The sequence below is a fragment of the Agelaius tricolor genome, unplaced genomic scaffold (assembly GCF_023055355.1).
Source record: "Agelaius tricolor isolate 1412-34295 unplaced genomic scaffold, bAgeTri1.0.p SCAF_1, whole genome shotgun sequence".
Taxonomy (NCBI): domain Eukaryota; kingdom Metazoa; phylum Chordata; class Aves; order Passeriformes; family Icteridae; genus Agelaius; species Agelaius tricolor.
The window spans coordinates 7,530,206-7,817,182 of NW_027269261.1; the positions used below are offsets into that span (position 1 = coordinate 7,530,206).

A 286,977-nucleotide genomic window follows, 5' to 3' on the forward strand; every position below is an offset into this window, starting at 1 on the left:
ACTGCAGCTCCAGCTGAGCCCTGCAGGTTCTGTCACGGCTGCGGCTCCCGAGGGGAGCATCCCCTCCTGCTGGCAGAAAAGATTCAGGGTTTTCTCTTTAGGAAAGTGTTGGCTTAAACTGCGCAGCAGCTCAGGATGAAGCACTGGCAGTGTAGGCTCTGCTCTGCTCTGCCTGCCGATTCAGCCCAGCCCCTGGGGGAGCAGACAAAATCACACAGGTAGCTGAGAAGAGCTGCTCCTGTGTGCATCTTTATGGGAGCTGGGCGCTGGATACTCACAGAAACATGATAGACCTTTTCCCCTCCATTTTAGATCTAAGAATAAATATAAGCACACACATGGCGACTTTAATACTTGTATTTTATTGTTTCCTTGATTTTGAAAGCGCACACAACTTGAAAAATATCCCTAAATTGAAATAACTGTAATACAGAATCAGAAAAACAAACTGTTACTCACAGAAGCAAGTCCTAATGTTCCTGTTGATTCCAGGACTCTAAATTCTGCCTAAAACTGTGTGAAGCCCGTGGTACAGGGACCAAAAATATAAGCCTTTGAGTTTCAGATAATATTTTATGTACATGTAGGTATGTATATGTACATGCAATACGTATGCACATAAATATGCTCCTTTGAGCTCTAGGCAATATTTTATGTACATATAGATATATGTAAGTAATCAATATGTAGCTATCCAGTATGCAGACAATACACACATTTATTCATACACTCTGTACATGTGTGCATGTGTGTGTACAGTTTATATACATGTAAGTGCTTCTGCTCCCCAGCTCACCAAAAACACAGCTTGGGCAGACAAGGACCAAACCCAGCAGCCTAAGAATGAAAAGCTGAGCCCACGAATTTGTTCTTCACCTGGTGATGGTGAAGGAATGGAATTTTGTTCTTTTGCGGTCTGAAATAAATTCAGTGAAGTTTAGCTGGCACCAAGGAGGCCCCGAGAAGCACTAGGCTCCTAAGGTATCCCTCACATATGTGAAATGCACACTCCTCTGAGCCTATCTACACTGACAAGTGTACTCTCTCTGCAGGGCACCAGAGCCCCAGTGCAGGCAGGAACCCCCCAGGACCTTCATCAGCGGCTCGGGGCCGGGGTGGCTCTTGGCGTGGCTGCAGGCAATGGATGACACCCCAAGCCACCCCGTCACTCCTCACACCAGCGCCACACCGTCCGCGACACAGCTGCACCTCTCCACGATCATGTTGGGGAACTCGGCCGCCTCGACCTCGGTGTGGTTGCCCCTCTTGACGAGGTAGATGATGGGCAGCGCCGAGCTGGCGGCCACGGCGCAGGAGCGCTGCCCGGAGCCGGGGCGGCGCGGCGGCTGCAGGCAGCCCCCGGAGCAGCGGAACGCCTGGAAGCCCGCCGGCTCCAGCACCCAGGGCAGATCCCGCAGGCTGATGTAGTGCTTCTGCCGGCAGCAGGTGGATTTCCCCAGCACCGCCTCCTCCCTGCAGTCCCCGGAGCTCCTGGATACCAAAGAAGAAACAGGAATGGGTGCTGCAGCTGGAAACTGGGGAGTGGGAGAAATCATCCTTGCTGCTGGCAGCATAGGTGGGCTCTGAGACATGGAACCTGCTCAGGGTTGGTTTGAGTATTCAGACAGCAGATATGGGAAGAGGAGAGGTGAGATTCAGCAGCAGCTTTCTAACTACTCCGTTCACAGCTGGTGGACACTGGTACGGGTAAGAGCTGCCTACCCTCCTCCCCGCCCCAGTAATTTGGGGTTTGCCCTCTCCCCCCCGCAATAATTCAAGGACAAAATTACACCAGAGGCAGTGTGAAAAAATGCGTATTTTAGGATTTGCTTTTCCCAAATATTAAAATGAATATTGTATGTGTTGTGTTAGAAAGTAATGCTGTATTCATTCTCTTAAGTAGTTTGTTAAATATACTTTTACGTTATAAAAATGTTAAAATAGAAACAATGCTATGTATGGTACTTTTTTTTTAAAGAAAGGACTTGCAGCAAGATAGCAGCCCCAGGACACCTAAATCTTTCAGAGAAAGAGAAATTATTGCCCTCTTATCAGAAGAAACCAACTTCTTCTCGCCTCGAAGGCGCTGTTAGGATTCAGAGGAAGAAGCTGACACTGACCAGACAGAATCCTGTGTTTGAATGGAATTTATGCATCATGGATGAAGTGTATGAATATGCAACAGGCTGTTGCTTTTAAGGGTTAATCCTCTGTTAATGTGGGTCCTTTTTCGGGCTCCTGCTGCCCAGAAAGAGGTACCCAGACGTCCGTAATTCTTTGTATTTATTGTCTCATATTGTCCTAATTCAATTTGTCCAAATTATTATTACTCTAATTGTATTACTATTTTTTATAACCATTTTAATACTATTAAACTTTAAAAATTTTAAAACCAAGTGATTGGCGTTTTTCACAGGCACTACAGCTTTAGGTTTCCTACATACCCGTAGTCATCCAAGTTGAGGGTGTAGAGCACCAGCTCGGGCTTGCCCAGGGCTTTGTCCCTGGGGTCCTGCGAGGTGAAGCGCACGGCTTTGGCCATTTCCGAGGCGTGGCTGCCCAGCCTCTCCCCTTCCACCCGCACCTCCAGGAGCATCGGCTCCCGCCCCTTGCTTCGCAGCCAGTAATGCACGGCCTGGGTCACATCAAAGCTCTTCCAGCCCGACTCACGAATAGGAACCAGCCTGCATGACAAGGGCTTGGCGTTAGAAAAGCCCATCAGATAAATTCCGGGCTCGCAGCGCTGTTATTGCAGCAGGATAATTCACTTCCCTTAGGTTGTCACATGCCTTAAGTACACGATCATTTTTGCTCTGGGCAAGCACCCACAGCAGTTAATTGTCACCTCAAAAAGACAAATGCAGATCTAACAGACACTGAAGGGTCAGGAAAAAAAATCCCTCTCTACATGCTCATACAAAAATTTAGGTGGTGCAGGGTCATGTGGAGCCTCAGTATCGGTGACAACACTTGGTGAACACCAGGCTCCCACCTGCTCCTGTCTGAGCTGCACTAGGGCCATAAGTTTCCAGTCCAGTCTAGTTCTGCCTTCAAGGGTTACAAAACTTCCACAGAGCTCACCACTACAGAGTCAGATGATTTTTGCATCATTTACTTGTTTAAGCCAGCTAATAAAATGGCCAGTGGAAAGAAGACCAGCAGCCAGTAACCCACTTGAATTAGTGGCACAGAATTGAACTAGGTGGGGGATTTTAGAGAGAAAGATGTAGCAGCAAATTACATCATTTCATAGATTATTTCAAAGAATCATCATATATTGCCATCTCAGCATGATATCTGCTCTTAAAAGCTCATTGTGGGTTTAGAGGCCATGTAACACGGTTGTACAGATGTAGACCCCATCAGACTGAGCTGAGGCACAACCACACGATGCCCAAATGCACCGCAGAGGACCCAAACTCTGTAACTCCAGCAGAGGCCCCTTTCTCACCTGGAATCTATCAGGGAGGTGCTGTTGGTGCCATCGTGCTGCTGCTGCACCCAGTACACGCTGACTCTGGCGTTGGAGACGGGCCTGTGGGCCTGCCTGGCAGGCAGGCTGGCTCTGTCCACGGGCTTTTTGAAGAGTTTCAGCTCAGCCATCGTGACTTCGCTGTTTTGGGGTATTCTGCCCTCCATGTCGAACATCAGCTTCTGGCGCGTGGTTGTGTCGGAGTGGAGGACTTCCCCTGTCATACCTGTGCCGTTGGGGACAAGAAGGATGGCCTGTCACTGTCACCCTGCTGGGGGTGACAATTATCATCATGCACAATTTCATGCACAATTATCATCACAAACACTCCTTCCATGCTCCCAGTCGCAGAGACAGCCCCTAAACACACCTTTTCTAATGCATACTTGAATCAATGTCTTGCAAATGCCCTAATTATTCTCCTGTGTCTGAGCCTCGGCAGCTTGGAAGAACTAAATCTCTGGCATAACATGACCCCAAATTGAGCAGACCTCAAAAAGTGTGTACCTCTGTGCCAGTGCTGGGCATGAAAGCAGGAAACTGCACCACTTGGAATGAAAAAGTATTTTCATTTGCTGCCCAGGGTGCTGTGTATGTCGTTTGAAAGCACAATAAGCTCAAAGTGCCCTTGTACAGCCATTATTGTATCTGTATGGCTATTTTTCCTCCTTGGTAATTTTTCCTGAAAAAAAAAACCTAAACAAAAAAGAGATGAGCAGGAGTGAAACATTCTCCAAGAGGTGTGATTCCTATTAGAGGACTTGCTGTAGATTTCACCCAAAACCTTGGCTTGCACTTTTTTACTCCCCCCTGCCTGCCCAGACTGTTCCCAGGGTACCAAGGCTTCTATCAAGCTCCAGCAGCATCCTGTCCTTTGGAAGGACTGCGGGACTCCCTCTCCAGATGCAGAGGGTGCTTTGTTAATCTTTTCGATGCTGTCGCACGCTCCTCCTCTGCCCAGCTGAGCTCCGGAGCCAAACCCGACCCTCATTCCCCTTTCCCCTCGGGGGTTTGCCTCTGCCCATGCTGCTGCCAGCCGGGAGAGCCCTGGCAGATTCCTCTGGCAGCAGCAGGATGCTTGGGATGCTTGGGATGCTGCCAGCAGCAGAAACCTTACCTGTGTGTCCCGGGATGCCCCTGAGGATGCCGGCCAGGCTCGGCAGGGCTCGGCGCTTCACCCTCTGCCGCTTCAGCATGGACATGTACTTGTTCTTGACGTGCTCTGGGATAACCACATCCGCCAAGTCTCTCGAATGAAGTTTAGGGACCTCGGACAGCCCCAGCTGCTTCAGCACCGCCTCCTTGAAGCGTTGCTGGGTAAAGGCTCGGGCGGTGAGGGCGAGGCAGAGCACGCAGAGCATCCAGGCACACCTCAGGTCCATCCTCCTCCCCCAGAGAAGCAGCTCCCTGCCCGGCAGAGATGAAGGGGGGGATCTCCCCGGGGCTGCTCTCGGCAGAGATGTGCTGGCAGCCTGCCCGAGCTGGGTGGAGGTCCCCGGTGCTGGGGTTTTATAGCCAGCCTCGTCCCACTGGCACAACAAATTTCACAAGTGGGGACGAAGCGAAGGACTTAAAAGGATCACTCCCCTGTTGGTAGACACATGCCAGTTTAACACCTTCATCCACTGCAAAGTTAATACAGGAGGGTTTAGGGGGCTTCTAGATTCCATCACGGGGAAGAAATTTCCTTTTCTCTTTTTTAATTCCCTGTAAATATTTGCCCAGAAGCCTCCTGAGCAATGGGTGTCCCCTGCTCAGCCCTGCTGGGGAGAAAGCACAACTGCAGAATGCATTGCTTTATGTGCTACACCATATGATTCCTGGAGGCAGCATCAATCTTTACTGCAGAGAACTTGCCAATAACAACCAGGAGAGGCTTTAGCTTCAGCTGGAAGTCCATTTTTATGGCAAGCATTGAAAAATCATTTTAATCTTTGGGGTGGGGGGGTTAGGTTTCACTTTGATCTCTGAATATTTGTATCAAGTGTATGAATCAGGGCAGTGAGTCACAGCAGTTGAATGATTTATGGGTTTTATGCTGCTTCTGAATCACAGAAGGTGGAAGATATACGGGTGTGACATGTTAGAAAAACTCCCCATCACTCTTTATGGGTTCCTGGGGGTTTCATAATACTCATGCCTAGAAGAAGAGGGCTTTATGTAAAGGCAAATCACTTCTCAGTGAACATGAGAAACCACTGCACTGTTCCCCAGCATGGATGAAGAATATCAGTATTTTGAATGCTGTTAACAGCCACCATAGAGCACTGGCTCTGGAGAGTGAAGCTGATCTGAAGGCTGGGGTGAGGAGGTTGGATGTTTACCTTGTAACATTTAAACTGGAAACTCTTTTCTTCCCCAGCCTTTGCTGGCATAAGGTGTGGAAATCTATTTTTGGCACCAATCCGATGAGAATAGAATTGGAGAAATAAAATGTGATTGATAAAAGCATGAAGGAGCATGGCACCTGGGGCAGACTCTCATCCTCTCCAGCAGCCACATACCTGAGCCTACAGACAAATGTCTTCAGCATCAAAGGCCCTTTGGATTTTATATGCCTCTGTAAATGATTTTAAATTGGTCCAGTTTCACCCAGAGCCCAGGCTGAATGGTGTGCCCTGAGGACAGTCTGGCTGGAGGATGGATGTAATGAACTTGTACAAAATCACCCCTTTGTGGCTCATCCCTCATTAAAACAAGTGTCAGCTGAGGGAGGCTGCCTGTTTTGTACTCGGGGGAAGGCAATAAAGCCGTCTGAAAGAGCCCCACTCAACACTTCTGTTACTGCTCACTTTGTCTTTACAACCTTTTAAGAAACTTGTCTTCTTAAGCATGATAAAGCCTCTGTTAGATGTTAAAAGGGCACCTTATTTAGCTAAATTGAGTTTTAAGACGAAAATGGAACAGACTACAAAGTAACAGCCTGTGCATGGCCCAAGGCAGTGCATTCTTTAATCCTGCACTTTGTGTAGCATCTTTCTCCGGAGATGAATTTTAGACATGCATTTGTATATTACTTCAAAATACATCCATTCCCAAGACACAAACAGCAGTGAAAAATATCCACTTCATTTGTCTGCTTCAGGTTCAGCTCATGTCAAACACTCCTGTGAATAAAAGGGAAGGTTTTTCCTGAAATCTTTGTGATTTCCCTCATCCCTCTAGGAAAGCTCCATATACCCAGCTCCTCCCTCAGGACTGTCTCTCCAGCCAAATGGCACATTACTGATTCCTAGAGGCTGGGGCAAGAGAGCTGGTCACACAATGGGCTGTGTCAGAGGCCTGGAAACCACCTGGGCAATGTTCAGATGGCTGACAAAGCTTTCTGCACATGGGCTCTCTAAATGTTGGCCAGCTCAGTTCCAGCAGGGAATTTGTTAGGTTTATATGGTCACCTGGATAAAACTGCAGCCCAAGGATTTGTAATGGTCTCTCTCTCGTGTCAGAAGACACAATCCCATAATTATTTATCCATCCAATTAGTCTTTGCCCCAGAGAGTGGTCCTATTCTGCAGTGAGTGTTCTTCAAAAGACCATGACAACATGAAATGAAAATGTCTGATTGCTCCAGCAGCACCCAACTTTCCTGTATCAGAATGTGATTTCCCCTGCGGCTGATGCCAAATCCACCAGGACTCTCCACTGTCCAATGTGTATTGGAAGGTGATTTATGGGCTTCACACCCAAAATAAAATTATTGACCAAACACACTTGAAGCTCAGCTAAGAAGAAAACAGAGGATGTATATTGGAGGCTTTTCACAGGAGAGTGATTATCTGGTCCAATTGGAGGATTTGCCATTCCCCCTTTGTCGTGCAAACAAGAAAAAGTCAGGAATTTTATAATAGCTCCTTCTGTGTAATGTGTATTAGAGCCTGCATGGCACTTTTGAAATGTCAAACAGAGGATTCAAAGAGGCTGCAAGGGGTGAAGTATGAGCAACTCCCAGTTCTAATAAAAGCCAGTACTTAGTGGAGACAGAATCTCTATATTTAAGCTTTTAATTTTGTTGCAAGCACTTCTCTAAGACATTTGCTGGGCACATCCGTGCAATGACTTTTGGTAAATAAATCCAGTGGGATCAAAGAGAAAGTGTGAAAGGCCTGCCCTAATTATGTAGCTATTATCCTGGGAAACAAGAATGTTTGAAATGTATTTGAAGTATTGAGGGTCCGAATATTAAACTTTTGCAGATTTCAATTGCCATGGACATAACCCTTTTGTATTACAGCTGGGTCCATATTAAAACAGCCCTTGCTTGAGTGATGTGAAAGGCAACTTCTGTGGGCCAGTACAGCTCCCTGGAGTTGGCTCCCTATGGCCTGAGCTTGCTCTGCAAGTATCTGGCATGGAAAATTTTCCAGAAGGTAAGGCCTGATAACACAAGACATCTGGGTGTCTCTCAGGGCTAGACTGAAAACAGCAGAGCCACTCAAGGCAGCTGTGTTGATCTTTCTGATGGCTGGGATTTGTTGCCTTGTTATTTTTGTGCCAAAAGGCTTTGTGCTCAATCAGGTATTACCTGACTTACCTGCCTCTCATGCATTCCCTTCTCCTTCCAGTGGGTGCAAAGTCATAAAAGGGACTTTGGATCAGTGTTGTGAGCTCTGGCTAACCTGACTCTGGGAAATAGAACTTCCTGTCCCATGTCTGAGATGAATTGTGGTTGCTCTGAGTGCACACATCTCATTCCAAAGATGCTGCAACCTCAGCCTCAGTCCTTAGTATTCACTCTCCTGCCAAGGAGCCAGTTGCAGTAGCAATTTTTGTGCTCCAAACTATCACCTGCTTGAGCTATACAGAAATTATCCAGCTCCTTTAATCTAGGCAAGGACATGAGACTGTTTTTCCTCATCAGCAGTACAGGCCAGACTGAACTGGCCATCTCCAAAGGAAATATCTGAGACATCACATCCTGTTGGGTCCTTCCCTCCTGGTGCTGTGTATCCCTGATTGCACTGACATAAGCACATCTTCCATAGGCAGCTTCTGCTTTTACTCATGAGCTTGTTTTGGTCAGATGGCCAGGACAAAAGGCAGTCTGTCTGAGGAGGAGGAATGGATAAAATGTCCAAAGTCCCCCCATGTCCTTGGTCAGCTGATGTCAGCTGGCTGGCTCGCAGGGGTTTGTGTTGGCAGTGTTTGCAAAGTGCCTGTGTTCTGGCAGAAAGGAGATCTTCAAGATTTTTTTTTTTTTAACAGAAAAGCAAACACAACTGTTTAAATACAGCATTTTCTATGCCTTCAGCAGTCTCCTCCCCACTGCCCCAGTCTGTTCCTTTTTTGTTAGCTGGGGAAGCAGGACTCGTCACGGCTCCGATGGCTGCAGCATAGGCTGCTGGCAAAAACACTGACATTTAGTTAATGCACTTGAATCAGATAAATAAGCATACAGCCCTGAATTGCTTGCTTTACACCACAGTCCACTTCATTAAGGAATGCCCTAATTACTGAGAAATGGTTGAATTCTGTAGGAGCATCACTTAATTTCTAATCAGAGCCCCTTTATCAGCCTAGTTAAAATGCTGCTTTTCCCTTGCAACTGTATTTATAGTGTAGAAGTTTATCAGCTTTTTTTTTAAAGTTTCTTCTGCCTTATTGTGCAGATTCATTGTCCCATAGCCTTTACTGATTCTGTGCCAAGTTTTTGTGGCAATTGGCATTCCAAAACCTGTGATGTCCCCATTTTCCTGTCATGCTAATACTGTTGGAATACTCTTCATACTGCATCTGTGGTACTAAGTAACCTGGCTTAATCATGGATTGTATTTCCTCCAGTTAATTTTAGCTCTAATAAGTTTTGCTTCACTGAACAGAGTGTCCTCTTTTGCTAAGAAAGAGAGAAAATGAATCACTTTTCCCCAACTCAGATAGAGAAAGAATAACAATATATTCTAGCAGCTGTAATTTATTTCTATTGCCAGGAGAAGTTGTAAAGACAGAAAGATTATGAAGTATGTGTTAATGCAAGTTGAATAATTTGCATTACTGACTTTGTTGGAAAATATTTTTTTTTCTGCAGGCCAAAACTAAAGATGAAAGGACAAGATGACTGAGACCTAAAAAGCAACTTCTGAGCTGTTGTGCAAAACAGTAATTTTTTAGTGGAGTGCAAGAAAACTCTAAAAATGCCTGTTACTTGCACAGAAAATTACAAACCCCAATGAAATGTTGTAGAAGGCAAAATTAAGTGATAACACACACACACACAGATGACAAGACAGAATTGACAGTTTAGACTTCTCTGATCTGGTACATCAGACAGAGGGAGGAGCAGCTGCCCAAAGGCTTCTGCTAGTCCTCACTGAGCTATTCAAAATTAGCTTGGGCAGTGCCTAAACAAATCTGCTGATTGGCAAAAAGATACCTGCAACAACAGGAAAATGAGCTGAACTACTACTCACCTGGTTGTTTTCCATCTGTAACATCTGCTGCTGAAGTGACTCTGGGGCTATTGCATGTCAGTGGGTTTTACACCATGGGACCTAGATTGTACTGATTGAGGTACTCAGTTTCAAAAATAATTACCTGCACATGGCTTTTGTCCCTGATGTTAAGAGCACACTGGGGCTGTGATCAAAAGGATGGTGAGGTATAATTCTGAATGGGCCCAGCAACAGCTCCAGGCCTGCTTGTCTGGGTTTTGGGTGAGCTGGGCTCATACAGGGAGAACATGGCTGGAAGCTGGAAGTTTCAAGAGGTACAAAACCATCTTGAAAATGATGATCTGGATCAGACTATGCTCCCTCATCCTGATGCTTGATGTTCATTCTTTTGAAACAGAAAGAGGCTGTAAGCATGGCACTGAATTTTTGCAGGAAGCTTTTATTCAGAGTCTTCAGAGTGCTGATGCAGAGAATGTTCAGAGAATGGTCTTAAAGGCTTGTAGATTATTTGAAATGCATTTTAAAAGATTTTAGATCTGTTAATAAAATTTCAAATCATTAACTCATTTTTAAAAATCTATTGAGCTGGTTACTGTTAGTGGTGATTTGTTATTCATCCTCTTCATTCCATTCCCCTTCTGTCTAGATTGAGTAGTTTGTTACACCTTTGAGAATTGCACAGTAACAAATACCAAAATAGCCCCCTAATTTTTTTTTGTTTTCAAATAATGCTACAATGTTCAAAAAGAAGGGTGTGTGGATAGACTGCTCTTAGTCAAGAAGTTACTACAAAGCTGTTTTCACTTAAATATTTATATTGTCATGGTATTGATTTCTAACATTTTTGAATGTTATTACGATTTAATTTAAAAGAATTCACAAGAAAAGAACTGAAAAAATGACTGGGTTTTTGTGTATTTGACTCCAAAACAGAACATGGCACAGGAAATTATGTAATTTCCTGCCATGCACTCATATCTATGTAAAGAAGACATATAAGGCTTCGGATATAACATGGCCCTTAAAAGAGTAAAAAATAAAGCTCTGTGACCTGACCAGTTTTAATCCTTTTAGCATTCATACTGCAGCACCATGGGAGATGCATCATGGTCATTTGATTTTAAAAGGGAATTTAGCCACACTTGGTCAGGTCACTTGAAGCGTGAAACACAAGCTTCAGTTGTTTGAGTTTTTTCTTTTTTTTTTTCCTTTTCTTACCTTACCATTTGCTTATTCAAAACCATTAATCCAGGAATGGCCAACATTTCCACAGAGCAACCAAATGCATTTCTGAACCTTAATTTTGGCTTTGACATGTGATTCTGGAGGAAATGCCATGCGTTTGAAGCTGGCATCTGTCAGCTTTCCAGGCTGAATAACTAAAGATATGGTGACTAAAATTTATTTTATCTGTGCAGCATGGCTCTTAGCTTTAGCAGTTGCCAGTGCAGAATTCAGCATCTTTTGACAAATCATACATGTGGAGAAGATTTTTTAAAGGTACAAGAAGGAATTTAGAGTCTATTTCTCATTGAGCAAAACTTGGGTGCTTTGTCCCTTTTCTCTGCTTTGATTATAAAACAGAGCAAGGAATATTTTACCTTGTGACAGCAAAACTAGAAAAAATTACTGCAGTTTAAGCAGAGATATAGATGACCTGAGAATTAATTTGAAGTGCTTGATCATTTTGACCAGATCTGTTGGAAAACCTCTAAGGCAGACTACAGGAAAACAATGTTCTCAAGGAAGTTCAATTTCTGCAAATCCAGTGGGAGGAATCTGAAAATCATTATGTGAAGCAGACTTGGAAAATTGGCTCTTAAAACTCTTTGAAAGCTTCATTGTTTGATTTGTTTTCAGTCCCTTATGGTAAGAAAGCTTACCTCTGGACTCCACCATGTTCCCAGGCTGGTAAACTGCTGAACACTTGCTGTCCTAAATGAGAAAATGCTGTGATTCATAATAGGACATGAAAATATACTGTTGCTTGGGTTGCCTTGAAACTGATCTAGAAACAACAGCAGTAACAGAACACAGTTGTCTTGTTTCCTGAGTGGATGGGAACTGGTCCCTTAACACAATTTCATGTCCACTGAGCAATGCTCTCACTATGATCATTTGAATAATAAGTTCAAGTTCTTACATTGATGTATGAAACTCTTTTCATCTTCACAGGAACTATGGTTCCAAAGGAATCCCAATCACCCTGGCTCACTGTTGCCCAGGGCAGTTGGCAATTTGGGGCCCTAAACCTCAGTTCTGTTCATGCCAGGGCTCTGCATGCAGCACCTGCTCTCTGAGCTGTGCTGTACAGCCCCAGGAACTGACCTAGACAGGGAGTGAAAGGAAAGTGCACCATGTTGTGAAGGCAGGAATAGTTTGCCTGGGTGATCCCGTGTAACACTGATCCTTTCTTCCATCCTGGAGGTCATCTCATTCCAGAAACCATGCCGCTTTACAGAACCTGCTCTTAACTTCTCCCAGATTAATTCTGACCACTCACTCTATCATTAACTGATACATAACCTGAATATATAAACATCTACTCCAGTGAATCTAAATATAAACATCTGTTTTACTGAAACAGTAGGAAAGGAGAGCTGAAAACATCTGGGCTCTTTTCCCAGTTCTGTCCCTGAGTCAGGATTAAGACCTTGAGCAAATTGCCTTGGCCAAAATTTTCAAGTCCATATTTAGACACCAAAATAAATAAGCTGATTTTCAAAGGCACCACAGCTTCTACCAACAAAACCCTCATCAGCTATAGACTCTAATAATTACTGTACTTAAAGTATCTTAGTAAAACAAGCCATCTGTTACAGGGAAGAAAGTTCTCCATTGACCCATAGATCACCTGTGCTTCTAAGGTGCTCAGCTTGCAGGGACTGCATTACTTTCCCTTTTCACACAGCTTAGGCCACACTCCCACTCATGAGGCAATGTCAAACATGCCAAGTCCAGCTGGAAGAGATGTGAGGAAATACCTTTATATCCCTTGCATACATTTGAAAGGAGAAAGATGAAGCAGAAAGAAAAGAAAGTGATTTAGAGAGAGTAAAAGAATCACAGGAAAGGAAATATGAGAAAGGATGAAGAGGGGGAAGAAATAAAATACTACATAAAGAGGTAGGAAAGAGTGGACAGGAAGGGACAAGAATGGGAAAATCAGAAAGTATGGTGATAATATGTCCAACAGGAAATCACACACTAAGGAATGGACAGATTTAGGCAACTCTGCTTCCCTAAAGTGGAGGTGCAGAAAGCACACAGTGAGGATCCTCAGGCAGCAGTCATGCACTTGGAACTGGCTGGATGCTGCTGCTCCCCACCACTTCCAGTTACACTCTACCAAAGCCATGCTCCCCTGGATTCAGGAGCTTCCTTGCTGGAAAAGCCTCACTGCCCTTGGTTGTGGCTGTTTGCCATGGCCAAAGCTCTTCACATCTTCCTGCTTAAGCCACTTTGCATCCTGACACCAAGTCACCCCAGCCACTTGCCCCTTGCATCCCTGGCACCTGACCCCCTGCTTGGGCTCACCAGGATCATCCTGCTGTCATTAGTGGCCCCCTGTCTGCAAAGGAGCCGAGTTGCTGCTGCTGCTGTGGAAATTGTAACTCAGACCTTGCCAGCTCTTTGAAATCCTCACAGTTTGGACACTGAATTCTTTTCATCTGTAAATCCAGAAGTGGGAAGAGGGAATTCTTGCCTAACAGGAAAAAAAAAAAAAAGACTGCTCATTATAGAAGTCCTTTAAAAAACTATTTAATCTATAAATTTATAAAGATTATTTTAATCTATAAATTTATCAAGCAGCATGTTTGATGCTGACATTTTAAGGGAAATCAAGCCAGTAAACCAGGAAGTGTTGTGCCAAGGCCTTGGAACATGGTTCTTATGTCTAAAAGCTGGGAATCTCACTGGACTCTCTGCAGATAGAGAGTGTGGATACAGCAGATCAACCATGAGTAGTTTCTTCAAAGCTGTCAAACTGAGTGGTGTTTGGAAAGAAAGAATAAAAAGAGAAAATCTAGTGTTCCTCTTCTGACCTATTTGGATTAATACCAGGGTTTCAGAGCTCGTTTCACAAAAGTTTACTCTCAATCCAAGGCTGCTGCACACCCAGCTGAATTGACTTACCAATGGTTTAGACTGCAAGATCTCCTAGAGCATTTTGTGGCTCCTGCACAGACAACTACTCATCTCTGTGCTCCAGGGAAAGCAGAACCAGAGGCAAGGATGCTAAAATCTGTCCAGAGCTCGTCTCAGTACTGTTGCAATGGGAGTCACTGTGTGCAGTAAGGACACTTGTGGAGTACAGAGGCTCTTGAGGACACTGGAGTTGTTCAGGAAAATTAATGTGTGCTGTACCTGGGAATGGGAAAAATTTACAAGCTCAGAGTGGTTTGATATTTCATACTGGTAACAAGCACACCTGGTGCCTGATGAATCCAACGGCTCACATGGCCAGGTGATCTCCTTTTCAGTGGGACAGACAGATTGTGCCAGATGGTTTCTCCATCTCCCTCTCCCTCTCAGGCAGCTGCCCTAATTATAGTTAGTGCTGTGCCACCTATGAATTAAGTCCCTTCAGGTTCCATCCACATGGAGTTAATGCATGGATAAGCATTAAGATAATGTGTACATTCAGGAAACAATGAAGTCACCCACGTTGCAGGCCACCCTGCCCTAGTTTTGTACCAAGGTGTGTCACACCAACAGTGGTTGCATTGTGACAGGCTAACAATAGACTTAACAATATCAGCAAGGATTTCTCCACACCTGCAACTACTCCAAAGAAACCAAGGTTTAAAACCTCACCCTGCCCAGAGGTATGATGAGGAAGCTCATGGATTCACCACTTCATAAATCAAGTTTATGCAAAGTGTGTGGCAATAAGCCTACTTTTTCCTCCTGTACTTTTCAGCATTGCTATTTCAGACTGCAGTTTCCTGTGTGTTTTAAGAAAATTCCAGTTTTCATCCAAGTATAACTTGATGAAGATGACAAGAAAAATGAATCATGCTCAAGCATCAATACCAAGGCTACATTCACCATTTCCTATCTGACATAAAATGGAAAAGAAAAGAAAAGCAAATTTCTATCATATATCACTAGATATATTTGGTTAAATATGTTGTATAATAATCTGTTGTATTGATTAATAAAAATACAGTCCAACTTGAATGCAAGACAATTTCTACCGTGAAAGTCAACATATTACCTATGAATGAGAAGCAACATGCCAAAAACAATTAAAAAGAATAAAGAGAAAAGAAGGGTAAATTGTCAATTAAAATCATGACTTGCTGCTTGCTGATTTGTATTAGGACATTTAAATCCGTGCATTTGTCTAGATTTTTCTACTTGTTTGTCTATATTATAAACATTTTAATGCTCAGACCTTTCAAAGGAAAATCCCACAATGCCCACACCGTGTCCTGTGGTGCACTGAGGCTCATAAACAGGTTGCCAGATGAAGGCAAAGATTAAAAGCTAGCAAAGAGCTGCCAGGCTGGAAGCCTGAATTAAATCCATTAAGGTATATTTGAATAGGCAGATAAGTAGGGACCAGCAAGCTGGGCTGATGAGTTTCTTCAGAGAGAAGAAACCACGGCGAGAGTTGCCATGCATGGCAAAGCTCAGGCCCACCTGCTACTCACCTCCAGAGACCCTTGAAGTCCTCTTGGGAATTCACCCATCAAGGGACATCCTGCTGTGATAAATCAAACTAAAGTGACAAGGGAGCTCTCCAGCCATAAGGTCATTTAATAAAGTAAGGGAAGAGTCACACGTGGAAGTGTAAATACCCTGCACACTTGTTCAACCTGGTGCTAAAGAGCTGTTGAAGTGGATATGGAGGATGCAAAATAAAAGAAAGATGGAAGGATTTCAGAGTCTCTTGACCTGCTCCCTAGGTCCTGAGGGTGGTTTTCCATCTGCTCTAGCAACATAATTAAACGTTTGTGAACTAATGACAGTATGTGGCTTTTGTCACCAAAAGAACAGACAGTGGTAAACAAAACCCTATTTACAAGAGGTAGGGAGGAGGGAAATGTGACTCTGCTGTTGAAATTAGAGATAAACAAAATCACACCACTTAGCTAAAGAGCCTGTCTAGACAGAGGAAGAACAAAAACAAATGACAAAAGCTTAATGTTATTCTTGTGAGAGAGAGAGGGGGAAAAATTATTTTGCAGCTAGGCAAAAGTCATCACACTGAAGAATGTCAAGACTACAATGTTGAGATCACTGAAAATTACCTATTTTACACTACAGAGTAAGATAATCTAACCAGAGTAAGGCCTTCCTAATTTTGAAAAACCTGGCAAGAATCAAGAGTATGAACAGCTTAGGAAATCAGTGAGAAAACCACCCAAGCAGATTTTGGTCCTAGAAGTGGAAAAGCTGCAAGCATACACTGAGGCTTCACCTACATGGTAGATCTACTTAATTTAAAGGAAAGTAATTACAATTATTCCACTGTGAAATCCTGTTTTGAAATAAGTTGTCCACAGGAAGAGTTGTTCCAGAAAAGACAGGATGGAACAATAACTCTACAACACTTGTGCCAAACAACTTTCCCACCAACACAGCCCTAGAGAGGAGAGAGAGTGCTTAAAGGTAAAACTAACATCATTCAACAACAGTGGGATTTCTTTATTCCAGCAGTGAATCTGAACCACTCTGAGCTGAGAACTTTAATGCTATTTTCTAACTAGCATAATTATTACAGCCAATTTAAAATCACAGATTATCTACAATGCATCTGCTAGGTAAGTGATGAAATTGTATCTTGAAATGTCTCTCAGTGACTGCAGATGACCAGGACTTTGTCCTTTTTGTGGGATGAAGTTGGAGAAGGCAGATAGCACATGTACAGCCAGATGCTGCTCTCCACTGAGCAGGCACTCCTGAAAAGGGAAACGAGGATTTGGCAGAGTAAAACAACTGTGGGTGAATAAAGTGGCAGGGAGCAGGACAGCAGCCATGCATGCAGGGCCCTAAGTCATCCATGAAGTCAGAACACATGGGAATACAAGGAGTTAAAGATGGAGAGGCAGGATCAGGACTGTCAGATGGAGTAGATAATGGCTTCTTGGCAGCTGGGACATTAATTCCTTTTAAACATAAAAGTCAGCAGATAACCAAGGTTTTGATCAATGTAACATCAGACTAAACTTTGCAATGCCCTGATTATTTTTGGTTGGTTTTAGAGTGAGTTGCTGTTCTAAGACATAACTGCTGCTTCATCCATGAGACTGCAAACCTTTGAAGGCAAGTGGTCCCTGGTTCCCTCTGAACAGTCACATTTTCATCATTACCATAATCTTCTTCTTCCTCATATGCCTGCTGCTCACTGAGGTCAGTCCTGCCAGTCAGGAGCAAAGGATGAAGGCACAGGAGGATGAGGATGGTTGGCAATGCTGGCTATCAAATGGCTGTGGAGGGAACACTACAATAAAGTGTAGAGAAGAAGTGGAAGGCAGGGAGATGCTGTACAGTGTTTCTGGCCTGTTGTCTGGAAGAAATGAACCCCTTAAAGGATAGGATGTCCTTGTGGATATCTGGGATTTGGTCTTATCTCAGCTCTGTCACAGACTCATCAACCTAAACTCCCAAGGTCTTGGGAGTTTTTCCAATTCACAGCATATGAGTTGTGTGTGGAGACAAGGGGCTATGCATATTTCATGGAATGTTCATGCTACTACCATTAATTTATTCATTTATTTCAGAGCTACCTGTCAAAAGAGGTTTGGCCAGCAGGTAAGTGAGGGTGATTCTCCCCTCCCTACTCTGCCCTTGTGAGACCCCACCCTGAATGCTGAGTCTGGTTCTGGGGCCCCCAGCATAAAAAAGATGTGGGCTTGTCAGAGTGAGTCCAGAGGAGACCATGAAGCTGCTCAAAGGGCTGGAGCACCTCTCCTACAAAGACAGGATGAGAGAGCTGGGATTGTTCAGCCTGGAGAAAAGCTCCTGGGAGACCTTAGAGCACCTTCCAGTACCTGAAGGGGGCTCCAGGAGAGCTCTATGCCCATTTCTACATGGGCATAGAGGAACTTTTACAAGGGCATGTAGTGATAGGACAAGGGGGAATGGGTTCAAATGAAAGAGGGTAGGTTTAGATTAGGTAACAGGAAAAAATTCTTTACTCTGAGGGTGAAGAGGTTGCCCAGAGGAGCTGTGGATGTCCCATTCCTGGAAGTGTTCAAGACCAGGTTGGATGGAGCTCTGAGCAACCTGGTCTGGTGGAAGGTGTCCCTGCCCACGGTGGGGGGTTGGAAATGGATGATAATGATTGAAAATTGATGATATTTCAGGTCCCTCCCAAACCACTCCATTCCATGATTCTATGATCTCAGTGTATGGCCTGCTCCACTTCCACCTGCGTGCTTGCCCACTTTACCAGACCTGAAATCGTGAAGTCTCTCTGGAAATCCTATCTCACATTTCTTGGGGACTGTTTTATTTCCCGTGCTATAAAACGCTCTGTTCGCTTCTGCTTTTAGACACCGGTAGGCGCTAGAAGGCCTCCCCGGAGCCTTCACTGCAGGCTGGACAATAGCAGCAGCTTTCCCTCGCTTATCTGAGGGTCCGCTCCCTCAGGGAGGCGCGGGGACGGCACTGTCCCGGCTGGGGTGGCACTGTCCCGGCAAGGGTGGCCCTGTCCCGGCTGGGGTGGCACTGTCCGGGCAAGGGTGGCACTGTCCCGGCTGGGGTGGCACTGTCCCGGCCGGAGCGGCCCTGTCCCGGCAACAGTGGCACTGTCCCGGCCGGAGTGGCACTGTCCCGGCCGGAGTGGCACTGTCCCGGCACGGGTGGCACTGTCCCGGCAGGAGTGGCACTGTCCCGGCCGGAGTGGCACTGTCCCGGCCGGGGTGGTACAGTCCCGGCTGGAGTGGCACTGTCCCGGCCGGGGTGGCACTGTCCCGGCCGGAGTGGCACTGTCCCGGCACGGGTGGCACTGTCCCGGCCGGAGTGGCACTGTCCCGGCCGGGGTGGTACAGTCCCGGCCGGAGCGGCCTCTGGGGGGAGAGCGGACGGCGGGCCCCGCGCGCGCATGCGCAGACGCCGGGACTTGTTGCCGGCGCTCGTAACTCCAGGGCCGCGCCGGGGATTTCGGGACCGCCCGTGAGGTGACGGGGCGGGAGGGCAGGGAAGGGAGAGGCAGAGGCAGAGAAGGGAAGGGCGGGGGTAGGAGAGGCCGCCCCGGCGCAGGTAAGGGAGGGAGGGAGCGGCGCCGTGCGGGGAGGGGAGTGGGCGAGGTGAGCGCGGCCCCTCCTCAGCGGGACCCCCCCTCAGCGGGGTCGGGGCGGGCAGCGCCGGGAGCGGCGAACCCTCCCCGCGGGGCTCTGAGCCCCCTCCCCGCGGGCAGCTGAGCCTCCTCCGGCTCAGAGTACCCTACTCTGGATCGGAGGGATTCGCTCCCTCCTCCCGGGGCGAGCCTGGCGCTTCCCAATGTGCTCCTGAGGAAGCCGGTGCCGCCCGCCGCGGCTCCACGTCCCTGCCGGAGCCGGGAGCGCCGGGGGCTCCCGGGGCCACACGGGACCCGGTTCCCGTTGCCGGAGCCCGCCCGGGGCTCCCCGGGCTCCTGCGGCGCAGCCCCACCCGTGGGAGCTCTTCCCCTGCTCTTTATCTGCCTGGCAGCCGGCTTGTTTAAAAAGAGCAGCTTTCGAGGGTTGGAAGCAGCGTCTGATAAACTCCAGTGTGTTGCTTGGAGTTTAGCGTGCGGGTTTGTGCTGAAGATTCCCCAAGGCTCCTCAAAAACGCTTTTTTTTTTTTCCGGCAGCGCTAAGTTTCAGTCCGTAGGAAGCAAGGATGGAGTCACGGCACAACTTTTATGGGCGTTGTTGGGTTTTTTTTTCTTTCTCTCTTTTTTTTTTTTTTTTTTTTTTTTTTCCCCCATGATGAAACACATCAGCTGAGACAAAGTTTCTTCCTCACCATGTGGCGCTGCCCAACACTTAGCAAATGCTGTTTTGGGAGGAGTGCTCTCCATGCTGTTTTCCCGCTGTTTAAAAGGAGAATATTTAGTTATTAGCATTTTTTGTTGTTTGTTTCGTTTTCAGCATCTCGTCAGAGACACGTGCATTCCTGTTAGAGGCAAAACATCCCGAAAGTAATGTCCCTGGACCTGTGTGATGAGGACCTAGAATATTTGCTTTTGAAGGATTGAGGTTTTTTTTTTGAGGAGTGGTTTCTCTGTGAATTTATCAGTCAGAAGTGTGTTCTGCATGAAGCAGTACTTGGGAATCAGCAAGTAAATAAGATCCAAGAAAGGAAATGTTTGAAGTGGAAAGCCCCAAAATAAACGAGCAATTGCCTGCACTGATAAAAAGAACTTTGTATCAATAGCCAAATCTGGTGCATTCTTGTATGGTACTACGTTATCTGATCAGGTCAGTTGACTAAAATGAGGCAGATGTCTGTTCTCTGAGAAATACTCTCTGTTCTCCCTTGTTTGTGACATACAATAACTGGCCAGCTGTGCTGGCCTTTCAGCTGAATTATTTTGAAAAAGGAAAATCGCCCAATGTTCCAAGAACAGAAAGGAACATGTGTATTTGTGTAGTGGTTCTTTTCTGTGGAATTAGGTGAATTTGTTAATGATCTCAAGGCTTTGACATTTAAATACAAAGTTCACAAGCTGCTGCATTCACATGTGCTCATCAACTAGGAACAAAATTTTCAAACTGCTGTTATTGGAATATGTAATACCCTGTGTGATCCCTAGAATCACAGTCCAGGCTGGAATATGTAGTTAGATGTTATGGATTAAATGACAGGGAAGGGTTTTTTTTTGTGAGGGATCTTCTGCAGTTTTCCTCAGATCTCTGTAAGAGAATGTGGTTCACTAGATGTCTGGAATTCTTGTCTAGGCACTGCTGGTAGCTGAACCTGCCAGTTATTGCAAGACATTTCACATATGAAAGGAAGAGATTGCCAAAGGCACCTTCTTTCCCAAAGTAGTTTTCTGGTTGCATCTTCCTCCACTTTTTATACTTATGATATTAGTATATCTCACAAGTACCAACCAGGCTTTTCACAAGTTTGTTTCACTTTTTCTTTTCTTTTTTTTTTTCTTCTTTTTATCTTTTAAAGGGATAGAAAAAATGAACCCTTTCTATTTTCTGGGTTTTGGACATTCTCATCTAGGCATCTTTGGGAATAGGAGTGATCCTTTCAACAGAACAAATGAGACTTACTGCTACAGCACTGCCCAGGGCAGCACAGTGCTCCAAGGAGTGACCTTTGGTGGAATCCCAACTGTCCTGCTGCTTGATGTCACCTTCTTTTTTGTAAGCCCAGTTTTCTATTTCTTTTATTGAAAGTACTTCTGACCTTCTCAAAAGTGAGATTGTTCTCTGAATCCTCTTATTTGTCGGGTTGGAATTTGGTTTCTGAGAATGTTCAGAATAATAAATCCATTTTCTGAGGATGTACAGCATTTACAGCTCAGTGTCACCATTGGCACAGCATTTAATAAGATTCACTTGAAGTGTTTGCCTTTTTTTAAAGCTGTGGATCAATTTTAAGACACTGAGTCTGCTTTTGAGTTCCTTGCTGCTGTTGAACTCTGCACTCAAGCAGAGTTAGGTAGAGAGTTGGGTGCAGTGCAGAAAACTCCTCTTTTCTTCAAGTATGAAGTACTGAAAATTATCTATCAGCTCCTGTATTCTTATTTTCATGACATTTTTACTGCATATCCTTTTAGTAACTGTCTGTTGATGGGTTTCTGATATGTTATTTCTAGGTTGGTTTCCAAAGGAAGTGAGGTTTATATATTTCATTCTCTTCCCATTTTTATCTGGCAGTCCTGCCTAATAACTGCAGGATACTACAGCCAATTTCAACCAGAGTTGTGAAAAATCTAGAGAACTTTTCTGCCTGCACCAAGTTTAATGACCAGGTGAAGCAGGAAGATCTAAATGAATCCTCCCTGTTAGGAGGAAGGCTCTCATAAGAAGGTTGTATTAATTGTGAAATGTGGAAATGAGCTGTGTAATCTTGACACAGAGATAATCTGGACTGGCTGTGTATCCTGGCTGGCCAGTCAGTATTTGATCCCAGTAAATTATATCACTCACACCACTTTCCAGCCAAACAGGTTGTTCAGAATAAGGAATTCCATGGGATGGAGGAGGAACCAGAAAGTGAGAGTGTATGTTGCATATGCATAGAAAACAGGCCCTGTCACTTCATTGCTTTTTGTAGAGGAACTTGTTTAAAATAAAAAAAAAAAAGAAATGAAGCTATGAAATACTCAGTGATGGAGCTTTTTTTTTTTTTGTTTTCTCTGTCTCTTTCAAAAAAGGAAAATACAGGGGGCAGAAAAAATACATTGCAGAGATCAGAGATAGGAAATTTTGGTCCCAGACAGGTTGGTCTGTAGCATGGCCACCACTGAGTTGGCTGGCATATGATAATTGATTTAGGAGCTAGGACAGCATTTTTGGTCAGTTCTTACACACCTAAGAATGATTATTTTGAAATGGGAAAAATAAATATTTTAAATATCTCCCTTTTTATTTTCTAGATTTTAATATTACTGTTTTCCATTATAAGAAAGAGATTCTGGGACTATGGTCGTGTTGCTCTGGTGTCAGAAGTTGAAAGGTAAAAAAGATATGTAATCAGACTGACTTGTTGAATCATTTGGGGAGGAAAGTACAGTGAGTGTGCTGCATTTATATCAATTAAATATGCTTGTAATCACTTGCACATATTTGTTAAAAATGCCCTCACACTGCTTTGTGTGAATACATCCCCCTCAGAGAGTTACTGTCCGTGGTTTCAGCCATAAGTTCTGTGTTTCCATTGCCATGGGTTTCATCCTACAGCTGTGAGTTAAGGAAGTGGAGGGAAGGAAAGAGGCTGCTTGTCTGCTGACATGCTGCACACTGCTGTTTGCAGTGTGCCTCTTTACAGAGGGATATTAACCATTCTGTTTATCTTGGCTCAAGCCCAGTATATTCCCAGGGCTCCCTGCACAGCCCGTGCCACAAGATCTCCCAAAGGTTCAAAAAGAAACACTGACTTTTGCAGGTTTCTGAAATTCTTCACTGATTTGTGGTAATATTTCAAATGAGCATTTGATTTTTTTTTTAATGTAGGATGATATGTTGGGATGTTTAAAATCCAAACTGTCTGTGTGTGCAGTGGGGAAACTTTAACAGCAAGCCTCTTCCTGGTGCAATCAAATTGTGGTAAATTCACAACTGAGCAACTGGAAAGAGCTCAAACCCTGGTTTTAGGTGTAATCTATGGACAGTTGTGAAAGATAGATGATGCAAAATAGAATGGGCAATAAGTGAGAAGGCTTTAATCCAGCTGGCTGAGGCAGCAGTCATGAAGGTGCTGTGGAAGCATGGGACCAGCAGGCTGGAGCAGTCAGACACCCAGGAGCCTCTGTTTTTGTCCTGCTGGACTGTGAGCTGAGCCTGCTGGTCAAAATGACAGAGACACCCAGGAACACCCAGGAATGTAACAGGTGTCCTCCTGTAATTACCATTGCAACATTTCTTTTTAGCAACAAACTGAAAACAGGCACTCTGCTGCTTTTGAGGGCTACAGAGTTTCTAAATGTTTCTAGCCTTGCTACAGGACTGTTTGTGCGAGGAGGTGCCTTTGCAGGGATTTAGTTGCCAAGAGAAATTGTGAGCAGTGGCTGTACCACAAAGGAAGAAAAATGGAGGGGAAAGAAGTCATGTCTTCTAGTGAGGAATATCCAAACAGGAAGCCAGTTTGCAAATCTAATCCTGGCTAGGCTCCCAAACCTGTGTTGCATTCTGTTACATCACTGTGGCTTTAATATCCTGATGAAATGTTATTTTCTTTCAAGCTCAGCTGTGCTCTCATGTCAGGAGCTCATGTGTCCTCTCTGTTCAACAGGAGACATACACAAGTTGCTATAATTAGGCACGTGCTACAGGGTGAAAACCACAGCTTTCATAAGTGAAACAGTGTGCTTGTACTACATCCCTTAGTCAGAATTGTTAAAGTTGAAATAATTCTGTAAAACTCCACCATCTGTTGTTAAAGATACTTAAATGCATCATTTCATGTGTTTTAGTGAATCAAGATATAACCGGTTGTCAACATCATCATCAGTGCCTGAAGATCTTGAATATGATAAGGTAAATATTCTAGAGTTCTGATAATGCTTTCTGAATGGAATCTGCTGGAATCTGCCATTCCATCTACTTCAATGAACCATCATTAAACTGGAAGTTCATCTCTATGCAAAAATTAATAATGCATTGTTAACTGTGTTTTTATAGAACTACGCATAATCTCTGTTTCCTGACCAACTATTGCCATATCATAAAACCAGTATCTTGTGTCATTGTTTCTAAGTCTGATTTGTTGTTTTGTTGGGGTTTTTTTGTTGTTTTTTTTTGTTTTTAATTTAGAGAGGGACTATATGTTAGTGTTTCAAAGGGGGAGGGGAGAGTAAAAAAAAAGACTGGTAGATAATTTGTACTGGGATGACAGTTCAAAAAGTTACATTGAGTTCACATTGCAAATAATACCTAGTTGTTCTTCACAGTACATTGTTTTCCTCACAGTGTTGAGAAAACTGGATGCAAGTGTGAGGCTAATAATAATGTTATGCACTCTCAATAATCAAAATGGTTTGAAGTGGAGGGTAATATTTTGGCCAATAACTGGCTCCCTCCATGGTCTTTCTGAAGTTGTTGAATTGGTACACCCTTATAATTTTGTGTTGCAACTTCAGAATGAGCCATGCAACAGTTGTCCAGTGGTGGCATCCAAAGTTTTCAACATTTTATATATACATGCATCAACTTAACATCTAGCCTTGCAATTAATTATTTGTATGAGCATCAAAAGCATACTCGTGGTTGATCAAGATTGCTCTGCTATTTGTGTACTTTACTCCATCTTTTTCAAACCATCAAGCAACTTTAGCTATGGAGTAGCATGTGTTTATTTAGTTGGATAATGTTCACTTGAAAGAGGAGCCCTTTTGAGAGAGAAGGGGTTTTTTTGAACCATTGTGGGATGCTCAGTGAGATGTGAATTCTGCTATCCAGTTTCATTGGGGGATTTGTAAACCTATATAAGAAGCCTTCCCTGGAATGTAATCACAGCAGTGTTTTTAACAAGCATTTAACTGATTAACTTGTATTAGTCCCTTGTATTTCAGAGCAACAAGCTACCAGCTTTTTAGCTAAGATATTGTCTTAATAGAAAGACTTATCTTAATTGGATGGATTAGACTCTAATTTTTGTATGTCAGCTTCTAAAAACTTCTTTTTTAAAATTTTATTTTATTTATAGGGGTTTTGTTCTTGGATTACAGCTGCTTTTCGGATGCAGTAAGTATATGAAACAGAAATAGTGAGCTGTGGTTTGCTTTGATCTTTTATAATTTAGAAAGGTGGTTTTCATTCCAAAATTTTGGGGGTTATTTTCCCATTTGAGTAGATAGAGTTTTAATACAAGCACTGATACAGGTGCCTCTGGTTGGTTGAAAAAAGGAAGTGAAAACAAGGTCAACTTATGGGAATACTTTTTCAGGATACAGTTGTCCTGCTAGAAGTCCAGGGACTTCCCAATCTTGGGACAGTGTGTGAATCTGAGTGAATCTATAGCATTTCTATGGATTCAGAGCTAATAATTACACTCTAGGATTTTACTCTCCAAAGAATACCTCGTGGGTGTTCCCCTGTTTGAAGCCAGCAGGGCCCCAGGCAGGCAGTGGGATTTCCCTGCAGGGGTTTCTGTGGAGAACTGGTGGTTTGGTTGGGGCTGGAATTGACTAACTAGGGAAAGTCCATCCCAGTGCTTCCCAGAAACTGGATGTTAGACATGTGATGTGTGTTCTTTATGTCTCTTGGGGCTGAGTAGATCATGACTTCAAAAATCAATTTCTAGTTTGGATACAGTGAAATATGAAAGGGGTGGGGGTTAAGCCTGTCCTTCTCCATTTTTGCTAGTTCAGTTCATTCCTTTTCTAAGTTCTCCTATTCTAGTGATCTTATCTGCTGACAGTGGAGAGATGATGAGAGTTCATTCCAAAACCTTTTCTATCTCCTGTTAGCTGAGTGTTGTAAGAGTGAGGTGGTTCTGTTGTAATTTGCCTCCCTTTATGGGGGCCTTTATGGGGATGACTGGATACTGTCACTGATCTTAAATTTGGAGAGCTAGGCTTGTGACTGGCATAAAGTAGGAGGTCACAGCAAAAGACTTTGTCCTCTTCTAGTCCAAAAGAATTTGGATTCATATTTACTTTTCAGATTATTGCCTTAAATTCCCTAGTGTTAAGTTTTGTATAGTGGCATTGCACACTTTTGGAACCTGAATTTACACGTGAAAGGACACAGCCATTTTGAAAGCCAGTAGGGATTGATGGGAATGGGGATGTCACTGAGTAGACTGAGGATCTAATGTGTGTTCATAAACCCTCCCAAGAAGATTCCTTAATGTGACCATGTGCTTTTCTGGCTGATGCAGTGATGATGAGATTCACGAGAGGTGTGGGGAAGATGCCATCCACTACCTCGCCTTCCAGCGTCACATCATCTGCCTGCTGATTGCTATCAGCATTTTGTCTGTGTGTGTGATACTGCCTGTCAATCTCTCAGGTGATCTGCTTGGTAAGAATTTATTCTTTTGTGTTCTTAGAACAGTTCTTTATATAATAGCAAAAACTCTTTAGGATTTTTGATTTTGGTTAAGTTTATAAGGTTGTTTTTTAACCATTCTAGTGGGTTGACTCTGGCTGGATGCCATCTTCACAAACTGCTGCCCCATAAGTCTCTCTTCTACAGAGTGCAGTCCTTCATGCACAGCATGAGTACCCCACAGGGTCACAAGTCCCACCAGGAAAGCTGCTCCAGCATGGGCTCCTCTCTCCATGGGTCCACAGGTGTCTGTCAGGACCCTCCTCCAGCACAGGCCTCCCACAGGATTGCAGCCTCCCCTCAGGCATCCACCTTCTCCAGTGTGGGTCTTCTCCATGGGCTGCAGGTGGATCTCTGCATCCCCATGGTTCTCAGAGAAACCTCAGCTCTGGTGCCTGGAGCACCTCCTGCTCTTCCTTCTGCACTGACCTCGGTGTCTGCAGAGTTGTTCCTCTCACATATTCTCACTCTGCTCTCTGCCTGCAGTTAGATCTGCACAGGAACATTTTTCATGTTATCATGGAGGTGTTACTATCATTCCTAATTGGCTTGGCCTCAGCCAGCAATGGGTCTGTCCTGGAGCTGGCTGGAATTGGCTCTTTTGGACATGGGGGAAGCTTCTGGCAGCTTCTCACAGAATCCACCCCTGTTGCTCCCCTGTTACCTAAACCTGGCCACACAAGCACAACACACCCCCTCAGTCTGATGTGAAATTTGTGTGATTGTAGGGGGCTCTTTAAACACTTGTCAGAAACAAGACTGCAGATAAGACTTACATGGCAAGACTTAAAAAGGCTCAAGTCAGGATTAACTTTACCCATGCCCTCTTAACTGGGGTTGATCATTATGGTTTTTATTGGTGGTGATTGTCAAAGGAATACATCTTCACAGCTGAGAAATCTTTTTCTAGTATCCAGTCTGGACCTCTTTTCCTTCAATTAATTTAAAATAATTTTTTTTTATCTGTCACTGGAGATAACAGATTATTCTTTTCCTCTTTACAAAATCCTTGTAGCTGCTTGAGAATGATAAACATTTTTTATCTGCTTTTTCCTCTTTCTCTTAAACAAACCAGTTAATTTGGTCTCTAATGAGAAATGTTTTCCATTTGGCTGATCATAAAATTGCCAGCCATTTTTGTTTTAATCCAGCTACACTGTCTGCCATTGTTCCTTTATGTCTTGGTTTTTGTCTCAAAATTGGACAAATCTTGCAGAGACTTTGTCAGTGCTGACTAGATAAATTTCATTTCATATTTCTTGCAGTCTAGTCCTCATTATGTCTTCCAGTGTGGCACCTCCAATGTCCTCTAGTCTGCCATTCAGTTTGCTGATGGGAAACCTGAGTTCTTTGAGTGAGATCTCTGTTAAACCCTGTTTATACATTCTTCTATTTTTGATTATGAACCCTTAGGATCCCATTTCATACCTGGCTTTGCATCAGTCTCCTCAAGATCATGTTTAAAGTGTTGTTCATGGTTTTTAAGAGCCTTGTGACATAGTTGTTGTCTGTAATAGGTTACATTGTAGCTTTTCCTTTTTGTATTGTTTACCTTTGGCACTTCCATCTCTGACCTCCCTTTTATGAGCTCTTTCTTGGCAATTCTTTTGTTATATTAAAATGAGCTTTTTATTAAAGCAGGACAATATAGCTTCTGTTTTTCTGCATTAACCTTTGTGAGTCTAGGAAATACAGCAGAAACCAAACTTTAATATCTCTCCCCTTCTTCCTCCTCTTCCACTGGAAGTTGATTTGTGCATTTTCAGTTGTGATGACTTAACTTGCAATGTGGTTTAACAGTCTGGGCTGGAAGGATTGTTTAGCTTTCTAGATACACTAAACTCCTTTTACTTTGTAATCATTTGCTCAATTTTCCCTCACTTGCATTATAATTTTTTAAATACTTGGCAGTCTATTGAAATAATGTCATGTAAACCCATTTTTGACCTTACCAAGGTTGTCAGCACTGTTTTGTCAGCACTGAATTAATGCAGCTTAAAAGCCTGAGATAAGAAATCAGTTAAGATGAAAGAAAAATGTGAAGGAAATATGTTCAATCCCTAAGCAATATTGTAAATGGACATGAAGGGAGATTGGAGGGAGAAGGAGAACTGCTTCAAAGATCCAGTGTATAGATTTTCAAAACACTCTACTGTTTTTCTTGATGACTTGAATGTGGTATAATCTAGGGGTGTCTTTTCCAACTTTAAAACACAGGCAGAGTAAACCAGCATTGATTATGATTCTAAATACTTTTATCAACAAACTTGCTCAGCAGTAAAAAGAAATATATCAACTTCTTTAAAAAATAGAATAAAAGATGACTTTCTGACAATAAGTGTTGCACCAGTTAATTTTCCTACTTGTTCTTGTTCTTCTTAGATAAAGATCCCTATAGTTTTGGAAGAACAACTATAGTAAATTTACAAACCAGGTGAGTCTTGCAGAGTCCCTCTGTGCTGATGTCTGTTTCCTCCATGGTCTCTAAACACAAGAACTGGTACTTGCAGCATGGCTTATAGGGTTGGAATAACTTAATCTCTGTCTGTCAGCTGAAACTGGGATATGCTCTGCTTCAGGCTGTGCACTTGCAGTGCTGATAAGAAATCCTGAGAGTGGGCTTCTGGTCTCTCAGCTCTCATTTTTACACCACATGTTTCTCTTGGCTAATGACTGCACACCCAGTGATATTCTTTTCAGAAATTTCCCCATTAAAGGAAACCATGCTTCAGAAGGAATGTAAAGCTGATAGCTTTACTGGAATCTGCAGCTGGGATGATTTAAATTCCCTTACATTAGATTTATGTGTGTGCATATCTCTCCCATCTGAGATTACAATTAAAATTTCTTCAATGTGTTTTTAAAAGTCTGTAAAATAGTTGCAGTACAAAACTGCACAAATCTTCTGATTTATTCTTGATCAACCCACATCCATCCCTGGCACTATGTTCAGTAGAATTTCTGTTTTGTTTAACCATGTTATGAAACCAAGTAACTAATGGGGATTTTTTTACTTTGTTGGATTTTTTTAATCTGTAAAATAAGTTCCTGTATTTTGGTTTAATTGCAATTATTAATGCTCTTCACAAAACTGAAGAGCTGTTCACAAAACAGAACTTCTGTAAGCTTTGAAGAAGGAGCTATCAGAAGAGCAGAATTTACTCCCTATATGAGGCTGTTTTCAATTTGAGTAAGGATTGTGTTCAAGGAGAGTTTAATTATGCACTCAGCACAGTAAATTATAAAGTAGATAACAAACATTTTGGCAAATAGCATCATATGTCATATATGTCATCTGAATGAGAAAGTAAAAGCCAAACACTGCCTAAATATGTCCATGTCATAGAGCATCTGTTTTCTTTTTAGCTCCATGACCCATAGAATTTTATGAGAAGCAAATAATCCTGTAGACTGTCCAAGGCACCTGCATAGGTGTGACTGACTAGCACTAGCTGCCTTTTTGCCTTGTTTTGTGTTCAGTGAGAGGTTTTGATCTGAATGTCATTCTGATGGCTCCTTCTATCAGCTGGATGATTGGTTCTTCCTGTTTCTCATATTTCTGTTTTGTCTGACAGCAATAATCTTCTTTGGCTGCACACAGTTTTTGCTGTTGTATACCTGATTCTGACTGTTGTCTTCATGAGACATCACATGAAGTATGTCACATATAAAGAAGAAAACATAGTAAGTGTCTGTATTGGAGTGAAAAAAAGTGTATTTGCCAATGGATAATGCTAAAAAAGCAAATTGCTAAGGTGCCTCCTGCATGCTAGAATGTGACATAAAAGTGGAGGAATTGACTGAAAGCAATGCTCTACTGAGTGAATTGTGAAAACAAATGGAGAGAAGGGGGTTGGGGAGGGATTTGTGAAATTTTGCTGTAACCTGTTACCAGTGCAGAAGGTGCTGTCTTAGATAGATGAGCTCCCACCAAAATAAGAATTACCTGCCTTTTTTCCTGCTCTAGTACACAGCTAATTGTGCTGTGTCTTGGCCTTCTTTATATTCTTGTTTTCTCTTTTGCAATGTATTTTATCAAAATGTCATTTTGATTGTACGTAAAAATGTAATTACATTTTCTCTCCCAGGTTAAGTGCACGTTGTTCATAACTGGTCTTCCAAAAAATGCAAGTGAAGAGATTGTGCAAAACCATTTCACGTAAGTGATAAGATTGGAGTCATGGAATGGTTTGGCTTGGAAGGGACCTTAAAAATCATCAAGTTCCAATTCCCTGCCATGGGCAGGGACACCTTCCACTAGACCAGGTTGCTCAGAGCCCCATCCAACATGACCCTGAACACTTCCAGGTATGAAGCATCCACAGCTTCTCTGAGCAACCTGTTCCAGGGCCTCACTGCCCTCACAGTGAAGAAGTTCCTCCTAATATCTGATCTAAACCTATTTTCTTTTTGTTTGAAGTCATTCTCCCTTATGCTGTCACTACATGCCCTTGTAAAAAGTTTCTTTCCATCTTTGTTTAGGAATAGGAGATGTAGAATTGCCCTGATAGTTTTCCCTGCCCAAGCAAATAATTTTTTTTAATTTTGCACTGTTTAAAATTCAAAAAAGATTATATTTCAATCAAGTTAGTTAACTGATCTTTAAATCAGAATTTAAGCAAGTGTCTGTGCATCTACACTTTCCAGTCATGTCCCCACACAACTTTTACTTGGAATAAAGCTGTGCATCTCATATTGCGTAACTTCCAACGGCTGTCTGTGGAACTCTCTGCTCTCTGACACCTCATTCAGAAATTAAATGAGTGATGAGATGTCAGTTAGATACCAGTGCTGCTCTTGAAACAGTTTCTTCACTGTACTTTCTGTTCCTATTGTTCTCATGTGCTGCTTCCTTTCAGGGATGCCTACCCAACCTGCACTGTGCTGGAGGTCCAGCTGTGTTATGATGTAGCCAGGCTTATTAACCTTTTCAAAAAAAGGTACTTGTTTTTGGAACCTACACAAATTTAGCATAATTCTTTGAATGTTTTGCTAGTCCTTGATCAACATGCACCAGCAGTACTAACCTGGTGTATCCTAAAAGTGGATTTTGCTCTTCAAGTTCTGGACTTCAGTTAGATTCAGCTGTGTTTTGAAGGGGTTTATGGGGCTCAGCCCATCTCTTGTTGGTGTGATATGTTGTGTGTTGCCTAAATTAAGTTTTGACTTGCTGATTATTTATGTATGTTTGCACTGAATTATTTACAGACAGGCAGTGCAAAGTGAAGAACTGAACTATTGAATTAATAACTGTTAACCCTGCTTCTTTGGCCAGAGGTGCTGATCACAGGAGAGACAAGTGTTGTCTTCTGGGCTCTCAAGAATAAAATTGGGTTGTTTTTTTTCCTGGACCCTCACTACAAGTAGTGAGTAGTCCTAGAACTTCACTACATGTAGGCTGTATAATGATTATACAGACTTGCAAATAAATTATATAAATAACCAAAATAAACTGCATGTAAATATCTTTGGTGGCTGATTAATTTGCTATCAGTCCCTGGCATAATTTTTTCCTCTCAGGGATTATAATCTTTTTAAGGTTGATTTTGATACTGTTTTCTTGCAAAATGTTCTGGATGTATTTTTTTTGTGTAGAAAACAGGCAGAAAAAAGTCTGATTTACTATGAACACCTGCATCAGAAGTATGGCAAGAGGGTCCAAATCAACCCTAAGCCATGTGGTCAATTCTGCTGCTGTGAAATGAGAGGATGTGAAAGGGTAAGAGATTCTGTTCTTCTCTAGTTATAGCTAAGTGGGTTATTAGAGGAGTAGAAAATAGGGCTTGTGTCATGTTTCATTGTCCTTCAGAAAATTCTTTATTCATTCATAGCTTATCTGCCATGTTCGTGTACTGCATAGAAAAGGAATTCCCTGAAACTTTTGAAATGTAATCTTAGTGCACAAACTAAAGTAGAAGAAAATTTTCCTGTTGTCTCTCCTTGTGGCATGATTTGTAATTTGTGGGAGTGGCATGAGGAAGGGTGTCCATGGTTTGTGTAAGCTGTGTGTTGATGAGGATATTGGCCATCTGGTACATTGCACCTAACAGCCATCAATTTCCCCACAGGAGGATGCTGTAGATTATTATACCAAAGTTAGGAATGAACTTGAGGAAGAATATTCAAAAGAGGAACAAGCTGTTCATAATAACCCACTGGGAATGGCCTTTGTAACATTTCAAGAGAAATCCATGGCAACCTAGTAAGTTTTGTCCATTGTCTTGTTTGCCCTCTTTTTACTAAAATAGTACAACTGATCTCTTGTTTATGTCCCTTGTTTGCTTATGTTGGTTCTTCCTTTCTTCTTTTTCACCATTCTGTGGATTTGCTTTGCTTTGCTTTCTGGTAAGTTTTTCCATAAATGTGTTTTAGCCTCTATGCTTTGAATGAAGAAATTACCTAAGGGACTAAAAGGCTTGGGACATTTAATGGGATAAAGAGCCTTTCTCTTGTGTGGGATCCAGTCCATCAGGGTAGGTTTTTAGTAGACCAGACTAATTAGTTCTTGAATATGAGTTACTGACAACTCCATTTCTTACTGTGCAAATGGTCCAATTACCAAACTATCAGAGTGGGTACAAATTACACAGCCAGTTAAGTCATCTCAGCAGGGTAGGCTCAGTGAGGGACCTGGCCACAGGTGAGAGATACACATATTCTGTATATCTCTTACCTGTTGTTATAGATATATGTTTAGACCTAATAGCAGAAGTTGTTTTGTGCTTTTATTGAGTTATTTGCAGAGAAAAATGTGTGCAGCCTCTCATGTTCTGTTGGCATTTTGTAAACATCTTTTGCTAAGACAAAATGGGTAAAGGGAAGCAGAATAAGATTTGTATTGCAGCATAACACATCATGCCTTTTTCTGTTCTTAGCCTCTGTAGTTTCAATTGTCTGCATTCTTTTGGCCTTCAAGTCATGTTAGAGAGAGAGTTTTTGAGGCCATTTTTCAAGGAAGTCCAGGATGTAGAATTTCTTGCAAGAATTTGCTATTTTGGAGAAAGTTTTGCTTGCTACTCTTTCATTGAGTAGTGATTGTGTGATGAAATCTGCCTCCTCTATTGAATTTGTAATGAAATAACATTTGGAGGTGTGAAAATGAAAGAAGAAATAAGCACTCAAGTTCCTTCTCTAGCTACTGATGTGTTGTGTACAATTTTGATGGGCTAGTCCCTCTTTGAACAAGTGATCTGAGTTGCACTGCAGGCTTCTCTGAGTTCAGTCATCAAGACCTGGAAACATTTTAGTTTGTTTAGCTTGGGATTAATGTGGTGGACTCCATTCCCTAGGAAATTAGATTGAATTATGTGTGAAGCTGAGGCTCCCATCAAATTAGAAAGTTATTTGGTGCCCTTAGGATGCTCTGCTCTGCAGAGCCCTGAAATAGGATGAGAGAAACAGGACACCAGAAGTGAGGTTCTGGGGGCTCAGGTGGTTGCAGAAGCTTTTTAATGATGGCTAAAACTTGCTCTATATATATTTTTAAAAATAACCTATCAAAGAATAATCAACTGTCTTAAATACTTGCTGCTGCAAGATGCTGGCAATCTGACATCACTGCTTGAATTCTGGTAAGGAAAAGGTCTGGGGGGTTGAGGGTTGTGTTTGTTAGTTTGGTGTTCTTGTGTGTGGCTCTCTGTCTTTATGTTAAGACCACAACTGAGAAAAAAGCATGTTCACAGATTTTGGAATCACCCCATCTAAATATAATATATATTGTTTCTATGCTACTGTAAAAAATAGCTTCTGAATGTGTTCCTCACCCTTCTACTGCTGTCCTTTGAAAGGTCTTTGATAGCATTTATTCTGGGCATGTTTAAATTTTTTCTTGAAATTTTGAGTGTCAGTCAACTCATAATATTGGAAGATAGAATTAAGCACTGTGATTATTTTAGAAGTGGGTGAAAGAGGCTAATATTTTGAATTGTGAGGATACTGGCTTGCTAAAAATTCTTCTGAGAATTGGTACTCAAGGCAAAATTGGCTGGTTTTGATACTAGTGTAAAAGATTAGTCTGCAGTCTCATTTCATTAGTCTACTTTGACTTGAAGACAGCTGTATTATGTAAAGATGTGTTTAGGAAACTGTTTGTCTTTTATTTTGTTCCAATGCTCTCAGACTTTGATTTTTTTCTTTTTTTAATGACTCATTGCTGTTGTTCATGTTGGTAGAAGCAGTAAACATTTTAAACCAAGACTGCTTTTTATTTCTAACAAAACAGATCTCAGGCCTGTGGTATCAACTGTTTAAATAATGGTCATTAATGCATAATATATTACAGTGTTGTTTAAGCTCTGTCTTGATCACAGGTTATTAAAATAAACAAAAAACCCAAAATCCTTTATCACTACTCCCAGACTTTCTCATTACATATTTAGCATTTTCAGGTGTAAAAAAATGGAAAAATCTTCCTCTTCTTCCTTACAGCATCCTTAAGGACTTCAATGCCTGTAAATGTCAGAGCATTAAGTGTAAAGGAGAACCCCAGCCATCACCCTACAGCAGGGAACTGTGTGTATCCAACTGGGAGGTTACATATGCTCCTTATCCTGAGAATATTTGTTGGTAAGATTCCTCTTTTACATCCATTTGTTGGTGATAATGTGGAATTAGAATGGGCACAGGACAAACAGGGATGAGTGTGGGTTTTTTTAACCCTAAACTAAAACTTTATGTGGTGTTGGAATGTGGTTGATCTGCCTCTTTATTTTAGTTACTCATGTTCTTCATTGACCTTGGGGTCTGTGGGCATTACTGGGGTAATGGACTAGAGTTTTTCCACCCCAAAATTTTAAAAAAGTCCAATCCTGTTTATATCTGTCCCTCAGTATTTCCTTTTTTTGAGGCTAGTGCATGTCTACAGTTAAGATCTGAGTGAAGCAACTTGGTTTTAGTGCTGAGTATCCTCAGAATATGTGTATATTTTTGAGTTGCTATGTGATGAGTGTAACTTGGTCCACTCTGTAAACTCTGGTCTGTCTTCTTCCTGTTCTTTTTTTTTCCTTTTCTTCTCCTCACCTTGAAGAAGAGGGACCCAGGGATGTGCCAAGAAGACTTGTCATAATCAGGGATGTTACTGAACCTCTGTATCCCTGTTTTTTTGTTCTGAATATTTGGCTTTGCCTGGTGCTCAAATCATTCCAGTCCTTTTGGCGACTGTCTCAAATAACATTTAAGAAATTTACTTGTTTAAAATCTACAGCTGCTGTTTTAATATGGCAGGAAGGGATGCAGTGTTTGCAAATTTGAAATTTTATTTCAAATCCCAGTTTTTTTGGTAGATTCTGCCTCTGATATGTATTATTTGAAATTTTATTTCAAATCACAATTTTTTGGTAGATTCTGCCTCTGATAGGTATTCTTGAAGAAATTCTCTGTGTTCTCTGTCTCTTCTTGTTCCATTTCTTTTTAGTACTTCTGTATTATTGAACAATGGAAGTGTTTCATCCCAAATCTTAACTAGATGAGATGTTGTGCTTTTGTAATGAAAAATTAGATATGTTCTTCTGCAAGCATAATTTATAGTATCATTCAAGAGAATTTGCACAGTTCTCTTTATTTCTAATAGCAACTGGAACTTGTGTAGTGCTTTGTTATATAACTTTGAAGGCTCAGTTTAGAAAAAGCAGTGCCACCTGTTATTTGACAGATAGACAGATATCTTTTTTTAACAGCAAATGCTTGCTGCTTGTTTTAATGCCTTTTTTATTTTTACTTCTTTCTCCAGGAAAAATCTTTCAGTGCGTGGATTGAAATGGTGGTTTAGATGGGCTTGCATTAATCTGCTACTTTTTATTGTGCTGTTTTTTCTTACTACTCCTTCCATAATCATCTCAACCATGGACAAGTTCAATGTCACTAAACCTATTCACTACCTTAATGTGAGTATTGCCATATGTTTGGATATAGCTGTGGATCAGACCAAAATGTTGGTAAATTGATAGGGTTTCATTGTTTCACCTTCAATTGAAATTTCTTACAGCTTCAGTTGAAATTCTCAGGACTGTTTTATGTAGCTGCTGATTAAAACCATAAGTCCAGAATCAGGTCTTTAGCCCTCTTTTGTTCCTGGAAAATAGTCTGAAGTAATTTTTATCTGAGGTTTTATATTATTCTAACATGTTTATGTATTTGTGGTAAAAATTTGCAGTCCAAACTTAAATAATTCTAAATGTTGTAATCAAAAAATGGAATTTCAAATCCAACTTGTATTTTGATTTTTATGATAAGAGGGGGAAGTTCAGATTTTTAACTCTGAGGTAATTTTTAAAAAAATTTTGCTTATAGGATTCAAAGCAAGATGACATATATATCTGATCCTACTTAGACTGCAGCTAAAGCAATTTGTTCTTTTTAAATATTTCCCCAAGCTAGTGTAAACTACATAAAAACTACTTGTGGGACTGCACTCTCATGGAATTTAATTCCAAATCTCACTTGGGTTTTTTGTCTTGCATGCCAGTGCTAAGCACTCATTACTCAATTTAAGATTATCTGAATATAATTTTTTCACTTCATCCTGTTATAATTTACAAAAAGCAAAATATTAGCATCTCTGTTCTACCATGACTGCATTAAAGTGTTTTTAATACTAAATCTTATTTCCTCCCCCTCTAGAATCCTGTCATCAGTCAGTTTTTCCCAACTCTCTTGCTCTGGTCCTTCTCAGCTTTGTTACCAACAATTGTCTATTACTCAACTTTGCTGGAGTCCCACTGGACAAAGTAAGCAACTTTTTCCTCTGTTTTTACCTTATCAGCTGAACTACTGAGATAAATGAAGTGCTGATCTTTCCCAGAGCTCTCAAATCTGCAGAGCTCTCCTAGCAAGACCTTTCCTGTTCCTGTCTCTTTCTAGTGTTATAACCATACTTCAGCATGGTTATAACATGGTTATAACATGGTTACATTGAGTAATTTGTAACCCACACAGCAAATCTAATATGACCACATGATTGGCTTATGCTTTCCCCTGCTCCCCACCTCACTCCTCTTTGTGTTTAATCAGAAAAAAAATATATAAGAGCAGGCTCAGGAGGTGTAGCTTCAACAGGAACATAGGAAGTGCCTCTAATCCCATAATTAACTTGCTCTCTGGGAAGATTGGCCATGTGGTCTGGATCCCCTCCAGGCTGACAACTTATAAAAAGGGTATGCATCTTTTTGTTGTTTGGCATGACAAAATGGTCTGGATGTAACTCCTGGTTCACAGCTCAGATCTGTTGGATATCAGTGGTGATCTGAGAAGATTTATAGGGCCAAAGGCCCAGCAGATGTGTTGATGCAAGGTTTTCACACTGAGCTGGGGCACCCCAGAGATGTCAAGCCCACTAAAGAGCTGCTGACTTGGAGAACTCAGCACAACTTGGTTTGGAGTACCAGAATTGATGGCCTGTTTACCTACACACAGATAAAAGCATGGCACTTCAATCTCAACTTCACTCAGTCTTTACCCATAAAGCTTGTAGTCATTGTTTGTTTTTATATTCTAAGGTAAATCTGATGGTTTTGCTTTTAAATTTTTAGGCAATGCTTTTCTAAGACACCATTTCTAGAGTCTATTGTTTATTTGTCACAGCTGTATGCTTTTCATCATCTTTGTTTTGGTAGCTGTGCTGCACACATGAACTTTGAGCCCTTCTCCATCAGTTAAAATAATTTTCTGAAGTCACTAGAGATCATAGAGATCACAGGTCTGATTTCAAGCCTCAGTGCAGTTACACTGATGGGTCTCACAGTGCCCAAGTGCTCCTATAATAAAACCCCTGTGGTTTTAAAGCCCTATCAGATACCACCTCTAGGAGTCTGAAGTGTTCACAGAGCTCCCCTTTTCTGGCAACAGGCTGTCACTGGATCCACATTCCTGCTGCTGTACTGGGGGTTTAGCATTTGTAGTGTCATGCTGTTCCCCAAGACTTGACACCTGACAGGGAGCTTGTCTAAGTGTCTGGTTTCTTGGCAGTGGTGCCTTCTGCTGAACTGCTTAATCCCTGCTGGCATGGCACTTGAAGAGCTGTTTGTTTCCAAGCTGTTGAAAGATTGGAAAGATTGTCTTTGGGTGAGAGATGAGCTGTGCTTGTCATACATTGTAGTCATTGTTTGTTTTTATACAAAGTAAAAAAAACCACTTGCAACACTTCTTTATACAAAAAAATCTTGCTGGATTAACGTTCAGCAAGATTTTTGTTGCCCAAGAAGATACTGAAATTCTGCTTGGTCCATATTGGTGAATATCTCAGAGATGTTTGGTTTTTATCTGATAAAAATGTAGCAATGTGATATGGTAGGAGAAGCTGGGAGTCTGACAAGTGCTGGCATTGTCCAGGAAAGATCCCTCATATGTGGCAGCTTTTTGTATGAGTTTCTCACTCAGTGCCTTTTTATGTTGATAGATCTGCAGAGAACAGAATAATGATGCATAAAGTCTACATTTTTTTGATCTTCATGGTATTGATTCTGCCTTCCCTTGGTCTGACCAGGTAAAGAATCATAGTTTAATGAGATAATGGCTGAGTGCTTTTATAATGAGACATCTTGCTTTTGTTTTCTAGTTGTGTGGTATAGTCAATGGACCCCCACTCCCTTCAGTGTGTGTGGTTATGTTATCATTGCACATTAGGTTTCAATATTCATCTTACATCTGGGATCCTCAGAGTCCTTAAAAGTTTCCAAAGCCTGGCTTTTCTTTTAACAAAGAGATTTAAGACCTTGTAAGATCAATGGCTAATTAAAAGTTTCCCATACTCATCATTATAGCTGAGAATCAAGTTTCCTGACTGTGTCTTATACTTCAGTTGTCCTTTTTTTCCCACCTTAACAGTTTTTGACTGTTTCCCTGGATGACATGTATTTGTTCTATCTGCATAATAATTGCTAAAAATTAATAATAAAACTTTAATATGAGGCAGATATTTTTGTTCTGTTTAATTTTGTACCTTTTTTCTTATTTCTAGCTATCATTAACTGTGATAAAGCTGAAGTAGTGTTTAGATTACTTGCTTAAATTCTTTCTGTGCTATACTAAATTCTTTCTATACTATCTTGACTCAAGCTGCTTAAAAAGAGAAGCATTTTTAAACAGTACTAAGGTGTGGGAGACTGAATTACATTCACCATCTTTCTTTCAGTCTGGATTTTTTTTTCCGCTGGCTGTTTGACAGAGAATCCTCTGATTCTGCAGTAAGGCTGGAGTAAGTATCAGCTAAATAATATTCTCTTTGCTATTCCTTTGTAAAGAAATACTTAGGACTTAAGTTTTTGGGGGTTTTTTTTGCTGTTTAATGTCCTTGGTTAGTGTTTATTAAAATTTGCTCAGGGTTGCTACTTTGGGATGATGTTGAGCTTCTGAGTAAGGGGAGGAGATAATAAGATTGGACATTAGAAAGAATTTCTTCACAGAAAGGATGATAAGATATTGGAATTGGATGAGGATTGTTGCATATCATTGACAGGGGATCTTCTCAAGGATTACAGTGAGACCAAAGAGCTGCAGCAGTTCTCTTTCTGAAAAATATATATTTTTACACACATTACATTGCAAATTTGCAGATATTGGTTATTTTAAGTTCCTGTACCTGGAGGGAAAGAATAGAATGCAATTATTAGGGCATAGATTTCCAAATGCAATTTCAAAATTGGTAACAGGAAGACAATTAGGAGTTACTAAGTTAGGAGAGATGATTATTCTTTTGCAGTCTTATCTCATCTTGTGTCAGGTTGCTGTTGCAGACATCAGAGGATGCTCTTGTCTGCTCTCAGCCACCCATCAGGCTGCTGCATCTTTTTGTGAGCAGTTTATTCCTCATCTGGGCTGCACCTCAGCCAGGCTCTTACATACTACCCTAGCTGCATTTGTAGTGTGTTTGTAGTGTGTAGTGTGCATTGTGCAGTGTTCTTTTACAGCAAGGTTATCAGAAGTTCTGCTGGCCACTTCCTAACCTACATAGTGCTTATTCTTACCAGAAGAGATTTCCAAAGGCAATAGGAATACACTGTACACCTCCAAGGTTTGCTTGCCTTCCTCCCAGCCAGTGTCTGGTGTCTTTCCTGGCAGATGTGTTTTCCTGCCTGACCAGGGAGCCTTCTTTGTGAACTATGTGATTGCCTCAGCCTTCGTGGGCAATGGGATGGAGCTGCTGCGCCTGCCGGGGCTCATCCTCTACACCATACGCATGATCATGGCCAAGTCCACAGCAGAGAGGAAAAACATCAAACAGGTACTGGAGCCCACCTGAGCAGGAGGCATTTCAGTGGCTGATCCTTGTCAGAAACAGTGGCAGCACCCACCCTTCATACCATTAACTATCATCTCCTGACTTTTTTTTTTTTTTTAGCCTTTGTTTTGCTTGTCCACGGCAGGTTCATAATCCCTTCGTTCACAGCACAGATAGCAGGGAGGGATTTATTCCAGTCAGAGATGGTCAAAAATCAAAATCCAAGCTCTGAGTTTCAGGTATCAATCTCTTCATAGCTCTAAGTCAGAGTTTTATGATGTAGATTTCATAGAATAGTTCTGATTTTATCTTATAGTCTGAACTTCTGGGTTTTTTTTTTTTTTTGTTTAAAACTGTCTAGAGTTAGTTTCTTCTGTCAGCCATCAGGTGTGTACAACTTGCTTTAAACTGAACGTACACCTAGCAAAATATATCTTTTTGCCTATATTCCTTTTTAAGAGGTGGACTTTCACTTCCAAGTGAAATGTCATCTTTTGGCTTAAAATTCCAGGTGTTACAATGGGAACTTAAGCCTGAATGTAGCTACCACAGTGAGGTGAAGGTTCTGAGTCTGGCACAATTATTTTCTGCTTTGTGATTTTAAGGAGCTGCTTCTTGTAGATACAGATTCTCTGAGAAATTACTTTAAGGTTAAGAAAGAAACAGCATCTTTTCTGTATGTGCAGGTAATAAAAACACAAAATACTTCCTCTAATTATATCATTTCTGCCTCTTAGGGAAATAACTGATCTCTCAGAACGAATAAGATAAGGTGAATTGTTGCTTTAGGGAATCTATTCTTAACTCCTGACACATTGATGGATGACTCGAGAGTTTTGAGTGTTTTGTTTTTGTTCCTAGCAACAGGCATTTGAATATGAATTTGGAGCAATGTATGCCTGGATGCTGTGTGTGTTCACTGTCATCATGGCCTACAGCATCACATGTCCCATCATTGTCCCTTTTGGTAAGTTTTCAAGTGGGCACTGTGGGAGTGAGATAGGGCATGTGGGAAGGCTCAGCTCTGCATTCTTATTCCCATTCAAATGCTGATAATCCTTAGGACTTGGATCCGAGTTTCCTTCCTTTCTTGTGGAAGAGCAGCGAAAAAGATGATGAATTACTTAGCTCTTGTACTGCCTTTAGAGGTTGAAAATACATTTAATATCTATTAGATGTTTATTTTATTTCTCAACTTTGAGTGTACTGGCTTTGGTAGTTAAGGGTTTAGATCAGACATAAGTAGTACTAAATAATTTTATATAGTTGGTATTTTCATTTTCTAATCCGAAACTTTACAGAGCTAGATACAAGATAATTATCTAAATTAGATATTGTTCAGAACTGGTTTAATCAACAACCTTATTACTGGGAGAATGTGGCCAATTTTTCTGTAACAATGTAATTGATATTTACTTACATTCTGTTTTGTCTGCAGTTGTAAATATCTGAATGTGCCACTGCATCCCAGAGCTGTTGCAATTCATAGCTGCCACAGCAGTTGCTGGCTGTTTGTTTGGATAAGGAGTAGCTGACTTGAAATCCAGTCATCGATCTGGTGAAGGCTGAGAGGGAGATGTTAAGCCACTGTCATGCCTTCCTTACCAGCAACAGTGCAAGGGGAGCTGGGAAGTCTTCCCTACTGGCTTGGCCTCATGTGCCAGCACCTGGAAGGAGCTCTGGGCTCTCCCTGGGAGCACAAGAGGCACCACAGAGACAGAGAAGTGTGTGGAGAGGGGAGGGATGGAGATGCAACAAGCTCAGCTGCTAAGCTTTAGGAGCAGGTGCTGTCTTACAGTTGTACCCCTCTCGTGTCTGGGCTGCATCCACTCCCTTGGTTAGTGCAGATCCCTTCACAGAGCTGCTGCTTTTTACCAAACCTCCAACAGCCTCTGCTTGGCTCTGCTGTTTCCCCTGCCAGGTTTGATCTACATCCTCCTGAAGCACATGGTGGACCGTCACAACCTCTACTATGCCTATCTCCCTGCCAAGCTGGAGAAGAAGATGCACTTTGCAGCTGTCAATCAGGCCCTGGCAGCTCCCATCCTCTGCCTTTTCTGGCTCTATTTTTACTCATTTGTGAGGCTGGGTAAGTGTGGTGGTGTTGGAGGGTCCCCAGGATGAGGGAAGAGATGAGAATCTTGACTCCGTGTTTCAGAAGGCTGATTTATTATTTTATGATATATATTATATTAAAAGAAAATGATATACTAAAACTATACTGAAGAAAGAGAAAGGAGGCATCAGAAGGCTAGAAAAGAAAGGAATGAATAATAAAATCTTGTGACTGCTCACAGCTGGCTGTCATTGGTCATCAAGTAAAAACAATTCACATGCTGGGTAAACAATTCTCCAAATCACATTCCAAAGCAACAAAACATGGAGAAGCTGAAGCTTCCCAGCTTCTCAGAAGAAAAGATCCTAGTGAAAGGATTTTTCAGAAAATATGTCTATGACAGGAGAGTATGACCTGTTTCCACCTGGAAGCTGCTCCCAGCTATCTTGCCAGCATCCCTGAATTAGATGTGAGCTCTCATAAAGCTTTCATAAGCTTTGTGGACTTTTCTATTTCCTTCCCTAAAGGGGGAGTCATGATGGTTTTCTGTGAACTACACAAGATTTGCACAAGAGCCTTTGATGGAGATGGCTGATATATTAAACTGTTAGCATGGGCCTCTGTGTTCCTTCATTTCACAAGAGCTCATGTATTCCTTAAATCAGTACACCTGGAATTGGCCAGCTGGGCTGTGAAGTGACAGACAGTAAAAATCATTACATAGAACAAAAATCTACTCAGAATTAGCTCTTTATAGTGAAATGATCACTGGCTTCACTACCTGCATTTGTGCAGCCTGGGCATAAGTTTAATTTGCCTGGCTGAATTGGCTGCTGCCTTGCTTGTACTGCCATCTCTTAGGAAAAAATGCTAAAATGTTGGCTAATGCTAGTCCTTGTGTGTTCTACATCATCCATCAAATTTTACATGGAAGACTGCAGTGAGATGGTGACTCTCTTCCCCATATTGGGGTTTAAAACCACATGTTTTGTATGTAGTTTATCTTTAAAATACAGAAATTCTGTGTTTTGCAAACACTTGGCATTGATTGTATTGGCTGTGCTGTACCAGCAGCTTTGATGTCAGAAAAAGGTGGGCAACATCTTATGGGTTTTTATCCATGATACAGGAGAAAGCATTTGGCATGGAATGGGAATGTCAGTGGTGCTGGAAGGCTTGGGTTCCCCTTCTTTAGAAGGAAGCTCCTGATAGCTGACTCATGACAGATGATTACACCTGCATTGTGTTTTTTAGCATTTCTGACCAGCAGTCAGAAAGGTGTTGTTGGCAGGCTGTCATCCAACTTTAGGGAGAGGTAAAGCTCCCTGTGCATGCAAGAGGCAATTGGAACTATTGCTTCAGGCTGTCCTTGGATTTGATAGATGTTCCTGCATTACTTGTATGTTTGAGAGCTTGTTTTTTCCCTTGTTTTGAGAGCTGCTTTTGCAACCAGGAAGACAAATAAATCTGGTTTTCTAAATTACCAGGAGAATTTCTAGAACATGCTTTAGAAAAATCAACTCCAAGCACTCAGCATCTGATGCACCTCTTTAATTGTTAGGAAGGAAATCCTGGTGAAGTAAAAATTAAGTCTTTATTATAATGTTTTCTAGTTCTGCATGGTAAAACCATCAGTTGTCAGGGACCTTAATAATGGAAAACACAGGCTGGATTACCATGTTTGGCTTGGTCAATGTGGAGGATCCTGTTTACAGGATGTTGTTCAGTGGTTTGTCAGTGCACAGGGCAGTCTGAGAGGTAGAAATTAGATACTTTGATTTCATTGCCATTGATTTCACTGCTGCTTCTTGTGCCAAAAAGAAGGAAGGATAAGAGAGCTCTGCTTCCTTGTCTGCAAAATAGATCAGTTTATGGTGTAAAGCTTGTTTGCTTGGTCATTGACTTGTGTGGTTGGCTTGGTATGGGTGTTTGTCTGGTTGCAGAGTCCAATGACAATACTCTGGTTTCTCATTCCTCACATATTAATGTAATGCTGGAAAAACCTCTCCCCCAACTCTCAGCTAGGATCAAAAACCACCTGACTGCACACAGAAGGTGAGAGGCTGTGCTCAGTTTTTCCTTCTCAGTGCCTCTATTCTTTCTCAGCTTTTATACCATCCATCCATCCATCCATCCATCCATCCATCCATCCATCCATCCTCATCCACCCATCCTACACCACTGGGCCTCTCACCACAGAGGAGGTGAGGTCCTCTCTGCAGTTCAAGCCCCATCTCCTGGCACAGTCACTTGAATCCCATGTTCTCCAGAGCTGTTGGCAGGCAGGAGTTCTGAGGACACAGTGCAGGGAAAACTGGTGTGGGAGACTTTTCCTTCCTTAATCTCTGCTGTTTGCCTTGTGGTTTGCACCGTACATTGCCTTTGGTGTAGACACACCCTCACCACCTGATAAACACTCATGTAACCTGTGCTTATAAAAACAACCTCCCCTGAAGGACATTCCACAATACCCCTAGGGAGGTTTTTTCACTTCCTTTTTTTGGTTTGAACAATGATGTGTTTGTAGGGCTTTTTTGGTTCTGTTTTTTGCATGTGTGTGGTGGTTTTCCCCTTGTGAACAGACCTGTGCAGGGCTTCTATAACCTGCTAAAGTGTAAAACTTGTCTGTTCTATGCCACTGCATATGCTGGGGTTACCACAAAAATGTCTGAGAGTTAGTGTTGCCTCTTTTGTCTGAAGAAGCTTGGAAACAGTTAGGGCTTGCAGTGATGTTTACTTTTTCCTAATATTCTATTCAAGTCATCTTTACTGCAAAATGAGATTAATTTCTTTAGAATATTTCCCTAGTGGATCTGGAAAATAAGAAGTCACTGTTATCTTTAATACTTTCTCCATGCTAGGCACCCATGTCCTTTCCTATAGTTTATTGCACTTTCCCTGAATTAAAAGTTACCTATCAGCCTAGTTCATATTTACTGTTCTTTCTCTTGATCTTTTTCCTTGGATTCTTCCAGTTCTGCTCATATTTTGTTGTAGACAAGGCTATCCACCACTGAATTATTTTGTATAGGTGCCACTTGTCTTTTTTTTTCATATTCCTCTCTTCCCATGTTCTTTGATACCATCCCACTATTGACTGCTTTCCAGCAGTTGTATGCTGCAGTGCTATTGTTATCCCTCATATCTACATTTATTTTTCCTTCCAAATTGTACTTATTTCCTGTTTTCTACATACAGTTTTATCTTGCTGCTGTTTTTCTTTGTTTTGATCCTTTAAAGCAAGTGGGATGGTTTTATGTACCAAGACCATTTTGTTTCTCCTCTTGCCCCACCTCCATCCCTTTGAGCTGATGGCAAAACATCCAATTTGGTGCCATCATCATAATTAATCTATGCAATTAATATTATATTTCACAGATCATTAATGAAAATACTTAAGAAGTGGGTCCAGAATGGATGAATGAGGGAGGAGAAGAATTACTCTGAGTCTTGTCTATCATTTAGGTATTATAGCAACATTTCTTGGCCCCTAGGAAAAGTGGGAGAACTTAGTGTATAATGACATTCTCTTGTTTGTAGCTGGAAGTGGGCTGCCCATTCCTCTAAGAAAAAAAATCCATGAAGCTTCTGAAAATGAGGAGGATAAATAAAGGCTTCTTTTGGTTTTGTTGGATTTTTCTGCTATGTGTTTTTTTATTGTATTCTTTGGATATTTTTCTAGGTTTTAAAGCACCTACAACAATGTTTACCTTGCTGGTTGTCAACATCACCATTGTTATTTGCTTGGCTTACACTTGTTTTGGCTGTTTCAAGTACCTGAGCCCACTGAATTATAGGGTAAGTGATGGATACCTGTCCTTTCAGCACCTACCTGTGTGCTTGATGGAGCACCAGCTGTTCCTGGTGGGTTTTCCCTTCCTTCCTGCTGAGAGCCTGTAGTATAGGTGGGGCTGCTTGGCAGAGTGGGAAGTCTCTGTGTCTGCAGGAACTGAATTTGAGAGAAAAGAGCAGTATGGAAAAAGTATCCTGGGCTGCATCCCCAGCAGTGTGGCCAGCAGGTTGAGGGAGGGGATTCTGCCCCTCTGCAGGGCTGCATCCAGCTCTGGGGTTCCAGCACAAGGAAGGACAGGGACCTCTTGGAGCAAATCCAGAGAATACAACCAAGATGATCAGAGGGATGGAGCACCTCTGCTATGAGGCCAGGCTGGGAGAATTGGGGGTGTTCAGCCTGAGCTGACCTAATTGCAACCTTCCAAAAAAGGGCTTCCCTTCCAGGCAGCCTACAAAAAAAGGTGGAGGGAGACTTTTTACAAGAACATGTAGTGAGAGGACAAGGGGGAATGGCTTTAAACTGACAGTAGGTTTAGATTAAGTATAGTAAGAAATTCTTTGCTGTGATGTTGCTGAGGCACTAGCACAGGTTGCTCAGTGATATTGTGGGTGCCCATCCCTGAAAGTGTTCAAGGCCAGGGTGGATGGAACTTGGAGCAATCTGGTCTAGTGGAAGGTGTCCCTGCCCATGGCAGGGGCTTGGAGCTCAATGATCTTTAAGGTCCCTTCTAAGTCAAACCTTTCTATGATTCTGTGTAGAAGGATGGGTGGAGAGAGTGCCAGAACTGCACTGAGATCTGTCTGTGCAGGTTTTGGGTGCTCATGATCTGTGTGTATTGTTTTCACTCACCAGTTTGATGTTGTCTCTCTCTCTTTCCCCACCTATTGATGGTTACAGATTGAAGACACACAAGGTGAAAGAGGAAAAGACACAGATGTACCAACAGTCCCAACATCTTCAGTAAGAACCTAAGAGTTATTAATATTCCCTTACTTTTCCTAGAAAAACCTAATTTCTCACCCTGCTTACCAAAGAGCTTGTGGAGCACGTTATCTACATGGATTGTGGGATTTGCCACGTGCATGTGAGACCAGAGATGGTGCTCCCAGGTGGTGTTCCAGAAGTACCTTTGGTTTTAGGAGCAGCTGAGACACACTGCTTCCAGCAGCTCTGTGTGCTGTGTTCTGTGCCCTGCTCCAGACAGAGCCTCACATCTGGACAGCTGCCAAATGCACTCAGTTGCCACTGCTGTGATTCTGAATGGTGTGACGTGTAGCAGGTCTTGCTTGCCATGTCACTGAGAAGGACATAGGACTGAGGTAGGAGGAAAGGCCCTGGTGCCACAGTCAAGAGGTGCAGGGGAGTGTTGCACCAGGAAGCCTCCAGCAGGGTGCAAAAGGCCTGAGGTGTTGAGGTGAAGAATGGGAAAAGGATGAAGAGAAGAGTGGCAAGGGGGAAATTCTCCTGGGCAGGAGAAGATTTTGGTCCTCTGTTTCCTTGCTTGTCGTTAAACTGTTATTTCCTGACTTTGACCTTTTCTAGCATTTCTGTAAAGCAGCAACACCTTGAGATTGAGGGAGATGTTGTGCCATAAATGTGTGCAGATGTTCAGTGTCTAGCAGGACTGCATCCAGTTGTCCCATCTCAAAGCCCTGTGCTTTGAGAGACCACTAAAAGCCCTCACTTGTGATTTCAGATGTACGTGCCCCAGGTTCTGCGTCCCCACCCCACCGAAAGGACGGTGCTGGCCCCCACGGAGCAGCAGTCCTACGGCACCATGGACAACACCTCTTCCCAGGCAGAGGGAATCAGAAACTACACCGCAGGACCTGCAGGGGTGGAGCAGGCATCGGGAGCTTCGCTCTGAGCTGTGTTGTGAGCACGAACACAAGGTGGAGCACTTGGCCCAGGTTTAGCAGAACTAATTCCCTGCCTCCTCCTCCTTCTAAGTATTCGGCGTTATTTATGTATTCCTGCCTGCAGAAAAGGTACAGAAATAATTCATTGTGTGGTCTGCAGCTGTGCTGGGAGATTAAAAAGCAGATGCCTTGGGACTGATTGTTTTCCAGGCTGTCTACACACGTTGTGAAACAAATAAGTTGAACGTGGAGATGCTGATCCTCAGGGACTTCACTTCTGCTAGCTCACCACTTGCCTTATGAAGATAACTTATGCTGCATATAGATAACTGGTCACCAAAGCCAATGCAGCTATTAGAGCTGTCATTTATTTATTCAAATAATTCTTCCCTTTTTAAAAACCCCCCAAATTTATTATTTATAAACCTCTTGGGATGTGTTAAATCCCGAGACAATGCCACTTTTGATGAAAATGCTGTTTGTGTGGGTGCTGAGAATGGTGTGTGGGAGTCTCTCCTCTTTTCACCCAAAGTAGTCAGCATAGTTTTGATCATGTTGCTTTTTTTTTCCTTGAAAGAGATGAGGGAATAACTGTGCACTTGGGTACTAAAAGTACCAAAGCAAAAAGACTGGTGTAAAGAAGGGAGTGATTTATCTGATACTGTTTTTATATATTTTTGGAGGGCATTTAGGTTCTTCGTTTCTGTTCACTATTTTTAAGGGCCTTCCACAATGAAAGCTCACCTGCCAACAGTAAAGGATGTAAACATTTTATCTCTTTTAGTCTTAGGTTAAAATGACAGATCTCTGGGTTTTCTCTATAGTGCCAATTATATGAGTTGTAAGATACTAAGTTTTTAAATTATGTAGTAGGTGCTAATCTATTCTGAAGTGCAATGTGTCAAAGTATAACTAATAATCACAGAGCAATAAAACACTGAGTTTAGAAAAAAAATCGGGCTGTCTTGATTTATTTATTCTTTTCTCTGTGTGTTGAAACAGTCCTTTTGCTGGCTGCCTCACAGCATGGTCATGAACTCTTCTTAGGAGCACTGTCACAAGCCTTAGGATGACAGAATGTCCCATGAGGAATTTGAATACTTTTGGATTTCTCTAGGGGATGAATCTTGGTGACCTATGGGTAGGAGAAGCTTTTGGCCCTCTGTTTCCTTGCTTGTTGTTAAACTGTTATTTCCTGACTTTGACCTTTTCTAGCATTTCTGTAAAGCAGCAACATCTTGAGATTGAAGGAGACTTTGTGCCACAAATGTGTGCAGATGTTCAGTGTCTTGCAGGACTGCCTCCAGCTTCCCAAGTACAGCCCTCAGACAAGTGCTGAGCATGAGACCTGCCTGCTGCAAGAAGGATCCTGTGGAGCTCTGAGCCCTCTGATTACAAACCCATCCTGTTAGCTGAAAATGCACCTCCTGGTTCTTAAAAAGCAGGTGAGGAGCCTTGGCTACTGAGGGGGCATGCATTTGTCAGACTGTTTTATACTCCCACTTCAGTGGTGCAGTTTAGTCAGGGGTTTGTGCATGTGTGTGTGTGCATTTTGATTTTTAGCAATCATGGCATTATGAGGTGGTGTGTACCTCGTGCACACACTGCAATTCCAGTTTGGTGTTCAAATCAAGAAGGGAAAAACTCAACAGACTCCAATTTTTTTACTCATCTGTCAGTGTCTCACACAGATGTGAGGTCACAGGGAGGAGGCAGCTTGTTGTGTTAATTAGATCAGAAGCCTGTGATTGTTCTGACTTGTTTCTAGCTGCACTACCCCATCTCACCCAGGTGTCTGCAGCAGCAGTGGGTGCTTATGTGTGTGCTCATTGAAGAATCAAATAAATCATTCAGCTGCCACACTTGACCTGTTTACTGTGCTGGTGCTGTGCTGGTTTTATGCTCTGTGATATAACTCACTTTTTTCAACAGATGACTTTTGATACTCACTGTGAGGTTCTATGTGTCATATTGAGGACAAAAACTCTTTTAATGATTTGGTTTCCTTTTTGTGCCTGGGAGGTTGCTGAACCTTGGTGGTGACACTCCTTGTGGCTGGCACAAGCTGAGCACAGGCAGGGCCATCTCTCCTGTGAGCTTGAGTGAACCCACCTCCAGCCATGCTAAGGTGCTTCAGATAGAGAATATGGAAAACCCCTGAGGTAATGGAAAGTTACATCTTGCTAAAAAGTCGTTGGTGGCATTTGAGGAACCAGTTCATGTGTCAAGGGTTCTATCTTGTTATCACAGTGGTAAAACAGTGCTCCTCCTGAGACAGATCCATACCTGGAGCCCCACTTTATTGTATTCCAAAGAGATGTAAAAGACAAGGGCCCCAAGCACTGCAAAAACCTGTCCATGCAGAGGATGTGTTGATCAGAGGTTTGTGCCTAGTTGAAGGACTACAGAGCCTGAGAAGAAGAGAAGGAAAGAAACCAGCCCCTACTCTAGGACTTCAGTTTCTCAGCTGCTTAGTTTTTCTGGGTACTCCTTCCCTTCTCTTCTGTCTGGCACTGACAGAACAGGGAAAAAGTGGTTCCTAAGAGATTCCTAGCTTCTTCTACAGGTTTTACAACACAGCATTTTTCATAGTGAAAACTGCAGTAGTTTTGGAAAATATTTGAAAACTGCAGTAGTATTTTCTGATAGGGAAATCACCTGCATATTTCACTTATTGTGTAGCAGCCATTCCTGTTTGCCACTGTGCTCTGTTGCAGTTAAACTCATAGAAGTGTCTATGGTATTAGGACAGGCACCAGTTGGAGAAAAGGCTGGGGTCACCCATTAGTAAATTATCACAAGAGCTGTGTACAGCAACACACAAATTATAGGCTGGTTTAGCATCTTTGCTGTGCTATGCTTGCTTCACTATTATCTTTTGGGTCCCTCTCTGAGAGCTGGAAGTAATAAGGAAACTGCCCTGGCTCTGTTTCATTCCTTCTTGCTGGTGGATATCTGCAAGGGAATAAAATTAGATCAGCAGGAGAAACTCCTTGCATTCCTGACTGAGCCTTAGAGAAAAGCTGAGGGATGGAAGCCTCAACAAATGTGGATATTGGCTGCACTGTATTTGAAATTCGTATTTAAAGCCATGGCACATTCTTTACTGTTCTTTTTATAAACCTTTTGGCAGGCAGCCTAAGCAAATGGCCCAGCTGGAGTTGCTGACTGTGGCTCCCAGAAGCTCCCATATTTGTTGGGATCCAGCTCCTGCTGCTCGCCTCGCATTGCTCAGTTGGAGCAGCGCCTCCCCCACGCTGAGGCTGAGGCTGAGTCCTTCCCGGCATTCCAGCAGCGCCCCCGGGGGCAGGAATCCTGGGCAAGCTGACACTCCCTCCACAGGAGGAATCCTGGACAGACTGACACTCTCCCTCCACAGGATGGAATCCTGGACAGACTGACACTCTCCCTCCACAGGATGGAATCCTGGACAGGCTGACACTCTCCCTCCACAGGAGGAATCCTGGACAGGCTGACACTCTCCCTGCACAGGATGGAATCCTGGACAAACTGACACTCTCCCTCCACAGGATGGAATCCTGGACAGGCTGACACTCTCCCTCCACAGGAGGAATCCTGGACAAACTGACACTCTCCCTCCACAAGAGGAATCCTGGACAAACAGACACTCTCCCTCCACAGGATGGAATCCTGGACAGGCTGACACTCTCCCTGCACAGGATGGAATCCTGGACAAACTGACACTCTCCCTCCACAAGAGGAATCCTGGACAAACAGACACTCTCCCTGCACAGGATGGAATGCTGGACAAACTGACACTCTCCCTCCACAAGAGGAATCCTGGACAAACAGACACTCTCCCTGCACAGGATGGAATGCTGGACAAACTGACACTCTCCCTCCACAGGATGGAATCCTGGACAGGCTGACACTCTCCCTGCACAGGATGGAATCCTGGACAAACTGACACTCTCCCTCCACAAGAGGAATCCTGGACAAACAGACACTCTCCCTGCACAGGATGGAATGCTGGACAAACTGACACTCTCCCTGCACAGGATGGAATGCTGGACAAACTGACACTCTCCCTGCACAGGATGGAATGCTGGACAAACTGACACTCTCCCTGCACAGGAGGAATGCTGGACAAACTGACACTCTCCTTCCACAGGTGGAAGCCCCAGAGCTCGGGCTGTGATGGGATTCTCTGTGACACAGCTGACAGAGCAGCCTCTGACACTTTGAAGGATGGAGCTCATTTGATACTGTACCACAGGGTACACTTCTGCAAGGACTTCAGGGCAGATGAATTTCTTCCAGAGTGAGGAAAATGCTCCGTGGTTTGCTGAGGCTCAGAAGCCTTGGCTTGCTTGGATACACAGAGCTCTGTGCCAGGATTCTGTGTGCCAGGCCCATCTGGCTCACCTCCAGCCCTCTTCCAACACATCCTCAACACCCAAATCATTGCAATTTCTCATTTGCATGAGGTGCACACGTTTGTGCTTTGTTTTCCTCTGGGCTTTTCCCATATCCTGAGCCAAAAGCAGATCTTTGTGCTGGCTAAGTTTCCAAGTGCTCCAGTGTAGCAGAGGGCCATGTTCTTTCTGTCTTTTTACAGAGGTCCAGTTCCCAGCTCTGCTTGCCCACACATGCTGGCAGCACAACTGAAGCTTTCTTGTGTCTGTTCTACAGATAATCTGGTTATGAGTGTTTTGGAAACCTTTTGCTTTTGGAAGCCTTCTCTTCAAGAAGAGAAGGCTTCAAATCTGCTGCTTCTTCATCCCAGAAGCAGCAGACCACAGAGTTTTCACCTGGCTTTTAGCAAAAGTGAGGTGAGAAGCAGAAGATTTGGGGAGAAGGGAGCTTTATCCCAAGTCTATTGACTACAAAGAAAAGACACCCTTTATTGTCTCAAAACTGCAACAATATAAGGGAATGCACACATTTAATTCCAAATGATGGCCAGGGTCACATGTCTTATCTGAAAGTGGTCTCACAAATTCCTTGTCTGTCACATCTAGACAAGACTTCTTGAAGGATTCTGCTTGTCACCTGTCTGTAACAGCTGCAAGTGCCTGTTCCAGATATTTCAGAAGTACAGAAGTTGTTTTTTTTTTCTTTCTGAGGACAGCTGTCTGAAGGATAAAAACAGAAAGGAAACAACTAAAAGTGGAGAGACTGAAGATTGGGCCATTATAATGGAACGTTCTTCCCTATAATTTTTTGGTTCTTGGCATTTGCTCTGTGTCCCACATCCTTTTGGTTAGAATGGAGCATCTCAGCTGCAGCCAATACAACTTCAAGTGGAAATAGGCAGGGCTGTAAATAGCCAAGAAGGAGAGAGGGAAATTTTTGTATCTGCTCCCAGACTCGGTGGTTAACTAAGTGCTGGTTAATAATGAATGAAAGCACTTTTCTCAAAAGTGATGTTGAGGATAGAATTCTAGAAGTCCAGTGTATGGTATGTCATAAGATGCTCCTAAATAAAACAGGAGCCAGATTTTGTTGCTGTCTCATCATTGCTGCTGTGTGGTTGTGAACCTCCCAAAAGGGTGAAAGTTTGTGAGAGAAGTTAGGGGCTGGTTTTGAAAGGCACCTATCTGTTGTGCTTCTTAGATGTTCATTGAAATTAAAAGTGAAAAAAAAAATGTTGCAGTACAGGAGGAAGACTGAGAGCTGAGGAAATGTAAGAGATATGTATTTTTGTACACAGCTGGCCTTCCTTCTGTATGGAGAATCTTTCATGCATTTGGTGCTGGTTTATGCTTGGATTTTCAGACTGATTGGCTTTTTTATAGCCTGCTCTCCTGAAATGTAAAGCACTAAGTTGCCTTCTTTCAAGTGAAGATGTTCCATGTCAAAACTTATTTGGAATTCTAAATAGGTTTTTTTTTTCCCCTAAGGCAAATTATCAGTATTTTTCCCCTCCATCTACAGAGACAGAGAAATAAAACCAGCAGCTCTCCCCACAGATGAAACTGGAAAAAAGCAAGTGATTTAAAGAATTGCTAAGTACCATAATTTGGTTGCAGGCATTGAAATTCTTTATGATAGGATTCTAGATTTAGAGAATGAAGTAGGGTTTTCTTGTTCTTCTATATTTTAAATCTGTAACTTCAAAAATGTTCCTGAAATAGGAAAAATTAATTCCCTTTTGAGATGGGGAATCAGAATCTGCTGGGAAGAAAAGGGCAAAAATTGAGAAATAAATCAATTGAGCACCTTTAAGAGGAATCATTGAAGTTATTTATCTTTAAAGAGTGGAGAAATTAGGAGAATGACATCATCTGTGTTCTGCACTGGGTTCTTCTGCTCAGTTTGTGTGACATATTGCTTAAACCCTCTTTGCCTCTGGTTTCTCTGAAGTATTAATAATTCCCTTCTGATCACTGCAAAAAGCTTTATGAGCCACAAAAGACTTGGGGTGATAAACAAACATCCACTGAGACAAAAATGCAGGGCTAGACCTTAGCTCCCTGAAGCCTGTACAAGAATTCCTAGAACTCATAGGGTACAAATGTGTTTGTACACAAAACCACCCAACAGTGCAGGCTTGGCTGAAAAAGAGCTAAAAAGCTCTTGGTTCTTTGGGTGCTTGGGAGTTTATCCCTGGTGTTTCTGCTCACCTCTGCCCTGTGCTGCACTCCCTCTGATCAGTTTGTGGTTTGAACTACTGCTGCAAAGGATTATCTTTCATTTAAAAGGTGATGAAACTCATCATTTCCATCTCTTTTATTGCTCATCATATCCTCAAAACCTCAGACATTCAGTTATTAAACACAGGGAGGGCACCATCATCCTCAGCATCTTTCAACCCCGTCAGGAAGGGATTTGGAAGCCTGAGCTTTGGAGCGCACCTGGCCAGGGGAAGGAGCTGTCACCACTCAGCACAGACCTGTTTATAAATATCTGCTCTCCAGAAGACAGCTGACAATTGTAATGGGGCTAATTCTTCCAGCAGCACTGGCATAACACCATCAGGGCTGTCTGGCACTGCACAGGGTATTTCTTCCATGAAAGAAAACTAATCCTGAGCAAGACAGTTTTAGTGTGACTTATGTTCCTTGAAGTGCTATTACAGCAAGTAAAACAAGCAGCATCATTTCTCAGTGGTTTAAAATAAGCTACACTGAAATCAATATGGATTTATTCCTTGTCTCTTTCCACAGCACCAGGAGGAGCTTTCCACTGCTCTTGCAGACAAAAATGTGTCTTCATTTAGTGCATATTATGTATTGCACTTGCTGTAAAACAGAATTGTGCATTGGATTGACTGCCTTGAACCTCAGTCCTGCCCCTGAGCAATTGCAGCTGACTCAGTGGTCATGACTGGTACCCTTCATGGATCTAGAGCTAGCTCTGATGCTAGGCTTAACACATCCTATTTTCCATCAAATGATGGTTTCACTTCCTTTTTCTTATGAAAGTGTGATTTCTATTCATATTTTTTTTCCATTCACGATCTGCGTAATGCCTGACGCTTTTGTTTAATGTGTATGAAGTCCTGTCTTGTTGTGTAAGATGTCCAAAGGCTGCATATGGTGACTTGGATTTTTCAGGACATTATGGTTTGCAGTTTAAAAATCAGAAGTCAAATTTGGTTGTAGTGGGAGTTTGTTTATCTGGAGCTGTATGAGAAGATTATGACCTTACTTGTATTTTTCCATACCAGAAGCAGAAACTTTTCAAAGCACTTCAGCTGGGGAGGAAGAGTACAAGTTGTTTATTTTCAGTGGCATCTCCATGGTTCCAAACCCCTTATCAAGACTCTTAATGAGCTATGACTGGATAATTAAAAAGTAGGGTTTAGGTCAGCTGCTTCTGCTTTCAGCGTGGGATAAATGCATGTTTTGGAGCAATTTAATGTGGCAGGGCTTTTAGGACAGCAGTTTCTTTGAGCAGAGACTTTGGGGCAACTTTGGACCAGAAATTGGAGCTTCATTAAGAAGTGGCCCTGGAGCAAAACAAAATATTTTGAGCATCAAAGTGTCACCATATTCTGTGTTATGCTGAAGGCTGTAGCTACTCTTTCAGAGCCTTATCTCCAAGAAACAGCTCAGCCAGCCCAAGAGCATCACACTTAGCCTTTTTGGAGAAAATTCCCTGCCTGAATGGCAGGTCCTCAGCTGGCTGACACAAACAAGAATAATTGTAACAGTGCAGGGACTCATTTTGTACTGCTTATTATTATTATTGTAATAGTCTGATGTGCAGCTACTTGCTAACAGAAATGTTAAAACTATTAAATGTTAAAATGTTAAACTATTTCTGGTGATCTGTACCAAATAATTGCCTGTAGCCAGTACCAGAGAGAATCAGAAGTGAATCTGGATTCACTCAAGGTGCTTGTCAATCCAGATTTCAGGTTCCTGGGGGAGTTGCTCTCTACAGGATGAGATGCAGATGCTACCACTGGCTCACAGACAGTTCTTTAGTGTTAAACCTTGCACTAGAGGTGGTGGGATTGGCTGTGTTTTGCTAAAACCAGAGGTTATTTTAAAAAGGGAAGAGGAACTGAGGGCAGGACACAATTAGCTATACAGCTACTGTATAGCTAATTTATTTTTCACTTTGTCATAGCATTTCACTGCATTTTTATCTAACTGTAGGTAACCAGGTGATGAGTAACAGCTGTGGGATTAAGGTTTGAGAAGTGTGACATCAAAATTCAGAACAAACTCTGCTATATATCAGGTATTTAATTATCATTTTTAAACTCCTAAAATCTAGACCTGGTGTGCAGAGCAGGTCAGGACAGCCTTGTGCAGGAGGGTGTGCAGTGGTGGCTGTAGAGGCTGTTCTTTTCAGAGGTGAGCCAATTCCTCCTGAATAAGGATCTCTCTTTCACCATACTGCTCCTGAAACAAGTTTGGGAAGGGTCCTCTCCACAGAGAGTCTATTTCTGTGTTTTCTTCCAGAGTGCTCAAAACAGACTGGCCTGCATCACACACCATTTTGCAAATGTGAAGACAAATTTTGACTGGATAAAAGCATTTCCAATTCAGCATGGAATTAGTGCTCACTACTATTCTGTCTTAACTGAAGAACAGCTGGAGGATCAAATCTAGCAGGGAGAGCTGAGAGCTCCTCTGCCTTACTCTACTGGCACCCAGGTGCAGCAGGCAGAGGAAAAGGTCTCACCTCTGCTCAGAAAACTGATCCAGGCTGGTCCCTCTGCCCTGATGATTTCTGTCAGGGTTGGTGGTGGTGGCTCTCAGCACTAGGATTTGAATGTGCCCAGCAGGAGAGTCCATTGCCTCCTGTGAAAAACAAACTGTGTGGTATGCTTGAGTCTAAAGCCTTTTGGGATGGAGCCTGGATCTGCTGAGCTCCTGATCTGAGCTTCCATTTCAATTAATATTGTGAAATAATATTAATCCATGCAAGTGTTATTGGTAGATTGTATTTCCCTGTGCTTTCAGAAGTAGAGAAGGACATCAGAAGTGACTGAAGAACAAAACCACACTGAAATCAGTCATCTGGACATGGTTTAAGACCTGTTTGAAGCTCAGCTGCACACACTGGGGACAGGAGCTGGTAAAGCCATACAGCCCTTCAATTTTCTTTGAGCAGTTTGCCTTCAATCTGACCTCTGTGACAGATGGAGTACAGCATTGATAGTTCTGAGCTGATGATTCTCCTAGCTGGTACCAAGCAAAATCTCAGATGTTAAAAGAATTAAAAGAATGACACAGGAGTTATTCAAAAATTTAATTCGCTTTTCTTTTAATTTTGAATTAATAATATTTTTATCCTTTAGCAAGAGGTATTTATAACACCCTGCCAAAGCAGTGCAAAGCCACGGTGTGTTGGGCCTACCTAGGGCTATGATTTAAGAGTACAAGTTCAGTGCAGATGTAGCTGGGGCTGCAATTACTCCTACCCAGCCCCACCTCCTGGGCTGAGCTACAGGCACCTGTGTCTTTCAGCTGCTCCTCACATCTCCCAGGAGCCTGGCACAGGCAGTCCAGCTTCTTCACAGCCAGGAAGCTGCTTCACAGCCCAGGCTGGGAGAGAAAGGCAGCCAGCAGAAGGCAGTTTAAAGATACTGTAAGCTCATCAATGCTGATTGATTGATTGATGCACTCATGCAAGTTAGGTCCTGCCAGGCTGTTCCCTACTCTTTATGTGAGGAACTTTATACTCACAGCAACTCAAATTGTACTGCTGCCATGAAAAAAAAAGCCTTTCATAACAATTTTACTGTTACTAGGTACGTTGGTAGTTGTGAGGTCTATTTTTCAACCTCAAAGCAAGAGTCAAAAATACTACAGAATATGTTTCAGAAGATACTCAAGCACTCTTCTTTCTTAGCCTAGCTGAACAAAAAAAAAAAGCAGCCCAAAATCTGTTGGTCCCCATGGCAGTATACACTGTATTTTTCTTTCTGTCCTTGCTCACATCTGGTCAACAATAAAATCTAATTACATGGATTACAGCAGACTTAGTAAGCCCTGTACATGTGCTAAGCTAAAAGTAATTACCGTGCTGTTTCTTAGGGAAGCTATTCCCCTTTCTTTTTCCAGAGTTGCTCTTTCTCTACTTTGTCAACAAACTGCAGAATATCTTTAGCAAGAAGTTCAGGCTCCTCCAAAGCTGCGAAGTGGCCACCCCGAGGCATGAAGTGGAAGGAGACAATGTTGGTGTATTTCTTCTTAGCCCAAGCCTGGGGTATGTGCAGGATTTCATTGGGGAAGGCAGCAATGCCAGTGGGTACCTGTACTGTGAGCCTGAGAGAGGAGAGAGAATCATTGTCATCTTCCAAACACTTAAATCTGCAACAAATCAAAAGTCCCAAGGAAATGTTCCTGAACAGTTGGACACACTTTTGTTAGGCATTAAAAATTGGACTTCCAGATCCTAAAACTGAAGACAACACCATAATTCCTGAGGGAAAAACCTCTCTTTTATTTTTGCATACAGTGATATTAAGGAAATTTTGGAGGTGATCCAAGGCATGAGGCTCAGAAGCACGGAAAGGGAGAGGAGAGCCCTGGGAGGTGGTGGGCAGCAGATTTCCTCTTGCTGTACACAGGGTTCAAGTTGATGAGCAAGCACACAATTTGATAAGAGCTGGAGAGAGATTTACAGAGAAGATAACCACTCAAATATACTAAGCCTGGCAGGACAACTGGAGGGTAGGCAGGAGAATAGTTACTTAATGGGGGGAGAAGAGAGGAATGCTGATAATCTAGACTAGTTCAGAAGCAGCATTTCTATATGTGGGACTATACCTTGTAGCTCTTGCTTTTAACTGGCACAAATGCACACTACAAAACATTCTTCACATTAGGAAGTGTGAGGAAGCAACTGCATTTGAGGGATGTGAATGATCTGTGCTTGTTCTAAGAGCCACATTTTCTAGGTTTGAATATCCCATACACATAAGCTGCATGGTCAGAAGTGACAGACTTTAAAATGTAGATACAAAAAGTGTTGGGTATATAGCCACTGGAAGGCTGAGGTCAGAGCTTTACACAAGACTCTGAGACTCTGTCCTCCAGGCACTTAGGAGCTCACAAAGCTCATCTAATGCAGGCAGAACTAGAGCAAGATACTGCCCACAGCATAGCCACAACAGCTTCAGGAACTGAGTCAGCTTCCCGGGAGCATCATTTCACAGCTAAATAAATAGCATGGCACTAAGCTGTGGGTGCAAATACCTCAGGACAGGTTTAAGCCTTCACTCATACTCAGGCTGACACAAGTACATGCAACCAAGGTCTGCCTGAAGAGTCTGAGCAGCAGCAGGCACATCAGCCTCACTGACTTCTCAAGGATGCAGTTTGTCAACAGGCTGAAGTTGCTTCCAAAAGAAGGACTTAAGCCTTTTGCAGAAACAGGAAAATTGTGTCCAGAAAAGTACTAAAACTACAACCAACTAAACTAAACAAAACTGACTGTGTGACTCAGTCACAGACTGATTTAGTAACTGAAATAAAATCAGGAAGTAGATGGCTACACCATGAATGGGAGGCCCTCAAGCAGAGCCTCCAGTCAGATCTCCTCACTGAGGGCTCAGGATTCCTGCCTGAGCACTGTGTTTTGTAAGCACAGCACAGTACCTCAGCTGCCTGGCATGTCTTGCAGAGGAATGCTGTGAGAGAGCAGTGTTTTCCTTCAGCATTCAGGAATCTCTAAAGCATACAACTACAAAATTAAAATCAAGGCAAAATATTTAAAGGGAAGAAGGCACACTTACTTTTCATGTTTCTGTGTGCCTATCCCCTTCTGCAGGTTTTCCTTGTAGAAACGCATGGAGGAGACAACGCAGCCTGACACCCAGTAGATCATGATATTGGTGAGCAGGTCATCCAGGCTGAACTTCCTGAAAAGGCAAGCCCAAGAGATTGCTTAATTACAACTGAAAACTAATTTGCAGGGACTTGACTTTTGTTTGGTTGTAAGGGGAAAAAAAAAATAGGAAATAAATAGTGGTTAAGAGTGGAGAGGTGAAGTTATTACTCCCCCTCTGTCTGCCAATGACCAATTAAGGATGCTAAAGGCTGTCAGACACAAACTGGGAAGTCATATTTTAACTCCTGCATGGAAGGCAGATTCTGTGGCAGTCATATTTTCTGGGAAAATCCCTTTGCCCAGGATTCTTCTCCTGGGAAACTGAGAAGCCTCGGAGAAAAAGGAAAACAATATTACCTCATTTGCTTCTCCTGTGTTTTGCTGCTTTGGAATGTGTTTGGAGATTGTTTATCCAACAGGGGATTGTTTCATTGGTTTCAGGTGAAATGTTTTGACTTAATGACCAATCAGGGTCAAACTGTGTAGAGGCTCTGAAAAGAACCATGAGTTTTTCTTTAGTATCTTTCTAGCCTTCTGTCTTTGTCCTTTCAGTATTCTTTAGTACAGTTTAGTTTAGTATTCTTTAATATATTCTAGCATCATAAAATAATAAATTAGCCTTCTAAGAACATTGAGTCAGATACATAATTTCCTCCCTTTGTCTGGGAACCCCAGATACAAGAGATATAAAGCAAATACAAGATATAAAGAAAATACAAGAGGTTCCAACAAACACCTTATGCTCCAGCATGGCTGTCTCTCCTGTCCACAGACTGGGAGGGTGGGAGCAGAACAGCACATGCAGCAGCTTGTGCCATTTATTAATGATAATCTGAAATGCTACTGTGAGCACTCAACAGAGCCCTGACACACCAACATGTGCTGTAAACAGTGCATGTTTCATATAAAATTATTAGCTGTATGCAGGGAAAACATTCCATGCAAATCTGCTTCCCATAGCATGCCCCCTCTTCTCCATTCCAGCCAGGTAGTTCTCAAAGGGGATTTCAGCTCCGGTTTCTGCTGCCCACTAAGCATAATCCTTTATTAGCAAATGGTAGGTAGATGAAGCTGTAACAATCAATCCAAAGCCAATCCACAGGGAGTTAACTGTTATTACAATGAATCATGAGCTGCCAGCATCTTAATGTGGGTTAAACTTTTGGATTTTGTGTCCTAATGAGATTCATCCCCATAAATCAGTTTTTAGTATCCAGGAGTGGCAGGGTGTATTTCTTTCCTAGGAGATGGAAGTGGGAAGGGAATCCATCATCCTCCCCTGTTTGCCTCTCTGTGTGCTGGAGTGCAGCACCAGCTGTGGTCACTCCAGGCTCCCTGAGGTGTGAGGTGACCACTTCAGACAAACCTCTCCAGCTGTGACTCTCTGGGCTTAGTCACCCCATGCAAAATGGCAGGGGAGAATGGGCTCACCTCTCTAGTCCTCCATCCTCTAGATTCTGGAATTCCATATCAGTCCACGAAGAAAACTTCTCCAAGATGTATGCAGCCAGTCCCACAGGAGAGTCATTCAAACCACAGCCTGTAAAGGAGGAGGGAAATTTACCTATAACTGATATCCAACTACAGAACTCAGAGTGTTAGAGAAGCTGCCTGTTATAATACAGGGGATGTAACTTTACAAAGCTGTTCCATCAGCTGCTTTCTTGAATAAATAAGATAGTGCAATGAGCTGGAGCCATTTAATGCCAAATCATAAACTGGAAGTGTCTGCAAATGAGCAGGCTCCACATTAGCTCACAGTGAGTGAACATTTTTTGAACTGATGTAACAGTATTGGATTTCTGCTGGCTTTTCTTTTTTTCTGGTAAGCTAATAAGATTAAGCTCTATGTGCCAAGGAGGGTTTGCTTCCATTAATCTGGAAGTTGTCATGTATTAAACAGCATTACAGAGCCAAACCCCACATGCCTACACATGACCAGGAGGATTTGCAGCATTATCTAACAGCAAAAACATTTTAAGGATTATTAGAAAGTCATTAAGGAACAGCAAGGCTCTGCTAAATGGTCCATCTTCTGAATTAGCAACAGCAAACTGCCTTCATGTAGAACAAGCCTTCATACAGATTTTATAGTTTGCTTTTCTTGGACAGAAAGAACACACCTGCACTTGGAACTTTGATCATACATCCTAGTGCTGTGAAATTCAGGGACTGTAAACTCTCCCAGCTTCTCAGTAAAACATGAGAAAAAGCTGTTCCTAAGAAACAGCAAGTTCCTTGGGAACAGCTTTGAGGTTGAATTTGGCAATTTGGTGGAATTTGAAGTTCCACCCATGCAACCCAGCCTTCCAGGAAGGTGCCTAACACTGCAGCTGGCACAATTTCACCAGTAATTGCTATTTAAACATGACAGTGGGATTTCAATTATTAAGCAACTACTATTGATAAGTGAAATAGCAAGTGTTTGAAAAAGTTCTGTTGAGCACTTTCCAGATGTGCTGGACATGACAAGCCTGTTCTCAGCTACTCACTGTGAGTAGAGTGCATCTGTTTAAATACAGAAAAACTGACATTGATCCTCAGAGCACTTGGAATGTAGGCATTTCTGCCAGAAATTTATTCAGAGTGTTTTTCCCCTTTTAGGAACCTGCCACTGCCCTGATCCTCTCTTCTTTGTCCTTAGGAGAACTGCAGAAATGCTCCAGCTCCCAAAGCATGAACTGGCTGCTGGTTCCCAGTCTGCTCTGACAGACCACACATGACTGGTAAGGACAAGAATCAGCCAAAATTCTGAATGAGAAGGAGCATGGTTTAAGCATCTTTCAGATATAAGCTTCCCTCTCTTTCCTAAAGCACAAAAGACTGGCAATTTTTAGGAACCAAAACTCAACAGAAGCAAAGTTTTTTTTTTTAATCCATACAATTATCCTTTTGCCTACACATTTTAAGAACATACCTGCCTCTGTAGGTAAGCTTTTGGAAAACCATTAAGTATTTCCCTTAGCTATATTTTAAATAAAATCCATCAGTGAATTGCTGCTGCACCAAACTAAAAGGTAGCCAGTACTTTTGACTCAGTTGTGCAATTCAGTCACAAAAGATGTTTTTAAAATAGAAACACTTAATACTCAGATACTTAAAGCAGTTAAACCATCTGAGTGACTAGCTCATGTAGAAAGAACATTCACAGCTACAATTTTTTTTTTCCTTTAAAGTCTGCAGGTAATTCAGAACAATGAGTGAAAGTGAAATTTGATTTTACTTCTCAGGTATTACTTATCACTATAATAAATAAGCTACATTGTGTGCTGAGACAGCTAAAAGCTTCTTGTAGTTTACATTACTTGAATGTGATCCATTCTCTGAGAAGAAATTATCTTTTGCTCTCAGCAGAGCTGCATTCGAAATGGAATTACAGTCCCCAGTGATAGCAGAAGTGGAAAAATATGAAACAATCTATTTTATTTATGAAAACTGGAAAATGAGGTCAGTGGCACTTGGAGCATGCTCAGTTTGGATGTGCAGATACACTGCAAAACCCCCCTATTTTCTGCATATTTTAAGTAGTACATTTTGTTTCTATGAAAGTACAACTAAAGTGAAGAGATTTAGGTATCCCGAGCTCAAAAAAGGTTATGGGGTTATTTTTGTTTGTTTTACCAACAGTATCTGGTTTTGTAGCCTGTATGTGAGCATAGCCAAACTCAGACAAGATCTTGTAGAGCCATTTCTTCAAGAAGGGGAACATCCTCCTGACATCTTCATCCTGGAATCCAAAGAGCCCTGGGAAGTACCGGCCCAGCAGGACAGAGAGCAGGTGAGAGAGCCCCAGCTTCGAAACCAAGACCATGTTTAAATGGAGACCTTTCACATGGCTAAAAACAAAAAAACAAACACCCCACAAGTTAACAAAAAGTTAACAAAAGTTCAAAGTTGTTGTATTTAGAATCATAGAATATCCTGAGTTAGAAAGGACACACAAGGATCATCCAAGTCCAGCTCCTAGCCCATCACAGGGCAGCCCCAAAAATCACACCATGTGCCTAAGATTGTTGCCCAAACACTTGAACTCTGCCAGCCTTGGTGCTGTGACCTGTAACATTTAAAATGTTACTAACAGGAACAGACATACTTGAATTCCAGCCTGTTAATTACATCATGACCTCAGCTGCCCTTTGTAGTGTGGCTTTTCACACAAAAATGACAAGTTAAAGGGACAACTGTCAGTAATCAGCACACACTCCAGGGCACTAAGCCACAAATCCTCCTTTTTTTTTCTTTACAAGTACTTGTCCCACTCCAGACCTCAATGAGGCCACTACCAAACTGCTGCACAACTGTTTGAAAGAAAAAACATTGAATATAAACTAAAGTTATGTAATTTTTGATCTTTGCTTAACACTGAGCACTAAAGGAAGAAACTACATATTGTATTTGCTGGGTGCCCTGATGAAGGCAGGAATGATGAATCTGACTCCATGTTCTCAGAAGGCTAATTTACTATTTTATGGTACCATATTATATTAAAGAATACTGTTTTAAACTATACTAAAGGATAGAGAAAGGATACTTACAGAAGGCTAAAGAGATAATAATGAAAACTTGTGACTCTCTCCAGAGCCCCAGCACAGCTTGGCATTAATTGGCCAATGAGTGAAACCAACCCACAGCAGAAATTAATGAAACAATCACCTGTGGGTAAACAATCTCCAAACACATTCCACATGAGCACAACACAGGAGAAGCAAATGAGATAAGAATTGTTTTCCTTTTCTCCGAGGCTTCTCAGCTTTCCAGGAGAAAAATCCTGAGAGAAGGGATTTTTCAGAGAATGTGAATGCCACACCTACACAGCAAGGACTTGGGCAGGAACTCCCAAGTGCACAGGAAATAACTATTCACAGAGTAAAAGAGCTGCATCAAGGGGGTACTCACCTGGGAGCTATCTGGGCCAGGTTGGTGCAGATGAGACAGCCAGCATCACCACCCTGAGTGTAGAATTCATTGAATCCCAGTTTGAGCATCAATTCATAAAAAACAGAAGCAGCACTCACGGAATTGAAGTCTGCATTTAAAGAAAAGAACACTTTTGTTGCATTAATTCCACCCACACTTCTGACCTGCAGCACTGGTTCTCCTCATCAAGGCAATGTTCCAGCTCCTCAAAAGCTACAAGTCCCTTTCTCCTTGTCTGACTGTTTGCAAGCCCTTGCTCAGCATCCAAGCACAGAGAGCAAGCAGAAACCATGAGGAGAACAAACTCCAGCCTTTGTTGCAGACCTGCTCTGTATGCTGACCACGAAAATTGTGGGTTTTTTTAATAAAATCCATCAGTGAATTGCTGCTGCACCAAACTAAAAAGCAGTTCATACTCTTGACTCAGTTATCCAATTCAGTCATAAAAGATGTTTTTAAAATAGAAACAATATTCAGATACTTAAAGCAGTTAAAAGATACTCGGATACTTAAAGCAGATACTTAAAGCCAGGGAAGCAAAAAAAAGCAAACCCAACTGTCACTGTCACATTTTCTGAAAAATCCCTTTGCCAGGATTTCTTCTCCTGGGAAGCTGAGAAGCCTCAGAGAAGAATGAAAACAATAATTATCTGATTGCTTCTCCTGTGTTTTGCTGCTTTGGAATGTGGTAGGAGATTGTTTATCCAACTTGTGAATTGTTTTTACTTAATGACCAATCATGGTCCAAGCAGTGTCAGGACTCTGGAAGCAGTCACAAGTTTTAATTAGTATCTTGTTAAGCTTTCTATCTGTATTCTTTCTCTATTCTTTAGTATAATATAATATAATATAATATAATATCACAAAATAATAAATTAACCTTCTAAGAACATGGAGTCAGATTCTCAATTCCTCCTTCATCCTGGGGACCCCGAAAATACCACACCCAACCTTCTCCACATCTGCACATGCAATTAAATACTAAACTCAGTGTCACTTTAAACACCACCTCCTCAATTTGCTGCAGTTTGTGTTTGTATAACTCAGAGCACAAGCTGAACAAGCATTTGGCTACAACCTGCCATGTGGACACATGAACTGCTTTGTTTCAACTCCTCCTTCTCACCTACCTGTACAATGCTGTCCAATATGGATGCAAAACACCAAAAAGGAGCAGTAATAAATTAAATTTACCCTGCCTGCTCACTCACAGACAATTCATGGCTGCAGTTACAGCTCTTGAGTTGTAACTTCATTGCTCCAGGAACTAGCCAGTGATGTCACCTGAAGTCACCCCCTTATGTCCCTCATCCCACATGACACACAGGATCTCTGTTTCCTCACTGGGAAAACAAGTGTGGAACGGGAGCTGCTGTTCTGCTAACAGAAGAGTTACAGTCTCACTGTGAGGCTGGGCTTGTGGGGGTTCAGTTTCTTCTCCTGTGTCATACCTTGCTTGTGGGGTGCTTCTGAGAAACCATAACCAGGGATAGATGGGCAAATGACTTCAAAGATGTGCTCATCCCCGAGGCCGTGGCTTGCAGGATCCGTCAGCAGAGGGATGATTTTGTAAAACTCATAGAACGAGCCAGGCCAACCATGAACCATTAACAGTGGCTTTGCAGCCTGGCCTTCAGGCAAACGAGGAGGCTTTACATGAACAAAGTGGATATCAATGCCTGTAAAAATAAAATCATTAATTAGCAGGCCCAAATTTACCGTGACACCGAAACTAATCACAGAACAGATTAGGAATAAAGCCTTTGTCTTGTCCTTTTTTTTTTGTGAGCATGCAAACACACTGCACCTCTCTGGATACATTTATCCAAGGACCTTAAAGTAGTTCATAATGGGCAATTAAGCATCACAGCAGCCAAATGGGGTTGGCTATTTCTGTTTTAAAATAAATTGGCAAATTAAGACTTAGAAGCGAAGCAATCTACCAACGGTTACACAGTGACTCACACAGTTTACAGGCAGAGGAGACAATTACATCATTTAGTCCAAGTGCCCTTAAATTTTACCCAAATGTCCCTACATGGCACAGGATAGGCTTCAGTCAGCCAGAGATTTTTCTTCCTGAAAGGCCTGCAATTGCAGCTTGAAGGCACCAAGAGATAGGGAATCCATCACAAGGGGCAGCTGTTTGTCTGGGGGTATGAATCGCTTTCCTCATTTTTTGCATGCCTTACTTTCCATTTGAATATGTCTGGCTTCTGTCCCCAGCCACTGACTCTAAATGCTGCACAAAAGGAATTTTAAAAGCCTTCACTAAATATTCTCTGTCTGTGGAAGCCTCCTGTAATCAGGTCACACATCTTAACTGCTGATAAACCAATCATGCCAAATTGAGGATTTTATGCCTTGCTAAAAGAGAGTTATAGTGTTCATTTTTGTAGTTCTTTCCTACCCTTTGTCCAAAGCTTTCAGTATCTCTTTGAGTGAATAAACCAAACCAGGAACCTCTGTTCTAGTACCAGTCTCCATTTTGACCAGTAAAAGGTAAAATCAGCAACGTAATTTCCATTTTGACTCTTTCCAGCAGGAAAGCTTCACACAGCATTGCACTACCTGCTTCAGGTGAGCTGCTCTTCCTCAAACTAACTCAGGGCTTTGTTTTCCAGGAAACAGGAATTTGTTCCCTGAATTCCTCATTTCTTGGTGTATTTAAGCATGTTTTACTCACATCAACTCCAGTTCACCAGCAATCCCACCGTCTTTCACTGACTTGAGATTTCCCCATCCTTGACACTTCTGTGAATCTCTGCACTCTCTGAAAAGCTTTCAAGTGATGACAGAAGGTAGGAATCTGATACACAGCATGTTCGACCTTGTCTTTTCATATCTGCTCTCTGTAATCTTTCCCAGCCCTGAGATTTCCCTTCCCATTGCTATACATAGTGCATTGTCCTTAGCTGCTTCTCCCTTTCTTGTCTCAGATGGGGCTTTTTTCTTCTTTTTCAAGGGAAGACTTTCTGGTTTTATCTTTTGCAGCACTAACCATCATTTAAATAAGTTCTTTAAGCTCTAACCACTATGCAGCACCATTTATTGTCCCAAATCCATTTAAAATACCATGGCAAACTGCACCTTTTGAAATAACACACAATTATGGGGGCAAGTAGAAACAGAACAAAATACCCTGTTAAAGTTAATTTTTGCCATCATGGGAGACAATTGCCTGCTGAGCTCTAGAACTAGAACTGGACCCAAGCACCACCCCAAATCAGGCATTTTAAAAAGCCCAGCCTGACCAAGTTCCAGCACCAGCAGACCTTGGCTGAATGAACTCTTTGGAAAGAATGAATGAAGAGAAACCATTCCCTCACAGCTGGCAGCACATCAACCCCAGGAGAGAGGCATTGTGCTCTCCTGGGCCTGGGAATGCTTGAAGAGGTGCAGCAGAGCACATCTGCCCTGCCAGGCTGAGGAGGGCTGCCAGGCTCATGGCTTCACTGTGACAGCAGCAGCTGGGCAGCTCCATGGAGCATGAGGAGACATCTGTGGCAGTTTTTGCATGGCTGCATGCAAGGCAGGGAACATGTGTACAGCTTAAGATCCTCTTCTGCTTCCAAACACTCGTGCTTGGCTCCTGCTAACACCAGCTGACAGGCTGCTCATGCACAGGGAATTCCATTTGTCATTCCTTGTCCTGAAGGCTTCAGTTACAGCCAAGGAGTTCCCTGCTCCTTCAGCAGTGATGCCAAGGATCCAGACTATGGCAGCCAGGGAGGGAAGGCACTGTGACACAACCAGAGCCTTCTTCCCATCCTTGCAGACAAATTTATCTATTGCAGACAAATATCTATTTGTCTATTGCAAATTTCCCTTGCAGACAAATTTATCTATTGCTGGTTATAATTTAAGGGGAAAAGGAGCACACCTTGAATCTTTGTTTTGAATTGTGAGTACTTGTTGAGGACTTCAACTTGTTTCTTCCAATTGAACTGGTTTTTCCAGTAGGACACCACCTTCCTGAGGTGCACTGAGTTAGTTCCATAATGGAAGCAGCTGTTCTCCAGTGGCTCAGTGAATCGAGCCTGGTCCAGTCTCCTAAATAAATCCTACAGGGAAAGAGAGAGAAGAGACATTAAAAGCCCTTGTGTCTGCTGTCTTGGGCTGTGTGTGTTTCTAGTTATCCCCACGTGAAAGGAGAACAATGGAAATAACATCTCTAATTAGACACCTGTGCCTTTTGCTGATGCTCCATCAGCTGTCCCAGTATTTTTCCTCCTGCAGGTGGCCTCCTTCCCCTTCCATTCCCAGCTGTTCTCAGCCTTTGTTCTGCAGGGCTGCCTGACCTGAGAACCACAGAGTCTGCCAGGCTGAGAACCACAGAGTTGGGCAAGCTGCTCTGCTGGCACTGCTGTGGCTGCAGGGGGCAACTCCTGCTGCCTTTCCTGGGTGCTTTCCTCACAGTCAATGCATGGATCTGGCCCAAACCTTTTGCTTTCCTTCCAAAACCTTTTGCTTTCCTTCCCAAACCCAGGGGTGGGAAGTCTTTCACCAGGAAACACTCAGAAGGATTTTGCATAAACAGAAAGTTGGTGAGACCAGACAGAAATTGAAGTTTGCCAATCAGTCACCTTCCCACTGCACTAGAGGAGATGTGGGTGACTCTGCAAGATGACTCCAAAATCACCCAGCAGGGACAGCCAAGAGTCCCTCCCTACTGCAAACAGAACCACAGAATAGCTGAAAGGCAGGTCTGGAAATCTAATCCTGCTCAATCATTTTAAAGTTAGAAATGATCCATCTTAGTGTCTGCAGTGTAAGGGGAAAGCAGAATGGAGAGCAATGTCTATTGACATTACTAAGAGGGGTAAGCAAAGTGTTAAAAAACCCAGGCCTTGCTGAGAAATTAGGAATCTATTATAAATTAATAATGTGAGCAATCCCAGGAGTATTGTTTGAACCATGACTCCACAAAGATCTATGAAATTGTTCAATCCCTGCCTTAAACACACACAATCAAAATCTTTCTATGCAACAAATTCTGCAACGTATGTGTTTACTGTAATTACCACAGTAATTTAGTGTTGACCAAAGTAGACTATTAATTACAGAAGAATCAGCATCCAACACAGCTGCAAACATAAAGCAGTCAAGAAAATGAGGTATTTATAATTGCTTTGGAAAGAAAGGGAAAAAAAACAAGACATTGTTCTTATTCTGGTCTACACAAACTGAGTGAAATGCACAAACAGAAAAACAGAGTTGAGTAATCTGTAATATGATTTTTATGTTTATTAGGCTTTGCAGAGTAGGTTTATTTACCAGCAATCATGCAAGAGCCAGCTGAGAACAAAATTATACAGTGAGATCTGCCTATTCATACCTATCTTCTGAAGTACTGAAAAATCCCTTCCCCCAAGACCTGATCATCACCAACCCTGTTGGTTCAATTTAAAAATTACTTCCAAACATGTTCTACGTGATTTGGCCATTTCTTCCTTCCCTTCCCTTCCCCAGCACAGAGATTTGCTTACACTCAGCTCTTCCTCTGCAGTCTCCACCTTGAATGGTCTAATACTGGAGTCTTCTTTGGTCACAGGCTTTTGTCCCCTGCCCCACCACCCATCTTTGAAGGGCAGTGTCTCTTCATTCTTCTTGGGAAAGAAGAAGTAAATGAGGAGTGTCCCCAGGACCAGGAACACCTCAAGCAGCATAATGCCTGCAAGAGAAGAGCAGAACTCTGGTGAGCCCAGTCAGCTCAGAGAGACACACACATTTTTTGAGGAGACTTTTCCCTTTTCAGACAGGATCCCAGTTGCAGGATGTTCTGGCACTCACAGGATATCAATACTTCTGTGAAATTTCTCACATAGAATGTTTCAACCTACCCAAATGAGGAAGAATTGTTTTAAATAAAAGACACATATTAAAAACAGAGCTCAAAGTCAGATAAAGAGATAATGTGGCAATTAAATAGTCATTATAATGTAAATATGACATAAATATAACATAACTTAATAATTACAGTTATACAATTGACATTTAATGCCTTCTCTTCCTCTGAAGTTCTAGATTCCCCACAAATCCCAGGGCAGAGCATCTCCTCAGCAATGCTTACATGTCCACTGCTGCAGATTCAGAGGGAAAGAAAAGCAAGGCAGAATATAGATCCAGAATAAAAAGCCAACAGTGTGAGGGCAGCCACCTTGTACCTCTCAGTCAGCCAGGAAGTGGAGCAGGGATATATTTGCACAACCCTTGAACAGGTGAGTAAAGGGCAGTCAGACCTTCCCTTTCCTTCTCCCTGTGAACTGTTTTAAAGAGGAAACAAAAGCCCATGCTCTAAAATGTGATCACATTGCCAAAAAAAGTGACAAAATTCTGTCAAGGTGCAGAGCAACCTGATTTCACAGCACATCTGCATAACCCAGCTGCAGGGCTGCTGTGCTTCAGTCAAAGAGAACACCCCAACAAAAAAAGAAAAAAAGAAGAAAACAATCTTGAATATATTTGGACTGTTTCATGCTGCAAGTAGAAAAAACACTTAGACTTGTCTTTAATAATTAATGTTTTCAAGCATGCCTTTAAGTGTAAGAAACCTTAGTAAGGTGGTTTGGGGAACAGTGCTGTCATCATTTTAATGCATAATTTTAAAGAATGTCATGCTTCAAACACTCATTTGCTGGGGAATTACTAAGACATCAAGTATTTCAAAACTTCTGTAGGGCAAGGATTGTTTATGACCCAGAACATCTTCATTCTCTCTAGAGCCAGAAGGTTTTGTTGGTTTTGCTGCTACAGAGTAATTTGATGCTCTGGAATGGCTCAAAGAGTCCTCAGAATCCACCAAATTTACTCCTGGATCAAAACAGGAATTTTAGCACAAGTTAATAGGAATTCACAGGATTAGAGCAGGAATGAAACTGAATGGAATAGTTTAAGTGCCTTTATGTGACAGGACATGTTTTACTCAACTTCTTGAGTTTAATTTTCTAATGGCTGACAATAAATAAATAAATAAACACACAAGTCAAGATAAGCACCCATAAAACATCTGTGCAGATTGAACATTTGTCCAGGCACTGTGCAGATTGAACAAGCTAAAAAAAAAAAAGAAGAAAAAAAAGAAAAATATTCTATTTTTTACACATGCAAGTGCTACAGCCTTGAAAGTGCCTGAATCCTCAGAGGATGGAGCTATTGGATGATAGGCACTGAAAAAACTTGATTTGTTTGTTTCACTGGTGCTTCCATAACTTCTGCCACTTGTTTTTCTTCACAATGTTATCTGGAGCACAAGACAACACTCCTTTCCCACCTTTACAATACCCAGGCCATAACTCTACCCAGAATGAAAAAGTTTATCCAATTTCAGCTTGCCTCAGCACACAAACCAAAGCAGTTTAGGAGCATCCTGAGCACAATTAAATTTTATTGCAAAGCACAACTGGAGGGGCTTCTAGAAACCTCAGAGCACTTTACATAGAAATGATATCTACCACAGCGTTTTACAACATTTCTATTCCTAAGCCTTTGTGAAGAAAAACAGCAGCTTCCTCAAAATCACAACACAGCTGGGGCCAGGTTTGGGCTAGAAAGGTTCACCACCATAACTGTGAACACCACAAAGAAAATCCCAACTCTTGGCCAGTCTGATCTGTTTACAGAGCCCCCCAGCAAACAGAGGAGCTGCTGTCAGTGCCAGCTCTGTTGTTCAGGCTGGGCTACCTCCAAAACCAGAGCTCTCTTTGCCCTGGTTCCTGCTGCATCAGCACCACAGCCCTGCCTGTGGCATTCACATTCTCTGAAAAATCCCTTCACCCAGGATTTTCCTCCTGGGAAGCTGAGAAACTTCAGGGAAAAAAGGAAAACAAGTTCTTATCTCATTTGCTTCTCCTGTGTTTCGCTCATATGTGGAATGTGTTTGGAGATTGTTTACCCACAGGTGATTGTTTCATTAATTTCTGCTGTGAGTTGTTTTGACTTTTTGGCCAATTGGGGCCAAGCTGTGTCAAGACTCTGGAAAGAGTCATGAGTTTTCATTGTTATCGTTTTAACCTTCTGCAAGTATCCTTTCTGTATTCTTTAGTATAGTTTAGTTTAGTATTCTTTAATATAATACAGTATCATAAAATAACCAATTAACCTTCTGAGAACATGGAGTCAGATGCATCATTCCTTCCTGCCACGGGGATCCCTGCAAATACAATACCTGCCAGCACAGAGACAGAGCTGCTCTGCCCAGGAACTGAACCTCCATGAGCCAGAAACCCTCATGTCCACACCCAGAGCTACAGAACCATTTCTGCTCCCCCACATCTCCTCTCAAGGACACTTGAGAAGCAGGATTTTTGCAGCAGAAGACCTGGGGAGGGATTGTGTGCAAATGTGTGTGCTCTGCATTCACCCTGGACCACAGATGGAAAGAACTGTCTGTGTGAGCAGACACCCATTTTTTGCAGTGAATTCAGACTGGAGGATGAGCTTGTTTACCATCCAGTAGTAAGTTCCAAAACCAGCTTCAAGTCTCACAAGAATCTTGACTTCCACTGGAGATAGCTGGGGCTGGTGACAAATGGATTTGCATGAGATGTCATTCTGACTTGGAAGAAGCCACCTCTGACATTGGTTGGGTTATTTTTTGCTAACAGAGAGACTCTCTGTATTCAATCTCTCCCAGTTGCCTTGAAAGTGCCTGTAAAATTCCTGATGATAATGAACACGGGCCCCAGAGCTCCAAGAGCGTCACATTTTTCTGTGAGTGCCTGGGAAGGGAAGGACCAAGTGCGTCAGCAGCATTTGAACTTCACCAGCTCACCCAAGGGGATTGTTTTGGGAGGGATGAGCATGGGGTGCAGCATGTTCCTGCCAGCATCTCCAGCCTGGGCCCAGAGGAGGCCACTCAGAGCAGTGATTTCCCAAGTTCACTATTCAAGCTGCTTCTCTGGAGTTCTTGTGTGTTGTTTGAGCAGCACAAAGCAGCCTCAGTTGTGACAAACCTGCTCCAGAATTTCCTCCACTAATCACTGCTGGGATCTGTGGTGAAGTTATCAGCTCCTTAACACTTGTTCCACGATATAGCAATACAGCACCATGAATGTGGAAGGACAAACAGGTACAATAACTCTTTTCTACCCTCATTTTTCAGAGATGTCAACAACAAAGTGCTGGTGGTTTTATTGTCTGAAGTCTCTTGATGCAACCACACTGGCACAATGCCTTTATAAACGAGTGCTTCAAAGGGAGTTCATGTTTTGGTTTGGCTTTTTCCTCTTTTTATGTGACCAAAGGCAAGACCTTAGAAGGAAATATATCCATTTATTCTACTGTCCTTAGGCTCTGAGACTTTGCTGTACGCCAGGGTGGATATTGTTTGCAGACAACACTTAAATACTTTAGACAGTACTTTTATCCTAAAGAGTTCAAGGAGGAATGCTTTTGGTTTGCTGCTTTAAAAACATGTTTTCAAAGAAAAATGTTGAAATGCAATGGGCCCAGTAAATAGCCCTGAACCAAGCTACTCTTGAAGAAGACCAAACACATCTTGTGAAATACTTCTGCAAGAAAACCCCAGAATTTCCTTACAGTATCTTACACCTTCCTATTGGAAACACTCCTGGTTTTCAGCACCTTTCTGCATTTTGATTTGTCCCCTATCTGTGCATTAACATCAGAGCTAAGGGGTCCACAGGAGCAGAGCAACTATTATTTACATCAAAGCTGTGTCCTGTCTCTTGCTTTGTCTTCATCAATACACAGAAGAGATGCCTCAGAGAACAGAGCTCTTCATTTTCACAGAGGTCATCTATGAAACAGCTCAATGGTAAAACCCCCCTCTCCTTCTACAAGTAACCATCCATCTCAGCCTTGCAGCATTAGAATCCATCTGAAACATGGTTTTGGAGAAATAATCAACTGTGCAGACCTTCAGATAAATGCAGGAAATGCCCAAACACCACCCAGGTGCAACAAATGATGCACAACACCCACAGCTTTGGGGGTGCTACCAAACCCTGCCAGGGCAAAACTGCTGCTGCATGGCTGAGGCAGGAGTTGTGAGACTCTGCTGCTTTCAGGGCTAATCATGCTTTAGGGTTAATAACATTTTCTCTCCAGGACTGGTTTACCAGCACGCTGCAAGGCAGCTCAGAGCACTTGGCACACTCTGAGAGACACAAGGTTTATTGATTAATAATTACCCTGCAGGAGAAATAACAGCTCCATTTGGAAGTGGTTTTTCTGTGTATTTTTGTTCCCTTACATAAAATCCCACATCAGGCTTTACCAAAAACGCACCTCTCTGCTGCAGCACCTTTGTTTACACCCTGCTTTGCCCAAAGAGCAACAATTGCAGCTTACTCTTCCCAAGAGACTTGAAGGAAAAGGACTTCAAAAACTCATGGCACCTGGAACAGAGTCTCTGAGCACTGCCACAGCCTAAAAGGAACTAAGACACAGCACAGTCCCCACAGCTTCACCCTCAATCTGTCCCCTACCCTCTCCAGGCATCACATTTTGCCATCATGTGGCACCAGAAACAGACAGAAAACCACCAAGTCACTCATAAAAGAAAATCTTCCTATTTCTGTACTTTATGGAGCATCATGACAAGCTTGAAAATAGCTTAGCAAGGCAGAAATTGCTTTGCCTACAAGTGATAACATCTCCCAGGTGAGCATGGAATGCTGCATTAACATTGTAGGGGAGGAGGAGAGGTAGGCATGGGATGAAATAAAGCAAAGCAAATCAAAGACAGGAAATACAAATCCAACAGAGTTTCTGCCTTGTCTTGATAAGAAATTTAGCATTTACATTTTTTATTGCCACAGGGAGGTGGCACACAATGCTATCTCCAAAACAGCAGGAAGAGATGATATCATCCCATTTTACTTTTTTTTTTTTTTCCCCTAGACTGCTCACAATCAGAAATTAACCAGTACAGAAGGGACTTAATTAGGAGGCAGTGAGCAAGGAGTGAGGTCACGTCCCCAAAGCAGTGAAGCCACACTGTCCCAGGCCTCCCCCAGGAATGGGGCATGCTGCTCCCAGCCAGGCTGGGGGTTCCCTGCTGAGGAACACACCACAGCTCTGGCACTTCAGCTGCTCTGTGCCCTGGCCAGCAGGAACAGCCAGCAGGGCCAGGGTAGGCTCTGGGGGTGCCCCTCTGTGTCACAGTGGTATTTTATGAAAAATCCCTTCACCAGGATTTCTTCTCCTGGGAAGCTTCAGCTTCTCCATGTTTTGCTCCTCTGGAATGTGATTTGGAGAATTGTTTACCCAGCATGTGAATTGTTTTTAATTAATGGCCAATCACAGCCAGCTGCATCAGGCTCTCTGGTCGGTCAGGGGTTTTTATTATCATTCCTTTCTAGCTTTCTGAGGTATCCTTTCTCTTTCTTTAGTATAGTTTTAATATATAATTTCTTATAATATAATTCATAATATAATATATAGAATATGATATAATATAAAATATATAAAATATAAGATATATAAAATATAGTGTATATAATGTAAATAACATGTAATGTAATGTAATATAAATATAATGTAATGTAATATATTACATATATTACATATAATAGAATAGAATAGAATATAATCAGCCTTCGGAGAACTTGGAGTCAATTCTCATCTCTCACCTCTGCATCACCCAGAGCTGGCACTTACAGCACTTGTCCTTCCAGGCACGTTATTCCAGAGGGGTGCTTGAGCACCTTACACAACACATTCCCACCTCATTTTTCCTACAATTACAATCTGTTGTGAACTCTCCAGTACCACGCTGAAAGTCCACAGGCACTGAGACCCAAGTCTAACTAAGCATAAAAGAAAAGTAGCACAGGACTAAGTTCACTGTTATGTACTTTGCTTCACCCAGGGGCAGAATGTTTGCAACCATTGGCCAGCCAAAGCTCATCCCCCAATCATTATTTAAAATACTGCTTTCTTAAGAGGAATAAACTCAATTTACAAGAACACATATCTGAGCAACATTACTTGTTCTTTCAAAGCCATGCCCTACACATTATTCCGTGCTGCTTAAAAACATATTTGTTTATCTCCATTTTCCTTATTTTGCTTCTATTATGTTTGAACAAACCCACTCTCTTTCAAGAGTCTAAAAAATGCCTTTAGGCTACACAAACACAAACTGACAGAATCCAGCTTGGGATCTGTGTGACGCCCATTAATGTGATCTAATGACTGTGTGCATGATTCAGGAGAAAGGAGATACACTCTCCATCTGCAATAATTTCTGTTTCAGACTCTGCAGATAGAAAAGCCACGAAAGAACTCTTAAATCAGCACTGTTCGTGATAATTAAGGGTGAAAGAGCTGTTCAAACTACCACAATAATGCATTAAGGTGAGATCATGCAAAGATTTTATCCTATTTATCCTATCCAGCCTTCACTCTATTTAATGACCCTCAAATCCCAGCAAGAACAGGTTTTTTGCACAGGTGCAGAGAAGTGACAAGAGCCTGGCATACAATGGAGGGTGAACACAGCTGAAAGCTCTCTCAAATCCCATCTTCCTGTTAAAAGAGGAAAGGATACCATGCCAGCAACAAATTTTTTAAACAATTCTTAGCCACAACATCTTGAGCTTTACGTCAACATTTCATTCCTAGTGCCTGAAAAGAAATTATGAGCAGCACGTGGTTCTGTTTTGCCTTCCACTAGAGTTTCTAGCAATAATGAGGTTCACCTCCTCATCCTGTGCCAGCATCTGCATTTTACAGAGGAGGTGGAAATGAACCAAAAGAGTGAGATATTACAGATAAGGAAATGAGATTGGGGTAATTGTTCCTCAGGCCTTAAGGCAAATTTGGGCTCTAATTTTAGCTTCACCAAATCCTCCAGCAGTGAAGAGTAAAAGGTTGCCCTCCTTCCCTGCCATGGTGTTATTGCCAATGTTTTGCCTGCCCTGATCTCCAGATAAGACCTGTTTCCATCCCAAGCTGCTTGGTGGTACAGCACAGCATGTCCCCTCCTGTTTACTGCAGGATCTTCCATCAGTCTGAGTCTCTTAAGATTCTTCCATGGAATCAGGGAGGGAAAGATCTTTTCAGCTAGCAGATTTACAAGCTTTTTGTATTAGCACTGTTAGAAAGCTGTGTTACTGAAACCTTTAATTATTAAAACATGCAGAATTGATGTATATGTGGTGCTTTAGAGGAGAAAAAAAAAAGAGTGCAAGCAGTTTGAGGTGCATAAGAACAAAGTACATGACAACCCTTCAGTTAAAAGAAGGTGTGGAGATAAAAACGATGAATATAAAGACTGCCAGAGGAATTTTCTGGCAAACTGCAAGACAGATGAGGTGCACATTGTGAATTTAAATGAGGATCATGACTCCAAGAAGCAAGGGCAGCATGAATGAGAATGTGCTCCTTGCCCCATGATGTGAGACTCCCTCTAACCTCTGTGATGCCAAACTCCCTCCTTCTCTGTGATGCAAGATGACCTCCACCTTCTGTGATGCCAGACTTCTCTTACCTCTGTCACACCAGTCTCCCTCTTACCTTTAGGATGAGGCTCCATCTTCCAGTAGTGAAGAATTCCTGCTTTTTTCTGTGCCATCACATTATTCCTTTCCTCTGCGATGTCAGACTCTTTCTTATCTCTGATTATTTCTTCCTTTCTCAGTGATGCCAGACCCCCCCTCCTTCCTTCAGGATGCCACATTCCCTCTTCCCTCTGTGATGTCCAGCCTTGTGATGTCAGACCCCTCTCTTCCTTCCTCAGTGATGACACTCTCTTCTTCCTTCCTGATGCCAGTCTTGCTCTTACCTCTGTGCAACTCTCTCTCCTTCCTCTGTGATGGCAGATTCCCTCTCACCTCTATGGTTCCTTCCTGGAATCCTTCTTTCCCTTTTCCATGTCTGATGCCACACTCCCTCTCACCTCTGAGATGTCCAAATCCCTTGTACCTCTGTGATGCCAGACTCCTTCCTCCCTCACTGATGCCAGACTCTCTTCTTCCTTCATGGTGCCAGACTCTCTCTTATCCATGTGTGAGACACTTCCTCCTTCCTCAGCGTGTGGTGACCCCCATCCTCTGTGATGTCAACTTTTCCACATTTCCTCCTTTTTCTATGATGCCACAATTCCTCCTTCCTTGATGATATCCCTCCTCCCTCAATGATATCTGTCTCCATGAGAGATTCCTTCCTTCACCTATTATTTCAGATTTCCTTCTTTTTCTGGGACACCAGACTCCCTGGCCACAAAAGCTGCGTACTCTGAGTGTAATGCAAGAAATGTGCAAAATAATATCTAAGATAATCAACTCATTTTGCCTAGAGCTATAAATGCAAAAAGAATAAAGAATATTAAATGTGACTATGGAAACAGGAAGAGATCAAAACTTGTTGTCTCTCTACAAAGACTTCATTCCCAATGAGGAAAGGAACTTTGAATGATGCCAGAGGAGGGGAACAGATGGTAGCCATCATTTTCTGTCAAATAACTGCAACACCAAAAGGCTGTGCCAGAGTAAACATGCAACAAGAACAATTCCTGCTACTTTATCTCTCCCTTAATAACAATATTTAAGTTCTGTTTAGATTTCTAGAAAAATGCACTACCTGTACCCACCAGATGAGAGCAATTAACACTCTTGATGAAGCACCCAAGAGGGCTTGGTCCTCCAACAGAGCTTGGGTTTTGATTCATCAAACATGGATGTTTTACCTGAGGAGAAGATTTGTTTTCTATTAGACAGCAAAGCCCACCCAGATGGGCAGATTCAGAACAAACAGGGAGAGCAAGAGCTGTGTGTCCTAACTACAGAATTCACAAGATGAACAAGATCTGACTGCTGGGTGCAGTAAATGTGAGAATTGCTTGAGACACAAAGAAACAACAAAACCCAGAAGTTTGCTGAGCCCTTTCTTGTCCCATGGATTACTCCTAATAATCTCCTGCAGAAATGTTTAAAAAAAAAGCTGGAGGAATGTTAGGTGCCAGCTCACTTTTCAGAGAGGAAACCTGGCAAACAGCTCCTGTTCTTTAATGCAGCAGGATCCCTCCATAAACAGGACCACAGGTCATTTCTTCTCTCTGGTAAATGCACTATCAGAGAGAACAACTAACAAAGCATGGCCACCACAATTCCCACAAAAATATTCCCAGCCCTGCCAATCAGAAAGCATTTAACCAACAACAACATGCTTAAATAGATACAAAAAACTCAGAGTGCTGCTTAAAAGAACCAGCCATAAACCCCAGGGTATATTCAAATCACTGCCAGCCATCCTGCCATGTCTAGCATGACCAAGATATTACAGCAAATGCCACTTTGGAAGATGATGTTTTGTGCTTTACCATTTATGTAAATACCCATTTACACACACAGTGATGCTTTTAATTAAAAATAATGTGTGCAGAGGAAGAATCCAGGACTTTTTCAGCAGTGGAATTCAGAAGGGAAAAAAGTATTTTCAACATTAATTACAAGCAGACCAAAGCTCTTCAGAGAGAAGCAAGATGCTCTACTTTCCAAGAGACTTTTCTTCAGGGACTTAGACAGTAATTAGAGATCTATTTGCCACATTTGGAACTTGCACTTTGCAGAAGTCTGCCCTGGTTCTGGGATCGTGCATGGCATGAAGAAAATACTCTTGCAGGCTCAATGAAATGGTGCACACTCTACCACAAAGGCAAGGCTTTACCTCTGCTCATCTGGCCACAGAATTTGAATACTCCAACAAGAAATGTGCATAGGAACATGTAAAATAATCAATTTATTTTGCCTAGAGCTGTAAGCAGTGCTTCACCCCCAGCTCTGCTTTGCCACTTCTCCACTGACAAATTACTTGACAAACTATTACTGAAGCAACAAGAATTTCTGGGAGTATTACCATTCCAGAATTATTACCCCTAACACTTTCATTTACCTGTTGTAATTACTCAGAACAAATTGGTCCTTCCACTAAGGAGCCTGAGCTTTCACAGTGCTTACAAGATTAAAACATTGCCATTTGATGCCTAAAAATCCTGGGTAGGTCTGAAAGCTTTGTTGAAATCCTGGATAAACAAAGAGGCTGAAAGGAAGGGGGTTACCATACAGAATGACCAAATACTTACAGTACAGTAAATCAACAGGGGGCAAAAAAGCCTTTTAAAACACCTAGTAATCCAAAGCCTATTTTGGGCAATTCATACAGACAAATTGCATGTGGATTCTGGCTGCACTGGTTATTACCCACCATGCTCTATTTCAAATTATTTACTTCAACGCTATGATCACACAAAATAAAACAACAAACTCTGGGAAAAACAACAAGCCAGCAGAGTTTAGCAAATCACACATAGATTTGAACAAATTTTTAATGATTTTTTGACTGGAAATGAATTCAGACTGGAAAAGATGTAGAACTAAGAGCCATGAACTTGACACTGTGCCAGGACCTTCCCCACAAAGACTTCAGCTCTGACAAAGATCTAATCCCTGTCCTTGGACAACTTCAACTGTGGATTGATTTTCAAAGCTGCTTAATTGCTTTTGGGGACTATCTTCCATCGATTTTCAGTAAGCATTAGCAATCTGTGCACTCAAGCCTCAGCTTTAGCTTACTTCAAACAGGAGCAATATCTGCTTCAGGGGAGAAGCACAGCATTCCCAAAGAGCAGGGCCAATCCATAGATGAGCCCTGCTTTTGTGGCTCTCTGAGTAACTCTGAGACATTGGCTTCTAAGACTGATCCTATCTTGTAGGTTCACCTAAAATTACCAAGCAATTTCTCTAATTTAAGGTAAAGCTAGGCTAGGAAAAGAAGGGAAGAGAAAGCAGCCTAATTCAGTAGGGTTAGAAAATTAAGCAATGCATTTGAAAATGGTATGTTTTAACTCCTGGACAATCAAAATCCCAACTGAATTCTGACAAACTAAACCCAGCTTGAGCAGAGTACATAATTGCTTCGTCTTTGCAGATTGCTCAGTTATGCAACAAAATATGGGGATTAAACTTACAAGGTTTTCTTCTCATGCCTAAAACGCTTGTTCAGCAAAGGGAATTATGCATAAAGTACTCAATCAAATCATCCTCAGGTCTGGCAAAATTATCCATAAAGAAATAAAACCTCAATTTCATACCCCCATTTAGAAATAAGCAAATAAACCAAACCGAAACCATTTACATGCCAACAGTTAAAGCCACTTACTTTAACTAAACAGGGAAACCTGGCCACATTCCCAAGGATCGCTAAATAAAATTGTTATTTCCATAACAATTGTATGGAAATAACAATTTTATGGAAGCTTTAATAATAAAATAAAACTATTTTTATGTGTTATGGAAAACACAAAAAAATTATGTTTTATATATATGTTTATATATATATATATATACATATTTTTAAATGTTTTTATTTATAAGAAATAAAACTTTTTAAAAAATGTTTTTAATAAAACTTTTTAAAAAATGTTTTTATTCCATAAGCACTGGTAAATCTTTTATGGTTTTTATTTATTAAAAGAAAACCCTTTAAAAAATGTTTTTATTCCATAAAAAATAAAACTTTTTAAAAAAATATTTTTATTCCATTAGCAGGGACCTTACCTCTGGTTCCAGCTGTTGGGGATGCCACACACGCTCCCCTACCAGGAATGCAGATTAGGGCCTTCCTGTTCCCGAAATCAGCACAAAGTCCCCAGCGGTCCCAGCGCTTTATGCACACTGGAACAATTCCCATTTTCAGGAATCCGTGGAGCAGCAGCAGCCGCGGAGCCCCGCGCACTTTAAATCCCTGGCATTTACGGACCTTCGGCTCAGCGCCCGAAGCGGGCTGGGACACACGGACTGGCTTGGAAAATCGCTTTCCTTTAATGCACGGGGAGCCAAAGCTCCTCTCCCCGCCGGGGCACCGCTCGCATCCCGCCGGGAGCTTCCCAAACCCATCCCAGGACCGCGCCCGCCGCTGGCTCTCACCTGCCGGGCCGGAGCGGGCACCGAGCCCCCTGAGCCTCCAGGGCGGTGTCCCCGCTCCGCAGCCCGCCGGGAAATGTCCTTCTGCCCGGGGACAGAGGCTCCGCAGCGGCGCAGGTTGGTCCCCGCAGCGTCTCCGGCTGCGAACGCCGCCTGGGAGATGCCCTGCGGGATTTGGGCACGGCCAGGAGCCGCTGGGTGCTGGGAGCTGCCTGTCAGAACTCAGGACACCCCTCTGGATGTCCTGGATGGCCAAGATCCCTGCCAGGGGTCCCAGAGACCCTGGCACAAAGCCCAAGATGCCTGTGGTTTTGATTATGACCCACGGAACAAGTTACCAACCTTATGTGAAGATCTGCAAGCCATGACAGTTTAAGTAGAATGATAGTGAATTTATTATGGGGTGAAAAAATAGATTTTTAGGGTTCTTAGAATGGGGGGTCAGGGGGCAAGATGGAGGAATCTGGGCATGTCCTGCCTTTCTTCTTCTTCTTCTTGGCCTCCATCTTCTGCTGTAATAGTGGCACTTTTAGAGGAGAAGCTCACTGTCTAACATAGGTGATAGGTATTGGCAAGTAATTGTAAATATTGTACAGGTAGTTTTTAGTATAAAGACATAATACTCCCCCCCAGGGGCAGGCAGAGAGTCTGGACTGTCTCGCTGAACAGACCTTGGCAGGACAGGAGAAAATATTTTATACATGAGATACAATAAACAACCTTGAGACAGAGAACTGAAGAGCTCAGGTGGCAGAACTCAAGGGAAAGACAGACTGTGCCCAACAGAAGGAAACCACTGAAAATGCATCTAACTTGGATTTTCGTGTGTTCTTGTTCTTTGAACCTGTGTTCTCCAAGGCCTGTCTTCCAAACTTGGGCAGAGAGAGCTAAACAAGCCTCAGAAGGTCAAGCTGAAGCAGCTCATCCCACCAGGAAAAACAAAACAAGCAAACATTAAACTCCTCACCATCTCTGAGGTTTTACCATTGAGTCTCAGTTTTCAGCTATTAGTTCACTCCTAAGATCCAATCCTCTTTTTCCATCACCTCCACACCATCTCAGCTCCTGTTTGGATTGTTGGGCTCTGGACAGACAGACCTGTGATCACAGATCTGTGATTACAATTCCTTTCACATCTTTCAACCTCTTCAGCCCAACCATCACAGTCTGCTCAAACAGCCCTTTGCCCAGAGCCTTTGGTGTAGCTCTCACTCTCTTTTGTTTTGAGCAGCAATAGCACCTAAATTAAAACCTAGTCTTCTTTAAAGCAACATATCCCTAAACTGTTCTGTCAGTAAGTTTTGTCTTTTTTTGTAGTTTTCTTCTTCCATACCAAATGTGCTGGCTGAGTTCTACCCCTTTTGGGGCATCTATCCTCACAAACTGCTCTGTACTATTTTTCTTGAGGCACCAAAAACATTAGCAGCAGTCCATCTTTCTTCTGTAGGACTACATAGATTTCACTTGCATACAAACAAGACTGTGCTGAATTTCATAGTAAACATAACTTCCACGGGATGGGAGTTAAAAATGCAACTGTTTTGTGTGCCAGGGTCACAACCCTTTATTACAGCTACCACACAGATACTTGGCACTGTTTAACCCCAGCTGGCAGCCAAGCACCACAGTCACTCACTCACTCCCCCACCAGCAGGATCAGGGTGAGAATCACAGGAGTAGAAGTCAGAAAACTCATGGATAGAAATAAAAACACTTTAAGAAGTAAAGCAAACAATGCACATGCAAGAAAAGCAAACCAAGGAATGAATTCCCTGCTTCCCATGGGCAGGCAGGTGTTCAGGCATCTCCTGGAGGGAGAGGCTCCATCCCACAGAGCAGTTACTGGGGAAATCAGTGACTCCAGCATCCCCCCTGCCTCCTCCTTCCCCAGCTTTGCCTGCTGGCCAGGATGCCCTGGTGTGGGATGTCCCTTGGGCCAGTGGGGTCAGCTGGGCTGGCTCTGACCCCTCCCAGCTCCCTGTGCCCCCCCAGCCTCTCCCTGCGGGGTGGGTGGGGAGCAGGAAAGGCCCTGACGTGTGCGAGCACTGCCAAACAACAGCAAAAACATCTCTCTGTTATCAGCACTGCTCTCAGCACAGATCCAAACTACAGCCCCACACCAGCCACTGTAAAGAAAATTACCCCAGCCAAAGCCAGCACAATGCTCTGTTTGGCTATTTTAACTAATTAAAATTTGCATTTTTTTCTGTCCTCTATTTCTGATAAGAAACGATAAACACTCGAGTCCAAACATGAAACTACCTTCTCAAGTGCCTTCAATAGAGAAACCAAGAGCCCTCAGCTGACCTTTTGTGACCATCTCAGCACACTAACCAGCTGGAACACCACACCAGCAGCTCTCCAGAACATCAAGGGGTCTTGTGATGCTCTGGTGAATGGGAACAGCTCAGCTGAGGCTCAGACCCACTGGAACCAGTGCTAGAGGCAAGGGGGACCAGCAGCCAGCTGCTCTATGGACCAAGGCTCTGTGGAATCCCAGTCTGCACATTCATGGCACCACCAACATCTGTGGTGGGTCAGGAGCTCTTTGCAGAGCAGCTCAAACCAGGGCTGCTTTTTCACAGGGTTTTACTCACGGGTCACCCAGCTCTGCTGTGTGAGCAAGCACAGAAGGTTTGCCTCTGGGCACAAACCAACAATCCCTGATGAAATTTGTTTATTCCTTTGGTTCCTGACCTCAGCTACATGGGAGCACTGCCACAGAAAATGGGTTTTTAAAAAACTCACCTATAGTAATGTAGGGATGATTGGCATCTGACTCCGTTGATTCAGAATGTTGGATAATTGCTTTATTAAACTTTTATTTATACTATTTATACTATACTATATTAAAGAGCTGCTATACTATAAAGAATACTACTAAAGAAAACTCGTGACTGTCTCCAGACAGCCAGGACACAGCTTTTTCCAATTGGTTAAGGAAACAAAACAATCCTCAGCAGAATCCAATTGACAAATCACTTCAGGTAAACAACCTTCCTAACACATTCCACATGTGCAAAAACAACAGGAGCAGCAAGTAGAGATGAGAATCGTTTTCTCTTTCTTCTCTCTGTGCTTCTCCAGGAAAAAAGAACTGACACCTAGATTATTTTCCCTTTTAATGCAATAACTGATCCCAAAGAGCTCACAATGCAGACTTTTCTGGGAGAGAGAATTATGTCTCTCACTGCCTATCAATGAAAGGTCAGTTTGCCTCCTGCCCCCAAGTTCAAAAATCTATCTTTTAAGGCAACTTAGAGCAAGACACCGAATTTCACAGGACGTGTCTGAGGCATTGGTTCATCCCCTGCCTTGCTGACTCCTTCCCGAGCAGATGCCCTTGCAGAGTAGCATTTGGAGTCTCGCTTTGCCAGAGCTCATTTGTCAGCGCCCCGAGGCGAGCCTTTCATCTCCCGGGCACACAAAGCTAGCAGGGCTGCAGTGGAGGTGGCTGTATTTACATGCATGAGCAACCCAGTTAAAATGCATATTTCAGCTGCCTGAACTCTCCTTTGCTCACTGCCAGCCAGCACAGCCATTCAGGAGGTGCCCAGAAAGCTCAAGCCCCTCTCCAAGGAGCCAGTCTTTGGGATCTTGCTGTAAGCTCAGCCTGTAGCTCAGGAAGGTTCTCAGTAAAGGCAGGACATGCAGACCAGTACTTTCATGAACAGAAGAATGTGTCTTCTTCTAGACAGAAAAAGAACCCAACATGCTCACACAGCTTCAAAGGAAATAATAATAAAAAAAATCAATCTATCCCAGACCTCACGGTATTACTGATGTTTTAAGTTCTAAAAAAGTTACCAAGAACTGCCACCAAAAAGGCAGCAAAAGAATGTGAGCACAAAACCAAAACTTGCTAAACAAAGCAAAATATCTTCAGAGCTGGTCTTAATTTAAATGGAAAACACTTTCATAAATACCGGCATTACAGTTTAAGAGGAACTCTATACTCTTGGTTTTGTAATCCAAATATTCACAACAGCCAGGAACTGTCTGTTTGAGGAGTCATAATGGGTCCAGCACACTGGCTCCTGCTGGAAAACCAGGAATTCCACACCAGAGCACTCAGAGATGGCACTCAGGGCTTAAGATGCTTTTAGAAGGCAGAGAGTAATTGCTTTCCCATCACAGGACTCAGGAACACACCCCTACAACAACCACCTTGGCACAGTGTAAGAACATAAGGACTCACCTTCACCAGGAACAAAGATCATGTTCAACAGCATGGGCCTGGGCTTGCAGGAAGGCAGTTAGCTCTGCTATCATGCCATGACCATGCTTTTATTTGCTCAGTTCCCACAGACCTCAGTGTTACATGGTCCAGTTTAAGCCCACTTTCTCCCAGGAGCATTTATTCTGCTGGAGCTGGTACTGGGCACACACACATTCTTGCATAACAAGCAGGGGTTAACAAACCAGCGCGCTTTGCAGCTTTGCATTCTGCTGAGTAACTAATCTGCTGCTAAAATACATTTAAGCATCATTCTCATCTCAAAAATAACATTTCTACAGACTAAAAAGCCCTCATCTGTCTCCAGTCTGTAGTGACTCAAACACTTCAGCCCAGCATCAGGGTGGGGAGGTTTATCTGAAAGCCAGCCTGAAGAGTCCACTTAGACTAAAGATCTGCTTATGTGAAAGCAATGAGATGAAAGGCATGTTTTTATGTCATCCCCAGCAACAAAGACAATTCAACCGTTGCTTGTATTTAAATACCACTCCTTGAACTCCCAAAGCTCTTTTTAACAGATAATATCTTTATAAACAAAAGTTGTGTTGAGTCACACAGCATCTACCCTTAAAGTAGTATTGGTATTTCAGAAGAGACACCTTCATGTCTTGAAAAGCAAATCACTATTAACACAAGCAAGGAATTAGATGTAGTTCTTCATAGACTAGTTTCTCCTAAAAAAAAAAAAATAAAGTGAAGTTCCTTTAAGACTGTTATCTAACAAAAGGACTCCTTGGATTTATTTGATCAAAACAGCTTTGCTTCAGTCAATTGGAAGGTCCCTCAGCACACAGCACTGTACAAGGAATACCAGTTTTCAACTAAGCTCTACTCCTAAAGGACACCCACTAATGCTCACAGAATCTTCAAGGGTCTGGACTTGGGCATAATCTGCAGCTTAGGTAATAAATTTACAGAAAAAAAAACCCCACTTATTCTCTCTGTGCTTCCACTTCAGATCCAAACTTCATTGGAGAGGTGGTTACAGAGTAATTCCTGTGAGAGGTTTGTGCTCCCCCAGGCCAGCAGTGAGACAGCACAGGTAGGTAAGGTAACTGTGGTTCCACCCTTCTTCCAGGTGATCAAAGTGAGGGGATTCATCCTTCCTAGAGCAGGATGGGCACCCAAGAATGTTACTGTTATATTTTCTGAAAAATCCCTTTGCCAGGATTTCTTCTCCTGGGAAGCTGAGAAGCCCCAGAGAAAAAGGAAAAAAAAATTATCCCATTTACTTCTCCCCATTTTGCTGCTTTGGAATGTAGTTTGGAGATTGTTTATCCAACATGTGAATTGTTTTAACTTAATAACCAAGCAAGGTCCAGCTGTGTCAGCACTCTGGAAGCAGTCACGAGTTTTCATTAGTATCTTGTTAAACCTTCTGGTAAGTATCCTTTCTCTGTTAGTATAATTTTAATATAGCATTCTTTAATATAATATCATAAAATAATAAAATAGCCTTCTAAGAACATGGAGTCAGATTCTCAATTCCTCCTTCATCCTGGAGACCCAGCAAGTACCACATAAGAACATCTAAAATGACTTAATCCTTTAAGATCAGCCTACAGTAACAAGTGATCACCCTAGTCCTACTGACAGAAAACAGTTTCCTCCCATTTGTTCCAGCAAAATGCTGAGTGTTACCCACTTTTATACTGTGTGAAGAAACTTACTGAGATGAAACATAATTCTTTTGACAAGTTAAAACATTTTTAAAAGCACCTGCTTGGCTTTGGCTCCATTTCCCATTTTGACAGACTCCAGCACCAAAGCATCCAAAGGAGTGACAAAATAAACCTGTCACTCCTAGAAGTTAGGTCAGGACTTTAATAGGAAGGCCTCTTTCAAAAGGCTCTCTAAAACAAAGACCTGTGACCAAACTTCTCACTTCTCCAGATAATTTAAAAATCTTCCTGCACTCCAGAATACCCTTCCACAATGGATTACATATGGAGCAGCTCAGGGTTCAAACCCCTAAAATTGGAAACAGAAGTGGTTGCATGTAAGTAGTTGAATATCAGAGAGAGCTCAGATATGAAGCACTTTGCACAAAGAATTGAAATCAAGACACTCGGGGAACCCAGCAGATGAGAACCACAGAGAAAGAGAATAAATTCCATGGATAAAGTAACCCAAGTTCTTGGAACAATAACAAGGCCCCTATCTTTTTATTAAACTACTCTCACCAAACAGAACAATTACTGAAGATAACTAACAGGCAGCAACAAAATTTGCTGTAGCAGGGAAAAGCATCCTATTTTTTCCAATCATTCCACTTCTGCAAAGGTCACCTGTTTGTCACTGCACAGGCTGCCCATGTCTCCTGCCTGAAATTGGCACCAGCTCCTGGCTGGAGAGCAGCAGTCCCTAGCAAGCTGGGCTGCCCAGTGCAGAGATTCAGGGACTGTGAGCACACCTTTGCTGCAGCAGCCACAATACACTGATTATTTAATCACAAACCAGACACTCAACTCAAGTAGCTGGCAACATGATGGACCAGCTCAGGGGATGTTTATTAGGGATGTGATCAGTGTACATAAGCACACATACTCTCAGCAAGAGCATAGGCATGAAAGAGACACAGCTTGGGATTCAGAGCTCCTCTACTGCCCCATGGACACATGGAAATGGCTGAAAATTCCAGGACTAAGGTATGAAGCACCTCTATTTTTCTGACCAAGTTTCCATACAATTAAATTTTCTTAAGCAGTAGCTTTGTAATATTTTCTTTTGCATTCTGGCTGCACAGAACCACTCTAATTTTTTTTCTAAGTATATGGAGAACAAGCTTAATGACACATCACTCTTACAAAAGTGGCAACAGTATTTCCCCAAGATTTTAGGGAAATAATTTCTGAATTTAGAAAAGTAGAAATGTATTCCCTTGCCTGTTTTGCCTGAAAACTGCTGCTCTAATATACAGTGCTGTAATTGCTCCTCCTCTAAAACCTGCTGGGGTATAAAGCTGAAGCCTTTCAGCCACTTGGGACACCCAGTCTCTCTACTACTTTATTGCAAATATTAGGAAAGTTATTTGGAGCACCAAAGAAAAATTTCAGTATTACAGTAACTCATGAAAGTTTAACAATGAACCGAGTCCAGCCTTCTCTCTGGCTTTATTTATATTTCAAAAGCCAATACAAAAATGTTACACACATACCAGTCACTGTTGCAGACCAGAATTTTGAGCACTCACTGGAATTTAGTGCTGCAGTATTTTCCAACAATGTGCAACATTCTATGTTCAGCTGAAAGGGTACTCTAATGCAACATTCAAGCCTGGTGGGTTTTTTCCAAGCTTTTGGCAAATGTGGAAAGTCCACTGCTTCCCAGTAGCTCCATTATTTTTATGTAAGTGACAGCAGGTAGCTACCTAAATAGATTGTTTAGTTATATAAAAAATGCCACTACAAGTATGGTCCTGCTTTACTTTTGTGGCTTGGTTTAACCCCAAAAAAAATCAGTTCTGAAAGCACCTAGTGATACCAATAGCCTAATTACATGAAAATGTTCCTCTGTTTTCCAGTATGCAAGACCTAGTTAAAGCAAGTATCAATTTTAGCTACTGGGTTTTCAAACAAAAAGCTTTTTTACAAGAGACAATTAAAGCTTCCATCAGCCTACCAGAGGTTACTGAGAGAAACACATCTAAGCTACAGGAGCATTGGTCTATTTCTGACAGTGGTATTTAAGTATTTATTAAGGTGTTTGCATCCATTTATCCATTTGGCTGACATCCACCTGCCACATGTAACATTTGAAATTGCAGTTAAAAAGCTGCTGGAGTAAGGAATCTGGGTACTGTTCAGTTGGATATTTTCTATTAGCATAATAGGCAAGAGCTTCTAGAATTTGTCTTGCTGATATACTTCAACTCTGCCTGAAGCAAGGATGGGAAAACAAACCCCTGCTAGTAGAAAATAGTTCAAGTATGTAAAAAAGCCACTGACTGTTTTTTAGTAACAGTATTTGCACAAGCAGAAAAAAACCCTCCCAGTTTCTCATAGATCTCTAGGAATATTCAAGTGAGGTTCTGTTTTAATTTTTAAGATACAGAAGTTTAATCACTTAGCCAATAAAAGAGTTCTGCAAACTGCATTATGGATAATGTTGCACATCTTATGACTGAGTGCTGCCAGCGACAGTGGTAATACAAATTGGCAATTTCAACATTTCAGTTCAGAAAACATCTGTTATTCTAAACCCAACAGATTTATATAATGTATGTAAATATTTATTAAACCCAGCCACCATGCTACAGTATTAGATTAATAAAACCTCTCATTTTCAGAATACACCAGCATAAGGTATGAACACAATGAAATCTATATGAAATTTTACAGTAACTTTCCAGAAGTATGCCTGTGGCCTATCAAATTTGCATTAACATACTGTAGATTTAAAATATTTACTTGTCTTCTTAGCATACCTAATGTGTAAGAATAGTTGCTTAATACCCAAAAATAAATATAAGCTTTCAATTGAAAGCACTTATTTTCCTAGATTTCCAAAGTGGAGTCTGAGGGGTGAAAATGCTTCAGACTTGTCATCAGTCCACTTCAGTACATAAAAGCATCTCCTGCCCCAGTTTTGTTTTTTTTTTTTTTGTTGTTGTTGCAATCCCAAAGATTTGTTTCCAGTGAAATATGAGCAGAGCAGTGATTTTCTTGGCAGCCCTTCAGTCTGTTTCCATGGCAGCACTGCGGGACTCCTTGGCCACCATGAGTCGCATGAGCTGACTGTGGAATTTCTCAATCTTCTTCACGTCTTGTGCCTGGTCTGTTCTGTACAGCAAACACTGCAAGACAAAGTTCCTGATATCAGATCTCACTTCTACTGCTTTTTATCTTGTTTGTAGCTGCTATGTATTCATTTCTGCTTGGAACACACTAAACAAGGAGAGCATTGAAATGTTCAGCAGTTACCAGGAGGCAGCACCAACACATCCACCCTGTTTCAGAGCACAAACATTATCTGTGTTTGCTTTTAAGCTTCTCCCTAATGCTCATGCCTCCCATATTGAAAACAGGGAAACTCAGAATTTATCCCAGTTTTTTCTAGCTCCAAAAAGCTGTTAAAACTTGGGTTTTAAAGCTGCCCTTTTTTTGTGTTGTCTAAACATAGAAACAGATTTTAAACCTGAAGTTACTTGCCAATTCTTTATATTCTGAAAGCAAGCTTATTTTGCCTTTCACAGTCCTTAATGTTACACTGCCAGGGACACAAAATTCAGTATTTCCCATTGAAGGGGATCCTCTAACCAAAGCCAAACCTGTTTTTCTAAGACAGCCCTAAATAGGGAACACAGAATCTGATTAAAATAAAAAAAACACCCAAACTAACAAAAACCCCAAACACTAAAACAACCCAACCAAAATCCTGAAACCAGTCCCCATTTCTCCCACCTGGTGTAACATCCTTTTCTGACTGAAAGCAGGTAAGGTAGCCTATACTCCAGAAGAGTTTGTGAATCACCTCACTCCAACTTTCCCTACAGGAGATTTCCACAAAATTACCCTTAAATTCCCCGTTATCAGTGCCCCACACCCAACAGCTCAACCATGTTAAGCCCCTATCAAGAAGTGCCTTTACTGGAGTTTCACATCCATTCCAGGCACTTGAAATTCCTATGCCAGACTACTTTTCCTGGAAAGAAGAAATTTGACTCTTTTCCAAGTCTGAAGGCAAGAGAAGGGCAGAATACTGTGTCTGGACTGCAGAATACCAGAATAGCCTGCACTGCAGAAAAACAACTCCTTAGCTGTAACACTGCTGTCACTCAGTCTCATAATCACAAAGAAGGAACTTCAGCTATGGCTGGAAGATTTCACCACTCTGAGCAGGTAAAAAAGACCCCACTCGCACCAGTAAACACCAGTTTGAAAATGCTCCTGAACTGGTCAGTGTCAATGCAGACACAGCAACGAGGGAAGGCTGAGTGCAAGTTTTTAGCAAACTGTCAGACACTCTCAAGGCAGTGTCCAAGAGCTCCCAAGGTGACTGACAGCAAAACATGAGTCTGTGAGTGGCACAAGAAGCTCTGAAAGGGGAATGTGCTCTGTACTTACAGCCACATCATCTGTAACTTTGATACAGAGGTTCCCATCACAGTGTCGGTATTTGAGGACAACACGGACCTGAAATGAAAAACATTTTAGGAATTAGCACTGACAGATAACAATTCTCAGCATGTATTGAAGGCAATCTGCCCACACTCAGACTACCCTTAAGGATAATTATGTTCTGTTCCATGTTTTCAGCACCTCTGTGGCAGCCCTCAGCTCTGGTGCTGTGGGAGCTGCATGTAATCCCACAGCCAAGGTGGTGTGGAAGTTGACCCACCACATTTCCCTGCCTTACAGTCCAGGCTGGTTTTCCAGCAGCATCTGCAAGGTTAACACTGGGCATGTTCAAAAACCCTGCAAATTCAGCAACAGCAGCTGCAGAGACCTTGGAGACAGGCAGGACAAACCATGAGAGTCATGTTGAGAGGAGACACCTCTGGCTGTGTGTCACACTCCAGAAAAAACAACTGGAGGCCTGTTTGTAGGCTTGAAACACTTCAGAAAAGAGCAGCTCCATGTGAAGACTTGAAAGGGATCAGCTGAGTGGGGCAGGCTCAACATCACCACTTTTTCTGCTATGGTAATTATCACAGCTACTCCTGCAGTCACCTGCCCTGAGCTCTAACCCACCCAGCCTCTCTGGACCCTCAAAGCACCAAAGTTCTCAAAGCCACACTGGTAAAAATCCACATCCTCAGTGGCTGAGCATTAAATGGTTCCTCCTGAGCAGTTTGCAGCCTCAGCTAACATCAGAAACAAAGCAAGGTTGCCTCTGAGAGCATTCTGAACTCACACTGCAAACAGTTTTTATTGTACAGTGATTTGTGCTAATGCTCAACAACCTCCTTTGCTACAAACACATTTTGGAATTCCTGTTCCAGAGTGGATCTCATCACAGGCTGACCCTTTCTGTTTGACAAACTGCCACCTCCTGAGCAGTGTGAGAGCACAGCTCCCTGCTAAGCAGCCCCAAAAGCACAGGAGAGGCTGCCACGGGCAGCAGGAACACACTGAGTGTATCAATGACCTGCTCCTGCCAAGGCAAGACCACTCAGTACCTGGCTGCAGAACACACACCCAACGCCCACAGCTCTTCCTTCAGCTTCCCAGCAAGCCCAATTACAAAATTCCTGGGGCTAATTCTCTGCCAAATCAACAGGAGGGTACTTGTGCAACGACAACAGGGCCTATGTAAACCCCTCTGTAGCCAGACAAATTCACTGCCATGGATGGGAAGAGATTTCCTTTAAGGAAAGGGGAAGAGCAGCTCCTGGCTGCAGTGTCAATCCATTCTTTCATTCAATGGAATGTCACAGAGCCTAGGAAGGCCAAACTGGGCAATTTTATTATCAGCAGCAATCACATATGGTGTCTCTGTGCTAATTAAAAGGCAGAGCTAATCTGCTTTAAATAATTAGATTTAATTTAATCTTCTGAAGGTTTCTCTAGTTCCCCTATTTTTGGTGAAGAACACTAGGCCTTTTTTACTCAAGATTTCTCAGGTGGGAGTTTCACATCGCATTTTTGTGCTGCTTTGTAGGTGAACTACAATGCTTTTTCTCAAGACTGAGGTTAATTTTAATATTTGCATAAAACACACTCCCAAAAAGTGACCAGAAAGAAGAAACAGTCATAAACCAAGAAGTTAAGTCCTTGAGGAATTATTCTTTAGGATACAAACACCTTCCAGTCTGAAACGTCACTGCAAGCAACAATGCAACGTATTGACCTTATGAAAGGACAAATTCAAATAATACAGGTGTTAAATGCTATAAACTCATAAACTAATTACTGATACTTCAGCAGAACTCTTAACCTCGGTTTCCAACACACAGGTATGAGCTCAATGTCTTTGAAATTCAGCCCTTGAGGTTCATCCCAGCTGCCAGTAACACCTGAAACACCGTTCCCTAGGGATGCTCTCGGGGTTGTAAATGAGAGTTTCCCCCCCTTCCACAAAAAAAGGATGCTCAGCTGCAAAACCAACGAGTAATCCCCTCCTCGCAGGTGCTTCTTCCCTGTACTCGACACTGCTGAGGCCACGCTGCCAGTGCTGTGTCCAGTTCTGGGCTGTCACTGCGGGAAGGACGTGGAGGTGCTGGAGGGAGCCCAGAGCGGGGCAATGGGGCTGGGGCTGCTCAGCCTGGAGAAAAGGAGGCTCAGGAATGACCTTATCGCTCCCTGAACTCCCTGACAGGAGGGTGCAACCTCTACACTGCCTTAAGGTGTGCCAGGAGGGGTTTAGGGCGGACATTAGAAGAAATATCTTCATAGAAAGGGTGATTAAACATTGGAAAGGGCTGCCCAGAGAGGCGGTGGAGGCACCATCCCCGGAAGCGTTCAAAAAATAAGCAGACGTGGCACTTGGGGTTATCTATGGTCCACCTAATATGGCTGATTCGGCCATAGGTTGGACTCGACGATCTCAGAAGTCTTTTCCAAGCTAAATGATTGAGACTCAGCGATTCTTGCCTCCCCCGCGCAGCCACCAGCGAACCCCCCCCAACCCGACACCGCCCGCCGCCCCCGCCGAGCTGCGCGCAGCTGGAGCCGCCTCCACATCGCCGCTCCGGCGGCCGGGCCGCGCACCCTCCTCTCCCGGCCGGGCTATCCCACCTTCATGGGGTCGGCGAGGTAGAGCTTCTCGGCGGCGCGGGTGAACTCCTCCCAGGCCTGGAAGTGCGGCATGGCCGAGCCCGCTCGGCTGCCCGCGGCCGCGGCAAGATGGCACCGGAGGCGGGTGGGCGGGAGCGCGGATGAGACGGCGGCCGCCATTGGCCCGCGGCTCAGCGCCGCCCAATCGCGGCGCACGTAACTCCGCGCTCCCGCCACAGCGACCCCTGCAGGCGCGGCGGGGAGAGGCGCCCGGTGGCGGCCCGAGCTGGGGAGGAGGGTGGCGGGTTCGAGCCCCGCCGCCGGCGGAGCGCCCACCCGCCCGAGGCTGGTACCTGCGGGGCTCTGCCAGGCCAGGTACGGGCTGTCTCCGTGATAACTTCACGCTCGGAGGCCATGTGAGACGCTGGGGAGGCGGGTGGGCCGGCGGGGAGCTGGAGGTCCGGCGGGAGGTGAGGGCCGTGCACCTGAGGTGCTCTGTTTGCGAGGCCGGCCCTCACGGCTGGAGCGATTCCCGGGTTTTGCCAGGCTGGAAAAACCTGCGTGAGGCTGGAGTTTGGCTTCGTGTGGAACAAAAAGGGTGTGTGGGAGCCCCTCGCTGCCTTCCCTGGTCTGCCTTGCTGAGGGGTGCTGAGGCATCGCAAAACTAAAGCTGAATGGCATGGAATAAAATGATGGAATGTTGGGGAAGTCTGCTTTTCAGGCCTGTGTGTGTAAAGCTTTTATGTAAAGCTGACTTAAAAATCCCCATTAAAAAGGAAATGAGGGAGGAAAAAAAAAAAGATCTGAGATTTCTCCTGGTGTGTTTTAAAAATCCCATTGCCTGCAATGATTTTTGTGCCTCTGTAGAACAAAGCCTGTGCCAGACACGGAGCTGAGCTGTGCTCGTGTCACACGGCTTATGCTGCTGCTGCAGTGACAATAAACACGAAAAACTTGCAGTCTCTATTCTCTATTTCACAGGGATTCACTGAAAACACAAAAACTCCTGATAATTCAGGTCATTCTGATAATTCACTGAAAACCCAAAAGCTCCAAGTTTTACTGAACAACTTGAAACTCACCGGTGAGGCCAAACAAATAAACTGGAAGGTTTAGGGCAGATCTGCATTTGAGGGGACAAATTATGCAGGCTGTTGCAGTCTCCACTAGCAACATGGGGAAATACTATAGCTGCAGGCTTTTTTTTGGCCACAAAAAGCACAATACGTGCAAGTGCAAGAGAGAATGAAGAAATGTGGCCTAGAAATAAAAGGGCAGATGGGAGGTAAGGGGAGAAAAACTAGAATGAAATTCCCTGAGTCAGTAAAGCAGAAAATAATTGTTACTGTGGGGATCTACTCTGAAAAAGTCTACAGTGATTAGGCTGACAAACTTCATAAGTTGTGACTTGTGGGTGTTATGTGGTCTAAACAATTCTGCTAAAGGGCTTTGCACCAATGAGTGGGGGCTATGGAGGGTGGAAAGATTTAAGGATTTTTTCTTTCTTTCCAGAGCTGCTCACAGGGTTTAGGCACTGATGTGTCACTGAACCCACCTTCAGATCTACAAGAGTTGTCTTTCAGAGATGCTGAGAATCAACAGATTATCAGGTGATAGATATATGGGCAGAGCCTAAAGCAATCATCCCAAACACAGAACCTAACCTAGACAGAATGGTTCTCTACTCTCCTTAAGTTTGGGTAGCTATTTATAACAGCAGAGTAGGAATTGCATTTGGTAGTGTTGTACAGACACATAGGGGATGTAAACACATGGAAAGGAAAGGTGTGGGGAGCACAAACCCTGTAACACACGTTTTACAGAGCCATCATTCACCAAATTTGGGTCCAGGTCTTCAAGTGGGATTGCACCTTCTGAAAGAGCCTCAGTTGTGGGCTGTCCAGTCATGAGCACTTTAGAGAGGATTTTAGTTTTGACTCAGATGTTCAGGATTTTGTGTGTTCTTTGATACAGAAGTGCTTCAGGAGCTTGCCAATGCCCAGTCATTAGCCCTGCAGTTGAGCTGATGCAATAGAGCAAGATGAGAAAAAAAACTCCCATTGTAGTATTTTTTTTTTCCCATAACCTAGATGATTTCCAGGATCCATTTTAGGACGCAGCTTCTAAAACTGTTCTATAGGCACAATTTTGGAGGTGACAAGCTGCAGCAGCCAGGGCAAAGAGCAGAGAGGGATTTCATAACTGGCCTTGCCTCTGAGGGAAATGGGATGTGTCACAATGACAGTTCTATACAGCCTGGTACACAGCTCTGCAGGACCTGTTCCTGGCTGCAGATCTTCAGGATTTTGTCATCCCTGCCACTGCCACCACCACCTATAGCCCCACATTGTGCTGACACAGCTGTTTGTGACTTTGCACTGGGGATGGAACCAATGCTGGCATCAAAAGCAGCACCATTTTTAGCAACACTTTTTTTTTTTTTTTTTATTGAGATGAGTTTGGTTTTCTAGTTTAATGTGTGGCCTTATGTACTGTTGTGCTGCCACAGCTGCTGAAAATGTACCTTTTTTGGTGGCAAGAGAGAATATGGGAATTCCTACTGGTTTTGCTGGATTGCCACCAAAAATGAGGGGCTGGCTATGAAACCAGCCCCCCTGAAAGCAGGGCCAGTTGCTGAACTCTCCACAATTAAGAAGAGAAGCTATTTCTGAGCCCCAGGGAATGCCTGATACCTGTAGTTAGTGCACTGCTGTGCTCTGTTGTTCTCCTTTTGCCTGGAGAACAGAACATTTTCTTGACATGTTTGGAAAGTAAGTCAGACCACTGCAGCTATTCAGCTGTAAGTTGTATTTGATGTATGTCCAAAACTGTATTTTTCAAGTGAGTTCCAGTGAGTGCACTAATAGTAGAAATCCTTCAATGGGCTTTTTGTTTAGTGAAATAAAATGAACAGTTGTTTATCACTGTGTGGAGTGTTTGGTATGCAGCCAATAATAATTTAGTAGTTAGTAAGAATTCTGCTAAAACATACATACTTATCTTGCTTTCTTTTCTTGAGTTTCTGCTTTCTGCCATGCAAGAAATCATTCCAACGGTCTTAACAGCCCATTCCATCGCTTGCAAATGAAATGTGGAATGCTGTAAAACCTCATTTACCCTTTCCTCAGTCTGTCCCTGTATATCCTTGCTGTATTGCCTAGACCACCTTAGATAATGTCTTTTTTTTTTGCTTGGATTTAAGGCCATAAAAAGCTATGAAGCAATAATGTAAGTACTCGTGTGATGAAGACTTTTCATGTGGGTTTTCCTCAGGCCTTTTCCCCTCATCCAACCTGTATGTACATGATTAATTATCTCTCTTTGATCAAGCTCCTACACGCATTGCCACTGCAAGTTCTGCTTCATGAAGTTGTGTTCAGGCATCTGGATTGTACTTGGTGATCTCTTCAGGTGTTTTATCCAGTGTCTTCCTTTGCATTAATGACAAACTGAAATAAAATAATGGAGAAAGTGCTGCATTAGAGCTTAAAATATCATCCACAGAGATCTTACAACTCCTGCAAAGTTCATGGAAGCTGCAGCTGCTTAGCATCACTCAGGGTCAGACATTTGGTTTCCTGTTCTTCACATTAATGTTTTTATTCTATCTAAAGCAGGTGCCATATTCTTTTTTTTTTTTTTGGTAAAAACTATTTTTCTCTCCTGGATAAGGAACTCAGATAAGAGTATTAAATTCATTAAAATAGTTATCTGTCGCCATGACATACTACTGGTGGGTAAAACAAGCTGGTCTTCCCAGCTAAAAGAAGCTTTTTGTAGAACACTGTGCTTTATCATGCTAAATTGTGGATTAGATGGGAAACAATAGGACAAACTGATCTCAGTTATGCTGCTCTAAATCCAGAGTCATTCCATTTATTTCATTGGATTTTTAATTTTTTTTTTTGGTATCTGTAACAGTATAATTAAGAGCAGACTTTGGTGCCGGGATGATAATCCTGTTCTTGGACCGGGAGCAACAGAAAGTCAGCGCAGAAATTGAGGTCTGAGAGAGTGCTAATGAGGAGTTAGTTACAAGGCAATTATTACTGCCAAGAGTGCTTCATGCTTAAAGGAGATACAGTTGCTTCTTTCAAAATAGCTCCAACCCAGCCCTTAGCAAAGTTAAGGAGAATCCCAGGCATTGTGATTATACATTCCATTCTTGTGTGTGTACGGTCCAAACCAGCCTGGGATTTGCACTGATGCAGACTTTAATCACACGGGGCTATTTTTTCCTTTGAAAGGGCATTTATGTGCACAGGGATGCAGATAAATCTTGAATGCGCTGAGATTGGAGGTCTTGACTTCTCCCTGGCTCCTGAGTCTCCGTGCCCATGAGAACCGAGGCTGCAGCGGGAAGCAGTTCGTGCTCCTGGATGGGTTCTAACACGCCACTCTGAGCCACAGGTTTCACTCCACAGCTCCCCAAGGAGCACAAAGCACGCGGCTCCTTTTTAGGGGTTTGATGTTTTACGCAGCTTGGCTGAAGGTTTTGCCAGGTTGAGCCATACACAGGTAATTACGTCAATGCCAGTTTATTCTTTTGGACACAAGCATCTTACAGAGCGATTCAGGCTCATATTGTCTCAGCAGGATAATTAAATGTTGGTGGCACTTGGTGGTTAAAGGAGAATTCATGGCCGTTAAGGCTGTGTGTGGGCAGCAGGATTCCAGGGCCCTGTCCTGGTGCCTGTCTCAGCTTCAGGGCAGGTAAAACCTGGATGCCTGTTGATAAAAACGAGAGCAGGCTCCCGGTACTAAAGTGATTTCAGCATTTATTATAAAAAAAAAATAAAGGCCTGAAGCAAGGGGGCCCGCGGGCCGAGCAGGAGCGCTCCCGCCGGGGGATGCTGCGCAGCGATGTCCCCGATGGAGCTGCACGATTCAGTGGGACAGAAGCCCCTTTTCATCCTGTTTTTGTCCATTTGAATTGGTTTCTTTTTGGATCCTTCATTTGCATGAAGGTTTAAGGCGCTTGATTGGCCCATTGCAGTTCTGTGCAGGCTGGCTGGTTTCCCTTGGGGGGTGGTGCACTTTTCTGAGGTGTGTTATGGTACTGTTGAGTACCCTATTTCTTGCAACTACCCTTTTAACCCCTTTTACAAAATAATAACCAAACTAACAGTACATGCTTAACGGTCTGGCAACTATTTTACAACAGTTTCTAACCTATTTTTAACACCTGTCACTATCCTCATTCCTTTTCCCCCAGTGCCCCTGCTCCTGTGACAGGAGCACACTCCAATCATGGCCCTGATCAGGGCACACCGTGATCTGCACTTGCCAGACACTTGAGCAATGACCTTGCCCAAGGCAGCATTGTTCCCTAATTTGCTTGAACATCAGAAAAGACAATGTCATTTAATATGGTCTAATCTCACTTTGTTAGGGAGTGTATGGATGTGGATGGCAACAGCCATTGCTCTGGCAAGAGAGTCATCCCTTCCTATGGCCGTGTTCTGTCCTGAACAGAAGCTGCCCTTTCATTTTTGGATGCTGTTCTGACAGTGTTCTTGTTAAGCTGCTCAGTTTTGATAGCTGGAAAGGTTCATCCCTTCCTGTTAAGTGGTCACTCCAGTTCCTTCAGCATAACAAGGTATTCAAATGGATGTGCTGTCATGCAGGGCACATATGTTAGAGAGCAGCCTCTCTGCTGTCACCACGCTGGCTGTTGAGATTTGAGAATGAAATAGCAGTCCTCGTGATGGCCTTCAGGGAAAAGAGGAGCACATCTGGTAGCCAGCTCATGAACCAGCATTTGAAGCACTCTGGGAGCAGACAGACAGTCTCAGCATTAACTGCTCATAGATTTTGTATCACCATTACGTGAAGTTTCTGAGCCTGCTTAAGATGGGCTTAGATCATCTGCTGGCACAGGCTGCAAGCACATTGATTTCTTACATTAATCTTTAAGCAGCAAAGCTTTTTATTTGATAGGCATGACTTAAGGCTGGTTTACCTGTGCTGTTCATGCTGCCTGGCTGACGTAATTGAGTACAAAGCACCCGAAGAGGCAAGAGAGATTAGATGCTTACAGTGATACCTTCCCAAATCCTCTGGAGCTGTGTGACTGCAGCTGGGGTGGAAGGGCTTTCCGAATTTTTTCACTTGACTTCTAATTCTGAGCTACATGTCTGAGCCTGGATCAGATGGAAATTGCCTCCTCCTCAGTTCAGCCTGCAGAAAGGGAGACAGAGCAGCTGTGATGCTCAGGCCTGAACTTTCCTGGCAGGTGAACCCTGCCAGCTTCTTGCTCAAGTGAGAGTAACAGGCTTCCCCTTCCCCCTGTAGCAACCTGCAGCTGGTGGGAAATATTAGCTTCCACTGTTTGCAAAAAAAATTCATGCCTGTCCCTGAATCTGCAGAGCCTCGTTTGAGTGGACTCTTGATTTAGCTGTAGCCCCTGCTACTTGTTCATTGCCTTTTCCTGGGAATGAATGCCCTCTCAGGATGTGTTTGCAGAAATGCATGTGTAAGTACCCTTCAACCCACTTCAATCAAACTGGGCTAGCAAAAACCTCCTACTTAATCCATTTAAGTCTGGCCCAGGGTGACCGAAGTAGCTGAGGGGGTGTCCACAGGAGCCGACTCTGCAGGCAGATCTCAAGAGGTGGGAATTTCCACAAGAAGTAGGACGGGCTGAGCAGGGGGAGTGGATCTGAATCAGCAGCTTCTCCCATCCCCTGGGCTGCAGGCAGAGGAGGACTCCAGCACATGGGCCTGCTGCTGGGCAGCCTGGCTGGCATAGCTTGGGAAGCTGCAGCGCAGGAGCAGTTTCCCCATTTACCCCTTCCCAGACTGACAGCAGCTGTGGCCAAGAATGCCCAGCAGAATCAAAACCCTGCAAGCTCCTCAAGCTCCCCTGTTCAAGTCTTTGTCCTTGGTCAAGGGCTGGTGAGGGTGGAGGTGCTAATTTGACCAAATTATGGTCAAATTAGCATCAAAATGGATGCTTGACATTTGTGTTGCCAGTTCCTGGAACAGCTGCAAGCACACGCATTCCTTGGATGTCTGCAGTATGGCAGCTTCTTCGAAGAGGTGTTTGATGCAGAGCTTGCGTAGTACTGGGCTCACAGACCCACACAAAGCAACACAAGAGCTGGGATCAGTGCTGGGAAAGGCTTCCTTACTTCCAACATACTGCTGCTGTTGAGCAGACAAGTCAAGACCCTTGTCATGGGGGTAGCAAGGATTTACCTGGCTCTTTAGTTGGCTTGGGTCTGCAGAGGAATTTTAACCTCAGAATCTCTAAGGTTATTGTTTTCAAAAGATTTGGATTAGATTAAAAATACGAAAGGAGACCTAGGTGGTGTTTAGGAGTGGGGGCAGGGAGAATATCTGCATAAATTCCATGGCATGGCTGTAATTTTGTGTTGAAGGGATAGCTCCTAACAAGATTTACAATGTGCCCTAACCATTGCATTCGTGCTGAGGTGTTTTTCTCTCTCCATTAGCAACTTTTACTGATCTCATTTTTTTTAATGAGTGGTGAGTAAGTCAAAGGTTGAAGTGATCTTCTTCCCTCAGGAATTACTGACAAAGTTCCCCTTTCTTTTACATGAGGCAGAAGTGTAGAGGTCGCACAGATACCAGAAACACTTATGCGAGGGACGTGAATGAGGAGGAAATACTCACTGCTCTCACTCTGTTAGGGCCTGGAGGAAGATGATGAGCCTTCAGGCAATTCCCAGCCTGCTACTGATCCTCCTGCTTTGTCTCCCTGCCTCTTACCCACTCCTGGCTGGGAGGGACAGGCAGTGGGAATGGGAGCTGCATGCTTCCTGATGAATCTGTGGCCAGATCTCTGTGTAAAAGATTCAGCCAGTCTGTGTCCCCTTTATGCAGCACAAAGAGATGAGGCAGGGCAGTGCAGTTGCTCATACATATTTCAAATATTTTCCTTTTTTTTTTTTTCCTTAGGGTTGTTTTCACTTTTAGTTTAAAACAGGGTAAAACTGGCTGTCCTAAAGCAAGCTCCTCTTCCATATAGTTTATTCTTGTTGATTTAAAAACAAGAATCATCAGAAAGATTTGCCAGTGTAGCATTTGCTATGCAACATTTACATGCAGCTGCTTTGAACTAAATTCCCAGCAGAAGTGAAAGGATTTTAAGGCTTCCAGATCTTAGCAGACTACTGGTTTTTTGCAGACAGAAATCTGCATCATATGTACTTCTCCAGAGATCCCTCCCAGCCAGCTAGGACTGTACTATCGTTTTTCTACCCCACTGAGGCACATTACCATCTTTTGGGAGGGGATCCTTCTGGACCTAGAAAGTTAATTAGTTTTGGTCGCAAATGTCTGCCACTGAAGTGACTGATAACTTTTTGGAGGGAAGGAAAACTCTTGTCACTAGAGTTGAAAACAGCAAAAGCCTGCAAATGTGTATATATATTTTGGTGCTTATTTCTCTTCTATGGGGCAACACTCTTCTCCATATGTGGGGAAAATTTTTCAACTGTTCTATTTCAGTTCTGGAATTGTAAGTTAAATGATAAATCTAATCTAATTACATAACTGGAATATGATCAGGAGTATTTTAAGGCCATTTGCAAATCAAATGCTGGTAATTTCAGGTAAGATAGTCTTGCCCTACTTTCCTGCAGCCTGGCCAGTTTCACAGAACCTGAGAATCCATTGACTCTGATAGATTGGGTTTTTTTTAAGGAAATGAAACCATGATTTAATCCAGGGCCAGAGCAGTAAACAAGTGGTTTGCTGTTTGGACATGTAAGGTAACTAACTCAACTAAGGGGATGCAGGTTGCCTTGAGGTGAGGTGAGGATGTCTCCTGTGTCCACTCAGGAACCTCCTCACTCCTTGGTGGAGATGACAACTTCAGCAAGAAGATGCTTTCCTCCTTAGGAGCAGCATCAGTTTGATGTCCCATAAATCTTGTTAGGTATTCTGTTCATTCTTCAGAGAGGTATCATGAGGGTTAATTATTTCTCTGCTCTGACTCAGACAGTGATTTTGTGCCAGAGGATTCTGGCAGTAAGTGTAATCCTAGTGATACCCTGAGTGAAGAAACCATTGTTAGCGATGTTGATGAGGAAGCGCTAATGGAAGCTGAACCAGAGCCTGATATAGAAACTGAGAGACCTAAGGCAAACAAAGGGAAGAGGTTGGAAACCTGGCTGTTTTCAGCCTTCCACAGCAGATCTGACAAAAAATAACCCTTTGTCTTCTTCCCCCTTGCACCTCCCCATCCAAAGCCAGGCTGCAGAGTGGCTCTCCTGGGGCTGAGCTGTGCTAGAGGGAGGGAGGAGCTGTGCTGCTCAAGTCCTGGTGCCTGGCATTCCCTAGGGAAGATGTGCAGCAAGGAGCAGGTTTCAAACAGAGTGTCTCCTCTGTGAAACTGGGTTGCCAGATGGGGGCTGAGGGCCTCGCTCTGCCCAGGCTCCAGCAAGGCATTGCTCCAGAGCCAGTTGGCACTGTGAATTATAAATACATTGGCCATGTTACTCTATTTAGGACCAGTGCTCTGGAGTTAGATGAATGCATGAATAAAACATATTTTCCACGCTGCTTTTCTCTCTCTCAGTATTTTATAAACTTGTGATAAAGACTGGGGATATTTACCTGCTTAGAACTGTGCTGAGAAGGGCTCCTTGCACCAGCACACAGACCTAAGCACAACTTAGTCCTTTAAGATTTTCCCTTGTCCCAAAGAGATTATTTTCCTCTCCTGGTCTCGTGTGGTTTCCAAGGCCCAGTTTAAACACATACAATGACATAGGATAGATAGCTATTTTCCATACATGGCCTTGTGTGGTTGTTCAGCAGGAAGCATTCATTGCTTTAAGACAGTACTGAAAGGAGTTCTGTTCTGCTCTCTGAAAGAGAAGCAGGCAGGATTATCTTGGGTCACATCTTTCTTCTATTAGTCAAATGGTGAAACCAGACATCTGAGTTAAGTCTGACCTTACCCTGTGGTTCCTGACAATCCCACAGCTTTCAGTTGTCCCTAGTTCATATGCAGGGTTCTTCAGTCCCCCTGGCAATCTGCATTCTTTTTCCTGGTATCTTGGGCCCTTGGGAGATCACAGCCTTGCCTTGGTTTCTATGTTGCCACTCCAATAATTCACTGCCTTAGTCTGGATCCCTCTGCTGAACAGGCTTAAAGGTGTTCCTGATCTTCTCTGACATTTCTTGGTGCTATTTAACCCATACAGTGTTCCTTCAACTTGCATCCTTCCTGGATGCCTCCAGGAGCAGCACAGCAGGCTCCAACATTTCCTGACACTGTGGCCCCTTATAGCAACCAGCAACTTACACATTTGTCATTCAGCTCACAATCTGCTTCACTCTTTCTGGCACCTCACAGTTGCTCTCTCATTCCCTAACATGCTATAGCCTTCTTCAGGCTTAGCAGCTGCTCCAAGAAGGTTCCTAAGTCTGAGGAGCTTTTTGCTGAAAGCATTTTCCAGATTCTCCCTTATGCTCTCTAGCAATGAATTTTTTTTTTCTGTTTTGTGATATAATGTGTTTTCCTTGGCATATTTCTAATTGCTCTTCATTTGACTTTATTGGTCACTGTTGTCCAGCATCATGTGTTATTCACCATAAAATAGGGACACTCTGACTGTGTTATTTCAAACATCCTTGTAGCTCTGCCCAGCAGCTGTAGCCTTTCTAGATGGGATGGCATTCAGTAACATTCCTTCCTGTTAGCTGACTGTCTTGTGTCCCCAGCAATTTTCAACCTTCTCTGGTTTTCCTCATCATCCTGAGGCTTGCATCTCACACCACTCTGAGGCCTTCTCAGACAAGTCTGCCATGAGGATGTGTCCTCTGGTTTTCTCTATCACCCAGGGATGTTTCTTGACATCCATATCTTATTCAGCTTCCCTTATGTCCCACAGCACTACCCAGGCTTTTCCTACATCCTCAGCAACTTCCATGGTGCTCTGATGTCCCCTGGCTGTTATCTGCCTCTCTTTGATCTTTCCCAGCTGAATCGCAGCACTCTCTTAATATCCCTCAATATATCCTCTATGATCTTCACAGACACCTCTGCCTTGCTAATGGTTATTTCCACATTCTTTTCTAAGTTGGACTCAAAACAGTTTCACTCATCTACAAATGTTTGCAATCATACAGCCAGAAAGGACTTTCTGGTAAAGCTGTAGTTCAAGCATTCCTTTAGTTTCTCTGACAGCATTTTCTTTAGGAAAATCCATAGCTGCCCTAAAGAATTTTGGGAACAGGAGATTGTCACTGCATTTGCAGGAATGTACAGGAGCAGTCTGAGGCTCCTTTACCAAAGGACTAAAATAAGATGAGGATTGTACCATGGTGAGCTTGCCCTGTGTGTAAAGACCCTGCAGCAATCTTGAAAATTTGATCCATAGCTTCCATAAGGAGAAGCAGTGCCTTTGCTTCACTTTGATAAAATCCATATCACTGTTCAATGCAAATTCACCTGGTAATATTAGCAATGTACTTGAAATATTTGGGTTCTGTGGAGGATTAAACTGTTGCTATTCTTACATTAGACATCTTTACTCATAATGACTAATAAGAAAATCCTGGGTTGGACATGAGGAAGCAATTTTTACTTGCTTGCTTGCAGGTCCCAAAAACCTGCTTGATGTTTTAAGTTTTCAAACAGAAAAAAGAAACAGATGCTGAAGTTTATGAAGCTATAGAATTTACTTTATTCTTGTATCACCTCTTGAAAATAAACAAGCATGAAATAATACAGATTACATTGCTCATTAGCTATTTATGTTGCACCATCATCAATCATCTGGTATAATGTAAGCCAACAGCATCCATTCTACATGGATACCATTATAGAGTGAATATTTCTCCTTCAAAAAAATTCCAGTGCTCAAGTATGTTTGTATACTTTCACTCTTTCCTTGTCCCCAGTGCTTTGATTGCAGTAAGAATCCTAAAATACATTTGTTCTTGTTGTCCTGCACCTATTCCTGGTTTCCACTTGCAAAAATTACAGAAAAACCCATGTGATATAAATCATACTGTAGTGCCTTCCAGTTTTATTTAGTTCCTTAGTCAACCATGCTTTTAGTTATCCCCAGCACTAGATGCCATGTTTAACAGTGCAAGGGCTACATGCTTATGTGCTTACTTTATTTCCTTTACTGCCCAAGTTCTAAAGCAGTCAACAGCACTTTAAAAATGGATTTATGACTGCTCACGTACCCCCGAACTGCAGGGGAGGGAGGATAAAAATGTTACTGACTACAGTGGGGGTCAATTTCTTTTTGCATGAAAGGGCTGTTTAGCAGAGGGGGAGGAAGGTGAACCTGGTGCCAGCTGGTTTTGCACTGGCCAAGTCCTGCCATCAAAACTGCACAGAGGCTGTGCTGACTTCACTCTGCAGCAGGGTCAGGTTAAACTTCCAGATGTGCACTTCTACAGACTCCTGCTCCTTCCCTTCCCTTCCCTTCTGCTCACTTCTGGGACAAGTGCAGGAACCATCTCAGCTGGCTGGACATTGTCACATGAAGGATGTGATGGTTGTGACCTCTCTGGAGAACGGAATTCAGCAAGTGATCCAAGTTCAGTCATGGCCTCACTGGGTATAAATGGTATTTTTTAACATGAAACCTGAGCTGGACCTGGCAGCTTTTAAAACTTGTAGATTTGGGATGAAAAGCAAACAAAAATATATTGAATGTAGTCTATATTACTTTTTCATCTGATGGATGCTTCTTTTATTGTTTTTCCTTGGTAGGAATTTCTGTGGTGTGAAGGATTTCCCTGTGGGTGCAGAGCTGGCATGAAGGGTCCTCTGGAGCTAATTTGGTCCAGTCTCCATTCCAAGTGAGGCCACTCCAAGATGAGGCTGCTCTCTGATGATCCTCCCCTGAGAGATGGCCCATGGTGAAGGTAAAACCTTCAAGTTTAGATTAGGAGAGCATTTCTTAAGCTACTCCTGAGCACAGATTGACCTCTCCTGAATCATTTGTCTTCCCAAGTTTCTTCTGAGTGCAGTAGTTCTGCCCAGACTAGGGACCAGCTTAAAATTCTGCTGATAGCAACAACTCAAATTCCTCCAAGGTGAGGGAGTGAGGATTGATCAGAGTTTACTTGTTTGATGTGTGAAGATCCTTTTCTTTGCCTTGGAAGAACTGCACTGCAGTGAGCAGTTACATGAGCTTGCATAAGTATTTAGAGCCAGTTCTCATGCCCACATCCTGCAGGAAATGAGCAGTGTCTAGTAAGGAGATCAATTACAATTGTTTATTTTGGGTTTTTTTTTACTATATATCTGTTTTTCTTTCTGAAATTTGCCTAACTTTATGGTTCATGCTTCTTAGTTAAGAAGGAAAATATTTTTTCTCTCTTAAAGTTTTAGACTCCTGGTGATTCTACATGAATCCTTTTCATTGGAAAGGATACCCTGAACTGTCTTTGCCCTAGCACTGGATAAGTATAAGAAAGAGAGAACTGAACAGAGGCATTGCAAGAATTAAGTTTTCTACTGTTTTTGCTTTGTAATTTGCCTCCTGGTTGATGTAGCAGCATCACCTCTAGCAGAACTTGCTCTCTCTTTAGCCTCTGTATTGATATTTCTCCCAATAAGTGAGGAATCTATTTTTGTGAGCATCTTGTGACAACCAGTGACATAAGCCACTGAACAGCTATTGAACAAATCCAGGCTAGATTCAGAATAGGAAATTAGAGGGTGAAGTCTCCACATCCAAATAGCAACAACAGATTCATCTGGACCAAATTTTTGTCCTTCAGCTTCTGCTTGGTGTGACAACTGCCCACTTAAAATAGCATTGAAATGAAAAAGAAAGGAAGCTGTGTCAGTACTTTCAGTCCCACTGAGGAAGGTGTTGGTTCACCCCTAATGCATAATGCACAGCCTCTCTCCAAAACACACATCCCATCAGTTCCCAGGACGTGCAGTGTTATAAAGCAGCTTGCAAAAGAAAAGGAAGAATAACTTCTCCAAAGGCAGCCAGAGAGAGAAGTCAGAGAGAGCTCTGGATATAATTACCTGAGCTGGAGTCCAGCCAGGAGAATGCTGAGCTAAGGAACAGTAAAGTCCTGACTCTGCACAAGGGATCCAGACAAATTTAAAAGAAACTGCAATAACAGAAGTGGGATTTGAGCATCTGGGAAGACGTTTGAGAGAGTGAATGAATACAAACTAAGGCCTCTAGGGAGTCTGATAGGAAACAAAAGGAGCAAAATGAAATACAGTGTTTAATGGTAATATATGTGGCACTGACTGTCTTACACTCAGGGCTACCTGATAAAACTCTTTCTTCTGCATGATCTGAGCTCTAATTTCTCTGAGTTCATTTACCTCTCTGCACAAGCCAGACTACATGAACATGGATGGAAATGAGACACTGTTGTGTTCTTAAATAGTGATGAATAAGAACTGAGTCAGATCTGACAAATATGTTAAATTTTTAACCAAATACCAGGTTAATTAGCCACCATCAGTGGAGAGTTTATGCAGGAAGAAGGATTTCCCTCTGTTGGGCTGCTCCCTAGCTAAGGAGGCCTGGTCTCTGGCCAGAAGTACTTTGCCTTTAATCCCCAATTTCTCAAAGGTTAGTTATTCTAACACTTGGCCACTGTTTCTTGACAGCATTGGTATCATACAAACATTTTAATTGTCCTTCACTTTTTCCTCTTATATAAACTTTCCTCTTCTACAAAGTCTTCACAGCTCCACAATCAGCCAACCTGACAGAAGGATGATAAGGGTCTGCTATTAACTACCTTTCATTTTAAGATTCTATTCTTGGGGTGATTGTTTTTGTATTTGTTGGGAGCTCAAAGCATACCCAGGCAGCTACCATTGCTCAGAGCATGCCCAAAGCTTTTTGGTCCTTCCAAACTGTTCCCATTCAGGTACCCCAAATGGTTTCTAAGGTTTGTTAAAGAGATGTGGTTTAAAAAGGAATGCAAATACAAAACTGGAGAGCTGATGGATGCAAGCAGGGAAGGTGGTCCAGAAGGCAATGGTAAAAAAAGAATAAAAATAAAAATGGAAGGGCTGGAGGGAAGGTAAAACATGAGGAAATCCAAGTGGGGTAGTGTCTGGAATCTGAAACTCTGCATTCTTTACACTGGCAGGTTTCTTCTTACTTTCCCTAAGCTGTTCCTTTTTTCACATTTTTTTTTCCTCCTGGCTCGTTTGTTTTATGCCAAGATGCTTATTTGTCTTTCCTGGCTTATTTGTAGTGCATCTGGATTTAGGCATCCTGATAAATCAGTTCCTCTGAAGACTGTGATCTAAAAATGAATGTTGAGTTGGATTTTGAGCTAATTTAAACTGATATACATCTGATGAAGTGAAGTTTAGCCATGTAAAATTCCACTGCTTGAGCAAATGCATAAACAATGAGCATTATTCCCCTTCAGTGTGTCAGAAAAAGATACTGTCTACTCCTTCCAAAAGGATTATTTTACATTTGAGACACGTCTCTATAAATGTCTGTATTTTGCAGTTTTGAAAATCTAAGCATGGAAATGTATTATGTTAAGACATTCCACGTGCTTCAAGGGATTGTCTTCTACTGAGCACATTATTTTTGAGAGGAGCTAAACCTTTCATTAGTTTTATCTGCCTGAATGTGTTGGCTTAATTGTGTGTTTTATTTGCTCTATAATATCATATGTGCTTACTATGCTTCAGCAGACAAACAGAAGCTGGGGTCAGAGTGCAGGCTCAGACAATAGTCTGCAATTTTCAATACCCTGCAGGATTTGGGATTTCATTAGTAATTTTTGGTTTTATTTTATTATTAAACACAGAATGAGAGAACCATTGAACTGATTCATCTTAGGCACTGTACTTATATGACTGGCTTGGAATTGAAAAAAAATATATTTTAGTGACAACTTTGCTTCTGATCTTAGGGAAAGCACTGATGGGAATTAGTTAGCTGCTGTGCCTTAAAAAAATAAGGCACATAATTAGAATTCAAATTTTAATCTTGCTGCCTTTGAAAGCGAAACAAAATCAGTAACAATCTAAAATCACGTCCCTTGCTCCTTTTCCCTTCAGTCAGAGGAAGATCCCCAGTGATGCCAAGAACATGACTCCATGTTGAGAGATGAGCTCTGGTGAATTTTGCTGCAGCAGCTACAGAAGTGGCTGCCTTGGCTGGAGGTCACTGCCACCCTGGCAACCTTGGCTGGAAAGAGCTGTCATACCTCAGTTTCCTCATGGAAAGCCTGATTGTCTGCTCACATTCACCTCAGCTGGATTTTTGGCTGGGTTTACACTGGTCTTTCTGCAGGGCTGGAAGCAGAGAGTTCTGCTGCATCAGGTGGAAAAGCCTTTTTCAGAAGGACAGGTTAGCTGAGGGTGCAGCTCTTGAGTGAGCCACAGCAATGCTCATCTGGCAGAGTGGTGTATGACAGCTGTGTGTCAACAACAATTAGACAAAAAAAATAAATTAAGGACTTCAGTGGCAAAATAAACAAAAATGTACCTGTATGGAAATAAGAGAAAGGCAAAATGCTTTGAGGTCCAAACATGGTGAGTAAAATGAATATCTCCTTTTCCAGCATTATATTTGTTGTCATATGCACGAGGGCCTCCACACCAGTGGTGCTTAGTCCTTTGGTTATCTCTGAAAACATGAAAATGACACTTGGAATGAAAGTGCAAGAACATTGTGGATCTGGATCTACCACCTGCCAATAGAGAAAAGAGCTACCAGCAACTTTCAACATTTGGAGTGGCATCCAGGCATGCCAGCCCTAACTAACTGTCTCTAGACCTACTGGAGACATGTTTGGACATCTAACTTCCTAATTAATTATTCACCTAAGTCCTAACCAGAAGCAAAACACATTTGTCCAGCAAACTGTGCAATCACTCTGGGAACTGCTGAGCTCCTGCCTTTTTGGTGTGCTGTTGAAAATCAAATTATATAGCTTGAGCAACAGAACTGTAATTAGGGTCAGTAGAAAACTGTGGGTAAGATAATATTATGGATTCTGCAATTTTTTGTCATGTTGCTCCAAAATATGCCAGAAACCAGAAGTTTTATCGCTCGACAGTGCATTAACACTGTCAGTGAAACATCCTCTGCTTCCTGATGTGGAACTGGCCCTTCTGTGAGCCTGTTGCCAAGGCTGGCCTCAATTTACAATAATTCACAACTGTGTTCCTCCTGGAGTGGATGGCAAAGCTCTTTGTTAACTCCTGTAAGAACTGGACAGGTCTAGGCAGGGAAAATAGGGAGGGATAAGGAAGATGATAGAGCAGAACTGAGGAGAAAAGAAAGCAGGCTATGGTGTTTCATCATAATCTCCCCAGTAATCACTGGCTCTCATACTGACACCACCAGGAGGCTTTTTCATGGATTAAAATTACTTTGTAACCAAAAGTTAATCAGTTCTTATTTTCCTGTTCTCCATCACACTCAGAAAATCTCTGCTCCAGGCTACTGCTGCTCCTGCCTCTGGGCCCTTAAGCTCCTCCTTTTTCTCCTTATATTTTCTTTTCCTAACCCCTCATCCTTCCTGCACATCTTTATTCCAGCTGTTTCCAGATCTTGCCTCTTGGGGGGCTCCATTCTCTCCACTTGCACCATTCCAACCCCCAAAATAATCAGCTGTGGGCAGGCTAACTCTGACTGATGTGTCATTGTTGGCCCTTTCAGCCAGGAGAATACACCTCTTGAGATCATTCCTTCAGGATGTCAGCAAATTCAGGCAAACTTTACAAGGCTGATATCATAATTGGAAGGCTGCCTAGGATCAGTTTTTATAGAAAAAAATATTTATATATATATATATATATATATATATATATATATATGTTTTAACTCTTGTGACTATAGTGGTGGTCTGAAGATGTAATACAGGGTCAAATAATTATTAAGATAATGCAAGATCCAGGCTCAAGCTTCATTCCTTGTGACAGGAGAGGGAAATAAAAATGAAGAAGGAAAAAAAAAAAGAGCTAATTGTGGAAAAGAAGCACAGAAACAGAAGAGGTGGAAAGGAAAAGAGTGATGAAGAAATATAGAATGCTTTCATTTTTTGTTGAAAAAGTGTGAAAAAAAAAAATAAAACCCCAAGAAGCAAATAAAAAATAAAAGGAAGAAGAGTAGGAAGAACAGCGAGATAAACTGGGGGTTGGTTGAATTCTATTTGAGCACTGCAGTGAAAAGTTCCAGCTATGGAATTACAGTCCAGATTCTTTAGATGCTGAAGCAGCCCATGAACAGCCTGGATCTCTGACTTAGGGACTACCACTGCCCAAACACTTCCCAAGAATAAAAGGCTGAAGTAACTGTGGAGCACGGGAGGACTTGGAGGGACCTCTGCATGAGGTGTAAGAAATGGACTGGATAAAAATGGAAGTGCTCAGAGCAGATGAGCTCCAATTGTTGTATTCCTGTACTTCCTGCTTTCTGAAGGCATCACAAGTTCCCTTCACACTCCTTCATGTGTGTGTGCATATATATACACAAACACACACCTATTGAAGAATTTCTTAGCTTTCTAAGGAAGGAAAGTTGGTTTCTTTGCACACGTTGCTACATTCAGTTCCATTTGTTTCCTTGGAAGGAATACCAGACCCACAGATTGAAGCAGAGGTTCATGGACAACTCTCACTGTGCAGTAGTGTATCATCCCTGTGCAGGCTGCAAGGAGAAAAGGCATAATTATTTTTTTTAGTAGATCTCAGTAGGAAAAATAGAAAAATATGCAAGTCAGAAATTTTGGGATCTATTCCAGATTCTGGGAGGAACCCATCTAAGCAGTGTCAGCTCTTAACACAACTCTGAAGTGTTCAACTCCTACTTACTCTAGCTTTTCCTTCTTACACTCCCAATTTAGCCCTTTTAGCCTTACATCTCCTTGTCTCCATCCCTGTTTTTCAGTCTCCTTTCAGCTTCAAGTTTTAGTCCCCACCATTGCCATATCCTACCTGCCAGGAATTCTAGACTTAAATAGAAATAATGAATGTACAACCTTTGGGTTGATCAGATTATTTCTCCCTGAGGAAGATAATACACCTATCCACAAGCAAATTTTCAGAAGAGAGAGTGAAGAGAGGTCTTCTTCTAGACCTTATCCTAGGCTCCCTTGCTTCAAGCTCTGTGGTACTCCAGGTACCTCAAAAATCTTGTCACAGGGCTGCTCCCCCTGCATTTCCACCCTGCTCTCTGTCACAGCACACAAGTTTAATCCAAGCCTGCCCATTCTCTACTGAATGACTGAAAAGCAATTGGCAGAGGTTTGCTCTAACTGAGAGGCTTCTGAAAGGAAAAGTAAAAGTACTGGATATCAGTATCTGTGATCCACCCCTCCTTCAGGGTAAGGATGGCCTGGGATCACTACAGGGAAGGATGTGAATGTTTTTAAGGCAATACAGTATCCTTCATTTTTGCTTGGGTTAGATTTATTCCAAAGAATTGAGATGAGTTGGATACCCAGCAGTGTAACTTTCAGCTGTCATCATTAGTACTTGCTACTGTTGGAATACTGTAATTCAGCAAGAAAACAGTGAATTAAATGGAGAGTGTTAAAACCTCAGCTATGGGAAGCCTTATCTTTATTATCCATAATGTCACAACCTCCTGGATGAAATAGCCACATCTGCTTTGAAAATTGCAACCAACGACCTCAGTTCACATTAAACACATTTACAGGCTCTCAGACTTCCTGGGATGGGGAAATTATCACCATGAAGGCAGAAATGGAGACACAGAGGCATCACAGGGTGGTTTCAGAGTGCCACAGGGGACAGGAGGGAAAACCAGATCCCACATTAACTTCAATTCCTGTTGTATCCTAAATATCATCATTCCCTCCCCATGGTGTCAATGGATTCAAGGAATCCCCAGTGCCTGAGGCACAGTGAGTGCACTCCAGGTGTGCCATGAAAGGCAGGAATCACTGAGATGGTTTTGTGCTCTATGCCAGAGAGACACAAGCAGCTCTTTCCCCAAAGCTGTTTGCTGTTTTATCAATTATGCCAACAGTTCATTCATGACAGGGCCCGACCTACTCAAAAATCCTTATGACTTGCAGGATCATGGCTTGAGAAATGATGTTAAAAATTAAAGCATGAAAGTTTTTTGCTGACTCCACTATGCCAGCTTATTTATCATTTAGCACATGACCAGGGCTGTCACTGATTTACATCTGAAACAGGAGAGGTTTTTCTCCTCAGCTCCTGATGTCCCAAGGCTATGCATGTGTACATAAACCATATGTAAAAGAGAGGAGCTCTGTTTTCCAAGTGTGAGAAGGAAATTGTTCTGCTGTGAGACATAGGTCATCCCTTTGCCTTTGTTCCCAAACATGGTAAAGAGCAATAAAGCTGTTTGTGGACTAGAATGTGACGTGGAGTAAGAACACACAGTCCCCATTTTTCCTGCCTGTATGTATATAACAATGTCAGTGTGGGCATCCAGAGAATGAATGGTTATGAAATACTGCTCAGCAGCAATGTATAAAAGGTAAATGACACACAGCAAAGGAATCTCCCTTCAAATCACATAGCACATGAAACCATTTTGGTCTGTGACAGCTACACCACTAGATTTTTTCCATGTTTATCCAAAGTAGCTTAGTAAGCATAACATGCATGCCATTCACTAAGTCTGTGCACCAAAATACAGAGTATGATGACCCCAAGCAATGTCTCCAGTGCTTGTAAACTTGTCAGAAAGGAGGACTGGCTGCTGCTACCTCTGTAAAGTATCTATTTCATTTAATTTTGGTGAGAGAAGTGACAAAAATAGCTCTTGTTCTACTACAGCTATTCAACTGTTATTTCAGTGAAATTACACCTGTGTAGATTTCTTAGAAGTAGGAGTTGTGCACATGTTCTGTGAGCTAATGAGACTTCAGAAAAGGTTGTCAAGAATGGCACAAGACATATCTATTATTTTTGATTTAGAATGAACCCATTTATCTTTTCTCTTTGCTAAAAAGGGCAATTTCAGGGTTTTTCTGGTGGCTGAAAGAAAAAAGCAATGCTAGATGCAGGCTTCCTTCTGTCCCATATGTCTTAAGTGTACAAAGCTTTTTTTAGAGAATAGCTTTCTTTCAGGGTAAACCAGTTCTTACTAAAAATAATTCTTATGAGATCAGATAAAATGAGAGGAATGTTGTTGGCAGATCCTGATGCCTTATTTACAAAAAAAAAAAAAAAAGGCTAAATCAGCCTAATCCAGGCCTGTAATACAAGGAGAGAACCTTCCCTGTTCCCCAGGGCTGTGGTTGACAGCTCCAGAGCTATTTTGGTGGCTGTGGTCAGAGGATGCAAAGTGCTGGGACAGTCCTCTCCACCAGCCTGCCTTAACCCCTGGGCATGCCCCAGAGAGCCACTCACAGCCCCATGCTGAGGCTTTTGGAAAGGCACAAGGACAAGCTCCGTGCCCAGCTGGGGGCCTGCAAACACAAAGCACAAGAGCATCTCTTAGATTGGTCACACCTTCCTTGATATGCATCTGTTTAATGAGAAATATTCAGGTCTGGCTGGGACAGAGCTTGAAATACAGCAAGGACCTGGTGATTCTCTCTCCAGCAGGTCTTGAGATCACACCCAGTGTGACAGTAAAACTTGCATGGGTTTTGGTGTCACTGTGCTCTTGGCTTTGGACTTCACATTTCTGCCTCCTCTTCTTTCATACCAATGTCTTCTCTCAAGCCTTTAGGACTGAGCAGTGCCATATCCCTGCTAATTTCTGGTGTTGTGTATAATTTTCCATCTTTTTAGCCCATTTTGGAGGTAGACAGCAAACCCCTGAGGCAGGGACTTGCGTCATCTATTAAAAAAACGCTCAGTAATTATTTATGATTCATTTGTTGCAGCATTTGTGTACATTATTTAATAACAGATATGGACCATAAGTGTTGAGCAGACAAAAAGATTCATGTTGTCAGGCAGACTGAATGTGATTTTGCAGACTTCACATGTTGTCAAATACCTACATCAGTAGACAAACTTACTGCACGTCTAAATTCAAATCAAGCCAAAGCAAACCAGTTGCCTTTTCTGTGAATTGGTTATCCACAGTTACTTAAACTGACATGAAACTGTTTGGCCTGGTTTTACATGTGGCTTTACTCTTTGTTTAAGAGCAAAACAGAAAGGTCTGGGATGGGTTGGGGTCTTTTTTCTTCAAATAAAGCATTTCCTTGTAAAGAATTCAATAACTGAATGTGTTAAAAAAGTGTCCCTCAAACAGGTTAATTTTATTTTCGCACTAGAAGAATGCCAGGATCCAGTTGTTCATTTATAATTCAGCACTAAGCTAAAGAAACAAGAGCAGAAAATACATTGTTGTAAATCATGCTTGCAGCCACAGAACAGTGAATTGCAGAGCAGCCATTTTAGTTTTTGGTTGCTTTAGACCCTTTCCACATAATGAAGCCTGTTAAATGAATCCTTATGGGAATTGTTCCCAAGGTTTGTGTTTTGTACATGAAATTCCAAATACAAGAGTTGAATTTTGTGAAGTAAATGGTCTGTGTTCTGTAAAAATTGGTCCAAGGTACTTTTTTTTGGGAAAGGCTTCTTGCTTTCTAGATATAACAACAGCTTTATCCTTTTTAGTAAAATGTAAACCAAATGGCTCTGGAAAAAAAAATATTTCAGTGGAATTATTTCTGTCAGAGGGAATAAAGGTGGCAACTGCAAATCCTGGTGTATTTTACTCAGAAGAATTCCTAGATTGTCTATAGCTAAATACATGGACCAGATCCTCCTTTCTCCTCTATTGTGGAAATCTCAGAAAGAAAACTGTTGCTCTTTCACTTCAGTCTTCAAAGTGAAGCTCTAACAGGGGATGGAGTAGAGGCTTTACTCAGTAAATGTGTGTAATTCTAGCCCACTTTTTTATCTTAATGCTTTTTTGATGAAATTATCACACTCTCTCTTCTGAAAATTTTCTTGTGGATAGATGTATTATTTTTCTCAGTGAGAAATAATCCAGGTGTCCAATCAACCCAAAGGTTGTACATTCATTATTTCTATTTAAGTCAATTAGAACAGTGCAGATGTCTCTTCTATTTGATGATTTGCTTCCAGAGAAAGACTAGAGAATTAATTAAAATACACAATCTAATTGAATGGAAAATCATAAGATTTTGTTTCTAGGAAACAACTTGTGAGTACAGGGGATCTAAAGTTGTGCATTTATATCTAAGTAGAGAACATATCATCTCCAGCCACCAAAGTTTGACTCTGAGGTCAGTTTTCAGACTTCAAGTCTAATTTAGTTTCAGAGTGGAGCTTAAGGTTCCCAACATCCAGAGACCTGGGTGGGGGCGTAGGGGGGAAACATGTGATTTTGGTTTCAGTTAATTTCAGATTTATTTCTGTTTAGCAGATCAGTTTTCTCTTTCTAAAAGTGTTTTCATTTTGGCAGACTCCTCAAATGAAAGGCTTATTTCCGAGATCTTTCCTGTGGAGTAACTGCTGCTGCTGCTGCTGCTGAGAGGTGAAGGGAGACATACACAGTGCTGAAGGGAACGTATGGAAGTGTCATGGCAATGAGAGGCACGGAGCCAAAGGCTGCCATTATCTTTCCTTCCATCCCAGAGGAGCTAAGCAGGCAGTGCAGAGGGAGAACATGGCATTAGCAGATCCATCCTCCAGCCCTTTGGGTGCTGCCAGCCAGGTATTCTGAATGTGGACTGTGATTTGTGTCTCACGTGGTCACAGCTTCCAAGCCTTCCCTTTTCCTTGCACAAAGATTCCCAGTAAGCTTTGTAAAGGCATGGGGATTCTTCAGCATTTATTTCCTCTGTGCTAAAGACAGCAGAAACCAGAATTCTGCACAATACTCCCATTTGGACAAACCCACTGTAAAGAATCTGTCTTTTGAAGGGAATATTCAGCAGTCTTGGCATTTTGATGGATTATGGAAGATCTCTGTTTCCAACTAAGCATTTCTGTCTTTCCCTACTAATGACCACCCTTCTGCAATTACTCCATAGCTTCTATACCCACCTGTCACAGCCATAATAATGAATTTAACATTAAAAAAGATTTTTTCTTTACAGAATAAAGGAGAAGAGACAATGAAGATAAAATCTTGGGTGCTTAGGACGAACTTTTTAAATTGCCTTGTAGATTAACAGGATTGTCTCTGCTGCTACATTTAAGTCCCCTGACTACACTTGGACAAGCCTTTCCCTGGTTCTTACAACCAGCCAGAACTCCTTGGTTCAGTTGCTGTAAGAATGCAGTAGCTGGAGAAGAATCATTAAACAAGTGAGGTCAGCATCTCAGGAGATCCTCTCTGCAGAACTTTGTAGGTAAAACCTCAGCTATGGAAAATTCTCAGCTTTTGAGGAAAACCTGTTGTGAAGGATTTCACAAAAGTACACACAGCAGGATGTAGGAAGAGAAACACATTTTTGGCTGCTTGAGAGCCCTCACAGAAACCAGTAAGATGTCCAAAAGGTCTGAGAATTTGAGGGAGAAATGCTTGTGAAGCTGAGCAATTTTGTGAATTGCAGCTGGCTTCACAGAATTCTTAGATGAGGCACAAAAATGCAAGGCAGTCTCTTGTGTGCTTATTTAATGTAATTAATTAATGCATTTTGAACCACTTTTTTTTGGTGCAAAGGGATCTTAATTATAGCATAAAATTCAGCTGTAATTGATGTAAAAGATCTTCATGTAAATGAAAAGATGAGCTGCTGTGTTTGAAACTGGAGGGAAGAAGAAATGCCCTGTTGTAAGGTCACAGTTTATGTGGGTCTGAGTCTCAGCTGATTTGTGTTAAAGGTTAACTGACACAGAGAGGACATGCTCAGGTACTTGTGTAGCACATGAACCAGCATTGCTGTCCTGGGTGAGGCTGTAATGCACTGATAATGAGGGTGACTTGCTTATTTCTGTGACTTAAAAGATCCATTCTAAAAATTGCCTGAAAGTGCTACAAATGAAGAGGTTCATAGAGAAAGCTTGTGGATTTAGCTGTGCTCAAGAAGGACTCCTGTGTCCAAGACCTTCCTGCAGCCTACACCAGACTGATCTTCCCAAAAAAATCAACAGCTTTGGGCTTTCCTCAGTGACCTGAATGTAAGTGGAAGCAAGAGCACTTCTTTCTTATTTAATTTAATATGAATGCAACCAGAATTTATTTACTGGGATGAAATTTCCTACATCTCTGTAGAAGTCACAGACCAGGATTCCAAAGCAATGCTTCCAGTCCCATTTTGTTCAGGTTCAAAGGCATCACTTCTTGTGGTGTGCTTTGACCTAACATCATCTGAGTCATGCATGAAATCCCCCTGGGATTCCCTGGGCTCTGGTTCATCTTCTGAGCTTTACCTAACTGCTCTCCCTTCCCAAGCAAATCCTGCAGCAGCTTCCAGCCTGCTCTGAGTTACCTGAAAGGACCATTATGAGACAGGAATCCCTGTGCTTTGCTGGGACAGGAGGCACATATCTGCTTTCAGCTGTCCTCTGGACACTCTATCTGTTCCAGATTATGGAGAAGAATGTGAAGTTCATGATGGTTATTGTCAAATGAATCTTGTCATGTGTTTGCTTTAAAACTCCTTTTGAGTTTTTCTGATGAAGTTGAGATGGAGGGCCAATGCAGAGCAGCTTTATCAGAGTAACTGGCCTCCTTTGGTTTTAAAGCCAAAATTAAACTGATAAATGCAAAGCCCACCTCTACAATGGCAGACTGACTTTGGTTATATTTATTATATTATATTTTCTCTGGATTTGGTTTAGAGTAATGTTGTTATGTTTAGAGTAATGTCTATGAAACATGATTATATGGTAATTCCTAAAAAAAAATTCATTCCCTGCCTTTGTAGATCAATGACTTGTTCTTTTCTCAGGAAAAATGCTGAAGAATTCATACAGGGTTTTATCAATTTTTTAGCATTGTAACCTCACCACCTTCTTGCTGAAGCCCCATTTCATTTCCTGCTCTTGTTCTCAGCCATTGCTCCAAAGGAGCACACGAGGATTGCCCTTGCTGCTGGGTTCTAGGAACAGGTTGGCAACATTGCATAGATTCCCATTCAGTTATGCATTTTTCACCTTATGCATTTTCCACTTCTCGTGGAAAGAGATAGCATCTTATCTTTCTAGCATTTTTATCTGAACATGTCTTTACCAACACATCAGCTCATATTTGTAGAATCACAGAATCCTAGGATGGCTTGAGTTGGAAGAGACCTTGAAGACCATCTAGTTCCTTAGGCAGGGACGCCTTCCACTGCAGCAGATTGCTCAAAGGCCTACCTAAACTGGCCTTGAACACTTCCAGGGATGGATGCCAAGATCCAGGACCTTACACTTGGCCTTGTTGAGCTTTATAAAATTCACGTGGGCCCAACCCTGTCAAGGTCCCTGTGGTGTCCCTTCTGCCCAGCACCTTGACAGCACCACTCAGCCCGTGTCCCCAGCAAACACACTGAGGGTGCACTCCATCCACAGTCCCTGTCCCTGATGGAGGTGTTAGACAGCAGCAGGCCCCACAGTGACCCCTGAGGAGCACCACTCACCGCTGGTTTCCTCCTGGACACTGAGCTGCTGACCACAGCTCTTGCAGAGTGACCATCCAGCCAATTCCTTATCCACCAACTGCCAGCTTCACCAGATTGCCATGATTTCTCAAATGGGATGGATAGGGGCTCAGCCACTTCATCCACTGGTGCCCTCAGGACCTATGCATCTCATGCATCTCCTCGGGTTCCATGGATTTTACACCTTCACACTCCTTAGATGCTCTGGTGTCTGTTCTTCCCTTACACTGTGTGGTTCTTCATTCCCCCAGTCACTGCCTTTGCCTTCTGTGACTTGGCTGATGTGGCTGGAGCCCCTGCAGGTGAAAATGGAGGCAAAACCATCATTGAGATCTCACCCTTCTCCATGTCCCACCTGGGTAACCAGCTCTTCCATTTCCTTCTGAAGATGGCCTACATTTTCCTTGTTTTTTCTTTTATCATCAATGTACCTGTAGAAGCCTTTTTTGTTCTCCTTGATGTCCCTGGCCAGGTTTAATTCCATCAGGGTTTTGGCTTTCATAATCTGATCCCTGGATACAATTCTGCCTGTATTCCTCTCAGGCTACCTGTTCATCTGTTCCTGCTTCAATCCTCTGTAGACTTCCTTTTTCTGTTTGATTTTGTCCAGGAGCTCTTGGAGGATTTTATTGATGATTTTATGAATATACCAACCCTATCAGGTGCTAATGGTTATGGCTGCTACCAGTTTAGGATGATTCTAAACCATGAACAGGTAAGCAGTGGAAGGGTTTTATTTCTTTGTGGATGTGCCAATACCCTAGTACAGTTGTTTTAATAATAATAATAATTTAAAACATTGCAAAGCTGGCATTTCCCCTTCACCCACTGGTGTAGTCACAGCAGGATGAATGGATCATTGTTAGAAGAGCCATTTCCCTGCACAAAGCAAGCTCTATTCACAATTGGAAGTTTAGAAATGTTCAACCAATCATGACAATTAAATAAAATTATTGTCTGAGAATCTCTTAGGGTTACAAATCATGATGTCTCCAGTTGGTGCTACCTGTGCTTTGTTAGAAATCCACAGAATCTTTAAGACTGACAACAACTTTAGTGGGAACAGTCTCTTGAAATATGATTTCTCTTTCCATGTTCAGAAGCAAAGACCAGTTGTGTGTACCTTGAATAAAGAATAATTTTGTGCCCTTGTCCCCAGGACTAGAGACATGGGAGGGAGCCTAGAACAGAACCACAAAGTATCAGTGGAAGCCTTTGAGAAAGTGAGCTATGGGAGCAATGAAAAATTTTGTTTGGTGACAGAGAGCAGTTGATATTTTTGGGATAGTTGATGTCTGAAGAAATCTGTGGTAAAATTTACAGCTATTTAGAAGAGAAAAAAATCAGGGAAGGTAGAATTTATCTGGACACAGTAAGCCTAAGAGAAACAAGAGAAGTTTTACAAAGAAGAACTTCTGACAGTAAAATGTATTCCAGATAGCAGAAGGTTGTTTTTTGAAAACTCTGACAAAAGCCTGGTGGGGAATATTATTGGTCTTTTCCTACCTCTACTTAATTACACTCTCCAGAAGATGAATTCTTCTTATTAACAGTAAGAAAGGCCAGCATTCAGCAAGGATTTGAATGTAGAGTCTCCAGCGGTAGTGTTTAATGAGTGTATTCTTGGAAAGCACTCAGTTGACCGTGTAGTAGCTGAATTCCTGACTGCAGCACTCCAGGCAGTGTCAAACACTCAGGATGAGTTGTTTAGAAATAAACCTGTGACACAGGAAATAGGCTACGAGGTGGTTCTGTGCTGTCTGAGGGTGGAAGGAGCTGGAGAAAATCCATCACTGTTTATGTGGTTGTATTTGTGACACATGGGAGCTGAACTAACAGAGGAAGTGGAGAATAAATAAATACTCAGCAGAGAGTGATTATGGTTGAGATCCCTAGTCCTGTGAGCATGACTTAGGGCCAGTTGCAAGGAATTCCTTCTCATTGATTTTACAGAGTATATCTACATTCTGAAACAGTTTCTAGCTAGTTATAGTAATAATAATGGCATGTGTTAATGTTGTAATCTCTTAAGAGCTCATTTCTTCACATGTCTTTTTATAGAAACATTAATTCTTTTGGCAAAAAAAATTTGTGATGTTCTTTCTAAAATACTGAGGAAGAATATTTTTGCAACTGCTGCTTTGTATATTTTGGGTCTCATGCATGATTTATCACTTACTAAATTTGAAATCCAAATTATGGAACTGGCTATAGCTATTGCCAGAAAGCAGAATCTGCAGTGCTGGAAAAGGACTAAAAAGGTTATCATCTGACTAAGCTGCAACCTTTCTTGGAACAATATTTGTATTGTAGGTTACTAACAGCTTTGCAATCCACAGGTGCTCACTCACAATAGCAAAAGTGTGGTAATTCATCTATAATCAGGACATTATTTTTACTGCAAGTTATTCTGACTTTGCAGTCAATGGAAACTAACCAGCTATAGTAAAAGTGTTGTCATTCATCTATAACTGGGACAGTACTTCCATGGTAAGTTATTCCAACTTTGTAGTGAATGAAAACTTACCAGCAATAGCAAGTGTGTTGTCATTCATCTAAAATAGAAGGGAGGAGAAAGGAGAAAGATGGACAAAATGCAGAGCAATGTATTTGCAAACGAGTGTGAGTAAAATAACCCCAGGGTACTGCAAGGTAATGTGAAGTTGGTGAAATTCAGTACAGCTGAAAGGCTGCAGCATTTCCTTTGGCATCTGCCTGCCTGATCTCAGACAGGATGAAGGGGTTCAGTGCAGTGAACATGCTCTGGTGAAGTCAAAGCTCAGCTGGGGTTGCAGAAGCTGCTTGCAGAGCTCAGTGCACTTTAAGTTAGGGTAAGGAAGATAAGTAATACCTGAGTATTTTAAAGCTGGCTTGGACATGGGAGATTGCAGAGTAGACATCCCATACATAGCTCTTCTAGGCAAGAAGCCTGCCCTTTTTTGTGCTGCAAGAGCACTGTAGGCACTTACCAATCATTAATAATAACTAATTAATAATGGTCCGAATGCTTGGCTGTGATTGAGGGCCTCAGAGAACAGCTCATCTAGAGTTGTAAGAAAAGATGGCTCAAAACAATCTTAACCAAATCCTGGGCCAGCTTTGTGCCTTGACTTTGCTCCAGCAAAAGATAAAGCAGCAGAGTACAATTTGTTCTAAGACATTAGCAAGGGAGAGAGAAGGACATAATGAATACATTTTATTGGTAATGCACAAGAAGAATGCAGAGTGGTGGCAAACAAGACTATTAGGGGATAAGAGTATAAAATTAGATGGAAAGGAAGAGATGAGATTGGTCAATTCCACTGGTCCTAAATCAACATTTCATCTCAGAAACCACAAAAGTCAGCAGCTGAGTGGAGGCGAATGAAAGACTAGGGTCAAAACAACAATCATAATTTATCTGAGTGTCAGAAAAGCATTTTTACACTAAGTACACAACACATCGATTTACACTTGATAGACAGTACTTACACAAAAAGAGACTTCAACCCTCCCTGAATAGCCTGCAGCACAACACAAATTCTTTTCATGGTAAACCTAGGGGGGAAAAACAATCCCTTTTTATACAAGGAATTTTCACTTAAGTATTTGAGTCTACTGGGAACAGCCTGAAAGACACATGCCATGCTCCCCACTCACATCTCCAGAGGCTGGTGGTTTGATGTGCTGATGCTATTTGATAGTGTGGGGGGCACTTTTAGGAACCTTGGTGGAAAGAAGCACAGCAGAAAGCTTCAGCTGCTGTTTTCATTCCTCTTTGGAGGTGCCTGATGGAAGATCTAGGAGTTGTTTACTTGGACAACAAGGAGCAGGGTATGCTGGTAGGAAGACCAAGTTTCACCCTAGGGAGTCAAAGGACTGTGTTTGATAGCAAAAGATTTGCTTCCTTTGCTGGTGATGTTGTTTTTGCCTTTTTTACAGCAGAATAAAAATATTATTCCTTTAAGAAAAGACCTTCTTGGCTATTGTTGTTGTTATCTGCTGAGTCATGCCAATAATTGTTTATTTTAGCATTCCTAGAGAATTTTAGAGATAGTTTACTTCCCCTTCCCCAGAAGGCAGTTAGGAAAAACTGTGTAATTTCATAAATAAAATAAAACTAAGGAGTTTTTAGTTGAAAGCATTTCCTTTAATGGTCTGCTATGCAACAGTTCAGCAGTCAGCTGACTCATGGCAACCTGAAATTGAAAATGACTTGGGGTTGAGGGAAAGCAAGAAGAGGACAGGAAGAATTATACTGGCCAGTATACTTTAACTATCTATATAATAGTTGGATCTTCATTTTGTTCAACTAACCATGACCTCACAGAATTGGTTCAGGCATCAGCTCTGTGTCTGGTCCAGAGCAACAGGTATATTTATAAATTAGATTAATATAATCACTGATGAGAAAAATATATTCAATTACTTAATTCACTTTTGTTTTGATAATCTTCAATGCTACCAGAAGCACAGTGTCAGAGCTATTTTCTTTTAGTTCACCATTTTTGGAAAGCCCTTCACTCTCTCTGGAGAGAAAGCTCATGCTTTGTTGTTGCAACTGTCTCACTTCTATTATATAGCAAATTGTGTTTTCTTTCTATACTAGTTCTGTAGAAAATAATCCAAACAGGTGAAATAAAGGATCTTTTCTTATGTATTCAAAAACCAAACTCTGGATGTATTAAGTGAAAAGAACAATAACCCTCAAAAAGCCAAACCACCAGAAAAAAAACCCACTTTCCCCTGTGCCAGAAACTTCTTTGACTGTATCCTGCATGATATTATTTACAGCCATTGAAGAAAGCCAAAGTAATTTTGCATATGAGCTGCTGTCCTAGGACACTGACTTTTGTAAGACATATGAAGATCTCAGCTCCTTTTTCCTTTCTGAAGAAACAAAGACTGGAAAGTGGGAGATTGTTTCAGAGAAGACAGGGGATATCTCACAGTAAGATAAAGAATTACTCTGCTTTTTGAAGCTTTTGGATTCCCTGAATGTCTCCAGAACATTAGAACATCATGCATCCACCTCCTGACCCTGTGTCAAGGGTGATCCACACTGATGAGATGTGATGGGATCTGCTGGGTTTACTCAGGAGTAGCCTGCCAAGCCTCTTGCATTTGGCTGATATGAAATAGGAGCACATCCTCTTCTGCTTTATGCCTGGGTGAGCCATTTCTGCAGCCATCAGAAAGCCTTCATTAGTCAGGTTGCTTGGAGAGCAGGCACACCATACTGCTCAACCTGAGCTGGCTCAGCTTTTCAGAGCCCCTGAATTCCAGTCCTAACTTGCAGCTGAGCAGCAGAAAATGCAGGAGGGAAGAATGCAAAGTGGTTTTGGGGTGTTCTGAGCTGCTTGGATCCAGAGGAGGAAGGGCAAGAACACAGTCCTTGGGCACTGAGTGGAAGAACCATTACGCGGGTTGTCACGGAACCTCGGGTTGTTAGCGTGACGCCACCAGCTAAGAAGGCTTTGTGCCACATTGGTTTGGGCACTGCCAGAAGAAGGGAGAGCAGTGGGAGAGGATGCAGAGGGCATTGACACCCATGCTGTGCTGCTGGAGGATCCTGTCAGCCAGAGAGGTGACAGCAGGGTCACACCAAGTGACTTGGACACAGGACACACCGAGCAATTACGGCTTGGGAGCACACAGGCGGCTGCGAGAGCAGGCAGATTTCCCAATGCATAATTCAGTACCATAAGCATGTACATGACACTAACTCCTTCTTCTGCCAGACTACTTTCATTTCTTGACAATAACCTCACTAAATTGACCTGGAAAGAAAGAGGCATTCAATGTTTATAATTTCATTTCTGCCCTATATAATTTTCGCTCCTCTCCTTCTCATGTAGCTGCTAATATGAGTTACTGCAGATTTAGTATTTTGTTACAGATTAATTCAATGGGATTTTTGACTAAGCTAGCGTCCAAAATGACTTTGCACTTGGTGACATCTGCGATGCCAGCATGCAAAATGATTCTTCTGGCATTTTTACAAATTCTATTGTACCACTGAATAGGTCTTGAGAAATCCAGCTATGACCATATCTGATTTGGCTAAGAACACCGAGTAATATAACACAAATAGCGATAATAGTTATTTTGCAGGAGTAAAAGCTTCTGGCTATTTTCATTCCCTCTCAGGCAGACCTGGAGCCCAGGCATACTTTCAGTGTTTTTTATATACCTGTCACAGTCAAAATTCTTTTAGGTTTGACTAATAAGACCAGACAGTTGCATCAGGACAGACACATTATGATGCTGATTTTTTTCTGTTGTAGAACAACTGGTGTCTTTGAACAGAATCCTCCTTCTTCTGACTGTCTCTGCCATCCCTTCTGATGTACCCGCTGAAGCCCATTAGACACACATCTTAGATGTATCTATATAGATACAGATTTTAACATTTCTGCTTGGCTGCCTTCAAGAGACTTTTCACTGCCAGAATGGCTTTCTTTCCAAACCTTTTATTTGGAGGATGTTCTGGTGGTAGGAAGCCCAGATCTTAGAAAATTCATTATGCCTTAAGAACTGAGGTCCACTGCCAGTCATTAGAGTCCTCAGCATTGAAAGCAATTAAGGTAATTTTATTTATCAGATTCAATAGTGTCCCTTTTTCAGATTGTCTTTGCATTGTTGACAAAGGTACACAATTTTTAAGATCACAATGTCGCTTCTCTTATGATTACTCATCTGCATTTTGTGATTCACCTCTACTGCAACATTTTCATTGACATCATCCCTTTGCCAGTAAAAACATGTTTTCTTACTAAACTATTCTTCATTAGCTTCAGTTTCAGAGCCTGTCCTTGTTCCCAGGTTAGTGTTTTCTAACAATTGGCCATTTTTTTCCTCATTGATTAGTTCATCTCTTACTGTGCTACTGACACCATTAATTGACAGAGCGATTCTGCCTCACTCATCAAGGAAGAGGTGGTGCCAAATAGCTGAGATTCATGGTATAATCCCCTTACATGTGTGGAACCTACATCAGACATACACATATATTTTTTAAATTCTTCATTTTTTACATCTAGAAGTCCAGACACTTATAAAGAAGATGTTTCTTTCTTGTGTATATTTTTACTACTAGACCGTAGAAAGCCCTGGTATTCATTAGGGAAAAATGAAATTGGAGGTGCAAAAGCACCAAGATGGCTTAACGGCATTGGGAATTGCAAAGACGCTTTACTCATCACTTCTTTTGACCGAGACGAAAGAGAACGGGCATTCACTCGCTAGTTGACAGTAAGGAGCTGGGTTAAAGTTACTTGCACAGTGCGATGGGTCCGCTGCGGGTACCGACAGCAGAACGTAAACCCGCATTCAGGGCAGGCGCGGGGCTACCCAAACATGCAGAAAGAACATTCCTGCAGAATTCCTGAGACAGGCTTAGGCCACCGGCTCCCGGGGCACCGAGGGGCCGCTGCCCGCAGGTACCTGCCGAACTCGGGCAGGGGGGCTCCGTGTTCCCTCCGCACCGGCAGCGCCGCACCGGGCGAGGACTGCGGGCCGGACCGAGCCGGGTGCGGGCAGCGTGGGGCCGAGCGGGGCAGGCTCAGCGGGCGGGGGGAGCTGTTCACACGCCGGGAGGCTCCGCCGGCCGGGACGCGGCTCTCCGGGAGCCCATCCCGCCCCTCCACTCCGGGGCGACTCCCGAGGCCGCCGGGGAAGACGCTGCCGCGGGCGGGCGGTTCCCCCGAGGAGCCGCCGCTTCACCTGCGGCCGCCCCGTCCCTCCACCCCCGCCACCCCGCGCCGGGGCCGCCGAGCCCCAGCGAGCCGCCCGGGCACAGCGCGGCGGTGGGCGCGGCCTCCTCCTCCGCCGCCCGCCCCTTCCTCCCTCCCTCTCCCTTTCCTCCCGCCCGCCGCCGCTCCCGCACCCCCGGCCGCCGCTCCCGCGGCCCCGCCGGTGTCTCCGGCCGCCCCCGCCCGCCCGCTCTCGGTCTCCTCCTCCTCCTCCTTTCCCCCCGCCCTTCCCGCGCGGTGGTTCGCTCCTCCCCGCCCCTTTCCCCCACCTCTCCCGTCCCCTCCCACCCCCGGCTCCCCGCGGTGGTCTGGCCCGGCCCGGCGGCGGAGGGAGCGGCGGAGCGGGCGGGCGGGCGGTGCTGCCGGGCGGGGGTCTCGCTCTCCGGGGGTCTCGCTCTGCGGGGACGCGGCGAGCGGCGGAGCGGGGCGGGGGAGGCAGCGCAGCAGGGAGCGAGGCAGCGGGAGCGGCTCCCCGACCGCGGGCAGCACCATGAGGTGAGCGGCCGGCTCCGGAGCGGGCGGCGGGCGCGGGGTGGGGGGCGATGCTCCGCGCCCCCCGGCTCGGACGGCGCACGGCCGGGAACGGGAACGGCAGTGGGAGCCGGGGGGATCGGCCGGCGGCGGGGGAGGGGGCCGGGCCGAGGGGAGCCCCGCGGTGGGGGAAGGGCCCATTGTTAGTGGCGGCGGGGGAAGGGCGGCCCGCCGTCCCCGTCCCCCCGCGGCGGCGGCGAAGTTGCGGTCGGGGGGCGGCGGCGGGGCCCGAGTCCGGGGCGGGGGGCGGCCCCGCTGCGGCGCCTCCCCCGGGCCGGGCACGGCGTGAGCCCCGGGCGCCCGGCTCCTTTCTTTCTCTGCCGGTGGTGATTTTTTTTTTTTTTTTTCTCCCCCTTTCCCTCCGCCTTAGCCGGCGCGTGTTGCATTGCAGCAGCAGCTGGGCTTTTCCCTGGGTAATCAATAAAGAGGCGCCGGGGGGGAAGCGGGGAGGGGGGATCCCCCTCTCGGCAGCCGGGGAAGTGTCGCGTTTGGAGGTTCGGGATGTAAACACAGAGGTGGCCGCGGCTGGGGGCGGCAGGCAGGGAGGTGGGTGCCTGCCGCCTTCCCGCCGGGAACTCCCGCTCCCCGCCGGCTCATTCATTTGAAGGCGATTTTCTGCCTCCCCCCTTCCCCCCCGCCGTCCTCCCCCCAGCTCGCTTTTAGCGCCTGTTCTGTTTCCATAATCTCCTTTCTGGATTGGTGCAGGACCCGGTGAGAAATGCGGCTCGGTGGCCGAGCGAGCGCTGGTCCGGCTGCCCGGGGACGCCGTGCTCCCTGTAGGCCTGCCCCTCTCTCAGACAGCTGGGGAAACCAGTTACTCACGCCTTCCCTTTTTTTTTTTTTTTTTTTTTTTTCCGCCTGGAAGTTATTGTCTGCCTTGCAGTTGGATATGAAGGTTCTTTGTCTTAAAGACACGACTGTAAGGTCCTTTGGAGTAGGGGTCCGGCGAGGTTTGCCGTGATCAAAGTCGGCGAATTCCTCTGCTGCGTAAAACTGACGAGCCATTAGAATTCCTTGTCAATTACAGGAAAATCCTAATAAAATTTTTTTGTGCTGTGAGGATTCCCTCTTTCAGTGCACCTTCAGTGGAAAGGGTAGCGTTGCAGCGGGAAGCATGGGAACAATCTCCCTGCTGTTTTGTTTAGAATTGTGTTCCTGTATTTCCCTCTAGTTTTCTTTGTTAACTGTAGGTATTTATGTCCCGCGTTATTTTAAGGTTTGTTTTGTCTTGTGATAATTTATTTTCAGTTATTCATGTTGCTCGTGTAGAAGTCAGATATCCTGCAAACGAAAAGTTACAGCTGGGAAAACCTACAAGTTTGTATCCAGATCCTTTAAGCAGAGGTGTTCTTTTTAATTACCTTGACAGCCTTCAGCACAGCGAATGCTGCTAATGGAGCTAGGCTTGGCACGAATACCTTGGGAAGCCCCATGGAAGTTTGGGTTTCGTGCTGGCAAAAGGTTCTTTAATTGTGAGGGTGATGCTGAGTGAAGAGAGCTAGAGCAGCAAGGCTGCTCACTGTTCACTGTGTAACTGTATGTGTGCTAGGACTTGTGCCAGCTTGGAGGGAGCACAAGTATTTCTCTCAACCAGCACAACAGGAAAGTGTCTAGGTTGAACCTACCCTTAGGTTGCTTATTTAGGTGTTTGAATAGCTGACTTGCAGCAGTGAGTAAATGTAGGTGAATGAATTCTATTGCTGGCCTTGGAGCTTTCTGCCCTGCCTGGAGAGCATCAGGCTGCTGAGGGGGAGATGCAGTTGTGATTTGGAGGGTTGCTCTGATGAGTGGTCGTGGGGTGTTTCAAAGGAAACTGACTTCCAGAACGCTTGGTTCCAGCCCTCTGGAAAAAAAGAAACAAGCTGTACCAATTAAACTTCACAGGCTAAAAAAATGATGTGGTTAAAGAAGTATTTTCTCTCTATAGAGGCACTATTAAACTCACTCAGTTTTGTTTAATTGGTCCGACTCCAGTACGATGGCAAGCTTTCACTGCTCTGCTCTCTCTTTGGGCTTGTTTAGACTATGGTTGATGGTATATTTCTGAAACATGTTTAAACAATATCTTCATGCTGTATATTGTTCAGGCAATGACTTTTAATGTGCATTTGCTGGTCAAGGCAAGGTCTGATGGGTGAGGAGTGACAGGGTAGATGGGGCAAGCAACCAGCATTTCATACACAGCTCCTGTGTTTGCAGATGCTGTTAAATCTTAGCAGTTCATACTAAAAATATACTTTTGGCACAATATTGATGGCTTCGTGGAGTGAGTAAACTGCATTCTGTCATTGCTGTTGGGCAGGTAAGTGTGCAGTTGGTGCTCCAAAGAATCAAAAAAATGAATATATGAACTGGGGCAGGGTTGGGGGGGAAGCACCCTCACTTTCTCTCCTTTCTTCAGCCATCATGAGCCTGAACTAATTCTGATGATTTTTGTGTGAAGATCTTGTGTTTTGTCTGGGTGTTTAGCTGGTCAGTTACCAAAGAGGAAACTGATTTTCCTTCTGTCAGATAATACTAAAGATCGTTGCGAAGAGCATCTTTGAATGTTCAGATCATCAGCAGTTCTGTAAGACACAAACACCGACGCTGCACAAGAATTAATTCTTGCAGAAGTCTGCTTTGTATTCAAATTGAAATGATATGCTATTTGAATAACATCTGCTAGGGGTTTTAGGTTGCAGAGAAACCCTGAATATTAAATATCCCAGTGAAATGCTCTAGCCTGAGTATGAAGTTACTTGGTTGAGGAGCCAGCTTGAATAGGGCTGTGTGTATCTGTGTCTCCTGCCCTAGGTAAACAGCTGATTCCCACGGACACCTGTTGCTCTCTTTGTACTCTGCTTAGCTGACAGAAGTGCTGCCCCTAATCCACTTTCCTGAGAGCACTTATAATATAATAGGTATCCAGGAATGGGCATATTCAGTGGAGTTTCCATTCACCAGCTGGCTGGAAGGTGGTGGAGATGCAGGTAACAGCAGAGTTTGGTGCCCCTGTTCTAGTAAAAGCATGACTTCCCATCCTGTTTGTACAAGAAGAACGTGTGTGAACAGACTTTTATTGTAGCATATGTTGAAGTCTGTGTTACAGAAGCTGGTAAACACAACTCTGCTGCTAGAGCTGGGATTCTGCAGTGAAGGTTAACTGAATTGCCTTCTTTTTTTATTTTTTTTTTGCATATCAGGCTCATTTTGAGTGTTAACTCCAATAAAAATAAATGAGCTTTACAAGATACTGACTTTTTAAAAATCAAACTGTACAGCCTTCTCTTGGGATTACTACATCCATTTCTTTGTGTGGGAAAGAATTGTTTTTCATTAGTGTGCTGGTCAGAAAGCAGACTGCTTAGTCGGGTTTCATTACCCACATTCCCAAGAACTGGGAAAGAAACAGCATTTTTAAGAAATTTTAAATTTGAGTATTTCCAGAGCCCAGTATAATACTTCATGTTTATGATGGGCTACTATGCATGTCATATGTATGTGAATTTCATTCCATGTTTAGGTAGGGCAAACAGCTAAATCACTATAGATTTTGCCTTTTCTGAAAAGTCACGTTGTATTCTTGCTTGTGTTTTCAAGCTAAAAAGGTAGCTAAATTTGTGGTCTCTAAGCCACACTGAAATTTCCATTTACTTACAATCAGCAGCTTTTCTGCTCAAATATATTGCTACAGAATACACTTCATGTTATTATTTAAAACTCAGCATTTTTTTATGCCTGGGTTGGTAAGCCTTCATTGTATTTTAAGTGTTGTGTTAAGAAAACTAATCCCATACTCAGTGTTTACTGAGTGAAAGCCCACAGCACAAGTAACAAAACATGTACCTCCATTAGGGGCTAGGAATGCTTGAAGGAACCCACACACATTTCCTGGGGTTTCCAGGAAAGTGGGTACACCAAGAGCATTATTAGAGACAATGGTACAGTTCAGTCTGCTGCAATAACTGCAGTTATTTAAGGTGGTGAAACAGCACAGCAGCAAGGCCATCAATTTGATGGTGGCATTAAGTTATTCTTGGATACGTAAGGTAAATCTTTGGAATTGTGCCTTTAGTTTTAATACTTGCCCGAATGGTGTATTTGAAATAGGAGGCTTAATTTAGTTGAGAAATATTTGACAAAATGTTGGAAGTGCAAGCAGGCAGTTAAATTAGACTGGATATGCATAACTGCAAGCAACACAGTTCCTAAAATTGCTTGTATCTCAAGAGAAAAATTGGTGGTGTGGGCAGGGTTTTTTTTTTTTTCAGGTGGATACAAAAATTCAGGTTACTTTCCGTGTTCTTAAGTATACTAACAGATGGACTGAGTCATCTGTCTGATAGAAGTGTGGTCTTTAGCTTGCACTTTATTTGTGACAGTTGCAAGTAATTTTTGGACAGGCTGTTTCTGCCCACCTGATATGGGATCTGACAGCTGTTTTGCCCCCAAGGCCTCTGGATAGTTTAGTGAATTATTTTGATAGTAAAAGTATAAATCTTTTAAAAATTTACCCTGTGAATGGAGAGTGCAGGAATGAGAATCCAATTTTTTTAGACAAAGCTATTTATGACCATCTTAGCAATTATGTTGTCAGCCTCTAAAAATTAGAAACAGTCTGGGAGTGTGTATAATTCAGGAATGCTCTCTGGAAGGGCATGTACAAGTTTTTTCTTGACTCTGGTTCAGGGTTTCATGTTTGCTGTTGGAGGTCAGAAAACAAGAGCGAGTTAGTTGGCATCCTGCTTCAGGCCACTCCAGCCTAAAAGCCTTTTTTCTCCACTTCCATAAAAAGCAGAAACATTTTTCTCCCAGCACCTGTTTCAGTGGATGCTTTGCCCTAAGTGACGTCTCTGGGCTCTGCCTCAGGCATGTGATTGGAAATACTTTGTAATGAGGGCTGCTCCTTGCCATGCCAGGGCAGCTCATGTGGAACTATTATAGAAGGAGGTTATTGAACCACTGGATAGAGCCATTTGCTCTCATTACTAGAGAGAGCAAATGTATTTTGTGAAACAGATATTATTCCTTTCTTTGCTTTGACCTTTCATCTAGAATTGCTTTTGACAGTTCATGCCTGCTTCCACTCAGCAGTGGAGAAATCCATGTGCCAGCTCTTTAAACATCCAGGCATGTTTAGGTTTTCAGAGTACTGTAGTGGTGAGAGAGAGCAGAAGATGTGTGCTTTTTGTGTTCAATTAATAAAAAATTGATTTCTAGTCATAGCTCAAATTAAATGTAGCAGAGACTGAAGTCACATCAGCCTTGCTGAACTGTCAGCTGTGTTATTTGTTGGTGCCTGCCTCGCTCTCCCACCCCACCTTGCCCTGCCAGTCCTTGGGAATTCAATACAGCTACTTTGTGTTCTTGGGCTGTTGGAATCTCCCTTGGGATTAATGTGGGAGTGAAGCTGCTTTTGTACCTGCCTGTATTTAAACCTGCAGGTGAGGAGCCACTGTTGTTTCCCTGCTGTGCCTCTCCTGCCCTACCTTCCCATGGCTTCCCACAAACCTGGAGAAGAACGTAGTTTGTATGGAGCTTTTTTTTGGTTGAATAATATACAGAAACTTTTTCCCCTTTTAAAAATAGCTGCACCACCTTATTTTACCTTTCAAATTTTCTAACATGAGAAATAAAAACACGTGTCTAAGTAATTGAGTCTGATTTGAAAATGCTCCGTAGCAATACTGGTTACAGAGGAAAATGTTGAATTTTACTTCAAATACTCCTAATAAATTGTCCTTCTAATTGCCAAACCTTTTCCCTGCTATCATGCACTGCAAGTCTCCTTCACTTGTAGCTGTTTCATGATAAGTGTTAGAAGACTTCAGAGGAGAATGGGAATGTTGTGCTTACCAGGCTGTGATGGTGTTATGTGTTGGTGTGTGCTGCTCCTGATGTTATGGCTCTGTAGGGGAGCTCATGGAACTGCTGCTGGGGAGGTGATGTGACATCTCTCTGGGGCTCCTGCCCAAATGCTGGTGACAGCCTGGTGGAGAACAGGGGGCTGGCTGCTCAGTGGGATGTGAGATGATGTGTCAGTCCATTTTGGGTTAGTCTTTCCAGCTGAACTGCTTGTAACAAGCACATGTTTGTGGAATCAATGCACAAGTTAATGTGGGGAATTGAAGTACAGCTCTCTTGTCTCTGTGAGTAATCTTTAGGCAAGGCTCATTAAAAGGCTCAATATTCAGGCAAAAGAAATAATCTGCTCTTAGTTTCACATATTGAAAATTCTCCAGGCAAAGCTGTTTTATGTAAAAGAAGAATAGTAAAAACAATTTCAGTTTAGTCCAAAACTAGTCTGCTTCTTTGCTAAGTGTGTGAGTTGGTGTTGTGTGTTTTTACTTTTTTTTTTTATCATGGTAAAGAAAGGTGCTGACACCAGGTGAAGTATGGGAGAAAGAAGTGGAAACTGATTGCACTCCAGAGGGTGATACAAAAATGTTACTTTGCTGGTCTGGTGTGCTGCCAGAAATAACTCTAAACTTCTAGTGTGCAGCACAAATGCAATTGGAAGGGTTTTGTTTGAAATTGTTCTTCATTGTCTTTTCTTCACAAATTTGAAGTTTCTGTTTCCTGAACTGGGTTACAAAATGATCTATGCTTACTGCAAATTCCATACAGAAGGTAAGGCAAGGTTGTTGTTTGCTGAAGTATACTTGGTACCTAGTTCAGAACAGAACTTTTAAAACCTGGAATTCAGCAGAATGGTAAAAGAGCAAGAGTAATCATTGATACAGCTGAGGCCTATATTATGCATTAGTTGCAGTTTTATAGCAAGTAAAGAAAGAATTTAAATTTTCTTTTTAGAGGAAATAAATCTCTATGTGTGTCCTTAAAGCAGTTTCCTTAAATGTAGTTTAACTGACTTCTGTCAGTTTATTGCTGGTTACCATACAGTGAAAGCAGCTTTTAAACTGAAATGCTTTGAAGGGCATGTAGTTTAGGTAGATTTTTATTGTGGTCCCATCTGGCTCCTGGTGAACACTTTTCTGTTTCAGTTGTGTAGACCCATATGTCTTTGTAAGTGGTCATGTCTGCTAGAACATTATATTTTGTGGAGATTTCCATTAAGTTGCATTTTTTTTTCCTGTCGTACGGACTGAAAATGGAAGTACTAAATGGAAAGATGATTTAAGACTCTGTTGTAGTTCATGCATTTCCAACAAAACTTTCAATACTGCTGCATTAGTGGTATTTTTACTGGCACTGGTGGAAAGAGGTGGTTGGTAGTTTTAGGTTCCTTTCAGCTTTCTGGTTGGCTTTGCAAATGTGACTTAAGCATATGCTCTGAGTAAATCTGGGCATAGAACCTGGCAGTATTGCTGCCTAAAATCATGACTAGTTCTTCCAATAACTTAGGTTGGATATGTGGCTTTTTTCAGGCTCCAAGCTTCCAGCTCCAGATGAGCAAGAATTTTCCTTTTCTAGCTGCTGTATGTTTTTCATGTCAATAATGCATTACAATGAACACTATACACTGCTACTCATTTTGAAAACTTGTTTTCTCCCTGTATTTTCCTGTTCTATGGAAATCTCATTGCCCTTTGCTTTCTTTTAAAAGGTTCTATAAAAGAGTCTTCTATAAACAGTGCATAGTGATGTGTACACCTTTTATTATATCTCCTGTGTTGAACTCTTGTTGGTATTTGAGGAAAATGTATGATCCATTTGGCAAGCCTTAGTCCATTAAACAATGCTGGCTCTTCTTTGAGAGTACCCAGCCTAAGTTTAATAAAACTGATTTTATTTTTAAATCTTGTTGGATTTGTATTTAAAACTGTACACAGTGAAGCTTTCCTAGAAAACTTGTATTGTGTTCTTGAATGCATTTGCAAAGCCTGTTTTTAGAAATCTGCAATTGGCTACTGTGGATGATGGTAAATGAACTTCACAACTTCAGAATAAACATAGTTACCTATTGTCTGAAATAGATGGTGTGGCCAGACTGACCAAACACTGAAAGCTGATCCAAATGAGCCTAATTTTGGCAGAGATAATGGATCAAAATAGTGAGTGACAGCACTAGCAAAATGAACAGTATTGAAATTTACCATTTGTATATGTAAGTTTAATCACTGAATGTGCTACTTAAGAGCAGGTATGGTTTGTTTTTTGATACGTACTACTCTAGCAGAAATACTGACTTATTTTTAAAAAAATATATTTAGAGGTACTTTTTTTCCTACTTGAGAATACTTCTGCTTTGATAGAAATCTCTGAATATGGTCAGAGATTATATTATCTTTCAATTTATTGTTATACACCGATCTACTTAGTAGAATCACATTAGTGTGAGTAGAACAGGAGGACGGTGCAGGCGGTGTCTGATGCATGTATATGAAATAAACGTGTTTGGAGCACAGGACTTCCTTCCCAGTCAGATGTGACCAATCTGGTCTGGAGTCAGTAGTGTTTGGAACACAGGACTTCTTTCCCAGTCAGATGTGACCGATCTGGTCTGGAGTCAGTAGTGTTTGGAGCACAGGACTTCTTTCCCAGTCAGATGTGACCAATCTGGTCTGGAGTCAGTAGTGTTTGGAGCACAGGACTTCTTTCCCAGTCAGATGTGACCAATCTGGTCTGGAGTCAGTAGTTCTGTCCCTAGTCTCTGGTACAGTCAGTGCTTTTCCCCCTTGGCTGGAGCCTGCTGTTCCAGGGCTCAGGGAAGACTGAACTTTCCAGCTCAGTGCTGTTCTCGCCAAGGGAAGGCTGAGAAGAGAGGTCCATTTTGGAAAACTAGCAGGGAACCTGTGTCTAATCATGAGTAGGAGGATGAGGAGATGATGATGAGAGCACTTGAGTAGTAAGTGTTTGGAGTTGAGCACAAGTTGTCAAGCGCCTTCATCAGTGTGACGTGTTTTGGGGAGTAATTGGCAATGAGGTTTTGTGCCATTTCAATGGTTTCCTTGGGTTTTTAGCTACTGAGTGCAAATACAGTAGTGGCTTTTGGTTGAAAATGTTTACTTTGGGATTGAGGAAGAAGACTAAAGCAGTAAACGCATAAAAGAAGTCAGTCAAAAAGATTTTGCATCTTCAGGATCTCATGCTGCAATCTGAAGGATTGTGGTGGAGCCATTGTTCCAGTTTCACACTGTGGTGTGATGAGTCCAGTAGCCTTTGCTTTAGTGATCAGCTGTGTTAACTGCATCATGTATGAATTATCCTCAGAATGATTTCTGCTGCACTTAGCATCTGACCTTCCATCTAATTGTGAGATGAAGAGATCTGGACTGCTGCACTCAAGGATTTGATTTTGTATTCTGGCTGTATCTTTGAGTAGTCTGTTCATAAAGTTTGGAGGAATAGGGTGGCTTCAGGCTTTTTCTCTGGCATCCTATCAAAGGTGACTTTGAAACCAAAGGGTATTCCTTTTATTTTGTGTACCTTTCTTAGTCACTGATAGAACAGGTCTGTGCTCCTGTAATTGTCACAGGAGCATAGCTTCCAACAATAGCTAAATCCACAAATGGATGGCATATGACAAATACAAAGGTTGCCTTGCAGGTTATGAATGCTGTTGCTGTAGCTGTGTTGCTCTAAATTTATGAACATGACAAAGGTTTTATAAGGAGAGGCAATATATTTTATTAGATCACCTGCTGCAGTGGTGGGGAGCAGGACATGGGCAATTTCACACACCCAAAGGCTGAGTTCCTCAGAAAGTTGCTCAATTATCTGGAGACATCATGTGGAGACTTTGTACTTTGTGGATTGTTGCAGATACAGGTAAATGCTACTGTGTGGTTTATTTTTTTATAGATAGCTCATAGTTTTGATGTCTGACCTCATAGCAATATTTGGTGTAATTCTTATTTCAGAGATTAAGGAATTGGGTGCTTGAAAGCAGGTTAGCAGCTGTAGGATCTATTTAAACTGCAATTTGTTTTTGTATTGCTCTACAAAGATGATGTCTGCATAAAGGAAGTGGAGATTGCATTGCAGAGAGCAATGTCAGAAAGTAAACCTGTGAAAATACTTTTCAAATGTCACTGTTTCCATGTAAAGCATCAAGATATATTTTCCTTTGAAGCATCTGACTACTGGAAACCATTGGGGGAAAAGGATGCTTGGAATGCCTTTTTTAAAGAGCACATGTCTGTTATTTTTGTGGAGACACAGTCTTGGTCACTGGTGTGACTTTTGTGTAGTAAATCTGTAGGATGCAGATAGAAGTGGATTGCGTTGCATCTTTAGACATGACTAATGCTTAATAACACTTAATAGTAGGAATTTATTTTCCCTGTTGAAATGCCCAGTTACCACAGGATAGAGGAGTGTGCTGTTAAGCCAATTCTGAGTACTCTGGATATCTTGCCTTGAATTTCCAGGCCTCCTTTTCTTAGGGCAGATGGATGGAAATCAAGAGACCTCTCCTCTTGTAGTGCTCCCTGCCCCAACAATAAAAAGAAAATCTTGATATGGAGACTGTTCATGTAACTGTGAGGAATGCTTGCAGCTTGGGTGATTTGTGTGTTACCAGTCTCAGCATTCCCCAGATTTTGAATCCATGTATTTGAAATCTCACATTTTTTCATCTTGAGTTGAACTAATCTCCTGGGCCTTGAGTGTGTCTGTGCTTGGGGTGGCTCTAGGGGCTCAACTCACCCCAAAGCCCAAACTTATCAGGCATTTTGGGTGTAACTCTCAGTGAGCTTAGCCTGGTCTTGTCTTGGAATGGGGAGGGTGTTTAAGAAAGAACTAGCAAAGAAACAAAGGCCTGAGAGAGTAGTCTCTCCAATTTGCTGCTGCATATTTTTATATAATTTATGATGTATCAATGTATCAATTTCCCAGCCTCTTGAGTGATTGTAATTTTCTTGTTCTTTTGGGAACGTGGGGAAATCTTGTGCAATTCTTACTGTCCTACAAAAAACCTTCCCATGAAGAGGCACAGAGTTTAAGTGTGCATACATTGAAGGTAAATGCATTTTAATGTCAAAGTAGTTTGGGTAGGTGCTCATTTTTTATATTTTGTAAGACAAAACCAATCCCCCAAACAAAACAAAGCAAAACCATTTGGAAATAAAGCCATAGGCTTTTCTTTCAGAATCTGAGCGCTTTAATTTTTTTTACATAGCATGACAGAAATATTGTAAATTGACAAAAGCATTTCATGCTTAAGAATGGCAGTTTTGTGCATCTAAGAACTTTTTATTGGTCATTATTAAAGAATTACAATGTTGCTGGCCATATGCATTGCAGCAGGGAATTTTCTCTTGGCAGCACCCTTCCCTCCAGCCACTCAAATGCACAAAATCATTTTAATACAGAACAGAGTAAATGCTGGAGATGGCATCTTTGGTGGACTGGTGACAAAGGTAATGTTTATGCTGTGGATATTCTGTTTCTCAGGAAGACTGGGGTTAATTGTAGCTTGGCAAGTGGGGGGAAAATAAAAAAAAAAAGTTCCATATTGTTTTTCTGCAGTAGATTCCTGTTGCTATGCAACAAACAGAATGTCACTTAGTACAGGATATATTAAATTGGTATTCCCAGCACATATCTGTGCCCGTTCATTTTATACTTGAGCAGGAGGGGATGGTTCTGGTTTCCTGTAGCACTGGAGTATGAAATGTGTACTGGAGCTGCTATTCTGGGGCTGCAGTGACGTCAGTGCACTTGCAGAGCCTCTCTTTGTTTGCATGGATGGGACACCTGTGCAACACAATCAGCCTTCCAGGCACACAAAAAAGGGCTGCTGGTTATCTTCCCCGAGGTGGGATGGCATTGCCAAGCAACACGTTAGCACTTCAAAAGGGAGAAATTTGTTACACGGGAGAAAGATGATTGGGCTGTGAATTGTGAAGACCTTTATACGTGATGCAGATGGCATCATCTGAATCTTTAAATGAAAATATCTGGTTAATTTTTAATTATTAGATTTCATGTTAATATTTGAATATGTTCATACCTCCTCTGCCTTGCTCCCCATTCCCTCCAGTGCTAAACCCAACCAGTCTCAGCATCTGAATTCTGCACATTTGCTTTCAATGGATTCTGGAATAAATGTTTAGAGCGTGTTTGGGAAAATTACCCTCTGTGGCTCTGGAAGCAGTAATTAAGTAATGGACAAATGACAACATCTGGTAAGGCATTATTTTATAATCTAGTTAGTCTTCTGTAGTGGAAAACAAGGCAAAAGTAATATTTGAAATCTAGGAGGATGATAATTTGATCTTTGCTTCAAAATCTGTCAAGCAGTATAGATGTCTGAAATAGAGAAACTGGGAAGCTGAGGATTTGTAATACTGTGGGTTTGTAACATATGCATTTTTGTGTCTCAGGCATGATGTTTATACTATGGAATCATCTTATTTTAGTCAGTTTTCTGAATTTTCCTGTGGGTTTTGAAGGACAATCCACAAAATCGAAGCTGAAATTAAGGTAGATATTTAAATTAGCAGGTCAAATACTGTCACTTTCTTGCTCTTAGAACTGTCTAACATCTCTTTAAATCTGAAGCAGATTGGAAAGTAGCTTTTCTTTAAAAAAATACTATAGTAAATGTACTTATGTGTAGCTTCTTAATAAAGCAGAAACCAAAAGGAAGAGTTGAAGTAAAGCTAGGAAAAGATTCAAAACACCTCTCAGTACTGTTCTCTTGCTCGTTTTGCCAAGGGGGTGTCTCTAATCTATAAAGCATCATTGAGCAAGCAGCCTTTAGTAGCACAAATGCCTTTCTGGTAGTCTGATGCTTAATTCAGACCTCAGTGCCAGGGAGTTGTGTGCCTGTTCTCAGGAAGGCCCAATGAAAAACATTGGTGTACACAAAGAGAGCTTGATGCAACCTAAAAAAATTCTTGGGGCATTTGGTGAGATCAAACCTGAGCTCTGTCACAGAAATGATTTACATACATGGATGGGGATGCTTGGGGCCTTTTTGCTTTCTGTTTGGAAAGAGGGATCTCTGCTTCTGTTGCACAACTGTTTGGTGAGAATGAGAAAACTGCTTGTGACTTTCAATGCTGTGATGGCTTGTTTTAGTTCTATCTTTTGGCACAGGAAACAGTAGGAATTTGTAAAAATGGAATATTAGGAATTTGTAAAAATGTCTCCACTTCTTGAGACAGGAGGCAGAATGAAATTTAATTGTGAAAATAATATTTTAATTTGTAATTTTAATGAAATGAACTTATTTTAGTGTGTAGATGGAGAAGTTGTAGAATATACCCAGGAAGGTGAGAAATTTGAGCTGTGAGTTTTAAGTAGTGTGCTGGCAGGTAGCTTAGGTAAATCCTAAAGGAACTCAGAGTAGAAAGTGGATGTTCTGGAAACACTCTGATTATAGAACAAAGAGCATTTAAAAGTTAGGTTCAGGTGCTATGCTGCTATAATAGGGCTATGACAAAGCAGTCAGCTTTTCCTGTCCATCATCTTCCCCCCAAACTGAAATTAAGCTGGGACAAATCTTGTAGGTCTGATACCAGAGGTCCAAAGTTCTGTTTGGCTGTTGAAAAGAAATCAATTCAACCTTTGTGTATATGTGAGCAGTGCCACTACCCTGCTAGTTCTTGGTCATTGATTAATACCTGCATGCATACACCAGATGCAGAATTACCTCAGAAAGGATGTTGGAGCATGTGGATGATTTTATGCTATTTTTTTCCTACCCTACAATAGAGCCTGGATTCTGGTTTGCAGCTAGAAATAGATGGGGGTTTGAAGCCTGCTTTGTTTTGTTTGTTTGTTTTTTAGTCTGCCTTTCTCTGTTGCAGAGGTTGGAAAGTCTCTAATGAATGAGATAGGGAATTGCTTGAAGGTAAGATGATTTCATGGACTCGGTGTTTTCTGCAAGCACTGACTGCTTCTTATTTTTCAAAGAATTTCTGTCCTTTGGTGCTGCTTGAGAGTTGTCAGGGGTGTTCATTAGCTGTGTCCCAGCTTGTTTTCTTACTGACTAACTTAAGACTGTGGGCCTGATCTGTCAAAACATTAAATTATTCAGCATCTACCTTAGTCCTTCAAAGCAGAGAGAATCTTAGATGGCCACTGAAGACAAAGGCTCCTAGATCATCTTGGATTAAATGAGCAATATCAGGAGGCTGGGTGCACCAGCTGTTGTGCTTCAGCCCTCCCATGGAGGAAACAACTTTTTGTCTATGTCTCTTTTACTTTCCAACTTTTGCTAATTTCTTAAAAAGAAGCTATGCTCAAGTTTGCAGCTCTTAAATGCTATATTTTATGACACTGTGCTTAAACTGTGAATAACTTCTGAATTTGGTATTCAGAACAAGTTTTGATTAATGTGCAAAAAACGTCACTACACATTGAATAATGAAGAAACCTACTAGCTGTTCGTTTACTCCTCAGTTCATCTATCCAAAGTCAGAGGCAGTCTGAGAAAAAAGGTAGGAGGGGTGAGAGGAGTAAGTATGTAACTAAGACTTTTTAATGGTTTTACAACTGCAAGTCACTCCTTCCTTCATATATAAGCAACCAGAACTTTGCAGTGCTCTTAACTCCTGTACTTTTTTTAAACTTTGGAGTTTATTTTTAAACCGGAATCCAGTGTAGTTTTTTATGTTCTTTAAAAATGGAAATAATAGGCCAAATATAATGTGCCATGATATTTGAAAGGCAGCTAGATTTGGAGCAGATTGTGTTGCCTAAAATCACTGTAACTCTTGGGAGTTCTTGTCCTGTCAGCAGAGCATGCCCATGAAGGAAACAAAGTGTGATCACAGCAAGGTGTCATTGCCAGGAACCCAAACTCCAGGGATCTGTGCTCTCCTTGTACTGAGCTTAATCAGAATTGCTAACTTCAGCCAATTAGCATCCATCAATAGTTATCCATCAGCTTTTAAGACAGGACTGGAACATTTTGTTCACTGTCCTAGAGCTTTGTGTAGGTGAGACCTGGTGGCTTTGTCTGAAGGTGCTTTGGATTGGATTAAATTGATCTCCCCTTTGCCATACAGATAAAAGATGGATGATGTTCACCTGACTGGGGCAGTCCATTTCAGTGACTCCTTTCAGATAACTGGAGTGCACCTACAGGAAATGATGAGATGGGTCACTGTTGTGAGTTTTGGCTACGTGGCAGATGTTGGCCTGGTTATTAAGGAAGGAGGTGTTGTGGTACCCTCTGAGCAGCAAGGGACAGCTTTGCAAAATATCTGTACACGTTCTCTGCCTAAATCTTTGGAGGCTGCAGAGAAAAATGATGCCAGAGACCATCCAGGCAGACAGATTTTTCCTGCAGGCTCTGGTCTGTAGGTTGCAGTTTGGGCACCTTATTTAAATATATCTTTAATCTAATATGGTATCACCTCTATTGTGAAACTTTTTCCCATTCTGAATTATGATTGGAGGTTTTGTCTCACTACATTTTTTAAATCTCCCTTCTGTGTATTAATGCTTCCATGCTCACTAACCATGGATAGTACAGACCAGCTTATTCTCTCTGAAGCTACTCTAGTGTATGGGAGGCTTTGTGTTTCTCCTGAGTTTTTTGAAGATTGAGCTCACCAATTTCATTAATTTCTCATTGTGGTCTGTTTTTAAGACCTCCTGCCAGTTGTTACTCTCCACTTGGTCCACCTCATTTGGAAGCTAAGGCTGATTGTTGTCCCCTCTGTCACATCCTGATTTGCATCTGTTCACTGGCATGTATCTAAACATAGACCTGAACTTGTTTTTTCTGTCACTCTTCCAGTGTGCCAATATTAGTCAGAATTCTTACCCTGCTTGCATCTTCTGGGCTCCTGTCCTCTCTGATAGCAAGAATACTCTTCCATCTCTTCATGGTTCTGCTGCAGCAAAGCTGCACTTGATACATTTCCTCTGAGTGGAGTATCTGATGTCTGAATAAGGTTTTCAGATCTCCTTTCTGCTCTCCTTACAGTAATTTTGTGCATACATCTCTTACAAAAATGCCCTGTGAATGCTGTCAAGAACAAAGTCATTTGACAGCATCTGCCCTCTGTGCTAATTCCTGTAGAACTCCAGAAGAAGTGGAGGAAATTCAACTTATTTGACATCATTAGTTCATAAGTGGGATTGGAGATGCAATTGTTACCTTTTAGCAGGTTTTTACTAATAGTTTGTGCTGGTGTTTTTCTTGTGATTGAAGTTAAATATAGGCACTTTATGGACATGACAGCCTGCCTACTTCCCCATCCAAAACCTCACATCTGCTCTGGATGTAACTCTGGGCCATGGGCTTCTGCAAACATGACTGACATCCCTCCATGGGCTGAGCCTCTGAGCACCAGCTGAAATGTAGTAGTTTCCTGGAAAATGTTGCTGAATTTCACAGCTTGGAGCTGTATCTGTTCAGTGCAAGCCAAACAACTGCAGCCTCCTGAAAACTGAGGCTCGTAGCTGTGACATTCAGGTTTTGCTCATGGGGAGAAGGTACATAGTAAATGCAGACACAAAATATACAAAACAAAAAAAAAGTCATCAGTCATGGTTGTAGCTTGCAAATTTTTGCACATTTGAGAAGTTGAGCTTTGTAAAAAGCAGTGTGGAGCAATCTGTTGCTGGTATCTCTGACAGTACTGCAGGGAAAAGACTGAAGCATGAAGAGTGAGAGTGGTGTGAGCTCCCCTGGTAATGCTCCTTTGTGAAGGATTACCTGCCTGGGATCCAAGCAGGGTGGAGCAGCTTTTGGGGTAAAATGTTGGGCTACAACCTGCTGCTGACAGGCTGAAAGAGTGGAGGAGGTTGGTTTTGCAGGAATAACCCTCTTTTTACCATAAACTCTTCTTGCTGTAGTTACACAACTGCACCGTGCTTCAGATTTCATTCCCTTACTGTGCTACCAGTGTGTTGCAGGCACCTGATTAAAATCCTTTCAGTCTGGCCCAGGCTGTTGTTTGCTGCAGTAGATTGTAGCAGAATCTTATATTTGCTCTCTACTGAATCTTAAATTTGCTCTGACTTTCAGCAGAAATTCCATGTCTTCATCAGAATGAGAATATTGTCATAAAATGGATCTGCATAGTTTAGAAACCTTTAAGGAAGTCTAATGCATGAGAGAGTGTTTTGTGATTTATAGTATGTTCTTCTACAGTATAACTTTTGTAAGTATAATCATTTTTTAAAACAAAATGTTTTAATTGAAAATAAACCAGTGCTTGAAGAAGCTTTGTGCTATGAGGGGTAATTTTGCTGAGATGTAATTAGCAATACTCCTGGCTTGTGCACCTAGCAAAAATACTAGTTGAAGAGGCAGGTGGTTTATCTCCTTTGTACACAGCTTATTTGTGTTTCATAATTGTCTGGAAGTGTTGGAAATACTGCTAGACTGGGTTATCAAATACTCATTTTCTGTGTAGCTGCTTGGTACACTTAGGGGATAAGCTTTTAAACTGGTAATCATGGATTATTTACTTCTATTTGAAACGATTTGAATTTTTATTAAAAACAGTATCACCACTCGTGTCTGCAAAACAGCTTGAAAACATGAGAACCTTTGCATTTTACTTTCCTTTTGTGTTGCAACAAGCTGCTATTTGTAGTTATGGTCTTTCCATGGAATTCCTTTCATCTCCTGTACACTGCTGAGTATCTTCAGGCTGAAGTGAGTAACTTCAAGCTGCTTGTCTCCCTATTGGATGTTAGGTTTAAAAAGCTTCATAGAAAGTATGGGAAAAGAAATCAGAAGAGGAGTGGGAATGGGGAGAATGCCCATCCTTTTATCCAGCAAATTCCATGTACAGAGAGAACTTAACTGGTTTGTGGGGGTTTGTTTTTGTTTTTGGGGTTTTTTTGGGGTTTTTTTGTGTTTTTTTTTTTTTTTTTAATTTTATTTTTCTTTTTTTTTTTTTTCTTTTGTTTTTTTAATTACTGTTTATTTAAAATTACTGTTCTAAGTAAAATCCAGAGGCTGAGGTAAGTGGCCATTTTTCCTATCAGGATTATCACATGCCTTCCAAAAACAAGCACTGCCTTTTGCTCCCCTCTTCACCACTGGGGCCAGCAAAGGCACAAGTGAAAACCTGAAATAGATGAAATAGATGCTTGCATTTTAAACCTCTCTCAGTGGTATTCTTAATGAAACAAATGTTCATTTGGCAGAGAGTGCCTTTCTGTCAGCTTTCTGCCAAGGATGCTTTCCAGGTGATTGCTGTAGGGTTGCAGGTACCTCTTGATGGGATGAGCAGCAGAGCATCCACATCTTTAGAGCCCAGCAGTTGTGGAGCTGCTACCAAAAAATGTAATAGGATGAAGAGGACTTGATTTGTAGTGGTGTTTTACAAGCTTGTGTAAGGCATTTAGCCATCCTCCTTGTTTTTTGGTGTTTTACCAATAACTTAGCTCAAGGTTTTGGAATTTAATTCTGCTTGGTCAAAATAAATGTTGTTATGAAGGGTTACCTGATCACTGCTTTGTCTGAGCTTCACTAAGTGCTGATGAGTGATGCCTAGCACTTGCTAAAATTGTATTTCATTGCAAGCTTTGTAGAAATTAGAAGCAGAATTTTTGTCTGAAAAAACAGTTATCTGCTTTTTTGCCATTCTTTTCCTAAAAATTCTGAAGTTAATGGAACAATTTTTCTAATGTTAAATAAAATAATTCTTAAAACATTTTATTCCTCTAGAGATCTTTAGTGGTTTTTTTTCTGTGATTTTGACTAACTGGGCAAACTGCAACTGAAACATCAATATTAAATTTATTTTGCATTTTAAAAGATCTTTTATATGCCTGGTTTGCAAAACAGGTCTTTGTCTAAAAATGAGAATTTTTGTTTCCTAGCTTTAGAATGTCTTGCTCTGTGGTTTAGGCAAGGCTTGGCCAGCTCAAACCACTTTAGAATCTATTTGCTCATCTTCAGAGATAATAGTATAAAAAGCCATTTTAAAATAAGTGGCCACAGAAGCCCCAAGACTTCCCCCAGTATTTCCCCACTTTGGGGAGAACTTCATTGACAGCCTGTGTTCTTTCTCCCTGTGACCATGGCAAAAAATGCTGGGATTATTTGCAGCTCTATTTGATCTGTGGAATGCACTGCATCTATTGTTAGCTCTCCAGCTGAAGCAGGAGCTGGAGTTGTTTTTCTCTTTTGACACTGCAGCAGCTCTGGCCAGACACTGCTGCTGTATCAGTCTGGAGTAGTTAAAGGTGATAGGGTTGGCCAACTTCCCATCCTTTTAGTAGCTGAGATGTGGGAGATCATAACTTAGGTAGTTGGGATGGCTTTAAAATTCTTCAGAGGACTGCAGGCAGTGTCTCCCTGCAAGCCTGTGAAGTTCACTGTGTTCAGCTTTCCTGTTGGGTTTAGTGTCTCTTGGAAGTCTAAGCTCTTTTCCTGGATAATTCCTTACCACAGAGATTAAACACTGTGTGTGTGATAGTAATGAGGGCAACATTGGCACATCTTGCCTGTAAACACACCAGCCCCACTAGCACACAAACATGTGCTCCTTTGCTGCTGACATCATCTCTTTTTTTCTTTTATTTTCTCTTCAGCATAAAATTTGGGTGTTGAACTCCTCACAGTTTGTTCACAGATCTGTTAGTTGTCTCAGATTCAGTCTTATTCTGCATTGTGCTTTCTGAATTCCTTCCATCTGACAGCCTGTTCTTAGAGGGGCAGTGCTTTTCTGGAGTTACCTGATAACCAGAGAACAGGGCTTGTAGGGACTGGATTTAGGTTGATTGGTTTGTTATGAGATAATAGATAAAAATTTATCAAAAGTAGTGTAGCAGTAGATTACTTATGAAATAATGCAAATAGGTTTGAAAGCTGTTACATCTAAAATTAATATCAGATTAAAAAAGAAAGCTTGTCAGCATTTCCCCAGTGGTGATCCCTTGGCAGAGTGGCTGTTTATTTAAACTGGGACTTCCTTCTGACTACTTAAAACAATAGCAAATGGCTTTTTATCTAAAAGACTTTGCTTCCTATCTTAGATTTAACTGCCTTGATAACAAGATGAAGAAAACAGGATGTGTAATTTAAACAAGACAGATACCAGCGTTCTGTGATCCCCTGCCTGCGGAGGGAGTTAGGCTTTGTGTGAACTCCAGAGATTTTAATATTAGAATAGCACATATTAGAATAGCATAATTTTAATATTAGAATTTTAATATTAGAAATGGGAGAGGTGCTGTGCTGGGGCAGAGCACTGCTCAGTGCAGTCCCATGCACCATCCTGGAGAGCAGCAACAGGAGAAGCTGCTTGGCAGAAATTGCCAGCAGCCCCGTGGGGATCTCTTTTCCTCTCCCTCTGCCAGCACCCTAGAACCCATTGTCTGTTTTGAGGTGTTTTGGAACATGCCTATGGATTCCTTTTATTATTCTTTTTAAAGAACCTGTTACCCATGAATTCCTCTAAATTCCTTTGTAGCTTGCCGATCTTATCTCTCTCCATAACTTCCTGTAGCAACAAAGTCCAGAAATTCGCTATCTTTGTATGTAACTTTTTAACCTTTAGGGTGGTAGAGATTTATTTAGGTGAAGTCAAATCAGAAGTTCAGATTTGCAACTCCTTCCCTTTGCCCTGTCATTGTGAGTTCTGCTTCTTTTAAGCAGCCTGGTCTATGGTGTACAATACAGTGAATATATTTCTTTGCAAGTAAAATGAAAAGGAGGAGCAATCATGTTGCTCCTAAAACCAAAAGGGCATTGTTAATTTTCCTCACTGTGGATTAAGTGGATGTGCAGATGAAGGAGTTCAGAGTATCCAAACAGCACCTTCCAGTTTATTCCTTTTAGCAAATAAAGGTCTGCACTAGTAAGGGAAGATCTTTCTAAACATTTTGACAATTTTTGACAGGTTCCTTTGGTGATTGCTCTAGCAGTCTGTAATATTTTTATGGCACAGTTTCTATAAAAGTGTTCTTTGTGTGTCTAGCACAGAGGCAGCGCACATTGCGTAATTTTTATGGCTGGAGGGAAGAGCCTGAAACTTGCACAGCTCCTGTGTATGATTTGCACTGAGCAAGAACAGGGCTTTCCTGCAGCTATTCCTTGCACCAGGTCACTGTCCTGCTGCTGTACCTGGTTCATTATTCAGATTACAGGTCAGTTTTGCTTGTTTTTCTTTTTCCTCCCCCCCTTTTTCTTTTTCTAGCTGTCCCTAGGTAGCTGTGTTTAGAGCAAAGCACAGAAAACTGAATAGAAATCCTGTGACACAGAGGAATGTTAAAATTTTAAGCTTAGAACCTGTAATGCAGGAATGTGAGTTGCAAGACCTTAAACTTTAAATTCACAGGACCATTGTTTGTCAGGAGAAAAGTCAGTAGATTTTTATGGTGTAGTAGTATTGGTTGGCTCTTTAACCTGCCTTCCCTTCATCTCCTTGACATGAGAGTTGTAAAATGGAAGCATGGTGACCTCAGAAGATAGTTCTAGTGGCATCACTCTGTATACTGTGACTTTGATAGAAGCTTTTCAGTGTAAGAGAAATACTGACTGGAAAAAAACCCCAGCATCTATGATATGGTTAAAATCTGGTGAAATGCTTGAATTTACTCCTCTTTTAAGTTGTATGCTGGCCATTGCATTCATGCTGCTGATATGTGTGGATTGGCATAGTCTGTGTATTGTGAATGTTAGGATTGCTCCAGGAATTTTCTCACAGCATTTCTGGATGTTTTAAGTCTTAATCTGACACTAATGAAGGTTTTGAGCTTGATTTCTCTTATATCCTTGCTTGCAATAAACAGGAGTAGGAGTAATTTTTCAGTGATGGAAAGTGGAAATTTTGTGGGCTTTAGATATTGAAGAGGTTAACAATCTAGTGTTGAAGTACAGGCAAGAAACTGATGAGTTCCTGATTTGTTGTGGGGAATCTGAAATGCTGTTTAAAACCTTCACAGGTAGTGTGCACTCAGAAGGTGCAGGTAGCTACAGCAGAATTCTTATTTTTTTGTCTGTTAGATGCTGGCTGTAAAGAGAATGTAGCTGTGTATAAGAAAATGTGCTTGTGTTCTAGTTAATTCAAAATTCAATGATGTTTCCATGTCAGGACCAAAAGCTGTCTTTATTTACGGTTGTAAAGCTCCCATTGAAAGGAGTGGAGGTTATGTAATTTAAATTTAGGCCAAATTAGGTTCTTCTGGACTGTAAAATGGAGCAGTGAATGATGCAGGAAAGGCCTTACTTGTCTCTTAGAATCACAGAGGGGTAGCACCTAGTGAGGATATTTGCTGACCACAGTGAGTTGCCTTTACAAATAACTTACACTGAGCTCCCATTTTAAGGTGGATAACTCTTTTTGGTACAGAAAACCTCTGTCTTGTGTTTCCTTTAAAAGCAGTTGTGAACTTAATTCATTACCTCTCTGATCCAATTAAGAGACCCAACTTTGTGTTTAGCTGTTTAGTTTCTCTGCAGTATTGTTGCTGATGGCTAGCTGCAAAAATCAGAGTGTGCTTAGGTGTTTTAAACATAGCTTTTTTTCACATGCCCTTTTTTTTTGTCTTGGGAAATGGAACTCTTGACTGAAAAGGTGTTCACTGTTTGTTTGGGGCCATTTAATAAATGAGTATTTTTTCTGCTAATTGCTTTCATAGGTGAATAATACTAGAACCTAGATTAAAATCCAAAAATACTGCAATAAACTTGGATTCCTACTCAAATTGCAGTGACAGCAAATTGATAATGAAATGTTGTCTAGAGGTACTTGCTATTATAACTGAATCACTTGGTTTAAGTTTTATCACTGGAGTACCCAGAACTGAATATTAATGAAGGTTAGACATGATTCTGGCTGTTGTTGCAGCATAAATTTTTGCAAAGAACAGCATTTTTGGCTGTTGGGATTCTACACCGCGTGTACAGCAAAGGAACTGAACAAAAAGCGTTAAGCAGCAATAAAGATTTTTTTTTCCAATGAAAATGATGGCATGGGATTGTTAGCTGAAGGTAAGCATAGAGATTTTGAGTGAGTTAAATCTAGGCTGCATCAAGTAAATTCAACTTAGAATCCAGCACTTAATACTAAAAGGATGTATTAATTCAATAATAATTCAATAATAATTCAATAATGCTGTGGCTTTCTCTGCAGAGGAAGGGCTGGTGTATTGCAGCTCTCCTTGGTGAGCATCCTGCAGGGTTGTTATCCACTGGAGAAGGATCTGGAGGGAGCTTTTTGTCCTGGCTGCTGTGCCACCAAGTGCCACACCCTGGTGTTACCTGGCTGCCAGGAGGGGCCCTGCAGGCTCTGCAGCAAGCCACTGTTTCTGCAGGCACCACCTGAGATGTGGGACAGGGGGAGAAGTCAGTGCTTTGCCTTCTGGTCCTAAAGAACCTTCACAAACCCAGTGCAGGTCTCTTAAGGTGTAGGACTTGATGCAAAGCTCTTTTAAAAGGCCTTAGAATCAAGCATGTGAGGCTCTGTAGGTTGGTTTTTGTTTCCTCATCAAGTTGTATAGTTTTCAAGAGTGGAGGCTGCTTTAGAGTAATCAGTGATGTTATGATACCAAGAACTATTCAAAGCACTTGTAAAAGTTTGGGGAACGAGAACTTTATTTAAATTACACTATGGCTGTGGTCATGCAGGCTCAGACAATGAATTCACTGATTCAAGCCAACAATTGGTATGTGAAAAACAGAGACCTGTTGTCTTTGGGATTGCACTTTGAGTCAAATGGCACGCACAGAGCAGGAATTTGTGCAGTCATTCTGCAAACAGACCTTGTGTACCGTCTGACAGGTTTTTTTTTAATGCAGTTTGTTAAAAATATAACCTCCATATATGCTGAAGTCAAGACTTTCAAAAATACAAATTTGCTGATATGTGCAAGTTTTAATTCTAAGCTTCCTTTAGCCAGTATTTCTAAAAATGCCACTTTGTATATGAAAGGGGAGCATGGATAGCACCGACCTGATTCTAACACAGAGAACATCCATGCAAACTTTCCTACACAATTTTCTTCTCTGGTTTTCTGCAGACAGATTCAGACCAATCTGTTACAAAAAAGCGGAGAGAAGGGTCAACATCTCCTCTTCACTCTTTATATGTATTTATGTACCTGGCATGAAGGACCACTCATAGGGGCTGGACCTTTAGAGAGCAAAATCTGCTTTCAGAACCAACACCAAATAGCACAAGCCCAGAATTCTCAAGCTCTCTTTTCAGGAAGAGTGTTTTAATAGTTATTCAGCCTTCAGTGGTCAGGTTGTTTGAATCTAATTATCAGAGTTGTCCCAAGGTGTTAGAATTTATCCAGACACTAGAATGACACAGGAGAGCTGATACCAAGTTTCTCAGGGACATTGGTGAGATGGACAGCTTGGCCATTTGTTGTCACTTAATGCTCTGGCAGAAGTAGTAGCAGCTGGAGGATAAACATCTGAAGTGGTTGATAATGGAAGTTAAATGAGGCTTAAATGTGGACTGCAGCATCTGAGAAGCTAATGCATGTCTGCAGGTGGTGAACAGCCACAAATTCACATAGTTGGAATTACCAGGCACTTGCAGGTGTTTGTGTCATCCTTGGGTTTCTAGAACAACCTCGATGCCACAGAATGTTTTCACAGCATGGCTCAGGTCAGAGGGAACCACACTGGGTCATTGGTCCAAGCTCCCTGCTCAAGCTGGGTCAGCCCAGAGCACACATGATGGCACAGGATTGTGTCCACATGGCTCTTGTGTGTCCCCAGTGAAGGGGACACCTTCACAACCTCTCTGGACAGCCTGTTCCAGTGCTCAGGCACTGCAGGAGAAGTGAGACTGAAACACAGAAGTGTTTTCTCATATTCAGGTGAAACTTCTGTGCATGAGTTTCTGCCTCTTGTGCTGTTGCCTGGCATCACTGAGAAGAGCCTGGATCCTTCCTCCTGGCACCCTCCCTCCCTCAGATAGTGAGACATGGATGACATTGACAGCCCCTCTGTGTTGTCTCTTCTCAGGGCTGGACAGGTCCAGCTCCCTCTGCCTTTCCTCAGAAGGGAGATGCTCCAGACAGCAAAGCTACACAAAGTTCTTGATGTACAATACATGGAGAGAACTCAGGACTTTGTTAGAACCATCTGTGATCCAGAATTTTTAAAAGAAGCAGATAAAGATCCAGACTGTTTGACCAAAAAATTTGCATATTCTTATCAGCTGGAACAAATACCATTTGGGTAACCACAGTGGAATGAGTTTCACCAGGCACCTTAATAATTGAAACCACTGAAACTTAAACAGAATAATACTAAAACCAAAATTATTATTTTACTATATTAAAAAATGTTGGGAACTGTAACCAGGAGTCTGTTTCTAGACTGTTTAGGGATTAATTTGGTTTCATTTAGGGATTCATTAGTTTCATTTTGTTTCATCTTAAGGAATATTATTGCTAAAGGTTAATGGGTTCCAGAAATGATAAAAATAGATAACACTTGATGTTGATTATTCAGCCTTACTTTTCACAGTCCCTCATTGTTTATGAGGACCAAGTTTCTGGTTCTCAGAATAGTAAATGCCTCCTATGATGGTAAGGGAAGAACTTCTGTTTTGTTTCTTCCCCCCTACCCAAAAAATTATCTCTGCATGTGCTACCATGTGTAATATTTGAAACTTGGAATATTTGTCTCTTATATGGAGACAAATTTCCTATTTTGTTTTCATAGGAAATGTGAAATATTTCCTAAATATTTCATATTGTCTGAAATATTTAGGAAAAATAGTGCTTTTTGAGCTTGAAAACAGACCATTTAGTGTCTCTGCCAGTGGATGGGAAACACTGAGTTAGAATCATTATTATGCAAGCACTGCCCTCTTTTTTTTTTGGTGGGGAGGGGTTGTGTATTCCTTTGTCAGCAACCTGAAAGTCTCTGTGTGTTGTGAAGTCACACGTGTAAGGAGGCAGAACGTTCTGCTCTAACCATGAAGAGTTTGTTCTGTAATCTGTTACCCTGGGACTCTGAATTAATCAGATGCCTGCTCATAATTTACCAGCATCATTTCTAGACAGTGCTGCATTTGAGGGACTGTTTATCCTGGGCAGATAAGTCAAAATAAAAAATCACTTGGAGAAGTGTGAGAAAAAACAGTAAGAACACTGCTGAGCTGCGTCTCACTTATGTTGATGAGACATTCTGAATTCAGGCAAGACTTCTCATTTCCTAAACCACGAGAAGTGAGTGTTTAGATCCTTGCTCAGTTGATTTCCTACATGTAGCTTTGTCTCTGGAATGTTAAAGGAAGTTGGGATGCTGTAAGCATTGGGGTTTTTTTTTACTGTCACAGACATTGAGAGGCTCAAATGACACAGCACGGTGCTTTGGGCCACCAGCTGGTGCCATAATTGCAAATTGAGCTGTAGCTTTGGATCCTAATGAAGTTATGCATGCTCCTTGGGTGTTTCTCAGACATGGGAGCAGAGCCATGGCCAGGGAGCACCTGAGCCAGATACATTTGGCTGATTGATTCTTCCTCTGTGCCTTCTGAGACAGCCTCCTGCTGCTCTGGGAGCCCTCAAACCAGCACCTGAGTGCTGCAATACATTTTGTAACTCTGCTGCTGGATCCTGACCTTGCTCTGCCACCGCTGGTCTCTCCTGTGCCAGGGCTCACCTGGGCTGGATCCCTGTGGAATTGCATCACTGCCTGGAGGGGTTCCTGTGATGGGCTCAGAAAGGGGGGCTGGCACCTTCTGCCTGCTGGCTCTGAGGTCAAGGGCTGCCTGTGCACAGGGATGCTCCAAAAATAGCACCTTGGAAAGAAAGAATCCAATACACCTATCCTGATATGTGTAACTTTCTCAGGCTCTTCCATGAGATTTCACAATATTTCTTCATAGTCTGTTCTAGTATTTCACTGCTGTTACTGTTAGAGGAATTTTCCTGTTTTTCTTGTTTATAGAGGATGTTATTAGTGCATCCTCAGGTTTTTTTCCCTCTGTGTGGAATGTTTTACTCTTTTATTTTGTAACCTTGTGACTCCCATGTCTTTTTTTGATGCACTTCTGCCTTGCCAAGTGTTTTCCCAGTTTGTGTGTCTGCTCTAGCCCAAAGTGTGCTGCTTTGTGCTCATGTTTGTAGAAAGCAAACTGAAGTTACTTCCTCTTTATGCTTTAGATTTTACATTATATGGATAGATGTCAATACCATATACTTAGCATGCAGTGCTTCCCCCTGCCCTAAACAAGTTGGCTGATGATGGAAGGCAGTGCCTGTCACTTCTGTGTGATCTTTTGTCCTTGCAGGCAGGAAAGTGGTGGTACTTCCCCTGTAGTCTTGTTTGTGCCCACATTACCTGAACCAGATTGTTACAAATAGTTCCCAAATGACCACTAGGAGCTACAGCTTTTATTTTCCCCCTCCCATACACTATTTCATGACAACCTACTCATCAATGGATTTGTCACAGAAAAGGTTATAGTGTGGTAAATCTGACATTCACAGGTAACTGGGAATCTTAGTTTTTATGAGCATGTTTTTCATACTTGGAGGTGGATTTGCCTCTCAACAGGAAGCCTCTGCTCTTGGCATAATAATACTATTTGGATTGTTTTGGCCAAGCCATTGTTAATATCACCAGATCTTGCAGTGTCAATGTTGGTTACTTAATGGAGGTGGAGAAATTGCTTGATACATCTGTACTTAGTACAATTATTTATCTTTAAAAAAAAATAGTATAAAAGCGTTCCCTATGGGCTTACACTGCACTATAAAAGACATGCATGTTTTTTCATGAGGCTGTTCCATAAACTGAATGTCTTTATGTGATGCAACAGTATTTTTAGGTGTTTCAGGGTGCTGCTTTACCTCTTTGAAGGCTTTTTCTAATTGTTTCTTTAGCTGTTGAGGTGAAGGAAACACAGGTGCTCATGGTGGGTCCCACTGTATGCTGTGTTTTGTGAGCAATTGTGAGCAGCATTTGCTCTGTTCCCAGACTTTCCAATTTGCTTTGAATGCTCCCTTATATTGTGTTGGCTACTTTTCTGACCATTGTTAGGCAGGAAGAGGTAAGGCTGCATGCTGCTGCTTGTTATTGTATTTTTCATTTGAATATTTCTTCAAAATGCCTGTGCTTTTGTGTTGGATTTGGGTTATTTTTTTGAGAAGTCTTGCTCCTGTGGACTTCTCTGTGTGTCCACCTAATTTAGCAGATATTAGCTGTTAAAAAACACTGCCTGATGCCCCAGCTGGTGGAGGGAGATGTGTTGCCATAGCTGGATTTAAATAACCTCTGTCCTGCTTTGAGTGCGAGTGCTGCTGTAGGTCTGACCCAGAACCATAAGGAAAACAGCTACTGACATCCAAACTACTGCTTCTGACAAGGCCTGGCTTTGATTAGGCTGCCTAGGTTGCTGGCAGCCTTAGGTGCCTGGAATAAAAGTTTCTGAACCAAACCAGAGCTTTGGCTAATTCAGAGCATTGTGCTGCTGGGGTGGCTAACCAGTTTGCTGGGGTTTCTTTTCTCCTTCAGACTGGAGCAGCCTTTCTGCAGCTTTGTTCAGTCTGGCTGGTAATAGGAACCCCAAGTCCCCCCTGCTTGGTTTTGCTTCCTATTTTGTCTCAGTTTTGTGAAAAACATCACCTGGTTCCAACCCCTGACACTTTCCACTAGGCCAGATTGCTCAGAGCCCCATCCAACCTGCCCTACGCTCATGTCAGTGCCAACCTGGTGTTCAAAAACAAGTGTCAAATTAACAAAAACCTCGTGTTCAAAAACAAGTGTTAAATTAACAAAAACCTGGTGTTCGAAAACAAGTGTTAAATTACCAAAATACGCAGGTGGCTGGCTTTTCTTTCCAGGTGAAATTAAGTTTTAGGAAGAAATTCCTTCTGGTAATGAATCTTTCTTGTAATGAACCATGGAGTGCATATCCATGGGGCTACAGTGTGTCACTCAAAGGTTAGATTTTCCTTCTGAAGCAGCTTGCATGAGGATGCAGCAGCAGCAGCAGAACTCTTCCATGGAGTAGCATGTGCTCCTAATAGCTCATGGTTGCATTATTAGCCTGGGTGGCATGCTGCTGGATGGCTTCAGGAGCAGTCTGACAAAATGTGATTAGTCTGCACTTACTGGTACACGTAGTGTCTGGGAAACCCTGATGTAAGTCTTGAAAGGCTTTATCTCAACAGTCTTGCTTGATAGCCTTTGGGAGCTTTTTTCCAAAACAAATGACTCACAGCCCTTAGGTCCTTCATAGAGGCAGTGAATGCTGTTCTTTGTGCATGGGAGGAGGGAGAACAGGCAGTTTACCTTTTTGCTTTTAAAGATAAACTCTATAAACAAAACAACCCCACAAGTAATATGCTGATGTAGGGGAGGGAAAAGGTCACAGTGGAAAAAAAGTTGAAAGTGTGTAATTTTTTGCAGCCTATTTAAAGGTTGTTAGTGTTTTCTGGAACATTACCTGTTCATTTTATGCACAGAGATGTGTAAACTGAGTTCTCTGAGTTCTGTTGACTTTGTGTCACATTGCATTAACCAAATTTTATCGTTACATTTCATCACCTGCTTTTTAAGAAATTAATTTGGACAATTGGTTATGCAGAAATGGAAACTGAATTGGACTATGTCAGGGACCAGCTAATTGAATTGTGGTTTTAACATATAACCACATATGGCATAAAACTGGTAATAAAACTTCTCTTTTCCCTCTGTCTCCTTGCAAAATACCTATTTGGGGTTGGTAGTGCAGTCTGTTTGCTTACCTTAGCTTAGCAGCTGATCACATAATGTATTCTGGTGTATGAATGCAAAAGTAGTCTGAAAATGCTGTTTGGTGTTAATCCCCTTGTCTTGGGTATCATTTCCCTAAAAAAAGGCTTTTGTGAGGCAGGTAACAACTGAAGAGAGCTAAATCTTGCTAAGTGTGTAGCTGGTGTTATCAAACTGATGTGTGTGCTACAGCATGGAGATATTCTTGAGTTAAAGAACAAACAACCGCCCATCAACGCACCTGAAAAACCCAAAACAAATAAACAAAAAAACCCAGACAAACCCCACCCAAACTGCCTCAAAAATCCTTATTTGCAAGCAGACCTGAAGGCCCTGGTTGGAGAGCAGGATTCCCAGAGTTTCTATGGAGAGGGAAGGTGCAGAACACTCCCTGTGTGGTTTAAAGGTTAAACCTCTGAATGGAGCTGTTGAGTGTCGTGACACTGGAAAAACCCAGCCTAGGAGTAAGGGCTGCAAACAGCAGTCAAATGTGCTCTGCCATAAATCTTAAGGTATCTTAGCACTGGAATGAGTTATGAGAGACAGCAGCATCCTAAAATGCAGGTTCAAACGAGGCAGGGCTGCCTGGAAAAGGTGGTTTCCAAAAGCTGGAGAGGGAGGAGAATACAATGGTTGGAGCGTTGATCTGGAGCAGTGAAAGGCACTTTTTCCATTTGGAGCCTGGTCTTGTACAATGGGAGAGGCCCCTGGATGCCAGCTGGATTGTGCTGCCTTTATGTGTTAAAAGAGCATTTTCTGATAATTACTGCTGGATTAGCTGAACCAGTGAAAATCCCTGCTCAGATAAAGCTTTCTGGCACTTGCAGCTAGCACAGCCCTAAACAATGGATATGCTGATAAGGAGTCTTGATTTTCTAGTGTGAGCAAAATTGTTCTTCAGCTCACCTTTGCGTTGTAGTTTCTCCTCTAAATTATTTATCATTGCAAATAATCAATGAATATATAAATTTGCTTTTAAGTACTCTTTTCCCAGTTGCAGTTTTGCAAGTCTTTTTTGTTTTTTCATTTGGAATGTATAGTGGTTAGTATAGGCCTCTACCTTTTTATTCCTCTGATGTATTTTTAACACTTAAAACCACAGAATAAAAGCCTTAACTGGCTAGAGCTGCTGTTCTGTTTGGGCTGTTTGTATTCCTACTTTCTAGATTGAATTTCTAATTTCAGTTTAATGAGAATTACTTCCTTGTATGTAATGATTCACTGAATAAACTTGGGTAAGAGGAGATAAGCAGTAAAATTAAGTACAAAGTAATAGTATTTTCAGTTTAAATACTGGGCTCTCAGGGTGAGATAAGGTGTAGTCAGTTATGCTCCTTGAAAAGGAAGAAATAGAATAACTGACATCCAATTCTAACTAATATTAGAAGAAAATGTCTAAACATATCTCCCAGTTTTGATAGTAATGTAATAAATGTACTCTTGCTAAATCAGGGGGTTTTTGGATCTAATTGCTATTTTGAAAACTTCATTTTCCTGTTTTTCTAGTAAAGGAAGTCAGTAACTACTTTTGTCCTTGCCCTAAAGAAAAAAAAAAATAATTATCAGAACTTTAAGGGATTTCCTGACCTGGTAATACCATTGGGTACAAAGGACTTGCACAGTGGAATTTTTTGTAAAATCATGTATTATGTGTACAATGTAATGTATGACAACATAAAAATCTGTAGGCTTTTTTCTTCTGAGTGATGTTTTTAATCAAATTTTAGCTGTTCTGGAGTCAAGTCTTAATTGTCAAGACTCAGTTTCTATCTGTACCCAAGTACAGATAGAAATTCACATGCAGAAGTTTTGGATTTGTTGAATAATTATTTGTATTTGTTCATGCAGATATACTTGAAAGTGTGATTTGTCATGTCTGGGAAAGTTTAAAATGAAAGGACTCTTGGGAAATACAATCTCCTTTTGCTATCACCAGTAGATGTGATGCAATTTGCTCTAAAACTTGGGGGTAGAGGTAGGTGGTATTTTAATGGAACAGAACATGGATATGTAGATATGGATACTGTAGATCCTGCTGTTTAACAGATTAGCATATTGTCCTGTTTCCAGCTGGGACACACATTTAAGATTAAAGTAAATGTGAAAGAGAGTTGCCTTTCGAGTCTTAAAATTGAGGTTTTGTCTCTAAACATGAGCATTTGCAAAGCAAAGGGAACAACTGGAGAGACAGCTGAACTGCTGAGGAATTGGGAGCAGGAAAGCAAGGCAAACACAGTTTCTCACTGTTTAACTTGGGAACTGTTTTTCTGGTGTGAAGGCAGATCTCAGTGACAACATTTAAGCAGCTAACAAGCAAAGCATCCTAAAATGGGGGAAACAAAGTATTGCAGTCTGAAGCAATAATTACTTTGCCAAGAGGTTTGAAATGCTAGAAGAGCTGCTCTCTAGAAGAAAAACCTGTGTGTAACTCATGAGAAAGATGTTGATCAATATAGTAACTTTGATGACCTTGCATAGTGGTTTAGTAATTTTTTTCTATGTGGGTGTTGTCTGCTCTGGAGTGAGACTGCTCCTTCTTTTTTTTTTTTTTTTTATTTTTACTGTGTAACCATTTTGCTAGAATTTTTGATACAGACCTATTTGAGAGAGGTGAGAAATGTTGAAAAATAGTTTTTGTTTTTACAATGGTGCAAATGTCCGTTTGTGCTGGCTGCTTTGTGTGGGTAAAACCCCTCCAAACAAGTGTTTGAAGCACACATCTGTGTTGATACACTTCTGTTCAAGGGCTGTGTGCTTACTGCCACCACACTCTCTGCTTAATTTTTATTGCAAGAGATGCTTGAAATAGCTGACATTGTGGGAAAATCAAACAGCTTCTACTCAGTGTTTCATGGTGCATCTAGATCATCCAGTTTTCTAGGACAGAACGTTGGATGTATTGAATGCACAAATGTAAATGTTAATTATTAACTAGATTGAAATTAGTTACTGCAGTCGTCTGTTGGTGTTCAAAGTTAAAAGTGGGTCACTGAGTCTCAAAATACTTTTGCAATGAATTCTAACATTGATTTTCCTGTTTCTTCTTGTGCTGTTCTTTGCCTGCTAATCTGGAGAGGAAGAGTAGAGCACTTCAAGCCTATTGCTTGTGCAAGTAACAATTAGTGTACAAGTAACCTGTCCCTTCTGTTAGAATTACAGCAGCACATCCATGACAGGACAGATTCCTCTGAATCCTTCTGCCAGCTCCAGAAAAAGCATTTAATTTATACATAAATGTATAAACACTGGTAGAATTTTTAGACCATATTACCTTTACCACCTTGTTGTTATCAAAGTCGTTAACTGATGAAATCAAGATTCAGACTTTAGGGAGTGCAGAATTTTTTGCAGAATTTTTTTTGGATATGAAGGATATTCAGAGGAAAAAACTGATCACAGTTTTGAATGATTATAGGTTAATTTAAGCTGCATTTAATAAAAGAATCTATGCAATTGAGATTCTACCTAAGGGACTAGGTTTTAATGGCAAGCCTTAGTAGCTTGAGGGAAGTGTATTAGCAAGCCTTGCTGGAAGAAGGGAGGAAGTGGTGGATGAGTTGGAATCAGGAATTTCTTCAAGTTAAAATCTTGCCTGACTTGCAGTCAGACTTGGAAGAAGAGCTTCTGAAGTAGCTGTGTGAGCAGCCACTTCAGGAAGGATATTACTAATATGTAGGGTATAGGAGGAGTGAAAAAATAGTAGTTTAAAAAGTGATGTTGAGAGATAAAATGATGTGGGAAAGAAATCAGAGTTATTCAAATGAGACTGACTTAGCCTTGCCAAAAAGTAATTTGGATCAAAGAAGAGGAGAGTACAAGAAAAATGTGCTGTTCCATGAGTAAATGCAGTAGTTTGGCAGGAAAATTGAATTCATATTTCGATATAGGTGGTAACTTTGACTGCATTCAGTGGCAAATGTAAATAACCCATAATTGAAGTGAAAGCAGAATGCTTCCAGATTGTGTCAACTTGATGATGATAAGCCCTCCTTGATTTGTGAAATTTGTGTGTGGAAACCTGTGCTCCAAGAGGAGAGCAGACCTCTACTGTAGAGAGGCATTTAAGTGGAAATTGAGTATTCCTTTGTTTTACACGTTATCATAAACGTCTCTACTGAATGCACAACATAAGGATGCTCATTAGCTTTTCCTGTACAAGGAAGCTGCTGTAACTGGGGTAATTTTTACACATCAGTGTTTGCTTGCTACACTGTGACAGGTCTTGGGTTGCTTAAGGATTCTTTTGTTTTGAGCTGCTTGAATAAGGCCCAGAACTTTGCCTTATCCTGGTGCCCTCGGAAATGAGGACAGGATTGTCAAGAGCTCTGTTTATAGTTGAAGTATTTTGTAGTACAGACTTGTTAAGAGATGTCAGAAATTCATGAATCGATCTTACGTGTTTTGTTGGGAGGAGAGTGTGAAAGAAATTATTGCTTATTATTAAATATTCTGACATTTATTTGGTAGTACACATCAGTGATATAAATACTATGTTGTTTATTTAAACCTCTTACTTCTAGGCTTTGAATATTAGAACCACCAGCAGTCTCTAAGATCTTCATTTAAAGGCTACAGAAGGAGAGGCTGCTTGAAACTTCAAGTGTGAAATGCATGTTGTTATTTTTGGGAAGAGCATTCCAATAAAATGAGGTGCTAAGGCAGAAATTGTCATAAATAAAGTACTTATATATCTGCAGTTCAGTGGGGTGTTCTCAAAGAATTTTATTTCTTCTTGAGCCACACACTGTCTTAGTCAAGGTGGGAGTTCTTGGGGCTCATCTGCTCCCATCACCTTGGCTGGGATGAATTTTGAAGTCTCAAAGGGTGGAGATTCCACAGCTCCTCTGGGCAGCCTCTCCTGGTATTTCACTGATTTCTTGGGGGAGCTTCTCTGCGCCTTGCTAAAAGCTCCTTTTCTGCACTTTTTGATTATCTCCCACCTTTCTGTAGTGCACTTCGGAGAAGATTGTGACTCTTGTTCCCTGTAATTCCCTGTTGAGTAGTTGAGAGTGGCCATTATGTTCTGCCTTAGCTGGAGACTGAACAAACACAGCTGTGAAGCCACTCCCAGTGCATCTTTTCCTCTAGCCCCATTAATGGTTTTCTCTTTGATTTGCTCCAATTTGTCCAAGTTGTTCCTTCCACTGGGGAGCCCAAAATTGGGCACAATGTGCCAGATGCAGTCTGAATAGAGGGGAACAATCACTTCTTACATCATTGAGGTTATTTTGTGCTGGGTGCAAGTTTTAAGCCCTTGCCTCCAGATTTCTTGAGGTTTCTGTCACCTGATTTCTGCAGCCTGTTGAGAAACCTCTGAACAGCAGCTCTGCTGTCCAGCATACCAGTCTATACCAAATTACAGAAATGCATCCACAGACTGGCTGAAGTTTCATTACATCCCATTTTCCTGGTGATAAATGCATTAAACAGCATTGGGGTGGTGTTGATCCCCCTGAGAAATGCTCTGGTGACACTTTACCAGGGAGATGTCAAACTGTTCCGTGCAGCCCTCTGAGCCTCTGCCTCCCCAAGCCTTGGTTCTTGTTCTGCTGCAGGATGGTCATGACATTTCTCTTCTTCAGGTTGTCAGGAGCTTCTCTTGATTGCCCTGGAGGGCTGTTAGAGTGGCCTCATGGTGCCACCACAGGGCACCTTCAGGTTGTCACCACATGGCACCTTCACCTGTGTTGGGTGCATGCTGTTCACTGGATGGACTCTCTGTATCCAGTTTATCAAACTGCAGCCCCTGACTTTATTTCCCTCTAATGCAATACTCATGGAAACCTGGAAACTCTGGGACCAAACTTGGCTTTGAGACCAAGGCAATTTTATGTAGCCTTGTACTTTGCTGCTCACATTTTCATGATTAATCCATAAAACCATGGAAGCTTTGGGTTGGAAGGGACCTTAAAGATCCCCCATTTCCAACCCCTGTGCCATGGGCACAGACACTTCCCCCTAGACCCAGTCCAACCTGCCCTACACTCATGTCAGTGTCAACCTGGTGTTTAAAAACAAGTGTTAAATTAACAAAATAGACTGGTGGGTTGTTTTTCTTTCCAGGTGAAATTAAATTTTAGGAAGACAATTTCTTCTTGCAATGAATCTTTTTGTAATGAGCCATGAATTGCATATTCATATGTTAACACTGGGGCTAGAATGTGTCACTCAGAGATCAGCCACCTTCCCTTTACACAGCTCTCTACATCAGAGGCTGCCCTTATATATTAAATAGGTGATGTAAAAATGCTGCTCTCTTGCTGTTCAGGAGGAGCTGGGCATTGGTTATCTGAAAGTAAAATGAGTTACATGATCTGTGCTGCTGGTAATGTAATGATGGATTCTGTTGCAGCACCTTCAGGAACTGGGATTGCCTGGGGAATCTGGGCTCTGAAAGCTGTGATTTGTACCATGTGTCAAAAGCTTGGGAAATAACAGAAGAAGGTCACTTTTTTGTTAAAATATGTATAGAACATAGGAAATGTATGGATGTTAAGTGGTTTTTCACAGGAAGTCATCAGCTGTCAGTCTAGTTGTTGGAGATGTTGTTTTTCAATGCCTGCTTAAAAAGGCTTTCCCCACAGTATGCTAGGCTCAGATTCATGGAATTGCAGCAAAGAAGGCAACAAACCCTCAAAAAATAGGCTGTTTGTAGGGAAGAGCTAATATGTCTGGCTAGCTTTTGCTCCTGGCCTTTTAATGCCTTCAGGTTAAAAGCTTTGAACTTTTCAATCCATCATGATGGCTCCTATTCAGTAAAGATACTGATTTTTATGGTTGATAGCTTTGTTCAATTACAGGGTACCCTGGTGCTTGCAGGTTGCTTCATTCCCAGATTTTGCTCTAGAGGTTTTTTTCCATTAGCTTTGACAACAGAGACAAACCCAGAGATTGATTTTTGATAAAAATCTGTCTTGAGATAGGTGAAAGGTCATGGTAGGAATCTTCTGCTCCTGTTGTAGTGTTGAGTAAAATCACTCCCCAGACAGAATTAGCCTTTACTGTGGCAAAACCTTTGGCTTGTGATGCCACAGTATTGAATCTGCTTCAGTTCCTGCATGGATTCTGCACAGCCTTTTAGTGTAAGCAAAGTGGGAAATGCCCTGAAGAAATATGTTTGAAAAATCAGTGGAAAAATGGATTTGATTATAACAATGTAATATTTTCAGGAAAAGATCAGGATAAATTACCAAAAATGCCATGTCTAAGGGAACACCCCTGTGTAAGAGGATAAAAGAAAACAAGGATATGGATGAGTGCATGGAGCAAGCATAAACTGAATTATCTTATTTCATGGTTCTGTGGAGTCTAAATGCAGGACTTTATTTTACCAGTATAAAAATAATGGCTAGAAAGATTTCCCCTGTCAGTGTACATGTGCTATAATGAAATCCTTGGCCTCTGTATAGTCCTGATTTTTTTTTTTTCAAAACATCTGTTGGAAATATTTATTGGAAAAAAATATCTTCATGATTCTCTGTGGGATGAAAAGATATAGAAAATAGTGGAAGAAAGTGGGAAAACGTTGCTTTTGTCTCTTGCAGGTTGTTTCCTTGAAAATCTTACCTCCAAGCTAAAATAATGAAGGCTTCTAATAAAGTATTTCCATGAAGTTACCACTAAGTTTGCATACAAGGCAAAGACCAAATCTGTGTATAAAATTCTAGTATATATCGAATTCTAGCACATATTCTTCTCTGTCTCAAGCTTGGAATGATGGATGATCAAAGTTCACAATTCTGTACTTTTTAAAGGAAGAAGACAGCAAATGGTTATTCCTTCTGTCTGCTGAAGGAATTGTTTAAAAAACACCCTTACCTTTGTGTATGAAAGGATTTTAGTGTCTGTTTCTCTTAAAAAACTGGTATCTGGTTTTGGGTAACTACACAGTCTGTTTAAATTGAGAGCTGAGAAGTGAAGTATCTTAATATCATCTTTGGTTGACTTCAGAGAGTATTTTTGAATTTAAGAGTAGCTAAAATTAGTCACATATGTATATTTCATTAATCCTACACTACATTATTTTATATATAGCTAGCCATTGTTAATACAACTAGTTTCATGCTACTCAAAATCCATGTTTTTCAGTCTATTGTTCTTAATTCCTATTAATACTTCTGGGTTTTTTTAAGGTTTCTCTCTGTAGAGTCAGTGTTTATTGGTTTGACTTGTTGTGTTCTCTCCTAGATATTTCTGATTTCCTTTGAGGGAATAGGTGAATTTTTATGTGAAGCAGCATATGACAAACCTGGAGACAATATTGAATTGCCAACACAAAATTGCTTTGTCCATTGCATAAAAACATGAAATACATGAATATATGAAATGTTCGGGTAAAGAAAATTTCTTTGGGTTTTAATTTGGGAATTCTGTGTGAAAAGTGGGCTTTCACTTGACACCAACCTGCTGTTCTAAATAATATTTCTCTTTCTGCCTGAATGTCCTGCAATGATTTCTTTCAGCTGTTTGATATTCACCTGCTGCTGTGGAACAAGCTACAAATGCAGAATCATCAAGGAACAGATTTATAGCAACAAGAGAAATTTATGAGACTTTTCTGGCTCTGACAGCAGACTTCTCCTAAATTAATGTTAAATGCTTTTATGCACAAGATGAAAACCAATTTTCTTTCAGTGGAAGGTGCTCATTGAGCAAAGAAAGTTTGTCCTCAGCAAACCAGCTAAAACTCTGGAGTGTTACAGAACCCTGTGCCAAGAGCAAAGCACCTTTCCTTTGCCAGCTATTAATCCCAAAGATTCAGTTTCCCCTGCTTCTCAGCACTACTAGTGTTATTTCTAGTTGGGACTTTCCATGCAGGATTTTCTGCTGGTTTCTGCTGTTGCAGCTAATCTGTATTCTGAGTAATTCATGAGAAGAAAAAGTGGGAGAGATGAATGAATCTCTCGCTTATCAGAGACGGAAAAGTGGGAGAGATGAATGAATCTCTCAGTTATCAATCAGAAGTTTTCCAGGCACAGGCAAGTACAGGAGAGCTGCTAGTGAAGCAATCTGGGATTTTTCCCTCTGCATTCACCTCCTGTTCCAGCAGGCTCTCTTGTTTGAATTGGATCTGCTGGAGGGAATCAGCAAGGACTCTTGTGCTGTGGGGGGTTGTAGTGTCTGAAGAAGAATCTGCATGGAAGCAGGTCAGATGAATCAGCTGCTCCTCACTGAATCTTCCTTTAAAACCTAAATAGCAAGTAAATTCTGTCCTGGCTGAAGTGTTGGAGTGGGCAAGCTGCATCATTTGAAGCTGGGTACAAGTGCACAGCACAGCTCAGTTCCTGCTGCTGTACCAAGCATGTGATTTTCCCTTGCCAGCACCATGTTTAACTGGCTTTTAGTAATGCAGGGAAAGTTGAGATTCTTCTTTTCCAGCTGAGGATGAGTTAGAGAAACTTAACTTCTTGAACTGCTGTGTTCACCTCTGCAGAGCCCTGAAGGTTTATGTTTTTCCATGATGTCCTGTTGATGGTGTGGATGTCTTGTTGGCAGAAGGAGGAGAAGAATTTTTATACTCAGCCTCCTCTGAGATGTCCTTCTGGCCGAAGTGCTAAAATTCAAGAAATGAATAAAATTAAAGCAGCTGATTATGAGTTAAAAACCTCAAGTAATCCAAAGTTCTTCCCCTCTCCTCACTCACACCATCCCCATCTGCAAAGCCAAGCCCTTTCCCCTACTCCCAAAAAATAAATATTAAGCTGTGTAATTGAGTTCAGTCTGGAGCACATTTGAGGGCATAGGAAATATTTCTGTGTTAACTTCAAGATGCTGAAAACCAGCCTAACTGTTAAGCCAGATGAGCAACTTAGCATACATGGCAACTTTGTCTAGAGTGTCTGCTTTAGTTAATAGAAAGTAGTGGTACAGTATGTGTGGGATTTTTTTATGTTTTTGGTTTTAACTTTTTAACAGCAAAACAGAGAACACACATTTTCACTGTGATGTGCCAGTTGGGATTTAGGAACAAGCAGGAAAAATTACCTTGCAAAACACCACCACTAAGATAGAGAACTTTTTATCTTCACCAGCATTTAGCTGCTTTTCAAAAATGTGTATTTTTAAGATGTTAGAATTGGAAATGTTTAGAGTTTCTTTCTAGCTTTGTGCCACATGGTTTGAAAAATCCTAAACAGGCGTTTGATGAATCAGTGTCTCTTCCCATTCCTTCTGCCCTGCAAAGACTGCACATTTTAAGAACATGTTGTTATGTCTCTGTAAATTGAGAACGTAGCAGGAAAAAAAAACCAACCTGAATCACCAGAGGCAGTGGTAATGGGATATAATTTTTCAAAACCCTCATTGTTACATTACTGACAAAAATAGCAAAGGTTGAGCATCAGAGCTGTCACAGCTTTTATTGGTATAGTTAAATGACCTTTTCTGTGGCTGCAATTGTGCTGTGTTCCATATGAGTTTGATCCTTCAAGTATGTTTATCCTTTTTACTTCTTGAGGGAGGAAAACCAAGCATCCACTTCTTGTGGAGAGGGAAAAAAAAATTAAAAAAAAAAAGGCTTAGGTCAGCAGACTGGATTGGTGTCACTGTGCATTGAGCTTAAGAACTTGGGATGTGAAAGAATGAACACATTCCATCTGGGCAAAAGAATGATGTCTGCTAGGGTTCAGTTTGCTATGGGTTTTGAGCTTTTTGTATGATCTCATCACTGGAGGAGGAAAGTATATTCTCCCATAAGAATAATCTTATGATTCATTACTACTGTGGTTTTTTGTGTGAGCCTTTTGAGTGCCAGACCTCCCCCCACTCTTCCACCCCAAATAAAAACCAGCCACCCTGTCGCTGGCTTTATATGGTACTGCTGTAGGTGGACTTACCCAGAATAATGGCTGGCTTTAACAATCAGAGCCTTGCATCTTTGTCTGGAGAATAGCTCCTCCTAACATATATTTATCCAGCTATTTGTCAAGCTTTACATTTTGGGAAGAGAGCTTTGTACACTTTGTCTCCTAAGGTTTGGTAAGCACTTTTTTGCATGAATGTTCCCTCGTATGAATTTTCTGTTTTCTGCAAATAATTTCATATACTTAGTTTAGTAAATTTACTTGGGAATATACTGAATTCTCAGTTTTTCTTTGTTAGTATTTCACTGTAGTTCCCCAGCACACTGCCCTAATAATCCAGCAATCAGTTCTTGGAGCAGCTGTGCATTTTGGCAGTAGCCTGTGAAGCTGGAGATGCTCAATCTCCCACATCCCCTAATCAACTCACATATTGAAAAGGTGCAGGCTAATCCAAGTCTAATGGTTTCTGGAACCATTACACCCCACCAGGAAGAGGAAAATTTGTAGATAGGCAAGTAAACCCAGTAGGATGCTTTTGAAGGCCTAATGACATGGCATTTTTCTCTTGCAACATAACTGGAGACAATTTGTTTATTTGCCACCAGTGTAAGGTAATATGTAAAAAAAAATCTGCATTTGTGATCAGACCAAAGTGAATCTGGTGCAGTGAATGAAGGAAGCCATCCTAGCACAGGTCATGTAAGGGACACAGGTGTCACAGCAAACCCTGGGGACTGTGAGGAGCTCATGTATAAATACTGAGTATTTATACATGAGTATTTACTCATGTATATATATATGAATATATATATATATATACATGAGTAAATACTATATATATAAATACTATATATATATGTATATGTATGTACATACTCATGTATAAATACTGGGTGAATACCTGTTCCCTAATACAAGTACAGCAGGGAAGTGTCATAAGCATGAAAAGCAAGAAATACAATAAATGATACCATTCTTATTCACTTGGCTGTTGCTCTTTTGCACTGGAGTTCATATATATTTGTAGAATGCAAGAGACTGGTTCTAGTAACAGTGTGTATGTTCAAGTCAGAATTTTCCTAGAAAAAAGTGGATCTTCAGAAAAAAACCCCTAAACTGTATTTTTTATTAGACCTGTCAAAGATAGTCATGAGCTAACAGTGTGGATTTTTGATTTGGTGTAACCCTTTGAAGTTAATGGATTTCTAACATGCTTTTCTTTTTGCATTTTTAAATATTTTATGGTGTCTAATTATAATGTACAATATACTATATTCAGATGCTAAACTCTCAAATTGCCATTGAAGAGCAGAACTAAAGATTCTTTTCACTAAAGCTCATGCCTCTGTGCTTTTCTTTTTTTCTTCATTTTAGAGAACTCATTACTAAGAGAGAGTAATTGAATAAATCAGCCTTTCACCTGATAATTATTGAACCCTGGAAATAGGCTAGCATCCTGTGATGGTTTAATTTCTTTCTGATAGGGATCTTTTCTTTCTTTCATTTTCCCATCTTACTCTTGCACTCTGATAAACAAAGTGCTGTGTGGTGGGAACTGTTGGCAGGAGGGGAGCGTGTCACCTTCAGATTGATACCTGGATATGAAAATTACACACTTGGAACACTGAAATTTTAGTTACAGCATTTGTATGAAGTGAAGGCAGAAGGTTTATTATGTAGTGATTGAAAAGGTCAGCTGGAAATGGTTTGTATTTGCCATTTTTTTAAAGTTTGGGAATCATCTCATGTTATTATATGAATAGGACTAATTCCCCTGTTATGAAAATTTTTGTTTTAAATGGAACACGAAGCAGTTGAGATCTAGACTTGGTTAATACTTTCAGTTATAAGACACGGCCAGAGAAGTGGAACTAAAAATAGTTTAGCAGTTGTTAAAGAAAAGCTAGAAATTCAATTCAAGGTCATCTTATTTGCACTTGTGAAGAGTGCCACTTGAATACTGAGTAGTTCTAAAATTAATAGGTTCTTCTTCTTTATTTCTAAATTTTTTTTGGTATGTTAAATAAAATAATGTCAAAAGTTGTATAAACTTGGGCTGAATAAGAGCACCTGAAATTGGATGGTGTGTCCTGTTAAGTCTCCTGCTCACTGTACCATTACTCAGTCACTCTCTGGTTCTACCTTTGTTGTAATTGGAACATATTAGCTTAGAATCACAGTCTCCATTTTTAATAGAATATTTTCCTTTTTTTTTTTTTTTTTTTTTTTTTTAAATCTGTCTGGCACATGACAGAGTAGAAGTTACTTTTTGGCAAGAACTCTGCAAACTAAATCAGTATCTAGGCCTGTCACCTATGGTTTATTATGCCTGTGATTGATCCAAATTGAAATATAGCAAAAATTTATTATGGGTTCAGAAGTTTTCCAAGTTTACTATCAGGCATTTTAGAAAAACCACTACTGTTTGTCATGTACTTTGTGAACAGTACAGAATGTTTCTAGGTTTGAACTTTGAGATGTGTGCCAAAAATATCTAAAAATAAAGAAATCCAGTAGGTTCTTGCACTGTCCTCTTCTCAAGTGAGTGAACTGTATTTCACTGTGGCATATATTTAATGAGATTGCAAAATGCCTAAAAACTGTACCAAAATTGATTTTCTTTGCATTTAGTCTTCCTGTTTTGAATGTGCTCCTTCCAGTCTAAGCTATAAACTATGCTTAGAAAAGAAGCACTTTAGTTATGTACATTATTACTTTATTATCCCTAAATTGAACTAGAAGAAGGGTGGTCTAATTAAAGGTTGTAATCCCATTCTGATCTAGTTGTTGGATAGGTGATGGGGTTAGAACACTTGCATTTTGAAAATGAAGAACCTATTTCCTCATTTGATCATGAATCTCCCACGTGCATGAGAGACTTGATCTCAGTATTCTCTCTTCTCCATGAGCCCTAAAGAGCATCCCAGTATTGAGCACTTTTGGAATTGTTAGAATGCCATGGAAAGTGTGATAGAAATTGATTCTGTTTTCTCAAAAATGCCAGGATTGAAAGTTAACAAAACAGCTGGATGTACTTAGGAATTTTCTTGTTTCAAGAGATGTGAATAAGATACTGAAAAATCCAGCATGGTCTTTGGAAAAAACCCCAACAAACACACACACCCCTTCCCAAACCAACCAACCAATAAAAATCACAAAAAACAAGATGGGTGGGGGAGGCATCCTTTCCCTCTTCCATGAAATATGAAGAAATAATCCTTTACTTTCCTATGTCTCCTCAGCCTTCTCAGTTTTCCAAATGTTAGGCCACATTCCTTGCAAGCCAGACATCATGTGCTTTCTATAATGTTGGATGTGCTGGAGTGCTGTGTTCACAGAATCTGACTTACTGATAAGAAATCATTCCTTTCTATTTTGGTTTCCTGTCTGCATCTGGACATTACCCCCAAAGAGAACCTGCATGGTATCACCCTTTCCTCTCCTAATGAATACTCTGTTTCTGCTATGGTCTGATTTCATGTGTTTCATAGAGGATGACATTCATGATATGCTCCTTTTTAACTTCAGGCTGTAGCTCAGCTTCCAGATGACTGGCACAATCAGGATTAGCTACCAACAGCAATCTCCTGATGAATTTGCACTTTCTGGTGATCAGTAGAACCTTTTCTCAGGGAGCAAATGTTACATCTGGGTGTCAACTGTTGTCAAATATGTCAAAACCAAAATGTGTTTCATTTGTGAGCTGATGAAAATTTTGTGCTGGACTTTATTCCCTGTGTTTGTTTTCTTGTCTATATGTTAAAATGTGCAAGGGCCTTCCAATTCTCATTTCTTGTAGGAGTAATTTCCACTGGGAAGTGTAGATTGTATGAAGCTTGTGCAGCTCCAGATTCTTTGCTCTTTGCAGAAAGCTTTGTACACGGTTGTGGCATTTAATGAAAATTGATGGCTGGTGGTGAGGAAAAGGAGGGGGAAAAAACTGTAAGGGGGAAAAAGTGCAAAAAGAAGAAGTGAATACCTTCTTGATCTCTTTTATTAGTTGTCAGGCCTGTCTGTCTGCACCACAGCTTTTCAGAATGAACTCATATAAGCAAAATCTCGAAGTCCCGGTGGTTTTGTGTTCAGAAAGGTGGAATTTCAGCAAGTTGCAAGGGCTAATGCTTTAACATTTTAAACTAAAACAACTTAACCAGAAAGATGATGCTTTGCCACAAGTAATTTCATTTTCTCCTCCACTTTGTATGTTAACAGTGAACAGAGTATCTGCCAAGCACGAGCTGCTGTCATGGTCTACGATGATGCCAACAAGAAATGGGTACCAGCTGGAGGATCAACTGGATTCAGCAGAGTTCACATCTATCATCACACAGGCAACAACACATTCAGAGTAGTGGGCAGGAAGATTCAGGATCATCAGGTGAGGAAAGCTCTGAAAATTTAGAATATTAAGTCTTCAGCAAAATTATGGGACCAATTTTAAAAAATCGTGGCTTTTTTAACTGAAGTAGCAGAACTTTTATTGCTTTTTCCCTGTGAACTAAGCACTTTGCATACCCCCAAGGCAATAGTCCTTTTGCCATTCCTTCCTACAGATATCTATTTATAAAGGCTAGTGGTGTACACAGAAGTCATCTGGTTCTTTTTAAGGCAAAGTGGCAACCTGGAAGCTTCTCTCCCCCACTCTGCACTGTGAGCTGCAGCCTGTGTAGACACCAGCAGTTCTTTCAGCTCTTCCTACCTCATGGAAACTTGCATGCATGATGTCTCATTTCCCCAGGTCATTTTGCTCAAAAAAACCTTCTGATGTTTAGTAATGCTGATCATCTACCACTTAAAGAGAGTGAGAAGGGAGTAACAGGGATTACATCTTTATTTCCTTGATGAAGTTACTGGATCATCATTAAATGGCAAATTAGCACTCTGTCTGTAAATGTGCTCTGCCATAGGATACTTGGGATGGGGTTAAAACCTACTCTTTTGTTTGAGGAAAGCTGCTAATATTTGTTTCCCTGCCTCCCTCCTACCATTTAAAAGAATTATTTTGGTCTGGTTTTGGTCATTTATTACACACCTGAAGCCTAAACTGGTAACCCCCTGTGTGATTGGTTACTAAATACTTACTCCAAGTAATAAATGGTCTCTGTGCATTCATCTGAGAGTGAATCTGGGGTTTTTTTTGTCCCATTATTCAGCAGAAAAAGGTGAGAGGATATAGTTATCCAAGTGCAATGGGATCCTCTTAGTGGATGGCTTGTAGTAAATGGTTGCCCTAATAGCTCAAATTTTCCTCTTTTGTGTGAGCCACAACAATCTTGCAAAACAATACCCTGTGATCCATGGTACAAATCCAGCAAAGCTGTGCTAACCAAGGGGTGCAGCAGCCACAGGGAGAAGGTGATAACTTGGTTAAAGAAGAAACCCAACAAATACCCTGTGAAATTCATGGGAAAATGAGTTTCAGCATTTCAGATGTGTGTTTCAGTAATCTGCTGCTGATGTTACTGCATTTTGCTGTTAGGAAACATGGCTGCATCTTTTGAAGTGAGAACACTTTAACTACAAAAGTTGATACAAAATATCTCATTAGTCCCCTTGTGTATTCCCACCACTGATTACAGACAGTGTTGGAATCAAAATTGAAATGTTTTGTGCTTTCAGCCTTGTGTTTCACAGATTATGGCTCACGAATTAACCCGCGTGGTGAGGGAACAAAATCTACACAAAGCTGAAACTTCTGCTGGAACAGCAATTTTAAATTTAAGTAAATTTATTTTTTTTTTTTTAATGATTACAGGTGGTAATAAATTGTGCCATTCCAAAAGGGCTGAAGTACAATCAGGCTACACAGACCTTCCACCAGTGGCGTGATGCTAGGCAAGTGTATGGTCTGAATTTTGGCAGCAAAGAAGATGCCAATGTCTTCGCAAGTGCCATGATGCATGCCTTAGAAGTATTAAATTCACAGGAAGCTGGTAAGAGGCTCTTCACTTATTTTCTTCCCCTAAGATTGCTCCAATACAGCAAAATTCAAATGTTTATGTGTAAAAGTCTGTAAGTCTTGTTTTTAATCATAAATAAGCCTCTAGGTGTTTGAATTATTTGGATGTTTTGTCTGCTTAATTACTGCTTCTTAACAGTGCTTCTCAACTGAACTGGCATCTCTGTAATTGCACTTCCTAGCAAGTAAATCAATTTACATATTTCTATATTAGATACAGAAACTGCTGGCTTTGCCTTTTTTTTTTTTTTTTTTTTTTTTAAGGAAGCAAAACAAAAAGACCTGCCCAAGAAGCATAAGGAAGATACTTTTCACGATTTCTAGACACATCCAGGTTCCTATTGTGTGTTGGTATTTTTGCTTCTCACTGGTTACTGGTTTATTATAAAATTGTGAAGGTGTTTTTCCTCCAAACTTTGCAATTCTCTGGCACTTTTTACCATGCAGAGTCTTGAATCCAGGGTTAACATTCAGATGAGCACATACAATTTAGACACCAGGTCTATAATTTCATTTGTTTGAAGTTCAGGGTGACATAGGCTTTAAAACAGTGGTGGAAAAATCCCTGCCTGTCAGTATTCTGCTGATATCTGTAACATATTCTGGGTAGGCTCTACAGCAAATTGATCAGTATAACACTGTGACACACACAGAGGGAGTTTCTTTTAAAAGACTGAGAGTCTTTTGTGTTCTTGTAACCAAATAGAATTCTTTTGTCCTCATTAAAGTTTCAAGATTGCCTGTGTAACAAGAGATAGTACTTGTGTGCCAGTTTCCTTTCTCTGGTGTAGAAGAGAGGCTGTAGATAACTATACCAGGGCTGTCTCAGCTACAGCAAAAAAGGTGGTTTTATCAAGTTGGTGTTTTTTCTGGTAGTTCTTTCAAGACTTACCTTTTGAAACTAATCTGTCTAGGCTGTGGATGATAAATTCTGCAGTGCTTACATTGTTACACAACACAGGAGGCCAAAATAGAAATGGTAGCTGGAGTTAGGAGGTTTCTTTTTGCCTGCTAAAGTAACCCAGTTGTGATTCCCAGTCTCCCACCTCTCAGCTGGGTCTCTTCTACATCCCTCAGTTCTGCTTTCCCTAAGGGTTACTCAGCTGTAAACTTTTCATGCATTCTGACTGTTCATCACCTGTCTCCCAGCCAGTATTTGGGAACATATGAAGTGTTGGTTCGTACTCTTTTGATGAAAAGGCCTGATTGATGGTAATAACCACAGATTTGAGGGGTTCAAGTTCTTTCCCATTACCTGTACTTGAAGAATTTGTGTTTCAGTGTGTATATATGCAAATGCACATCTTTGTAGTTCAGTTTAACTCCTCATAACACTGAACCCGAGCTGCTAGAGAGGTTGAAATGACATAGGCAGGCATGGCATTGCTCATTTCTTACTTAGACAAAATGTGTCCTTTTTAAATTTTGTGGCTTGTAATTTGTCTAATGACTTGTTCTCTTCCTACTTTATACAAGGTATTTGTGGGCTGCTGCATTTTTATACTGCTCAGTAGTAGAAATTTTATTATAAACAGAGATGCCAGTTCACTTTGTAAAGACTTGGATAAAACTAAAATTTTATGACTGTAAAATTTCATAACTGTGTATGACTTATCACAGCCTGGTTGCTGACTACAGTGCTGTTGTCCTCTGGTTTGTTCTCCACAATTCTCAGATTGACACGAATTAAGCTTTGTAACTATGTTTGAAAGTGACTGGGTTAACCTTTAAATATTTCTGAATTACAGCATTGTCACTTTGTTTCTCCTTGTTGTGAATTTAATTCGGTGGTAGCAGCAGGCACAAGTCAAAATGCATTAATTAGCTGCATCACAAGCTAATGGTGAGCAAAGCAGATAATTGTTCTTCCCTGGCTGCTGTCAGCCAAGGGCTGTGCTGGTTTTAGAGGAGCTGTCACCTGTGCCACAGACACAGAGGTGCTCTAGCTTCCATCCAGCTGAAATAAACCCAAACCTTCACATTATCAGCATTGTTTCAACAGATGAGCAGTTTTGCACTGCTGCTTCTAAAAAAAAAATTCCTAATAAGGCACAGGGAATTGCTCTCTCAGCCTCATCTCACTCCCAGACAATGTTTAAAGATAAATGTTCATAATGTTTCTGTGTTGGACTACTGTCAACAGGTTTTATCAGCTGGGAAGTTTGTCACTGTCTGATGTAGATATTACTTAATTTTTCTGACCTGTGTCAGTGGAAGAAGTATCTTTCTGAACATGCTGCTTCAATAATGGAGATAGGTTGCTAAGTGGCTTGCAGTTCAGAAACTCATTAATTGTGCTCCTTGCTCAAAGCTCAGTGAATTTTGTTTCTCTGTAGCTGGTATAATTTCCTAAAAGTGCAGCTAGAAATGAATCCTTGGTGTTAGGTTCCCTGCCCCAGCATCTCTGAAATAGATGAATATTTACTTAGACAGGTCACTGGCTCTGAGGCTCTAATATTAGCTCTTCATTTTAGGAAATGGATTGCAGCTGCCTCTCTTTTATAAACAAATTACTCTTTCTGAAAAGGTGTTGAGAGGGTATGTGTCATAAAATAAACTTACACTGACATATGATGATCAATACATTATATATGATTAGTTTTGTTTTTTTCAATGTATCTGCTTGGCTTTTAAAAATTCCTAACCCATGCTGTCCTTGTTGGTGTTTGGATGACACTGCTTCAAAAATCTGTACTTGAAGATGACAACTTGTCTCTGTTAGTTTAAATAAATTGCTGTGTTTCCTAGTGTATCCAAAATGGCATATAGAACCTCCAACTGAAATAAAAAGAAAGAGATCCTACGTAGATAGCTTCCCTTTTATTATAGAATTGCATCCAGTTAAAGTTAGATTCTTGCGGTATCCTTATTTTCTGCTGTGCTTTCTCATTTTGGCAATTTCTTTTATTAGCTCCCTTATTTTATGTTGTATTTTATTCATAAAAGGAAAGCAGTTTTAATGTTAGCTGAGCATACTATTCAGAAATTCATAAAGCTGCAGATGAGTTTTAAATTTTATGCAAGGGTTCACAGAAATCTAAATGACTTCTGAGGGACATTAAAGATTAAGTTGTGTACATCCTTTTGGTTTGCAAGTCAGCTGTTGGGTATGGCTCTCTCTTTTTAAAATAAAATTAAATCGTGGTCTCCTTCTCTTGCATATATTTGAAAAATGCCATTGATCTTTTAGTTGGCATCCTCAGCTGTTCTGCTGCCTGCTGGCAAAATTGGAGCTTGTTTAATTTAGGATCTCCCTCTAGTGGATGTGCTGGAGTCGAGGCACTGCTGAGCTCTCAGGGACAGGTTTTTGTCCTTCTGCTGAGTTCAGAGTGAGAATCTCTGAAGTTAAGAGCAAAGGCTTTACTGCAAGTGGCAGCTTTCTGCTAAGAAACCAGTGCAGGTTTGTCTCAGAGGGCTGGGAAGCAATGGCTGCCTTCTCAGTGAAACTGCTGCAGATGCTCTGCTGATGTAGGATTTTATCCTCTCCCTGTGTTACAGGTCTGATAAATGAACGTGCTAACTTCTCAAGTGGTTGAACTCTGCTTATTTAAAGGAATTTATTTTATTTTAGCTCTGTTCTGGTTCGAATGACTGCATTAGCAAACCCTATTTTCCTGCAGGCTAATTGGGCAGATTGTAGGCAACCAGCAAATCCAGAAGAGTAGGACAACACAGGACTGCATTTTGTCCTGGAATTTTAAAGAGAATTAGATAAAAATAATTAAATAAAATTGAATATTGCAGGTTCCTGCCCCACACTGTTTCAGAAATACATTAAAAGTGAACCAAGGTTTTATTTCCTGCCCTCATTTTGGGAAAATTTGGAAAGACTTACTACTCATTACATTAAATAACTGTTTGACATGGTCAAAAGTGACACCTTCATCAAATGCCAAATGCATGTCATCAAGTTTAAGAGGTCAAATGGAGAGGATTTCTGGCTCTTAGGCTGTGTGCAGTGTGTTCAGATATTCAGTAATTGCCTTGTCTGGAGATGACAGCTTGCTGCAAAGGTTTTGCATTGCATTACAAAGGAAATTTTCATATCTGCATTAAGTAGGGCTCATTGTTGCAATCAAAGTGGCTCTGGAATGAGAGAAAAGCTTCAATGAAGGGAAATCAGACAGCTGAGAATTCTCTGATGTGTGAGACAATGGATTATTTCTTTGAAGGAATAAGGTCACGGAAGGGAAGCTTGTGTTGGGAGGAACAAAGGAGCATCATACTCAGCACTGCTGCAAAAAACACCTCCCAGTTCAGCTGGAATCAGTGTTGCTTTGTGTGGCATCTGTCTTCAACCTCAGGAAAGCCTTGCTAAGAGAATAGGAAACCAACTGTGGGCTTTCTAGATGTGTGATTTGCACCTGGGCAGGTCCTGGGAGTTGTTTGTTGCAGAAGATGAAAGCAGCAGAAGAACTGAAGCAAGGATGTGACAACAGTAAATCAATCTATTTTCATTCTTTCTCATAGAATTCCATAGATGTAAGATTTGTGATGCTTTTTGTGCTAATCTGTAGCAGTTATATATATATATTGGTTCTTGAAAAGATTGTGGAATGTTCTGGATATAGAGGCAAGGTCATGAAGGGCTTCAGTGCATCTGTTCTAGTGTTGCCTTAGATCACAGTGTAATTTGTAGGAAAATGGGGAGGAAGAAAAAGAACCAGAGGGGTTTTTTTGTTTCCAAGGTCTCATTATTTTATCCTTCTGACCTTGGAGGGGAAAAAGCCCCTGTGGTTCAAGTTTTTTGAGTTTCTCTTGAATGAGTAAATTTAGAAGTTAGTTTGTCCAGTTATTAAATAAACAAATCTTTATTCACAGCTGTACATTAATGTGCAGTCCCTTCTCTTCCAGCAGAGATAGGTAATTAAATCCTTGCTGATAGAGGAATGCACTCAAATAATGGATTGAATAATTTAATATCTTTGGGAAATGCAAACTGAAACAAAAATTGGGGTTGCCTAATTGGAATATATAGAGAGACTGCAGAAGACTGAAATGAGAAAAGTGGAGCTTGGGGGGTGCTTTTCTTTGTACTGCTTTGGTTCATGTCATGCTAAAACTTGTTTTGGGAGAATAAAAATTCTACAGCAGTGAAGTAATGATGCTGTACCTGTACTCTTAGCAAGCCTCTGGAACAGGCTGTCAGCACTCCCTGTCAGAACAGGAGTAACATGATGGTATTTTTATTACCTGTGTTGTCAAATGTTGGATAATATCTCTGGTCTTGCTAACAAGATTTTTCCCTTCCTTTTAAATGTGGGATTGATTAAATAATTTTTTTTTAGGTCGTTTCTAGGTGTTTATAATAGCTGATACTGATTAGGTAATCCTGATTTATGTGCCAAAATGCTGATCCTGCAGGAAGTTCTACCTGTTTATTAGGCAGAGTATTTCCTCTGCATTGTAATTGCAGATAAGATTAGTGAAAGCATCATCAGTGTTGGCTGTGGTGTTTGGAAGTGAAGGGAGGGTTGCTAAGTTTTCAGAGTTATACAAACTTTTAAGAGTTGCCTGTATGGTGTTGCTGATTTTTTTCTTTTGGTTCTTCAGAATTAGTGGTGTATCATGTGAAAGCATGAAATTTTAGGTGAACAATCTGAAGGATTTAATTAAAATCTGGTAGCTGGTCTAAACTGCATGGCAAATATTAATAGAAGCACATTAATTTCTGGATAAAGTTTTGTTTCATAAACATGGATGAATGTCAGCATATTTTACAGGTGGGGGTTTATAGTGTTGTCTTTAAAAATATTATCAGTAGAAGTTGTAGATAGATTTAATCTGCTTTTGGGAGCAGGGTGTTTTCATGAAAGCCATGAAGATAGCTGTGAAATACACCTTGGGTAGGCTCATTTCTGTAGTGTTATATCCCCCAGTAATGACAGCCATCACCTATAACATTGCTATTTAATCAAATTTTGGCACAGCTGAGGGTGGAGGGGGAGCTCTAAATATCCCACACTGGATGCTATTGATAGATTTAACTTCAATATTTGCTCCTTTATGTTTGTGCTATTGTAGTTTGATCCAGCAGCTGCAGTTCCTGCTGGTGAAGCTGTGGCCCTGGGCATGGGAGGGTGGCAGAGGGACACTGGGAGCTGCTGATGTCCCCCAGAAAATTGGGTTTGAGCCAAGCCTGGCTCCCAGGTTATCAGAGCTTGGTTTCCAAGGCACTGCTGGCCCTGATAGGGGCTTCTGCTGGCACTGATAGGAGGCTTAGCTCTACTTAAATTCACGTGTGCTTTAATGAATAGTTTTGTTGTTCTTGTTGCCTTTTATTGCCTTGATCAAGTTAAAAGAGCTTGTGGATTGACGTGGAAAGTGTTCAGTTTGAAATTTGGAGTGATGAGTGAATTAACCCAGCTGAAGGGAGCTGTGAGTGAAGCAGGGGCTTGAAGGGAGGGGCAGCCTTGGCTGGGAGATGATTCCCCCTAACAGAAGTACTAGAGAAGATTTTGTCACTAGCTAATGCCCTAGTTTTTGGCCATCATGCTCCTGCATATAAACCCATAACACCAGTTGGGAGGCTATGTGTCATAAAATAAACTTTTACACTGATATGATGATCAGTACATTATATATGGCTAGATTTGTTTTGTTTCTTTCAGTGTATCTGCTTGGGTTTTAAAAAATTCTAACCCATGCTGTCCTCATTGGTATTTTGATGATACTGCATCAAAAATCTGTACTGGAAGATGACAGCTTGTCTCTATTATTTTAAATAAATTCCTGTGGCTTGAGCAGTGACTTGGTTTTGGTTCTGCTCAAGGCTGGTTAGAAAATCAGCCCAGCCTTTGTTCTGGCATGGCCTGGAGCAGGACAGGCTCTGAATGGAGCTGGAGGCACATCAAAGAGGGATACCACAGTTGTTGTTCTTACTGCTTCCTGCACAGATCTCTGAAAAGCCTGCTTTCCATTCATTCAGAAAACCTTTAACCATTTAAATACACTTTTTTTTTTTTTTGTAAGTTCTTATATACCCTAACAAAAATAAATCTTTTTGGCTGCGGCTTTGAACTCTTGCCTGTGGTGTGGGCTTTGTTTAGTAGGAGTATTCAAACTGTCCTTAAAGAAAATATTTTCTAAAGATTATAATTAGCCAGGTCACTTATGTTTATATCATATAAATGTATAAATAAATTTGCTGTCCACTTTCAGTCTTGGAAAAGACTTCTAAAAGACAAGTCACACTTTGATTTGGATATCAGACTGTATAATTGGAACACTGCTTAGTTTTGGCACTAACATACTGAGAAGGGAAGGAGTGGGATTTCTTAGTTACTGAGTTGTTTATATAAACTTTTCCTCTGGGGAGGAAATGGAGATTTTTACCTCAAACTAAAATTCTTATGTGTGATAGTTGACCAGCCTTAGCAAATTTATTCAAAACTTAGGGTGAGAATAAGCTGTACTCTGAAGCATAGTAATTGCAGGTGGGAGGTTTTCTTTGTGCTTTTGCCTTCTTGATTTAGGGCATGTGAGGTTCTGAGGAAGATTTCACATGATCTGACTGCCCCTTTTCATCCATCCTTGTGTTACCAGCTCCCAAGTGAGCCTGTCCAGCCAAAGGAAAACACCCACTGCAGCTCAGTGTATAATTTGCAGGACATGTGTTGTGCCAATCTTGAGCAGCTGATGCTTGGGGGGATTTTTAGGGCTCCAGGAATGTGATATTTTCAATATCAGTCAGTGTCAACACTGATAACATACAATACAGCTGGCAGGAAAAGAAGTGGGGTAGGGTGTGGTGTGACACTCCAGAAGAGAGGAGGTAACTGAGAGAGTGTCACAGGCATCTTTTATGGAAAATCCTTTCCTCCTGAGAAGCTGAGAGGCCTCAGGAACAAAATGTAAACATTGATTATCTGCTGCTGTGGAATGCAACAGGTGCATCTGTGATTGGCCCATGTTGGATGTTTGTAATTAATGGCCAATCACAGCCCAGCTGGCTCAGACAGAGAGCTGAGCCACAAACCTTTGGTATTCATTCTTTCCTATTCTATTCTTAGCTAGCCTTCTGATGAAATCCTTTCTTCTATTCTTTTAGTATAGTTTTAATGTAACATATATAATAAAATAATAAATCAGCCTTCTGAAACATGGAGTCAGATCCTCATCTCTGCCCTCAACCTGAGACCCCTGTGAACACGGTCACAAAAGAGGAACAAAACAGAGGAACAAAAGGCATTGAGGGAGGACAAACCCTGTGTTTCCTTCCTATGCTTTCCTAGGGTTCTGCAACTGAAATAGTTTGGCTTTTGAACAGAGGTACAAAGTAACCAGTCAGTTAGGGCTAAAATTTAAGGAGTTTGATAAACTCCAACTCTGGTTGTGGTTTAAAAGGGTGATGCTGGGGATGCTTCATTTGGTTCAGGCAGTGCCCAGCAGTCTGATGTTGGCATTCTGATGCTGATGCCACTATAATTGTCATTGTTACTGCATGAAGCACCAGGTCTGGCTGTCATCTAGCTGGTGGAAATGCTTCATGCAGGGCTTTTTTCCCCCCTGAGATTTTTAATGTGGTAGATTGCCAGTCCATCTCTCACCACACACTTGCCTGAACTGTCATAGAGGAAGGGTGATGCAAAGGTGAAAGAAAATAAGCTGAAAAACCAGAAAGCACTGAAACTGGAATGGCTGCTGAACAAATTAGTATAAAATTATATCCTCTGTCTGTCAGAATGTGCTGCAGAGTGCACCATCTGTGCCTTTTTAGAAAAAGAGAGATGTTAGGTTTTCTTTAAAACTCAGAATGAATAGACCATTCAGCCTCATCTCTCACTTGGCTTATATTGGCTTCTGAAGATAAAGTGATCCTGTAAAAGGATCAGAGTTCTTTTCCAGGCAGTATCTGAATATTTCTCATGGGGGTTTGTGTTTCTGAGGTATCTTAAAGTGTTCAGAAGCCTCTGAGAGAGGTTTTCACTACCTAGTTCCTGTTTATTTAATATACCACCTGTCATGCTACCCAGGCAGTTGTATTTTAGCAGTAAAGTGGTAGTCTTGGCTTGCTGTAATAAACCTTCTAGGATAAAACATGCTTTTCCACCTGGCATGTACCTTTAATTTTATAATGTTCATTAGCAGGGTGGCTGCAGAGGGAAATTTCATGAGAAAACAGGACAAATGACTTGGGAGCTGAACTTCCCTTTTCCTGAAAGCCTTTGGTATACTCAGATTGCATTTCCTTAAGGCAAAAATGTGTAAGAAGTAGTGGAACCAGCAGGTTAATTGCCAGCAGGGGATTTTTTTCCTTTTCTGTGTGCATAGCTGTGAAAGAAGCCCATCCCTGGAATAGGCTGGTCAAGCCAAAGCTGCCTGGGCTTGCTCGTGTTTGCCATGTGCAGAATTGGTGGATAACATGGTTTTCTGAAGGACCCTGCTCTGGAACAAAGTTTGAGGCTATAGGAACAGGTTTTTCTCACAACTAGGTGTGTTGGAATAGCCAGTGCAGATGAAGGTTGGTGTTTGCTTTCTGCAGATGTTGGCTAAAGAATGATTTAAAAGGTTGGAGAGTGGTGGTCTGCACCCAGCTACTGCAGCATGATAATACCTTCTTCAAAAAAAACCTTTTAAATGATCTTAAATTGGCTGAAGTTTGAACTTTTCATTTCTACTGCATTTTCAGCACAAAATAGTTCTGGTTCTAGTTCTCAGTTTCTACAATATGGACACATTGTGACCATTTCTTTTAATTTTCCTTTTTCATTATTAATTTTCAGGTCAGCGTGTTCCATTCTGAGGAATGAGCCAGGAATTTCATCCTATATCTGATACTCAAAAGTGCTGCTTGCAGTTTGCAGCTCAAGCTGTGAGCCTTGACTTACCCCAGGTGTTGTGCTGGGCATGGCAAGCAGCAGAGCTGGTGTTTCCAGCACCTTTCAGTGCTGCTGGGTTGTGTCTGCTTGTGAAAGGCCACCAGAGGCTGCAGGCAGCAAATAGCCCAGCTGCCTGGGAGCTGCTGTCATGGGCAGTAAAGCTTTCCACCTGTCTCACAGGGCAGAGGAGAGGAGGATGTGTGTCCTACAGAAGTTTTCAAGCAGAAAAGTTTGCCAGATGAGCCATGTGGCAGATGTTTCTGTTGAATGGTCATTTAACTGCAATGATGAATTAATAATTTTTTTTTTGCATTTAAAATACAGGTTAAAAATATATAGTTTTTTTAATATTGCACTGTAAATATATAGTTTTTTTAATATTGCATTAAAATATAGGTTTTATACCTGGGGGTGTCTCTTGGAGATACTTCAAGCAGCATCAAGGCATTAGGTACAAGGGCCTAATGCTTGCTGAAAGAATAACTAAGGAAGACACCACATCTGGGGTACACTGCCTGCTTTCACCCTCCACAATTAAATCCCATTACTTTATGTAATTGTAGGGTACATAGATGGTGTACACTTTTATAATTGTCATGATTAAAGATCACAGTGGACACAAAACTGTGGCATTCTGAGGAAATTAACCTTTTTGTAGGGCTTTCAGACAAGGCACTTGTTGGCTGTGTCTCAAGCAAGTTACCTGTCATTGATGTGTCAGTGTATCACATGTGGTCTTTTTATCAGTCTTTTTGGGTGACTTTCACAAATTCAGATAGGAAAAAATTTTGCATTTTGATATTTTGAGATGGGGAAGATCTCATTACAACTCCATAACTCTAACTAGTTTGGTGGAATATCAGTGGGAAATCACTGCTTTGCTCTTGGACATTTTCAAAACTCGATGTTTTAATTGATTTTAATTCTTTTTTCTTATAAATCCCATAATCTTGAGCATAGCTGTAGTCTAAATAATTTCCCGGATTACCACCTGACAGCAGCAATGCATCCATGGTCTCCTATATTTCATTCCACACTCTGTTGTTCTTCACTTCTTTTTACACAGTTTTGTGCTGTAAATACATCTGTGATTAAAATGGTAAAGCTTTTTTTGTTTCTAGAATACAGATCTCACATAGACAATTACTTGAAAGCTGTATGGTTCAGAATTTCCCATCAGTAGAGACTGAAGATGATTTTGCATGACCACCTTCCCTTTTGCATCTCTTGTGCTTAGCAGAAGTCACAGTTTGCACATTTGTTATATGCCCCCATTCCTTTGGACACGATACTTATCAGTGCAAAAAAGGTCTTTGATCCAAGTTGATGACCTGAAATCTGAGTAAATTTTGGTGTGACCTGTAGAAACATGCTTTATCTTCCTTCTCTCAGTGTGGTGGTATGGTTCTGATGGTTTTTCTCCTGTTCTTTTGTTTTTGTTTTTTTTTTTCCTTTTTCTGTTTTCTCCCCCCTTTCCAGTGTTCTATTTAGGTGAGTGGTTTAATTTTTTGAGCCTTTTCTGCTCCTCCAGGAGTATTTGTTCATTGTTTTAAGAAAAACAATCAGACTTGAAGTGCTTTTCAAAGCTTTTGTCAAATTCCATCATGCAAAGAGTTTTTTTTTGCATTTTTGTGAGACCTTTCCATCCATGTGAAATAAATTCATTCTGCAGATGTGTGAGGTAACGTTGTACATGTGTGAGGTTGCAGTTTTTATTTGCTGCATTATGCTGTTGAGCTTGTTTGGCTTAAAAAGCAAAAGTGAGCAGTTCTTAAAATGTTGTGTGATGGCTGGCTTTTTTCTTTGATTTTGTGCTTTTTTTTTTTTTTTTTTTTTTTTTTTTGCATGGTAAAAATTCAGACCATTAATTTATGATTTGTTTTTGCTCTTAGGTCCTACATTGCCTCGACAGAATTCACAGCTTCCCTCTCAAGTACAAAATGGTCCATCACAAGAAGAAATGGAAATCCAGAGAAGGTATGGTATTAAAAGTGAACAGCTTGTTCAGTTCAAGGAAGTGAGAACTCTTAATGAGGAGAAAATAAATGTCAAGGACTTAGAATTGCTCTCCTGCACGAGGGCAGCATTTGTGTGTGCAGTTCTCAGTGCCACTGTAAAAACTTTCTTGCTGGATCCCTTGTTCCTGCTCTCCACCCATTCAAACAATGCAGTTGGAATTGGCATGCCAGGAAAGGGTTGAAGATCAGAGGGGAAGCCTTGGGAGATTTCACTGCTGTCATTTTCAACCAGGCTAATTCATTTTTCCAGTGACTGTTGTGTGCTCAGTTTTTGACACTGAAAAAAGCAGCAAGTGAGGAAGGAAGCTTTGGAAGCAGAGAACTGAGTCATCATGAATGACAGGGCTTTTGTCCTGAGTGTGGATGTGCTAGATCAGAACATTCTGTTGGAAATCTTGTTTACCTTTACACTGTATTCTTTAGCAAAACCCCTTCATTTTCTGCTTTTAGTGTATAAATTGATGGAGCCTTTAGCAGTTTAATTTTCAACTGAAGCATTGCTGGTTATATCTGTGCTGCCCTCAGTGACTGGTCTGTGTTCCCCTGGCCAACTGAGGCTTCCTCCAAGTTTAGCTGTTCCATTCAATTTCTATTGAATAGAAATTGAATATTTTTTCAGACCTGTAGCATTTTAAACATCCAGAGTCTTTTCACATTTCTTTTAATAATCATTATGTATTGATGAAGTGCCCATTTTCTACAAACTCTGTGGTTGCCCTATTCCCAGTTTTGCTTTGTGGCAGTGTGGGGTGAGTGTCAGGGTTATGGGTGTCTGACATGGCAGAGGCTTGTAGGACAGTGCTGTCACACTGGGCTAAGGGAGAACAGCAAGACCTTGGGCTGTCCCAAGCACACTGCCTGTGCTGCAATCCTGGATTATTTTACCATCAAAGCACTCCCAGGAGATTAGCTGTTCCCTTCCTGAAGGGATGCTGGGAATGATTCAGGTCACATGCAGGACAGATCCAGGGAACAGGAGCCTTGGATAAATGGGAGGTGGTCCAGGCTGATGGTGTAAATGCACCTAACAGCTTTTTGTGCTGACTGGGAGAATGCTTCCACATGTTGGGTCTAATTAGCACTGAAGCTTTCTCTATTTTGCTGTTCAGCATTTAGAGGTGAGCAGAACCAAATTGCCAATTTAGGAATAATTCATTTGATAAAGAAGCTATATATGTTGAACAAAGGGTTGCCATCAAAATTGGCATCATACTTGTCTGTCTCTTTTCTTCTGTGTCTTCTTAAATCTGAGCAGGAATCACTTTATCTGAAAGTTGCCTTGTTTAAGAACAAATAGCAAGAACCTCATTACAAATCTGTCTGTTTGATGTGTTTATGTGCAAGTTTGCTGTCATGATAAAAGTCTTTTATGTCACTTCTTTTGACAGACTTTTAAAAAGCCTTTTTTCTTTCGATTTTTTTTCTGTCCTACATTAGTGGTTTTTAGTATTTTTATTTGCTGTCTGTTCCTTTAGAAAGCTGCATTATCTGAAATGTATAATGCTGAAATACTTTTGAGAGAAGCATTGTAGAGTGGCATCTCCTCAGAATAAGTGCTGCCCTATATTAAGAGCTCTGAAAGTCTCTTGAAACTTTTGGTATGTGAAGGACATCCTATCAGATGGCATTCTTATGGCTTGGCTTTTTTGATCAGTGTGCTCAACTTGTTTCCACTTAATGCAATGTCCTCTTTGAAGTCTGCTTCTGGGTTTGTTTTTCCCTGAAACAAGGATGGAGCACTGGAATGAGTGTTTTACTCGTGCTGCTAGACAGATTGCCCGTGGAAGGACTATTGCTGCTGTGTCATTAAGCTTAAGAAGAACATGTAATTTTGTTAAAACATTTCACAAATGCTTCTTCAGTCTCATTACTCCTGTAACTACATGGTAATAACAAAGTTCAATTAACTCTAAGGTAGAACTTCTCTTCTGTAGTAACTGTCTTGCAGCTTTCAGACTCTAAGAGCAAGAGTTACTACCATCATGTAGAGAGTAGTAAATAGTTGGGAAGAAAAGGTTTAAGTATGTATTACTTTGAACATATCTCCAAGTGACATTTCCAATCTCACTAAAGGGTAAAAGCAGTGTGGGCAGGCTTGAATCCTGTGGGGAGCAGTAAGACTACAGGGAATGCAAGAAATGGGAATAAATGTTACTGCGTGGGCAGGAACATGGGGTTTGTGATGGAGCAGGAGAAAGGCTGTGCCAAGTCTGTGCCTTGTGGAATGTGTGTCTGTTGGGTGGGGGTTTTCTTGAAAGTGTGGCTTGGTAATAGTTGTCTTTGAATTCTGCTCTCCCATCCCTCCTCTTAGGTGTGCCTGGATTTAGCAGTGTGTAACTGACTCCTGTGTTAACTGCAGGAAAATGTTTTTTTAAATTATTCTAAGCTGGAGAAAAATATCTGCTTGTGTGAAAATTAAAGGGACCCTGTGGAGGTCTAGTCTAACCCTCTGCTCAGAGAAGAACTAATTTCAAAGTTAAATTATGTGGCTTGGAGCTTCAGGGTTTTCTTAGGCAGAAATAGAAACATTTCTTCAGAAGTATTTTGCCAAAGGACTGACCAGTGAAGAGTGGCATAATAAAGAGAGCTCTTCAGCCAGCAGGGTCTGATGTTTTCCTTTGCTTTCATAACCAGTGTTCAGGAATCTTGGGAAAATTGGGAATTGAAGAGTGAAATTAGTTCATTGCCAGCGGAAGTACATTATTTTGGTTCAGAGATTTTTCTCTGTTTTTAGAAAGGATTTAGATGCCCTTACATTTTGGGTAAAACTGCTTTGTTTATTTTGCTGCAGAGCTTCCTACTTGAATATTTGTATTGCTTACTGGGCAGTGATACAGTTCCTAAGGCTGCTAGGACCAGATGTGCCATCTGAAACACTGAGGTTTTTATAAGGCCAAGATTACACATAAGGTATAATGAACTAATTTTTTCTGGTGAATTGATAACTTTGTTACTGTCTTTTAAGAAACCTTAACACATGGTGGATGCTTTCCCTCTCAGGGAGTACTTGATGCTAGCTGTAATTTTCCTTAATTTGCACTCACTTCAGTACAGTAATAGCAGGCTTTAAAACACTCCAGCTTCCATTTTGATCCTCAAAACTGAAGGGATATTTTGTTCTGTGGGTTGTTTTTAATTTTGTCAGAGTGGTGGCCAGGCAGTGTTTATAAATTCCACTGATTGATAATGAGCCAGCTTCAGTTGACATAGATATTTGTTAATAACTGCAGAGTTACCTAATGCCAAAGACCATTTTAAAATACAAGATTAGTTCATGGCATGCCTGTGAGTGCTACTGGTGCATGTAAATTTACCTTCTCTCCCAGCCGTGGTAAATACATTGTCAGGAATATGAGTCACTGAGTTGGTATCTAATATGACACTTGGGAATTTAATGAGTTAATGTTTATAAATAACTTCAAAATGGTCACTGCTTCATAAATAAAGAGCTCCAGGAACAGAGGAACTGTACAGATAGTAAGGAATGATGAGGGTGTACAAGCCCCCCACTGCCCTTCAGGGGCGTCATGGACCAAAACTTGACCGAATTCTTTCGTAAGTACTCAAAAACATTACAAGTTTGGAAAATGCAACAGCAGAATATTAGGAGGGATTGTACTTATTAAATACTTTTTTTGCTTTGGTTTAGTTTAGTTTGTGGTGATACTGTTCAAGAAAACACAGGTATCCCTGTGCTAGAATTTAGTATTAATATGGTGTGGGTTTCGTAACATCCTGTGGAAGGATTCTTAGTTTTAGTACAAGTTCAGAGGCTGTCAAATGTAGCAGTTTCTTAGTAAATAAGAGACTTGAAGGCAATATTTTTATTTTACAGATTAAATTTTTTCTGAATTTTGCTAATCTTATTCTTCAACTATAGTAAAATGTTTTCCCCCTTGTAACTTAGTAATTATTACATACTCCTGAGCTGTTTTGAAAACATATGTAGAAATGCTAAGAAAAAAAAAATCCTGCAATTCAGTGTCAGTGTAGCTATTGTAGTTTAAGGGAATCAAAGTTTGCCCATGGCTGTGTGTCCCTGGTAGCCTTGTTTGTAGTGATTTCCCACAGCCTGTAACTTTTCCCTAGTTAGTGGCCAGATGTACAGCTTCCAGCTTCCCTTTGCTTCTGAAATGGTGCCATTTATCCAACAGCTTCTTTCAAGGATGTAGGGTTTCTTTAAAAGGCAAATGGATTGATTAGATTATAACTGAGCACACAGCTCTAAGCTGAGATACACATGAATATGATGGAGTTGTTGGCTTTTTGGTTTAGGGTTTGAGAGGTCAGTAGAATCCACTCATATGAATTTTTTTTTTTTTTTTTAGTTTTTTTTTTTTGTTTTGTTTTGTTTTTTTGGTTTTTTTTTTGGTTTTTTTTGGTTTTTTTTTTTTTTTTTTGCCTGTCTCATTTTCTTTCCATTTGTAGTAAAGTTTTCAGAGACTTACCTGGCTTTATGGGTAGGTGTAATGGGTGTTGTGTGGTTACAGCATAATTGTACATGCTGGTAACATTGATCTATTGAGAAGACCACTCTTCCATTAAGCAGTATTCTGATGACATTGATAGAATTGCTTTCAAATCTTTCAGTTCTGTGAGCTTTTTTCTGTTTAATGCAGAACATGAAATTGGAGTTGAAAGTTGCTCTACATTTTTCCAGATTTTTTGTTATTGTGGTTCCCTTTTAAGAAATTGTGTTCCAGTTGTACTCACTGGAATTCACTACTGAGAGGGAGCTGCCAATGAAAGTAGGTTTTTCTACTGCTGGGATTCTTCTTTTTTCTAAAATTCTGTGAGTACAGGTGTCTTTCTGTGATCTAGCATCTGCCAGGAAAGCTCATGTTCTCTTAGTTTGAGATAATATAGTGAAAAGATGTAGATGAGGAGAATTAGGTTTAATGAGGTGTGATCCAAGAGCATTAATAGATCCCTTAGTCTGTTAGAATTCCTCTATCTAATCCATTTCAAGTTTCTACTTGTCTCTTCATGTCTTTATCATAGTGACTGGCTACTAATTTTTGCTTGACTGATAAAACCTAGTTCTTGCTACTTGCAGCTAATGCATTTTTAGCTTATAACATAAAAGCTTCTTCTTAAACCTTAAATCCCTTTTGATCAAGGAGATGAAAGCCTGTTAATTTGACTTTGGTAACAGATAAAACATTGGACAGTAAACTGGACCCAGACAGTATTTTCTTCACAAAAACAGAAAGGCTGTTCCTGGGCTTTAGTAAGGCATTTGACAGATACCAGGAGGGAATTTTCAGGTCATGTGGAAGAGAGGAGGATTGCTGTGGAAGTGTGAGGAGCACAAGAACAGGCATCAGTGCACCAATGGGACCTGTAGCAATCAAATTTCTTTTGGTGTTTTGCTGAACAAAGCAAGTCCTTGTTGCTGATGTGAGTTGAGTTATGTGAGAATGAAGGAGAACAAGAGGGGTTGGATGATATTGCAGATTTTGATGATCAGAATAGAATGAGAGTTCATAGTAGGTGTCCTGTTTTTAGAGGGGAAAACCACCAACCTGTAGACCACATTAATGTACAGGGAAAAATCAAATGGACATTGGAATTGTTATAGTCAATGGTGTCTGATCAAGAGAAAGCTGCCTGAACTTTAGAAATAGCTGTAAGGACCTGGATTTGTGCAGTGATTCAAAATCATGATAAATGCAGTTAATTACATCATCATTTCACCCTGTGTAGAGTGTTTGATACAAACCATAATTTGAACCAGTCTCACCTCTCGGTGCTGCTGAAAGAACCAAAGGTGCAGAGCACGGTTCAGAGTGGCAGAAATTGTCAGTTCCAGAGCATATGCATCAACTCACTGCACAAACCTCTGGCCTTTAACAGTCAGGCTTGGCAGATCTTCTGAGTGCCTGTGTCCTGCTCATTGTACCAAGCTGACCAAGTCTGGTCTGGGCTTCTCTGACACCATGTGGATTATGCTCAGGTAGAAACTGTCCTGAGTGTCAAGCACTTGACAGAAAATAAAGCTGACTTGGTGAGAGTTTTAGAGCAGGAGTTTAGTTTAGATAATGCAAAGTGAAGTTTATGCAGCTGAGATTGCTTAGGAAGATGCAAAGAGGTTAAATATTGATCACTTCTGCTGAGCTTCTGTTATTGGTGAATCCTGTACTTCTTATTTATGAAGATTCTCAGTCTCTGTGGAGGCTGCCTGTGTTTGATGTCAATACAGCTTGCAAATTTCCAAGATGTGGATGTATTTTCTCTTTGTACATGAATTATGAAATTTGGGGGGTGGTGTGTGTTCATTCCATGGTACATAATGTGTAGGCACTGAGATATTGTAAATATTCAGTAGGTTTGCGTGACCATACAGGAGAGTGAGCTCTGTGGCAAATGCTGAATTTTGGAGTGGTGAATAAATATTTAATATTAAAGATGGAAGAGCAAGTTTAATGCTGGTACTCAGTTTTGATTACTCAGATAAATTCCTGCAAATTTGAAGAGCCATAACAGGACACACTTTCCTGAACTGGTACAGAAGATGATCAGAGGATTAAACTATTAAAAATCAAGCTCGGAGCTAAGTTCAAAATAACATGTCAAAGCACTTTTTTCCCCCCTGTAATAGTTTCAACAAGGCTAAAGTAAGTTGGCTGTGTCTGTGTCTGGACTTCTGTGGATTCCTGATGATCACAAGGTAGAGGACAGCGTGCTTCAGATGGAGCTGAGGTCAGCCTGCATCTGGCGCTAGTGCCTGTGGCTAGGAGCTAAGTTCAAAATAACATGTCAAAGCACTTTTTTCCCTCCTGTAATGGTTTCAACAGGGCTAAAGTAAGTTGGCTGTGTCTGTATCTGGACTTCTGTGGATGTCCAGATGTTCCTGGTGATCACAAGGTAGAGGACAGTGTGCTTCAGATGGAGCTGAGATCAGCCTGCATCTGCTGCTGGTGCCTGTGGCTAGGGGAGCTAAGTTCAAAATAACATGTCAAAGCACTTTTGTTTTCCCCCCTGTAATAGTTTCAACAAGGCTGAAGTAGCTTGGCTGTGTTTGTATCCATTTTATCTACTTCTGTGGATGTCCAGAGAAGAGTTCCTAGTGACCACAAGGTAGAGGACAGCATGCTTCAGATGGAGCTGAGGTCAGCTTGCCTCTGGTGCTGGTGCCTGTGCCTAGGAGCTAAGTTCAAAGTAACATGTTGAAGCATTTTTTTCCCCCCTGTAATAGTTTCAACAAGGCTAAAGTAGGTTGGCTGTATCTGTATCTACTTCTGTGGATGTCCAGATGTTCCTGGTGACCACAAGGTAGAGGACAGCCTGCTTCAGATGGAGCTGAGGTCAGCCTGCATCTGGTGCTGGTGCCTGTGCCTAGGAGCTAAGTTCAAAATAACATGTCAGAGCACTTTTGTTTTTCCCCTGTAATGGTTTCAACAGGGCTAAAGTAAGTTGGCTGTGTCTGTATCTGGACTTCTGTGGATGTCCAGATGTTCCTGGTGATCACAAGGTAGAGGACAGCCTGCTTCAGATGGAGCTGAGATCAGCCTGCATGTGCTGCTGGTGCCTGTGCCTAGGATCTAAGTTCAAAATAACATGTCAAAGCATTTTTTTTTTCCCTGTAATAGTTTCAACAGGGCTAAAGTAGCTTGGCTGTGTCTGTATCCACTTTATCTACTTCTGTGGATGTCCAGAGAAGAGTTCCTGGTGACCACAAGGTAGAGGACAGCGTGCTTCAGATGGAGCTGAGGTCAGCCTGCTGCTGGTGCCTGTGGCTCAGGCAGACACTGTGTAGCCTGTGTGCAGCCAGCTGCTGTGTTTGCTGCAGTGACTCAGTGCTGGGAGGAGGAGAACCATCATGTGAGATGTATTCTAGTGAGTAGTGACTATTGGATTAGATAATGCTATCTGTGCCCACATGCTGGGGCTAACAGCATTTGAGAATCAAACTCCAAACATTGCTGGCTTGGTTGTTGCTCTGCAGTTGGAGGCAGGGTTAGAGGAGCTCAGGGCAGCCCCAAAAGTCTGGGTACACTGAAGCTTCAGGTTGAGCAGCTCAGTTGGTTTGGATTGATGAGCCCAGCTTTAATCATAGCTGATGTGATACATTTACTTCTCCAATTTAGCATAGTAGTTATTCCTAGATTTCTTGCCTTTAAAACTTAAAAAAAACCCTAGTGAAACACAGAAAGAAAGATGTATAAGCTGTTGAGTACTTTCTTAGAACCACATTTGGTTTCTTCTACTGAATGCCTGAATGGTAACTTTTAGAACAATAAGTGCAGAATATTACTGCAATGGTTACAACCAGCAATAGTCTGGCAACCTTCATGCTGCCTTCTTAGTGTCATCCTTATGTCTCTCTTCTGACACACTTTGTCATTTTAGAAAAAGTAACAGCACAAGCAAGAAACTGTTTTTCAAAAAAAGCAAAAAAACCACTGTGAGTGACACAGAAAATCTCCCCTCAATTGTATGTTTTTAAGTCCACGTTGTTTTTTAATAACTCAAGTGATGGTTTTTGGTGTCTTCTTTCAATACACATATTGAATTTTTTTCCCCCTCGTTTGCCTTGTTTTTGTATCTTTAAGCAGACAAAACAGGGATAGTGTTCATATTGATCTTTGAGTGATTTGATGCCCTGCTTTGACACAGTTTTTCTGCCAAGAAAGAATGAAATATGAAATTGGTGTGTTCATAAATGACAACTAACAGCTGTCAAATACTATGAATTATCTGCCTGCAGCTGACCTCTTCATTCAATGCAGCAATTGCTTCAGTCAGGTCTGTTCCTCAAGATATTTTGTTTTTCTGCAGGCTTTGTCCTGGATCTTTGTTTTCTACAGTGAGTTTTAAAATTAAATACTTCAAACAAGTTTCTGTTCATCTTGAAATGTCTGTCAGCTCAGTGCCTCCTGAATTTGGATGTGATACAAAGATGCCTTTGTACTGTTCATGGAAATACCTCTGTTTTTAATGTATCTGGCTTTGTGACAAGAAGCCTTCCAGGTTCGTGGCTGAACTCTGTTATTCAGGTTGATATATGGGCTCCTCAGTGCAGTTTCCTATCATCTTTTTAGGAAAAAATGTAATGGCTTGATCTCACAGCCAAGAGCAAAGCAAGCTAGTGTTAGATTCCTGAAGATTTATGTGAATGTACAGCACAACTTCCACTTGAGGAGGCAAGGTGACCTGCCAGAGCAGGCAGCTCTTTGCTTTTGCAAACTGTTTCACCTCTGGATTTGTTACTCATAGTTTTTTTTTCTTTTTCCCTTTTGGTGCCCTTGTGACAAAAGCTCTGGGTTTTGACACAGCTGGAGTTTCTTCATGTTTCAAGGCATCCTTGCTCTGGTGGAAGGAGTCTTTGCACAAATCCAGTAACTCTGCTGCAGGTGACAAAGATATGGAGGCTTAGATGTGGAAAGTGTCCCAGGAAAGGACAGTTTCCCTCTGGCTGTTCACTCTGCTCTGAACCAGAGTATTGTTTTACCAGTAAACACTGAAGTTTCTTAATCTAGTTGAGATCTGTGTCTTCTCTTCAGCCTGTGTGGTAATGGCCATATTTTAATACAATTAACTGAGGGCTCCATTCTTTTGATTGACTTTTTGTTGAGGTCTCCAGCAGAAGGCCCAGAGGATCTCACAGTCATTCACCTTCAGGAGCAGAAGTTAAAAAAACCCATCTGTTCCCTTCCCCTTCCCCAATACAGATGAAAAATAATAAATAGTATTCATTTGAGACAGCTTCCTAGTCACCCATCACACACACTGGGCTTTGAATGTAGTGGTGCTACTTGCTAAATGGAAAGTGATCTCAGTGTGCATGTGGTGCTGGCTCATTTCATAGAATAACAGGAGCTGAGACAGCAGGGCTGCTGAATTGTTATTCCTTTTTATGATCAAGAGCAAGGCAGGAAGGCTGTGTGTGTACCTGAGTAAGTAAATTAACTGCAATTCTGTTTTACAGTTGTCATGTAGAAGAAATTCTAAACATTGTCACCATCTCAGAATGTGGGGGGATTTTTTCCAGCAGGGATGCAACAGTGTGTGCTTAATTCTGCTCATTGCATCTTTTTTTTTTTTTCCCCATGTGTTATTTCAAGAATGTAGTCATGCTCCTGCTGCTTGGCTGCCCAAAGAACTGCAGGATTAATGCTCATATTAAGTCACAAGTTAATACTGTAAATATGATTCTTTCTTTATCCTCAGCCAGTATCTCCTTAACTGGACAAAAGTATAAGGGCAAGAGGGGAAATAATTTTAAAAGGTGGTGCAATATTAAAGTAAGCTAATTTAAAAACAGCACCACCAAAAAAAAAATAACTGAGAGCCTCTCCCAAAACACCCCAAAGTGAAGCTTCCCAAAATGCTTTTGGCATGAAGCTCATGAAAATCCACAAAGAAAGTGTCATGAACAGTCACTGAGATAAAGGTCCCAGCTATTCTGAGATTCTGAAGTTGACTCTGAATCTAAACATGAGTAACAGCACCTTGTGTGTGACTGACATGTGCACTTCTACAGCAGGCTCAGCTATTTCATGGAAATTACCTCTTCCATTTAATAAGTCACACTTCTAAAATAGTTGGAATAATCATATTGTCTTTGCATAACAAGCATTTCACTACAAGACAGCTCTCTGGGGCATTTTGAGTGTCTCTTTAGCTTTTTCAAAAGTTGTCCTGGTGGCCAGATGTGCTTTCTAAGACTGAAGGGTTTGCAGGTATTGCTTTCACAGGGCTCTTGAACTGCCAGTCTTGACATTCAGATGTACTTTAATTGCTGTGTGATGACTCTCCTTAATCTGCTAATGCTTTTGTCTAATATAATTTTGATCTCTGACAAAATTCAAAAATAAAATTATACTATCTAATGCTGACTAAACAAAGCCAGAGGGATTTAATGCCCTTTTTTTTTTTTGAATAATCAAATGTGGTTTTAATCATTTTTAGCTACAACTGTAACACTTGCTAAGATCTAGTGTAGTGTGTAGCTTATGGAATTCTTCCTTGCTTATTAAGTTGTGTTAAAGCAGCTTGATTGCATTACTGGCATCTGACCTGTGCACCTTTTGGTTTGTTACTCAAAAGATTTATTAAAATTGTTGAAATGACAGCAGAAGTGTAGTGAGTTATGAGGTGTGGGTTTTTTGGTTGGGTTTTTTTTTTGTTTGTTTGCTTGTTGTTTTGGCTTCTTTTTTTTTTTTCTTTGTTGACAAAGGGATGCTTCAGTGACATATAATGAGAAATTCTCAACAATGGTGTATTTAATCTCATATGCATAAGATATGCTTGCAAGGTATTTTGCTGCCCTCTCTTGGTAGAGCTTTTGTATTGTAAGCAAAGTGCTTAACTTTGTTCCTGGCAAAAAAATTCTGGGTTTATTCCTTTTATTTTCTGAAGAAATGGGAAATGGCGATTCTTTTACCAAAAAAAAGAAAGAAAGAAAGAAATGTTAAATATGGCCTTACTCAATATTTACTAAATAATGAGTACTTTGTTATTCAAGTCCTGTGTGGATAAAAGTGGTTATTTCACTGTCTTTCATCTTAATTTTATTTAGTCAATATAATTTGATAGCGTTCATTGCCAGTTGAAATAATTTTTGCTTCAGACTTTTATTAATTTAAACACTTGGATGCATTTTGTTATGACACAAACCCTTCTGGGCCAGGCCAAACACCTGGAATGCTTCCCTCTGCTGCTCCTTCATCCTCTGGGCATCCCTTGCTTCAACAGCTTCTGCATGATGGAGTTTCTGTTTTCTAAATTATTTCCCATGGTTCTTGGGGGGTTTTTCCTCCCTGTGGGCTTTTTCCTGCTTTTCCTTTGAATCACTCTGGCAAGGAGTTCCACAGCTCATCTGCCTGATGGGCAGGGCTGCTCTTTTCTTCTGAGCTTTGCTCTCAGTATTTGCATTGACTCTTTCCTCCCAGCTGTTGTGAAGGAGTGTCCCCATCACTCAGAGCTCCAGTTGTCTTTCCCAGAATGCAGAATTACAGCTTTATAAATCATTTTTAGATGGAAGGTGCTGGGTGCATTTGATAACAGTTTTCTACTGCTCTTAAAATCTTTTCAGTTCTGATTTTCTTCCTGTTTTGAGGTGGGAGCAGGGATGCAGGGATTGTGAGGCAGGGTGGTGCTATTTCTGTACTGTCCATAATCCTTTCTTCATGAATAGCATTTGGTTGGGTTTTTTGAACAGGACACATCAATGAATGGATGTTGTTGTAACCCTAATACCTCACTCCTGGGTCCACAGGCAACCCAAAGTCCAGCACTTTGTAAATTCATTCAGCAGATACTTCACTCTCTCTGTCCTGCTTCACTTCAGTTGAGGTTTATTTGCCAATTTTATTCCCAGGTTAGTTGGAATTAGATGATCAGTAATTCTTTATAATCAGCCATCAGCCTTGCTGTCCTAAATAACTAAATATTATTAAGGAGCTTTATGACAAGCACCTCACTGTTCCTTTTCCTGGTTGCTCATGGAAATACAAAATTATGGCAGAGCCCATGGTATGGTATGGTTATTCCAAAACAGCCTTGGCAATGCTGCCCTTGTGTGAGGAGTGACCTATATTGAGCTTCTATTTATGTAAAGAAATTAAGAACTTAAGCAAAAGAAATTTTCTGGCAGTTGCTTGATGTGTTGTTGTTAAACCCAGGGAATTGATACCTTCCAGTATTATAAACTAAATATAACGTGAAATGTTCATGATCTCAAATGTCATGTCTACATTTTAGGTTTAGGATGAACAGAGTGTACATTTCCAGGTGGAATATGCTCATTTCTGGCAAAGGGATGCAAAAGAATGACGAAAATAAACAAAGCTGTTTTGGAATCTGTCAGTGTTGTCTTCTGCTCTGAACAGTCTTTTAGGTACAAACATGTGCATCCACCTCTCCTTTATGGGGAAAAAAAAAAAAGAATTTCAACGTGACCAAGCTGAAGTTAGCCTTGATGAAAATCCTGTTTTCATCTAATAATAGGTTTTATCTGAGGGGAAAAAAGAGCACATAGTCAAGTTAGTTTTGTACAGAACAAGCAAAAGTGTAACATCAAAAATATTTTTAATACCTCTTGGAGGTATTAAATTAATATTTCTGTGGTTTGTGTTATATTCATTATATTATATTGTATTATATTAACATTTCTAGAACTTCTCTACTGGCTCCAAATCTGTATGGGTCAATCACCAGACTTTTTAGTGGACTTCAGATGCTAAAAATCAGTCATTTAACAAAAGCTGGGTTGCAGCTCTGGTTTCATAGTGACTGTTCTTACAGCTTTGATCTATGGCTGAGGGAGGAAATGGTCAAGGAACAGAACTGGTTTTTTGCTTCTGATGGGTAATGAGATAAGTAGTGAAAAAAAGTCCTTTTGTTGTGCACAACAGGAACTTACTTGGTTATAGAAATAATAAAATTTCAAAATTTGTAATGTTTTTTCTTTGTAAAGGAAAACCAATGGTCTGAAAATTGAATGGATTTCAATAACAATGGTTCATGGGCTGGAGTTTGCAGTTATGCTGGTATTTTCTGGGCATGAAAAGGAGTGAAACAGCTGAAGTTCCCTTCCTTTGCAGAATTCTGTCCTTATGACTCTACATATACAGCATAGTATTGCCAATGACTGTCCAAATTAAATTGCCCAGTGGCATTGTATAGAAAACACACATCTGTTAACTTGAGGTGTCAAAATTCAGATCTCCTCTCTGCTTTATAGTTAAGAGCTGGATGTGCTTTTTGTTTGTTGAGAAGCTGTCATCAGTTTGCTTCTGAAACATGGCAGAAAAAATGGCTCTGTGCTTTGTAGACCAGATTTTCTTTCTAGCTGTTATGATTTTGATTTTTATTTTTGGAAACAAGAATTAAATAGAGAACAACAACTAGCAGCATTTTCAGTGTTATGTACTGACAGGAACATACTGGCCACAGCTGGGAGGAGGATCAGCCTAATTTTGTTTCATCACTGAGTTATCCCCAAGAGATGAAAAAGCCTTGAAAATCAAGAAGCTGTATTTTAACCCAACTAGGAAGATATATCTTTTAAAAAGCCCTAAAAAACCCTAAAGAAAATACAGAACAAGTTGAGGAGAAAGGATCAGACAGGTGGTATATAGCTTTTCCCACTGCATTTTTTTTTCCAGGAAAGTCCTTTCAGCCAATCCAGTGGCTTTGGCAGAGAATTTTGCAAGGTTTCTTCTTACCCTTAGGGTATTTCCACTGCCTGGCTTTTACTTGTTTTCTTCCTCTTCACATCTTCCCCCTCTCTGCTTTGCTTTGCAAAGCCTCCCATGAGCTGGAAGCCCTGCCAGCTCCCTGCAGTGTTTCCTTGGCTGCTGCACCCTGGATTTTCTTTGACCATGTCCATTTTTTCTGTGCCTTCAGGGTGTTCTCATGTTGTTGCCAGTCCAGCTGTGTGTTATGTCTGTTAAGATGCAAGTGGGGATGGACACGTGTGCATTTTGATGGATATGGAGTAAAATAAAATAAAATATGGATAAATTCTATCTGACTAGTTAAACCAAAAACCATAATTTATTTGAGGTGTTTCTTTTTTTTAATGAGTATTTGTGTTACTGCTGTTTCACTGCACTTCTGTTCACTGCTGTGAGTATAAAATACCGTGCAGAGAACAAATGTAACTCCATATCCCAAACTGGGAAGATTGTATCAGTTAGTAAATTAGCAGTAAATTACCTCTTGAAGTCTGTCTCTCAGAATGTTCAGTTAGTGAAGAGGAAATCAGATATGTGATTCTTTTTACTGTAAATATAATAAAACTATTATCCAGCTCAGAAAAGCGGCGTGCAAGGATTAAGGCTTCCAGGTAGGTACAAATGCTGTGCTTTTGTTCTGGCTGCTCCCAGGATTGTCTGGGTTTATATCTCCTTGTCCTTTGAAGAGCTGCCTGATGTTTTAGGTTTCCACTTTGCAGCTTAGCCTCTTTCCTTTTCTCACCGCTGCAGACAATTACAAGAGCAGCAGAGGCAGAAGGAGCTGGAACGGGAGAGGCTGGATCGCGAACGGATGGAACGGGAGAGGCTGGAGAGAGAGAGGCTGGAAAGGGAAAGGCTGGAAAGAGAGCGCCTGGAGCAGGAGCAGCTGGAGAGGGAACGGCAGGAGAGGGAACGGCAGGAGCGCCTGGAGAGGGAGAGACAGGAGAAGGAGAGGCAGGACCGCGAGAGACTGGAACGGCTCGAACGGGAGAGGCAAGAGAGAGAACGGCAAGAACAGTTGGAAAGGGAACAGTTGGAATGGGAAAGAGAGAGAAGAATTTCAAATGCTGGTAAGAATTTCGAAATCCGAGCGTGTTCTACCACCAGACCGCTCTTGATGTGTTTGGGTGATGGAGTGGGAGAGAACCAACGAATGGCAAGGGTGTACAGCTGTGTAGCAACAGTCAGTATTTCAGGCTTCATTTTGCTGGAATTCCTTCCCTTTTTTTTATGGCAAGAAGTCTAAGATATTTGACTTTCCTGTCATAATTTTCCATTAATTCTGAAATAAATTTTTTTGCATTCTTTGCTCACTCCGTTGCCACACTCTCTGATTGCATGGAAGAGCTTGGATCATTTTGGGCACCTCCAACATTGGTTGAAGTGTGATGAGTTAAACTTTCTAAATACCTTATCATTGTTTGCTCTATTCAACAAATGTATTGCTATTACGTAAGCTGGGAAAAAACCCCTAAAATGTATCAGGTTGAGTGTGTTAACATAGAAGGTATGTTGCTATATAAGGCAAAGTAATAGTGTGAGAAATGCTTTTCAGTCTGAAGGCCTTGCTTAATCTATCATTGTAGTAACATTTCAGTGAAATGTGTTGTATTTGTAGATAAGATAATGCACTGCCTGTGGAAATGTATCCAGTGATAACTGAAAGCTTTCTCATTTTGGTAATACAATGGAACATTAGTCAAGTGCTTGGTTGTTCTTCAGTCTCAAACTCAATTTACATAAGTCAGCTCATGGTGAAAGTCAAGGAATACTAAGTAAGTCATTTTAGAGCGGAGGATTTTATTGGTAGTTTTATTCCCAGTACTTTTAATATTTGCTATGCAGCTTTCTCTGGGGAATAGGGAGATGTCACTTGCTGCCTATGGAAAGAGTTTTATTAGTGGAGTTGAAACAAATGTTAAGATCACTCCATTTGCTTGCAGTTTGCAACCAAACAAGAAGATAAAAGCTGGTAAAAGACTGATTGCTCAACCCTATATCTAACCCATCTCACAGATGGGATTTGATAAAACTTTCTCTAGAACGTACCCGTAAATTCAAATGTTGGCACAAAAAGAGTTGGTAAAATTTAAGAGCAGCTGTTGATAATATGTAAAACTTTCCTAACAGTATTTTCACTTGTGCCTAATCCTCTGGTACTAACTGTAGTCTACATTTTTACATTTTGTTCGAATGCTGGTTTTGTTGCTTCATTAGCTCCCTTTTTCTCTTTCTCCTTTTTTTATCCTGCCTTTGCTGCTGCTTTCCATCTTCTGTCCAGCTCCATCTTTCGACAACTCCCCGTATAGCACTCCACTTCCTGAATACTCCAGTTGCCAGCCTCCTTCAGCACCTCCTCCATCATATGCAAAAGCAGTCTCAGCGCCAATGGCCGAGGCCACACCGGAGTACGCTGTAGTGACTTCTGCACCACCGACCTCCACTCCCCCTACACCGCCTCTAAGGCACTCTGCATCGCGTTTTGCTACATCCCTAGGCTCGGCTTTCCACCCCGTTCTCCCCCATTACGCCACGGTTCCTCGGCCCGTGAACAAAAGCTCCCGGCCCCCTTCTCCCGTGGGCACCGCGGCCACGTTGCCTCCCAGCAGCAGGCCCGCGGCCTGGGCCGCGCCCAGCTTCGCGCCCCTGCCCCCGTCTCCTCCGGTCATGATCAGCAGCCCGCCGGGCAAAGCCGCCGGCCCCAGACCCGTCCTGCCCGTGGCGGCCTCCAACGCGGCGGCCCAAGCGTCCACGTCTTCTCCCACGGCTCCCAACGGGCTTCCCGAAAACCTGGCTTATCCGGTTCCTTCACCTTCTACCTCAGGTCCAACGCCGCCTCCGCCACCTCCTCCCCCCCCGCTGCCTTCCTTTCCGCCTCTGTCACTCTCTGGGCCTCAAGCTTCTCCTTCTCCCAACTCCCCGAATGCCTCGACTCCCTCATCCAAGCCTAGTGTTCTCCCTTCTCCCTCTGCAGCTACCCCTGCCTCTGTTGAGAACTCTCTAAACTCTGTGCTGGGAGACTCCTCTGCTTCTGAGCCAGTCTTGCAGGCAGCCTCTCAGCCGGTTGAAGCTCCGAGCCAGCAGGGTAAGGCTTTCTGTTATTGCTACTAATGCGCTAAGGGGCAGAGCCCTGACTGCCCCCAGGCATGAGCACGGTGCTTCCCAAGCTGCACTGATCCCAATGCCAAACACTGCTGGGGTAAGGGAAATGGAAGAGCTCTGGGCTTAGGAGCCACTGTTCTGTGGCCCGTTGTGAGTAAAGTCCTAATCTCTTAAGAACTCGTCTTTCGAGAACAGAGTTGGTCACATTCTTGCTTGGTAAACCCTGCACTGTTGGTTTATTTGAGAAGTGGTGTTACCACTTCATAGTTCATAGATCATCCATTTCCTAATGGCAGCCAACATAGAGGAGCACATGTGTGGCTTTGGACACGTAAATGACCTTTAGTGAGGTCATGGTTTATTTGGGAAGTGGTGTTACCACTTCATAGTTCATAGATCATTAGCTTCCTAATGGCAGCCAACATAGAGGAGCACATGTGTGGCTTTGGACATGTAAGTGGCCTTCAGTGAGGTCATGGTTTATTTGGGAAGTGGTGTTACCACTTCATAGTTCATAGATCATCCATTTCCTAATGGCAGCCAACATACAGGAGCACATGTGTGGCTTTGGACATGTAAGTGGCCTTCAGTGAGGAACAATTCATATTTAGAAAGTAACGTGTGACACCTACAGCATTTCTTTCTGGGCAGTGGTTGTATTTTGTTCCATTGCTGTGTGCACATACATATGTACATGTGTATTTAGATACAGAGAGAGAGACAGGTCTTTCTGCAGTATTTTACCAGTGTAGCTAAGAAGACTTTGGACAAAAAGTTTGATTAAGAAGGTGACAGCCTTAATGAATTTTGTTAGCCTGCTTTTATACTGATTTAACAGATTTAGGTGGATTTAGTAGATGTAGGTCTTTGTACAGAACTCTGCAGTAGATCCAAAGGTGTGGGCAGAAGGGCTCCTGGGGGATAAGCAGCTTGATACAAGCCCTGCAGAATGGACCCTGTTTATATCCTCCTGTCTGAAATGAAGGTCTGAACTGCTTTGGGATGGAGTGGAAATAGAATAAATGGCCTCACTTCTACTATGGAATAAAAGTGTGCACTTGGACAGTGAGTGATGCCAAGAGGGTTTAAAAGGCTTTTAAATTTCTGCAGTGGGTAGCAGAGTAGGAAACCAGGAAGACTCATATGTGAAATTCCTGCCTTTAGAGATTAAGGTAGTTGTGCAGTATTTTTCCTGCCTTTTGGTGGTTTTGGTGAGACAGAGGTAGGATCTGTGGAGGTGTGGAGCTGTTGTCTACGTCAAGATTTCTTAAACTCTTCCAATAATAATAATAGTAAAGTGATCATCAGAATATTCTTTTTTCAAAGTACACTTTGTATTTGGATAACAATGTGAATTTAAATTAAGTAGAAGAATGATAGATAAAAAATAGAAGGGCTTCTTCCCATTAGCTTGAAATATGTCGGTCTTCTAACTCACTAATTACTGTTTGTATTAAATTGTAAAAGTTGATTGCTGGAATTATTTTAAAGGAAAGATTTACATACAGCTTAGAAATTAGCATTGGCACTGGAACAGTCCAGGGGCTCAGATGTTTGGGTGATGTGTCAGTGCTTGTTAATGCAGTGAGGGACTGTTCAGCACCATGTGAGCACACCCTGTTGTTCTCCTGCTACGATGCTCATGCCTGACTTTACTCTCTGCCTGTTCCCTGGTGTAAAGCTGCTCTTGGTTGCAGCACAGAACCTGACTGGAGGGGTTTCATGTAAATGTCTCTGGAACTGTCTGATCTCTCACAGGATACTGTGTAATTTTTTTAGCTCATTATTTAAGAATGCTTCTCTCCTGCTGAAATTCAGCGTTTCCTTGCCCATTATCTTACCAGTTTTAATGTCTTGTACACTGAGCAAAAGAACCACCATTTCAATGGGAGCGAGACCTTTGTTTTCTAAATCCTTAATGTCTTCTGTTTGTTTTCTCTCTGACACTAGGTGTTGTCCAAGGACCACCTGCACCTCCTCCTCCACCTCCCCTGCCCCCTGGCCCAGCTCAGTCTTCAGTAGCAGCCCCAGCTCCTCCTGGCCCTCCACCACCTCCTCCCCTGCCACCTTCGGGGCCGCCCCCGCCGCCGCCGCCGCCTCCTCCGCTGCCCAGCCAAGCCCCTCCCGTTCCCCTGCCCCCTCCGGCTCCCCCCCTGCCAGCCTCGGGCTTTTCAGCGGGATTCGTGGCCGAGGATAATCGCCCTCTAACTGGACTAGCAGCTGCACTCGCTGGAGCCAAACTTAGGAAAGTCTCAAGGGTAAATAGAACTCTGGTTTCTTTTTCACCTTCCTGTCCCCCCGCTTCTAAGCTTTGGTCAAGGTCAGCAGCAGGATCAAGGCATTTGGGGTAGGCTTGGTTCATGAAGGAAAAAGCATTACAGGATGTGCTCCCAGCCCATACCATCCTTTATGCACTTGTGCCTGTAGCATTCACGTTCTCTGAAAAAATCCCTTCACCCAGGATTTCTCTCCTGGGAAGCTGAGAAGCCTCAGAGAAGAGGATAAGAATGGATAAGAATGCTTCTCTCCTGCTGAAATTCAGTATTTTCTTGCCCAGTATCTTACCAGTTTTAATGTCTCATACCCTGAGCAAAAGAGCCACCATTTCAATGGAAGTAAGACCTTTGTTTCATTCACATTCTCTGAAAAAATCCCTTCACCCAGGATTTTTCTCCTGGGAAGCTGAGGAGCCTCAGAGAAAAGGAAAACAAATTCTTATCTCATTTGCTTCTCCTGTGTTGTGCTCACATGTGGAATGTGTTTGGAGTCATTGGATTCTGGTGTGAGTTGTTTTGACTCTTTGGCCAATTGGGGCCAAGCTGTGTCAAGGCTCTAGAAAGAGTCATAAGTTTTCATTATCATCTTTTTAGCATTAAGTAAGTATCCTTTCTGTATTCTTTAGTATAGTATAGTATTCTTTATTATAATATAATATTATAAAGTAATAAATTAGCCTTCTGAGAACATGGAGTCAGATTCATCATTCCTGCCTTTGTCGGGACATTCCCAGCAAATACAATATGTGCCTTTCTTGCACGTGAACTTTGGTGGTTCCATGAAGTCAGCTCTGATTCTGTTGACACATCTGCTGTCTTTTTGTGTGCTCTGAAGGGTGAAGACTCCTCCAGTTCGAGTGGAGGAGGAGGAGGAGGCTCTGCTTCATCCAAAACAGACGGTGGCCGTGGAAATGGACCCCTTCCCTTGGGAGGCAGTGGGTTGATGGAAGAAATGAGTGCCCTGCTGGCCAGGAGGTGAGGAGCTGTTCCCGCTCTGCTCCAGCTGCTTAGTCATCACACAGGTGGGATTTGGGCTTGCAGCTGGCTGAGGATCAGATGGAGAGCAGCTCGGGGTTGCTTTGGGAAGCTGATCATGTTTCATGAATAGCCATTTTTATTTGAGTGTAATCCAGTACTTCTGTGTAAGCCTTTGTGCAGCAGTTAGGGAGTGCATGCAGACTTCAAATTGCACAGTTGCTTTGGCAGGAGGGCTTTGCCTTTGAAGGTGTTTTGAAAGTACTTCTTAAAACACTATTTTTCATGAGGCTGTGTAAGTCTTTAATTGCAGTAAACAACATTCTTCCATCTTAAAGCCATGATGAGCTTGGTAACTTTTGTCTCTGCTTACAGGAGAAGAATTGCTGAAAAGGGATCAACAGAACCAGAGCAGAAAGAAGATAAAGCTGTGAGTTGAGAAATTTTATCTGATTCACATTACTCAATACAAGGATTAGCAGAGAGATTCCAGTGGTGTACAAGGGATTATTTATAATTTACTGTATAAAATATACATATAACCACTCCTCTGTGAAGTGCTTGCTCATTTTCTATATACAGTTGTGCAGAGCCATTTTAAATATATTTATATAAAAACTGAAATATTTAAACAGTTGAGATTGTTTCTTGTGAATCTAACAGATTATAAAGATTATTTTTCTCCTTCCCTCCTCTCTCCCTATTCCCTCTCTTCTCCATTTTAATCAGGAAGAATCAGAGTCTTCATCTTCTAAGGTTTCTTCAACAAGCACACCTGGTAAGTAGCTCAGGTTTGTGAACTCTGGGTCTTTGTAATGCTAAAATCTAGTGACAAATCTCAGTCACCTCTGCTGAATTTTGGAGCATGCCTCTTCTCCCATGATTACAGCCTGGGGTTTTACTGTAGAATGGGTCCTGGTTCAGAAGATGATGGATAAAATGACCATAAGTGAATAAAGAATATAAATGCAGAGTGCTGAAATTCTTAGCCCATGATCCCTCTGCTGAAGGGGCAGTGTTTGGAGCTGTGTAGCCAACACAGTGAGTAAGGAAAACTTACACATTCTGCAGGTGGCCAAGAGGTATTGTCAGCATGCAGATGTAAAATATTGTAAATTATTGTCCCTCAAGAGACACTCAGGACTTTGTTTTCCTGTCCTTTAGTAGTCCCTTGTTGTACCCCCAGTTTCCCTGAGCACCTCTCAGTACAGACCTGCAAAAGGGGGGGCTGTGCCATTTAACACTGCAGTCTGTCACCCCAAAAGGCAGTGGAAGCAGAAAGGAAATAACTGGAGAATGAATACACCAACTTTCAGCCTGTCCAGCTCCCTCTGCTGATTGCTTGCCCATGTATGCACTTCTCCTCCAGATGATTCAACCACTTGATGATGTGCAGGCCTTTAATATTGAAAACCACTGCTGTGGTGTGAACAAAACCTGGCTGGGGAATAAAAAGGAGTGCTAGGAGTTGTGTGTCCAGATGGAAATAACTGGCAAATTTAGTCCTGAGATACAGGCACTCATCTAGAGGAGTCAGACTGCAGGGAAATAAATGACATCACACAAATCAAGGTTTTCACACACATCTCCTTTTTTTTTCCTCTTGTTTTACAAGAGTCTGCTTCATTTTGTTAAATGCATTCTGTTAAACAGAAAGGACATTAACCTTGGGAAAATGACTGCTTTTGGAACACTTCTGATAATATAGGCCCAAAAAGAGGGAAAATAAAACCTCTGGAACTGGTTTCTTTAATTGGTGATGATAAGAAGCCTCACCAAACCTGTTCAAAATGTCAGATGCATTCAGAATTTGACCATTCCTTTTCAGTTGAGAAAGTTTTCTTTGTTTCTTGCTGTGAGATGCTCTGGTAATGCTGAGCCTCATTGCTGAAACAGGTCTTTAAAGTGTTTTAAGAGGAATGCTTGGCATCCTTGAGGAAACTGCATAGCAGAAGTTTCCCAGTTTCACAGATATAGCTAAAATCCTACTAAAATAACTCCTGTGGCAGGAGAAGTCCTGAAAACTGGTGTATAAAATTAAGTTTAAGGCTTATTATTAGCATAAGTAGCCTGCACTTGGCTGGGTTACAGACTGTGCTGGCAGACTGTTGCAATTTAGATATTCTCAGTATCCAGCTGCATCCCAGGGAATTTTCTGGTCAGTAAGAGACTCTGAAAGGGCCTTTCTGCCTCTCTGCTTGCCCAGCTTAGCAGAGCTAAGCAATATGAAAGAAAGGGAGCACGCCAAACAAACTCCAAATCTGAAGTGAAGACTGATAAGATCACTGGCACACTGAAGTCCTGAGTAATTAATGATGGCAATTAATAACAATCCACACTACAGAAAGGCTGTTTGACCTTGTGCAGGTTGTAAGGAATGAACCTTCTTTCTTGTTGCTGAAAGGATACTCTGGTTGTGTCAGGTTGTATCTGCTGGCACTTCACTGAAACTGGCACTGAATTAATTTTCTATCATGAAGAGTTTAAGAAAACTCCGAATAGAATAGAATAGAAATAGAATAGAAACCTATTCCTCAAGTGTTTGCAGCTGACTGGTTACACAGTTCCATGGTTCACAGCTGAAGCCATCCAGTACCTATAAATACCTAGAAATAAATCCAATGCCTATAAAGTACAGGCAGACCTTCTCCCAGCTAGATTAGGAATCAAATGGCATTTACAGGGTCTGGGAGACCAGTGACACTTCAAGATGCTCTCATTTGATGCATTCACAGATTAGTACAAGGGGAAGCTGAATGTAATAAAAAGAGCAAAACACCAAGCAGCTGACTTGAGTTGCCAGATGCTTGAAGTTTCCTCACATAAATTACACAGTGGATAGAAAAAAACAGTTTTTCATCTCCTCACTCTGTTTTCCAGAACTAACAAGAAAGCCTTGGGAAAGGACAAATACAGTGAATGGAAGCAAGTCACCTGTTATTTCCAGGTACTCCCCTTTTGTACCAGCTGCTTTTCCTTACATTTGTTACTGTTGCACATGCTGCTAAAGATACTGGACTAGAATAGTAAAGATCATCTTCATGAGTTTAAAATTGCTGCTGTGAAACTGCTTTTAGTAGTTTTAAGTAGGAATGAAGAGTTACTTTAGGAGAATGCTAATAAGGGAAATTTTTGACAATAAAATCAAAAGTTTTACCCAAAAAAGTTTCTTTTAACAATTTTTGGTGTGTAACCTGAATTAATAAGGTCTATATTTGCCTACAGCAATGTTTAATTTTTTATTTGAAGTCTGAAATTTCCAGCAAGGTGAAACCAAATTCAGTGCTGCAGTTCACATGTTCAGTAGTAAATCTAGAGAATAGATGTTCTTTCTATTTCTCTGCCACTCACAGAGTGCCTTTGTGGATATTTCAGTTATCTTGGTAAGATTTGATTCTGTGACAATTTTCAGTAGCTCTCACACCAGTCTAAGAAAGTCCATCCTAAAGAAGTATAGAAATGTTTTACATCCTTCAGTGCATCTACCAGTCTTTGATAACTTGTCAGCTGGAACTCTGGTAGGCAGGCAGTGTTTTGAAAGGCATTTTCAGCAAGTGAAATGGCTACTTTAGCAAGTTTTTGGATATATATTTGATTGTAATTTGCTTTAGGCAGAAGGCTTGTTCATTTAGAATTCCTGTGTATTGTACACAGAGGTTCAAGTGTTCTGACCCCTGATATATTCTGAGGAAGTTCCTTGAATTTCTTGAGAGAAAGCAAGAGAAACATGAGAGAAAGCAAGAGGAACATGTTCAACTTGGGAATGCTGTGTTTGAAATTACTTGAATTCTCATGAAAATCTGGCTGTTGGGCACAGCTAGAGAAGATTTGGTGATCAGATTATTAAAAAAGAGTTGTTCTGTGAGTGGCCTCACTTGCATTTCAGATTGCCCTTGGGGTCTTCAGTTCTAAAATGCAGCACTAAACACTCTCTTGTGAAGGAAGTATCTCTTATTTTAGAATAAATCCAGGAGTTTGAGGTGTGTGCAGCCTTGGTTCTGGTTGCTTGCTGTGTTTTTTGTCAAGCAGCAGGTGCCATGGGTGGTGATATTCCCTCTGCCCCCCTGGCAGTGGAACAAAATCCTGCATCACCTTTGGCCTTGGCTTTCCCTGCCCTCTCCCCCTTCTCCCCAGTAGCTCTGACCTGCTTTGACCAAGGTCCCTTGTGCTGATATTTTCATCTGCTTCAAAAGGTGGCATTGAGGGGGAGCTTGTCACAGAAATAATTGGTGTAAAGAGTCCTAAAGAGCATTTTAGAGTTCATATTGTGTGAGACAGGTGCTGACCTGGCCCTTTGGCTGTAGATACTTTTCTCAAATTGCTTATCCATAGGGTAAAGGGATTAGTAAGGAGGGCAACTCTCAATATCTGACTCTTTTGGGGAGTCTGGGATGTTCTGAAGTCTGGATTCTACAGTAGGTTTTTGTAAACTGTTTCATGCTTCCAGTTTCTCTGATCTTTTTCCAGCTGATGAAATTCAGAGGTTGCTGAGGTCTGTTTAAAAATGTTTTCTGACCTAGAGGAGTACAGAGGATTTTTAAGATCTCTCTTAGATTTATTGGGGCACTCTCTCCATCAAGCTTTTGTCTTCATTCATCCAGTGGATAATGCAGATAGAATTTAACTTGATATGAGCTTCCCTGGCTGTATACTCTAATCCAAAATAGGAATTCTGTGTTTATTTAATGTCAATTTTCTTTCCCAGTGCTGTCATAACCTGTTGGAAGGTGCCATAGCCCATACTTCAGGCCTGCTGATACAATTTTCTAGTCAGTGTTGATGGCTTTCTCTGCCAGGATGAGGAAAATTTCATCCAAGGAGAAGCTGTTAGAAGAAGTCTCTCTTGACTACCCTTGTATTTCTCTTAGCTCTCTCCATTTGCCAAGTCTCTCTCAGCAAGCAGCTTGTTCAGCTAGCCTTGTTTAGTCAAGGGGAGCTGCAGTTTGAGACACTAACACTGTGTCAGCCAGGAGGGGATTTGTTTTCACCTGGTAGGATGTGAGGATTGCTTTCACCTGACCTCTGCAGGGAGAGCATGTGAGTCACACACAGGGATTAAGCAAAGCACACTTAAGAAACTGCCAAGTCAGCAAAATTTTCTCTTCAGAGCTTCCCCAGAGATACAGGATGAAGCTGTTGTTATCCAGAGAGAATGTTATAAGTATTTGAAAACAAGTTAGTGTCCTGTCTAAAATCAGGCCTCTGCTTTTTGGAGCAAACAGAAAAGGCTGAAGCTGTGGGTTTTTAATATTTCCTGAAACATGGCAAGTAGAACTCTTGAATCTACTGAAACCCCATGGTGTTTAAGGTGCTAAAAGTGAACAAAATGAAGAACCTATAATAGCTTTTAAAGGTAGTGTTTCTCCCCCTAATAGACGGGAATCTCCATGGAAAAATCTGCTTGCTTCTGAAAACAGGTTCTATGATTCATTAAACAGGTATCATCCTGTTGGGATTTGAGACTTCCTAACAACCCCTTTGACCAGTTCAGGGTTGGACTTTTTCTACATGGGTTGGTAATCACCACATGCACCAGCAGGTTCCTCCCCCACATTTTGTTTGTCCAGTTGAGCCCATTTTTGGACTGGTTAAAAGCAGATGGTGTCAAAGGCAAATTGAGGTGGCTTAAGAACCAGGTATGAATTCATAGAAAATACTGGTTTGCTGGCAGTCTCCACCTGCAAAGGTACAAATTCCTGTTGAATATGCCAGGATTTAGTGGACCATTTGCAGTGTTTTAAGAAGCAGGTTTTCAAAACTGTAAGTTTAGATACAGAGGAACAGGAATTAATTTTCTGGGTGTGTTTTTACACCTGCATTTCATTAAAGACTTTTAAAACATAAATTAATATTTCTACTTGGAACACATTCACAAGTTGGTTAACATCATGTGTATTTTTTGCTGGAGATCTTAAGTTTCACTCTCTAGTGGTCATAAAGTGCTGACATTGAAACCCTTCAGGCTTTGAGAGCTTTCCAGAGGTAAATGTTGTTCCAGAGCCTCTCAGAATTACTGAGTCAAATTCCAGCTTTTTTCCTCATGAAGGCACTCGTTGTGGTGATTACTTAATCTTTTTGTATGAAAAGTTCCCCTTTTAGCTACTTATCTTGGGTGCTGTATTCTGCATGTTGGCATGGGTAAGATCTTTCCTTTGCATGCTTGGTTGAAGGTGTGTTAGGGACTGTCAGGCAATGCTATGAAAAACCACACGGGAGAGCTCTTCAGCCACGTTGGGATGTTGGCATTCACTCAATTTCAATAGTTAATGTTTGCCTAAATGACAGCTGCATTCAAGCTGAAAAAGGGAAAAAAAACCATTAGCATCACTTGGGGAGGAACGCAGCTAGATTTTCCTGAGATTAGAAATGATCTGTTTTGCTAATTATGGTATTTCAGTGTTTGAATTAAGAATGAATTGCATTTTGGAAAGCAAAAAGTGAGCACATTGTCAAGATTGAGGGGCAGTGTTCATAAAGAAGCTTTCCTGTGGAGGTTTTTAACAGATAGAAGCAGTAGATAATATAGTTATGGTGGGTAAAACTGACCTTCTGTTCCAAAGATATGAAGAAAAGGAAGCAGTCAGTTTGTATAGAGCTTTTCTTTGAAGTCATCTTATTAGTACATTGAACTCATAAGTAATTAAAAAAAAAATAAAGCATGCTATTGATTGGGTTTTTCCATTAAGGCAGGTACTGGGTGACTGTTACCAATTGCCAGGAGCTGCATTTAAGAGGATTTTTTTCAGTCGTGTTGGATAAATGCTGTCATGCCACAGTGTATGGGAACAGAACTACAGTCAATGGAAATTATCATAAATTATATATGAACTACCTGGAAAAATCAGTGTTCTGCCTGGAGTAGGTCAGGGCTCACAATTTCAGGTGTAAACTGCACGTAACTCCTTAAATACCAGGTACCTGATGAATCAGCAATGGCCAAAGATCTCAGCTGATGAGTGTTTTTGAGCAAGGAATTCTTCCCTAGTGAACTGAGCACTGTAACATGTAAACAGTTCTGTAAAAGATCCTAAACTGTGGTTTGCCTTCATAGCATCAGTGCACACTGTAGGTTCTCTGGTGGTTGCAAGGTGAATTCTATTTTCCAGCTGCTTTCACTATCAAGTTACTCAATATTTCATCTTCTGTCTTACTCAGTGGATTGTGTGTTTAATTTTGGTGTGTTTCAAGAACAGTAATTAGCAATTTCTCTCTGGGAACTTACATTTAAGCTGTGTGGACTTAATTCTTTACAGCTGGGACAGCTGAGGTCTGTGATCCTCAGGGAAGAACAAGTATCAAACCAACATTTTGATGTGTGCACCCTTTTCTGTGGGAATCACACTTGGAGTGTTCTTCTCCAGTTAGCAAGTCAGAACACAGTCCTGTCAGGTTGTAAAAGCCAACAGGACAGCCTAGTGTGAGGTTCATTCAGCTCTTACTGAACAAAACCAGCAGAATAAGATAATTTCCTTATGGATAAACTCCTGTCTTGTAAGGGAAGGTGCATGAAAGCTCAAGGCAGTGATTTTGTAAAACAAACGAAGAAGTAAAGTCTTTTTTTCATTTTTATCCACCTTTGTGGCAGTAAATCTGTCTGCACCCTCATGTAACAAATGCAGAAAAATGCAGTGCTGAATGAATTTCTCCTATGTAGGAATTTTGAAGGGACACACTGAGTGTAGGCCAGGCTATTTTGTTCAGAAATGCCACATACAAGGGCAATGAAATAGGACCCAGCTTAGTCTCCTTTATTCTCTGCCCTTCCTTAAAATTAGCATACTGTGATAATTCTAAACATCAGGGAAACCCCTTGAGATGAATTGTCAGGAATTTTATCCACAGCTTCTTTTTGGCTTGAAGTTTTATAGGTGAAGGAGGGAGAATGTTAGCCAAGGTGTAAAATGTATTTAAGAACAGCAGAACATTCCTCCCTCTTGGGAGAACTCTTTGGTATTCCTGCTGTGAACATCCAGGCTCTGTCTCTGCTCACAGCTCTGGAAGTCCATGAGTCTGAATTACCCCTTAAATTAAAGAGGGGATCAGGAAAGAGAAGTGGAAAGGCAGGAAAAACCCCTTCTCTTGGAATCTGTGTTTAAAATGCAAGGTGATCTGGGTAAGCAAGTTTTTGATGTCTAAAAGAGAGTATTTCATAAGCAAACATGAAATATGACATAATCCAAAACATTAGAACTTCCTCTCAGTTATCATAAATAAAGATAAATCTTGCTGCTGTTACATTATTTGCTTTCAGTAGCTTTAGAAAGCAACTGATGGACTAATTGAGGTTGCAGAGGAGTTGGATAACATTGCTTGGGTCTGTCAAGTGTTGAAAATGCCCCAGGGTGATTGCTCAGCACAGTCAGCATCAGCATGCAGTCATTAGTTAGTGGGAGTGCTTCCTTGGGAGACAGACCCTCTTTTGAATGAGCAGGCAGTTACAAAAGGAAAGAGCTTGACATTGGAAGGCATTCAGCTTTTCATGCCCATTATGAAGAAATCAGAAACCACTGACAGTGAAATCTGTCTGCTGCTTTGAAAGTTCTTGTTTTGAACTAATAACTCTTACGGTAATTAATATTTCCAGTGCGTGGAAAACATTCTTGGGTGTTGCTTTCTATTCTGTGTGGTATTTTGGGTCTGCTTGATTTTTCCCACCCTCCCACTCCCAACAGTTTTTGTTTTCCATTCTGATTTTTTTTACTATGTTTTTGTTAGACAAATGTCAGCAATCTTGATGGGGGAATCTCTTATGTATCCTGTAATAATGAGCAGCCAGTAACTCCTGGATGTGTTTTTGTGCTGCAGACCAAAATCTACACCAACAGGACAGCCCAGTGCCAACGGAGTACAGTCAGAAGGTCTAGATTATGACAGATTGAAGCAGGTATGTGGATAATGCTTTAAAAAAGGTTGCTGTGGAAGTTGGATATAAGAACTTGCAGCTGTCCAATACTGAATTTTAAACTGTTTTGTTAGTTGCAAAGTTTTAATGATTTAGTAATTACTAGTCTTTATTTTTGCCCAGGCATGTGTCAGTGTTCTTAGGAGCTGGAGCTGTAGGATGGAGGCTTAGACAGCCCTGTTAGTTTCTCACAAAGTTGCTGCTTTTGCATGAGGCAGCACTCACAGGATGGTGTTGACATTATAAATGGAACTGGGAAATCAGTTTGCCTGGAAAACCTTTCCTTCTCTTCTCTGTTTCCAAGCAAACACCAAGCTCTTGGGGCAGCTCTAGCAGTACCACCATGTTTTAATGTCAGATGTCAGCACCTGTGGTCACAAGTTTGGTGGTGGAAGAGCACCCAGGGATGCTGCATTTTGTGCAGCTCTCCAGTTGAAGAGCAGAGGAATCTTGTGGGAGATGTGGAGTTGGAAGTGAAGCATCTCCAGGTGGTGGTTGGATCAATCATCCCCAAGTGGGGAGAGAGATTCTGGTGCAGGCTGCAGCTCAGTGGGTAATTCTAGAGCCACTTCTACTTTGGTAGCAACTTTTAGTTGCTTCTAGACCATCTCCCCACACAGTGGTAGTTGGCTTCAGCTTGGTTTATGGATCAGTTTTGGTTGGTTCTGGATTGGGTCCTGGTTCAACAGTTCTAGAGTGGCTTCTGGCCTGGGGAGTGGTTCTGGAGGAGCTTGGAGAAAAGGGTGGAAAAAACAGCAAGCAGGGACAGCACTTCTCTCTGTTCTCTTCATTCCATCACATTCCACTGGGATTGGGATCTTGATACCTTGATTACCTTTTTCTTTTTTTTTTTTTTTGTTCCCTTGAAATATTTCTTTGGCTTGTGGTGTTTAGTGAGCTCCTTTCTTTGCATTCCACATCACATTTCACCTGTAGCAAAGCTTTCTCATTCTTATCCCTTCTCCTCTCATAAATTCTACAGGAATCAATTTGTGGCACTTCTAGGGACTGTTTTTTCTGTATTGTAGCTGCACTAATAATGTTCTAGGGATGCCTCAGGTTTTGAGGATTAACTTGGAAGCTGAGGAGTGGGTTATGCTTCTCAGAAGGGTTAAGGATTAATTGTAGTGGGATATTTTTGTAGTGGGAAGAATTGTAGTGGGATAATTCTGGATTTCTCTCCACAGAAATTTACAGTTTGCTAAAACTAATCTGTTATTTCTGCTCTGACACATTTTAGGATATTTTAGATGAAATGAGGAAGGAGTTAACGAAATTAAAGGAAGAACTCATTGATGGTAAGTATTGCTCTGTTCACTGATGCTGCTCAGTTTTAGAGTAGCTGCAGGTGCTTTAAAATGTAAATGCAATGTATTGGTAGCCTGAGAGTGATTTATTGGTAAAAGTAGCTTTGTTCTTTGTCTGATGGCAAAGCACTGGTGCCAGACCTGTTCCAGTTGATGTGCTTCAGGGATTTCCCTCCTGGGGGTTTTGTTTTAGTAGAATGTTGACACCAATGTGTCTTTTAAGAGTGGTTGAAGTGATGCTGTATTTGAGTGATTTGAAGTTATCCTTTATATCATGTGGTGGTAGGTGGGTTATTTTTAAATAATCCAGAGCTGCTGAGGTATGTATTTCAAAACTAGAAATATTTAGAAGAGAATTTGAAAGAATTTTAATGAAAGCTTCTAGCTTTCAGTTACCTCTTTGGTCTGTAACGTATGGTTCAAAGAAAAGAAGTCTCACAGTTTTTATTTTTATTTTAACAGAAGCTATTTTCCTATGTAGTCTTCTGTACTTAAGGGAAATCATTGAGAAAACATAATCCTAAAGGTTCACCTGTCAGGAATTAGGCAAAATTCTGTGTATTATTTACTACCTTGGTGGGCCTTTTGTTCTTTTTGGCTTTGTGGAATGTACCCAAACAAAGTATGGGGAGGAAAAAAAGTCATATTAATCTAATAGCACTGCTGATAAAATATTGAATGTCATCAACTGATGTAGAAAGAACTGGCTGGTTTGGGACAAAGGAGAATGTAGTGCTTTTCCCCTTATTTTGTTTGTGCTGTGTTGTACCACGGCCTTTTAGACCAATAGAGTGCAAACAGGCCCCTGGGGCTGCTCTTAAATAAATAAAATAAATGAGTCCATACTTACACTCATTGAAAACCCCAATGGTAGTGTTTCCCACAGGCTTGCTGGAGGTGGGAACTAAAAATTAAGATTTCAACATAAATTTTACAGGAATAAAAAAGGCAGTGCCTGGTTGATAATGCCACTTGCCTGAAGCCACATGGGGCTGCCTTAGGTGCTGGTTCTTCACGTTGTGAGAGCAGGGTGAGCCTGCTTTGAGGGATCACTTGTGTGTTCCAGCTTGCTGTCCTAAAGTAAAGAATCCTGTATTTGATCTGCTAACCCTGTCTCTGTCTCTCTGCAGCTATCAGGCAGGAACTCAGCAAGTCCAATACTGCATAGAAAGACTCGTACTAAGCCGATGTGACTCTTTAACTTGATATAAAACTGACTACGTTTTGTGAGCTGGTAGAAGAAAACGGAGACAGACAGACAGACACTTGGAAGGAGGGAGAAACAACCTATTCTGAAAAGCTTCAGACACATCACTCTGGTGATAATGCTATTCCCCTCCTAGTTTGCAGCTTTTTTCTGACCTTTACAGCAGGGTGGAAAAGACTCTTAAAGTTACTGTAATGATTATGCAGAAATTCCTACATCTATCAGACAAGATCACAGTGCTTTGAAGTCTACTCATGTCAAGATAAAATTGCACACGTTTCAGAATTTGTTGTTGAGACAAAAAAAAAAACTAACAACAACAGGGAAAAGCTTGGGAAGGCTTTTCAGAGAGGTTTTCTTTATTAATGAAGGAGTTAGCAAGTTATACTGTTGTACTTCAAATGTATCTCAGGTTTGTCTTCCTATCATATCTGATATTTCCATGAGTAATTTAAAAGATCAGATGTGTAGAAGTTCGGTTCACGAGACAAGGAGCAATTGGAGACACGTGCTTTGAAAGGGCAATATTTGTAAGTGAGGGTGACCTAGACGGTGATGACATATCAAGATTTTGGAATTTTATGATAGGAAGCCTCTCTAGTTAGCCTTCATGCAATTTTCTAGGAAAATTTAAAAAAAGAAAAAAAGCAAATACAGTCCAGAGTTTAAAGATGTAGATGCCTTCCTACATTGTTACGATGCTTTACCAAATCTAAGACTTCGACATAAAGCGAATCAGCAGTCAAATGTAAATCATTAGTATGTTGTAGATTTACAGTAGATTTTGGGGCTTTTTTTAGATTTATGCATGTGGACATTTTGTAATGTAACACAACACAGCCAGCTTTTTAATTAAAAGAAAAATTGCATGTCACAGAGTAGCCTTTTCATTTGTAAGGCTTAATTTATGCCCAGGAAGATGTGGGAAGAGGGAGGGGGAAGGTGACACATTTTTATTACTTTCTACACTTTTTCTTCATCTTACATGCATGTGTAATAATGAGGAAAACATGACTTTTATCAGTAACCATGTTAATGGAACCAGGTACTTGATCCTTTTGTATCTTTTTTCAGTTTTCTATTTGAAATTCAGTAATAACTTCCAGTAATGGTTCTGAAACTCCCAGGTGAACCAAACTCGTTTCTCGGTGAGAGAAAAAACGTTGTAGGCATCTGACTTGCTGAGGATGCCCCTGTGTAAGTGCATTGTCCTTCACCTTTTCACCATGACCCTCTGCTTCACTCTTTTCTGAGACTCCATTTGTTTTGGTTGTTTAATGAAACAGAAGAGCAGGAGTTACCTGAGAACCAGCAGGTCACAGTAAATGGCCCCTTCTCCTCCTAATTTCTCTGCCACCCTCCTTTCCAAAAAAACTCAAAGCCAACAAAAACCCCCCACAGCTCCACACGAGACAAACCCTGAAAAATAGCAGTGAGATGCTATTGGTTTTGCTCAACAGTTTGAGAGTCATTTTTAGGGGAGGTGAGGTGATACCTCTCTCTTTCCCAGGGTTTTCAGTCTTATGAGTGTAAATTTTATTTTTTTAATTTTGTTTTTTAATGTGGTAAAGTTCAGTGGAATAGAAATTCTGCAAATTGGCTTTGTAGTGCTTTGAACAAAAAATATGGATCAAAATCTTCCCTTTTTTCCTTGCACTATCCACTTTTCCAAGCCCCGTTTGCTTTGGAATCTGTGCTGATCCAGAAGAAAAGTTTACTTACAACTTGTGGAGAGATTTGCTTACAAGTACAGGCAGCTCCATTCGTGGCACAGATGCTTTCAATAACAGACAGTCCAGAGTGCTGAACACCAAAGCAAAACAGCACTCAACAGCTTCAGAAAGGCTTCACTAGGAAATCTTTTTCCCATTCAAACATTGCCTGATCCTTTTTAGGTTCAGATTCTAAGGGAAGATGACAGTGGAAATATTGCCTAACTCCATTTATTAATTTTTTTTATTATTTTTTTTAATAAAGAGGAGAAACAACATCACTTTTCTGCATGCATTTATTGAAGGCATTAAAAAGAAAAAAATCCATAGTAAGCTTGTCAAGTACTGTTTTTCTCAAAACAAGAGGAGGCATTTTCATCTTTGTTGATGTAGCTTTTTGTTTTACACAGACTTTTGGAGCAGTAAGGATGTTTACCCTTGTCAGAAATCACGTTTGATTCGTTTCTAGGAGGGTTCAGGAGTTACACAGTGGAATAGCATGGATGGCTATAAGTGGTCCAAAATTAAAGGCTGAACTTCTAGATTGTGCAAGGAACTGGCTTATGCACTAAACGTTTTGTGCCTTGGTCTACAATTAACATGATTTCTGTTTAAAAGAAAAAGGAACAGATGTTGTCTTTTTGTGCTGCTTCTACATACATATTTTCTGTAATCCCAACCTGCAGAACTGGTTCTTTCCAGGAAATTGGATTGAATTAAAGATTACTGTAGACATTTCCTGACCTACTGACAGTCGCACCGTTTCCAGAGATTTCAGTATTGAAAATGAACTGCAGAAGCTTCGATTACTTTGCTTTCCGGTGACTAAGTCCTTTAAAAACCATATTGTGGTGGTTCTGTGCTTTTGTACAATGGATGTCTTAAGCTGAGGGCAGTTTAAGGGATCCTTCCTAATGCCAGGAGGGCGTTGCTTTCCTCAACACTGTGATCTGACCTGTGATAAACCTGCACTAGAGACGAGTGGCTCCCGAGTCAACCGCAAACCAACTGAATGTAAAACCCTTAGTGCTGGTGCTGAAATCTCTTCAGACAGTCACAATGATTTCCAGTTCCTTGTTTTAAAGTTACCAAGTGTCAATCAAAGACTGAAGCTGTTCACTAATGAATGTTGACTTTTCATGCATTTAGGTTTACCTTCTTTTTAGTTTCTCAGTTCATTCTCTGCTATTTTTATCATATTGTGTCATTTTAAATTTCTTACATGCTAACGTTTTGTTTGAGCGAATGAAATAAAATTGCAATATATACACGTTGCCACCATTTATTTCTGGAACCTCATAGAAGACTCTCTGAGATTTACTGCTCAAAGTCCCCAGATTTTTAATGACTGTGATCATTCCTTACTCCTTGATTCCACCTCTCCTTTCTGTTTCTCCATCAGAAGATCCAGTAGAGAACAGTGAAGACTTTAACCTTATAAAGAATGTAACTGCAGGGACTGTGTACATCCATGAACAGTGACTGCTGTACATAAATTAAAATTAATTTCAAATGTATGATGTGATTTACATTCTCACATGCCATATACACACTTTGGCCTCTGTATCCGTGGAGAACATGGAGGGAGAAGGAAAGACTGGGAGGGAAATAATTGCAGCCAGTCTGACTTTTTCTCTCGCTGCTTTTATGTTCATGACTTATTTTCAGTACTGGTAATAAAGCAATGATCTACCATGGCAGATCATTAGAGGTTTCTGTGCACTAAGGACAGTTTCCTCAATTTATCTTACAGCAGAATCCTGAGCAGAGCTGCTCAAATGTCCTTAACTTGACATCCTGAGGCTGTACTTCACTGCTGCTGTTGTTTGGCAAACCTTGGTCCCAGTGCCAAGTTTGGCACCAACCTCAGTGAGTTATAAAGGTTTGGGGTTTTTAAAATAAAATTATCACTAGATTCTGAAATGGTCTGCTGTTCCTGGGGCAGTGTTTAGGCACCAGGTGTAAACATTTCTGATTTAAATGTCCTAACAGTGTTACCAGCTCAGTCCATTGGTGTCAAGAGATGGATGGTAGCTGCTTTTTAAAGTTGTTTATTAAAAGGTAGGGAGATGTCACTGGTTGATCAAAGTGGGGATTGCCATGGGCTCTTCTCAAAATGTTCAGTTTGGCTCAGTTCCAGTGCTGAATATTACTTGCCAATGTCTTTTACATCTAGTCATACAAAGAAAATGCAAAATCAAGAAGATTCCCTTGGTTTTCAGTAGGTGACCAAGATGGGAAGCAAGAAAAATTTTCCCTCAACTGTTTTTTTACCAAAGACTTAACAATTCCTTTTGAAGCTGTAAAATTTTCTTGGTTCTGTAGGCTGTTGCTGGGCAGGAGGTGATGGAGAGAAGGTACAAAGGGAAAAGGTGGTGATTTTGGGGGACCTGGGGCCACTTCAAAGTTCTTGAAGAATAGGCTAAAGATCACTTAAATTGTCTAAAGGGATGATTTTGGGAAATGAGGTTTCTTTTGCATGCTGTCTGTGAGCCTTAAGGGAGAGAGAAGTTGTGTGGGCAGTCAGTGCTGTCACAACATGCATTGGCACACTCAGAAGAGCATGTTTTGAAGTCAGCCTCTTGGAGGGCCTACCAGGAGTTAATATTTATTCAAACACAGTGGAAATGGTGACCTGAGACTGTTGAATATGTCAGGAGATATATTCAAATCAGCCTAGGTTTATAATCTTCATTAAAACTGTGTACAATAGCAATGGATGTGATTTTCCGAGTTATGGCAGCGGAGGGGTGGTTCTGGATGTTGGAAAAGCTCAGGCAAACCCAGCAATGTGCAGGATACCTGGTGCTCAGCATCTTCGTTGCACAGGGCCTTCCTTGGGTGGTTGGTTGTCACAGTGATGCTCAAAGTCAAGCAGCTTTGGAAATTGCCTCCCTTCTGTGACTGGGTCCCAGCTGAACGCTGTCATTATGTAACTGTGTTTTCTAACATTTACATTGTAGAACTCTGTGTCCAGGATCTCAGGGAGTGTTGCTCTCATGTCCTGCTGATAAATGCTCAGTGGAGGAGATGAGGAGCAGCTGCTGCAGCTGGGCTCTGCTGCTGCTCTGGCTGTGGCAGCTGCAAGCTCACATCTTCTCTGAGATGCTTCCTTTTGCCGTCATTGTTACTCAGGGGTGGGCACCACCTTCTCCTCCCTTCTCAGCCTGTTTTAGAGCTGTCACCTGTGTGACCATTTCACCTCTCTTTGTGACTGCAGGTCTCTCTCTCTGCCTCAGCTGCTCAAGCACAGCAGAGTTGGAAGGGATCTCCCATCATCATCTGATGTTTGCCACCTTTAATGTAACTTTTTATCAGCAAGTCCCCAGCTATTCCCTGAACAACATCAGCTCAGCAATAAAGCTGTCTGTGCTAATGTGCTGGGAGTGTGCTGAACTGCTTTTCCTTGCAGAGTCTCTGGGAATTGTGCTGCTGACACAGGCAGAGGGGAAAAAAAATAGAGGTGAGGAAGTGGGTACAGGAGGAGAAAGTGGTGTAGGGGAGTCTGGAAGTGTTCAGGCTGCCTGCAGGGAAGGGTGCTGCTGGAATGAATGGGGCTGGAAAACACAAACAGCTTGTAAACCTACTCTGGATGCTGATGGAATCCATAAATTGAGATAGTCAGGCTTTCTGAGCAGTCTGAAGGCTGCTTGTCCGTCACTCTAGGGCTAGGAAGTAAAAGAAAAAATAAATCTCTGTGTTAAATGTAAATTTTCTGCTATTTGGCATTTTTTCCCCAGTCCTGTTCTTGTGAAACCCCTTAGACCCCACATAGCTCAGAGAGCCCTGTGATGCTGCAGAACCAGCCCCAAAGCCCTCCTGAGGAAAAGGGGGGTGCACACACACTCCTAACTCCCTCCCTCCTGGATCCAGGGGTGTCTGTCACTGCCAGGAAGCCTTGTGGCTGGAGAGGTTGAGAAACACAATTTCCCATGGCTTTTAGGCTGAAATCTTTCTTTCTGCCAGTGCTCAAAGGTGAGCATCAGACACGAGCTCAGTGATCTTTGCTGCAGTGATGAGAAAAGCTCTGCCTGGCTCTCAGTCCCATGGGGGATTCTGCACTGCTGGAGGCTGAGAGGGGGCCCAGGAGTCCAGTGCTGATGGAGCTGGTTCACCAAGGAGTTTATGGGGTAAGTGAAAAATCCTTGTGTTCAGAGTGAAGGGAGACACAAGTGCAGCCAGGGTTTGGGTTCTCTGAGGTGAGAACCTTTTTATTGCCTACTCTTACCTTCCTCCTTCTGGGAGTGAATGTCTCGGTCACAGAGCCAGTTCATGTGCTCCACCTGCCCAGAGTGACTTGAAGCAGGAGTTGGGCACTCAGAAAACTGAGATTTTGGCTGTTCTGTGCCGTCAGGAAGGGAGGAGGAGGTGCCCACCACGCCCAGGAGCAGTGAGGAGTTCGCTCCTGTTGGGCACTGGAAGTTCAGGGACATGGGAGGGGCAGTGCCTGGTGAATTCTGTGCCCCCAGAGGGAGAGGAGTGCAGTCAGCCATGGATGCAGCTTCAGGCTTTGCCTGATGGCCCAGCAGAGAAAGGAAATCCACTGCTTGTCACCTTTTTTTCTTTTGTTCTCACCTTGAAGAGATGTGTCAGTGGTACCAGCAAAGCTGGAGACTGGGGGATCTCCCTAACCTGGCAGCTCAGGGCATGCACGAGACATTTCTGGAGGCAGCAATGCTGAGTGAGGCCTTCACATTTGCTTTGCTTGTTCTGTTCCATGAGGGGAAACAAAATCCTTCAGATTTAAAAGATTGAAACACTCTTCTGAGGTACTCTGGAGTCAGGAGAGCTTTTGTGGAGCTGTGGTGGCAAATTAACCCCAAATCTTCACAAGGCCACATACACAGATCTGAGAGTGCAAGGAAGGGGAGCACACTGCATACCAGTGACAGCTTTCAAATACTCTTTAAACTCTTATTTTTTAAAAGACAAATAAAAGCACTCTTTGAGGGCTTTTACAAAATCACTTGCAAGCTGAAAACGTGGCAGTTGTGCAATTCATTGGTTGGCTTAGGGATAGAATTGGGGTACTGCAGCCTCAGGGAAAATAGGTGGAGAAGCCACAAGTCCTCAGCAGTGGTGGGCAATGAGAGGGCTCCACAAGAGAGGGGTTTTGGCAGCCAAAAATGCAAATTCCTTCCTTGAAAATGAAGGAGTAGAGTTGCAAAGGGCTTCAAAGATGGTGGCAGACTTAGCGTGGTCAAAACAATTAATGTTGGTTGGAGCATCTGGGTTTTGTGTGTGAGGAAAGCCAGAGGAGAAGAAGAGAGGTGGAATGAGCACTTTAAAATTCCTGCAATTCCTTGCTGCGTTTTTTTTTTTTCACTTTTATGCCTTTATTTGTTCATTAGAGGTGAGCTACACAACCAAAATCATGCCTTTCACTTACCTGGTTAGCACGAAGGGAGATGAGTTCAGGAGTGGGGGCAGAGCCTGGCTGGGGCACAGCTTGGGCTGAGCCCTGCAGGCTCCAGCACAGCCTGGCCCTGAATCCCTGAGCACCACCAGGAAATCTTTGGCATTGTGCAATAATTGCATTTTATGTATCTGCTGAAGGACAGCTTCATGGCCATGAAGTCATTGCTCCTCCTCACTGTCAGCCTGCAACCTTTAGAGCAAATAGGTCAATGAAAAGACCAAATTTACCTTCCATGTCACTCTAAAGGCAAAAGGGTTTGTGATTTGTTTACTGGACCCAAATCATGGAGGTTTCCCTGTATAACTCTCACCTATCAGGATGAAAAACATTGCCCATGTTCAAGGCCTGAGTATTCTCAGCTTCTCTGAAGTCAATACTAGTTTGGGGTTTTTTTAGTCTGAAATGTTCCCAGCCATCAGATGTAATTGTCTTGTAGTTACTACAATCTAGTAATTATAGCAAATTTAGTAATTGCCCAGCATTTTTTATGCATCTATGAAAAATATTTTAAGCAATAAAGTATAATGTGAATTGCAGGAAATGGCACCTTTTTTTTTGTTTTTTCCTGCTGAATAGCTGGAATAGCTGAGGTAGAGATACTGGATAAATAAACAGCAATTACTGACAAGTCAGGGCTCCTTTTTGAGCCCTTTCCAAAGAAAATCCATCCATCTACTTTGTGTTTTTGCATGGATTTTCTCTGGAAAAATGTAACAAAAATGTGGCTATGGATGGGTCATGCAGGGAAACTCCACTCATTTCCACTATTTCCTATGAAAAGCACACCATCAAAGTAGAATGTGGCAATAGAGATATTTTGATTAGAGGATCTGATTCTTTTGGTTTCATTCAAAACTAAAGCTTTGCTTGTGTGAGGACTACAATTTAAGAGGAATTTTCCATACTCAGGCTAAATATTCCTAGCAAACTACATAGGGGATATCACAAGAAACTTTTATTTTCTTAGTCTAGAAAAGCAATTTAATTATTGAAAGGCTTTTCATCCATAAATCTGAACTCCTGCTTAAGCCCATGATCAACAATTTCCACATTTTTCAAGTGCAAAAAAAGTTGCAGATGAGAGAACTCTGTCTGTGGACAGCCAGATGGACTCTGGGTGTTTAGTCTGTTTTGCCTGTGGACCAAAATTGATATTGAGCCTGCACAGATCCTGTGTCATGTTCCTAAAGGTCTGTTAAAACAAAAAGTGGAGATGGTAGGGCACCACTGAACAGCAATAGTTGCTGGGGGAAAAAGAAAAATCTGCATCTGCTGCTTCAGTTCTGCCAAATATGCAGTTGGTGCACGTTAGTGATGGTTTTGCTCAAGTGCATTCATTCTTCTAAGGGATTTTATTAAATTATTCCTCTGTTTCTTTTGTTTTTCTCCAGTGACTGAGTGGCCCTCGAACTCAGCTGTTGATGTTACATTCAGGTAGAATTTTCTGAAGGGCAAAAATAAAAATCTTTCAAATAATCACCCAGTAAAAAAAATATATGCATTTTACCTTCTAGCACAAACCTGAGTGACATTTCTACATTTCTGAGGGGCTGACCCCAAAACATGCTGCTAAAATTTCAAGAGAAAAAGCAAGGAAAGGAAACTCTGTGGTTTGAGTTATTTCCTGCCATGAGGCAACATCTTTGTGTGCCACAAACACACAGTTCACCAAAGTTAGCAGAAAACTGTCTTGTGAGCTCCTGACCCTGCCCATGTTTCCAGACTAGAGATGTACAGGTGGTACCATCCCATGGCCAGTGGGGTTTGAGGCTGGAAGGGCAAAAAGGCTCTGGGGAGTTGGTAAAGTGAGAAATATTATTTGTTAGGTGAACGTTGGTGCTGCTGCCCCGTGGGGTGTGCTGGGGGGTCACACCCTGCTGCAGGACAGATGCCACCCTCATCTGCCTCACAGTCTGCTCTGGCCATGGAGAGAGGGAGCAGTGACCAGGAGAGGGGCTGAGGGAGAGGGGACAATCCTCTGTTCCTGTGGCTGGGTGAAAGCATCTTGGGAACAGGAACAAGTCCTGAGCTATGGATGCCAAGGGTCATCATTCTGGGAGCCCCAAAGGAAACCTACAGCTCCAGGAGGGCCTGGCACCACCTCAGCTTCCCCATCTTGCTTAGGTCTGCAGCTCCAAACTGCCCAGCCTAGACAAAGCTCTGGAGAGAATCAGCATCTCCAGAGGATGGAGGCTTCATCCATCCCTCTCACACTGTGGCTTGACAAGAGGGGGCCTTATTTGCTCAAGAAGAGCCTTTGGGCTCTTCATGCCATGGGATTTGTTCCAGTTCCCTGACTGCTGTGCTGCTGCTGGGCAGTTTTAATCATTTAACTTGAGATCAGGGAGATTAAGAAGGAAAAGAGGCTCATTGCACAAGGAATGGACTCCTGTGGATGCACCTGCAAAGAAATTCCCTTCTGAAAAATCCAGGAGCCTGGGGTAGAATCTTCTGCTGGGAGGTGAGTGTATCTCTCCTATGTCTCTCTCCACCTCCTGCAGAAACTGGTAGGATCCCTCAGTTCAGAGGATGTCCAGGAACTATGTGGACACCTTGTTGTTTAAGGATCCATCTTGCTCCTTTCTAAGTTCTTTTCTAAGTGGGTTTTCGAAGTTTTTCTCTAAGTGGGTTTTCTCACCTTCCTGTTCTCACCACCACTCTCCTCAGAAGCAATAGCCCCTTAATTATTGCTCTGCAATTTGCAGGTCCACCTCCACATCACCCAGCCTTTATCAGAGCACGGGACCCACCACAGCTGATCTCCCACCACAGCCTCTGCACCCAGAGTTTCATTTAAGAGCAAAGCCAAGGAGCAGGGGGAGGCTGGGGTGTGGTGATTCCTGCCTGGCTGCTGCAGTGCTGCTGCCTGGATAAGTCACAGGCCACCACTGCCAAGCCCCACACAGCATTTTGAGCCTTATCAAGGCTCCTCAGGCTGCTGAGCTGGGAGCAGGCAGGAGTGCTCCAGCAGCTGGGCTGCTCCTGTCAGTGTCTGTCTCCAGAGAATGTAGGCCAAGAAAAGCAGATGGGCTCTCCCACAACCTCTTCAGGGACAGGCATGCATTGTCTGGACAGTCCACTGGCAACAGTGCTGCTCTTCCCTGCTCTGAGCAGTGTCAGCATGTGCAGGGACCGAGAGCCTCAGCAGGAAAATGCTCCAGCAGAGGTGGAGCCTGATCTTGCCCAGAGGTGGCTGCTGGTGCCTGATGATTGCTGGATTTCCATGTGTGTGCCCGGCCAGGTTTCTTGTATCAAGAACCAACAGCTCACAGTGAAACTTCAGAAAGAAGCTAACAAAACCCCAAACCCTTTCCTAGCCCCTTCCTTATGGAAGGAGCTGAGAGACAGGGTAGGATTATTGGGATGTCCTGTGCAGGACCAGGAGCTGGACTCAGTGATCCTGATGGGTCCCTTCCAACTCACCTTCTTCCATGGTTCTGTGACACTTCAGGCTGCTGAGCAGCAGCAGGTCTCTGAGGATTTGGGCAGCACAAACTGTAGGCAGTGTGGCTGCTCCTTGAGGTTTCTGTCGTGTCCCTCATTGTCCATCTGGCATCTGCCAGAGGGGGTTAAAGGCAGTGAGCAGCATCTGGCCTGTCCAGCCTCTCTCTGCCATTTCTGCACCAACCCCAAGAGAACTCAGCCCCTTGAGAGGGGGGACAGTGATGCAGGACTTAGGAGTTTTTTCCCAATCATCATCTTTTGATCTAAGCAATTCTGGAAAGCTGCTGGGCAGGCACCATGACATACCAAGTAACAAAAAGTCCTAATCTTGACTGGTTTATGTATTTTATACCAAATTTCCTGCAGTGGCATCTGCTGGCAAGGTTAGCAGCTGCAGAGTTTGCAGGGATGTGATGCAGGGTGGGACTGCTGGGTGTTGGTACAGGCTCTAGGGAATGTTCTGCTGACCTATTTAAAATGCCTTATCAGGGACAGTGAAAGCTCTGAGTGAGCAGGCCTGGCCTCACAGCTGACCTTGTTTTGAGATGAAGGTTAGATGAGGCCTGGCTCTGTTCCAGCTGGAATTTCCCTGCAATCCACTTTATGAGTTTGATTCTTTGCTTTAAATATCTCGGAACAAAACTGATTCTTATTTACTTTAAAATTTTATTTACTTTATTTACTTTAAGGATTTGCTTTCCTTGAATGAATGTCAGTCCTGGAACATCTCAGGCCAGCCGAAGTCACTTTTCTCTGATGTCTGTCACAAATGAAAAATGGCAGATGTGTTTCCCTAGCCAGGCTGGGTAATTTCAATGCTCTTCACTGGGATACTGGCCAAGGAAGGAATATGTCCCAGGACAGGAGCAATGCAAGGAGGAGGAGGAGGGACTGAAGGGTCCTGAGCCTGTCTCCAGCTGTGTGAGAGTTTCCCTGGCACTCATCCAGATGTGTGCAGCCCCTCTGAGGTCACCCTGAGTTGCTGATGTGTGGAAGAGAGAACAGACGTCATGCAAATCACACTCGAACTAAGATTGCTGTGGAAACCCATCAAACACCGTGCAAGCTTAGGGAATTGTCCTTCACCACCAGGGACAGACCTTGTTTCAAGTGCTGCAAGAAGTCACTTTGGAGACAGATATTCAGTGATTTGAACTAAACAGGAAAAACTCTGCTTTACTCACCCCCAAGGCTCCCCAGCAGAAAAGACACGGAGTCGACTGAATCTCACACGTCCTGTGAATGAGCACAGAGTCTGCTTTCAGAGCAGAAGGGACTCACTGTTCTCCAGGTGATGTAAAAAGATGCACTCAGTTCAGTTAACACACCTCTTCATATGTAAAATCACTGGTAAATGAGAAACAATTGTAATAGAAGCTTTAAATTCTTGTAGCTCATTTCATTGTATAATTCATAGCAGCAGTCTGGTACTGCTGTCTTTGAAGACCCAAATTACATGTTTGGTTTCAAGCTGCATATTTTATCTAAAATGGCATTAAATGTATTTTAAACAACAAGTAATTATTATAGTAGTAAATACATAATTACAAAAAAAGGAGGGGGAAAGCAATCATCTGAAATACATGTTTTTCCCCTGGGAAAATTTTAACTTGGCATAGTAGTAGACCTGCACAGATGCTCTTTGGGTTCAGTGTTTCAGATCTCTGTAGAAGAGATCTACCTATGATTTATAATTATACAGTGAAACACAAAATTAGTGTGAAAAAATGCCAATCACTTGTTTTTAAAATTTTAAAAGTTTAATAGTAATAAAATGGCTATAAAAATAGTAATATAATTAGAGTGATAAAAATTTGGACAATTTGGATTAGGACAATATGAGACAATAAAAACAAAGAGTTATGGACAGTCTGGGTGCCTCTTTCTGGGCAAAATAAGCCCGAAAAAGGACCCACGTTAACAGAGGATTAACCCTTAAAAGCAGCAGCCTGTTGCATATTCATACACCTCATACAGGATTCATAAATTCCATTCAAACACAGGATTCTGTCTGGTCAGTGTCAGCTTCTTCCTCTGAATCCTAACGGTGTCATCCTGCCCAAGTGAGGTGGGAAGAAGTTGATTTCTCCTGATAATGGGGCAATAAATTCTTTTTCTCTGAAAGATTTAGGTGTCCTGTCGCTGCTATCTCAATGTGAGTCCTTTCTTTAGAAAAAAGTATCTTACATAGCTTAGTTTCTATTTTAACATTTTGTTATAACCTAAAACTATATTTAACACACTACTTAAGAGAATTAATACAGCATAGCTTTCTAACACAACACATATAATATTCATTTTAATATTTGCGAAAAGCCAATCATAAAATACTCATTTTTCACAATTAGCTAGATGGGCCTACTGCTGTACTGCATAACAATACCATTTACCTTTTTCCTGCAGAGTTTCAAGAGCCATTTCTATGTGTAACTTATCCTCTACAGCAGGAAATGAGAAATGACACAGCAAAGCACTGCTGGACCTTTGTGAAGCCTAATGTGCTCTGAAAAAAAGAGAAAAAAAAGGTTTTCGTGTCGTGGTGTTGTTTCAGAGCTGCAACAGCACAAACCCAGCACAACTCAGATTATTTTCATAGGGAGCAATTTTTGTCTGAGCCGTGTCAGAGGTTTTCACCGAGACAACTCAACAGGACCGATGCTCCGATACAGCATGCCGCACTTTGGGAACACTACCACGGGATCTGTGCGGGAACAGAAGAACAAAGGGCATAAAGCAGCTTAGCGCTGACCTAAATAACCCCATATATTCCTTTTTAAAAACCCTTGCCCTGCCATCTGGGGGGCGAATCCCGGCAGATTACAGAAACGCGCTGTCCTTGGGAAAGCCGCAGGGCGAGCAGCGGAGCCACAGCAGCGCACGGGGAACCATCGGGGGCGCGGGGACCGGCGCTGCCATCGGCCACAGCACCAAAAAACTCCGATAAAAACCCCAGCAGCACCGCTGGCCGCTTGCCCCGCACCTGCCAGGTGCCCCCAGCTTGTCCTGGGGGCCAGGAAATGCCGAGTGGAGGTGGAAGCTTGGCCGGGCGCTCGGCGCGGCAGCCCCGGCGAGCTCCAGGATTCATTTCCTGGCGAGCGCTCCGTGCCCGGCCCCGGCTGCAAAGCCAGCCCTGAACTCCCTCTGAACCTCCGCCGCGGTTTCCGCACTCTTTGGGCTTGGCAGGAGCAAGGGCTTCTTGCTAATCCGAGAGCTGGCTGTGGAAAATGCGTGTTTTATGACTGGCTTTTGGCAAATATTGAAATGAATATTGTATGTGTTGTGTTTTAGAAAGTTGTGCTGTGTTAATTTTCTTAAGTAGTGTGTTAAATATAGTTTTGGGTCATAACGTAATGTTAAAATAAAAACTATGCTATGTAAGATACTTTTTTCTAAAGAAAGGACTGGCACCGAGATAGCAGCCACAGGATACCAAAATCTTTCAGAGAAAGAGAATTTATCGCTCCATTATCAGGAGAAATGAACTTCTTCCCACCTTGCTCAGCCCTGAGGATGCTGTCAGGATTCAGAGGAAGAAGCTGACACTGACCAGACAGAATCCTGTGTTTGAATGGAATTTATACATCATGTTTGAGGTGTATGAATATGCAACAGGCTGCTGCTTTTAAGGGTTAATCCTCTGTTAACGTGGGTCCTTTTTCTGGCTTATTTTGCCCAGAAAGAGGTACCCAGACTGTCCCTAACTCTTTGTTTTTATTGTCTCATATTGTCCTAATCCAATTTGTCCAAATTTTTATTACTCTAATTATATTACTATTTTTATAGCCATTTTATTACTATTAAACTTTTAAAATTTTAAAAACAAGTGATTGACATTTTTCACATTGGGGAAGAGGCTCTGAATTCCCACAGCCCAGGGGGGAAATGGATGGGGAGTCCTGGAGGTACAGTGGTACCTCTGCTTAGCTGTGCTTTGGGTCCTGTTTCTGGGAAGGCCCTGCCCTGGTTATTTGAATTCTAGGAATTTAAATACATGACATTGAAGTGTGTGCTGTTTATTTTGGGGAAGGGGAGGAAAGCAAGCACTAAATGACCATACTGGAGGTGTATCTGCACCCAGGATATTCCAGGAACTAGCCTCTGTTCCTTTTTCCTAAGGCAGGTTCTTCTAGAACTGATGCTGCTCTGCTGCATGCTTGTCTAGAAGTATCCCACTGTAAATGGGATACAATAAAACCTGGCAGGCTCTGGGGCTTGGCATAAAATGCTGTATCTCACCCCAAAATCAAAACATGCACAAGTTGCTACCAAGTGCAGCTGATCAGGCCACAGGTGTAATGTTAAAGGGATGCTGCTGTTTTTTCATGTGCAGCTTCCCATATGTTAAAACTTCAGATTTTCTGAACATTGTCAACTCTTTAAAAATCTCTCACAAAATATGTATTTCAATAATCAAAATTTAAATCATCATTCTGTCCCCTAAGGTTTAATCAGAATGATTCCTGCATTTTTGCCTAGCAACACAAGCACCTTCTAGAGAAAAATTTACTCCTGAATATTTTCAGAACTTTATATAAATCCACATTTAAAAATATTTACAGTGCAGCTGAGTGTGACAGTGTTCACAGGGGTCCAAGGGTGAGGGAAGAGACGAGGATCTGACTCCATGTTTCAGAAGGCTGATTTATTGTTTTATGGTATATATTATATTAAAACTATACTAAAAGAATAGAAGAAAGGATTTCATCAGAAGGCTAGCAAGGAATAGAAAAGCAAGAATGATAACAAAAGCTTCTGTCTCGGACAGAGAATCTGAGCCAGCTGGGCTGTGATTGGCCATTAATTAGAAACAACTCTATGAGACCAATCCCAGATGCACCTGTTGCATTCCACAGCAGCAGATAACCATTGCTTACATTTTGTTCCTGAGGCCTCTCAGCTTCTCAGGAGGAAAAATCCTAAGGAAAAGATTTTTCATAAAATGTGTCTGTGACAGCTGAGCTCTGAAGTGATCTAGCTCGATCCCATATGTGAAGCAGTGGGGTGTGCATGTGGTTGTTGGTAGTCTGAGCTGGAGCTAGCCCTGAATGTACAGATTACAGCTGAGATCAAACTTGAATTCAAAGAAACGCCAGTTTGATTCCCTCCTATCTGAGTTGATCTTCCTCCTCCTCGAAGCACGTTTCAATAACCCTCTTGTTTTCTCCCTCCGAGTTCCCGGACGCTATTATTGTTCTTATCTATACGTTCCCTCGATGATGGCCCTGCCCTCTGAGGCTGTCACGGCTGTGGCTGCCTCATAATGCCTGCAATTATTGCTCCGTGGGCTGCCAGGGCCGCTAATGATGCTGCGGGTGCTGCGGGAGGCGAGGGCAGCGCGCTCGCCCTGCAGAACGCGCTGTAGGGAACAGCAATGTAGGTCACAGCGGGGCCGGGATCCCCCTCTGGGGGCAGCGGTGGGGCCAGGGGGGGTTTGCATCGGCTTCACAACCACTGATTCCCTTGGAGTCTCCTGGGCTTTCAAGAGGAGCAGGTTCTTGTGTGTTTATGCTCCTTTTGATGTGTGCGGCACCCGCAGCTTCCACGGAGATCTGCACCCTCCGGGTCCTCAAGGTTTGGTGCTTTCATGCACTCTCTGCAGATAAAAATTCATCTGCTTGTTCAAAGCATGCTGTTCTGAGCTGGCTGCTGTTTCCTGATCTGTAGCTCCACTTCCCAAGAGTATTTCTGGGTTTTGCATTCTCTGAACCTCAGAGAAAGAAAACACAATTCTTATCATTTGCTGTGCCCGTGTTTGTGCAAAAGGAGAATGCAGTATGGAGATTGTTTACCCACAGTGATGGTGTTTTGTTTCCTTGGCCTGTCAGGGCCAGGAGTGTGTGTGTCAGGACTGTTGGGTGACAGCCACAAGATTCTGTGCAGTGTGAGCAGGGTTGAGTGCTTGGCAGGTTCAGTTTTAGATGTATAGAATAATATGGTATGAGAATTAATTGGCCTTCTGATATCCATGGAGTCAGATGCATCATTCTCTCCCCTCATCGGGGCCATCACAGCATTGCAATACTGATCAAAGAGTGTGCCCAACAAATTCCTCCAATTTGGCAGCCAAAGCAGCCTTCCCTGTTTTCTGCACTGTGTGGAAGCTGAGGGTGGATCCAGGCAGCACAAGACCAATCCTTTCTGTGCTGCTCAGCATCCTCACGTGTGCATTAGCCTAAGTGCAAACTGTGAACCTCACAATGCTGAAATCCCAGCTAAAAACTGGTACCTTTTATCAACACAGATTGAAATTACTCTTGTAAAGTGGTAGAGAAAGATTCCTGCATTTTGGGTCATTAAAACTATGTTTCAGAAGTACAATATGGTTAATAACACACCAGTAATAACTGGATATGTACTATACCAGTATAGTAAAGTACCAGTATAGTGTGGTATAATACTATACCAGTGTAGTATAGGATAATACTGGTATAGTAAATAACACAGCAGTGCTGTGGCACAGCAAATGCAGGCTTTGCTCTTGGAGGCCTCTAAGCAGCATCAAATACAGGTGGGGAAGAGACCATGGAAGAAGCATCAGGGCAAGAATTTATACTGTAAGTTATTTCCCACAAACACGGGTGGGAAGGGAGAAGGAGCAGGGATGAGAAGTGTCTCAACCTTGGTTGTTTTTTTTGCACAGCCTGTTAAAGACCAACACCTCATAAATCAGACTTGGCTTTACTTGGCTAAGCGGGGCATAAGCCCAAGAACAACATCTAAAGCAGGGCAGGATGAGGTCACAGCTGTGTGCTGGGGAAGGCAGCACAAACCCTGGCTCCCAAACCCACCACACAGACACACATCCTCCCACAGGCTCCCAAACCCACCACACAGACACACATCCTCCCACAGGCTCCCAAACCCACCACACAGACACACATCCTCCCACAGGCTCCCAAACCCACCACACAGACACACATCCTCCCACAGGCTCCTGGCTCTGGAATCGAGCCCAGGGGTGTATCCTGGACCACTGCAGGGAGGGTACCTGAGGCCATGCCTTGGTGGCAGCCAAGGTCAAACAGCCTTGCAAGGAAGTGCTGCCATTCTCAGCAGTGCCCTCGATGATCTGCTAGTGACTGAGGAGAACAGAGGAAAATGAAGAAACTCAAGCCTTTTGTCCAGTTCTACCTCTGCAAAGCAGTGACTTCCACTGAAAACAGGAAAAAAGTTGAATTCTGTGAGATACCTTGCATCTAGCAAGTACTTTCTCCCTTTCCCAGGAGAAGGCAGGGCTGGAGCCTTGCAGCAGTTTTCCTCACAGATAATTAGCAGGATGATTGCGATGTGTTTAACACACACCTAGCGTGAGAGGTCACAGCAGGCACTGATTGCTTGGCTTTCCCCTGCTCTAATTGCAGTCTGTCAAGCCAGAAACCACATGTTCATGGTTCGTGCTCCAACGTGCAAGGCAGGGTCTGGTGAATGGTCTCGGGTGCTCTGAGTGTTATCTTCTCTGGTTTTGTGTGTGAGGTTGCTGTGGACGTGGGCTTTGCTGAGAGAAGTGTAATTTACTTTGAGCTCTCTGAGCACTGTGTGATCCTCCATCAGAAAGAGCTGCTGATGATGCAAACCCTGCCCACAGCCCTGGTGTTTATAGGCTGGCACACACCTGTGAGCTGCTGATTCAGAGGGATTTCTAATGAGGGGAGTACATCCAAGAGTGAAGGGAACTCGCTTGTACAGCCTTGGCCGACCTGCTGCTTCATGAGATCTGCAGGCTGTTGCAGAGTGTTGGTGCTGGACACAAAAGCACTCGGAGAATATCTCTGATCCCCAGGTGGGCATTTCAAAAGAGGCCATTTTAGTACTGAGAGGTATCCTTCAGTTAATAATATATTAATAGCACCAGCACAGGGCAATATTTCTCAGCTCATACCAGTGCTGTATTGTCAGCTTGTTAGATGTACATGACCAATAAATCCCATTTTTCAGGTAGAATGTGGAAAAATAGGTTTGCCTCTGCCTCGAGTTGCACTTGAGGTGCCTTTCAGATAGCTTCCTCAAAGAAGAGATAAAAGAAGTTCATCTATTGAGAGGGCACTAGGTGCAGGTTCAGAAATCACAGCACGAAGTCACCCAATGCTGGTTCTGCAGTCACTGAATTTTGTGGTTTTATCCAGTGATAAATGTCCCCTGCAAGATTTAGTAATGAAATCCCTTAGAAGGGAGAGCTGCAACAGCCAATGAAGCTGTTACAAATGGAATTTGCTGCTACAATTTCAATAGATAAAATGTAGAGGAAACTTTGTTTCCTGAAAAAAAAAAATTATCAAGCTAGTGAAACAAAGTTGTTTGTTTTTTTTTTTCAGGTCTCAACAGTTCCTGGGGTTGTCCGGATATCAGGACAATGATGTAAGAGTTGCTCTTCTTTCTTCTGTCTCTGTGAAAGCGTTTCCAAGGGGCCTCAGAAAGCACAGGAGAGGAAGAGCTGGCTGTGGCAGCAGGACGATGGATCCTCCCCCAAACCCAGTGAGTGCCAGCTCAGATCCAAAAACCCTGCAACAACCTGGTCCTGCAGCTGAGAGGTGAGACTTTGAATGAAGGAGAGGGAAGAAACCAGGAGAGTTGTGTGTGCCTTTCCCTTCCATGCTGTGAGCATTGTGTGGGCTGCTCATCCCCAAAACAAGCAGCAGTGGAAATAGGTATTCCAAAGGACTGTGGAATTACAGTAATGCCAGCGAGACATGGGATAGCCCACAGCCTCCATGTCCTGCTGCATAAGGATAATGCTCCCATGTTTCCTACCAGCATAGTTCTCCAGCTTTCACCTGTTTAGGTGGAGGTCTTATTCTCATTACCAAAATCAGATTCTTCCTAATTGATCTGTGTATTTGTTCATTTTACCCCTGCTATTTTAAAATTATTTTGTCCTGTATACCAGAGAGAAAATGCAGCCTAGATTAGACTGCATAGACTAGACTGCAAGGGTACCACAGCTAGGAATAAAGCAGCTGGGTTTTGTGCAAAAGAGGACAAATTCATTATAGAGTTTCTCCTCTCTGCCTTGTCCAATTTCCCCCCATCCCTATGGTCCTGCAGGAAGCCACCCCCTGAGACCACAAGGTGAAACCCAGAGGCAGCTCATCATGATCTTGATGCCTGTGGTTTCTTTGATAACGTCTCTCAAAGCTATTTCTACTGAGATGTGACAGCCTGCATTAAAAAAAAAAAAAAAATTAAAAAAAATCTCCAATTTGTGGGAATGGTCCCAAATCTAAGCCCCTCAATGCCTCAGGTTGGAATCTGCCCTGTATGGTTTTGGTGTCACTGCAGTAAAGCTGCTCTGGGAAGGGCACAGAGCTGCTTCTTCCCTCCCTGTGGCCCTGCTGTGCCATGCAGCCCAGAACTCACACCCTGAGCATGAAATTTAGGGTGCAGGAATGGCTGAGGGTTTGTTTTGCTCCTCACATGAAGTTATACCTATGCAGAGCACAACATCAAAGCTCAGCTCTGCTCCCGTGCCACCAGCGTAGATGTTCAGCAAGTTTGGCTGCTTTGTAAAGGATAATGAGAGGTGGGAAGAAACATGCAAACAAGTAATGAAAGAAACCAAACAGATTAAAATCAGAAGCTTGAAGTGCTTTTTTCTTTTTTTTCTTTCTTTCACTTTTCTCACTTTTTTCATTCTTTTTTTTTTCTTTCTCATTTTTTTACTTTCTTTTTTTTTACCCCCTTTCTTTTTCGTGTTTTGTTTCACACTTGCGCTGTGCCGTGCTCTCAAACGGGGTCATTTGCAGGAGCTTAGGAGAAATTGCTGTGACAGGCAGCATGGCTCAAGACTGTATCTTGGAATTGCCCTCCCTGGAGCAGCTGCTCAGGATGCCAGGGATACAATACTTTTCCTGTCTGAGAAACAAAACAATAAGGCTCCAACACATGGCTTCTGGAAACACAGGCAAACTTCTTACACATTGAATGTGCTGAAACTATAAACTAGATGTTAAGAGGGCTGAGCAGATTTCAAGCAGAAAGTACTTTCAGGAATTTCAGAGAAGGTTCATAGCTGTCTTTACCATGTTTTATATTATAAAACTTAAGAAGTGTTATAAGTTTTATATTATAATAAGTTTTATATTATAAAACTTAAAAAGTGTTTATATTGCACACACACACAAGCACATATATATGTATATATATATATATATAAACACATGGGGGTTTTATATTATAAATCATGTCATCCTGCATAACTGTATAGTAATGAATTCTATAGCAGTAATATATTGTGGGTTATTTGCAATATAGAGCCTATATAATGAGATAAATTTGCAGTTACAGATTTCTTATGTATTTATAGGCAGTTTCTTGCATGTTTATAAGCCTATAAGCTCTGATTTGTTTTAACTGTTGAGTTATAGAAAACTTCTCTCCAGTGTATGACTCCATTCCTCCCATGCCCCTTGGGAGCCGTGACACTTTGTTTGCCTGCACATGAAAAGCTATGGCTGAGCCATAACAGCTCTACCATGCCAGTAAAAATAAGCCAGAAGAAAGAGAATGAGTAGGAATAAGCCACTAAAGACTAGCAGGGCTCTCATTTTGCAAAGGGAAGTCAGTGGAAATCTTTGGTGCTGACTTATGGACACCTGGGGAGCATGAAGCAAAGCAGAAACTGGGCTCCCTTTGGTCTTAAAAGTGATGATTTGAAGTCCTTATCCCCACCCCTGCAAGGAAAGGAAAGTTTAGACTAGTGCAATTAACGACCAAAGCTACTGAATACATACAAAGGGGCCAAACAAGTAGTATTTCACATTTTTTTCAGTTTTCTGAGAGGCTGTATACAGTAACCAGATATAGACTGTGGTGTGGAAAGGGATTTGATGCTTTGAAAAGAGGAAATTCCCCTCTCCCAGCGAAGGAAACGTGCTGTGCCTCAGAAGGCTCGATGAGCATTTGGCTGCTGTGAGCAGGAAGAGAAAAGCATTTCATTTTGAACTTGAAAGCAAAACTGGCTTTCAAGTGAACAGCAGAGCAGCAGTGTCACTGGCAAAGTCTGCAGTTTGGGTGAGCTGCACAGTTCCTTCACTGAAATGTCAATATGTAGGCAAGAAAAGATATACAGAAAGGCCTCTCCCTGAGGTTTCCCTTTGAAGGAATGGGAGAAGCCTCCCCAGATTTTGTGCATTTATGAAATTGACCTTTTTGAAGTGAGAGCTGCAGGAGAAAGGGGGAGCTGCGAGAGATGCTGGATCAGTAGCTGTCTACAAATTGGCTTTAGTGGTCTGAAGATTATAGTCTTTCTGAAAAACATATTTTCAAGCCAAGTGATGCTGATTTATGCACAGAACTGCCCCCCCCCCCAAAAAAAACCAACAAAAAACCCTCTCCTTCAAAGTCAAAAATGCTGTAAAACCCCAGCTTTGAAGCAAAGCTTCAGTGTTGATCTCCTGAATTCTGTTTAGCCTTGCCTGCTGCAGCCTGCAAAAGCAGCCCTGGCTTTTTTTGGCCATCAGGAGCTGCTCTGTAATTCTGCCTGGGTTGTGTCTTTTTCTCCCTCCATCAGATGAAAGCTCCAAGCAGTGCTGAAGTGGCAGGGGAAGATGGGGCGGCTGCAGCGCCTCTGCAGAGCCTGAACTCAGCCAGTCCAGGAAGTGGCTTTGCAGCCACCACAGCTTCACCCAAGGCTGGTGCAATGGTTGTAACTGGAGGAAACGTGCTCTGAGAAATGTCATTATATATAGCAGAGAGGAAGGGAACAGAGAAGTAACCAAGCTTTTCAATTGCAGGCTGGTTTTCAGCCCTGCTTGCCCAATCCCTTTGCACCACGAGGCCCTCCTGCCTCCACCAGGGCTGTGTGATGCAAGGAACACCAGAGCTTTACAGCAATAACCTCTGAGCCACACCACACTGGGATTTTCTTCATGAAACAAGTGAGGAAAAGGATAAATAACTCCAGTGCAGCACCATGTTATGCACAGTTAAGATCCACGGGGGTTCCAGCAGGTGGACTTGGGCACCACCTGTTGTGGCAGGAGGGATCCATCCACACCAGGTCAGCCAGAGCCGTTTTGAAGGGAAAAACACAATTTAAAAGTGAAGGGAGTGAGTCACGTTGCCTGTTGGCATAAATGCAAAGTACTTAGGAGCAGCAGGAAGTGTCTTTGTTTTTGTGCAGGGGAGTGTGCTCAGGGGAGGTTATCACTGAGGTGCATTTCTGGCTAGCAAAATAAGGGCTTGCTCCAGCAGCATCACCATCCTACCTGGCAAGGGGAAACACTTTCATGCAGTTCAGGATCAGGTACCCAAGATTTTGCTTTTTGTTTTTAACACTGTATTTAACAACACTGAATCTTAAACCAGCATCCTGCCACTTACTTACTGCTCATGGAAATGCCAGATGTGGTGTGTGCACAGCAGTCTCATTTTGGACTCAAAAACCTCATCAAAGCTCTCTGGGACTGGTGGTCTGGTCAGCTCTGCACAGGTTGGGAAAAATATCCTGTGAGCCATCTGAATTGCCCTACTGGGACTCTCAGCCAGTGTAATGATGTCTGCAGCACAGCCAGCTTTCTTGGAGAACAAAGTGCAGTTTCCTTTTGTGTGCTGAACAAACAAACATTGTGTGGGAATTGGTCCTAACAGAAATCTTTTTTTTTTTTTTTTTAATATCCAAGTAACTTTTTTTTTTTTTTTTCCAGAATGATCCTTGGGAATGTCTGTAACTGGTTTGTGAAACTCAAAAACTACAGAGGTATCCATGGTGGGAACAGACAACTATTGCAATAACATCAGGGATGGTTCTGCAGTTGAAATTAAGCATAGAAATGTCTGAAAACTGGCAGTGTGCCTAGTACCAGAATTCATTATGAATTCTGTGTTTAGTATAGTTTAGGTAAGGAATCATCCTAACTCTCCTTTCTCCTTTAATTAAATGAGAGGTTTGCCATTAGGCTCTGCTTGCTGTAACTCACGTTTTGGGCTGAGCTTGTCCTGCCTGGTAAATGGAGAGAAACAAGGGAGAGAGAAAAAGAGAAGACTCTGAAGTATCAATCTTTGCTCCTTATCTGTCTCCAGGTGCTGGCTCATGGGAAGTTTTCACACTGACAGTGTCTTTCAGTGTCTTTCAAATAAACAGTTCTGATCCAGCTGTTGGATGCTCAGTGCTTCACCAAGAATCTGGACACAGATTTGTCATTGTGCATTTTTGTCATAAATGGTCCACATATAAAGCTATGGCCAGAGCAAACAGACTGTAAAATGTAGGGAAGGAAGGTAAGAGAGATGTGTGGAGATGAGGGGGGTGTAGGCTTGTACATGCAAATCCTGCCCTGAAGCATCTTGATTAATTTACTGAAATTGCTGCTAACAGAACTAAATCCATGTGAACATTTTTTGAAACAAGGATTTTAAATGTTAAACAATGAACAAGGATCACACATATATTGAAGCCCTTCTCTAACACTTCTTACTAATACTTCTGGAAATGCTGAACTTGATGCATGTATACTAGTTTGGTTTTCAGAAATCTCTTCTAAAAAGTAAACACCACATCTGAATCAGTTTAAACCCTGCATTTTCATAAACCACAGTAGATACATTAATAAGATATATAAGATACATATGTGAATATATATCTTAACATGTTATTAGAAATATAGATGTTTAAGTTCCAAGAGTTAATTAATATTTAAATTACTGTGCTTTAAAAAATTATAAACAGGACTAGTTGGGCAGGTTTAATCAGAGAAGAAGTAAATTTTATTGAGAGTAGATATGCAGTGATACCAGCTTCTAAAGCCAAAATATGTGAGCTCATCTTTTGCTAGATGCATCGAGCTGATTACTTCATTTATCACTTCTGGTTTAGGCCTGCATGTTTGGAGTAATTAGATTTTATTTTTTTTCTAGAATAAGATGTGGGAGGATAGCAGCAGCACCAAATACAAGAGACAGAATATGAATGCCATGTTAAATAAAATCATATATTTGGTGTCTGTACCCTGGTAAGAATTATCATCTATTCCACATATCCCAGTGTTATAAATATTTGTTACAAATGTGTCCAAATTTACCCTAGTCATTTTCCTTAAATATTCCCCCATAGTGCAGTGAATTTTGAACACAGTTTAGAAAACTGGAGGTGGCTGCAACACTGTGCCTTGATGCAGGGCCTCGTTTGCCACTGGCCCAGTCAGCAGCCTCTGATCCCTGCTGATCCCTGCCTGGCTGTGTCCCATGGATGCTCCAATGCCTGCTCACTCTGGACCAGCAGCCTCTTCAGCCTGTTTTACAAATAAATAAAATTTGAAATGTTAGTTTTTGTCTTACTGCAGGGAGTTGTGTACAGTGCCAGCCATGGGCATAAAAATCATGTGCTGGTTGCAAAAATAAGGCTGGAAAGTGAATGCTGTTTTCATTCTTTATCTATATACATAAATATTTATGTGTATTATATGCACATAGACATGCACATATAGACATGTGTACTTGTTTGTGCTGACACTTCAAAGCCTTTGGGCTCTCTCTGTTTTGCATTTGCCACGTGTTTCATTTGTTTCTTTTTCCTCAGGTACCAGATTGCCTTCATGTTTAGGGATGGAACACTGTTAATGTGCCAGAAGTGGGGATTGGGGCTTCTCCCTTCATGCAGGGCAGGCTGTCACACAGGAACCAGGAAAAGGTAGGTTCTGTCCCTCCCTTCCTGTGGAGATCCCTGCAGAAGTCACTCAGCTCTGTAACCTCTTTCTGAAGACTAAAACACAGGTTTAAAAGCCAGGAGACTTCTGGGACACTGCTCGTGAGTCAGGAGTACCCAGGGGACAAGCGTGGCTTTTCTTTGTATTCAGAATAAGCCATTTAAACGTTGACATTTTCTCTCTTTCTCTAGAACGAAAGCCACTTTCTGTTTAAACATTTACAACCCTTTCAAGGACATAACTTTGCTACATAGAAATGGGTCTGGATTACCAATGCTTGAAAATCCTGTAGTCTGTGTTTTCCATAACCCTTCAGAAACTCGACTGTCCCCAGGGCTTTCTGCTGGAGTAATTGAACAGCCATGCTGCAGAAATGGCAAGGTGAGCAGCCCAGCAGAAGATACAGCAGCCAAACCTCTTATCTCAAGAGCCATTTCTTGGTGAAGTGCATCAACTTCCCTCAGTTAATAATGAGTCTTATTTCTAAATTCACATACAATACAGAAAGGAAATTTGTTGCACTGTTGTGGAGATCAAAGTTTCAATGTGCTTTTTTGGTCTCCTTCTGTTTAGAGAACCGGAGTCAGTTTGCATGTGTCTGTGTCCTTCTTCTTATTGCTGAGCCCAGCATGGTTGATAGCCTTGAGTATTTTTTTAAAGCTGTTTCCAAAGATAAACATTTTGCAAAACTTCCCAGAATGCAAGTGTTCAACCTAATTTGCCCAGAGCAGCAGTGTTTGTTAGCAGGCTGCTCCTTTATAGGCAGGCTGAAATTCCAATCTCTACATCATAAATGAATATACAATGAGAAACTTTTTCCATGGTCAAGGGTGGAATCCCTGCCTTATTGAGGTCTGTGCAAACAAAACCTTTATTGATTTAGTTAGGTAACATTCAGAGGTTAATCCCAAATCTCCTGCTCGTTCAATAAGAAGCATTCAACCACTGAAAAAAACTAGGAAGCAAATTATATATAATAATGGAAATCCCCAAAATGCCTGAGCACACTCAAACACCTTTAAGAAGCAGATCATCGGCTTTTCAATGTTTGAGAAGCAGAGGAGGAGATGGCTTTTGTCCACATGCAGAATTCAGCTTGCCTTTCCTTCCAGCAGCTTTGTGATGTGACACAGTGCATGTGTTCCTCATCAGCAGCTTGGCTGTGGCAGGTGAGTGCTTGGCTTCATGTCAGGAGCACAGCTGCCAGCCAAGAATTTTCCTCCAAAAAGTAGACACATTTTCAACAGACAGGCTGGGATGCTTTGATCCAATATGACAGAAGGAAAAAGAGAAAGCATATATACATATAAATATTTATAAATGTACACACATTTTTATATATGTACACATAGAATGTACACACACACACACATATATATGAATATATATGAATACATGGGTTGTTTAACAGACTATAAAACCCACCACACTACTGAGTCTTATGGGTGTTTTCTTAGCAAAGGCCTAATCAGGAGAGGAAACAGAAGCTTATTACCCCACCCATCCCAGCAGCCTCTGGCATTTATCAGAATGTTTCTCAACCTTCTTGTGTTGGCAGCTTTAGGTTTTTGCAACTTTTTTTGGGTTATGGGTGATTATGGTGGTGGCTGGGGTGGTGGCTGGACTAAGGGACATTGAAGATCTCTTCCAACCTTGATGATTCTGGGATTCTCATTAAAATGGAATTATTTTCTTAGTTTTATAGTGTGGGATTGGGATGCTTTATTAGATCTTGGCAAATTTCATCCTAACTTGCAGCAGATCGTTTTGGTGGTGGTGATGCTGATTGGATTTCACATTTGTCCTGTTCTATTGTTGTCCCATAAATATTTCTGAACTAATCTCTCAAATGTATCTCAATTATCACTGGCAGAATTGAAATAAACAGTTCTTAGTGGCCCAAGAGCTTTCTAATCCAAGTTGAGTAAACAATCCCAAACCCAAACCATTTCTCTGAAGGCAAGTTTATTTTCTAAACAAGATTTCAACTGAAACCCTTCATTATTTAAACATATTAATTGTAGGCCTCTGCTGCCAACAAAACTAAGCAGGCCCATTCCAAGCAATACCTGCTGTAATTTAGACTGAACTGCTGAAAACAGTTCTTAACAGTACAGTTGTAAACTTTGCAATAGTAAGCAAAGCAGAAATCTTAGCTGGAACCAAAATATTCATTATCTGAAGCCAGAAATCAAGCTTCATTTGCACTCTTTTGTGTAGTAAATTATCAAATGTCTCTCAGATAGAGCTGATTGCCTTAACACAATTAATAACCAAATTTATTCTGTCTGCATTTATTAAAATCTATGCTTACATGTGGCTCTGGTTTGACTGAGTAACTTTTAACCTTCTTTAGACATCTTTTACTGTATCATGTAGTGAAAAATACAATGAATCCTTGACAAATTAAACTGGGCCTCTGTGGTACAAAAATAGGGGACATACAAACGCAATTTAAAAAGAATTGCTTGTGAAAATTAAAAGTTCAAGGATAAGATAAGCAGAATAAATAATAAAATATATCCATTTTTTATAATTCACTCAGGATGTCCCCTTTCCTGCAATCGCTTAGAAGAAACAAGCTTGCCATACTCTTAATTCAAAAATTGTAGCTAGAAACTTAAACCCCAATAGAAATAAACAAACAAACCAACCACCAACAGCAAAAACAACCCCCCAAATACAACAATAATGTCTCAGACAAGTTAAGCTCATGACTACCATGGGGTCTGTTAATGTCAGTTCATTTTGGCTGCGGTTTTTTGGTCTGGTGTTTTTTTTCATTTTTTATTTTATGATGTTGCTGTTGTTTCAGGGTTCTTTTTTATCTGAGATTTTTGCTGTGTCTGCACAGCACTGGCAGTTTTTGTACGGGACAATGGTGGTCTTGTCTTTAGGGAATTTCCCTTCATTTGGGAAGCTTTATTAGCACAGAGCATCACTTGTTAGCCAAATTTAGAAAATTTGGGAGGTCCATAAAAATTGTGCGGACACAAACACTCTGTGTTTCACACTTAACACTTCTTAACACCACTTTAAACATCTCAACACTGGAAACAACTCATTTGAACGCTGAACCTCAATGTTAAGGACGATTTGTTAACTTTTTCATAACACATTTTGTTTCTGCCTGCTCAAGTATTGCTTAGACTTCCTGATTTCAAAATCTGGCCAGGAACTCAAATAACCTTTCTGGAAAAGTTGCCCCAAGAGCACAGGGGTAACCACACTGCATAGTGCTGTCTTTTACTGCACTTTTATTACTGTATTTTTACCACATTTTGGCTTTGTCGAGTGCTGGAGGTGCAGGGCTGGAGGGAGCACAGCCTGTTGTTCTGTCAGTGCAGGCGCACTTGTCATCTCACGGCTTCAAAAGCCTCCTCTGCTTTTATTTTTGTTTTTCTTTTAGAGAGAAACGGGTGTTTCAGTGCGTTTTCACCGCATTTTTACCACATTTTGGCTTTCTTTAGTGCTAGAGGGAGCACAGCCTGTTGTTCGGTCAGTGTAGCAGCACTCGCTGCCTCGCCACCTCCGCTTTTAAGCCCTTTCTAATTTTTCTTTTTGAGCGAGAAGGGACGTTGTGTTCTGCATTTTTACCACATTTTGTCATTGTTGAGTGCTGGGGGTGCAGGGCTGGAAGGAACAGAGACTGTTGTTCGGACACCGTAGGAATACTCGCGGCGGCGGAGGCGGCGAGACCGCGAGCGCTCCGTAAACAAAACCCTCCGTTTTGTTTACCCGGGCGGCGGGGCCTGGGTGGCGCAGGCGGTCTGAGCCTGCCCCCATCGCCACGACAGCGACCTTTCCGCCCCGTTCTCCCTCCCCTCCCGCCATCACCCCCCGTGAGGGGCGGCGGTGAGGGGGGGCCGAGCGCCCCCCTTCTCCCCCCTCTCCGTCCCTTCACGCCGGGGCGGGGCCGTGCGCGCGCCGCGGGGCGGGGAGGGCGGACCGCGCCATCGCCGGCGCAGCCAATGGCGCGCGGCCACCCCGCGATTCAAACGGCGCGTCCCGGCCAATGGGCGCGCTTGGCGGGGCGGGCGAGGGGGCGGGGCCGTGCGCGCGGCCGTAACCGTCGCTCGGCGGGGCGGTTGTTCCCCTCAGCGGAGAGCGGCGCGCGCTCGGGCCCCGCTCCCGCCGCTCCGCGGAACCGCCTCCGGCCCGGCCCGGCGCGGGCGGGCTCCAGGTAACGGGAACGGCGGCGCGGGCGGGCCCGGATACCCCCACCTCCCACCCCCTCCCCTCCCCCGCAGCTTTTCCTTGGCGGCTTTCCCGGCGGGAAGCGCTCCGGCCGATCGCCTCGGGCCTCGCTCCGGGCGGGCGGACGGCGCGGGCCCCTCGCTTGGAGCACCGGAGGTGGCGGGGCTGAGCGGCCCCGCTTTGTTCGGCTCCGCCGCGCCGGGCTCCGAGCGGGAGTAGGCCGCCGAGGGGCGGTGCGGCCCGGCCCCTCCCTTCCCCCGCGGCGGAGGCCCCGCGCCAGGCCCGGGCCGCGGGCGGGGCGGGGCTGAGGGGCCGGGCCTCGGCCGGCACGTGGGGCCCTTCCTGTCAACAGCGGCCGCCGCTCTCGGGCCCGCCCTGCCGCGCTCCGGGCCCTGCCGCGCTCCGGGCCCTGCCGCGTCCCCTCCGCTAGCGGGGTTTCCGGTAGAAAGGCTCTTTGCAGGGAAGATCCGCGGGTCCCGGCCCCGGGGTTGATGGGTTGTTGCTTTTGCCTCGAGGCGTATTGGTGCTTGTTCTTAGCGGTGAAGTTAAGTTGGTTTGGACAGGGATAGGTGCCTCCACTGTTCTGGATGTGGAGAGAATAGTGGTGTTGCTGGAAAGGTCCTGCACAGCTCTCTGTGGTGAATTCAGTATAACTTTCCATGTGTTGTTAGCCTTGACTGTCAGCTTTTTCTGTATTTTCCTGCATTTCTTCTTGCATTCAGCTGGCTCCCTCCTCTGACATCCAGAACGTTACCTAAGAGTGGTGAAATGTCAGAATTAGTAAATGGAATCATTGAATGCGTGTGAATTTTTTTCTCCCAAGAGGGAAAACTTGTTTGTTTATTATTAAAACTGTGTGCCCAACTTCTGCTGATGGGGGTGTGATCTCCCTGTGGCTACAAGGTAACAGTCATCACTTTCTCCACACTGAAATATCTTCCCACATCTCTAGTGAGAGAGTCATGAAGAAGACCAGAAATGCATGCATGGGGCAATAATGTTTCTCAGCCAAGTTTCTTTTTAATTATTTCATTCTTGTTTGAGTCAGCAGAAACTTTTGTTCTTTACCCACTTTCAAGCTCCAGGGAGATTTGCATTAATTGGCTTGGCTTGGTATAGGATACAAAGTCCTTTTGAGCCTTTCTCTTAGAATCTAGATTCCTAAGGGAAAATTGTAATGGTTGAGAAAATACAAATTTCATCTCCTGAGTCAGTGGCTAAACTTGCAGTCAGGTGTGTGTACAGTTCAGGGTTCATTGTATGAGATTATTTTCTTTGGATTTATTGGTTTTAAAGCCCTGGGAACTCAAAAGTTTGTGCAGAGCTGCTGGGAATATTAGGCTGATGCCAGCTGATACCATGAAAATCATCAGGGGTGTGTAGACCTTGAAAGAGCAGTACATTAAAAATGTAATCTCTAAACCCAATTTTTTTTTGGAAAGACTTCCTGTCTTTTCTCTTCTGGATGCCAGTAATTGTGTGTGTTCATCTGAGCAGATGAAGGCTGCCTTTAAAAGGTGCAGCTTTTTGAAGTGGGATGTAAGGAATGAGGAAAAGGGTAAGAAGTTACATTTACTTATTTTAATGTTTAGTGTTTGAGCTTATTATTAAGCTGTAATATTTAAGGCAAAAAAATTGAAAAATACATAAATTTTCCCATTAATAAGGTTGTACTTTTGAGTCAGAAGATATTTCCACTTGCTTATTTATTATTTTGGAATCTCATATTGGCAGTATCTACCTCAGGCTGAATTACATGACATGGATTTAGCTACAGGTCTTTCAATCACGTTTTTCAATTTTTTAAAACTAACTTCAGCTCCTTTTGAGAACAAGGTTGGAGGAAGGGAAGGTCTTTCTGCCTTTCACAGTAATTAATTCATCAAGTCACTTTTTCTTTAGACTTTGTGTTTGCATACAGAAATGCTGGGTTTTGAAATCTGGCAGAGAATTGCATTTTATTATCCTTATGAATTCAAATTCAGAAATTGTATCTAAATTCTGAAGTGGTTGCTGTAAATTGGAAAAAAAACCAGTGTACATGTCCTCAGTAACAACTTCATGAAAAAATGTTACCCTTTTTTTCAAAAAGATCCTGTTTTGTCCAACTCTGTGTGAGATCAGCCAGCTTTGTCCTGCTCAGGCTGCAGGTTTGCAGCTGTGCCTGAGGTGCTGCAGGTCAGGAGGAGGAAAGTTGGCTGGGGTGCAGGAAGTGCAGCAAGCAGAGGGGAAATGAAGTCATGGTGACATCTGGGGACAGCTCTGAGTGCACTCAGGTGCTCCTGGGTTCAGGTTATTTCGGGAAGAACAGGAAGAAGCTGTGGCTGCAGGAGGCTGGCAAAGAGCACTGGTGGCTCTGGGTCTCCTGAAGAACTGCCTGTGGGTGAGGGAACTGGGCAGGGAGACAGAAATGGGCAGTGAGATCAGATTTAGGCAGGACTGCTTTGGTCAGCAAGGGCAGAAAATCCACAAAGACTCCAAGACTGGGGCTAAGGAGAAAAGGGAGAACTTTTCATAGGAAGCAAGGCATGAGAAGCAGGGCTATGAATTTGAAGGGGTTAAGCTGACTGGGATAAAAGAAACTTGGAGGAGTGAGATTTCAGAAAGAATAGGACAGAAAACAAGAAAGTGGGACAGCAAACACTTGTTAGAAGGCAGAAGAGCTGGAATAGCACACGCCTGACAAGCACAGACTAGAACTCATCGTTTTTCTGACTGGCAAGTGTCAGTGAAACCAAATTATAAAACTTTTTTTGTTTTTTCTCCTTCAAGTATTATACAGCACAGGAGATGGCCAAATATTTCTGGTCTGAAGCAGTTTGGAGTGTTAGTAATAAAATCCATATGAGGGAATTCTGCTGAATTTTTTAGGTTTTTGACTTGGAGAGCTACACAGGTGTAAAATTTATCATCAGCAGCAATGTCAGGAAATGCCAGAATGAATGTTGGTTGTAAAACCTCGCTGGGCCCCGTCCCCCTGTGTGTGATGAAGGTCTGTGATTGAATATTAACAGTATTTTTCCCCAAGAATCTTAACTTTTCACTGCAGTTTAGTTCATATGTAATGATTAACTAGTTACAGACTTGTATTTACCCTAGTTGTTTGGTTTCACTTTCTTATCAAACAAAATTGATAAATCAAACAAGTTAAAATGAAATGCTTTGATACCAACATGTTGTGGTTTGTGTCTGATCCCTGTCCCTGCCATCCCCTCTGAGTTCCAATGTTGGTTGTACACGTGGTGCCAGTACAAATGGTAGTGTGCATTTCACCTGAGTGTTGGTGAGTGTGCATTTCACCTGAGTGTTGGTGAGTGTGCATTTCACCTGAGTGTTGGTGAGTGTGCATTTCACCTGAGTGTTGGTGAGTGTGCATTTCACCTCAGTGTTGGTGAGTGTGGATTTCACCTCAGTGTTGGTGAGTGTGGATTTCACCTCAGTGTTGGTGAGTGTGCATTTCACCTCAGTGTTGGTGAGTGTGCATTTCACCTCAGTGTTGGTGAGTGTGGATTTCACCTCAGTTAGTGAGTGTGGATTTCACCTCAGTGTTAGTGAGTATTTCACCTTAGTGTTAGTTAGTTTGTATTTCCCCTTAGACTTTTAAGATAGTCTCACTTGATACATTGAGATTAAAAGTATATTCTGCTTGGGATATCAGTTTTCAGAAGGCAGTGACATAACACAAAGCACTATACAAACAGTTCTGCAGGCGTTTACACTTGAAAACAGCTTCCTCTGAGTTGTAGTTGTGGTTTTTCCCAGCTCATGGTGGGTGGCCCAGGGGTAGTAGTCACTTACACCGTGTTTTGTTAATATCAAATAAAAACCTGATGATGCAGATGGGAGATAGAGTTTCATTTTTCAGGTTGCTGTGGGATTGCTGTGATGCTGAGCTTTGTTTTCCCATGGAGCTGTGGAAAATAAAAAATGTTCAACCCAGACAGGAGCTTAAATTCTGAAGTTTCGTAACTTTGGAGTGTTTGGCATAATAAATTGAAGAGAGACTGTAATGTGGCTGTAAGTGTTGAATGATTGGGGATGTTTAATGTTTAGAAATCATCACTTCTGTAATTTCTGTAGAACCACAGGAAACCAGGGTTAGAGGACACTTCAGTACCATGTAATTTGCATTTCTCTCTAGATAAGATGAGCTTCATTGTGGAATTTTGGTCCAAGATGTGCTTTGCCTGATGATGGAGATTGTGTCTCGTAGCTCAGTGCTAGTCTGATAGATCTGAGTGTTTGTCCAGAATGTGCACCTCCAATCTTCTCTCTATTTTAGGAGATCACTGCTGTTCTCTTACCACACAGCCTTTTCCCTATTTCAAGTGAAGACTTGTGGAACGTGTCCCCCTTTCAGTTAGAGATACAGAAGGAGAGGAGGGGGGAATGAAGGCTGAGCTGTGGCTGCCACGTGCACTGAGTGCTGTGTTTTGCAGGGACCGTGTTTGGAAAATGCCCAGCCGGAAGTTTGCTGATGGCGAGGTGGTGATGGGCCGCTGGCCGGGCAGCGTGCTGTACTACGAGGTGCAGGTGACCAGCTACGATGATGTGGCTCATCTCTACACTGTCAAGTACAAAGATGGAACTGAGCTTGCACTGAAGGAAAGTGATATAAGGGTGAGTGTGAAAAATGGCTGGTTTATGATTGGCTTTTGGCAAATATTCAAATGAATGTTGTATCTGTTATGTTAGAAAGTTATGCTGTGTTAATATTTTAAAGTAGTGTGTTAAATATAGTTTTTGGTTATCACATAATGTTAAAATAGAAATTATGTATGTGGGATATTTTTTTAAGAAAGACATGAGGTACTCCCACTGAGATAGCAGCCCCAGGACACCTCAATCTTTCAGAGGAAGAGAATTTATTGCCCCATTATCAGAAGAAACGAACTTCTTCCCGCCTTGTTCAGGAAGAAGTGCCATCAGGATTCAGAGGAAGAAGCTGACACTGACCAGACAGAATCCTGTGTTTGAATGGAATTTATGCATCCTGTATGAGGTGTATGAATATGCAACAGGCTGTTGCATTTAAGGGTTAAACCTCTGTTAACGTGGGTCCTTTTTCGGGCTGATTTTGCCCAGAAAGAGGTACCCGGACTGTCCATAACTCTTTGTTTTTTATGTCTCATATTGTCCTAAATCCAAATTGTCCAAATTTTTATCACTCTAATTATATTACTATTTTTATAATAATTTTATTACTATTAAACTTTTAAAATTTTAAAACCAAGTGATTGGCATTTTCTACAATGAGTACACATGTATTTAATTTTCAGTACTTCAACTTAGGACTGGGTAGTTATTTTGCAAGTTTTTGTTAACTGTGTCTTCAAGGAATTGGTGCTAAGTAAAAATTTCTTCCTGTGTGACACCTCACGTAGAAGTTCAGAATGACCTCATTTTTAAAGTTTCATAGTTGTTTTATTTATGTCAAAAAAGTATCGTATTTTTGAGGAAAACCAAGTCTGATGCTTCAGGAACTCTGTAGCTTGATTTTTCATAAAAAACTGGTTTGGGTACCTTACCAAGGTAGTAATCAATGGGTTGATAGTAATTTGATGGCTTTCCATCTCTAAATAAGAAAATTTGATAACAAATGTGAAGATGCAGTTAAATGTCACTAAATATAAATAGTGCATGCCCTTCAAGCTCATACTTACAACATCTGCAAATAGCTTCTACCAGTTCAGGTCCTCAGAGGCTTCATCAGGTATTTTGCTGTATTTGTGACAATTGCAATCCCTTGAAAAAGGTTCATGTCATATAAGCATATTTCTTCCTCTTTACTTGTCATTATTTTAATTTTTGTTATTAATAAAGGCCTTCAAAACTTCATAGCCAGTTTAAAATGATTAATGCAGGAGGAAAAGACCCTGTTTGAATGTTCACTGTGGTTCATTTCTGTGGCCTGCTCTGAAACCTGCATAGGTTCAAAGCCAGTTTGTGTGCCTTTATGTGAACTGTTGTGTCACCTCTGGGTGGCAGTCCCCATGCCCAGTCACAAAATGTTTCTGCCTTGAGGTAGGCAACTGTTTTCACTGTTTCAACACTTTAGGATTTGTTACTTCTGCATGCAGATTAGCAGACTCAAGCTGGGCAAATGCCTTTCTTTGTCATGAAACATTGATGCATTATAAAAGTTGCATTGTGGAAATCTTACATGGGGAAATCAGCATTGTAGACTTCACAGAGAAATCAAACAGTGCTTTTGGAGTACAGTGCTCTTGTTTAGGAATTTAGTTACCAGATACAATTAAATGATTAGGCTGACTTGGGTTTGTAGTGTTGAGCCTGTGTTGCCTCACAGATGATGAACCTTGCTCTCTCAAATGCTTTAATAAAGCTGAGCAGTGGAAGTGAGAGCAGCCACTGAGGGCTTGAGAGACAGCTCTGAATTCCTATCCCTGTGCACAGGATTGAGAGGGTGGTGTGCTCAACAGCTTGGTGCTCATTTGGTAGCTTACATCCATAGCCTGATTTCTGTAGCTTCAACAGTTGGACTTGGAACAGGCTTCTTTGGGAATTGCCAGCAAAATGAGTATTCTGCAGTTGCTCTTTCTTAACAGCCTTTGTAGAGCATCAGTAGAGGAAATACGAGACAGATCTACAGAACTGTGTGCCAGAGGCCTCATCACAAACCCCCCTGTTTCTAGAATTGTTCTTTGGGCCACAGCTCAGAGTTTGCTTGCTTTCCCTCTTTGTTTCAGTCGCAGTCATCCTTCAAGCACAGGAAGAGCCAGTCTTCCTCGAGTTCTCCCTCCAGGAGAAGCAGCAGCCGCTCTCGCTCTCCCGGCCGGCCAGCCAAGGGCAGGCGTCGTTCTGCTTCCCAAAGCAGGGAGCACAAGGAGGACAAAAAGAAAACCATCCAGGAGACCAGCTTAGCTCTGCCACCGGTATTGGTTCTGTTCGTTGGCTTTTTGTGTGTGGGTTTGCTGGATTTTTATTTCAAGAAACTTGTGCTGTTTGTGAGAGATTGGTTTTTTGCAGACCGGGTTTATTGTTGTAAAAGCCAGTTTATGTTCCCCAGAGAGCATAATTACCTGCAAAAGTATATCTCAGAACTGCCTCTTTTTTTTCTTTAGATATTGGGTTTCTAGCTTGCAAAATTTGAGGAAATTCTTGAGAGGTAAACCAAGGTTATAAAGTTTCACTTGAATTTGGTGATGCTGAGAACTCAGAATCCAAACAAACAAAATTTCTTAAATACTTAATATTGAAGTAATTGTTAGCCACGTGCTTCCACTTGTGAAATGGGGCAGTGGAAGTTAGCTTACTTTTAGGTGTGTTTATTGGTACATAGCAGGTAGGGATTAGGATTTGAAATAAAATGAGTTCTGTACCATATACAGTTTTTTGCCACAGTAGTGGAGAACAGGCAGTGTGGAATATTTAAATATGGCCTTGTGATGGAGAATATTGCAAAACTGGTTTCATTATAAAAACTCACCTGTAAGGATTTCTAAGTTTACCAGTATGTGGTGTCTAGCTGAAATTTATTAGGTTTGTTCTTAGTATTTTTTATTTTAGATTGAGTGCTAAAAATGGTTCTGGTGATCTTTAAGTGAAGAGGAGTAGAGGTGGTGTTTCTCTGTGAAGAGAAAAACAGCATTTCTTGTGCCTCTTGTGCCCTTGAGATAGTTTCTCACTTGTCTGAGACACACAGTCCCTGGAACTGGAAGTGCATTCTGCTGATCTATTGAAAATGAACAGGTTTTAGTTAGGTTTCAGCTAGACTAAACCAGATTAATATAAATTAGCTAGGTAGGTTTAGTAAATTGGTACTCTTAGGCACTGAAATAGTTGTGGGGTTTGTTTTGCAGTGAGCTCCTTTGAGCTGTGTGATCCAGTGCCTGTGGTTCAGAGTCTGGTTTTAAGTAGTTTTTTAGCCAGCAGCTACTGTTTCCTTTTAATACTTCCAACCTTTTGGGATAAAAGGGTCAAAAAGTCTTTGGTGGTTTTGTCCTGGCTTCTATCTGAGGAGTAGGATTGGTCTGTTGGCTCTTGTAAGACTGGAAAGACCAGGTACTCGTCAGCAAAACTTTAGTTGAAATAAACATGTGAGTCATGTCTTCCCAGAGCTGTGTAAGCTAGAGAAGAGAAGAATTTTTATGAGAGAATTTATTTCTCCAAAGAAATTCAACTGAAATTCAACCTTTCAGTTCTGCAGAACAGTGCCATATAGAGGACACTGAGAGCTTAAACTGTGCTTCTTGTTTTGACCAGAAACCGAGTGAGAATAACACCAAAAGGTACAATGGTGAACCTGAAAGTACAGAAAAAAATGCCACATCCTGCATCATCTTGGAGGTAGGAACTTGGAATTTGCTCTTAGCTTTTTGTCACATTCCTAGCTTGGTAATCTATCAGAAACAGAAGGCAACATAACACTTAGAGGTTGAGTAAGTTGCTACAGAGAAAGGGATTTTTTATTGTCCTGATTGTTTTCTAGTGGGCAGGCACATGGCAGAAGGGAAAGGGGAGGGTGGCAATGGATGATCTGTGCTGGAACTGCTGCTGATCTGTAATCACAGCCTAAGAGTTACAGTGCCTGGTTTTAGCAGTCTCTTTGTAGGAATGGATAATTGTATATTGGTGTTTTACAGTGAGTAATGTCCTCTGAAATATCAAATAAAGTAAAATCACTGGGAAACCTTTCAGTAAATTTTTTTTTTTTTTTCATTTACAGCAAAAGTTAAAACCAGACCTGGAAATTAAGCGTGTGCTTGAGCAGTACAGCTTGCGTTCGAGGAAAGATGACAAGAAAAAAGAAGAGATCTATTCAGAGAAAAAAACTTTTGTGGCTGTAAAACCAATTGAGAAAGTATCAACAAAAACAAAGGAGATGGAGTTTGGGGGAAGAATTGGTAAATTGTCTTAATAGTTGAAAATTGGTACTATTTTGTGGGTTTGTACTTATTGACCATACTGTCATGTCAAGAACTGCTTTTTGGACGTTGGCTGCAGAATTCAGAGTCAAATTGTTGTGTTTCACTTCATTTAGTGGCAAAGAACCTTTATTGCACTTGGTTCATAAGTGAAATGCAGCAGAGATCTTGTGCCACCCCTTGGCACAGTGAGATTTAAATATTTCCAAGTTAAATTTAAGAATTAACCAGCAAAGCTTTTACATTTTCAAAATGTAGGTGCTTGAAACTTGACAGTGAAGTATTTTTAGACAGTTTTTGGATTACTTTTGGAGGGATGCAGTGACCATGTATGGGAGTGAGAAGAATGTCTCAGTGTCCTGTTACGTGACTATGGGATTGCTGCTGTCTGGTTCAGGAGAAATTAATGGCAACCTCTTCTTTGTTACTTAATATCGAGCTTTTTTAGTGGGATTGAAACTATTTTTTAAACTTTCTATACTTACCTTCTAACATGCCATGGTGTATGTTTACAGGGACCTTCACGCTGATATTTTTCCTGCCTGCTACTGTATTCTACCTGCTGTTGATGTGCAAACAAGATGATCCAAGTCTTCTGAACTTGCCTCCTCTGCCAGCACTTGAGAGTCTTTGGGATTGGAGGGTGTTTGGTGTCGTTCTCCTGTGGTTTTTCCTACAAGCTGCGTTTTACTTGCTGCCAATTGGAAAGGTAGGCTGGCTGTTAGGTGGGCTGTGTTCTAAATGCAGTGAATTTGAAAGCAATTTAATGAGTTTCTCTTAATAAACTGGAATATAGCAGCTGCAGATTTCTGTAAGCTTAAAACAGCACAACTGTTTCAGAATTTTTGCATTTCAGAGCCTTCCAGTAAAGAAGGCAGAAGGCATTTTATAGGCATTCAGATCAAAGTGTGGACAAACTTTGCTTGATAGAATTCTAGAAGAATTTTAGGTGTCTGACTTTTAATTTCACAAACTATTTCCATGCTCAGTTTCTTATGGATATCCAGCATTTTGGAATACAATCTTCATTTACAGGAATCTATAAACCTTTCTAGCCATATGTATGAATATCAGGCAAAGGCTCTCCATCCCTCTCTTGGGACTTGAGGGTTAGTGGCAGATTCTGGAAGGACACTGTGAAGTAGATCAGTCATGTTTTATTGCTGTACATGTTCACAATGACTGGAGAAGTTCTGCTTTCTTGGAGCTGCTTAAGAAGAGGTTTATTTTTGAAAATGTTTTTATTTGAAACTGCTGATCTCTTTCATTTGCTATCCAGAGTATGTTTTTTAGCACAATGCATGAGCTTCAGGTTTGAGTGTGTCCAGCTGGTTGCTTTGACTGAATGTCTTTCTGACAGAGTTGAGCTTGGTTTTCCTCACCTGAAGGGCCCACAGAAAATACTTTGTTGAGCATTAATATTTTATTCTCTTTAGGTTGTGGAAGGCTTGCCTCTTTCCAGTGGGAGGAGACTGCAGTACCGGATAAATGGTGAGCATGGTGCTGCTGGTTATTCCAGAACTGATCCATTGTGTGATTTGCAGAGCTCAGCACCATAAAATACAAATGCTGAAAGATACAGTTTGTCCAGAGAACAGATCTCTTGTAAATCTTGGATGAAATCAGATGAGCCTTTTCTTGGAAGAAGGTGCTTAGTAATCATCAGGAACTCAGTGACCCAAGAGCAAGACATTACACTGGATGGGGTGGTAGTGGAACTCAAATACTGCAGTACAAAGCTGAGTTTTGTCATAGTCTGGTAAGATGCATCATTTTAAAGTTGGAATAGGGCTGTAAGTAACAAACAAGGGGAATTACATCCTGCAAAAGTGAGTCTCCTTGGGGCTTCTCATACCTGTCTTCATTTTGGACTGTTGTCTGTAGTTGTGCCCTGCATTCTGATAAAGGGAGGAAATAAGCTATGTAATTTGGACTATTAAAAAAGAAAAGCCTTGTCTTGCTGCTTCAAAGGCTAATTTTAAAAGCAAATTTAAAAGCCTTCTTGAGGAAAGGTAAGGACAGGAGGCACTGGGCACAAAGTGAAGCACAGGAGGTTCCATCTGAGCTAGACCAGATGAACTCTGGAGGTTCCTTCTAACCTCACCCCCTGGGACCCTGTGAAGGGATCCATAGCAAGTCCTTAGCTGAGGGCAGCAGAGAGCTGTCTGCTCCTATTTGGGCATCAGTCCATTCTGTGTGAAATTACACTCTCGATGTATGCAAAAGTTTTTGTGTTCAAGTTTTGCCTTCTTGATAAGTCATTTTAATAGTTTAATCACTACTGTCTGTGTCAAGCTATATATGAAGATAATTCAAAGATGAGACTTTGTGAGCTGCTCTCATTATCCATTAGTAGTGTCAGTGTCCATTTTCCCACTAAAATCTGAAAGTAGATCCTATGGCATAAAAAATTGAGAAGTATTCAGAGTGTTCCTGCCTCTTGTCCCTATGGTGAGCACAGCTTCAGGGCTTAGAGTCCCTTAGTTATATTGCTGTGCCCCAGAAGTTTGAACCATGGGATGTCCAAGATGTTCCTGGAATATGGACAAATATTGGAAGAAGTAAAAGTGCAGAAAGGTTGGATTAGGTAGGTCCTACTAAAAAGATAAATTGGGTTTTGTTTATTTTGACTAATATGTCTTTCTTCTGCATCCTTTAGGGTTTTATGCTTTTATTTTGACTGCTGCAGCTGTTGGAGTTTTGTTGTACTTTGAGTTTGAGCTCCATTATTTGTACGATCACCTCATGCAGTTTGCGGTGTCAGCTGCAGCTTTTTCCTTGGCACTGAGCATTTACCTGTATGTCCGATCCCTGAAGGCACCCGAGGAGGAGCTAGCACCAGGTGGAAATTCTGGTGAGTTAGAACATTCTGGGCCATTCCTTTCCAATTCTTTGCTGGACTTTGATTTCTGCAAATTTAGGGCTGGTTGTTATAACACTGTGACTTTAATTTTGCTTTGTGTAGTTTTGTTTGTTTTTTTTTTTTCCCTACAAACTCAGTCCCAAATATGAAGTCAGGGCATAGTATTTTCCTTCTTGTCCACCTTTTTTGATGGATGGGTAATTGTCACAGCTAAAGGGAATTCTTTTTCCCAGACAAAAGCAATTAAATAAGAGAAAATGTAAAATTAATTAATGCCTTATGATCATGTTCATAGACACTGTGATGTAAGCTTCAGGATAAGGCTGAAAATAAAGAAGGAACAAGTGTCAGGGAGAACTTCTAAAATGGTTAGTCCTCCTAATTAATAAAAAATTAGAGCATCTTAAAATAAAAACTATGTAGATTTTGTTTTGTATTTTGTACAAATTTTTTTTTTTTTTGTTTATGGGGAGGAGTGTAGTGGCAGATAAAAGCAAGAGTATTGCTAACAGAGGTTTGTTTTGTCTTACCTGCAGGGTATTTTATTTATGACTTTTTTACTGGACATGAATTAAACCCTCGTATTGGCAGCTTTGACCTCAAATACTTCTGTGAGTTGCGTCCAGGATTAATTGGCTGGGTGAGTCAGTAATCTCAATTATTTTATTTACTTAAATAGTACACTGAGAGATTTTTTTTTTACACACACACATACACATATAATTGATATTAAGGATATTTATAAATACTTATAAATGAGTACTGAAAAACAGTTCCACGTTGCTATTTTTTTAATGACTATTTTTATTCACTTGAAGGAAATTTCTAGCTTAGTTTTGTGGCAAATGAAAACCCTTTTGAATGTATTCATGTGTTGAGGTTATACAGCTTCAAAAATATGGTTAGTTGCAAACTTACTTGTAAAATGTTTATTGGTTTTTTTAAACTAAACATTTACTTTACAAATACTTGTGTTAAAATGTCCTGTAGTGTGATAGAAAATACATCCCACTATCTTTTACAAGTGAACTTTTAAATAAAATCTTTTCTAACTTAGGTTGTTATAAACTTGGCAATGCTCTTGGCTGAGATGAAGATCCACAATCTCAGTGTGCCATCCCTGTCCATGATTCTTGTGAACAGCTTCCAGCTTCTCTATGTGGTGGATGCTCTTTGGAATGAGGTAAACGCCAATCCCCTTCAACTGTGTCCATTTCTAATTACAATGTTAAGAGAAGGAGGCCTTGGAAGTGCTGAAATTCCTTCCTCCTTGTTTCTAGGAGGCTGTTTTGACTACAATGGACATTACCCATGATGGATTTGGCTTCATGCTGGCGTTTGGAGACCTGGTGTGGGTTCCATTTGTCTACAGCCTGCAGGCCTTCTACTTAGTGGGTCATCCCACCACAATTACTTGGCCTGTTGCTGCTGCAATTACTGTTCTGAACTGTAAGTTACAGTCAATGTCATTGGTGTGTGGGTTACAACAGAGTTCTGATTGTTGCTTCAGAGATGGGAGCTGAAGCTTTAGCTCTGATGCAGCAGTCATTGTCTGGCTCCTGTGAAATACAAAGAATATAACAAATTCTCATTTTAGCAAGTGAAGGATAGCTGAGACTTTGAACATCTAATTGTTCTGTTGAGAAGCAGCTCTAGGTGGGTGCTGTCTGGAGTTGAAGAAGTGACTTAACAGATTTTGCATTTAATAAATGCTTTTTTTAAGTCAATCTGAGCGACTCATTTAAAAAAAAAAAAGTCAGTACCTTGTTGGCTACACTCTGCTGAACCTGGGGAAAAAGTAATTATTGCATTTCCTTCCCTGATGACCATAGTGACAAACAGGTGTCAGTAGAAAACAGCTTTTTTCATCAAAGCTCAGTGCTTTGAGAAAAGATCTCACATCTTTAGGCAACCTTACATTTGCACCAATATATGCTTGTTGTGCCTGTTACCTGAACAGAAACAATAAAAACCCACTCATATTTTGTAGACATGACAAAGAATTGGAAAAAAATGAGAAGATTTACAACTTAATATGTGCAATACTGAAAAACAGGAAATAATTTTTTCATTTTTCACCTAATGTTTTTTGTTGGGTTTCTATTATTTAAAAAAAAAATCTTTATTCAAAATATGTTGTGATCATCTTTTTTCAATGCAGCTTTGGAAAAAGCAAGTTTAAGCTGCTGTGTGAAAATTATGGGGGATATGAATTTCAAACCCAGATAATTCCTTGTCTGCTTCTTTTATTATCATGATCTTGTAAATGAGTTGTCAGTTCATGGAGTAGGTGCTGTAACCAAGTGCTAGGCTGCAAAATAGAGCTGTAATCGTACAATGTGAAATTCACATCCCCTTCTGTGAATTTCAAACTCAGTGTAACATTAAAAAACTCAGATATAGATGTGAAAATAAAGGTCCTTCAGAATCTCTTCAAAGCTACTCAGTAACAAGGATCTTATGGAATGCAGGTTTCCAGTGGCATTTCTGTCCTGTTAAAGCAGAAAATACCAGTTGAACTTCTGGGGAAAAGCCTTTGATGGAATAAGTGTGGCAAAGGGCACGTGAGTGCTTTTGTTGAAGCTGAGAAAACTGGAAAATATCTAAAAATGCAAAATAAATCCTGTTTATTTTCAGGTATTGGGTATTACATCTTCCGCAGTGCAAATTCCCAGAAAAACAATTTCCGGCGGAACCCGGCAGATCCCAAACTGGCCAGTGAGTGCATTCTTTATTCCATTGCCTGGGATTTTATTCAATGGCTCTTTGTAGTGTATAAACACATATTTCAGTCACTGCATTGACCACAATACTCTGTCCACAGATCTGAAATTTATACCCACTGCAACTGGCAAAGGGCTTCTTGTCACGGGCTGGTGGGGTTTTGTTCGTCACCCCAATTACCTCGGTGACATCATCATGGCTCTGGCATGGTCCCTACCCTGTGGTGAGTTTCTGAGACTCAAGTGCATTTTAGCAAAAAGGCTTTTCTTAGCATCTGTCTGGGTTTGAAATGCCAAGTGGGAATTTTTTGAGATGGTAAACCCTACTGAATGGCAGATTCTGTGTCATAAGTCTAATGCAACATGTTTTTACTTCCATTTTAACCTTTCTAACTTGCTAAAGATTTTACTCATCTTTCTGACACTTTATCATCCAATAACCATGGGAATTACTTGTTAATTAGCTGTTCTTTAAATTTTTTAGGCTAGTGAGTGTTTTCAGCTGAAGTTCCCCAAAAGTGGGAGTTTGCTTGGAGACAAGGGCCACCACATAGAGGACTTGAAGTGAAAGATATTTAAAAGAAATGTCATCAAACACAGTGAAATTATCTTTCAAAGTGTTTGTTAATAATACACAGAGGGCACAACAATCAGGTGGAGCAGAGTAGTGGGTTAGAACCAGAACCTGCTGCCACACTCCTCCTGATGCAGCCCAGAGTACACTTGGCTTTTTGGGCTGCAGTCTCACATTTCTGGGTCCTTTCCAGTTCTTGTCATCCACAGGTCAAGTGCTGTGCTCTGAGCAAAGCTGGACTCATGTCTGCAGGCAAAATAGAGAAAATCTTGTGTGGGGCAGTTTGGTGGTGCAGAAATTTGACTGGAAATGTGGTTTTGATAACTAAAGAACTTTAAATGACAATAACACTTCAATATGTGCCAGCTTTGCATGTACTGAGAGTGAAATTGGTAAATTTTGTGACTCTAAATGTCACCATGATATTTTCTGAAAAATCCCTTCGCCAGGATTTCTTCTCCTGGGAAGCTGAGAAGCCTCAGAAAAGAATGAAAACAAGAATTATCTGATTACTTGGGAATGTGGCTTGGGCATTGTTTACCAACAGGGGCATCCTTGATTGGTTCCATGTGAATTGTTTTAACTTAATGACCAATCCCAGCCAGCTGTGTTGGACTCTCTGAGTCAGTCACCAGCTTTCCTTATCATTCTTTGCTGGGCTTCTGATGAATCCTTTCTCTATGGTTTAGTATAGTTTTAGTATGTAATTTCTTATGGTATGGTATAACTATGGTATGGTATAACTATGGTATGGTATAACTATGGTATGGTATATTATAGTTATACCATATTCTCAGCCTTCTGAGAACATGGAGTTTAATTCTCATCTCGCCCCGTCCTGGGAGCCCTTACAAACACCACATCTAAATTTTCAGAATTGCTGTCTGTGGGTTTGTGGCTCTTGTTCTGTCTGCATGTGTTGTGCTGTCCTGCTGAATATTCAATGTTTCAGTGTAAAATGCTTGGGCCTTGCACAAGCGCGTCACCGCCTTTGAACACGTTATCAGCTACCACCTCCAGACTTTTGCCCTGTATCTATCTGAGTTAACTTTGTCCCTTTGCAGGTTTTAATCACATTCTGCCCTATTTCTACGTGATCTATTTCATCTGCTTGCTGGTGCACCGGGAGGCTCGCGACGAGCACCACTGCAAGCAGAAGTACGGGCTGGCCTGGGAGCGGTACTGCCAGCGCGTCCCCTACCGCATCTTCCCCTACATCTACTAGAGCACTCCAGGGCCTGCTGGGCACATCACTGCTACCCTTAGATTCCTTGCAGAGAGAGGTACCTCCTACCTTTGCACTTGGGCAGTTGGTATTTAGGCTTTTAAAGAAAACAAAACAAACTAAACCCCACCAAACGTTGGAGTGCGTCGAAGGCGTCGCTTACAAGTAGACTTGGAGATGTGAGTGATGTGAACTGACTGTCTGTGACTTCAATTTTTAAAAAAAAATTGTGAATTTTCAAAACTCTTCGAGCCCTAATTTTTCAAGCTAAATTTTATCTAGAATTCTGAGTTTACATTTTTTTATTGCATTTAATTAAGCACTGTGATGTAAAGTATATTATTTTCTTAATACAATAAATGCTGAAATTCCATCCAGTTCATTTTTTGGTGTTACTCGTACCATCTAACTTCAGATGTCCAATTTAGTTGCCTGAATTGGAGGAGCAGCAGGGTCTTTTTGGTCAGTGGAGCTGGAAGCAGAGGATGTGAGGGGCCTGCAGCCCCACGACCAGGACTGGCACAGCTCAGCTTACATGGTTGTTCCTCTCCTGGCTTTTCATTGATGGCATTTTTTTGGTCAGAGAGGCTCAGCTGGCCCCTCCTGCCCTGCACCTGCAGGAGGATAAAAAGATGGAACTGGGAGAAGGGGCAGAGCTGTTCCCTTCTCCCTCCCCACGTTTTGAGGCAGTTCAGGAATGCCCAGGGGCAGCTCTGAGCCCTGCCTGGCAGTGCCCCTGGCTCTGGAGGTGGAGCCTGCTTGTGGCTCACACTCCTGGAGGGAATGAAACTCTTCAAAGCCTTTCTGTGGCTGTGGAAGGGAGTAGTGAACCCTCAGCTTGCCTCTGGCATTGAACATGGGGGAAAAAGGGTGCAGTGTCTGCCTGCTAGGCACAAAAGGATAAAATGACCACAGTTGGCTCCTTCTGATCTTTGTAAATTAAGTCTTAATGTACCATAGTGTTTACCAAGTGTGTATAATAAAAGCCTCCACGTTTTTGCTGTACAGTGTTTGGGTTTGAAAAATGCAACAGCTTTTTTAGAAACAGGAGAAATCAGTAACTGAACCAATTTCCAGTAATTTTAAAAAAGGTAATTGAATAAAGGGTTTTTGTAAATTAATGTAGTTAATTCTTGAAACAATTGAAGTGTTCATTTAAATATTTGTATTGACAGATATGCTATGAAAATATAGGAAATGCTCCTCAATCCAAAGTTGTTTTTTTGGTTTCTTTTTGTTTTTAATTTGGCATTGCTACCTCATATGTAGGTGTTGCCTTTTGTACTGTTGCAGATAGAGAAATAGCTATTTTTTTGCTATTGCTATTTAAAACAACATTTTTTTACATGAGCCTGTGGTTAAACTCAACCACTTTCTAATATATTTTTGTATATATTTGACTTTTTAACTAATGTATGTGTTCTGGTTACTAGCTGTGTTCTTTGTCTAACTGGCTGTAAATGATATGCCCTTGTGGTATTTACTTCATAACTAGAATAATTTTACTGAAATACTCTTGCTTAATTAATTAGCTTTTATTCTGTTGTCACAAGTAAGAGCTTTTCACACACTTTGTACATGAGGTTTATAGCACAAATTGCCCTAAAAAGCTTACTAGAATATTAAATGAAGTGCAGATACTTCTGCACTTGCTTGCAGGAGTGTTCCTAATAAATTGGAATGTTATTTATCAATTTTTTCAGTTATTTTAAAATGTTGATGTAATTGAAATCTAGCATGTGATTTTTAAAAAAATAAAATAAAATAACCTATTTTGTACACGGGCATTTTTTAAAGATAATTGTACAATTGAAGTGTATATAATGTAGCTTGATTGTTGGTGTTGTAAGGAAATTGTTTTAAGACAAGTGCTTTGATTGCTGGCAGAAAATAGCAGTGCCTCTAACAAGACTCGAGGGAATTCACTCGGCTGCAGCAGCAGATGAAACTGGGCTATTGCTGGGGGAACTGATGGCAAATGGGGAAATCATTGCACAGCCCTGGAGTGCAGCTGGGCTTTAGAATCTGCTTTGATTCCTCAGCCTGTAGGGCAGGAGCTGCTCCTGCTGCTGGTCCCAGTTTCATCTGCTGCCACCCAAGGTTGTGCAAATGTCACTCGGAGCCCTTGTCTTTCAGAATCTGAACCTGACCAATGACAACTTCATTTACATGCTGAATTTTATGTAAATTTGATTTTGAAGTAACTGTTTTTAATACAAACAAGCCCATGAGCTAAAATAAAGGTTTTGCTTAAAACTAAGTAGTGCTTTTTTTTTTTCCAATTCATGGGAATACCTGATAGAAATGACATTGCTTTTCCTCATTTAGCACAGGTGTGAGTTTGCTGGAGTTCCTGTTGTACCTGTATTTGTGGGCTGGGTGTTACAAGCTCAGGTGTGGTGCTTCTCTTAGTCTGCCTGGGCATTTTTTCTTCTTCCCTCTGCTACTCCAAACAAAACTTAATTTCAGCTGTAAAAATACAGAATTAACACTCAATTTGCCTGTAGAATATCACATTTTCCCTCACAGCCTCTATTAGCAGTCAAAAGCAAACCCAATTAGGCTGTATCTACATAAAGTGTTACTGCACAGGAAATAAATGCAAGTTTGACCTACAAGGCTGTAGTTGAAATACGGTACAGGAACAGGAATGATAGTTTTGCATACAGAAGGATATTTACCCATAGGTAATAAAAACGTTTGCTTAAATTACATTTACCAGAGCTCATGAAAACCTTACCAGAAGCACAGCTCTTGCCTCGTAGGGAGTGAGAGCTGTCTGGGGGAGTGGGTGGAAAACCTTTCCTGTGTGTGGATGGAGAACATATTGCACTGTCTGTACAGAGCTGCTTTCTGCTGGGGAAGTTCCCTTAAATTAGAAGGAAATGCTTTGATAGAGCTTTCACTCTTTTCATATTTAAAGAAGAAATCTTAACCTGTAAACTTTTTAACAAGTATTTTTCAAGCATCTTCTCTACCTTTTTGTATGTACAAATGTCTGCAATTGCATTACTGAATGTCACCAGAAACACTTTGTGTCCCACCAACACTTTGTGGGAATGGGGAAAGCTTTTGAAGGAAGAACTGGAAGTTGGCCAAACTGCACTGGTGCTTTTTGAGTGTTTTTTTTGGTGACAGAGAGAGAGAGGGAGTGTGTGTGTATGTGTGTGTGGTTGTCATATTCCCATCATGTCAAATTCCCATCCATCTTCCTCCTCAGAACACGATCCGGTGCTGCAGCCAAGTGGTTCCAGTAATTTCCCTTCTGTACCTCGAGGATGTTCCTCTGAGGAGGGGTAGGGAACGCCAGGGCCAGGGATTCCAGCAAATCCTTTTCCTGCCTCCCGCTGTGCTGCATCTCACGCTGCAGACGCTGGGTGGAGCAGGTTCTTTACTCGTTGCTGCGCGCTGTGATCCCAGGAGCAGCATCCTCCTTGCTGGGGGAGGAGCATTTCTCCACTGCAACCATCGGTTTCCCTGGATTGGGAGAGGGCAGCAGTTCCCTGTGTCCTTGTGCTCTTCAATTCCCTCCTAAACGCTTGGCTGAAGGAGGGAAACATGCTCATGTAGCCACATTTCTCTTCCCAGAGAAAAGCAAGGCACAATTCTTCCCAAGAATATTTCTGGGATTCACATTCTCTGAACCTCGGAGGAAGGAAAAACCTTTCTTATCTCCTTTGGTGTGCCTGTGTTTGTGCCAAAGTTGAATGCAATATGGAGATGGTTTACCCACAGTGATGGTGTTTTGTGTCCTTGGCCTGTCAGGGCCAGGGGTGTGTGCTGGGACTGGAGTCACACACAGCCACAAGTTCTGTGCAGTTGAGTGCTTGGTGGATTCAGTTTAGATGTAATAAATAGTATAGAATAATATAGTATAATAAAACAATTAATTAGCCTTCTAATGAGGTAAGGTCAGATGCATCATTCTCTCCCCCTGGTCGGGGGTGACAATATCCACTATGTGCTCCTCATCACCTGGGGGCCAGTGCCCTCCTGGGGGCCTGTGAAATGCCAGTGGAAGTGCCTTGGACTGTGCACTCCACACAAGCTTTTCTCCCTTCCTCTTGGAGCTTCTGAGCTTCCTTATGCTGCCTTCATTCCCTGTTGGAGCTGGGTATCCCCAGGTTTAGTCAGCCTGACTTGGGCCCTTCTTGTTCCTGTGTTTCAAACTGCAGAAACTTTCATGTTAATGAACTGACCAGGCAGAGGATCCACCTAAAGCTTAAAATCAGATGAATTCCTGTGAAAAGAGCTGCAATAAGTGATGAATCCTGAGGGACATAAGCAGAAATTAACACCCAGAGGAGGGGAAAAATGTTGAACGCAAAGCCACATTCAAATTCAAACCTTTTCCTTTTGGTAACACAGCTTCAAAAAACCCCTCATATTGTAACTGTTAATGGAAAAGCCCTTCTGCTGGCAAGGCAGATGATGTAAAAAACTAAAGCAGAACTATTTCATGCTCTTTTCTATGTGTAATTTTATAATCCTGTCAAGACTCTGAAAGCAAATTGATCCTGCAAACAGAAGGTGAGCACTGGAGCCATACAGCAACTTCTGCATGTGTTTATATCTGCTTATCACAGCCTGCAGGGAATGGGAACCTTGCCAGCCTGGGAATTCTCCATTCCCACCAAAATAAACATTTGAGAAGTTTCCTGTGAGCAGCTGAGAGCTTCTGGAAGTGTACAGTAAAAAAAATTAAAAGCCTGTTAGCCAGCACTTGTGGAAGTCTATGGTACAAATGTAGGGGCTCCTTAGCAACACCTTTTGAGTCTCCAAAGTGGGCAGTTGAATTTACACAGTAAAGAATCAGAGTTCCTGATCCATGGCCTGGTGGTTTTGTTCAGCCTGGTGAGAATTTATAACAAATAATCACACCCAGCTGGTTGGCTGTGACACATCCCCCACCCCTTCCTAAATTAAACAAAATCAAAATGAAAGAAGGAAAAATTTGTTATGCGGTTCCTACAGAGCATTCCTGAAACTTGCAATTTTCAGGGTTGGCTTGCTTCAAGTTAAGGAGTAAAAAGTAAAGTAAAAAGAACAATTTTAATGTCTTCTAAGCTTTGGACAAAAATGCTGATCTTCTACCTCTGAACCTCAGGTAAAAACATTGTTATAATGAAGTAAAGACATTGTTACAATCAGACAAAAACATTGTTATAAAGGTATGTTCCCACACTGACCTGAAGAAATACAGATATTTTTTCTTAAACATCAAGACAAAAATTATTATTCTCATTTTTATTTTAATAGCAAACCCACACATTTCCAATCTCTCTCCTTACCTCCCTGCTTAACCATGTGTTTTTATGTGCTCAGTTCCTTTGATGTTGGTATTTTACAGAGCACTAGAAAACAACAATTGCTCAGCATCCTCTTAATTTTTGTCAGCAATTAAAGCTGTAGTTTATTGCAAACCTCATTAACTTTGGAAGAAAGGGCCTGGTTTTATCATTTGAGCCACATTAGCTGTACCTTATGCAGTCCTGCACTTTTGGCTGCAGTTCTCCAATTGATATTTCATGGTCCAGACAATTTACAGCAAATTTTTGCCTGTAATGAGCCATTATCTGAGCTGTAAAAATCTGCTAACCAAGCATCCTCAGTCTGAAATTGTCACCTATACACAACTGTAGTGCAGAGTCCCTGGTTTTCTAGAAGGCTCCAGGAGCCTATACATGTGTAAAGTACATATTCTGCTGCATTCATTAATGTTTCTGATCACACATGTCTGTATGCAGAGATGCAATTAGGAAAAAAAAAAAGAGAAGTAATACAAAAATCCCATCTATTCCAGTATAATAATTATATTAAATTAATTGTATTAAATGTGGTGTTGCTTTATGCCATTTAACAAATGGAACCAGATGAAATGAAATGAAGTATTTCCTTGTGACATTATGAAAACTCCTCATTAATACTGAAATGCTAATTATGCTATAGATAATATCACTTGCTGAATTACAGCAGTGTGGCATTTTCTATACTGTGTTTAAGACTGCATCAGGTCTCTCCATGATACATTTCTGTTTTGAGAAACCACAGAATATTCAATGAGGGATTAATTCCATGAATATGCTTGCCCAAAATTTCTTCCATCAAATTAGTTGTGTGTTGTGCCTGTGTGTGCTGTTACAGAAATACACCATTTTCACAGCTTCTTCTCAGTGAAATAAGTGAGAAAATAAGAAAACACCATTTAAAAAAATCCCACCAACAAAACCAGCTTCTAAGTAGTAATGGATTAAAATAGCAACAGGCAGAGAACCTGTGAAATAGATGCTGAAATCTGAAATCTGCCTGGTTCTCCCAGCCTGCCTCTTCTCATAAAGAATAAATAAATAAAAAAAGGTGACCAAAACGTTCATATTTTACAGAAAATGGACATAAGCATGAGAACAATTGCTGCCAGTACCTGGATGATGAAGATGTGTTGTTCATATAGACATATACATCCAAATATCTCTTCTGGGGCAAAAGAACAGCAATGGTTCCTGCTGAAAGATTTTTACTTCCTAAGCAGAATTATTTGGTGTCCATGGAGTTGGGGAAATTCAATTAAGCTGGAGTTGTCCAGGAAAAACCAACAAGAAATTTGTTCCTGACTGAGACAAAATTCAGAGTCCACCATAGGGAGAAACTGAGGATGCATCCTGAGAATTATCCCATCCCAGATGAGCAGAGCAGCACCAGGAGAATGGATTTTTGTTGCTGCTTTGAAAGAGGCAGCACCAAGCAAGGCACTGGCAAGTGAAGTAAGGATGAAGGGCATCCCCACTCTGGCCAGGAGAGGTGAATTTGAATTTCCTGAGACCCTAAACCAGTTTGCCTTGGCTGAGGATGCCCCCAGGGGATCTCCTGTGGCCAGGTCTGAAATTTCTCTTTCCATCTTTGGGCAGGTTCTGGGCAATGTGACTGGAGAGGAACCTTAGCACAACTGCTCAATAATTTACAATAGTTTTAAGCAGCTCAAAGGGAACTCAAGAAGTGAAAGGACCTTCCTGAACATCCCAAAACCCCCATGTGGTCATTGAGCTGCACTTCTAAAACACCTCTGGGCTTCTTTCCAGGTGTTCTGTGGCTTTTGAAATCCCAAAAGGGAGCCAGAGTGGTTTGGCACTGAGCACAAGGCAGGACCAAAGCTCTGGGTAAAACCAGTCCTGATTGCTGGGAATTCAGGTTTGGCTTGTTAGAGCTCAGCAGGAGCACATTGCAAATTAACAAATTTAATTAAATAAGTGGAGTTTGAAATGGCTTCTTTGCAGTTTCCAACTGCAGTCACACTCCACTAAAAAAAAGTATCAGTGCCATTTTTGCCTGTTCTCCTCTGAATGAGCCTTCACTGGAGCACAGGGCTGCTTCTAATGATCTTGTAACGTGTTTGCACAAGCCACTTATAGCAGGGAGAAATTCTCTTTAATGAAATATGTAAATCTTAGCACTTCCCAGCATCTGACACTGAAAGATAAGGAATGCCTTTAAAGGATTTTGCCCTGTTGCTATAAAAAGATAAAGCAAGGCTGGTACTCAGGATATGACAGCAAGCTCCTGCAGTGGATTCACAAGGGTTTGGGAGAAATCACAGACAAATTAATTTTGGGACTCACTTGGAATACAGACACATGCAAGGTGCTTGGAAGAGTCCTGAGTTATTTTCCAGAAGCCTGGAAATAAAAAATAACCACCCAGTGTAAACAAAATCAATTATTAGGGATTTGATTTTTTCCTTCTCTAGGAAATATAATTGCTCTCCAAAAGTCTGATGAAGATTTGTCAGGAGGTCCAAAGTTAAAGGCAACTAATGATGTCATGCAACAACTTCCCTTGTCACAACACCCATTTAGGCAGCTTCATGCTGCTTCTGTGCCACATGCAAAGTTAAAATTAAAATAGAGCTGCTAAACCACCTCTCCTACTTTCTTTATTATTTTATTATATCTATAACATTCCACCACCATCACTGACCTAACTGGCAAAAAATTCTGGATGTCAAAGTTTGTTTTCTCAACTCTGTTATGATTCTTTTATGGTTTCCCCAATGGCAAGGACTTTTATCACTGCTTGTAACAGAAAACATTTTCAATGTATTCCTTATCAGAATTCCAGCTAAGTAGGGAAAATGAGATTTTAAATAACCACCTGCACTACCATTTGCATTGTCACTGACAGCAATTTATCCCAGCAGACCATAATGAAGATTTCTGGCTGATACACCATTCTGTGATAAAACATAAGGCACTGTAGAATCAGCTGGCTGCAGAGTGAAACTTCAGTGATTCCAAGTCTCACTTTAAACAATTGTGGTTTTCTGTATGTAGGTAAGAACTGGTCCATGTCAACCTGTCATATTTATTTATTCTCTTATTTATTTAAGCTCTGTTGAAAATTAGAAGAAACAGAGCTCACAAACCCCAAAAAGCCATTGTTTCTGCTGTTTTGCCTCTAGCGAGGCACAGAGGCAGAAGGTCTGGCAGAGTCTTTCAGGAGCCTTTGGAACTCAAGGTCAGAACTCTGTGGGTCTGTCAGTCTGTCTGTCTGTCAGAGAAAGAGCCTCGATGCCTTTGCTGTGTTTCATGCCTCAGAGAGGGGCAGGGGAAGGAGCTGAGTGGAGCTCCCAGCTGAGCCTGGATTTCTCCAACACACCAGAAAGCTCTGGGGGCTCTCAGGAAGGAAGAGGAAAAGCTGCTGCTGCTGAGATGATTTCTGCTTTGTCCTTTCAGCTAACTTTGACCATGGTGCCATTGCAGTGACCCCTTGACACTGATCATTTTTGGGTTTAAGACCCAAAGAAGTGAAGTCATTTATGACCCCAAGTCTAGATGTAAAGGTGAAAGCAAAAGCTGTAATTCTCATTGGAAATCTGATTTAGAATCCAAGTGTTTCTCACAGCTTCTAGCACCAGTATTTTTTTATTTGGACATATTGGACCACAGGAATTGTTGAGCACTAAGTTATTAGAATTTAATAATCTACTGCTTGGTGAAGGATGCTCATCAAGCATAAAACAATTTCCATCAAAGTAGAAACCATGGCTGATGTAACCCAATTCTCTACCAGTTCTCAATCATGCTATTAACTGGAATATCATTGTGTCTCATCCTTGTAATGACAGGTGTGGTTTGTGGAAGATGATTTGACACTGGATTTGAAAAGAGAGAGAGAATTACTTATTGGATTTTCTTCTGAAATGTACAAAATCATATGCAGATAGAAGGCTTTAAGAAGCAATCGTGCATATTAATTGAAGGCTTTGGTCTGGGAAAAATTGAATATCTTAGCAGAAACACAATAATTCTGATGAGTGACATCTAGTATGCTTCATGTACAAAAATATGAAGGGATAGTTTTTCAAATATGTCATGCACAAGATTATTAAAACTAAACTTTTGGGGTTTTTTTTGGCCAGAGTTTCTTACAGAGTGTTTATTCAAAGCAGAAAATCATCTTCATACTCATCCTCTGACCCCAAAACACCTAAAAACACCTCTGACCCAGAACACCTTTGTAGTTGCCAAAGTAAATGAAAATAGATATGAAGCTTTCCACATAATGACTGCAACTCATCAGGACAATTTTCCAGATTTTTTTCCCCCCACTGAATTAATAACACGGGAAAAAAGAAGCCAAAAATCTTCAAATATTTCACTGCAATAAACTGACATACATTACAACTTTTCAATGCATTTCACACATGGTTTTATAAAAATATACAGTAACTGGCTGGTATTTTTGGAATATTAGAAGCCAAATGAAGTATGAAGCATTAAATCAGTGTTAAGAGCAAGGGGGTAAATAATTTTGCAGTAGTGCCACTGAAATTCAAAATGCATGGAACCCATGGGCCGTGGCATTAATTAGCTTTCAGGTCAAACAGGATCAGTTTCCTGGATGCCAAATCCAATTTTGAAACTTCTGTAAAGTTGGCATTCATTGGAAAACCTGAGCAGAGATCCAGGAGCCCCAGAGATGTTTTTGAGCCTCCATGTGTGGCTGAGGGTCTTAAAGAAAATCCTTCAGCTCCATCTGGGCTCCCCCTGGGTTATCTCCCAGCACACTTTGCCATCTTTAAATTGCAAGGATGCCCAGAAGGTGAATCTTGAATGAAAATGAGATTGACTCAACTGCAATTACCAGGTGCCATTTAAATGTTTACTGCTTGCTTAGTCTGTCCAACACCACCCTCAGAGACTTCACAATCTCCTTCTGAGACGCTGAAATGTCTGCAATTTTTTTTTTTTGTGGTTATATAAAAAAGTTCAGTCACTTTTTAAACTCCTTTGAAGCAAACTGTTAAGTCTGTGTCACAAGTCTGTGGAGCTTTTAACATTGAAGGGCTCCCATCCTTCACTTTGTGAAAAAAAACCTGAGTCTTTTTCATTGTATCTTTAAATATATTTCCAATCTGTGTAAAAATATACACATGGCTAAGCTTTTAAGTAAATGCTTTTTGTTAAAGATTCCAAAAAGACCATGAGCAAATACCAGTAAACAGTTAGACACCAGTTACTCAAAGCCACTGCATTCACATTTACTCTGTAGTTTCAACCAGTAAATGGAAGAAAAAACTGGAACAGGACTAGATTTAATCATGCTACCCCTTTGCTGCATCATTTAATTGTCCCTCAGGGCAGATTCTATATTATATATATATATATATATAAATATATATATATATATATATATAAAAATATAATACATATGATATATATAATATATATTAATATATATTAATATATATAATATATATAATATAAACTATAAAACATATACATAATATAATATATATTATATATATAATACATATAATACATATAATATATATATTATATATATTATATTATATATATATATATATGTTTTTTATAGTTTATATATTATAAACAATAAAATTGCTGCATGCAAAGAAAGTAAAGAAAAAGCAGGACAAGAGCTGCAACACTGAAATATGTCCTGGTTAGCCAGTGCTATTTCTGGGATGACAGTTTTGTCTGTTTTCTTCATGGATTTGGCAATAGTTTTGCTCAACCCAGCAATGTAATCACAGAAATCTGCAAGTGTAAAATTGTGGTGGATGAAGAGATTATTGAATTAAAAAAAAAACCCTGCATGTATTTGTCAGAGCAAAATGGGAAAGCACAAAAACCTGAAAATCCCATCAAGTCAGAAACGTACTTGACAGTAACATTTTGGTGACTTTCACAATTTCAGTCCTTTCTCTGCCCTTTACCTTTAAAATAATAACCTATTGTTAAAAATGCACATACAAATATCACAAATATCACAAATATATGTGGCAGACACACAGAGCTCAAAGCAGCAGCATCTGTCTATAACTTAACAGCCTTAATGGTATTGCAATTAAATTATAAATCATTCTTTTTTCACAAAAAATGACTGTTCTGCCAACCACCTCTTTGATGGCTTGGGAAATGTACAGCAAACCACACTTTTTCAGAGCAGAGAATGCCTTTACTATGCTTCTTTTACAGAAAACCACTTTTTTTCTGATGCTGCTTTTAATTGAATGCCATGACCTGAGAGAGATGAGACACATCATAAAATGAAGATGTCATATTTGCCTCTGTCAAAAGAGAATTTTAGCAGTTTCAGGATTTTCATTTAAAAATGCACTTGTCAGAAAAGGCTTTTTAAAAGCAAATGAAATCCTTCTGCTGGGTTTCCTGCTTGACTAGGGAATTCAATTTTTTAAATTTAGTGCATGTGATATTTCAGTCACACACAGACTTTTTCAGCTTTGCTTCATTGTTGGCTATAAGAGTTTGCTGTTGGAGCCAGACAAAGTCCATTAACAGATTTGCTGAAATAATATTTGTTTCCTTCTCATTTTGTTAGTTTTACTAGAAGTAAGTTTTATAACACACTTCATAATAATGTTCTCAATTTTGGACACAGTATTTGAATAAAGCTGAAAAAATAAATGAGAAAAATGGAGTTATTGAACTACTAAATCAAGTCTGTCCCAAGACTTCGAAATGAGTAATTTTAATAAGCAATTGAGTAATTTTAATAAGGACATAACCATTCTCAAAAACTGTAATAGGTGGAAGGGGCCTTAGAAGATTGTATGATCTGTTCTTCAGGTAGAAGAACATTGACCTATAATTAAAAAAAGATATTATTTTCTCAGAAGTATCCTCTCTAAGTAGGTATGCAGTGTATCTTGAAGAACTCCAGCTATTGCTAATGAGTTTCTCTACTCAAAACATCACTCTTCATAATATAATTTCTCATATTTCATATGTTCATTCTATATTTAGGTGATACCAAATGCCATAAAGGCAAAATAAATTAGAGGGAGGTCTTGGAACTCTGTACAAACACAAACCTTGACACCCTTTTTGCCCAACACAGCACTGACATCTCGAGGGGAGCTGAAATCCAGATGGTTTCCCTGGATATAATTAGGAAAGAATGAACCCCCAAGACACAAGAGACTGCAATCAGCATTTATCACAGCCTGAGAGGGAGGCTGAGCAGGAAGCTGGGGGAGCTGTCTCTGGAGCTCAATGATATAACCTTAAAATGTCATGACATTAAATTCAGATCTGGCAAAAAGCTTTTGATAAAGTGTGAGTCTGAGTTTAAGAAATCAAAGGAATAAACCCAGTGTGTTTGGTTGCCTGAGTTGTTCTCGTGTGACTGTGACCTTTCCCTCACTGCAATTATTAATCACAGTGAGGGGAAAACACAGAAAACAGGAAAATATCAGTTATTTTCACCTAGATCCACTATCTGCCATCCAGGTACTTGGCACAGAGCTCAGTGGGTAACCTGTCAAATTTGGGGCACAGTTTATGAGCCACTCAGCTTTAGGCTTCCCAGAAGTGCTGAAATCACCCTCTTCTGGAGGAGGGATGCTATTCCCAAAGCCAGAGCACAGCAGCCTCCTGCCAGAGGGTTGGGAGCACAAAAGGAGGGACCAAGGCATGGATGCCTTGGCATCAGGAGCTCTGGTGTCCTTTTTTGCTGCCCCACACTGCACAGAGTTGGGAGAACTCCCTTTTCTGCCATTCTCAAACACCACTGAGCCACCTGCAGGCACAAAGGACCCCACAACCTGAAGACAGAAAGGTTTTGCTCTGTCCCACTTAGCCACATTGTTATTGAGTGTACCCCATGTACAATTCAGAATATGCAAATATTATTTAGAAGAACCATTTGCAAAGTCTAATTATTCTGAATGCCTAATTTCAGCACTCTTTCCAGAAGCATTTCCCATCATCTTGTGGGCTACAGCTGTCAAATGGCAAAAAAAAAACCCAACTGTTGGAGGTAGAAAAGGTTATATCATATAATTAGGGCTGCTAATTCTGGCCTGTGCATAGAATCTATAGGAAAAAAACCCCAAACAAATCAAAGCATAGCAAAGTCAGTGCTATTAATCTTTGCATTTGAGTTGCTAATTATAGTTAGACAATATTTCCTCTTCACATCATCTTGAGTGAGCTGCGGCACATTCCTGTCTTGCCATCACACATGCAAAACTGCATGGCCAAAGCATCGTTCTGCAAATGGGCAGGATTCAAATAAAGGTCTCTCTGCATTCTTTAGTAATAGCTGGGATGTCCTTTCCTCCATATGCATCACTTCAACAGTTTGATTATCAAAAGGTAAGCCCAGGAATTGGTAATTCTGAACCACGTTTCTCACGTCCGTGTTTGAGTTGCCGTGATGAGCATCACAACAAAAAGATCATCACCAGCAATGAGAATAAAAAACTCCTCTTGTATTTTCACTTGAAAACCTCAGCACCAGGCAGAGATTTCCAGCTTACTGCTGTGTTCAAGGAAACCTCTAGAAAGGGTGCAAGATTCTGAGCCAGAAGCTTACATAGTAGAAAGAAAGCCTTGAAATGTGTGGCCATGAGAAATGTGCACATGTCATTCCAGTCCTCTACAGCATGGAGGTAGCAAGCAATGGATACAAGTTCCTGACCTCATCCCAGGCTGGGAAATTCCCCCTGTGGTTGAAATAGTACATTCAGAAACCTTTCATTTGAATTTTGTTTCTGCAAGTTTTGACAAAGGTGATCTGCTGGGGCAGAACAGGATTATCTGGGTCATGACTACAGATCCTGGAATTCTGGAGTGCCAAAAGATACAGCCAGCTTTGGGGAGGCTAATAATTAAATTATTAGGGACCATAATAAAAAAAAAAGCTCTGAGTTCTGACCAAGTAACACTGAGATCCAGTAAGAAAACAAAATAAAACTTTACAGGCAGTCTTAGCATTCCTCATAGAAAGTAAAAATATTTCTACATCCATTTTGTGTAAGAAAGAAACTGCCAAGGTTCTCTCACTGCCTACATCTAGGCCTAAAAATGTACAACATGACAAATACCTGCAGCTTTCTGAAGATGAAATATTGATTTCACTTTAATAAATAACAGAAATGCAATAGATCTTTGATGGCACAACAGGCTAATTTATTAGATTAACTTTTAATTTGGAAAAGCAACCTCCAGAATTGTCTCATGTGGTAGCTGAAAATAGATTTGAATTGATCAATCTGTGAAATTTCTGCAGCTAATCTGGTTAACAAGTCAACATTAAGTTATGCAGGACTCAGACACTGAACAGCTCACTTGGGAAATGGGGCTCATTCCATTATTCCATTGTTCCAGGAGTGTCTCAAGCAGAATCTCTACATTGCAGCAAATTGTGATTTATATATTTATATATGCATACACACAAGCACAAACAGCCCTCCTTACTCAGTTTTGGCAAGTGCTTGCAGATTTTCCACAAGGTCACTTCCAGGATGTCCTCAGGATGTCACACACTGCTCATTCTCCTTCCATTCACTCCATCCCCTTTCCTAATCCCAGCCACCACAGGGTGTGGGATTGATGCTTATTTAAATGGCAATGCATGCATGGCCAAGCTAGCCAAAACAAAATGTTGATGTGGTATTTCTAGCATTGTTCAAATTCAAATAAATACATATTACTTTAAAAACACTTTAAAAACTCTGTTTCATAATTCTGCATAAACCTGGAATTTGGTTTTGTTTCTGCAAAGTCACCCTATTAAAACTATAAGCAGCAAATAGCCCAAAACTTTATGGGCAAAGCAAGCTCAGCATCTGATTTTTTACAAAAAACTCTGTAAAAGTACCAAAGATTTATCTTAAAATCATTCAATTTTCAGTCTTCCCTCCACCTGTAAGGCCAAAGCAATATTATACCAACAGAAGTCTGAAAACAGATTGCCAGTACTAATTAAAGTGGTATTGAAAGAACATCCCACACAAGATTTTCCTTTTATTTTTTTTGAAATCAGTGTCTTGAAACAATTCTGAAATTAACCAGACAAGAGTATCTGCAACTCCCTTCCAGTTCTGTTATGGAAAAAACCCAAACTCCAACCAACAGGAAAAAAAAATTTAAAAAAAAATCAAATGCTTTGCATCTTACTAACTCAAATCATGTGTATGACAACCTCATATCTGCAGCCAAAAACCAGGCAGATTTAGCAAAAAATATTGTTAATTATAAACAGAAATGGCTTTGGTTTAAAATGCAATAGATCAAGCAAAACAATGATTTCAACCCACAGGTCTCAAATAACATATAAATACTTTAAACTTTCAGACTTACACAGTAGTGTCAAGTCTTCTCTATACCTACATTGTCAGGAAAAACTACCCTGATACACATTTTTCTGCAAAAAAATCCCCAGCAATCCCAAAAAATCACTTAAACTTTTCTCCTCTTTTAAGCAAGAAGATTGATAAAAAGGCATCACAGAAAAACTATTAGTTTTTAATCATTGTGTTTCTGAGCTCATGCCTCTAATGCAGGGCATTTCCTTTGTTAAAAAGTGTTAATGTACCTTAATGGCAGAAATTTAAGTACAAATATATTGATGCTGGCAGTAAGCTGTGTCTGTGTTAACTGATAAAGCAGAGATAAGCCAAATGATGATGTTAACATGCATTGGATTCTAGTGAGAAGATACTGAAATCTGAAATTGTGAATTGTTATTTGCTAACCCAGTGTGTGCTTTCAAAAGAGCACAGCTAAGAATATAATGACTTATTGATTTCATATGGAGACAGGCTCCAGAATTGGATTGCAAAACTCCATTAACTTCTCCACCTGGGCTGGCCAACTACAAACAATCAGTAATTGCTCCCCTTGCAGTCCTGCATGTACCAATTTCTAAGATTAAAGAAAATGCACCCAGTGAATTATACAGTGGTATTTCAAAACCCACCTCCAACTGCAAAGCAACATGCTATGTTTTACTCAGATTTCATTAAAAACTCTTTATAGAGAACTAAAAATTTCAAAGTGTAGGTCACCTTTGAAAAGGTGTACTGAAGATATTCTTGAAGAACACATTCCTTCTACAATGTAGCAAGCTATTACATTAGAAAGTTACAATATGCCCTTGAGTAAGTTATTTTTGGGTAAATTTGAAGTTTGCAATGATCTAATTTCACAGAATAGGCTGAGCTGGAAGGGACCCACAAGAATCATCCAGTTTCCAACTCCTGGCCCTGCACAGGACACCCCAAAAATCACACCATGTGCCTGAGAGCATTGTCCATGCAACTCTCATCCTACAGAGTATCACCCAGTCCAGAAAGGAAGTTTCTACAGTGTTTAAATTTTAATTTTTATGTATATTTGCTATGAAATGAGGAAAAAAAAAAAAAAAAAAGCAATGTAAAACCCACACAGGGAGGGACTGCTGAAAATAAGCAAGCAAGCAGAAATCCCAGGCAATGGCAGGGAAAGTGAGGCATCCTGAAAGACAAATTTATGGAACACTATGGGAATTTGTGATGATAATGAAAGGGGGAAATGGAATGCAGTGCTTTTATTATTTGCAATTCCTCACTCTCCCTGGGATTTCTCCTTGAAGCGTCATAGAAAAGGGATCCACGTGCCATCCTCTCTTGTGGAATGCACAGGGTTACAAATAGGGCACATGCAGTGTCATTTTAGTCTTAACACATGCAGAGCCACAAATATATCAGACTAAAATGACACTAAAATAAGACTAAAATTCTGAGATTACATGAGGTGGAGAAGAGCAGGAAATGTAGATTAACCAGCTTCACAAAATGAATTTACTGGCCATAATTGCCATGAGCAATGTGCTTTTGCATGGTGGATGAATTCCAAGAGGAAGCCTTTAGACAGTTGTGCTAGGCAGCTGGTTCTGGATCCTTCACAGAAATAATGGTGGGACCACTGTGGAGTTCTGTACCTGTGCCAGAGGGCTCAGAAAGGGTGCAGAATTTAAAGAAGGTTTTTAGTCCCATGTGCTGAAAAACCTAGAAATGAAATGATAGATCAGGACTCTGTAACTGAAAGGATCTGGAATGGCTCTGTCTTATTTCTCATGTACTAAAGAGAAAAGAAAGTGAAGCAGCAGTGTGCCCATCACAGACAATCCCACTAAAAAGCCTTGACAGATTAGACACTTTGCATGTTCATTTTCTGAATTTATCATACAAACCTCTTTGAGACAGAACTTTTCACAGCACACAATTCAGAGTGCCAAGCACACATTAAAAATGTCTAATGACAGAGTGCCAAGCACACATTAAAAATGTCTAATGCCATTGCTGTCAAGAAACAGCATTTGATTTCAAAGTTATCACTGAATTTTAAATATGAAATGCAACCACATAACATATTCTCATTTATCTCCATCAGTGTTTATATCTTACCAGATATAAATCCACTCAGCTGAAGGAGATGTGAAATAATTTCTTCTACTTTATTATTCACAGACAAATGGAAGACTGTCAAGACACAGAAGGCAGCCTTCTGATAGTTAAAGCTTTTGACTTTGATCCTGTGGATGTGCTCTTCAGTAGCCATTCCTACAACTTACAGCAGAGCATTTAAATACTTACCTGAAACCTTCTGAAGTCACTTCCTTTTGTAGTGCTGGCTTTGATGCTTGCAATTATTCCCCATGCTGAGATGACAATATTGACTCCCTGCTGAAGGATTCTGCTTGTGCCATTCAGCTCATAGAGACAGAGGAGTTGCCATCTGCAGATTTAACACTGCAAGTAGAAAAAGCTGTAAGTTTTATCCTGTACATTAAAAATGTCTAACTCTCAACTGCAACCAACCATCTACTAAGAATTTTTAGGACTTTTTCTGGGTAAGGACCACATTAATATATTCTAAGTGCAATTGCAGTGTTCTTGAGGTGGCGTGGTCATGTGTAAGATGAGATACAATAAGCAACTCAATTTCCAGTAATTACTTAAACACCCTCTAAACTACTTCAGCTCTACAGAAGCAGAGTTGTCAGAGAGGCAAAATCCTATAAAGAGCACAAAAATGTGTTTTCTTACATTTTTTTCCCACTTGTTATTCTGTGCAATCATTTTAAACTATTTCAAAGCCTGCCTGAAAATCCTTGGTTTATGATATCAACATTTCCAGTATTGCTTCCCTCTTGGGGTCTCCCTTGATGTTGTGTTGTTATAATGTTAACTTTTCAGGACTGATATTGCTTCACTTTCTGCAGCAGCACACAGACTTCTGGGACTTAAATGTAAAATTTCTGAAATTATCTTCTGCAGTTCAAGCACCATCACCACCTGAGATGCATTTCTTAATCTTGTGACACATGCAATGTTTTGGTAGAGTAAGTCTGTTCCTACAAGTGCCTCCCAATCTGGTTCCCAATGGGTTCAGACACTGTTTTCACCCTTTTTCATTTCAGCCTCCATAGTAAAGAACCATGACATGGGTTCCTGTAGAGCTCCCCAAGCCAGGTGGAGAAGGTTCATACAGCAAAAATTCCATCCTGGCCTCTTGGGGAATTTTGTCAAGGAATTGCAGTTACTCTGCAGTAAGTATCTTTTCCCTTACATAATCTCCTATTCTCTTTTTGCTCATCTTTTCCATATAAAATTAATATTTTGGTCTGGAGCAACCTTGAGGATACTGAACCTTCAGCAAACCATGTGAAAATCAGGTTTTCTTCCTTCTCTGATCAGTTCCTTCACCATGAAATAAAGGTGGATGACATGGGCTGCACATAGGTCTGTTGCTGAAGCTGTATCACAAGACCACTGTGTTTACACAAGGGATTCAAAATAATTTCAATATTTCACTGTGGGTGGAATGAATTTTAAAAAAATCCAGTCTAGAAAGTCATAGTAAGCAGGGGTAGCACATACCTAATTCACACACCTTAAAAAAACCACCCCTAGGAGCAAATCACAACTTCAAAATTCAAAATAACTGAGACTGTTACATTGGAGACAGAGGATGTTCTAAACAGGAACAAAGAATGACAATGGCGTTGCAGGAGGCAGAGCAGCTGAATGACTGCTCCCAAAATGTTATACCCAAAAAAAAAAAAGTGACACAGGAAAATCCATGCCATTCATCAGCCTCAATGACCAAATTAACTGCACTGAAGTTGTTACAGGAAAGTTGATATAATGGAGCAGTAAACAGAGAGGAGAAAACTTGTAACAACCTTGTATTGCTTTCCTGATCTGATTCTTGATAGAGGGGTAAAAGAATTGCCTCTAGTAAGGCTGCAGATGGTGTTATTTTTATTTTAGACTAAGTAGAAATATTCAGAGGCCTTAAACTCTATTTAAAAGTACACAACATTCCTATGAATTTCAAAATGGAGGAACTTTGGCTATTTCATGTTTGCCAGCTTTTCAGAAAAACGGTGTCAGAAAAATCTGAACAACAGAAATGACAGAAGATCCTAGTTTTCACATGCAGGGCTTCCTCCAGTGCTATTTCTGACAGCACTTAACTTTCTCTGTTATAACAAATTTTAATTTTGCTTTCAATATTATGGGAATTTTTAAAGAGAAAACTTAGGAGAATCCCAATTGATAAAATCGCATCTTGTTTGGAAGAAAATAATTTGATATTTCTATTTGTACTGATTACTTCCTTATTAGCAGGTGTTTTTTTTTTTTCCTAAAGCACTCCTTTGACTCTCTAAGTTTTTATTTTTCCTTGTAGGATTTTGTTCCATTTGTCAAGCTCTTTCTGAAATCTGGAAGCAACTGCCTTCTAT

General features: G+C 41.7%; 6 protein-coding genes and 2 long non-coding RNA genes across 20 annotated transcripts; 5 read left to right on the forward strand and 3 right to left on the reverse strand.

The window, feature by feature from the left end:
- Nucleotides 1–285: 285 nt before the first annotated feature.
- LOC139588194 (left-right determination factor 2-like) lies at nucleotides 286–4,854 on the reverse strand. The gene is made up of 4 exons (XM_071423301.1): nucleotides 4,590–4,854; nucleotides 3,452–3,698; nucleotides 2,445–2,684; nucleotides 286–1,491 (listed from the first exon to the last, which is right to left on the reverse strand). Exons 1-4 carry the CDS (start codon nucleotides 4,852–4,854, stop codon nucleotides 1,173–1,175), a joined length of 1,071 nt encoding a protein of 356 aa, XP_071279402.1. The 3' UTR covers nucleotides 286–1,172.
- A 14,010-nt stretch (nucleotides 4,855–18,864) lies between these two features.
- On the forward strand, nucleotides 18,865–58,159 carry TMEM63A (transmembrane protein 63A). 5 transcript variants are annotated; one of them, XM_071421806.1, is made up of 25 exons: nucleotides 18,865–18,992; nucleotides 19,926–20,255; nucleotides 20,959–21,155; nucleotides 22,394–22,473; nucleotides 23,930–23,993; nucleotides 25,162–25,199; nucleotides 26,338–26,480; nucleotides 28,890–28,941; nucleotides 30,083–30,191; nucleotides 30,596–30,666; nucleotides 31,367–31,447; nucleotides 32,103–32,226; nucleotides 32,576–32,709; nucleotides 34,935–35,072; nucleotides 36,235–36,388; nucleotides 37,125–37,231; nucleotides 38,899–38,985; nucleotides 39,634–39,696; nucleotides 40,560–40,722; nucleotides 41,581–41,686; nucleotides 42,641–42,808; nucleotides 46,458–46,573; nucleotides 47,466–47,528; nucleotides 48,265–49,872; nucleotides 51,561–53,888. In XM_071421806.1, exons 3-24 carry the CDS (start codon nucleotides 20,970–20,972, stop codon nucleotides 48,433–48,435), a joined length of 2,418 nt encoding a protein of 805 aa, XP_071277907.1. In that variant the 5' UTR covers nucleotides 18,865–18,992; nucleotides 19,926–20,255; nucleotides 20,959–20,969; the 3' UTR covers nucleotides 48,436–49,872; nucleotides 51,561–53,888. The 5 variants fall into 5 exon arrangements, with proteins under 5 accessions (XP_071277907.1, XP_071277926.1, XP_071277917.1 ...); XM_071421816.1 differs by having other exon boundaries at nucleotides 18,986–19,074; XM_071421825.1 differs by lacking the exon at nucleotides 19,926–20,255 and having other exon boundaries at nucleotides 18,884–18,992.
- A 19-nt stretch (nucleotides 58,160–58,178) lies between these two features.
- On the reverse strand, nucleotides 58,179–71,272 carry EPHX1 (epoxide hydrolase 1). Its single transcript, XM_071421847.1, has 8 exons — nucleotides 71,092–71,272; nucleotides 69,486–69,666; nucleotides 67,054–67,281; nucleotides 65,582–65,711; nucleotides 64,307–64,521; nucleotides 62,117–62,225; nucleotides 60,591–60,716; nucleotides 58,179–59,118 (listed from the first exon to the last, which is right to left on the reverse strand). Exons 1-8 carry the CDS (start codon nucleotides 71,269–71,271, stop codon nucleotides 58,893–58,895), a joined length of 1,395 nt encoding a protein of 464 aa, XP_071277948.1. The 5' UTR covers nucleotide 71,272; the 3' UTR covers nucleotides 58,179–58,892.
- On the forward strand, nucleotides 63,290–68,398 carry LOC139587509 (uncharacterized). Its single transcript, XR_011678416.1, has 3 exons — nucleotides 63,290–63,411; nucleotides 64,313–64,463; nucleotides 68,227–68,398. It is a non-coding gene; the product is annotated as an uncharacterized lncRNA (long non-coding RNA).
- A 19,552-nt stretch (nucleotides 71,273–90,824) lies between the features above and the next one.
- On the reverse strand, nucleotides 90,825–96,535 carry SRP9 (signal recognition particle 9). Its single transcript, XM_071421947.1, has 3 exons — nucleotides 96,409–96,535; nucleotides 93,796–93,864; nucleotides 90,825–92,525 (listed from the first exon to the last, which is right to left on the reverse strand). Exons 1-3 carry the CDS (start codon nucleotides 96,478–96,480, stop codon nucleotides 92,406–92,408), a joined length of 261 nt encoding a protein of 86 aa, XP_071278048.1. The 5' UTR covers nucleotides 96,481–96,535; the 3' UTR covers nucleotides 90,825–92,405.
- On the forward strand, nucleotides 96,510–126,980 carry LOC139587521 (uncharacterized). Of its 2 annotated transcripts, XR_011678421.1 has the most exons (4): nucleotides 96,510–96,762; nucleotides 109,097–109,251; nucleotides 119,742–119,993; nucleotides 120,379–126,980. It is a non-coding gene; the product is annotated as an uncharacterized lncRNA (long non-coding RNA). The 2 variants fall into 2 exon arrangements; XR_011678427.1 differs by lacking the exon at nucleotides 109,097–109,251.
- Nucleotides 126,981–130,722: 3,742 nt separating this feature from the next.
- On the forward strand, nucleotides 130,723–224,217 carry ENAH (ENAH actin regulator). Of its 7 annotated transcripts, none has more exons than XM_071421964.1 (15): nucleotides 130,723–131,099; nucleotides 175,695–175,860; nucleotides 177,238–177,415; nucleotides 188,742–188,753; nucleotides 189,155–189,239; nucleotides 204,217–204,536; nucleotides 205,748–206,551; nucleotides 208,519–208,826; nucleotides 209,680–209,819; nucleotides 210,195–210,249; nucleotides 210,549–210,597; nucleotides 212,700–212,766; nucleotides 218,625–218,703; nucleotides 219,962–220,019; nucleotides 221,159–224,217. In XM_071421964.1, the coding sequence occupies exons 1-15, from the start codon at nucleotides 131,095–131,097 to the stop codon at nucleotides 221,194–221,196; spliced, it is 2,364 nt and encodes a 787-aa protein (XP_071278065.1). In that variant the 5' UTR covers nucleotides 130,723–131,094; the 3' UTR covers nucleotides 221,197–224,217. The 7 variants fall into 7 exon arrangements, with proteins under 7 accessions (XP_071278065.1, XP_071278076.1, XP_071278090.1 ...); XM_071421975.1 differs by having other exon boundaries at nucleotides 206,441–206,551; XM_071421971.1 differs by lacking the exon at nucleotides 130,723–131,099 and adding an exon at nucleotides 143,069–143,209.
- Nucleotides 224,218–250,513: 26,296 nt separating this feature from the next.
- On the forward strand, nucleotides 250,514–269,179 carry LBR (lamin B receptor). Of its 2 annotated transcripts, none has more exons than XM_071422015.1 (14): nucleotides 250,514–250,632; nucleotides 255,086–255,266; nucleotides 257,357–257,542; nucleotides 258,873–258,956; nucleotides 259,336–259,513; nucleotides 260,050–260,243; nucleotides 260,971–261,025; nucleotides 262,194–262,388; nucleotides 262,934–263,037; nucleotides 263,455–263,580; nucleotides 263,678–263,846; nucleotides 265,035–265,115; nucleotides 265,222–265,344; nucleotides 266,759–269,179. In XM_071422015.1, exons 2-14 carry the CDS (start codon nucleotides 255,102–255,104, stop codon nucleotides 266,917–266,919), a joined length of 1,821 nt encoding a protein of 606 aa, XP_071278116.1. In that variant the 5' UTR covers nucleotides 250,514–250,632; nucleotides 255,086–255,101; the 3' UTR covers nucleotides 266,920–269,179. The 2 variants fall into 2 exon arrangements, with proteins under 2 accessions (XP_071278116.1, XP_071278124.1); XM_071422023.1 differs by having other exon boundaries at nucleotides 257,357–257,538; nucleotides 258,872–258,956.
- Nucleotides 269,180–286,977: the final 17,798 nt, after the last annotated feature.

Excerpts from the sequence above, each read along its gene's own strand:
- SRP9 (XM_071421947.1), bottom strand. The coding sequence starts at position 96,480 with ATGCCGCACTTCCAGGCCTGGGAGGAGTTCACCCGCGCCGCCGAGAAG. Across the intron at positions 93,865-96,408 it reads ACCTCGCCGACCCCATGAAG|GTCCGTGTTGTCCTCAAATA; the intron begins GTGGGATAGCCC and ends TTTTCATTTCAG. Across the intron at positions 92,526-93,795 it reads AAGTTACAGATGATGTGGCT|TGTTTGCTGTACAGAACAGA; the intron begins GTAAGTACAGAG and ends TTTGTCTTGCAG.
- LOC139588194 (XM_071423301.1), bottom strand. The coding sequence starts at position 4,854 with ATGGACCTGAGGTGTGCCTGGATGCTCTGCGTGCTCTGCCTCGCCCTC. Across the intron at positions 3,699-4,589 it reads GGGCATCCCGGGACACACAG|GTATGACAGGGGAAGTCCTC; the intron begins GTAAGGTTTCTG and ends CCAACGGCACAG. Across the intron at positions 1,492-2,444 it reads CTCAACTTGGATGACTACGG|GAGCTCCGGGGACTGCAGGG; the intron begins GTATGTAGGAAA and ends TTTGGTATCCAG.
- TMEM63A (XM_071421806.1), top strand. The coding sequence starts at position 20,970 with ATGAACCCTTTCTATTTTCTGGGTTTTGGACATTCTCATCTAGGCATC. Across the intron at positions 22,474-23,929 it reads CTGGTGTCAGAAGTTGAAAG|TGAATCAAGATATAACCGGT; the intron begins GTAAAAAAGATA and ends CATGTGTTTTAG. Across the intron at positions 32,710-34,934 it reads GAGAAATCCATGGCAACCTA|CATCCTTAAGGACTTCAATG; the intron begins GTAAGTTTTGTC and ends TCTTCCTTACAG.
- ENAH (XM_071421964.1), top strand. Across the intron at positions 210,598-212,699 it reads TTCTTCAACAAGCACACCTG|AACTAACAAGAAAGCCTTGG; the intron begins GTAAGTAGCTCA and ends TCTGTTTTCCAG. Across the intron at positions 220,020-221,158 it reads AAAGGAAGAACTCATTGATG|CTATCAGGCAGGAACTCAGC; the intron begins GTAAGTATTGCT and ends GTCTCTCTGCAG.
- EPHX1 (XM_071421847.1), bottom strand. The coding sequence starts at position 71,271 with ATGCTGCTTGAGGTGTTCCTGGTCCTGGGGACACTCCTCATTTACTTC. Across the intron at positions 65,712-67,053 it reads AGAAGCACCCCACAAGCAAG|ACTTCAATTCCGTGAGTGCT; the intron begins GTATGACACAGG and ends CTTTAAATGCAG. Across the intron at positions 62,226-64,306 it reads TACAAAACCAGATACTGTTG|GCTGTGGTTTGAATGACTCT; the intron begins GTAAAACAAACA and ends CCTCCTTTACAG.
- LBR (XM_071422015.1), top strand. The coding sequence starts at position 255,102 with ATGCCCAGCCGGAAGTTTGCTGATGGCGAGGTGGTGATGGGCCGCTGG. Across the intron at positions 259,514-260,049 it reads GGAGTTTGGGGGAAGAATTG|GGACCTTCACGCTGATATTT; the intron begins GTAAATTGTCTT and ends GTATGTTTACAG. Across the intron at positions 265,345-266,758 it reads GGCATGGTCCCTACCCTGTG|GTTTTAATCACATTCTGCCC; the intron begins GTGAGTTTCTGA and ends GTCCCTTTGCAG.